The following is a 243,793-nucleotide window of genomic DNA, read 5'->3' as shown; positions in this document are numbered from 1 at the left end:
AAGAGTTGTCAGAGGCCCGACTCTAATGAATTTCTTGCCACTTGTAATCAAGGTTGCCTGTCTGAGGGGGGATGATTAATGGAACCCTGGAGGATTCCCTCGGCCCTCAGCCTTCATTACAGCTAATGCATTCTCAGGCAAATTAACAGCGGCGAAAAGAAACGCGCGAACATGAGCCAAGGGGGGCAAAGAGAGCGAGAGATGGAATGAGGGGGTAGAGATAAGTAGGGAGAGGGAAGAGGGAGAGAATGGGAGAGGGAGGGATGGGGGAGAAAGAGATGCAAGGGGGAAGGAGATGGAGAGGCAAGGAGGGGAGAGAGAGATGGAGAGAAGGGGATAGGGAGATTGAGAGATGTCGAGAAGAGGGAGAGATGTGAAGAAAAGAAACAGGGATGGATAGAGAGTAAAATAAAGGCGGTATGAAGGGAAGAGAGTTAGAGAGGGAGGGAAAAACATTTGTATTTACTTAGATACTCTGATTAAGGAGAGGCAACGATATGGAGATGAGTGTGTAGAAATGGGTAGGAGGGGACAGGTCCGATGGGGCAGGATATAACATGGACATTAGGTTACTTCTGGTCACACATGATGGAGGGGGAAATTATAAATGGATATTCAGGAGCTTGTCAGGAAGGACTGAGGATGAATACCCATGAGAAGTGGTCAGGAGGGAAGGTAACAAGATAGATATAATTACTGGTCAAAGGGAAAAAGGTTTAGCCTGGTCCCAGATCTGTTAGTCAGATCTAAAGCCTAGGATGTATTCGACACTTTCAGTAGAAACACAGAAACAAGCATGTTAATTAACAAATACCTTTATTGGTTTATAACTGAGGTATTATATTCACGGCAATTAAACTGGAATTCAACATAAATGGTTTCGATCAGCAGATTTTTGCCTTTCATATGAAAACAATAAAATATTGAAAGAGTCCTACTAATTGGCAACCATGCATATGATAGGCAACTATAGTTAAACAATTTGCACAGCAAGCACACAGTAAACAATTACCTTGTGATTAGGTAGCGCAACACAAGATTTTTAATTAATGCTGGTAAATATGTTCTTGTCAGGTGTTTGTGTAGCCATCCATCAGAGGAAAACCCTCCTCTGCAATCTGGGAGGTGATTTGTCTGAGCCAAGGTGGGCAGCACAGAACACTCCTCAGTGTTTAGCTACCTCCTACTGTATGCAATAAAAATCAGGGTTCTGTACACCAAGGGAGAAAACGTTTTGAAATCAAATCAAAGTTTATTGGTGGCGTACACAGATGTTATCGCAGGTGCAGTGAAATGCTTGTGTTTCTAGCTCCAACAGTGCAGTTAATACCTAGCAATAAAAAATAAAAAAACAATACACAAATAATACAGAAAAATTAAGAAATATCAGAACGAGCAATACCAGAGACCGGAATATATATATATAAAGTGCCCTCGGAAAGTATCTAGACCCCTTTACTTTTTCAATATTTTGTTACGTTACAGCCTTATTCTAAAATTGATTAAATAAAAACATTTCCTCATCAATATACACAACAAAAACAGAAATACCTTATTTATATAAGTATTCAGACCCTTTGCTATGCGACTCGAAATTGAGCTCAGGTGCGTCTTGTTTCCATTGATCATCATTGAGATGTTTCCACAACTTGATTGGAGTCTACCTGTGGTCAATTCAATTGACTGGACATGATTTGGAAAGGCACACCTGTCTATATAAGCTCCCACAGTTGACAGTGTACGTCAGAGCAAAAACCAAGCCTTGAGGTCGAAGGAATTGTCTGTAGAGCCCCGAGACAGGATTGTGTTATTTCATAGTTTTGAGGTTTTCACTATTATTCTGCAATGTAGAAAATAGTAAAAATAAGAAAAACCCTTGAATGAGTAGGTGTGTCTTAACCTTTGACTGGTACTGTATATATACTGTACATATTGAACAAAAAAAATAACACAACATTCAGCAATTTCAACATTTTTACTTAGTTACAGTTCATATAAGAAAATCAGCCAATTTAAATAAATTAATTAGGCCCTAATCTATGGATTTCACATGACTTGGGGAGCTGGGGAGCCAGGCCCAGCATATCAGAGTTTTTCACCCACAAAAGAGCTTTATTACAGACAGAAAAACTCCTCCTTTCATCAGCTGTCCAGGTGGCTGGGATCAGACGATCCCGCAGGTGAAGATGGTGGATGTGGAGGTCCTGGGCTGACATGGTTACACGTGGTTGTGAGGCTGGTTGGATGTACTGGCAAATTCTCTAAAACGACGTTGGAGGCTGCTTATGGTAGAGAAATTAACATTAAATTATCTGGCAACTGTTCTGTTGGACATTCCTGCATTTAGCATACCAATTGCACGTTCCCTCAAAACTTGAGACGTCTGTGGCATTGTGTTGTGTGACAAAACTGCATATTTAGAGTTGCCTTTTACTGTCCCCAGCACAAAGTGCACATGTTTAATGATCCTGCTGTTTCATCAGCTTCTTGATATGCCAACCCTGTTGGATGGATTGTCTTGGGTAAGGACAAATGCTCACTAACAGGGAAGTAAACAGAATTGTGCACCTAATTTGAGAGAAATAAGCTTTTTGTGTGTATGGAACATTTCTGGGATCTTTTATTTCAGCTCATGAAACATGGAACCAACACTTTACATGTTGTGTTTATATTTTGTTCAGTATATTTAAGCAATAATCCATGAGGATGTGTGGAATATCGCCAATACTGTGTACCACGGCTAAGGGCTGTTCTTACGTATGACGCAACGTAGAGTTCCTGGATACAGCTCTAAAGCCATGGTACAGTTGAAATCGGAAGTTTACATACACCTTAGCCAAATACATTTAAATTCAGTTTTTCACAATTCCTGACATTTAATCAGAGTAAAAAGTCTCTGTCTTAGGTCAGTTAGGATCACCACTTTACTTTAAGAATGTGAAATGTCAGAATAATAGTAGAGAGAATGATATATTTCAGCTTTTATTTCTTTCATCACATTCCCAGTGGGTCAGAAGTTTACATACAGTCAATTAGTATTTGGTAGCATTGCCTTTAAACTGTTTAACTTGGGTCAAACGTTTCGGGTAGCCTTTCACAAGCTTCCCACAATAGGTTGGGTGAAATTTGGCCCATGTCTCCTGACAGAGCTGGTGTAACTGAGTCAGGTTTGTAGACCTCCTTGCTCGCACACGTTTTTTCAGTTCTGCCCACAAATGTTCTATGGGATTGAGGTCAGGGCTTTGTGATGGCCACTCCAATATCTTGACTTTGTTGTCCTTTGTTGCCATTTTGCCACAACTTTGGAAGAATGCTTGGGGTCATTGTCCATTTGGAAGACCCATTTGCAACCAAGATTAAACTTCCTGACTGATGTCTTGAGATGTTGCTTCAATATATCCACATCATTTTCCTTTCTCATGATGCCATCTATTTTGTGAAGTGCACCAGCCCCTCCTGCAGCAAAGCACCCCCACAACATGATGCTGCCACCCCCGTGCTTCACGGTTGGGAAGGCGTTCTTCGGCTTGCAAGCCTCCCCCTTTTTCCTCCAAACATAACGATGGTCATTATGGCCAAACAGTTCTAATTTTGTTTCATCAGACCAGAGGACATTTCTCCAAAAAGTATAATATTTTTTCCCATGTGCAGTTGCAAACCGTAGTCTGGCTTTTTTTTTGGCGGTTTTGGAGCAGTGGCTTCTTCATTGCTGAGCGAACTTTCAGGTTATGTCGATATAGGACACGTTTTACTGTGGAAATAGACACTTTTGTACCCGTTTCCTCCAGCATCTTCACAAGGTCCTTTGCTGTTGTTCTGGGATTGATTTGCACTTTTCACACCAACGTACGTTCATCTCTAGGAGACAGAACGCGTCACCTTCCTGAGCTGTATGACGGCTGCGTGGTCCCATGGTGTTTATACTTGCATACTGTTGTTTGTACAGATGAACGTCGTACCTTCAGGCGTTTGGAAATTGCTCCAAGGATGAACCAGACTTAAGGTCTTTGATTTTCCCATGATGTCAAGCAAAGAGGCACTGAGTTTGAAGGTAGGCCTTGAAATCCATCCACAGGTACACCGCCAATTGACCCAAATTATGTCAATTAGCCTATCAGAAGCTTCTAAAGCCATGACATCATTTTCTGGAATTTTCCAAGCTGTTTAAAGGCACAACCAACTTAGTGTATGTAAACTTCTGACCCACTGGAATTGTGATAAAGTTAATTATAAGTGAAATAATCTGTCTGTACACAGTTGTTGGATAAATTACTTGGGTCATGCACAAAGTAGATGTCCTAACTGACTTGCCAAAACTATAGTTTGTAAACAAGACATTTTTAGAGTGGTTGAAAAACAGTTATAATGACTCCAACCTAAGTGTATGTAAACTTCCAACTTCAACTGTATATTGGCCATATACTACAAACCTAAGAGGGGCCTTATTGCTATTATAAACTGGTTACCAACGTATTTAGAGCTGTAAAAATAAATGTTTTGTCATACAGGTGGTATATGGTCTGATATAGCACGGCTGTTAGCAAATCAGCATTCAGGGCTCGAACCACCCAGTTTATAAATATATATATATATACAGTATATACATTATACATACAAAAGTATGTTGACACACCTTCAAATTAGTGGTTTCGGCTATTTCAGCAACACCTGTTGCTGACAGGTGTATAAAATCGAGCACTCAGCCATGCAATCTCAATAGACAAACATTGTCAGTAGAATGGCCTTACTGAAGCGCTAAGTGACGTTCAACGTGGCACCGTTATAGGATGCCACCTTTCCAACAAGTCAGTTGGTCACATTTCTGCCCTGCTAGAGCTGCACTGGTTAACTGTACTGTAAGTGCTGTTATGGTGAAGAGAAAATGTATTGGTGGTAGGCCACACAAGCTCACAGAACGGGATCACCGAGTGCTTTAGCGCGTAGCGCACAAAGATCGTCTGTCCTCGGTTGCAACACTCGCTACCGAGTTCCAAACTGCTTCTGGAAGCAACGTCAGCACAATAACTGTTTGTTGTAGCTTCATGAACTGGATTTCCATGGCCGAGCAGCCACACACAAGCCAAAGATCACCATGCGCAATTCCAAGCATGGGCTGGAGTGGTGTAAAGCTTGCCCCCATTGGACTCTAGAGCAGTAGAAATGCGTTCTCTGGAGTGATGAATCACGGTTCACCATCTGGCAGTCTGACTGACAAATCGCGGTTTGGCGGATGCCAAGAGAATGCTACCTGCCAGAATGCATAGTGCCAACTGTAAAGTTTGGTGGAGGAGGAATAATGGTCTGGGGTTGTTTTTTATGTTTCGGGGTAGGCCCCTTAGTTCCAGTGAAGGGAAATTTTATCGCTACAGCGTACAATGACATTCTAGACAATTCTGTACTTCCAACTTTGTGGCAACAATTTGGGCTCTTTTCCTTTCCTATTTCAGCATGACAACTCCCTTGTGCACAAAGTGAGGCCCATACAGAAATGGTTTATCAAGATCAGTGTGGAAGAACTTGACTGGCCGGCACAGAGCCCTGACCTCAACCTTAACTGCGAGCCAGGCCTAATCGCCCAACATCAATGCCCGACCTCAGTAATGCTCTTGTGGCTGAATGGAAGCAAGTCCCAGCAGCAATGTTCCAACATCTAGTGGAAAGTCTTCCCAATAGAATTGAGGCTGTTATAGCAGCAAATGGGGGACAAACTCCATATCAATGCCCATGATTTTGAAATTAGATGTTCGACGAGCAGGTGTCCACATACTTTTGGTCATGTAGTGTATTTTCAAAAATGTCTAAAAACACATTTTAACTTCGTTTTTACGGAGTATTGTATGTAGATAGGTGAGATTTTTTTACATTTCATCCTTTTTTTAAATTCAGGCTGTAACAACAAAATATAAATTAAGTCAGTGAAGAGCCTGTACGCAGGTATACACAGTATAACCACTTACTTTCAGTAGGAATTGCGTATACTCACTTCTTAATTAAGGATCGGACCCTTTTTTCAATTTTCGCCTAAAATGACATACCCAAATCTAACTGCCTGTAGCTCAGGACCTGAAGTAAGGATATGCATATTCATGATACCATTTGGAAGGAAACACTTTGAAGTTTGTGGAAATTATCTGGTAAAAGATAATCCAAACAAAAAAACTAGCGCTTTTTTTTCATCATCTTTGAAATGCAAGAGAAAGGCCATTGTGTATTATTCCAGGTTAGGTGCAATTTAGATTTTGGCCACTAGATGGTAGCAGTGTATGTGCAATGTTTTAGACTGATCAAATGAACCATTACATTTCTGTTCAAAATGTTGTATAAAGTCTGCCCAAATGTGCCTAATTGGTTTATTAATACATTTCAAGTTCATAACTGTGCACTCTCCTCAAACAATAGCATGGTACTCTTTCACTGTAATATCTACTGTAAATTGGAGAGTGCAGTTAGATTAACAAGAATTTAAGCTTTCTGCCCATATGTCATGGGAAATGTTCTTGTTACTTACAACCTCATGCTAATCACATTAGCGCAAGTTAACTCAATAGAGCCCATAGAGGTTAATCCCCACAATGTGTATCAAAGTAGTGTAGTGGAGATATACGCCATATCAATTAATTTAGCTTATGGAACAGATCAGAATGTTTAGCTAAAAATTTTATTAAACTATTATTTTGAATTTGAATGGTCCTAAATGCAATTTGCGGGAAAACATTGTTCTAAAATGTGCACTGCACATGCAAGCGGAATCATGGACAGAGATAGAAATATCCGTAAAAAATGTAGAAAGAGGGAAGATCTAAAGATGCAACAACTTTCATGGGTTGCTAATATGACTAGGATAATGTCTTTGGCTGCTAGACAATGAAAGAAAGCTGAAAGATAACCAATTGAACAGGAGAAGCATATGAGGAAGCCATTATTAAATAATTGCCTTCACGTTTCTATGGTGGATTTTGGCTATAAGCTACTTGGAAGCAAGATAAGGCATCACTCATAATATGAAGTAAAACTTCCAGGTTTCAAACAATTAAGAAACGGGAAAAACATTGCAATGCTAATGATAGGCCTAAAAGTCATCTGGTATAATCTTAGAAATAAGGGTTCCAAAAGGGTTCTGCGGCTGTACCCATAGGAGAACCCTTTTTGGTTCCAGGTAGAACTCTTTTGGGTTCCATGAAGAACCCTCTATAGAAAGGGTTCTACATGGAACCCAAAAGGGTTCTTCCTGTAACCAAAATGGTTCTGCCTGGAACCAAAAGGGGTTCTTTAAAGGGTTCTCCTATGGGGAGCATCTTTCTTTTCTAAGAGTGTACTTAAATGTAAAATAGATACAAAGTAGCCTGCCTACCTGGCAGAATGATATTATGATTATTTGCATCAATCCAGTGGCTATTTGTTTTGCAAAATCTATCTCATGTGCTACAGAAACACCACTAACTTGCCAGAAGATACCGACCCCACCGTTATGCTTATTTACACTGAGCTGCACTGGGGTCGGAACGCAATTATGGTTACATTAAGATACTGTGGAGCCGGCGCGCGATATAGATCGGAAAACGTACCTCAATGCAGGGATGGGACATACCCCTGTACTCCAAAATGTACCTTTATCGACACTGATAATTCAAGTATGTTGAAATACTGCTTGTTTTCCGTAAAACTGGGCTTTCCATCCTCATGCTAGCTAGCAGTACCCACAGCAGTCATTATGGAATGACACATTGTGTTGAACAACAAAAGAGCTGATTGCCTGACACTGCCATTCCAAAATGGCAGCAGTGGCCACTGCTAGCCTTCTGACCCCAGTGCCGCTCAGTGTAAACAAGCGTAACGGTAGGGTCAGTATCTTCTGGCAACACCACTAACCAAACAACAGTGCTTGGTGCATGGGCACTTGAATAAGCAAATCTAAATATCTTACATTTTACCCAGACCTCAAAAGTGGTCTCCTGATGTGGTTTACACATTGTTATGGATTTCTAACATCCAATTTGTTGTTTTTCTATTAAAACAGTGTGACTTTGAGAGTGAAACCCGCCAAAATTGGACAAATCTGAAACCAGCCTCATTTATCTGTTTCAATAGTAGGTCTACTATACTACTATTAGCCTACTTGCACAGGACAGCTTGGGTTGGCCTGACTGTGAAAGACCAAAATGGGATTCATAATTTTAGGTCATCCAGAGTTTATGGCACTGTTCCTCACTGAATTTTTCAAACACGGCACGTTTCCGTCGCCGGGTGGACCGTTTGGGAACTTTTTGGCAAAATTAGCGTATACAGTTCTCCAGGCACCACTACACCACTGGTGCTGACATTGTATAGGCTACTCTCTCAACTAAGTGTGTGTGTGTAAGCGCTTAAACACAAACATGTGGCTGTATCACCACCTCAGTCTGCAAAGAGGAAGGAAGAAGGAAAGAAAAGACAAACAGGTAATAAAAGACAACAGAAGAGAAAACCGAGAGGTGAAGCACAGAGTCCCCCTGTATTAGCGAGAGCAGATAAGCTGAAAATGAGGAGTGGATTAGTGGTGTGCTTTGACGCGTCTCGACACTGAGACCTTTCACTTTCCCCCGCCGCGTCATAATGCCTGTCATGCTGCCTGACACTAAGCCTGGCTCTTTATCTTAATCCTCCTTACTGAGAGACTATTTGGACTATTGGGGGGCCCCATGAGCAGGAAGTAGAAGGGTAGAGGGTGCAACACCACTTAGCTGAAGGGCTGGCAGAGTAAGGAAGCATCAGAGCTCTGTCCTCTGCCAAGGTCTGGTACTCCTGAAACACAATAATAACTATGGTATTCACACAATACACATTAATACCAAATGGAATACACTAAACATTAATACTAACGGAATACACAACATACACCAACAGGCTATCCTCAGTGTCCCAAAACTGATGCTCATTTGAAACACAGTACTAGGAGTGGATTGTCTTTATTGTCTAACTTCAATGTATCTGACTGAGTGAAGCTGGCTATTGATCCTACATCCGTGACCTACTGTATATAGAAGAATACTTTTAAATGTATTAATCCTAGATATTGAAACAGGAAATCATATATTGGCACATCACATACTCATCCATGTACAGTATATCACACATACGATTAGGTAGGAAGTGCCATTAAGAAAATGGAGGGCTCGTGTAAGACAGCTGAGTTTGAAATGTTGCCTTGGGAGTGGCCCCTTGGTTTTAAGAGTGGTCGCAACGTAAGCTTCTGCTTCAGATGATGCTAGCACATAGAGTACATACACAAGTACATCACTTACACAAGTCAGTCAAAGAAGATGCAAAGAGAGAGACACATTTCAAACATTTTGTTATTTCCCAAATCCAGGAAAGGCTACATAGTTTTATTGGAGTGTTTGATGAATAGGTCAACAGTCAGCCAAGCATCCAAGCACACAGCAGCTAACTCTTTAGCTTTATGCTTTGTCTCACGTTCCGAACGTAAAGAGAGAAAAAAATACAATAGAAAAATTAAACAAAAACAAACAATATTTACATACTGCATTATAAATATGTCAAATGTACATCATTATACACAAAGTACCTCAAATGGTCAGATAATGTAGCTACATTGAGACCTAACCAAAGTACCTAAAAATATGCTTGAGAACAATGATGAAAAAATTGAAAAGATATCAAAATAGGGTTTACAAGTCAAGGAAGACTGACTGTAAAAAACAAAAATATTTTCAATTGTTTGACTGGGAGCTTGTCTGGTCATAGAGAACCTGGGTACGTCCGAAATAGTAACCTACTCCGTTTATAGTGGACTACTTTTGACCAGGTATCGCATTGAACTCTGGTCAAAAGTAGTGCACTATTTAGGCAATAGGGTGCCATATCAGAACAGCCCGTCTTTGGGGGGAAACATTTTGCTTAGAATAATGGTTATAGTCAGGCAGCGTTAAGAGTAGTGGGGAAGGGAAATATTACAAGGGTGAATATGGTCCTATGGCATCAGGTAAGTATATACCTCAAACTCCTCTATAGGAAATAATCTACTACCGTATATCAGACATACTTTGAAATGTACTTGAGAATTCATTGAAATACGTTGGTGCCATGGTGGTTTGTACACGTACTGTACACCTACTGTACACCAAAGGAAAAGGCCAACTCGTCAATGTAGTTATAACGTAAGGCTGTCTACAAGCTCTGTTGACCATCAGTCTAAATGTAATTTGGTTGAATCTGAGGGCCAATTCAGGACAACAGGGATGAAAGCGAATACTGTATTTGACACTATTCCTGATTGACCACATCTTTATATCTTGTGGGTTTCAATAAACTACAAATACTGAGGGAACACAGCGGGGGGGGGGGGGGGGCAAAGCTGGTTTAAATGTCCTCATTACAACCAGTTTACAACCAGGTTATAATATGGTTGTAACCAGGTTGTACTGACGTAATTCCAACCAGTTTAGCCTGCTGGGAAATAACAAAACCATGTAGATAATGTAACAGCGTTAATATGAAGAGCCTTTGCCCTGTAAACATAAACACTGCCATAGTACATTTAAAGACCAGAAAACTGGGTTTTAATTTCAAACCTTAAAACGGCAGAAGAGCGAGGAAAATGAAATGTCTCTATATACTTTATGCCAATACCACTTGAATGTTCCTGTTGTGAAAGTCCCTCCTCCATCTTGTTTTGTCTCGTCTATATATATACACATATGATATTATCATGAAGAATTACCATAAAAACTGTCAAGTTATCTTGGCTTTTCTCTCCATCCCATCTTGACCCTTTTAGTCTCTATCTCCATGGTTTGACACTTGAATGTACCTGTTTTGGTCCCTTGAGTAAGGGTGAGGGGTTGGATGGTTCGTTAAAGTCACATTGGTTGTAGAGGAATTGAGATGGAAAGCTTCAAAACGACTCCAGTAGTCAACGTTAATCCACACCACTTCAGGATAAGTCTTATTGGAGGACGAGCTACTGTTTACTAGCGGTTGGAACCAACCAACCAATCGTACTTTCCAATCGTTTCGTTCTGAACAGAACCACCACTTTATTTTATTCCGTTCCACTGTTCCGACCAGCAAAATAAAGTACTGAACCATTCCATTTTCTATCATTCCTTTTTGGCCTGTGGAATGAACTGTTTTTTACATTTAGTTCAATAAATTACTTCACCAATCAGGGCAGATAGAGCAGCTTGCTATGGAGCGGGCAAACTAGTTGTTAACATGTGTGATGGACAGACAAGTGTAGGGGGCGAGATGCGATTCCCCTGGGTGGGGAGAGCGAGAGGGTGGAGGAGGAGGCTTGGCTTGTTATGACATGCATTATCCGAATTAATCCCGCCGAATTATACTCTACCTACAGAGGAGCGGTTTCTATGCAAGCGCTGGGCCTTGGTGATTGGTGAGTCCGGTCCACTCTGAGAGTTCCGAGGGCTGGCTTAATGCTGGACCAGAGCTAGTTAACAAGCTTGTTTGTGCAGAGCGGCACCATAATTAAAAACACGTCTTCCTTTTCGTAGTTAATAAATCCAATGTGAAACGTGATAACTATAGTATCCTTAACAAGCATTGAAAAAAGTGAATCCATTCTTCTCTAGCCAATAAAAAATCTCTCCCCGTCTTCAGAATCACACTTGTAATGTCAGTACAGTAGCCTATGCTTCGGGGGGGGGGGGGGGGGGGGGGGGTAGCCTAAACACGCACAGGCAAAGATTTCCAGCTTGCAGGCACTGGTATACGTTTCTGAGTGACAGAGTGAGGGCTTTGCATAGGCTCTTTGTTGCGTTTCTTTGTGTGCCTGGAAAAAAATTCCCCGAAACATAAAATAACATTATTAACCGGTTCCCATGCTTTTAAAATAACAGATAATTTCCTCGCTTCTGTTTCACAAAAATGTTATTTTCCTGTTTTCGGTTCCAACCCCTGCTTGTTACAGTGGTCTGTACTTGAAAACACCTTTTTTTGCTCCAAAAACCTTTTAGTCAAACAACTATAAATGCTGGCCTTTTCTCCCAATGGTGTCCGTACACAGATTTACCCAGTCACTTCCTGTCTCTCCTTCATTCACACACGCGCACACACATGTGCACCGCACACACCCACACACGCACCACATAGTTCACATCAACAAAAGACATATAATCATGAGTACCAATATACAGGGCCTTCGGCTACAAGAGGTGAACAGACATTCCATTATGCCTGCAGGGGCCAGGTTATGTGATCTGTGTCAAATAGTTATCAACACTCTTCAAATCCATCCAAAAATTACTCCAACAAAGCTCTCTTAATGATACAATTTCCTTCCTTCAATCATTCCTCTGAATGATTTCTGATTGAAGAGGCATTTTTACAAAAACCAATCGACATGATGCTCATAAAACAGACCCTCAATTCCCTTATAATCATGGATGATTTGCAAGCGGGACGTGATCAGGGTGGAAGAACAAATGACTCACTTAACTATCTCCCAAAATTCTCCCATTGTGCAATCATCTCTGAAATGTCAAATTATGATTTAAACCTTTTGCCCGTAAGTAAAGTATTTCAATCATTTTTGACCTTCCACCTAGACATGCGTTGCTTTTTTACATGAATGGCATGTCAAGAGTTTGATGGCTTCATAGTACCAATACTAACTGGTTAATTTAGAACCTTCTGAATCCTGAAATTGGTGGGCTATGGAGGACTTGTTGTAAACCCTATTACACTATCTACAGTAATCCCTCGTTTATCGCGGGGGTTACGTTCCGAAAATGACCCGCGATAAGTGAAATCCGCGAAATAGAAAACTTCTTTTTTTTTTACAATTAGCAACTATTACATGTATACAAATACAGTGACTCACGTGTAGGCCGTTTCACTGCTCTTCAGACTGGGCCGCTGCATCCTGACTGCGCTCTGCAGTGTTCTCTTCTTCTGAAGCCCGCGGTGCAGGTGTGTTTGTTCGGGAGAAGAGCATAGTGATAGGCAGCTGTTGTCGCTCTTTTTTCTTCTTTGCAAAAAGATCCTTGTACACCGACATGCCACCATCGATTACGTTGGAGAACTGTAATGAACGGCTCATCAAAGGGTCCCATTCCTCAGCTACTCGCTTAAGTTCAGTGGCCATTCGCACCATGGTTGCTAAGCGACCAAGCGTTAGTCCTTCCTTCCTTCCTGGCCAACTTAATGTAAATTTGCCAAGCTGTTTTATGTACGTACACATAACTGCACGAGACGACAAAATGATAGCACAATTCGTAGCATGTTTTGATACAAGAAGCGGGAGTGAGTTTTTAGCGAATCAGAATGCAGAGCACAATGCACCAAAAAAAAATAAAAAATGCATTATGAAAATCCGCGAAATAGCGAATCCGCGATAAGTGAACCGCGAAGTGGCGAGGGATCACTGTATAGGAATAGTTTCTTTCCTGTATGACTATGGATGATACCACTCATTAAACGCTGTGCGTCCAACATGGAAGTTCCTTTGGAGTATCTAAAAGCAAAATGTTATGAAGGTGTTTATCTTTCTCTATATAGGGATAAAAGCATTATGGGAGGGAGTTTGTCATTTCATCAAACAGCACAATATAAACACAGTTTGGCTCCAACAGAGGACGACAGGAAAGAAAATGTTCAAGCATAGAAATGAACTGTTTTACTAGAGAGGGGAGGGGTGAGCCATTCATTTGGTTGATGCTTAATAACAATAAAAAGCTTTAAACTGATCATGATTGTTACTCACAGACAGTACCGCTGTGCCAATGATATGAGAAAACAACAACCAAACAAGTACAATATACAATGTCCACCAGGTAAGCCTGCCTCTCTCAGCATCTTGGAATATCTCTATCCTGTCCGTTGCGCCCAAAAAAGCCTCCACTGTCAGTCATTCAGTTTAGGTTACACAGTATGAAGCGGAATAGGAGGAGAATGGGTACTGGGAGAGTAGTACGGTCACTGGGTCTTCTATGGGGACACAGTGTGTTTATGTTCACGGCCTTGGTGATCGGTGAGTCAAGTCTACTCCGGTCTGCTCTGGGATGATCCACTCCTGGTCCTACATTATACTGACACTGCGGTTGAGCTCACTGAGGGCATTGTTGTTGTTGACGTTAGGGTTGGGGTTAACATTGGGGTTTCTGCGGCTCATGTTGGGGGTGGTGAGGCTGCTGTCCGGGTCATTGGGGCAGCCGTGCTGGAGCAGGATGTCAGAACACTCCTGGCTTCCTGCCCGGCGGGCGCAGGACAGCGGCGTCTGGCCGCGTGCGTCCCGACTTTTCACGTCCACACCGTACTGAGGGAACAGATGAGAGGTGTGAGGAGGAGAAGTGGACTGGACAGAGAAAGGTGTAGTTGACATTGTGGTCTAGCTAGTTGAGCAGATTCACTCAAAGAACTGCATTTTCCTCCACAGCCAGGAGTTTTTCCTGGTCGTGTCAACATGCTTAGGAAACACTCCTGACCCTGACCATAAATTTTCCCTATCTATCTAACTTTTTAACCATCTTATCTTATTCATTATCATTCAATCTTTATTCAACCAGGAAGATAATCAACCTTTAATCAAGGTTGAAAACCATCCCCTCTCAAACCCCAACCTACTCACCCAGATGAGGAGCTGGGTGATGACCACGTTGGCCATGGCACAGGACAGATGCAGGGCGGTGCGTCCGTCCCCGTCTCCGTACGTCTCGTTGACCTCCTCCTTGGTGCCGTGGGCCAGCAGCAGCACCACCAGCCTCAGGTCGTCCTCCACCACGGCCCGGAGCAGCTGCTGCCCCAGGGGCACATCCGACTGGGGGAGACCCACCAGGAACAGCTTCTGGTCATACTTAGCCCGGATCCACCGCTCCCTTTCCTCCCTGGTGGTGAGGAAAGAGAGAAGAGATATGACATAGAGGGTTAAAGAGGGAAAGTGAGGTTACAGAGGACCGAAAAACAAGAAACAATGATAAAATTGTAAAATGGGATTTTCTATTAAATAAATAGATCGTTTGTAATCTAAAGCCATGATAATTATTCACAAGAGGAGCTTTTGTGATCGGCGGGAGGGTAGGGATCCAAGGAAATTCTGGCAGGTTTTGGAGTAACTGTATTCCGCAGTACTCATAGGGCCTAGACCACATGCGGCCACTTAAGAACGATCCTTAAGAACAATCCTAACAGTCACGCCATTGTCTCAATCATGTATTTTCTCTAATAGGGAGCCTAGTGTAGCCTCTGAGTGTCAGGACACTGACGATGAAAGGGCTCAGTGGAGGGGCCAGATGTTGAAACTGTATCCCACCTCCACTGATAATCGTCTGCAGCAGGAGAGTTACAGTCTAGCCAGCTATCTAAAGGTTACACATTGTGAACAGCATGTCTGCTGTGGACAATACAGGACAGGAGGAAAGGGGGACATGTTTTTATCAGTGCTGTCAGCCATCAGTCGGAAAGGGATAACTGGAGGATCCCCCACAAAGGAGACTTCCTGCGCTTGGGCCCCGGCCTCCCCTGGGGTGCCCGGGATGGGAAGCCGATCGATGGGCCTGAATGGCAGACAGAGAGGCGGACTGGAGCTGGGGCTGGGCCTCCTTCAGTTATAGAGCCAGAGAATGGAGAGGAGCAGAGGAGGAGGGACCTATCTCCCTCCACTCTCTGCTAGTCAGACTTCTATCTCTACATCGCTCTACATCTTGAATCTTGACTCCCCAGTTCTCTTTTCTCCCACCCACACACAAACTGCAATACCATCCAAATAGCATTGGATTTAAAAAAGAAAATCAATACAGTGAATGGCTGGGCATGCTCAGTGTGGCTCTGACCCCGCGACCCCGTCAAGTGGAGTGATAAGGGAAGTAGAAAGGGGCTGTTGTTTGGGCGTCTGGGTGAGTGACAGAGAAAAGGGGCTCACACTGATATGGTAAAACGACTCTGTCGCTGGTTGGAGTGACAAGGATCCCCCAGGACACTGACTGCCAACGGGTCTGTATGGACACTAACGTCACTTTACACTTCAAAATATCAGTAAGTAAGCCTAAAAAACAGACAAAATTACAAATAATTACAAATGTTAGAATGACGCCATCGGTCTGAAGACAATGCTCAAACTGACTCGTGGCTATGTCCCAATGTCTACACTAGCACACCATCAGAAATCCATGCCCAATATGTTGCTTTATTTTAAGGGGTATGCTAGTATGGATATTGGACCAGAGTTTACTGTATACAGTGCATTCGGAAAGTATTCAGACCCCTTGAATTTTTTCAAATTTTGTTACTTTCTAAAATGGATTCAATTGTTTTTTATTATTATTATCAATCAACACACAATAACCCATAATGACAAAGCAAAAACAGGTTTGTTGATTTCTTTGCTAATTTAAAAAAATTTACAACTTAAATATCACATTTACAAAAGTATTGAGACCCTTTACTCAGTACTCTGTTGAAGCACCTTTGGCAGCGATTACAGCCTTGAGTCTTCTTGGGTATGAAGCTACATGCTTGGCACACCTGTATTTGGGGAGTTTCTCCCATTCTTCTCTGCAGATCCTCTCAAGTTCTATCAGGTTGGATAGGAAGCATCGCTGCACAGTTATTTTCAGGTCTCTCCAGTTCGATTGGGTTCGAGTCCGGGCTCTGGCTGGGCCACTCAAGGACATTCAGAGACGTGTCCACTCCTGGAGCCGGTTTTCATCAAGGATCTCTCTTTACTTTGCGCCATTCATCTTTCCCTCGATCCTGACTAGTCTCCTAGTCCCTGTCGCTGAAAAACATCCCCACAGCATGATGCTGCCACCACCATGCTTCACCCTAGCGATGGTGCCAGGTTTCCTCCAGACGTGACGCTTGGCATTCAGGCCAAAGAGTTCAATCTTGGTTTCATCAGACCAGAGGATCTGGTTTCTCATGGTCTGAGAGTACTTTAGGTCTTTTGGCAACTCCAAGCGGGCTGTCATGTGCCTTTTTACTGAGGAGTGGCTTCCGTCTGGCCATTCTACCATAAAGGCCTGATTGGTGGAGTGCTGCAGAGACGGTTGTCCTTCTGGAATGTTCTCCCATCTCCATAGAGGAACTCTGGAGCTCTGTCAGTGACCAATGGGTTCTTGGTCACCTCCCTGACCAAGGCCCTTCTCTCTTGATTGCTCAGTTTGGCCGGGAAGTCAGCTCTAGGAAGAGTCTTGGTGGTTCCAAACTTCTTCCATTTAGGAATGATGGAGGCCACTGTGTTCTTGGGGACCTTTGGTTTTTGCTCTGACATCCACTGTCAACTGTGGGACCTTATATAGACAGGTGTGTGCTTTTCCAAATCATGTCCAACCAATAGAATTTTCCACAGGTGGACAAACATTTTAATATATTTTTTGTTGTTGTATTTTCTTAAAATTGCATTGTTGGTTAAGGGCTTGTAAGTAAGCATTTCACTGTAAGGTCTACACCTGTTGTATTCGACGCATGTGACAAATCAAATATTATTTTACTTGAATCAAGTTGTTGAAACACCTCAAGGATGATCAATGGAAACAGGATGCACCTGCACCTTTATTTTTAATAAATTTGCAACATTTTCTAAAAATCTGTTTTTGCTTTGTCTTCATGGGGTATTGTGTGTAGATTGGTGAGGAGTTTTTTTTATTTAATCCATTTGAGAATAAGGCTGTAACGTAACAAAATGTGGGAAAAGTCAAGGGGTCTGAATACTTTCCCGATTGCAATGTATAGTACAGTATGTCACCTGCCAGGCCCACTAGCTCTCAGCAGCATCAGCCTTAACTAAAGGGGCTAATTAACCTACCTCTCCTCTCCACTGACAGACCTGGCCCATATCACAGCTGCCTTTGTCAGTGCCCGCACGGAATTTGATTAACTGCTAACCACCATTAATAGTTCATAAAGCTCAGCCTGGCAGATAAAGCAGTCACCCTGAACTCTTGCATTGTCCTTTACACATTAAAGGATTGCTAATTATACTGGGAGAAGGGAAATTGTTTTATGTTTAGTGAGGAGTTCAGTAATACCACAAAGCCTGCATACATGCTTATAACCAGTTTTAAAGCATTATACCTCAAGGTTAAGTTAAGTGTTACTTATGAGATTCTTCAAATTAGCTCAATGGTACAGGCATAACTCTAAACCCACCTTACGACTTCCTGAAAAGCATTAAAACAGTGGAAAAAGGATCTCTCCCGTGGGTGAATAACTATTTTCTTAAGGCTGGCGATTGGAGCAGCGATTGGAGCAGCCAGCAGTTTTATGGTGTAAGCCCTCCATCAAACCCCAGTCTGTCATTATGTGAGAACAAGGCTGGTAGTGGATCAATGGCAGACCAGAACCAGCGGATTGCTCTGGTTAGGAGGCTGACAGCCCCACCCCCCCTGGTTTTCACTTTCAAACTCAGGAACCAAGTCCTTTTAAAAACATTCCCCGGCCCTTTTCTGAAACCGAGAATCAATTACGTGTCAAACGTTAAACTATATGTGATCGATTTGGTAATAGTCAGATGTACTGCCTAATATTTTGTTTTGGTAGAATCTGGAATTTGTGATGAAGTCAAATCGGGCAGTTAGCCAAGGTTTGCCTCAGAGAGCTAACCCACTGAATGAATGGAATCCCAGATCTAGGGAGGAGAGCCCAGTGAATTGACATGAGCTAAATGAGGCAGAAAGTTAGCGCCAGGATGTGAAACAAAAAGGCTGAGAACCATTAAGAAGATGTCAATGTCCAAGAAAGGAGCCCAAGGCCCATACTCACAAAGCAGTCTCAAAGTAGGAGGGCTGATCTGGGATCAGGTCCTCCCTGTTAAATCTTATTCAATACGATCTAAAAGGCAAAACTGATTATATATCCTATTTGTGATTACAGGCCTGGAAGCCACAAAAAGACCTCAATCCCAGTAGTAGGGGTCCAAATGTAACCACGCTGGTACTATAGAGTTCCGTTTAAGGAAAAGGGAAGCGGCCAGCGGTGGTGACTCAGATTCCTCAGCTGCTACACCACTTGAAAGGTAGTCTGTGAAAGGAAGTGAAATGGTAATCCCGCCTCTGTCTTTTGTTTGAAATAGAACAACAATCCAAACATAGGCAGGGTTTAGGCAGTCAGGGGGAAAGCCGAGATCCTTGAAAAGGACACTTCCTCTCCGCAGGAGGAAGAAAAATAAAATCGGCAGATTTAGCATGTCAAAGCGGGAGGAGAAAAGAGGGGGAGAAAGAGAGGGAAAAGGAGAGGAGATAGAGAGTGAACTTCATAAGCAGGGGATGATATTCAGGAAATCAAGCCGATGGTTACCCTCGACACACGCACACACCGTGAAACACATACACTCGCGCATGCACACACACACTACTTTCGCCACCCTTGCACACATACTTGCTAAAAAAATCCTCTGTTGCTTAGGGGACAGAGGGGACTTGCAGAAAAGAGACAGAGTAAAGATCTCAATAATGTCTCTTTAAACGATAAAGCATTACTGCTTGGAGCAGCATGAACTTCCTCAGTAATTTAGTGTTATATCTGTGTGCAATGACTATATTTTCTTTACCACCTTATAGCTGACATTTGTTCCAAAAGTTTGCTAAAAAAACAAAGCAGAGATTACAGTATTAAGACTAAAGTCTAAAGGCACAGAGGACACAAAACTGTCAAATAGGCTGTTAGATTCTCTACTTTTCAATCCTAATTCTTAATTTATATGAGCGGCATCAGTTGCAGAATAACTTGTGTGAAAATAAGTGCTGAAGCCCTTTTATAATTCTATACGAGTTCTGCACGTTTAGTTCCTGAGCTGAGCACTGGATTCTGACCTCCCCTTAATTAAGTGGCAAATGGCGGAATGATTCTCCTCAACCCAGTCCACGAAGTCAACAACACATGACTGCATCCACATAAAGAGGAACAAACAAGGATAATTAGTCAAGCTCCAAAGACAAAGACAAATAGGGATTTATTGAAGGAAAGAGAGACTGAGACAGAGGGGGCGGGACCATGGTAGCACTGAGTAAAATAGTAGTGAATAGACAAAGACCAGAGAATGACCACTCCAGGCCTCCTTTAATAAAGATGCCATTGATTGGTCCACACATTAAGGGAGGAATCAGGATGTCCGTCCCACCATTACCACCACCAAACGCACACACACACATGCACACACACACACCACCCCATCCTTCAAACACAGTCTGTTCCTCCTAAACAATCAGGGTAAGCCCCAGCCCCCTCTCTCCCTCCCTCCCTGCCTCTCAACATTCACTGCGGACACATCAAATAGATTCACTGAGAGTGAAGGAGTGGTGGAGGGGGGGACTAGGCAATCTAAACACCCCTCGCAGTGGGAGGGGGGCGGCTTGTAGAGGACAGATTCCCATGCAACAGCCGGCCATTTCACTTTCACATATTGAGAGAGAGAGAGAGAGAGAGAGAGAGAGAGAGAGCTGGGAGAAGGGGACAGAAAGAGAGAAAAACAAAAGGGAGAGAAAAAACACACAACAGAGCGAGAAAGCAGGGCCCCAGAGCTTCAAAGGTTGCTAGGGGCGAAAAATGAGAGAGCAACCCAGTAAATGAGACTCCCTACAGTCAACAACAGGGGTACAGTTTAGACGTTATCCTCAACCAAGAATAACAACTACATAACAAACATGATCTAGAATCTAGCTTTCTAGGATAAACCCTCCTTTACTCATGTACATACTGTAGAATGTTGGGCCAGAGATAGTGGTTCTATAGTATGGTTCTAGAATGAGACTGTTGTTTTGTTTGGGTTGAGCAGTCTGGTTGAACGGTCTGGCCAGTTGTTCTATTGAGAGGCCAGTAGAGGAGCATCTGTGAGCCTTGGGCTAGCAGCAGACAGGGCAGGACGAGTTGAATATATTGTGACATTAATGAGGTTGTCACCGTCCCCATGATGGAGCGGCTGTGTTTTTGTGCCAGAGAAGACTAACACCCTTAAATGCTCTCGCTGTTAACCCCCTACTGCCCATGTCCTCTCCAACACAACGCTGGGACAATGACATGTACACCACACATGCACCCAGTCACTTACGACAAACACCACTCGCAGAATTAATTCATTTCACCCAGCTTGACACAAATGAGCCTTCCTTTAATCAGATGGATTTGAAATGAAATGAGTCATCAAATGTAGTTGCACTACATGACCAAACATACAGTTGAAGTTGGAAGTTTACATACACCTTTACATACACATTTAAACCCAGTTTTTCACAATTCCTGACATTTAATCCTCGTAAAAATTCCCTGTCTTAGGTCAGTTAGGATCACCTCTTTACTTTAAGAATGTGAAATGTCAGAATAATAGTAGAGAGAATGATTTATTTAAGCTTTAATTTCTTTCATCACATTCCCGGTGGGTCAGAAGTTTACATACACTCAATTAGTATTCGGTAGCATTGCCTTTAAACTGTTTAACTTGGCTCAAACGTTTCGGGTAGCCTTCCACAAGCTTCCCACAATAAGTCGGGTGAATTTTGGCCCATTCCTCCTGACAGAGCTGGTGTAACTGAGTCAGGTTTGTAGGCCTCCTTGCCCGCACACACTTTTTCAGTTCTGCCCACAAATGTTCTATAGGATTGAGGTCAGAGCTTTGTGATGGCCACTCCAATACCTTGACTTAAGCCATTTTGCCACAACTTTGGAAGAATGCTTGGGGTCATTGTCCATTTGGAAGACCCATTTGCGACCAAGCTTTAACTTTCTGACTGATGTCTTGAGATGTTGCTTCAATATATCCACATAATTTTCCTGCCTCATGATACCATCTATTTTGTGAAGTGCACCAGTCCCTCCTGCAGCAAAGCACCACCAAAACATGATGCTGCCACCCCTGTGCTTCACGGTTGGGATGGTGTTCTTCGGCTTGCAAGCGTCCCCCTTTTTCCTCCAAACATAACAATGGTCATTATGGCCAAACAGTTCTATTTTTGTTTCATCAGACCAGAGGACATTTCTCCAAAAAGTACTATCTTTGTCCCCATGTGCAGTTGCAAACCGTAGTCTGGCTATTTTATGGCGGTTTTGGAGCAGTGGCTTCTTCCTTGCTGAGCGGCCTTTCAGGTTATGTCGATATAGGACTTGTTTAACTGTGGATATAGATACTTTTGTACCTGTTTCCTCCAGCATCTTCACAATGTCTTTTGCTGTTGTTCTGGGATTGATTTGCACTTTTCACACCAAAGTACCTTCATCAGACAGAACGCGTCTCCTTCCTGAGCGGTGTGACGACTGCGTAGTCCCATGGTGTTATTACTTGCGTACTATTGTTTGTACAGATGAATGTTGCACCTTCAGGCGTTTGGAAATTGCTTCCAAGGAAGAACCAGACTTGTGGAGGTCTACAATTTTTTTCGGAAGTCTTGGCTGATTCCTTTAGATTTTCTCATGATGTCAAGCAAAGAGGTATTTGAAATACATCCACAGGTACACCTCCAATTTACTCAATGATGTCAATTAGCCTATCAGAAGCTTCTAAAGCCATGACATCATTTTCTGGAATTTTCCAAGCTGTTTAAAGGCACAGTCAACTTAGTGTATGTAAACTTCTGACCCACTGGAATTGTGATAAAGTGAATTATAAGTGAAATAATCTGTCTGTCTGTAAAGAATTGTTGGAAAAATTACTTGTGTCATGCAGAAAGTAGATGTCCTAACCGACTTGCCAAAACTATAGTTTGTTAACAAGAAATGTGTGGAGTGGTTGAAAAACAAGTTTTAATGACTCCAACCTAAGTGTATGTAAACTTCCGACTTCAACTGTATGTATACACCTGATCGTCAAACATCTCATTCCAAAATCATGGGCATAAATATGGAGTTGGTCCCCCCTTATGCTGATAGAACAGCCTCCACTCTTCTGGGAAGGCTTTCCACTAGATGTTGGACTTGCTGACTGCGGGGACTTTCTTCCATTCAGCCTCAAGAGCATTAGTGAGGTCGGGCGATGATGTTTGGCAATTAGGCCTGGATCACTGTCAGCGTTCCAATTCATCCCAAAGGTGTTCGATGAGGTTGAGGTCAGGGTTCGGTGCAGGCCAGTCAAGTTCTTCTACACCGTTCTCGACAATGTCACGTTCTGACCAATGTTCTTGTGTGTTTTGCTTGTTTTAGTGTTGGTCAGGACGTGAGCTGGGTGGGCATTCTATGTTGTGTGTCTAGTTTGTCTGTTTCTGTGTTCGGCCTAATATGGTTCTCAATCAGAGGCAGCTGTCAATCGTTGTCCCTGATTGGGAATCATATATAGGTGGCTTGTTTTGTGTTGGGGATTTGTGGGTGGTTGTTTCCTGTCTTTGTGTTTTCTATGCACCAGCTAGGACTGTATCGGTTTGCCACATTTATTATTTTGTATTTGTTAAGTGTTCACTTTTATCGTTCGTATTAAACATGTTGAGCACTGGCTCCGCTGCGTGTTGGTCTGATCCCTGTTCCACCCCCTCTTCTAGTGAAGAGAGGGAAGGCTGCCGTTACAGAACCACCCACCAAACTCGCACCAAGCAGCGTAGCAACGGGCAGCAGCGACAGCAGCAGCGGTACCAGGAGGAATGGACATGGGAGAAATTCTGGACGGTAAAGGACCCTGGGCAGAGCCAGAGGAGTGTCGCCGCCCCAAAGCGGAGCTGGAGGCAGCAAAAGCGGAGAGGCGGCATTATGAGGCGCTAGCAAGGCAGAGCGGCTGGAAGCCCGAGAGGCTCACCCAATAATTTATTGGGGGGGGGGGGGGGGATAAAGGGGAGTGTGGCGACGTCAGGTAGGAGACTTGCGCCAACTTCCCGGGCTTACCGTGGAGAGCGAGAGTACGGGCAGACACCGTGTTGTGCGGAAGAGCGCACGGAGTCTCCTGTACGTGTGCTTAGCCGGGTGCGGTACATTCCAGCTCCACGTATCGGCCGGGCTAGAGTGGGCATCGAGCCAGGTGCCATGAAGCCGGCTCAACACATCTGGTCTCCAGTGCGTCTCCTCGGGCCGGTGTACACGGCACCAGCCTTACGTATGGTGTCCCCGGTTCGCCAGCACAGCCCAGTGCGGGCTATTCCACCTCGCCGCACTGGCCTGGCTACGGGGAGCATTAAACCAGGTAAGGTTGGGCAGGTTCGGTGCTTAAGAGCTCCTGTACGCCTTCACGGTCCGGTATATCCGGCGCCACCTTCCCGCCCCAGCCCAGTACCACCAGTGCCTACACCACGCACCAGGCTTCCTGTGCGTCTCCAGAACTCTGTTCCTCCTCCACGCACTCTCCCTATGGTGCGTGTCTCCAGCCCAGTACCTCCAGTGCCGGTACCACGCACCAGGCCTACTGTGCGCCTCAGCAGGTCAGAGTCGGCTGCCTGCCCAGCGCCGTCTGAGCTGCCTGCCTGCCCAGCGCCGTCTGAGCTGCCTGCCTGCCCAGCGCTGTCTGAGCTGCCTGCCTTCCCAGCGCCATCTGAGCTGCCTGCCTGCCCAGCGCCGTCTGAGCTGCCTGCCTGTCCAGCGCCATCTGAGCTGCCTGCCTGCCCAGCGCCGTCAGAGCTGCCTGCCTGCCCAGCGACGTCGGAGCTGCCTGCCTGCCCAGTGCCGTCGGAGCTGCCCGCCTGCCCAGCGCCATCTGAGCCGCCCGCCTGCCCAGCGCCATCTGAGCCGCCCGCCTGCCCAGCGCCATCTGAGCCGCCCGCCTGCCCAGCGCCATCTGAGCCGCCCGTCTGTCCCGAGCCATTAGAGCCGCCCGTCTGTCCCGAGCCATTAGAGCCACCCGTCTGTCCCGAGCCATTAGAGCCACCCGTCTGTCCCGAGCCATTAGAGCCGTCCGTCAGTCAGGAGCCGCTAGAGCCGTCAGTCAGGAGCCGCCAGAGCCGCCTGCCAGTCAGGAGCTGCCAGAGCCGCCCGCCAGTCAGGAGCTGCCAGAGCCGCCCGCCAGTCAGGAGCCGCCCGCCAGTCAGGAGCTGCCAGAGCCGCCCGCCAGTCAGGAGCTGCCAGAGCTGCCCGCCAGTCATGAGCTGACCTCCAGTCATGAGCTGCCTGCCAGTCATGAGCTGCCCTTCAGTCATGAGCTGCCCTTCAGTCATGAGCTGCCTTCCAGTCATGAGCTGCCCTCCAGTCATGAGCTGCCCTCCAGTCATGAGCTGCCCTCCAGTCATGAGCTGCCCTCCAGTCATGAGCTGCCCTCCAGTCATGAGCTGCCCTCCAGTCCGGAGCTGCCCTCCAGTCCGGAGCTGCCCCTCAGTCCGGAGCTGCCATTAGTCCGGAGCTGCCCTTCAGTCCGGAGCTGTCCTTCTGTCCTGAGCTATCTCTCTGTCCTGAGCTACCTCTCTGTCCTGAGATACCTCTCTGTCCTGAGCTACCTCTCTTTCCTGAGCTGTCTCCTCAATCTAGTGGGGACCTTGGTGAGGATTCCTAGGCCAAGGTCGGGGGCGAGGGTCGCCACTCAAAGGACGCTAAGGAGGGGGACAAAGACAATGGTGGAGTGGTGGCCTCGTCCTGTGCCGGAGCCGCCACCGCGGACAGATGCCCACCCAGACCCTCCCCTTGAGTTTTAGGGGGTGCGTTCGGAGTCCGCACCTCAGGAGGGGGGTACTGTCACGTTTTGACCAATGTTCTTGTGTGTTTTGCTTGTTTTAGTGTTGGTCAGGACGTGAGCTGGGTGGGCATTCTATGTTGTGTGTCTAGTTTGTCTGTTTCTGTGTTCGGCCTAATATGGTTCTCAATCAGAGGCAGCTGTCAATCGTTGTCCCTGATTGGGAATCATATATAGGTGGCTTGTTTTGTGTTGGGGATTTGTGGGTGGTTGTTTCCTGTCTTTGTGTTTTCTATGCACCAGCTAGGACTGTATCGGTTTGCCACATTTATTATTTTGTATTTGTTAAGTGTTCACTTTTATCGTTCGTATTAAACATGTTGAGCACTGGCTACGCTGCGTGTTGGTCTGATCCCTGTTCCACCCCCTCTTCTAGTGAAGAGAGGGAAGGCTGCCGTTACAGACAAACTATTTCTGTATGGACCTTGCTTTGAACACGGGGGCATTATCATGTTGAAACAGGAAATGGCCTTCCCCAAACTGTTGCCACAAAGTTGGAAGCGCATAATCATCGAGAATATCATTGTATGCTGTAGCGTTAAGACTTCACTGGAACTAAGTTCACTGGAACTAAGGAGCCTAACCCGAACCATAAACATTTTTTATCCTCCACCAAACTTTACAGTTGGTACTATGCATTTGGGCAGGTAGTGGTCTTCTGGCATCTGCCAAACCCAGATTCGTCCATTGGACTGCCAGATGGTAGAGCGTGATTCATCACTCCAGAGAATGCGTTTCCACTGCTCCAGATTCCAATGGCATCCTATGATGTGGACTAAGCAACGGGTGTGGCTGACATAGCAGTATCTACTAATTTGAAGGGGTGTCCACATACCTTTGTATGTATAGTGTATATGTTGCTTTAATTATACTCTATAATTTAGAAAAGAAGATAAAACACTGACAGTAATTTGCTTCAGTTGGCCTTGCTGTAAACTGTGTGCGTAACAAAAAATTTGATTTGCTAGTTAATTCCCCCTATATACCTGGCTGGTGCTGAAACCCGTGGCATATTGGCTAATTAGTGACAAATCATCTCCAGGGCAGGCTGGGCTAATCAGTGACCTGTGGGTTTCATTTGGAGAGACTGCCACGGCACAGTGCTGAACTGGACAGGAGACCCCAGCTCCGCTCATTAATTAGTCTAAATTAATTACCCCACCTCCACCAGGGCTCCTGGCAAGGCCAGCTATTCTAAAGCCTCTTTGGAGAGTTGGATAGTTGCCGGTTGGCGCTCCTCGCACCCCTAACCTGTGAGTATCCGGAAAGGCTCAGCGCTCTTTGGTTTAGGGACTGGGGCTGTTCTACTGGCTCATTATAGTTTGGATCCCTGAGCAGGCTAAACTACAGCCCTTTCTGCCATCCACACTGGGTTGGTGATTCTAATAACAGCTGAGAATTAGGGATGAGAATGAGGGAAGAATATGAGGGATGGCAGTGGAGGCATTCTCCCAGCCGTGTATCCGTCCAGGAAGGACAGAGTTAAAAAGAGGGAGCAGGTTTGGAGAGGTTAGTGGTGTGATTCATTTTTATTACCGTGCAGACCCTGCAGGCGGCATGCAGGAGCGGCAAATTATTTCTGAAACAAAGTGGAGGAGGAGGCGGGCTCTCTCTCCACTCCTCTGGTCGTCAGAGCAGAGCTATTACCTGGCCGTGTCCGAGGGCGCCGCGCGGCACAACAACCGACAGAGGGGTGACAGTGAGGTGGGCAGCACCGGTGAGGGATAGCCTTCCACATCCGTCTACGCTCCCAGACATCTTCCACCCCCAAATGAGACATGGGGGAGGAAGGAGAGGTTTGTGTGTGTGTGTGAGGTGTACCCCCCCTCTTCCTTCCCCGTCAAAATAGTCAGTAGTGTTTTCCCTCACAAGTGTGTGTGTGCTGCTTTCTCTCACGAGCGTGTGTGTGTGTGCGCACATCATGTTTTCTCTCAGGAGTGTGAGTGTATAGTGTTTCCTCTCACGTGTGTGCCAGACAATTAGAGGTGGCGTGGAAAACACGCCGACTGGCAGACACTAATTAAAGGAACAACTCCCTTCCAATATGCTGACTGGAGAAAGATTGCATTTCTCCATGAGATTTATGGCCCAGGAGAAATATATGTCATCATGATCTATTGATGTATACACATGCCTTTTATGGCACACCAATATCAACATCTTTCTTATTCAGACTTCATTAAATTATTGGGTGATACATGTTGTACAAAGCTGTTGATGGCACTGGAGAAGTCTGATCAAAAATACAAAATGCATTTTGGTTCTTTAAAGATACAAACCACTACAAAATCCCACCACGACATTAGCCTACACGATGAGTACCGAGATCTACATAAATCTGACGACAAAGCAAATCTGTGCAGACCTCTTTCACATAAGAATTCCTAAAGAGCTAAGCTAATCTTGTGGATGAACACCTTTCAAGTTAACATTTCAAAATGCGAGCCGGCAGAACTAGTGTCGCAGGAGACATTCAATCAGATGTGAGGCTCATCTTCAGGTAGTTACTGAGTCGTTTAGATTAGGTGTCACTAATGTTTAGGAGGAGGTGGGGTGGGAACGCTACACCAGCTGCCTGGGTGCCATCACAAAGCTGCTCCATGTCACCACAGTGACACAATTAACATCAGAACCACTTCGAGCCCAGGGGAGGAGCTAGTGTGGAGACAATAGAGATCTGTATATTTAATCTTAACGTTTCATCTGTATGGATGAGACAACAAAGTAATGGTGGGGATCAGAAGCAAGTTAATATATTATTTCCCCTTTGTGTCTCCTAAATATATACAATAGATGCTTTGAGGTGATATAGAGGCAGGGCCAAAGTAATGGTATCTCCTTTCTTCATCAGATTTCTGATTTAAAAAATGGATTCCTCTTTCGTAAAGCAAAATATATATCCGGATTTCAATAATCATCGATCGATGATTACCGATGAGATAATGACAACAACCTCTTTCCTCTATGATAATAATGGGATTTTTATCGTTATTTGTTTGACGGACTAAACAAAGATGCATGTGCTCACACAGAATGAGATGTGATTTTCGTGACAATGAAAAACATTCCTACCCAGGGCGATATAGGAACAGTGACAGAGGTGAGACAGAGGAATCAGTATCAATAATCTTTCATCAAGTCCAGGGTGGCGGAATACTGGAGCCCACAAACCATTCAATAAGTAATCGTGGGCCATCACTCAACTCAAAGCTGCCCTGAGTTGGGTAGAATGGATCGAAGAGGATATGACATCTTTCTATGGACACAGATAACACACACACACACACACACACACACACACACACACACACACACACACACACACACACACACACACACACACACACACACACACACACACACACACACACACACACACACACACACACACACACACACACACACACACACACACACACACACACACGCACACACACAACGAGTCTATATTACTGCTTGGTATGGCAACAGCACCGCCCTCGATCGCATGGCACTGCAGAGGGTGGTGCGGATAGCCCAGTACATCACTTGGGCTGAGCTCCCTGCCATCCAGGAACTCTATATCAGGCGGTGTGAAAGGAAGGCCCGTAAAATCGTTAAAGACTCCAGCCACCCAAGCCATAGACTGTTCTCTGTGCATCTGCACAGAAAGCAGAACCGGTGCATCAAGTCTGACACCAACAGGCTCCTGAACAGCTTCTATCCCCAAACCATAAGACTGCTAAATAGCTAACTAAAGGGTTAATTGGACAATTTGAGTTAACCCTTGTATTTTCTTTTTTTCTTTTGCACTGTCTCTATGCACACTCACAGGACTGTACACACGCACACTGACACTCCAACACACACACACACACACTCACTTAATTTGCTCTCTCTAAGTGCTAGACCTCAGCTGAATCTGGTAATGAATGGTGTGGCTGTAAAACAAGTTGAGGAGACTAAATTACTTTGGCGTTACCTTAGATTGTAAACTGTCATGGTCAACACATATAGATTCAATGGTTGCAAAGATGGGGAGAGGTCTTACCGTAATAAAGAGATGCTCTGCTTTTTTGACACCACACTCCAAAAAGCAAGTTCTACAGGCTCTAGTTTTGTCTAATCTTGATTATTGTCCAGTCGTGTGGTCCAGTGCTGCAAGGAAATACCTAGTTAAACTGCAGCTGGCCCAGAACAGAGTGGCACGTTTTGCTCTTCATTGTAATAAGAGGGCTGGTATAAATACGGTACATACCAGTCTCTCTTGACTAACAGTTGAGGAGAGACTGAATGCATCACTTCTTCTTTTTATAAGAAACAATAATGTGTTGAAAATCCCAAAATGTTTGCATAGTCAACTTACACACAGCTCTGACACACACACACGTATCCCACCAGACATGCCACCAGGGGTCTTTTCATAGTCCCCAAATCCAGAACAAATTCAAGAAAACGTACAGTATTATATAGAGCCCGTATTGCATGGAACTTCCATCTCATATTGCTCAAATAAACAGCAAACCTGGTTTAAAAAAACAGATAAAGCAACACCTCGCGGCACAACGCCTCTCCCCCATTTGACCTAGATAGTTTGTGACATTGATATGTCGGCTACGTGTGCCTTTTTAACATCTCTAGGCTAGGGGGCGGTATTTTCACGTCCGGATGAAAAGCATGCCCAAAGTAAACTGCCTGCTACTCAGGCCCAGAAGCTAGGATATGCATATTATTAGTAGATTTGGATAGAAAACACTCTGAAGTTTCTAAAACTGTTTGAATGATGTCTGTGAGTATAACATAACTTATTTGGCAGGCGAAACCCCAAGGACAAACCATCCAGGATTTGTTTTTTTGAGGTCACTCTCTTTTCAATGGGGTTTCTATGGGGATCTAGATTTCTAAGGCACTTGCTTGCAGTTCCTATCGCTTCCACTGGATGTCAACAGTCTTTAGAATTTGGTTGATGTTTTTCCTTTGTGTAATGAAGAAGTAGGGCAGTTCAGAACGAGGGTCGAGTGAAGTGTACTGTTTGTTTGAGGCGCGTGACCTGAAAGCTCGCTCCACTTTGTTTTTATCCGCTATTGAACGCAGTTTATCCCGTCTTAAATTTGATTGATTATTTACGTTAAAAAATACGTAAAGTTGTATTAGGAAAGTTGTTTGAAATGTTTGGACAAAGATTACAGGTAACTTATTAGATATTTTGTAGTCATGTTGCGCGAGTTGGAACCGGTGTTTTTCTGGATCAAACACGCCAAATAAATGGACATTTTGGATATAACGACGGAATTAATCGAACAAAAGGACCATTTGTGATGTTTATGGGACATATTGGAGTGCCAATATGCTCGTCAAAGGTAAGGCATGAATTATATCGTTATATTTGCGTTTTGTGTCGCGCCTGGCGGGTTGAATTATGATTGCCTGTGTTTGTTTGATGGGGTGCTGTCTTCAGATAATGGCATGGTTTGCTTTCGCCGTAAAGCCTTTTTGAAATCTGACACGTTGGCTGGATTAACAACAAGTGTAGCTTTAATTTGGTGTATTGCATGTGTGATTTCATGAAAGTTTAATATTTATAGTAATTTAATTTTAATTTGGCGCTCTGCCATTTCACCGGATGTTGTCAAATCGATCCCGTTAACGGGATTTGATCCCTAAGAAGAAAATGTATGTAGTTCTGTCCTTGAGCTGTTCTTGTCTAATGATGTTCTGTATTATGTCATTCGGTATTATGTTTCATGTTTTGTGTGGAATCCAGGAAGAGTAGCTGCTGCTTTTGCAACAGCTACATGGGGATCCTAATAAAATACAACAACAAAAAATACCTAGTCACCTTACCCGTATACAATATCTACCTATATCACTCCAGTATTCCTGCACATTGTAAATATGGTATTGAACTGACGCTGTATATAGCTTACTTACTTCTCGTGTTCTTATTTCTATTTCTCGTGTGTTTCTGTTCTACCTTATGTTATTTTTAGTACTAAATTAATATTGATTACTACATTATTGGGTTTAGAGCTCGCAGGAAAGACATTTCACTGTACTTGTGCATGTGACATTAAAACAAACTTGAAACATATGTCCTCTTGATACGCAATTCCAAGCAACGATAGCTGTCATCACCTTCATTACAAGAGCATTTGAAGGTACATTTACAAGTTAGTTTACTTTTCTATAAATTCAAGTTTTATTGTCACATGCTCAGTGACATGCTTAACTTGCATGCTCTAACCAACAGTGCAGTAATTAATATTAAAATAGTATAACTAATAAAAACATTTATTTCATTATATATATTGTGTGTGTATATATATATATATATACAGTGGGGAGAACAAGTATTTGATACACTGTCGATTTTGCAGGTTTTCCTACTTACAAAGCATGTAGAGGTCTGTATTTTTTAAAATCATAGGTACACTTCAACTGTGAGAGACGGAATCTAAAACAAAAATCCAGAAAATCACATTGTATGATTTTTAAGTAATTAATTTGCATTTTCTTGCATGACATAAGTATTTGATCACCTACCAACCAGTAAGAATTCCGGCTCTCACAGACCTGTTAGTTTTTCTTTAAGAAGCCCTCCTATTCTCCACTCATTACCTGTATTAACTGCACCTGTTTGAACTCGTTACCTGTATAAAAGACACCTGTCCACACACTCAATCAAACAGACTCCAACCTCTCCACAATGGCCAAGACCAGAGAGCTGTGTAAGGACAACAGGGCTAAATTGTAGACCTGCACAAGGCTGGGATGGGCTACAGGACAATAGGCAAGCAGCTTGGTGAGAAGGCAACAACTGTTGGCGCAATTATTAGAAAATGGAAGAAGTTCAAGATGACGGTCAATCACCCTCGGTCTGGGGCTCCATGCAAGATCTCACCTCGTAGGGCATAAATGATCATGAGGAAGGTAGGGATCAGCCCAGAACTACACGGCAGGACCTGGTCAATGACCTGAAGAGAACTGGGACCACAGTCTCAAAGAAAACCATTAGTAACACACTATGCCGTCATGGATTAAAATCCTGCAGCGCACGCAAGGTCCCCCTGCTCAAGCCAGCGCATGTCCAGGCCCGTCTGAAGTTTGCCAATGACCATCTGGATGATCCAGAGGAGGAAGGTCATGTGGTCTGATGAGACAAAAATAGAGCTTTTTGGTCTAAACTCCACTCGCCGTGTTTGGAGGAAGAAGAAGGATGAGTACAACCCCAAGAATACCATCCCAACCGTGAAGCATGGAGGTGGAAACATCATTCTTTGGGGATGCTTTTCTGCAAAGGGGACAGGACGACTGCACCGTATTGAGGGGAGGATGGATGGGGCAATGTATCGCGAGATCTTGGCCAACAACCTCCTTCCCTCAGTAAGAGCATTGAAGATGAGTCGTGGCTGGGTCTTCCAGCATGACAACAACCCGAAACACACAGCCAGGGCAACTAAGGAGTGGCTCCGTCAGAAGCATCTCAAGGTCCTGGAGTGGCCTAGCCAGTCTCCAGACCTGAACCCAATAGAACATCTTTGGAGGGAGCTGAAAGCCCGTATTGCCCAGCGACAGCCCCGAAACCTGAAGGATCTGGAGAAGGTCTGAATGGAGGAGTGGGCCAAAATCCCTGCTGCAGTGTGTGCAAACCTGGTCAAGAACTACAGGAAACGTATGATCTCTGTAATTACAAACAAAGGTTTCTGTACCAAATATTAAGTTCTGCTTTTCTGATGTATCAAATACTTATGTCATGCAATAAAATGCCAATGAAAATACTTAATCATACAATGTGATTTTCTGGATTTTTGTTTTAGATTCCGTCTCTCACAGTTGAAGTGTACCTATGATAAAAAATGACAGACCTTTACATGCTTTGTAAGTAGGAAAACCTGCAAAATTGGCAGTGTATCAAATACTTGTTCTCCACACTGTATATATAGAAAGAAAGAAAACACAAGAAATAAGACAGGAAGCTATATACAGGATCAGTACCAATACCAAATGTACAATGTGCAGGGAAACAATATTACTCAATTGTCTTTTACAATACAACTATATTGACTTTCAGTCTATCTATCCACACTTGTCTTACTGACAAATGTTCATTTCAAATGACTATACAATTTCAATAACTGCAGTACAAACATTTTTAACAATGAGACCAGCAAATCAAAAACCAAGCCGTTTATCACTTAAGTAGTATATCTTTACATATTCTCTTAATTTAGGTCACCAACAGTACAGACCCTACAGACCTGTCTTCTACAGTGGGACAGAGAGAGTGATGGGGGGCCTCTGTGTGATAGATATGTGACAGGGCCCTTCTGGGGCCAGGGGCCTGGCCCCTGGGGTGGGCTTAAACACCATAATGGGCTCCTTAATTACCTGCTCATCCACACACAGGGTCATTAGTCAGAGACACGCGCTGGGCCTTAACTGTCACCCAGAGACAAACAACCCTCACTGGGGAGAGGGAAGAGGGGACCAGACCTGGGTGCCCCAGCAGAGAGGAGAAGGAGGGGTGGGAACCAGGGTCTGCTCTAGGGGAGACCAGCTCAATATGTGGGGATTTCCAACCAGTTTGTTTCAAAATCCCTCCAACAAAGCTGGCAAATGGCAGATGGCAAACAAACACACACTAACAGAGAGATGTGGGGTACTGACCTGGTGCTGTCAGCGCCCACCTTCGTGTACCCCTCCAGGGCCCCCTCCCAGACACTGTTGGCCATAGCGTTGCCTATAGCCATCATCACCATGCTGAGCCCCACGGGCCAGTCATCCAGGTCCAGGGAGCGGACCCTTGACAGGTGGGTCCCCAGGTTCCTGTGGATCCCTGAACACTCGATACAGATCAGAGCCCCCAGGTTAAGACTGGCCCAATCCGGGTCTGGGAGAGGAGGAGGAGGAGAGGAACAAAATTAGCCCTATGTTAGTTACTAATAAGCAAGGGTGATATCTGGCTCATAGCAATCTGAAGACATCATGTTATATACAATACCTGGCACGTAAAGTATTAGGAATCATTGACATATAGCTTGGATGTTGAGAAAGTACTGTACTCACTGGCTGCATCACAGTCCACACAGATGCTGTTCCCTCTCACGTTCCTTATGGACTGAATGGACGCTGCATCACTTTGGCTGCCTAACCGGGACTTTGGGGGAGCAGAGAGAAGTTATAAACAGGTAAGCAAGAGGGACTCCGTGTGTGAGGCCTCATTGCTTTGCAGTGAGAGAATGGAGACAGGATTTCAGCTGGCTACACAGCACAAAACAGAAGGGGAGAGGGGAGGGAGGACTAGAGGCTTTGAAGGCCGAGTGATCATTGAGAGAGAACAAGGATGAAGAGAGGGGAAGAGAAGAAAGAGAGGAGGAGGAGAGAGAGCGAGAGAGAGAGAAAGAGAAGAGAGAGTGGGTATTATATGAAATTGAGTCGGTGTTGCGTTGCGTCTCCTCCCCTGTGTTCTGACACAGGCCGTGTTCCCATCTCTGATGTCTGTCAGCTCTAATAAGAGCTCCCCCACGCTGCACTGCACCTGTCTGACACACAGCCCAACACATGGCAGCTCAGAGAAAGGAAGGATGGGGAGGGGGAGAGAGAGAGGGAGGGGATAGAGTGAAAGGGGAGGGAGGGCAAGAGAGAATGGTATGGGGAGAGGGGGGAGAGAGAGAATTTTGCATTCACACATCCTGATTAGCAACCAGAGATTTTCATAGCCAAGTCACGTGGTCAGGAAAAATTCCTGACCCTGAACTAATCATGACTCGACAGACCCACAGTTTCCTCACTGTCTCTCATGCCCACCTTATTCTTCATGCTCTCGCAGGACTGCAGGCTGGCAAAGATCTGGCTCTCGATGGCTGTGACCCACAGCTCCCTCTCCTCAAACGTAGACGCCTCAAAATGCCACATCTGGCCCGTCAGAGACACAATAATGAACTCAAACGACTCCTCCGACTCTGGAAAACATAAACCCACATGTACAGTGCATTAGGAAAGTGTTCAGACCCCTTCACTTTTTCCACATTTTGTTACGTTACAAACTTATTAAAAACGGATTAAATAAAAATGTTACTCATCAATCTACACACAATACCCCAACATTGCTACGAGACTCAAAATTTAGCTTAGGTGCATCCTGTTTCCATTGATCATCCTTGAGATGTTTCTGCAACTTGATTGGAGTCCACCTGTGGTAAACTCAATTGATTGGACATGATTTGGAAATGCACACACCTGTCTATATAAGGTCCCACAGTTCACAGCGCATGTCAGAGCAAAAACCAAGGCATGAGGTCGAAGGAATTGTCTGAAGAATATGTTTGGAACCACCAAGACTCTTCCTAGAGCTGGCCGCCTGACAGAGCTCCAGAGTTCATCTGTTGAGATAGGCGAACCTTCCAGAAGGACAACCATCTCTGCAGCATTACAACAATCAGGCCATTATGGTAGAGTGGCCAGACGGAAGCCACTCCTCAGTGAAAAGCACATGACAGCCCCCTTGGAGTTTGTCAAAAGGAACCTAAAGATTCTCTGGTCTGACGAAACCAAGATTGAACTCTTTGGCCTGAATGCCAAGTGTCACATCTGGAGGAAACCTGACACCATCCCTACGGTGAAGTATGGTGGTGGCAGCATCATGCTGTGGGGATGTTTTTCAGGGGACTGGGAGACTAGGTACTGGGAGACTATTAAGGCTTGAGCGAAAGATGAACAGAGCAAAGTACAGCGAGATCTTTCATGAAAACCTGCTCTAGAGCGCTCAGGACCTCAGACTGGGGCAAAGGTTCACCTTCCAACCGGACAACGACCCTATGCACACAGTCAAGGCAACTCGGGAGTGGCTTCGGGACAAGTCTTTGAATGTCATTGAGTGACCCAGCCAGTGCCCGGAATCTCTGGATATGGAAATGTCTGCTCTACCCAAAATTACAACCAACTAATTGCAGCATTACAGAAAAAATGGAAGAGGCAAGTGGAAGGGGGAAACAGTAAGGAACTTGTCTGTCGGCCCTGCATTAAAGACCAAAATGGATTAACCTCTCTTGGGTAGGGGGCAGTATTTTCACGTCCGGATGAAAAGCGGGCCCAAAGTAAACTGCCTGTTACTCAGGCCCAGAAGCTAGGATATGCATATAATTGGTCGATTTTGATAGAAAACACTCTAACGTTTCTAAAACTGTTCAAATACGGTCTGTGAGTATAACAGAACTGATATGGCAGGCGAAACCCCGAGAACAAACCATCCCCCAAAAATAAAATTTCAGCCTACCACTATTTTCAATGGCTGTCACTTTTATTATAAGGCCAAGTCCTCCCAGATTGCAGTTCCTAGGCTTCCACTAGATGTCAACAGTCTTTAGAAAGAGTTTCAGGCTGTTTTTTGGAAAAATTTGCCAGAAATTGTAGTTTTTCTAGGTGGCTCCCATTTTGGCTGTAGTGTTTCCAAGCGCGTGAATGAGAGCGCGTTCTTTGGTATTTTCCTCCGGTAAAGACAATAACGATTCTTCGTCTTAAATTTTATCGTTTATTTACGTATTAGGGTACCTAATGTTTGATTATAAACATTGTTTGACTTGTTTGGAAAAGTTTATTAGTAACGTTTGGGATTCATTTTGTATGCATTTTGATGGAGGGAAACTGGGTGGATTATTGACTGAAGCGCGCCAGCTAAACTGAGTTTTTATGGATATAAAGAAGGACATTATCGAACAAAAGGACCATTTGTGATGTAACTGGGACCTTTTGGAGTGCCAACAGAAGAAGATCATCAAAGGTAAGGCATTTATTATACTATTTCTGACTTTTGTGTCGCACCTGCCTGGTTGAAATATGTCTTTCATGGTTTTGTATGCGGGCGCTGTCCTCAGATAATCGCATGGTGTGCTTTCGCCGTAAAGCCTTTTTGAAACTTGACACAGCGGCTGGATTAACAAGAAGTTAAGCTTTATTTTGATGTTTTACACTTGTGATTTTATGAAAGTTAAATATTTATAATTCTGTAGTTTGAATTTCGCATTCTGCAATTTCACCGGATGTTACCGTCCCACCTGCCCATAAGAAGTTAAGAACAATTGGGATAAATAAAAATATATACCAGTCTCATTTAAGGATCAAAACATTGACAGCTGTGCCGCATAAATTGCAAAATAGTTGGGAAGAGATTTTCGATGTACCGATTCCATGGCACATCGAAAATGACGCCGGACTCAAAACGTAGAATTTTTCAATTGAAATTATTATACAAAATTCTTGCAACCAATAAAATGTTATAAATATAAGGGGGATACAACCTTCCCAGCTCTGCAGATTTTCCTGCGGGGAGGCAGAATCATTAGATAATTTATTTTGGTACTGTCCATATGTAGCTTGTTTTTGGTCACAGGTCCAGGAATGGCTGACGAATTGCAACATTTACCAAGAGCTAACGCTGCAGGTAGCAATATTTGGGTGATTTGAAAAGTCATAGCCGATCAATAATATAACAATTATTTTTGAGAAAAAAAAATCTTTAATTTACAATCTGTAGAAGCTATGAGAATAGAATGCTCAGAACTTTTGTGAAGCATCACAGCACAGTTGAAAAATATATGGCAAATAGAAATTAAGAGATAGAAGGGAGGGGTTGAATGGAGCTGAAGGGTGGGACTAATAACAACAAGATAACAAATGTAAAACATACGGGGTCTGTAAAATGTATATAGTTTCAGAACATTTGTGAAATAGCACAATAACAAATATATGGCAAATAGAAATCAAACTGGATGGACATCAGAAGTAGAGTAAGGCCAGGACAAAAAAAGAAAAAAAAAAAGATAACAATTGTAAGATAGAATGTGTCCGTAAAATGTACAGTTGAAGTCGGAAGTTTACATACACTTAGGTTGGAGTCATTAAAACTTGTTTTTCAACCACTCCACACATTTCTTGTTAACAAACTATAGTTTTAGCAAGTCGGTTAGGACATCTACTTTGTGCATGACAGAATACATTTTTCCAACAATTGTTTACAGACAGATTATTTCACAATTCCAATGGGTCAGAAGTTTACATACACTAAGTTGACTGTTTCTTTAAAAAGCTTGGAAAATTCCCGAAAAATGATGTCATGGCTTTAGAAGCTTCTGATAGGCTAATTGACATCATTTGAGTCAATTGGAGGTGTACCTGTGGATGGATTTCAAGGCCTACCTTCAAACTCAGTGCCTCTTTGCTTGACATCATGGGAAAATCAAAAATAAATCAGCCAAGACCTCAGAAAAAAGTTGTGGACCTCCACAAGTCTGGTTCATCCTTGGGAGCAATTTCCAAATGCCTGAAGGTTCCATGTTCATCTGTACAAACAACAGTACGCAAGTATAAACACCATAGGATCACGCAGCCGCCATACCCCTCAGGAAGGAGACGCGCTCTGTCTCCTAGAGATGAATGTACTTTGGTGCGAAAAGTGCAAATCAATCCCATTACAACAGCAAATGACCTTGTGAAGATGCTGGTGGAAACAGGTACAAAAGTATCTATATCCACAGTAAAACGAGTCCTATATCGACATAACCTGAAAGGACGCTCAGCAAGGAAGAAGCCACTGCTCCAAAACCGCTATTTCTCACTTTGTTGACTCCACAACATGGTGGATATCTGTATGGCTTGTTTGGGCTCCTAGCGCTGTACTCAGATTATTGCATGGTGTGCTTTTACGGTAAAGCCTTTTTTAATCTGACACAGCGGTTGCATTAAGGAGAAGTTTATCTAAAGTTCCATGCATAACACTTGTATTTTCATCAACATTTATGATGAGTATTTCTGTAAATTGATGTGGCTCTCTGCAAAATCACCTGATGTTTTGGAAGCAAAACATTACTGAACGTAACGCGCCAATGTAAACTGAGATTTTTGGATATAAATATGAACTTTATCGAACAAAACATACATGTATTGTGTAACATGAAGTCCTATGAGTGTCATCTGATGAAGATCATCAAAGGTTAGTGATTAATTTTATCTCCATTTCTGCTTTTTGTGAGTCCTCTCTTTGGCTGGAAAAATGGCTGTGTTTTTCTGTGACTATGTACTGACCTAACATAATCGTTTGGTGTGCTTTCGTCGTAAAGCCTTTTTAAAATCTGACACGTTGGCTGCATTCACAACAAGTGTAGCTTTAATTTGGTGTATTGCATGTGTGATTTCATGAAAGTTTAATTTTTATAGTAATTTATTTGAATTTGGCACTCTGCATTTTCACTGGATGTTGGCCATGTGGGACGCATCCAGAGAGGTTAAGGGCTTGTAAGACATACATACATACATACAGACATACAGACATACAGACATACAGACATACAGACATACATACATACATACATAAATACATTTGCAAAAATAAAACAACTGGTTTTGGTTTGTCATAATGGGGTATTATCTGTAGATTGATGAGGTGAAAAAACAGTGTAATCCATTTGAAAATAAGGCTGTAAATTAACAAAATGTGGAAAAGGTGAAGGGGTCTAAATACTTTCTGAATGCAATGATGAGTAAATATTGTGAAATAAGACCAAATTAAATCAATTAAGAAACAAAATTCAAATGAGACAAAAGTACTGGGTTTAATTTACGAAACAGATTGGGGATTTTTGGACTAAGCTAAAATACTGTAAATTACAATTCCTTCTGTAATTGACTGTTTGCCATCGATAATAATAGCCTAGTAATAAATCATGAATATCATGTAGCAAACACTTTTATCCAAAGTGACTTACAACAACGATACCCACTGAAACCAGTATCAGGGTACCTTTAGCTACTCAACACTGATTGCGTACTCTTGAAAATAATGGCAATCACTATAAATTTAAAACAGATTTCAACACAATCTAATCAAAAAAGCTCTGTCTATTTATTCTAGTGGATAATTTTCATAAGTATATACTGTATCTATACTATATCTTAGTCTATGCCGCTCTGACATTGCTCGTCCATAAATGTATACATATTCTTAATTCCATTCCTTTACTTAGATTTGTGTGCCTTATGTATATGTTGTGAAATTGTTCGATATTTCTTATTAGATATTACCGCACTGTCGGAGCTAGAAACACAAGCATTTTGCTACACCCGCAATAACATCTGCTAAACACGTGTATGTGACTAATACAATTTGATTTGATTTGAATACGTTGTTCACGATGAAGCAGGCTTCATGAAAATGTCACCTGTCATCTGCCTGGGCAAGGGCTTTGCAACAACATATGCTATAATACATGTCATAATGCCTCCCCGTTTACAAGTAATTCATTAACACAATGATAATACACTAGAAAATGACTGATGTAAATCGTCTAGTCCTCTGCACATGCTTTATCTCATAGCCAAACGATTTGTAATTACCTAATTATGGCTATGCAAATATAGCGGGCTAATTTGCATAACGCATGTTTCCCTGCCTCCAGCAGGAGACTGGGGAGGAGGGTACAGACAAGGGGGGGATTGGGCTCCTCCAACACATCTCCCATCAGCCCTCTCTTTGCACACCCAGATTGTATGTAATAAACAGCGTTCACAGTCGTATAAAGAGATCAGAATTCCAAGCTCTAATAAAATCAGTGTGTATGTAAAATGGGCTCGTGTGTGCTGGAGTTGGGAGGGAGTCAATACTGACCTATTATCTGTTGTCACGTTCCTGACCTTATTTCCTTTGTTTTGTCTTTATTTAGTTGGTCAGGACGTGAGCTGGGTGGGTATAGTCTATGTTCTATGTTTCTAGGTTAGGTTTGTCTGATTGGCCTGATATGGTTCTCAATCAGAGGCAGGTGTTTTACGTTGTCTCTGATTGGGAACCATATTTAGGTTGCCTGTTTTCACTATTGGTTGGTGGGTGATTGTTCCTGTTCGTGCGTTCATGTGTTCTATGTTCACTAGTTCAGGACTGTAGCTTCGTTGGTTTTCGTCTGTTTATTGTTTTTGTTCGTATTGAAAAAGTATTCCAATAAATATGGAAACGTACCACGCTGCGCTTTGGTCCTCCTCTCTTTCCACCGACGAAAGACGTTACATCTGTAGACACCGGACATTTGGAGGTTGTCTCGCTAGTCTATTAACATACCCATTTCAGACAGAAGATGTGGTATGTTACCCTTTCAAACCGACTCTTATTTACCACTTATTTGCAGGTATACCATTTTATACATATCAGTGGGTAAATGGCAAATTGGCAGGGGTGTTGGGTGTTTTTAAACCAATGGTGGCGGTTTGCAGTTCAAATTAGGGAGGTGTTAATGAATTGTGACCCGTTTCAAGAAGCTAGGCATATGTCACACATCACTACTTCACAGGAGATGCATTTGAATGTACATTTATTTATCAAAATGCTTTTTTTTGCCAGAAATGCCTTCTGGAACATATGAACTTTCATGTGCCTTAATAACAAATGTGCATGCCATCTGTAAATACAAATAAAATTGTTAAATTAGGAGCCTAGTTGGTTTTGCCAAAGAAAAAGTGAGGACCCTTCCCACTAGCCATGATTGGCTGAGATACAAAAGTGTTGCTATTGCTCTCAACATTGCTGCCCTGAATTTAACAGGTGCTATCGACAAAGATCATTGACAAGATGTGATGACTACTTTCTGGAGGACGATCGTTCCATGCTCACTCTCTGAATCTGAAAATGAATCAGACGATGAGGAAATCCCTGATTTAGGTCAAATCATTTTTATTGAACCAGAGATTGTAGAGTCTTCTGATGACAGTGATGGGGTAGAAACGTCAATCAGCAGTGTTGTTGTCACGGAAGAAGTTGACAGAGTTTTGAAATCAGTGGAATGCCCGGTGGAAGAAGAGTATGATTGCATTTATTTGATTCGATTTATTAGGATCCCCATTAGCCGACGCCAATGGCGACAGCTAGTCTTACTGGTATCCGACACATAACAAAAAAGACATTACAGACCAAAGACTTTACAATTTGCATACATTTAAAAACATTAACATGCAGTGTGTGTATGTGTGTGCCTCTCCCCCATGTGGTCTACTTGTTGTATGTGTGTGCATCTATCAGTTACACATACACACAACAAGTAGACCACATGGGGGAGAGGCGTTGTGCCTTGCGCTATCTATGTAAGGTGGAAGGGAGTTCCATGCACTCATGACTTTGTATAATACTCTACTTCTCCTTGAATTTGTTCTGGACCTATAGACTGTGAAAAGACGCCTGGTGGCATGCCTGGTTGGGTAAGTGTGTGGGTCAGTGTTGTGTGTAAGTTGACTACGCAAACAATTTCCAACACATTAATGTTTCTCGTAAAAGCAAGAAGTGACGCAGTCAGTCTTTCCTCAACTCTTAGCCAAGAGGGGCCTCCCGAGTTGTGCAGCGGTCTAATGCACTGCATCGCAGTGCTAGCTGCATTACTACAGATCCTGGTTCGATACTGGGCTGTGTCGCTGCCGGCCGCGACTGGGAGACCCATGAGGCGACGCACAATTGGCCCATCGTTGCTCAGGTTAAGGGAGGGTTTGGATAGCCAGGCGGTCCTTGTCCCATTGCACTCCAGCGACACCTGTGGCGTGCCGGGTGCATGCACGCTGACACGGTCCCAGGTGTACGGTGTTTCCTCCCACACATTGGTGCGGCTGGCTTCCGGGTTAAGCGCACATTGTGTCAAGATGCAGTGCGGCTTGGCGGGGTTGGACGCATGGCTCTCGACCTTCACCTCTCCCAAGTCCGCATGGGAGTTGCAGCGATGGGACAAGACTAACTACCAATTTTTACTAGGATTACATTTCAGGAATTGTGAAAAACTGAGTTTAAATGTATTTGGCTAAGGTGTATGTAAACTTCCGACTTCAACTGTATGTAATGATTTGTACCAAATACAATGCTCTTAGTTTTAGAGATGTTCAGGACCAGTTTATTATTGTTCATCCATTCCAAAAGAGACCAACTCTTTGTTAAGGGTTTCAGTGACTTAATTAGCTGTGGCTGCTGACGCGTACATGGACACACATGCTTTGTTTAATGCCAGTGGCAGGTCATTGGTAAAATTAGAAAAGAGTAGAGGGCCTAGAGAGCTGCCCTGCGGTACACCACACTTTACATGTTTGACATTAGAGAATCTTCCATTAAAGAAAACCCTCTGAGTTCTATTAGATAGATAGCTCTGAGGTTGAAAAGACATAACAGATACGTTTTCTCAACAACAGGTTATGGTCAATAATATCAAAGGCTGCACTGAAATCTAACACTACAGCTCCCCCAATCTTCTTATTGTCAATTTATTTAAACCAATCATCAGTCATTTGTGTCAGTGCAGTACATAGTACATATTGCGTGCCCTTCTCTATAAGCATGCTGAAAGTTTGTTGTTAATTTATTTACAGAGAAATAGCATTGGATTTGGGCAAACACCAATTTTCTTACAACAGTTTGCTAAGAGCTGGTGGCAAGCTGATAGGTCTTCTGATAGAACCAGTAAAGGTTGCTTACCACTCTTGGGTAGCGGAATGACTTTGGCTTCCCCACAGGCCTGAGGACAAAGATTTTTCTCTAGGCTCATATTAAAGACATGACATAAAGGACTGGCTATAGAGTCAGCTACCATCCTCAGTAGCGTTCCATCGAAATTGTCAATGCCAGGAGATTTGTCATTATTGATCGATAACAAAAACATTTCCACCTCTCCCACACAAACTTTACAAAATTCTAACTTACAATGCTTTCTTTCATTAAGAATAATTAGCAACATCAAATGATTTTGTGATGAATAAGCCATCTGAGTCTATGAAAGACGGAGTTGAATTTGTCATTTTGCCCATAATTTAATTTAAACGTTTTTTGATCTTGGCTTCATAATACAGATTCTTCTTCTTTTTGTTGAGTTTAGTCACATTATTTCTCAATTTTCAGTAAGTCAGCCAGTCTGATGTGCAGACAGATGTATTAGCCACTCCCTTTGCCCCATCTCTTTCAACCCTAAAGTTTTTCAATTCCTCATCAATTAATGGAGCCTTAACAGTTCTAACAGTCAGTTTCTTAACAGGTACAGGTTAATCAATAAATTCATCAAGTGTAGTGTTTGGATGCTCCTTATTAATCACATCAGACTAACAAATATTTTTTAACAACCACGACTCACAGCAAAATATTTTGTTTGATATTTTATACACTATTTTAGGCCCAGCTTTTGGAACTTTGGCTTTCTTGGATATAGCCACTATATTGTTATCACTGCATCCAATGGGTACGGATACAGCTTTAGAAGAAAGTTCTAGAGTATTAGTAAAAATCTGACAAATACATGTGATTGATCTTGTCCTGTAGTGTTTGTAAACACCCTGGTAGGTTGATTAATAACCTGAACCAGATTACAGGCACTGGTTACAGTGAGAAGCTTCCTCTTGAGCAGACAGCTTGATGAAAACCAGTCAATATTCAGGTCCCCAAGAAAGTAGACCTCTCTGTTTACATCACATACATTTCAAACATTTCATACATCAAGCATTTCACACATATTATTTAGATACTGACTGTTATCACTTGGTGGCCTACAGCAACACCCCAAAAGAAAAGGCTTTAGATGTGCCAGGTAAACCTGCAACCACAACACTTCAATAACACTTGACATAAAATCTTCTCTAAACATTACACGGATATGACTTTTTTCCCCTTGAACCGACCTAGTCATGATTGCGGTAAAGTTTGTTACTGGGCTGTTACCAGAGTGTATATATATATATATATATGGCTCTGGTTGTTCCCATCCATCTGGCAGTTCTAAACTTTGCTAGGCATGTCACTTCACCCATCTCCTTGCATAGCCCACCACATGCACTGTTTTCTTAACCACAAAGAATTACTATGGAAATAAACATCACTGAATGACGAAAATATTATAATAAAGTAGGCTAATGCAATTGAAGGCATCAAATTGTTGCTTACTGAAACTCCAAAAGTCATCTAATTGTTCTAATCCATTTGAAGCATTAGCCTACCTGCTGTTTCAGCACGGATTCACACTGCTTTGAGACAATGTCAGATTTTCCTTTTTACTGAATCGCTGTTTGAATATTGGTTAGGCTACAACTAGGCTGAATAAATCTTAGCTAAATTGAGGTGAGCGCTGCTTCTGATCATCTTGTCTAGTTGGCTCATTTATAAGCACTGATGAGAACATTTTGCTACCATATTATGTAGCTTAACAAGTGGAATCTTTTGCTCTTTACTCACAGATGCTTAGTAGCCTAGGCCTATTACTGGCCAACAGCCTGCGACTTGTCTTAATCAATCAATGTGATTTTGTTTCACTGAATCTCTGTCCGTATATTTGGTTAATTCTCTGGCTGGGCAAATAAGTGGAGGTGGTATAGCTCAACTATTCGTTTGCTACTGATCATAAACATTTGGCATGCAATAATGTAGCCCAAATAAAGTGGAGGCCTATTATTTTGCTCGATTGAGTATAGGCAAGTCCCCGCGGTGAAATATGAACACAAGACTCACATGCTTTTAAAAACAGGATTGCTATTATTTCCTATCAGTACTATGATGAAGATACTCTCAATGTAAGACCCTATGCCTGCTCCCTAACAAAGCGGAGTGAGGGTAGGAAAGAGATGAAACGTGGATTCTGTTCCAAAATAGTTGTGTGGGGAAAATATTATTTGTATTTTATTCTTATTCCATTGTAATCTTAGCCTACAAAAACATATATTTGTGTTGACTGTGATCAGGGTAATTGTGTTTTGTCTTTTTAATGAACAAAATAACTATTGATTTCCTGTGCATTGCGCAGCCATGTAGCCTATAGGCTGCACAGACCAGTAACATAATTTAAACTAAAAATATGCTGTTCTATTCGATTGAAAATACATTTTATTAGATGTATAATGTTTCTTAGGACCTGCCTAAACAAATTAATAATTCATTTCTCTGTGATGGTGTATATTCAAAGGATTTATTAAAATAGACATCCACCCACATCGGCCCACATTTACACCCACTCCTAAACTTGCCGGCATGTGCATGGGCGGTATAATAGGCTTATCCCACCCATCATATCAGTTCCCTCTCTGAATCGTGGCATTGAACGCTTTAGCAGGATTCTTTCTCTTCACAACTGGCTACTTGATTATTGCAGCTCAATGTTGACAATTTCGATACCTTTTGGAAACAAAACACGTTTTATAAGGAAGATGGTATCCACCCAAATCATTTGCATTCCTGGATCCTTTCACAACATTATAAGGCTGCATTGAGACAATGACTTATCAATGACCCAAGCCCAGCTCAGTTAATACCTACCATTGTGATGAGTTGTCATAATGCTTCAGCAAATGTACATTATCCCAGGGGCGTTGGTAGACATACTGTAAGTAACCTAATTTATGTCCCTCTAACTGCCCTGAATGCCTCTGCTGATCCAGCTAGTGTATGCAGTAGTCATGTGTCTATCGAACCTTTATTTAACTAGGCAAGTCAGTTAAGAACAAATTCTTATTTACAATGACGGCCTAGGAACAGTGGGTTAACTGCCTTGTTCAAGGGCAGAACGACAGATTTTTACCTTGTCAGCTCGGGGATTTGATCTAGCAATCTTTCGGTTACTGGCCCAACGCTCTAACCACTAGGCTACCTGCTGCCCCTATGAACCAGATATATACTGTTAGTACTGAGGCGGTGTGCCCTAATAGGAAGCCCGCTCTGTGTAGCTCACCCTGCACTAACATAAAAGACATGAGCATACCTACTTCTGCTAAGCTTCCCAGTAAAGCAATGAAAACAAGTAAGCATCCCAGAAAAGTGCTCAAAATAGCCCACGGTAACATACAGTACCAGTCAAAAGTTAGGACACACCTACTCATTCAAGGGTTTTTCTTTATTTTTACTATTTTCTATATTGTAGAATAATAGTGAACAGATCAAAACTATGAAATAACACATATGGAATCATGTAGTAACTAAATTTTTTTTTAAACAAATCAAAATATATTTGAGATTTTTCGAAGTAGCCACCCTTTGCCTTGATGACAGCTTTGCACACTCTTGGCATTCTCTCAACCAGCTTCACCTGGAATGCCCACATATGCTGAGCACTTGTTGGCTGCTTTTCCTTCACTCTGCGGTCCAACTCATCCCAAACCATCTAAATTTGGTTGAGGTTGGGTGATTGTGGAGGCCAGGTCATCTGATGCAGCACTCCATCACTCTCTTTCCTGGTCAAATAACCCTTACACAGCCTGGAGGTGTGTTGGGTCATTGTCAATGTCCCGTGGGTTGATGAGGAATTGAAAAATTGTATGGTTGAGATGGATGAGGCAAAAGGAATGGCACATACGTCTGGCAGCACAACTGATTGGCAAACATATTGCAAATTGAGAAATCATGTGACTAAACTGAATAATAAGAATAAGAAAATACAATATGAAACAAAGATAAATAACAAAGAATGATACTAAAAGCATTGGAGCACCTTAAATGAGATTTGGGGAAAAAAAGGCAAACTCAGCTCATTGAATCATTCATCACAAATCCGACTGATATTGCCTACTACTTTAACTACTTTAATATTTTTTCATTGGCAAGATTAGCAAACTTAGTCATGACATGCCAGCAACAAAAGCTGACACTACACATCCACGTATATCTGACCGAACTATAAAAGACAAGCATTGTAACTTTGAATTCTGTAAAGTAAGTGTGGAAGAGGTGAATGGAATGGAAAATTACTAAGGATAATAGCAGACGATATTGCCACTCCTATTTGCCATATATTCAATTTAAGCTTACTAGAAAGTTTGTGCCTCCAGGCTTGGAAGGAAGCAAAAGTCATTCCTCTACCTAAGAATAGTAAAGCCCCCTTTACTGGCTCAGCCGACCAATCAGCCTGTTACCAACACCTAGTAAACTTTTGGAAAAAATTGTGTTTGACCAGATACAATGCTATTTTACAGTAAACAAATTGACAACAGCATTTCAGCACACTTATAGGGAAGGACATTCAACAAGCACAGCACTTACACAAATGACTGATGATTGGCTGAGAGAAATTGATGATAAAAAGATTGTGGGGGCTGTTTTGTTAGACTTCAGTGCAGCTTTTGACATTATCGATCATAGTCTGCTGCTGGAAAAATGTATGTTGTATGTGTTATGGCTTTACACCCCCTGCTATATTGTGGATAAAGAGTTAACTGTCAAACAGAACACAGAGGGTGTTCTTTAAAGGAAGCCTCTCAAACATAATCCAGGTAGAATCAGTAATTCCCCAGGGCAGCTGTCTAGGCCCCTTACTTTTTTCAATCTGTACTAACAACATACCATTGGCTTTGAGTAAAGCCAGTGTGTCTATGTATGTGGATGACTCAAAACTATACACGTCAGCTATTACAGCAACTGAAATGACTGAAATACTTAAAGAGCTGCAGTTAGTTTCAGAGCGGGTGGCAAGGAATAAGTTAGTCCTAAATATATATAAAACTAAAAGCATTGTATTTGGGAGAAATCACTCACTAAATCCTAAACCTCAACTAAATCTTGTAATAAATAATGTGGAAATTGAGCAAGTTGAGGTGACTAAACTGCTTGGAGTAACCCTGGATTGTAAACTGTGATGGTCAAAACATTTTGATACAACAGTAGCTAAGATGGGGAGAAGTCTGTCCACAAAAATGTGCTGCTCTACCTTCTTAACAGCCCTCTTAACAAGGCAGGTCCTACAGCCCCTTGTTTTGTCGCACCTGGACTACTGTTCAGTCAGGTGCCACAAAAAGGGACTTAGCTCAGAACACAGAGAGCAAACATTAATAATATGCATGTCAATCTCTCCTGGCTCAAAGTGGAGGAGAGATTGACTTCATCACTACTTGTATTTGTGAGGTATTGACATGTTGAACTACTGGCACACAGCTCGGACACTCAAGCATACCCCACAAGACATGCCACAAGAGGTCTCTTCACAGTCCCCAAGTCCAGAACAGTATATGGGAGGCACACAGTACTACATAGAGCCATGACTACATGGAACTCTATTCCACATCAAGTAACTGATGCAAGCAGAAAAATTTGATTGAAAAAATATAAAAATACACTTTATGGAACAGCAGGGACTGTGAAGCTACACAAACATAGGCACAAACACGTACATACACACACACACAAGATAACATACACACACGTACACATGTATTTTGCATTGTAGATATGTGGTAGTGGTGGAGTAGGGGCCTTAGGGCACACAGTGTGTTGTGAAATCTGTGAATGTATTGTAATGATTTTAAAATTGTATAACTGACGTAAATTTTGCTGGACCCCACGAAGAGTAGCTGCTGCCTTGGCAGATACATATACAAATGTGGTAAAAATGGGACTGTATGAATTGGGTTCTTAAAAATATTATTTCAACAGGTTTGATTCTTTTTACAGGCACACTACATGACCAAAAGTATGTGGACACCTGCTCGTTGAACATCTCATTCCAAGATCATTTCAAAATCAGGGCTCTGTGTAGGCCAGTCAAGTTCTTCCATACCCATCTCGACAAACCATTTCTGTATGGACCCCGCTTTGTGCACACGGAATTGTCATGCTGATACAGGAAAGGGCCTTCCCCAAACTGTTGCCACAAACTTGGAAGCACAGAATTGTCTAAAATGTAAATTGTATGCTGTAGCGTTAAGATTTCCCTTCACTGGAACTAAGGGCTCAAACCAAACCCTGAAAAACATCCCCAGACCATTATTCCTCATCCACCAAACTTTACAGTTGGCACTATGCATTGGGGCAGGTAGCAGTCTCCTGGCATCCGCCAAACCCGGATTCGTCCGTCGGACTGCCAGATGGTGAAGCGTGATTCATCACTCCAGAGAATGCGTTTTCACTGCTCCAGAGTCCAATGGCTGCGAGCTTTATACCACTCCGGCCGACGCTTGGCATTGCGCATGGTGATCTTAGGCTTGTGTGCAGCTGCTCGGCCATGGAAACACATTTCTTGAAGCTCCCGACGAACTGTTATTGTGCTGACGTTGCTTCGAGAGGTAGTTTGGAACTCGGTAGTGAGTGTTGCAACAGAGGACAGATGATTTGTACATGCTTGCTTCAGCACTCAGCGGTCCCGTTCTGTGAGCTTGTACAACCTACCACTTCGCGGCTGAGCCGTTGTTGCTCCTAGATGTTTCCACTTAACAATAACAGCACTTACAGTTGACTGGGGAAGCTCCAGTAGGGCAGAAATTTGACGAACTGACTTGTTGGAAAGGTGGTATCCTATGACGGTGCCATGTTGAAAGTCACTGAGCTCTTCAGTAAGGCAATTCTACTGCCAATGTTTGTCTATAGAGATTGCATGGCTGTGTGCTCGATTATATACACCTGTCAGCAACGGGTGTGGCTGAAATAGCCGAATCCACTAATTTGAAGGGTTGTCCACATACTCTTGTATACATAGTGTATCATACCGTAAAGTCAGTGGTGGAAAAAGTACCCAATTGTCATACTTGATTAAAAGTAAAGATACCTTAATAGAAAATGACTCAAGTAAAAGTGAAATTCACCCAGTAAAAACTCCTTGAGTAAAAGTCTAAAAGTATTTGGTATCAAAAGTAAATGTAATTGCAAAAGTATAAATCATTTCAAATTGCTTATATTAAGCAAACCAGACAGCACAGTTGTCTTGTAAAAAGAGCGTGCCCCTGGCTACACTCCAATATTCAAACATAATTTACAAACTAATTTCCAGTTAATGAGTCCTCCAGATCAGAGGCAGTAGGGATGACCAGGGATGTTCTCTTGATAAGTGAGTGAATTGGACCATTTTCCTCTCCTGCTAAGCATTCAAAATGTAAATAAGTACTTTTGGGTGTCAGGGAAAATGTATGGAGTACAAAGTACAGATACCCAAAATACGACTTAAGTAGTACTTTCAAGTATTTTTACTTAAGTACTTTACACCACTGCATAAAGTCTGTCTGTAAAGGGTATAGGTCTTTAGGTGGCTTTTATTTTTCCATGTTTTTTACCCACTACTCCTTTAAGATATACAAACAAGCTTAACAAGCTTGGTTAATTATGCAGGCATGGTAAATTAGTGGGATTTGGGTCTGTGCATGAAAAGGATAATAAGTCTATACATCCGTTCCCAGAACCAAAAGTAAGTAGTTGGTTCTGGCTGTGGGGATTGTAGCAATCCCAATGCTCTAGTGGAGGGTCTCCTCTTCAGGGGGAAAGCTATAATCCAATTAGCTCGACACCAACTTCAATTATCTGATCTAGTTTGAGATATCGACTACAGGTAACAGAATCAATAAAGACCTCAGAGCTTCTTATTTAAACATACAGTACAGTTAAGGAGTGTTTACATATGGAGGTCTGGGTTTGAGTAATGTTACAATGACTCTCAAAGGCTAAGACTAACATGATGTGATGCTTAGTTGGTGTCCTATTGAGTTCCTTCTGGTGTTAGAAGGTCCTATTATCCTATCAAGAATCATTTGTTAAGAAAACTGAACAAACTATAAAAAATATATGATTGAATAAAGAAATTCAGACATTCAGTCAGTTTTATACAAGTATTGTACTTTAAAGAGTGCCTCTTTCTCCTCAACTGTCCCATAATTGTTCATTTAAAAAAAGCATGGCATTTCGATTTGCAGCCTAGTTTTCCTCAGAGTCCAATGATGTTACACTTCTGCACTCAGCTTCTAAAAATCTGAACAAAGCTAATTATTTAGTTGACTGGCAATAAACTGGAGGCATTAAAACACGTTCATTACTGAGATTAAGAAATCAACAAATCGACGATTTCTTAAACGGTTGAGGATACAAATCTAGCTCTTCATGCGCGGAACAGAACAGTACAGGTAAGACATGAGCACTAAAAAGGCCAAACCATCAGACAAAAAAACAGATAGTAGAACAGGCAAATCCCCTAAGACCCATTGACTTGAATGGACATATCCGTTCAAGTAATTATATTTCTGCGGTAGTATCATAGTATCATGGAGGCAACAGAAGTATTATGATATGCTTATACAGTATGTTAATGTTGCTTTTTAATGCAAGACCTGTCACAGCCTCACTGGAGAGGTAATTCCATTCTGTGTGAAGCAAAGTTATTTCGTTCCATCTAAGCATGACGATTAAGGTCAAATTGTCCTCCTCCAAGACGATAAATACCAGGCGTGAACAATACAATGAGGTATTACGGCTGCTATTTCAGAGGCAGCTGCTGCCATGATGATGACTGAGACAGCTAGCGCTAGGATCATTAGCACTCCCGATGTTCCCCAATGGGTACAGTTAGCCCACGGCTAACAGAGGAACGAATGGGGAGTTCAGTCACACATTAACACCAGCAATCAGCATTAACCCCGTGATCTGACAATATTTATCCAGCAGCTACACAATCAACAAGTCCTTTCCAATTAGATGTGGCCAGGGCAGTGGGCGGACGTGGAGCAACATAATATGAATCCAATAGGAGGGAACAACTGTTACTGTGGAGAATCAAGAGGCAGATACGATGATTTTCCTTAATTAACATGACCACTATAAAAAATAAATGATAGCCTAATGGCTGTGGTGACGTGGAGTCAAGCAAAGAGCGAAGGCATCTTCTCCTACAGTCTACAGCATACACGTAACTCCCCAAATAATGGAAACACTTATGTAAATGAGGGATACAAAGTATATTGAAAGCAGGTGCATTTACACAGGTGTAGTTCCTGAGTTAAAAAAGCAATTAACATCCCATCTTGCGTAGGGTCATGTATAAAAATCTTGGGCAGGCCATTTTTTTGGCCACTATTTGGATGACAATGCCCCCATCATCAGGGAACGAGTAGTTACTGAATGGTTTGATGTGTGTGAAAAAGTTTCAAAGCATATGCCATGGCCGTCTCACGCACCAGATCTCAGCACAATTGAACACTTATTGGAGACTCTGGAGTGGTGCCTGAGACAGCGTTTTTCACCACCATCAACAAAACACAAAATGATGGAATTTCTCGTGGAAGAATTGAAGCGGTTCTGGCTCGTAGTGGGCCCAACACCATAAGACACTTCATGTCGGTGTTTCCTTTATTTTGGCAGTTACCGGTATGTTCTCCTGTCCACCGTTTACCATGCATCATAAAACTGTTAGAGGGCTTTTAAGTTAGAGTCATGATTCCTCAGCCGTTCATCAGACTGGATGTCTCAACAACAACTACATAACATTTATAAATAATATAAACTGCAGATTTGGTAAATCAAGAAATTACCAAATTGGTATCTTTGCAGATCAATGAAGAGGATCAGACATCTGAGCATAGATATTTAGAGATCATTGGTACAGGTTTGACACAGAGCTGTCTCTACTCCTAATGATCGTCCCTCCACTCCACAGCAGATGCTCCATGGGAGAAGTGAGGACCGGAGGACCAGATTAGCACCTCTGGGGTTTGGGCTGAGCCCAGCTGAGCTGTCTACGGCAGGCAGAGAGGCAGGGCCAGGGAGGGACACATCTATCCTGCCTCACACTACCTCTCTCTGGAGAGATCGATTCAATGACCGCCTCAGCAAGGCCTCAAGGTGTGAGTGTATATGTGTGTGTGTGCAAGTGTGAAACTAGTGCGTGTGTGTATTTGGACAATATATAGTAGAGACTTTGAGGTGGTGGGGGCGACAAGTTATCCAAGGTGGGGTTTTGTATGTATGAGGTCTTGTGCTGGGTTGTGTATGTTGCACGCATCAGGCGGTCACTTAAAGAAGTGCTTTCTGTTCCTGTGAATTAACGAGCAGTTGGGAAGAACAGGCCAAGGCGGTGCCATCTGTAAATGTCACAGGCACTGCTTGCTCATTTTACACATCATTAAAGCCAATATTCCTAACCTGTATCAGAGCAATCAGGAGCAGGCCATTACTGAGACACACACGGGCCCCGGGGGAACCGCACCACACCAAAACGCAGAGCGAGAGGAGAATACTGACACACACATAGGCGCACATAAACAGACACGCACACAAGCCACAACCTAATAGCAAAACTACATTTAGCGATACGCGAAAAGAAAACACTGTCAATTACACAGCGTATCTGTGGGCAGTGTGTTGTGTACAGAGCCGCACAAATGAGAATCTTATTATTCCTTTCTCTGCGACGTGCATTGGGTGGCGTTTGGTTTGGAAAGCCGAGGAGCCATTACTGTAGCTGCTCTGGGCTCCAGGGACAGCTTTGCGAAATGAAACAGAGATGTACGGTATTGTCCGGGGAGGGAGTCAATGACAAAACAAAGTATTGAGATAAATACCCACTGTTAGCACAGGGCTGTTAAACCTCCATTTCCTAATCCTCTGCTGGACTCCAGAAGACATTAACACTGAACACACAGAGGTAGAGGAGTCTGGGTATTGATGTACTATACTGTATAACCTTAAACATACTGAGGTAGAGGGTGGGAGTGGAGGAGTCTGGGCATTATAGTATATAGTGTATACTTTATATCTAACCCTTAACACACTGAGGTGGTGGAGGGAGTGGAGGATATTATTGAATGTACTTTATATCCTAACCTCACTGAGGTGGAGAGTTAGGGTTAGGGCTAAAGGATTAGGTGGGTTAGGGATTGTAAGTTTCCCGCTCTGGATGTTAAGACATATTTATATAAATAATAAGACGTGTTACTGGGTTACTGATAGTTGGCAGGGGATGGTTATTCTCTGTGAGATGATACAACCACATCAAGGTTTCTTCTGAACGCCCACTCTAAGAAGAGCAGGACATTTGCAATGAACATTTCTCACACCAACTCATTTTCAAACATCAAGTTATACATCTATCTCAAATTCACATGTAACTGAGACGACACAACATGTTAAGAAATAAAAGTAACTTTCGAAAAAACAATTAGAAAACAATTTTAAAACTATTAGAGACAAACTAAACACAAACAAACTAACAATTAAAACATTACTGCTGTGTCCTTGACAAGAGGTAACGTCCTCATCTACAGTGTAAAACTGTGAAGGATCTGAACCTCCTTTCCTTCTCTCCTCATTTCCTCCCATCTTTCTCCCTCCATCTCTGCTGCCACTCCCCACTGAACACGCTGAACCCCCCATTTCAAATAATGAACATTTGATACACTTTCCTTCCTTCTTTTAAAAGAGAAATACATTAATGAAGCTCCCCTCCCTGACAGTCTGCATTAATCAGAAGGGCCTCCCCCAGAACACAAGTCTTTATCGCCCATCGATTTTCCAGTGGGTTTTTTAGGCAGGTGGCATGCGAACGGTGTGCGAGTGGCGCGTACAGAGAGCCCCGATGCCAGGCGGCTGCTGAGAAGCACATTAAAGGGCTGTCAGTTGTCTCGCTATGCATCCTGCATCATTCTTTAAGCACATGAGAAGTTCATTACACTGCACACGGTTCTGACAGTGCACTAGGATATTAGGGGCTGTGTCCGTTGTGCACTTCCTCTGAGGAAAGCGTATAGTGGAAACGCAGCCGACACAGCAAAGAGAATTCACATTGCTGCCTCTGCATGTCACACCTATACAATACTGATTTGGAGATGTATACGTTGAAAGCTAGATGCCATTGGAACTGCTCTTGACTTACATAGGAACAACTCGACTTTCAATCAATTGACTCACAATGCAGAAATTACTTTCCTGACTAAAGTGGCCCAAAATGAACCCCACATTTCTTAGATGGATCTACGAGGTTCTGTGCTAACTTTGCCAGTCTGTCTCTTCTCTCTTCAATTGAAGGTTTGCATAGGGAACGGAATTAGGAAGTATGCCCTACTGTTATTTGTAGGGACCACACGTTTTTCAATGGAAAAACTCTGTGGAGCCAAATTGAAGTCTAATTAAGGTTCAGTGGTTTTCCTGGTCATGTCACATGGTCAGGAAAACTTCCCTGCCCTACTAATTTATATACATAACTGCCTGGCTAAGATATCTCCTTGGCTACAGCTCATGGTACAGACACACTGAGAAATCGGACTGCTGATAGGTATAGCACAGTAGGCCGTTCCTTCTCTTGCTATAGTAAAATGAGTCCATGCTGTGTACCGACTTGTTAACGACAAACCTGTCGTTTCTACGTGTAGAATCGCAATGCAATGAACTTGACAATTAGAGAGCACAAACCTCCACGTCAGGGAGCTGACAGAAGTGACAAGAAAGATTAAACAAATGGGCACTTTTCCCAGTGTAATCCACCACCTTTTCATCAGAATTGTTCTTACTAAAACAATATAGCTGCATGAAAATTTTATGGATCTACATCTTTTACATCTAGCTTTGTGCTTGAAAAAATATTTTTTTGTTAAGTTCAGTTTGATCATGTGCATGCTCATTAGTTAGTTAGCTAACGTTAGCTTGCTAACTGAGCCAGGCAGTCACACACACACTTCATATAGATGAATGGGGTGGTGAATGCAGCACAATGCACACAACATTAAATGCTTTACCAAGCTAGCTATCTAGCAAGATGCAGAAGATCCTTAAATTCAATCTCCATTATCCCATACTGCCAGTGCCAGTTTGCTTGCTAGCTAACGCTAGCTAAAACGGTTAGAATCGTCATCTAGCACAACATAGCTAACAGGCAGCTGCTTCAATCAAAAATGAATCCATTGTGATTATTATTATAATGTTGCTAGCTTTGCTAGTTATCTAGTTGTGGCCATCTGGTTAGTATCAACAAGGGCTTACTACAAATTCTAGCTAGCTAGCAACATTAGTTAGCTACAGTAGGCACAAGCCAAACAACCTACTGCCACCTTGTGGCCTGGAGTATTTAAACGAAGCAAATCGGAGTTAAAACTGTTCTATGTGAATAACAAAAAGTTAACTGCCGACACTGGGCAGATGCGCAAAGTACCTTTTCGGCAGTCAGATGTCTCAGTGTGTCTGACCCTCTCAAGGCTCCCTCACACATCCTGTTCTTCCTATGTTGACAAAACTGATTGCTCACCTTAAAACGCTCATGCCCCTTTGATTTGTGATGCTTCACAACAACTAAAATTCAATTTTGGACTGTATTCCAGGGCTCTGATTGCCCTGTAAATGAGATAAACTGATAGCAATTTATTCAAGGATCCAACCTCTCCTTCCCTCCCTCCCTCTCTCCTCTTCATTCAAGAGACACAACCTGCATCCTACACTTGAGTGATTTCGATATTTAAGCAATATGTCTGTATTCCGGAAGCGTTCAGTAGAACAGACAAGCTGATGCTAATAGAAAATCTTAGAAGAGAAGGAGAGAGAGGTAAAAAAAAGAAAGTAAGAAATAAACGTGCTTCTTTGACAGAGAACAAAACTTTCTAGATCCGCACGTTTCCATTGACACCACATGCTGAACAGCATTTACAGGTCTAACTATGATCACTTATCCACATTTAGAGCAGAAAGTTCGTCATTTTAAAACACGTGGACACATTTCAATGATTCCAAGCTACTGTATATGGAACAGAACTAAAGGTTGGGACGGACGTTGAGACGGGCTAATGTCCACTAATGATTCCCTCAATGCAATGTGACGAGGTGAATCCACCCAGTTTCCCAAGTCCCTAATGATAGCCATCCCTCATTCAAGCCCCTAAGACCATTATTGGAGTGATTCTGATAGTGTTGGTCCATTAGGGTCTAAAATCTTGTTTGGTTTCTCTTTCAGGATGATACAGGGCATTGTGGGTAAGCTTACTTAGGAAAAAACACACTGAACAAAAATATGAAACGCAACATGCAACAATTTCAAAAGATTTTACTGAGTTACAGTTCATATAAGGAAATCAGTCAATTGAAATGAATTCATTAGGCCCTAATCTATGGATTTCACATCACTGGGAATACAGTTTAGCATTTGTATAGTCAGATACCTTAAAAAAAAGAAGGTAGGGCATGGATCAGAAAACGAGTTAGTACCTGGTGTGACCACCATTTGCCTCATGCAGCGCAACACATCTCCTTTGCATAGAAGCTGTTGACTGTGGCCTGTGGAACGTTGTCCCACTCCTCTTCAATGGCTGTGCGAAGTTGCTGGATATTGGCGGGAACTAGAACACGCTGTCGTACACGTCGATCCAGAGCATCCCAAACATGCTCAGTAGGTGACATGTCCGGTGAGTATGGAGGCCATGGAAGAACTGGTACATTTTCAGCTTCCAGGAATTGTGTACAGATCCTTACGACCTGGGGCAGTGCATTATCATGCTGAAACATGAAGTGATGGATGAATGGCACGACAATGAGCCTCAACATCTCGTCACGGTATCTCTGTGCATTCAAATTGCCATCGATAAAATGCAATTGTGTTCATTGTCCGTACCTTATGCCTGCCCATACCATATGGAGCACTCTGTTCACAACCTTGACATCAGCAAACCGCTCGCCAACACAGCACAATACACGTGGTCTGTGGTTGTGTGGCCGATTGGACGTACTGCCAAATTCTATAAAACGACGTTGGAGGCGACTTATGGTAAAGAAATTAACATTAAATTATCTGGCAACAGCTCTGGTGGACATTCCTGCAGTCAGCATGCCAATTGCACCACCCCTTAAAACTTGAGACATCTGTGGCATTGTGTTGTGTGACAAATTTGCTAATTTTTGCGTGGCCTTTTACTGTCCCCAACACAAGGTGCACCTGTGTAATGATCATGCTCTTTAATCAGCTTCTTGATATGCCACACCTGTCTGGTATATGGACTATATTGAACAAAGAGACATGCTCAGTAACAGGGATGTAAACAAATTTGTGCAAAGCAGAATATATATATATATTTTTGTGCTTATGGAACATTTCGGGGATCTTTTATTTCAGTTCATGAGACATGGGACCAGCACTTTACATGTTGTGTTTATATTTTTGTTCAGTGTATATATAATTTTGAGTTGCACACCCCCAAGTTTGCTGGATGTCCTTTGGGTGGTGGACCATTCTTGATACACACGGAAAACTGTTGAGCGTGAAAAACCCAGTAGCATTGCAGTTCTTGGCACAAACCTGTGTACCTGGCACCTACTACCATGCCCCACTCAAAGGTACTTCAATATTTTGTCTTTCATTAACCTGTCTCCTCCCATTCAATTACTCTGATTGAAGTGGATTTAAGAAGTGACATCAATAAGGGATCATAGGTGATCATCTGGGTTCACCTGGTCAGTCTGTCATGGAAAGAGCAGGTGTTCTTAATGTTTTGTACTCTCAGTGTATGTTAAATACTTTCAAATCAATACAAAGCATTCCTCTCTACTCCTACGGAAAAAAGGGGGTAAGAACGATCCAAGACAGGCCCAAATATCTGAGATAGAGAAGCACAATGACCACACTAACCTATCTTTGACATTGAAACTACTGTACCAACATATCAACAACAGTGCTGGTGATCCGTGCTTGAAACGTTGTGGTCAGTGGTCCCATTCAAACTGGAATGGGCGTGTGTCAGTGAAACCATTATAAAAGCGTAATGATTATAAATACTAAGCGTCATTAAGGAGGCGTCGGTGCCAATGCTGTTGCTATGCAGCGTATCAATCATGTTGATTGATCATCTCTGGCTCCAGTGACATCAGTTTTATGGCCTTAGAGATGGGACTGTGTTTTCACAATGCCATCCAATTAGAGCTGTCCATTCATCATCAGACTGGAGAATCATTATTAATTGGGCAGAGGGGTGGCTGCCACTCCCCTGCTGAGCTGAGGAGAGATCCACAGCTTCTGGAGCTCAGGGCGGTTGGTTCACACTATGGCTAAAGACTGGAGAACATTAGGGGCGACTATACATAGACATGCACTTCAATAAGGTATGCTAACCAGATGTACTAAGTTTGCACCTTTTTGTCAGGAAGCTTGCTGTTTCAGAATGTTTTAACTGGTTTTAGATTGTTTTGACGAGTTTGCAGAACGAGTGTCTTCTAGAACTCCTAGCCTAACTTCTGGCTTACCTTCATTGCCTGTAGACGGCCCGTCTGGCTTGGTGATGCCCGTGCTCTTTTTCCGTCTGTGTTTCTTGCGGTTGGCGTGAGGTGAGGGGGGAGGCTCCAGCTTGGGACTGGTAGCACTGCCCACTCCAGAGCTGCAGGTTAGGGGCTCGCCCATCCCGTTGGCTGTGGAAAGACGTAGAAAATCACTGATCAGTAAGAGAAACCATAATCAACTATACTTTTGACAGGTTACGTACAAGATGTTTGATACTGTGTAAATAGACACACAGAAACATATTACATTTGGATTTCTAGAAGGGAAAGACGGAAGGCTATGATTCATGAGATATTGACTAGTGATGATGTACCATGTATTATAAGAAATACCAGAGTGTTAATTCCTACCAACCAAACGAACGCAAAGTGATCACAATGAAAAAGATGTCAACCCAGCACTCCGATACTAGCGGTCGAAAAGTATCTGTACTGCTGTGGCTTTAGAGCAGATGAAGGAAAGACAGACAGGTATGGGGGCAGGTCAGCTAACAAATGGTTAGTTAGGTTAGCCTCAGGCCAAGCTCTCTATATGACTGTCAGTGAGTGACAGGGGGCTAAGAGGCAGCTTAGTTTCTGGTAAGGTATTTTATAAATGTGATATTAACCTGCGCCACCGTTGGGCAGAGATGAGAGAGGGATAGAGGGCTGAAGGGATGGAGGGGGGTGTCAGCTTGCCATCTTTCTGGTTTCCTGACATTTGACATCACTTTCCCTCTTCTTTTCCCCCTCAGGATGCCATTATGAGTCCTCGGAGAGATGGGGGCCTCAGGGGTCGGGGAGAGGGAGGGAGGCAGCGAGGGCCGGGGCCAGTCCATGAGCCCCATATTGCTCTCCTCCTACCACCCCGTGTGGAGAGCAGGCAGGATCCTCCATTGTCTACCATCAAAAGCTCATTGTAGTGTGGCAAACGCCATTCATTTTGCCTTCCCTCTTCCCTCCGCACCTTCCCAGCCGCAGGGGAGGAGGGCGGTAGACAAGAGAGAAGGCGGCTTGGATCAGGGATTATTGCTGTTGTTGTTGCCAGTTGCACATACTCTAATGCCGCCACTGTCGCTGGTTGTGCCATTAGCCACTAGTGTACAACATCAGACATTAGGCCTAATTTGGTCAATACCTTACGGGAGATGGGGCTGTGTTGGAGGGAGGAGAGGGATGTGGGATGGGCTCAGCAGGGGGTGAAGGATGTTAAAGTGGAGGATACTGGAGATCTTTAAAAGGCCTCAGGCGGCCAGGTTGGAGAGTGGGATCACAAATATAGGAACTAACACACTATTAGGCATACATATGTGCTTGGGATTCTTTTAGTTATCATTGATGTACATCAAAAAACGATGCATCATGTGTCTCCACCAATACATCCAGTATACCTGCAGTATACCTGCTAGTTGAATTATCAGAATAATATTTACATTTCGATTGTTCTTGATCTTATTTCACATAGATAATAGTCAAACGTGGACAAATTTCTAGAGGAAAGACACAAAAAAACACCAAAACAACAAAGACTGATTATTGATTATAGCACCTTAATAGATGCTGCTGGTTTAATAAAGTATATAGTGACTGTGACACTCAGTGCTTGCCTAGCCTACTATATCACCAGTCCTCTCCCTCGCTCTCCCCTCCTCTACTCACCGGGTGGTTTTGAATGGCAGAGGAGCCATACATGTAGCCGTGGCGTCTGTTTCAATTTCCCTGCTTCTCCCACAACAGCCCCCATGAGACCAGTCATTAGCTGGGCGCAGACAGCTGGGGGCACAGGGGTCCACAGAGTACCCCCCTCCCTCCCTCCCCCTTTACCCCAGCGTCTGTCCCGCCAGCACAGCTCCGTATGGCAGCTCTGAGAGGAGAACGAAGGGGCCCCAACCCTCCAACCTTGTCCAACTCTGGATGATGACAGGCAGCATTTGTTTAATGTGGCTTGAGGTGAAAGGGGAGGCCTCCCCTCTGGGGGCCCCGTCGTGTCATAAATACTTCTAATTATCAATTTTTGCCCCCAATGTTGTGGAACATGACCCATGATCCGCTGCTCTGCCCTGCACCTGAAACATGGGTCATATTCATCAGGGCACACCGTAGCAAAACGTTTTGCGACGGAAAACAAATATGAGGTTGAAATACATTGCCGTTTGTCTTTGGCTCAGACTTTCCTGCCATTGACTCAATAGGTGAAATATGTTAATCTGTGAAGCTACATCCATTGGAGCCATATGATTACAAACTATTACAAAGCCATTGATAGTTGTGTGTAGACAAAATGCTATTACTCACTGATAAGAGCCTTTTAAACCACGCATACACATAAATGAGCAACGCCGTGACCCCACTCTCCGAGGGTCTCTCAGGGAGAGTTGTGACATGCAAAAAACGCATTTCCAATACACACATGCATATTAATACACACTTGTACATGTGTGAAATAGGACAAATATAATCACCCACCAAATTATAATTTTTATAGTGCAGAGTGAAAGTAACACACATTGTAGTCTTCACATTTAGCTGCCTTAAAATGTAATCTAAAAAGGGACCTACTCCACATTTTAAAAGTGAAAGAATGTTATTGAATGTAACTTTTCACCTGGGCTTTGCTCCTTTCATATTTATTTTGATCCGGACAAACTCCCCAGTCCCTGCCGATGACAAGCACACCCATAACATGATGCTGCCCCCACGATACTTGAAGGTACAAAGGGTTTCACTCTGTGTTGTGTTTTATTGGATTTGACCCAAACCTGTAGTTTTTAATTGAGGGCAAAAATGTATTTGCGGTGTTGTCTTGCAGTATTAAATCAACTTTTATTGGTTGTGTACACAGATGTGCAGAGATAAGCTAATGTTTCTAGCTCCAACAGCGCAGCAATATCTAGCAATACACACATATTCCAAAAAACAAACAAACTACAGTATAAAGAAATATCAATGAGCAATATCAGAACGAGTGAATGAGTATATGTATGTATGTATGTATGTATGTATGTATGTATGTATGTATGTATGTATGTATGTATGTATGTATGTATGTATGTATGTATGTATGTATATACAGTACCAGCCAAAGGTTTGGACACACCTACTAATTCAAGGGTTTTTCTTTATTTTTACAATTTTTCTGCATTGTAGAATAACACATATGGAATCATGTAGTAACCAAAAAAGTGTTAAACAAATCAAAATATATTTTAGATTGTAGATTCATCAAAGTAGCCACCCTTTGCCTTGATAACACTTTTGCACACTCTTGGCATTCTTTCATCCAGCTTCATGAGGAAGTTATCTGGAATGCATTTCAATTAACAGGTGTGCCTTCTTAAAAGTTACTTTGTGGAATTTCTTTCCTTCTTATTGCATTTGAGCCAATCAGTTGTGTTGTGACAAGGTAGGGGGGTCTACAGAAGATAGCCCTATTTGGTAAAAGACCAAGTCCATATTATGGCAAGAACAGCTCAAATAGGCAAAGAGAAATGACAGTAAATCATTACTTTAAGACATGAAGGTCAGTCAATATGGAACATTTCAAGAACTTTGAAAGTTTCTTCAAGCGCAGTCACAAAAACCATCAAGAGCTATGATGAAACTGGCTCTCATGAGGATCGCCACAGGAAAGGAAGACCCAGAGTTACCTCTGCTGCAGTGGATGAGTTCATTAAAGCTACCAGCCTCAGAAATCGACAATTAACTGCACCTCAGATTACCAGCCTCAGAAATTGCAGCCCAAATAAATGCTTCACAAAGTTCAAGTATCTGACACATCTCAACATCAACTGTTCAGAGGAGACTGCGTGAATCAGGACTTCATGGTCGAATTGCTGCAAAGAAACCACTACTGAAGGACACCAATAAGAAGAAGAGACTTGCTTGGGCCAAGAAACACGAGCAATGGACTTTAGACCGGTGCAAATCTGTCCTTTGGTCGGATGAATCCAAATTTGAGATTTTTGGTTCCAACCGCCATGTCTTTGTGAGGGGCAGAGTAGGTGAACGGATGATCTCCGCATGTGTGGTTTCCACCGTGAAGCATGAAGGAGGAGGTGTGATGGTGTGGGGGTGCTTTGCAGGTGACACTGTCAGTGATTTATGTAGAATTCAAGGCACACTTAACCAGCATGGCTACCTCAGCATTCTTCAGCGATATGACATCCCATGTTATTTGCGCTTAGTGGGACAATCATTTGTTTTTCAACAGGACAATGACCCAAAGCACTCCTCCAGGCTGTGTAAGGTCTATTTTACCAAGAAGGAGAGTGATGGAGTGCTGCATCAGATGACCTGGACTCTACAATCACCCAAACTCAACTCAATTACAATGGCTTGGGATGAGATGAGATGGACCGCAGAGTGAGGGAAAAGCAGCCAACAAGTGCTCAGCATATGTGGGAACTCCTTCAAGACTGTTGGAAAAGCATTCCAGGTGACTAACTCTTGAAGCTGGTTGAGAGAATGCCAAGAGTGTGCAAAGCTCAAATTCAAGTCAAAGGGTGGCTACTTGGATGAATCTAAAATATATTTCAATTTGTTTAATACTTTTATGGTTACTACATGATTACATATGTGTTATTTCATAGTTTTGATGTCTTCACTATTATTCTAATATGTAGAAAATAGAAAAAATAAAGAAAAACCCTTGAATGAGTAGGTGTGTCCAAACTTTTGACTGGTACTGTATATACACACTATAAAATGCAGTGTAAAAGCATTCAGAGCCATTTACTTTTTCCACATTTTGTTACGTTACAGCCTTATTCTAAGATAGATTAAATAGTGTATTTTTCCTCATCAATCTACACACAATACCCCATAACGACAACCTTTTTGAAAAATAATGACTTTTTGCAAATGTATTAAAAATAAATAACAGAAATATCTTATTTACATAAGTATTCAGACCCTTTACTCTGACCTTTTACGATCATCCTTGAGATGTTTCTACAACTTGATTGGAGTCAAATTAAATTGTTGGACATGATTTGGAAAGGCACACATCTGTCTATATGAAGATCCACAGTTGACACGAGCAATAGACATTAGACCGGTGGAAATCTTTTGGTCTGAGGAGTCCAACCGCTGTGTCTTTGTGAGACGCAGAGTAGGTGAACGTTCCAACAGTTGTCTGTCACGGCCGTCGTCGGAAGGAGACCAAGGTGCAGCGTGGTGAGCGTACATTTTCCTTTGTTAGTGGCTATAGTGCCACTAACAAAGATAACTACCCACAAACACCAAAGGAAAAAAGGCTGCCTAAGTATGATTCCCAATCAGAGACAACGATAGACAGCTGTCCCTGATTGAGAACTATACCCGGCCAAAACATAGAAATACAAAACATAGAAATAAAGAAACTAGAATGCCCACCCTAGTCACACCCTGGCCTAACCAAAATAGAGAATAAAAGCTTCTCTATGGCCAGGGCGTGACAGTACCCCCCCCAATGGTGCGGACTCCGGCCGCAAAACCTGACTCTATAGGGGAGGGTCCGGGTGGGCATCTATTCACGGCGGCGGCTCCGGTGCGGGACGTAGACCCCGCTCCACCTCTGGCTCCCCCCACTTTGGTGGTGCCTCTGGTGCGGGGACCCTCGTCGCCGACCCCGGACTGGGATCCCTCGCCGCAGGCCCCGGACTGGGGACCGTCGCACGTCGCCGGAGGCTCCGGACTGGGGAACGTCGCCGGAGGCTCCGGACTGGAGGACGTCGCCGGAGGCTCCGGACTGAGGACCGTTGCCAGAGGCTCCGGACTGGGGACCGTCGCCGGAGGCTCCGGACTGGGGACCGTCGCCGGAGGCTCCGGACTGGAGACCGTCGTTGGAGGCTCCGGACTGGCCCGTGGAGCAGGCACAGGATGAACCGGGCTGTGGGGGAGCACTGGAGATCTGGTGCTTCTAGATTGGCACCACTCCTCCAGGCTGAATGCCCACTTTGGCCCGGCACCTCCAGAGCGCAGGCACAGGTCGAACCGGGCTGTGGGGGAGCACTGGAGATCTGGTGCTTAGACCTTGCACCGCTCCTCTTGGCTGAATGCCCACTTTAGCCCGGCACGTACGGAGCGCAGGCATAGGACAAACCGGGCTGTCACAGCGCACCGGAGACACAGTGCGCAGAGCTGGCGCAGGACTCACCGGGCTGTGGAGGCGCACTGGAGGTCTGCAGCGTAGAGCTGGCACAAGACGTGCAGGGCTGGGGAGGCGCACAGGAGGCCTGGTGCGTGGGGCTGGCACAGTCTTCACCAGACGGCTAGCACGCACCTCAGGACGAGTATGGAGAGCTGACTCAGGTGACATTAACCTGAAGACACGCTCCGTAGGGCGAATGTCGTGCCTCATGCACCAACACAGCAGCTCTCTCCTAACTCTCTCCTCCAATCTCACCAGCAACTCCTTAACTGTCTCTGCTTCACTCCCCTCCAAGTTCACCTTCTTCTCCCCGACTGGCTCTGTTTCCAACCTCGGCTCCGCCGACCGTCCCGTGTGCTGCCTCTCCTGGCCACGCTGCTTGGTCCTTTGGTGGTGGGTAGTTCTGTCACGGCCGTCGTTGGAAGGAGACCAAGGTGCAGCGTGGTGAGCGTACATTTTCCTTTAATTTAAAATATCGCCAACAAAACAAGAAACAAAGAAACGACCGTGAAGATTACTAGGGCTATAGTGCCACTAACAAAGATAACTACCCACAAACACCAAAGGAAAAAAGGCTGCCTAAGTATGATTCCCAATCAGAGACAACGATAGACAGCTGTCCCTGATTGAGAACCGTACCCGGCCAAAACATAGAAATGTAAAACATAGAAATAAAGAAACTAGAATGTCCACCCTAGTCACACACTGGCCTAACCAAAATAGAGAATAAAAGCCTCTCTATGGCCAGGGCGTGACATTGTCAGGGCATGTCAGAGCAAAAACCAAGCCATGAGGTCTAAGGAATTGTCCGTAGAGCTCCAAGACAGGATTGTGTTGAGGCACAGATCTGGGGAAGGGTACCGAAAAACGTCTCCAGCATTTAAGTTCTCGAAGAACACAGTGGCCTCCATCATTCTTAAATGGAAGAAGTTTGGAACCACCAAGACTCTTCCTAGAGCTGGCTGCCTGGCCAAACTGAGCAATCAGGGGAGAAGGGCCTGGGTCAGGGAGGTGACCAATAACCCGATGGTCACTCTGACAGAGCCCCAAAGTTCCTCTATGGAGATGGGAGATGGACAACCATCTCTGCAGCATTCCACCGATCAGGCCTTGTGGGAGCGGCCAGACGGAAGCCACTCCTCAGTAAAAAAAAACATGACAGTCCGCTTGAAGTTTGCCAAAAGGCGCCTAAAGGACTCTCAGACTATGAGAAACAAGATTCTCTGGTTTGATGAAACTAAGATTGAACTCTTTGGCCTGAATGCCAAGCGTCACATCTGGGGGAAACCTGGCACCATCCATATGGTGAAGCATGTTGGTGGCAGCATCATGCTGTGGGGATGTTATTGAGCGGCGGGATCGAGGGAAGATGGGAGACTAGTCAGGATCGAGGAAAAGATGAAGGGAGCAAAGTACAGAGAGACCCTTGATGAAAACCTGCTCCAGAGCGCTCAGGACCTCAGACTGGGGCGAAGGTCCACCTTCCAACAGGACAACGACCCTAAGCACACAGCCAAGACAACGCAGGAGTGGCTTTGGAACAAGTCTCTGAATGTCCTTGAGTGGCCCAGCCAGAGCCCGGACTTGACCCTGATTGAACAGCTCTGGAGAGACCTGAAAATAGCTGTGCATCAACACTCCCCATCTAATTGGCGTGAGAGGATCTGCAAAAAAATTGGGAAAACTCTCCAAATACAGGTGTGCCAAGCTTGTAAATGTGATATTTCAGTTTTTTTTTTTTTTTACATTTTCTTTTTTTTTTTAAACAGTTTTTGCTTTGTCATTATGGGGTATTGTGTGTAGATTGATGAGGGAAAAAACAATTTCATACATTTTAGAATAAGGCTGTAACGTAACAAAATGTGCAAAAAGTCAAGGGGTCTGAACATTTTCCGAAGGCATTGTATTTATATATATAGTGTGTATAGACAGTACGGACAGTATATGAATAGAAAATGTGTTTATGGCAGTAGTTATATTGGATGAGTAATGACTAGAATACAGTATATACATATAAAGTGGGTAAAACAGTACGTAAACATTAGTGACCAGTATTCAATGACTATCAAATCAAAGTTTATTTGTCACGTGCTGCTTACTTACAGGCTCTAACCAATAGTGCAAAAAAGGTATTAGGTGAACAATTGGTAAGTAAAGAAATAAAAACAACAGTAAAAAGACAGAGAAAAATAACAGTAGCGAGGCTATATACAGTATCGAGGCTATAAAAGTAGCGAGGCTAAATAAAGACACCGGTTAGTCGGGCTGATTGAGGTAGTATGTTCATGTAGATATGGTTAATGTGACTATGCATATATGATGAACAGAGAGTAGCAGTAGCGTAAAAGAGGGGTTGGCGGTTGGTGGGTGGCGGGACACAATGCAGATAGCCCGGTTAGCCAATGTGTGGGAGCACTGGTTGGTCGGCCCAATTGAGGTAGTATGTACATGAATGTATAGTTAAAGTGACTATGCATATATGATAAACAGAGAGTAGCAGCAGCGTAAAAAGAGGAGTTGGGGAGGGGGGCACACAATGCAAATAGTCCGGGTAGCCATTTGGTTACCTGTTCAGGAGTCTTATGGCTTGGGGGTAAAAACTGTTGAGAAGCCTTTTCGTCCTAGACTTGGCACTCCGGTACCACTTGCCATGCGGTAGTAGAGAGAACAGCCTATGACTGGGGTGGCTGGGGTCTTTGACAATTTTTAGGGCCTTCCTCTGACACCGCCTGGTGTAGAGGTCCTGGATGGCAGGCAGGCAGCAGAGCCCCAGTGATGTACTGGGCCGTGACGAGCTAAATCGGGTTCAAGTCCGGGCTCTGGCTGGGCCACTCAAGGACATTCAGAGACTTGTCCCAAATGTACACATAGTCATTGAATGACTATGTCAGCAGTCTCTAATGTGCAGGGAAGAGTACCGGGTGGTAGCCGGCTAGTGATGAATGTTTAACAGTCTGATGGCCTGGAGAGAGAAGCTGTTTTTAAGTCTCTCTGTCCCAGCTTTGATGCACCTGTACTGTCTCCACCTTCTAGATGGTAGCAAGGATGAACAGGCTGTTGTTCGGGTGACTGGGGTCCTTGATACTTAACATTACAATTTACATTTTCACTGTCATCCAAGCCAGTAATGTGGAGTGAATGCAATGTTGTCGATCCCTTCCTTTGTATTTTCAAGTATTGTGGTGGCAGCATCTCGTTATGGCTATGCTCGTCACCGACAGAGACTGGGAAGTTTGATAGGATCAAAATAAATATGAAAGGAGCAAAGCCGAGGTAAAAAGTTTGCCTCAGTCACCAGGAAACTTAACCCTGGAATTATGCCAAAGACAAAGACAGAATGGCTTTCCAAGAGGTATTGAGTGTTCCTGAATGGTACAGGTTTGAATATAGCTGTCCATCAATGATTCCTAACAAAAGTTTGGGACAAAAACAACGGGTATACAGTATGTTGCCCTAAGAGTTGTGCAAGGTTGGTAGAATCTTGTTCAAAATGATTCACAGTTGTAATGGCGTTCAAACGTGATTCCACCAAGTATTAACTCTTGGGGTGTTCAGACACACACAATCAATACATCCTCATCTTATATCTCTTAGTCATTTTTCTTTCACTTTGAAAATGCGGATTAGGTTGTGTAGATCTGTACGGGGAAAAAATATATCCCTTTTTAGATCCCATTTTAAGGCAGCAAAATGTGAAGACTGTGCAAGGGGTGTGTAGACTTCCACTAGCGACGGTATCAGGGCCAGCGCCAGAACTAATCAGTTGGACAGCCATTTGATTTCCATACTAGAACCATTGGGCCTCGAGGGACCCCCCTTCAAGCTAATGAGCATTCTAACTGCAACATTCTAACAGTGTAATTAATACATTTCATATGTGCTATCGCAAAAATAATAATTTGGTTGTGTTTATGAAGGTCTTAAGTAACATTAGAATACAAAATACATATGTTTCAAATAACACAAATTATGAAAACATCAGCAGCCTAAACATCGTCATAAGCGCCAAGTATACTTGATAATAGTGAAAATCTGTACCAAAGCAATAATGGCATTATAATGATTATAAGTGTAGATATGACAGTAGTCAGAAATGGTCAATTATTGCCAGCTCGTGCTTACATGGTGTACGTCTTCACACAATGGCATCAGTTGGAGTGTGTCCATGTCACATAAACAATAAAAGCTGGTGTGTGCGTTGCCGATGTTGTTTTTTAATTAAGACGTACGGCATGCTCTCTCAGTGAAGACATTTTGTGCTGATAATCGGCCCGTAACATTGTCACCGGCTTTTTCTATCCAAGTAGTACCGTCCCTTCCTCTCTCTTATCTCATCGGTGGTGGCGCGTGCAACTGCTCAGTGTATACCGTTATGGCGTTTTAGCGCTTAGCCTTCGGAGGTGTAGGTTCAGGCTCAGAATCAGAATCATCAGAGATGTCATAATGAATCATTTCTTCCCCACCATCGGAGTCATTTTCATTCAGATTTTGTAGCAACGATAACGCAGCATGTGCATCCATTTGTGTTGGTCTTCTTGCCGCTGTAAATGATGTACATGCTCATTTTGTACTACAAGTAGGCCAGAGTAGACTGATAAGACTGCTTGGATCTGGTGGACTGATATAGGGTACATACCATTTTCAGTTTATAATTAGAATAGATCAATACAACAGAATGGCCTGCCCTGTTCTTCATTCACAATGGGTGATTACATAATTATGCATCGTTCACTTCCCCTCGCTCATCAACTCACCAATTCTTCTCCTTTCTCCCCATCATACCTTACTTCATTGATTTAATCTGTTGCTATATGTGTGAAATTAGTTTTGGTATAGTTTAGGTTCAGTTTTGAGGCAATTATCGGCGTGATTATCAACTGGGCACGGCACCTTCAACTATCAGGAGAAGGAGAGGAGCAGGCCCTACTGTCGTCAGAAGGAGGGGCAATGGGGGAAAACCATTTAGAAAACGACATGCCCTCCCAAAACTGGTTATAACAACGAAAGTGTGTTTTAAAGAGAAGTCAAGGACAGAGTGGGGCATGACTTAAAAAATGTCAGAGTAATAAAAAAACAACAATGAGCAGTCCAACTGACTGCTTTAGTGGTTCTAGTGTGGGTTTTATAGTAAATACATGTCATTTAACTGTAAAATTACCTTTTAATGTGGCATGAACACAACCAGTCATGATGGTCAAACACAACCAGTCTGGAGGTCAAACAAATCACTTCAAAAAGTAGGTGACCTTTGCACGTTTGTCCAAAAATAATTCCAGCATCCGAACAGTGCACTATGCACCCACCAACTTTCCTTCAATCCCCAAGTGGCTGAAACTACTATCTCACCAGAGAAAGCATCTGAGAGAGCGAAACAGCGCCCCTCTGTCTTACTATATGTAACCCATGTATCTGATGCTGTATGGACAAAAAGAGTATGACATGTTGCCGTCCTTAGCGTTTAATTAGCATACTCTTTTTGTCCAGACAGCATCAGATACATGGGATACACATACTGACAGAGGGATGCTGTTTTGCTCGCTCTGATGATTTATATGACATTGATGCGTATTTCTGTCTGCGCGCATCTTGGTCAAATAAATTATCAATATTTTAATAATTTTATTTGGACGGGGAAAAAGATACTGTAGAGCGGGCCGGCCCCGTAAGGCCCGCCCATAACGCCAGCCCTGAACTGTATCAGAGATTATCTGGCTCATCTGAAGTCCTCCTCAATTCAAAGCGATCCAAATCTGATGGATCACATTCAATTTACCATAATAAAACTTAGCAGGAACGGCGCTGCCGAATGGCTCTCTGTTTAAAATGGAGGTCCTGTAGCCTACTGTTATGAGCCGCTCAGAGAGTTCACTTTGGCGTTATTAGCTAGTGGTTATGAGGGGCTGTCGGGAGCGAGAGAGCGAGGAAGCGAACAGCGGTAATGAGGCGCGCTGAGGATCAGGAGTCTCTCTCTCCTCTCAGCTAAGTGCCATGCAGCATCTCTCAGCTTCTCCTCTGCTCTCCTCTCCTGGGCATGCGGGTACTGTGGAATAGGTATCAGGGCTAACCTGTGATTACAGTTTATTACACTCCCGCCAGGGAGATGACAGTTTAAACATGCTTCATGATGAAGACTGTGGACGAGACAAAGAGAGGGCTAACAGCTCGCTAACTGCCATAGAGAGTTGAAAAGAGAGAGAAAGAGAAAGAGAGAGGGACAGAATGAGAGAGAGAAGTTTTCATTTCATTTGTAAACGCGTAATTCGAGAGGCTCTGGGAGCACTGTGATTTTGCCGGTAGGTCACTTGACACAGCAGCAGCTCACTGCCTGTCCTCAATCAACGACATCGGCTGCAATTAATGGCAAAAATTAGAAACAATCACCGCTTCCCCCTTATTATCCTCAATTAGAATTCACTAATCAAGGCCTGATCGCGCTCTGCTGCTCTCTTAAAACTAAATGTAAAACTTCATTACGGACCTGCCGTGGAAATCAAACTCCACATGCAACACGCTCTCCAGTACCCGATGGGAGGGCAGAGTAGAGTTACAGCAGTACACAGTGAGGGAACCTGATGAACAGAACTGCCTGGTCCTGCATTCACTTACGCATTTGCCTTCGCACTGAAATACCTTCACCAGAGAAGCCTGGGTGAATACCTTTAAAACATACACTGATGGTGTATACACCTACTTCAGTGTAAAAAAATAAATAACTCTCACACCCTCAGACTCGGTCAAACTGTTTCCTGTTTCCCAGATGCTCCCTGTTCGCAGGACACTACATATTGTACAACAACAAAACTTTGACAGGGGGTCACTGTTTGTAAAAATATCACAGCACTTAGGTGCCAGTTGAGTCTATTTCTCACTGAATCTAGGCGTAAAGGATGAAGTATATGAAGGAGGGAAAAAACAAGCCTTGCGCGGGCCCAGATTAAGAGGGTTCTCTTTTGAATTGCGAAGCAATAGACAAAATGGGGCTGAGATTGAATCAAAAGGCTGCGTTCAATATTCAAGAGATGCAGCTAGCTCCCCATGTGTCTCCTTCTGCCTCTCCCTCAATAGGTTTACAAATGAGGACATTCTTTAAATAATATGGAAATGGTTACCTGGGCTAAAATACATTTTATACTTCAGCCTATCTGCTTTTTTTCTATTTTCATTTGGCTTCTCCAGAGAACCATGTTTTATGTTAACTTGAAACCGTGACGAAGGATAATGGAGTGATTGGGGGCGTGTTGACGTCTATTCAAATAGTAAAACATGAAGGGTCTGAACGGTGGACCGCCCACCTATTGATTATTGAAGAAACCACTAGGGTGAAAAATAAAGGGGTCACAATTAAATCAAGTATTATTTTGTTACCTTCTAGTCCTCTAGTCACATATCATATTGGATGACCGTATCCTGCTACACGTTTTAATTCAGATTCTCTATTTATAGGGGAGGCAAATGGTTCTGGCATACTCAAAGAATGTTTGTAAAATGTCAATAAAAACACACAAAAAAATCTTCTTAAAGTCTACTTGTTTTCAAGTTTTAAAGCCCTTCTGAATTTCCCCATTGTATGGAATTGGCAATGCAAGAACAGGGGACAAAGTAACATATTTACCCTTTGATGTGACTTCTCTAATATATCTATCATTTTCAGCTCATTTGTGGTTACCTTAAAGAGAACCATTTAAATAATTGAAAAAAAGAGAGTAATGGAGGGAATTGTAAATCTGGTCTAGGAGAAGTCTATATGGTAGCTAATGAGTTATGTTAATATGAAGTCAAGTCCTCTTAGTTTACCAAACAAGGAAATAGATTTTAGCTGGCTGTTTAGTAAGTAGAGTGTCCATAGATTGGGATGACAGCACAGTGTTTGGCAATACACATATACAAATCACATCAACATTCACACACCACATTTACCAGACACGTGCTTCTCTCCTAAACAACATACACAACGCATGTAGCCTAGAGTACAGACACAAAAATACATGCGAAAACACACAAATATGCATGCACGCACACATGCACACTCACAGCCACACATTTATTTGAGAGGACCCCACCACGCTCTCTCCTCTAAGTAATTCTGCTTTGGGCATGCTGCTGATGGGAGAGGAGAGGGGTAGTGGGTGATGATAGAAGTGCCTGCCTTCCTGCGTCCAGGCAGAATTGATCGTTTGGCAGTTCCAAATGAGAGACGGGGCTCGTCTGCGGAACCACGAGGCCGTACGCGCAACGCAGCATTGGACTCCAGCAGCGCTCGTAAAGAGCGCTCTTTAAACTGCCGGGGCCCCTGGGAGCCCGTGGGGAGAGGGCCGCCGCCGCAACCGCACTAATGAGAACTAGCAGAGTGCAAACATGCATGGAAATGACTGTTATTCTGTTGATGTGCATTTAAGTGCTTTTTTACTGCCAACCACAAAGAGAGGGGAAATAACTGGTGATGAATGGTACCCCGGAAAGCATTCATTTTCCTATTGCGGAGAGAGAGGGGGGAGAGAGAGCGCGAGACGGAGAGAGAGAGAGAGAGAGAGAGAGAGAGAGAGAGAGAGAGAGAGAGAGAGAGAGAGAGAGAGAGAGAGAGAGAGAGAGAGAGAGAGAGAGAGAGAAAGAGAGTGAGGAGCCGACACGCATAGCGAATGTATTATTTTACTTCACTCAAGTGCGCTGACAAGGCTGTGATGGGGAGGGAGCGGAGTGAGGGTGCCGGGATGGCAAATAACCTTCGCTCACTTCCGCCGTCGTCTTTCGCTTCTGTCAGATAACAATATGCGAAAAGTCACAGCGACCAAAGCCCTGATCACCTCATTACGAAAACAAGCTTTGTTATATTCCACCAATTCCAGGTCCTATTTATTAGGCACCAAAAGGAAGAAAACTGACTGAAACAAGGAGGGACTACCTGAACTTGCCCAATAAGAATTGCTCATTTTAGTTTTCTGTTGCAAAACATTTTGCTAGTGTGGCCTAATGAATTCAACCCTGTGCACAGCTGTTGTACCAACACTGATATGACTGTACCAGATCTGTTCTGGATGTTTTCTATTGTTCATTGTGTGTCTATCTATTTCAATTACATTTAATGGCTGAGACTTCATTGAGTAAATAATGGGAGTGGAGAGGAGGAAGATAGAATGAGGGTAGAAAACAAGGAGAAAGGATGGAAGAAGAGGGCAGGGGGGTGCTCGTCAGTCTCACCGGCCCCGGTGCTTGCACTGGTGTTGATGACGGCCTCGTTCCATTGGTCGGCACTGGAAACAGAGAAGGAGCGTTGGTGCATGCTGTCCTTACTGCCACCGAAGCCCACCAGACCTCCTCCGCTGACCGAACGCTCTGACTGGAGGGAAGTATTGCTGTTAGAATGGGGTGCACCTGGAAAGAGAGGGAGAGAGAAAGAGAATTTAAAATAATGTAATGCATCATCATCTCATGTACCTGTACATGGAGGTGCATTTCACTGAAGTTACAAGTCTCTTTTGTAAATCCAAGTGTATGTTGCATCAAACAAGCCACATACACTGAGTGGATAAAACATGACATAGACTGACAAGGTGAGTCCAGGTGAAAGCTCTGATCCAGCATAGTAAAATTGCACAATGCTGCCGCCACCTTCCTTGTGTTCTTTCTCCGTGTTACATGTGTAAACCCTGCTACCCCGTCTGCCTCCCCTCATCTCCCCTCTCCCTCCGCCTCGGTCTCTAATTAGCCCTTAATTAACAAGATACACTGATCGCTAATTATCTCGCCTCATCCTTCTGACTGCCACATCCATCTCTCCCGCCGTCGGCAGGCAGGTCCCCTCTTTCTCACCGACTTCCAATCAAGCAAGCCACGGATGCCTCCCTGCCTGCCTCCCTTTACTAATTCATGGGATAGGCAGCGCAGTGTGGGGTCCTTCCCTCCTGTTCCAGTCTCGACAGCCACACAACACAACAGATCCTGACTTGACTTCTTCTATAGTTATAGTTCCACAGAATGCATATTTTCATCTAGAGTGTATATATATACAGTGGGGAGAACAAGTATTTGATACACTGCCGATTTTGCAGGTTTTCCTACTTACAAAGCATGTAGAGGTCTGTAATTTTTATCATAGGTACACTTCAACTGTGAGAGACGGAATCTAAAACAAAAATCCAGAAAATCACATTGTATGATTTTTAAATAATTAATTTGCATTTTATTGCATGACATAAGTATTTGATCACCTACCAACCAGTAAGAATTCCGGCTCTCACAGACCTGTTAGTTTTTCTTTAAGAAGCCCTCCTGTTCTCCACTCATTACCTGTATTAACTGCACCTGTTTGAACTCGTTACCTGTATAAAAGACACCTGTCCACACACTCAATCAAACAGATTCCAACCTCTCCACAATGGCCAAGACCAGAGAGCTGTGTAAGGACATCAGGGATAAAATTGTAGACCTGCACAAGGCTGGGATGGGCTACGGGACAATAGGCAAGCAGCTTGGTGAGAAGGAAACAACTGTTGGCGCAATTATTAGAAAATGGAAGAAGTTCAAGATGACGGTCAATCACCCTCGGTCTGGGGCTCCATGCAAGATTTCACCTCGTGGGGCATCAATGATCATGAGGAAGTTGAGGGATCAGCCCAGAACTACACGGCAGGACCTGGTCAATGACCTGAAGAGAGCTGGGACCACAGTCTCAAAGAAAACCATTAGTAACACACTACGCCGTCATGGATTAAAATCCTGCAGCGCACGCAAGGTCCCCCTGCTTAAGCCAGTGCATGTCCAGGCCCGTCTGAAGTTTGCCAATGACCATCTGGATGATCCAGAGGAGGAATGGGAGAAGGTCATGTGGTCTGATGAGACAAAAATAGAGCTTTTTGGTCTAACTCCACTCGCCGTGTTTGGAGGAAGAAGAAGTATGAGTACAACCCCAAGAACACCATCCCAACCGTGAAGCATGGAGGTGGAAACATCATTCTTTGGGGATGCTTTTCTGCAAAGGGGACAGGACGACTGCACCGTATTGAGGGGAGGATGGATGGGGCCATGTATCGCGAGATCTTGGCCAACAACCTCCTTCCCTCAGTAAGAGCATTGAAGATGGGTCGTGGCTGGGTCTTCCAGCATGACAACGACACGAAGCACACAGCCATGGCAACTAAGGAGTGGCTCCGTAAGAAGCATCTCAAGGTCCTGGAGTGGCCTAGCCAGTCTCCAGACCTGAACCCAATAGAAAATCTTTGGAGGGAGCTGAAAGTCCGTATTGCCCAGCGACAGCCCCAAAACCTGAAGGATCTGGAGAAGATCTGTAGGGAGGAGTGCGCCAAAATCCCTGCTGCAGTGTGTGCAAACCTAGTCAAGAACTACAGGAAACGTATGATCTCTGTAATTGCAAACAAAGGTTTCTGTACCAAATATTAAGTTCTGCTTTTCTGATGTATCAAATACTTATGTCATGCAATAAAATGCAAATTAATTACTTAAAAATCATACAATGTGATTTTCTGGATTTTTGTTTTAGATTCCGTCTCTCATAGTTGAAGTGTACCTATGATAAAAATTACAGACCTCTACATGCTTTGTAAGTAGGAAAACCTGCAAAATCGGCAGTGTATCAAATACTTGTTCTCCCCACTGTATATATATTAAATGTTTATTTAATTTATTAAATTAAGCCTATAATAATGATGTTCTTTTGCAACAAAATGATGTCAATTAAAACTTAATTGATTAACTATTCCTGACACTAATTCACAATCAAAATAACCAAAATAAGTCCTCCTTGGTTGATTAGGTACATTATCTACATGGTATTCATCAGTAAATCAACAGCCTTATCAAGTATGGGTTTTTATTGTCAGAGCTGCAATAAAGAATAAATACATACTATAAAAGTTGCCCATGAGAGTTTGTTACCACACACATTAAGCCCAACTAGAGATAATAGAGTGAAAGTGTAACAATACGACCTACTCCTTAAGCTGTACTAAAAACAAAAGAGAGTAATCAACTATACTATAATCTCTGCTGGATATTCTCCAAAAAAATGATAGACTAGAAGCAATAATTTAGCAACAGACTAATATAACTTAATCTACTCAAAGCAAAGACTTATGAGAGGGTAGCAGTCAAAAACGTTGTTTTGGTAAAAGTAATATATTTATTTTATTAACTGTAATAAGATGACTGACAAACAGCACACACATCAGGGCCTTTTAATTTCACAATTACACGACTTTATATAAAAAAAACAATGTTTGATTGAGGTTTAACAACAATAACAGTTGCTAGATATACTGTAATGTGTGCCGTGTGTAAAGTAAACTAAGCGGCGCTGCGCTCTTGTTAGGATAATACGTCCTTCTCATTAGCGGGAGTAATAAGTGTATCAAATTCACATAATCATGTCTAATTAGTATCAGTGTTTATCTTGTTGGGCCCGGGAATATTTATCTTCAGGTCCCAGAGGGGAGGGAGGGATTGCAGCGAAAGAAGGAGTAGAGAGGGGGAGAGAGGGAACCACGCTGGGGAGCGCTGGCTGAATTAGCATCCCCAAATCAGGGCATTGGAGAGAAGAAAGAGAGGGAGGGGAGTTCGAACCCCAGGAAACATTTATAAAAAAAACGTAACTTTCTAGACTGTAAGTGAGTGAAAAATCATCACATTTAGTGAAATAGAACAGATTACAACAGATTAGCACAAAATGCCTTAAAATTCGCCTGGAAAATAGTGCCATCATTGAACAGTGCTTAGTATTATTAGTATATTTAATATACAGTGCATTCGGAAAATATTCAGACCCCTTGACTTTTACTACATTGTTACATTACAGCATTATTCAAAAATTGACAAAATAGTTTATTTTCCTAATCATATCTACACATAATACTCCATAGTGACAAAGCAAAAATATAATATTGTTCAAATGTATATATTAAAAAAATTGAAATTGACATAAGTATTCAGACCCTTTACTCAGTACTTTATTGAAGCAGCGATTACAGCCTTGAGTCTTCTTGGGTATGGCGCAACAAGCTTGGCACACCTGTATTTGGGGAGTTTTCCCCATTTTTCTTTGCAGATCCTCTCACGCTCTGCCAATTGGATGGGGAGTGTTGCTGAACAGCTATTTTCAGGTTTCTCCAGAGATGTTAGATCAGGTTCAAATCCGGGCTCCGGCTGAGCCACTCACGGACATTCAGAGATTTGTCCCAAAGCAACTCCTGCGTTGTCTTGGCTGTGTCCTTAGGGTCATTATCCTGTTGGAAGGTGAACCTTCACCCCAGTCTGAGGTCCTGAGTGCTCTGGAGCAGGTTTTCATCAAGTATCTCTCTGTACTTTGCTCTGTTCATCGTTTCCTCAATTCTGACTAGTCCTCCAGTCCCTGCCACTGAAAAACATCCCCACAGCATGATGCTGCCACCACCATGCTTCACCATAGGGATGGTGCCAGGTTTAGTCCAGACATGACGCTTGGCATTCAGACCAAAGAGTTCAATCTTGGTTTCATCAGACCAGAGAATCTTGTTTCTCATGGTCTGAGAGTCCTTTAGGTGCCTTTTGGAAAACTCCAAGCGGGCTGTCATGTGCCTTTTACTGAGGAGTGGCTTTCGTCTGGCCACTCTACCACAAAGACCTGATTGGTGGAGTGATGCAGAGATGGTTGTCCTTTTGGAAGGCTCTCTCATCTCCACAGAGGAACTATATAGCTCTATCAGAGTGACCATCGGATTCTTGGTCACCTCCCTGACGTCCCAAGAATGTTTTTGATGTTTTTGAACATAATGTTGTTTTTTCATACATACATTTTTACAATGAAATATCCCTGGAATGTTACGTGCACAGCATCTGTAACAACCACCACAGAACATTCCCCAAACATTCTCATTAGGTTTCCAAGTATTTTAATAACACAATGTACCAGTAATGTTTTTAGAACATACTGTGAGAGTAATCGAAATGGTTCTGAGAAAACATTACGGGAACATTCTGCTAATGTTGATGGAGATATTATTAAAAAACACCCATAACAACAAGTAGGGAATATTCCCACAATGCTCTCATTAAGTTATAGTGTGACATTATGACATGATTGTTCCAATAACGTTCCCTAATCATTCATGTCTGGATTCAATTCAATTGGTTCTGAGAAAACATTACTGGAATGTTCCGATAACATTAATGGATATGTCATCCGAGACATCTATATCAACAAGCAGGGAAGCTTAGATTTAGTATGATCTCTATGCAGGGAAACTTTCCCCATTACTCTTATAAAGTTACAATGTGATGTTATGAAATGATTGTTCCAATAACGTTCCCTAAACATTCTTCAACAATCATGTCTGGATTCAATTAAATTGGTTCTGAAAAAACATTACTAAGTCTAAAAGTATCTGGTGTTATATGTACTTAAGTACGTACAGTGGTAGAAAAATCACTCAATTGTCATACTTGAGTAAAAGAAAAAAAAAGGAAATGGTATACATCAAATTCGGTTGTCTTGTTTAAAACAAAATATTTACGGACAGCCAGGGGCACAATCCAACACTCAGACATAATTTACAAACGCAGTATTCGTGTTAAGTGTGTCCGCCAGATCAGAGGCAGTAGCGATGACAACGCGTTACATTGATAGGTGCGTGAATTGGACCATATTGCTGTCCTGCCTGAACATTCAAAATATAAAGAGCACTTTTGGGTGTCTGGGACAATATAAGGGAGTAAAAAGTACATACTTCTTTAGAAATGTTGTGGAGTAAAAGTAAAAGTTTTCCAAAATAAAAATAGTAAAGTAAAGTACAGATACCCCAAAAAACAAATAAAGTAGCACTTCAAAGTTTTCTTTACTTAGTTACTTTACACCAATGCTGTAGGCTACTTAGTCTGGTGCGCCACCAGGATCCTAATGTTTCTAGTGGATTTCCCTTTGTACTGAAATCGGATGGCCTCAAAGCTCATCACTAAGCTAAAGACCCTGGGACTAAACACCTCCCTCTGCAACTGGATCCTAGACTTCCTGACAGGTCGCCCCCAGGTGGTAAGGGTAGGCACCAACACATCTGCCACGCTGATCCTCAACACGGGGGCCCCTCAGGGGTGCGTGCTCAGTCCCCTCCTGTACTCCTTGTTCACTCATGACTGCATGGCCAGGCACGACTCCAACACCATCATTAAGTTTGCTGATGACACAACACTGGTAGGCCTGATCACCGACAACGATGAAACAGCCTATAGGAAGGAGGTCAGAGACCTTGCCATGTGGTGCCAGGATAAAAACCTCTCCCTCAACGTGATCAAGACAAAGGAGATGATTGAGGACTACAGGAAAAGGAGGACCGAGCACGCCCCCATTCTCATCGACAGGGCTTTAGTGGAGCAGGTTGAGAGCTTCAAGTTCCTTGGTGTCCACATCACCATAAAACTACCATGGTCCAAACACTAAGACAGTCGTGAAGAGGGCACAACAAAGCCTATTCCCCCTCAGGAGACCGAAAAGATTTGTCATGGGTCCTCAGATCCTCAAAAAGTTCTACAGCTGCACCATCCAGAGCATCCTGAATGATTGCATCACTGCCTGGTATGGCAACTGCTCGGCCTCCGACCGCAAGGCACTACAGAGGGCAGTGCGAACGGCCCAGGGCCAAGCTTCCTGCCATCCAGGACCTCTATACCAGGCGGTGTCAGAGGAAAGCCCTAAAAATTGTCCAAGACTCCAGCCACCCTAGTCATAGACTGTTCTCTCTACTACCGCATGGCAAGCAGTACCAGAGCGCCAGGCCTAGGTCCAAAAGGCTTCTTAACAGCTTCTACCCCCAAGCCATAAGACTCCTGAACAGCTAATCAAATGGCTGCACAGACTATTTGCATTGCCACCCCACCCCCCTCTGTTAAGCTGCTGCTACTCTATGTTTATTTCTATGTATAGTCACTTCAACTCTACCTACATGTTCATCTTACCTCAATTACCTTGACTAGCCGGTGTCCCCTTCACATTGGCTCTGTGAAGGGGACACCGGTTAATTGCAAATGTCGCAGAGTTAAAGCAGTTCTGCATAGAAGACTGGGCCAAAATGTATCCACAGCGACGTGAGAGACTGATCAACAACTACAGGAAGCGTTTGGTTGGAGTCATTGCAGCTAAAGTTGGCACAACCAGTTATTGAGTGTAAGGGGGAAATTCCTTTTCACACAGGGGCAGTGGGTGTTGCATAACTTTATTTATGAAATAAATTAAATAAGTATGCAATTGTTGTGTTATTTGTTCACTCAGGTTCCCTTTATCTAGTATTAGGTTTTGGTTGAAGATCTGATAACATTCAGTATCAAACATATGCAAAAGTAGAGAAGATTTGAAAGGGGGCAAATACTTTTTCACAGCACTGTATGTCTTAGTACATATGCATATGTATGTACACCTTACCGCAATCTGCCAAGCAATAATTTAATTAACATGATTTCTGAAATCAAGTTTGTAGGGAAAATAAAAGTCAAAACCTCCCAACTTTACAGAATACACTGTAAACAGGATTGGTAGAGTAAGAAACAATAGAGGATACTTATTTTTCTAGATTTAGTTATCCTATCTTTTGAAAGACAAAGGCTATGAAGCAACACACTAATTTTTGTGTTAGTCCCATCCCAGTGGCACAGGAATGTACAATAAATGTCTAATAAAATGGCATGCAATTCCAAATAATTGCCATATACAGTGGGGAGAACAAGTATTTGATACACTGCCGATTTTGCAGGTTTTCCTACTTACAAAGCATGTAGAGGTCTGTCATTTTTATCATAGGTACACTTCAACTGTGAGAGACGGAATCTAAAACAAAAATCCAGAAAATCACATTGTATGATTTTTAAGTAATTAATTTGCATTTTATTGCATGACATAAGTATTTGATCACCTACCAACCAGTAAGAATTCCGGCTCTCACAGACCTGTTCGTTTTTCTTTAAGAAGCCCTCCTGTTCTCCACTCATTACCTGTATTAACTGCACCTGTTTGAACTCGTTACCTGTATAAAAGACACCTGTCCACACACTCAATCAAACAGACTCCAACCTCTCCACAATGGCCAAGACCAGAGAGCTGTGTAAGGACATCAGGGATAAATTGTAGACCTGTACAAGGCTGGGATGGGCTACAGGACAATAGGCAAGCAGCTTGGTGAGAAGGCAACAACTGTTGGCACAATTATTAGAAAATGGAAGAAGTTCAAGATGACGGTCAATCACCCTCGGTCTGGGGCTCCATGCAAGATCTCACCTCGTGGGGCATCAATGATCATGAGGAATGTGAGGGATCAGCCCAGAACTACACGGCAGGACCTGGTCAATGACCTGAAGAGAGCTGGGACCACAGTCTCAAAGAAAACCATTAGTAACACACTACGCCGTCATGGATTAAAATCCTGCAGCGCACGCAAGGTCCCCCTGCTCAAGCCAGCGCATGTCCAGGCCCGTCTGAAGTTTGCCAATGACCATCTGGATGATCCAGAGGAGGAATGGGAGAAGGTCATGTGGTCTGATGAGACAAAAATAGAGCTTTTTGGTCTAAACTCCACTCGCCGTGTTTGGAGGAAGAAGAAGGATGAGTACAACCCCAAGAACACCATCCCAACCGTGAAGCATGGAGGTGGAAACATCATTCTTTGGGGATGCTTTTCTGCAAAGGGGACAGGACGACTGCACCGTATTGAGGGGAGGATGGATGGGGCCATGTATCGCGAGATCTTGACCAACAACCTCCTTCCCTCAGTAAGAGCATTGAAGATGGGTCGTGGCTGGGTCTTCCAGCATGACAACGACCCGAAACACACAGCCAGGGCAACTAAGGAGTGGCTCCGTAAGAAGCATCTCAAGGTCCTGGAGTGGCCTAGCCAGTCTCCAGACCTGAACCCAATAGAAAATCTTTGGAGGGAGCCGAAAGTCCGTATTGCCCAGCGACAGCCCCGAAACCTGAAGGATCTGGAGAAGGTCTGTATGGAGGAGTGGGCCAAAATCCCTGCTGCAGTGTGTGCAAACCTGGTCAAGAACTACAGGAAACGTATGATCTCTGTAATTGCAAACTAAGGTTTCTGTACCAAATATTAAGTTCTGCTTTTCTGATGTATCAAATACTTATGTCATGCAATAAAATGCAAATTAATTACTTAAAAATCATACAATGTGATTTTCTGGATTTTTGTTTTAGATTCCTTCTCTCACAGTTGAAGTGTACCTATGATAAAAATTACAGACCTCTACATGCTTTGTAAGTAGGAAAACCTGCAAAATCGTCAGTGTATCAAATACTTGTTCTCCCCACTGTATGTTTCTACAGTACATGGAGTGTTGTACAACTAACTCCCTCAACAGTAGGATAACACTAACACATTAAGGAAACCTCCGTGGACTGTTCAAAACAAAAATAGAAATAACATTCTAAGAACATTGAGGGAATGTTTTGTGCACCCGGATACAAACATTGCAAGAATGTCATCACAACTGGACATATTTTGTGTTGTAGGAACCTAAAGAAATGTTTTACAAACTTTAAATAACATAACATAAAAAATAAAATAACATAAAAAATGTGTTATGGGAACATTCTAGAAACAAATGTTTTTGCAACCAAATAGAACATTTGTAATAATCAGCACAACTAAACAGTTTTTGTGTTTTGGGAACATATCTTCCCACCAGACTGTTCCCACAACCTAATGAAACATTATGAGAACCTTTAAAGAACAGACTAAATGTGTTCTTGGAATGTTCTTGCAACATCAGGCAAATGTTTTATACAAACACTGTATAACCATCAGTACAAGTGGACATGTTATGTGTTGTGAGAACACTTGCCGTAACCTAACGAATGTTCAGGGAACTTTCACAAAACCAATTTTGGTTTGCTGGGATGATTGACAATTTAAATCTGAAGTTAACTTTTTGGGCGACATGACTAAATTCGCATAGAAATGTGAGTTAAAGATCTGTCATTCTCATTGAAAACAAATCTAAAAAGTGGTAGATCTGTTCTAAGTGTGATATTTCTATGATTCCTGTTCTTACGTTTAGTTTTTGCATCTTTTACTTTCAGTTTTGTACACCAGCTTCAAACAGCTAAAAATACTATATTTTTGGTTATGGAAAAGATATTTCACAGCAGTTTAGATAGTACAATGATTCTCTACACTATTTTGTACTTGCTTGTTTTTTCCAATAAACTGAAATTATGCAAACTATTCAAATCTTTGCAACCATAAAATGGAGGACCGATATCTGCATAGTGCATCTTTAAAGCTGAACAGAAAAACAACATTTACAACCTTTGATATTTTGACAAGACATATAATACTGTAGTCTAATAGGTGTGCTAATACTATTTCTATGGGGCAGATAGAGAAGAGTTCTCCCCTGATGCGACCAGCTGATTATAGCTCCAGTGTAATTACATTATCCGCTGCTTTATGCAGGAATGGTCTAGGTATGCTCTGTGGGGACTAATTGATGAATACATGTTTAATTCATTAATCATTAGCATCACATTTGACAATTAGACATGATTGTTTCTTGAATTTTAAATATGAATCCAAGCAGGGTTTGTGTATTTATATAGCGGGGGAAAAAGACCCCATTTGGAAGGCCAAGAGTCATACTACTTGTTAGAATGTGTTGGTGGCCTGTGTACTATCACTAAGAAAATATCTAATAAAAACATCAAAGTCCTAGCAGAAGTATTTTGCCTTGTTAATCAGTTTCTGTGGTTCTGGTGTTGTCGTGAATGTAAAAATGGTGCACTCTCTATCCATGTTAGAACATTCTATTTTCTAACACCATACACATTTCCTGACTGACAATGGGGTATTCCACCTCCACGTCAAGAAACAATAAAGCATATCACCATGTTCATTTTGTCATTCTGTCTCAGACATGTACTGTAGCACATTGGGGGTGAACCCACCTAACTTTTATTGCCCCGCGCACTATTTCCAGCCGTCCATTCTCCATTGGTAAATGTCTGGAGGTAAGTGTTTGTAGTAATGAAATACAGCACCATCCTGAGACAATCACAGACCAATTACCTGTCAAAGCTATTCAACTGGCTATTTATATAGGCTGAATTTACACAAGGTACAGTGCCTTCAGAAAGAATTCACACCCCCAACAGTCTGTTGTGTTACAACCTGAATTTAAAATTGATTCAATTGAGATTTTGTGTCACTGATCTACACACAATACCCCATAATGTCAAGGTGGAATATTTTTTGTCTCATTTTCATTAAATTAATAAAAAATGTAAAGCTGAAATGTCTTGATTCAATAAGTATTCAACCCCTTTTTTATGGCAAGCCTAAATAAGTTTAGGATTAAAAATGTGCTTAACAAATCGCATAATAAATTGCATGGACTCATACTGTGTTCAATAACAGTGGTTTACATTATTTTTGAATTACTACCCCATCTCTGTACCCCACACATACAGATAATTGCAAAGTCCCTCAATCAAGTATTGAATTTCATGCACAGATTCAACCAAAAAGACCAGGGAGGTTTTTCAATGCCTCTCAAAGAAAGACACCAATTGGTAGATGTGTAAAAAAATAACAGAAGTTGAATATCCCTTTAAGCATGCTGAAGTTATTAATTAGGCTTTGGATAGTGTATCAATACACCCAGTCACTACAAAGATACAGGCGTCCTTCCCAACTCAGTTGCTGGAGATTTCACCATGAGGCCAATGTTGATTTTAAAACAGTTAAGAGTTGAATGATTGTGATATGAGAAAACTGAGGATGGATCAACAACATTGTAGTTACTCCACAATACCAACCTAAATGGCAGAGTGAAAATAAGGAAGCTTGTACAGAATAAAAATATTAAGTAATACTGAAAAGAATGTGGCAAAGAACTGAACTTTTTGTCCTGAATACAAAGAGTTGTGTTGGATTTGCTCCAAACATAACACATAACTGAGTACCAGTCTTCATATTTTTAAGCATGTTAGTGGCTGCATCATGTTATGCTTGTCATCGGCAAAGACTAGAGAATTTTTGGGATAGAAAAGAAACCAAATACCAAAACTCCTAGAGGAAAACCTGGTTCAGTCTGCTTGCCAACAGACACTGGGAGACAAATTCACCTTGCAACAGGACAGTAACCTAAAACTCAAGGCCAAATCGACACCTGCAGTTGCTTACCAAGACGACATTGAATGTTCCTGAGTGGCCTAGTTACAGTTTTGACTTAAATCAGCTTGAAAAACTATGGCAAGACTTAAATGGTTGTCTAGAAATTATTAACAATCAACTTGAATTTGAAAAATAATAAATGGGCAAATATTGTATAATCCAGGTTTTCAAAGCTCTTAGAGACTTACCCAGAAAGACTCACAGCTGTAATCGCTGCCAAAGGTGCTTCTACAAAGTATTGACTCAGGGGTGTGACTACTTATGTAAATGAGATCTTCCTGTATTTCATTTTCAAGAAATTTGCAAACATTTATAAAAACATGTTTTCACTTTGTCATTATGGGGTATTGTGTGTAGATGTTTTTATCCATTTTGAATTCATGCTCTAACACAATGAATATGAATACATTCTGAAGGCACTGTACTGTAGAAATACTGCCATTACAAAAATAAACTCCTGAAATTTTGGGGGGGGAAAACTTGGTGACAAAATAAAATTATAATTCCTGTGATAATTTAGAAGAAACATATCCCTTTCATACCAATACGTTTTTCCGCCAACTTTTTATTTTTTATTTTATTTCACCTTTATTTAACCAGGTAGGCTAGTTGAGAACAAGTTCTCATTTGTAACGGCGAACTCCACCATACCACCTACTTTTTTCCTCCTTTTCCTTACATGTCAAAGGTACTGCTGGTATCAAAGCCTAAACTTGTATTTCCGCCTAATGACCAAGCAATCATTTCGGTAAACTTCTGCCTGCGGCTTACTATACATGTAGCCATAACGCTGAGACGGCACTGGCACGCTCTTTGCTCTTAATCTCTTCATGGTTGCTAAGCAGCGCCAGTAACCATCCTCCTGCCAGTTCTAAATTGTGCAAGGCATGCCACTTCTCACATATCTCTGCATAGAACCCCACTAAGCATGCACTGTTTTCTTAACCCTAATTGGATGGATCCAAAAATAATTATTGTGGGAATAAATATCACTGAATGATGAAAATATTGGAATAAAGTAGGCTAATGCATTTGAAGGCATGTATCAAATTGTTGCTTACTGAACCTCCCAAAGTCATCCAACCGTTGTAATAAATTTCAAGCAATAGCCTACCCACCTGTGGTCACCTAGATGATCGTTTCAGCACCATTTTGATTAGGACAGCACGCCATCATGCCGCTTTGAGACAAGCGTGTGGTCTCGTCTTGATAAATCAATCAATGTCAGATTTTTGTTTTCACCGAATCACTGTTTGTATTAGGCTACAATGGGGTAATGGGGTAATGTTAGCTAAGTTTGTATTAGGCTACAATGGGGTAATGTTAGCTAAGTTGAGGTGAGTGCTGCTTATGATCATCTTGTCTGGTTGGCTAATTTATTACAGCATTTTGATAGCATGTTATGTAGTTTAACAAGTGGATTATTTAGTAAACTAAGCCTACGCCCGAACAAAAGCCTGTGACTTTACTGACTGGTCTCCATCAATGTGATTTTGTTTCACTGAATCACCCTCTGTATAGCAATTTGGTTAATTGGTTTCTGGCTGGGGAAATAAGAGGAGGTGGTATAGCTCATCTATTACAAATTTTGTTTGCTCATCTATCACTAATCAGAAACATTTAGCTGGCAATAATGTAGCCCAAATCAAGTGTAGGCCTATTATTTTTGCTCGATCGAGTATAGGCAACTCCAAAACCCCGAAGGGGTGACAGCGGTTCCACACGTTCCCGTGACACAAGTTGTGTGGGAAAATATGATTTGTATTTTATTCTGTTATATTCCATTATATTCTTACTACAAAATATATGTGTGTTGACTGTGATCGGGGTAAGTGTGTCTTGTCTGTTTAAACCTTTTCATGCGTGAGTTCCAAATATCTCTAACGGTCGCCCCAGCGTGAGTTGTTTTATGCACGTAATGTCAGAATGCACTCACTGTTCCAAAATGTGATTGTTACTCAACAGGACAGTGCTGTCTGCTAATTATATATAGGCTATGTTTCAACTTGTCAATTTCAAGTTTTATTTTCTAACAAAAATTGAGGTGTGTTCCGCCTCCTCATTAATTCACATAGAAGTAGCCCATTTCACTGTTGCGAACAATTTAAGTTTGAGGCTTTACTGAGCGGGACAAACTTCTCTCTTTGAGGAGAGCCCAAGCACTTCCCCAGTGTTTCCGCAGATCAAGTATGCAGACATTTGCGCAGTCTTGCACAAACTTTTTCCTCGTAGCACATTTCCTGTCTGATATTCACGTTGCCTTCATTCTTGTTTTCCTTACAAATAATAACTTTGGACATGTGTGCGTTCCTATCAAAGTAAGTGCCTTATTTTCTGTATTTTGTTGTTGTGTCTACTGTAGCATACAGTATGTACGTATGGAGCATTATATATTTACAGTTTTATTCACATGTTTTCAAGTACTGGTGACAAATAATGCATTCTGATTGTAATGGACACCTATGGATGTGTGTAAAATAATTTTTGGAAGGTTGTACTGATTATGATGAGCTAATGCTAAGCTATTTGCCAGCTATGTGTGGTGCCATGTTTGTTGACATTATACAATGAATTCTGGATGTCACGTAAACATCTGTCAGACCAAAGATGTTATAATGAGGTGAAGGAATGGTTCCGGAGTAAACTTGCGGAAGTGAATGAAGGGAAGTAAAGGATCGTAGATGACACACCCCCTTCAACATGCATACTACACACAGACCAAACTCATCTAGTCTCCACTTCTTATCTTTGGTTGATGCGAAAAAACAAACTAAAATAATCGGATTACTTTAGATTTTTTGAAAGTGTTTTACTCAATTATTTCAAGCAATGTGACCTCTCCCATGATGTGATGAATTTTACATAGTAATTGCTATTAGATCATTCATATTGTGGTTTCTGTCAGCCGAGAGTTAGCAAAATATGACTGCTTGTGTTATGTCAATCTTTCCTCAGTTAGCGCTAGGACTAATGTAGCCTACATTTTCCGGTTTGGATGATTGTGTTATTCTGTCTCTACTTCTATGCATGTCTGAACATTGCATCCAGAAATAAACTGGTCACATTCAGGACATAACTTTGTAAGGACTGTGTTTGTGCAAAATGTTTCTGAAAAAACAGTGTGGCCAGCTCAAGCGCCGAATGTTCTAAATAAGCGCTCTAATCACACCGGTTTGAGCGTAAGCAGCAAGGACCACTGTAGAATGATCAAACCCGTTCGGTGGTACGTGTCAAAGGGTTAATGAACAAAATAATTAACTATTGATTGAATTAATTTGGACGTAACGTAATTTCAACTCAAAATATGCCATTCTATTTGAAAATACATTTGATTAGTTTTATAATATTTCTTAGGACCTGCATAAATGAATGAATAATGGATTTATTTTTGATGGTGTATATTCAATGGATTTATTAATATAGACGGCCAACCACATCGGCACACCACAACAGCCACTAATCGCCGGCATGCGCACGGGAGGTATAAAAATAGCATGCAGTCAAGAATGTGGTAAAAATGGGCCTGTTTGTAAGGGGGTCATATAAACATGACCCATTTTTTACAGGCAAAATACCATCAATTCTATGTGAAAGCAGCATAAGATTGCTAGTAAACACCTGCAAGTTAATAGAAATGTCCAAAACCTCTACAGCGATCATGTAGGCCTATACCGGTATTTAAAACAATTATAGAAATATGTTCATTTGACATGTTCATTTGACAAATATAAGTGTGTAGGAGAGAGAAAAAAGGAGTGGTTTCCATGCTGAGTAGGAGCAGCAGCAGCAGGGCTGGCTCTTGCTGTGGCTGTTCGCTAAGTAGAAGCGATGGATTAGCGAGTAGCTACAGAGCGGCGGTAGCGGTAATGTCATCTCGACTCTCATTTCTCTTTGGGCCGGCGCGACCATGCATGCCCTCAGAGGGCTGATGAGTCGTGACGCCGAGGCCTGACCCAACCGGGGAGTTGTTGCCATTATGTACAAGTAGGAGGATAACGAGGCATTAATGCTAATGTGGGGGACCGAAGGAGGGAGGGAGGAAAGGGAGGAAAGGAAGGAGGGAAGCAGCACATCATCAACGGCTGTGGCCGTGCAATCCACCACCACTATCATCACTATCACTACTCACTAACACCGCCTGTCTGACCGCCCGCCCGCCTGCCGCCACCCCACACCCCCCTTTATGGCTCAGCCCTGTCATCTAACTATCCTCCCCTCCACAACCAGCCTCATCCTCTTTAGGAACCATTAGGGGCCAGCCCCAGCCTGCACACCCACACCGGGCTGGTGGCCAGTGAGACAGAGGCATGGTTGTGGTGGTGGTCAGTAAATCAGTCCGTGCCCACTGGTGGGACTGTATGTATGTGTAGCCCAGAGCAAGAGGAAGAGTGGTTTACAATGTATAAGGAAGGAGCTGTACAGCGAGCAACACAGGCACACACCACCCCCTCCCTGCGCCTTTCCCACAGACAGTACATCTCTGCCGCCCATACGATTGATTAAAACTGATGGGCCTCATTAATACTTTGATACAATGCATCTGTCGTGGGTGACACCATTGGATGCGTATTAACGGAGAGGATCATATTTAAAACGGTTCCGCTGAACACTCAGAGAGAGGAAAAGGAATTAAGCTTGCACACTCCTTCACTCATAGACACATGGGTTCATTCATTTACTCTCTTTCTCTCCATCTCCTATCTCCCTCCCTCCCTTACCCCCTCCACCCCCTGTGATTATAAAAGGTCTTTAGATCCATGGAAGTGAATGAATTACCAAAGGCAAAGACAGGGTTGTGATTCAGACGCCATGAATGACAAATTACCCCTTTGTTCCCTTCATCAATTGCATGCCTAATGAAATCAAACTCACGCCGATCGCATCAGGAGAGGAGAGGGTGCTCCAAACGGGAGAAGACCTGCCGTGATTTGTAACCTTTCTCCCCTAAATGGAGATTAACGCAAATCGTCTCGTATTGTTCCCCACTCGGATGCAAAAAAATTGAACCTCTAGAATGGGGTGTCACAAAGATATCCTTTACTAGCTCTGTATTTACAGCAGAGTGAAACTACACTGAGTGGACAAAACATCTTTCCATGACATAGGCTGACCAGTTGAATCCAGGTGAAAGCTATGATGTCACTTGTTAAATTCACTTCAATCAGTGTAGGTGAAGGGGAGGAGACCAGTTAAACACGGATTTTTAAGCCTTGAGACAATTGAGACACGGATTGTGTATGTGTGCCATTCAGAGGGTGAACAAGCAAGACAAAATATTTAAGTGCTTTTGAATGGGGTATGGTAGTAGGTGCCAGGCGCACCGGTTTGAGTGTGTCAAGAACTGCAACGCTGCTGGATTTTTCACGCTCAACAGTTTCCCGTGTGTAATGTGGTCCAGTGGGGTCCTGATGTACAAATCCTGGCCAGGACCCCAAAAATAAGAAAGGGCTGGGCCACAAGTGTTCTCTGCTGTCTGGTCTGTCTTTTCCACTACTGCACACTCCAATTAGCTACAGCCATGGCAGGAGGAAACATGGACCCCACTCCTCGGCCGATAGAGGACGCCCTCGTTACACCCCCCCCCCCCCCCCCCCCCCCTCCCGTCTATCCCCCCTCTGGGGACCACTCTGCTAATTAGTATTAATTACTCTTAATCCTAACCCCTAAATCTAATCACTGGCTTCTCCTCGCCTCTCTGGGCCTAGCTGCCAGAGCAGAGTAGAGCAGAGCAGGCACCCTCGTAGCCAGCCATCCAACCAGTCAGCTAAGTCTATTTATAGGCCTGTGTGGACTGGAAGGAAGGCATTGGTATTGGCAGGACACGCAAGTCAAGCCCCAACCTGATCATTGTTCCTGTGACATTACATACAACCTTGGCTGACGGAATTTAGGTCACAGCAAAAATATTACATCTGGACAAAATAAATGTCCCTCGATGGATATTTCTTATTTTTTTCTTTGAAATTGATTATTATGAACAAATTAATTCTATTTAATGGGGATCTCATTCATCAATTCCCTATTTAGTAATTGAAGGTAGAATCTAATAGCCTTACAAGCACTCCTTCAGTAATCCTGTCATTGTTTTTATATTGTGTTGGCTCATCTGCATAATGAAAAATCATACATTGAGACAATTGACTTGTAGGGACTCATTTTATAACATTGTACCATAATCTAAAGAGCTTTCACACAATTACAGCAACAAAATACATATTACATACATAAATTCACCTATTAGGAGTATACTTTATTGTATCCTCTGTGCAGTGAATGGTATTAATGTGAAACCCCTCCTCTGAATACTTTAGTGTCCCTAGTGTCTCTTTCAGTCCACTGAAGAACCTCTATTGATTGTCTGTTGGACTGGACATGAAGTCGATAGAGGCTTACATACAATTGGACTGGGCATCAGGTTGCTTATCTTAAGCTATTCTGTTGATATCCTGCAAATGACTTGATCTGTGGTTGTTCACCGTGCTTGGTTGGGGTTTGGCTCGAGGTAGAAGTTGTTCCCATAACCGCAAACCTAAAATCAGATTACTTTAATCCCAAACCTAATCGTAACCGTTAGGAGGAATATCTGACCCTGTTTCAGTCATTAGTGGAGAACTTCTACCTTCTCAGTTTGTCCATGTTAAAATACACTACATGACCAAAAGTATGTGGACACCTGTTAATCGACCATCTCATTCCAAAATCATAGGCATTAATATGGAGTTGGTCCCCCCTTTGATGCTATAATCGCCTCCACTCTTCTGGGAAGGCTTTCCACTAGATGTTGGAACATTGCTGCAGGGACTTGCTTCTATTCAGCCACAAGAGCATTAGTGAGGTCGGGCACTGATGTTGGGCGATTAGGCCTGGCTCGCAGTCAGCGGTCCAATTCATCCCAAAGGTTGTTTGATAGGGTTGAGGTCAGGGCTCTGTGCAGGCCAGTAAAGTCCTTCCACACCGATCTTGACAAACCATTTCTGTATGAACCTCGCTTTGTGCACGGGGGCATTGTCATGTTGAAATATGAAAGGGCCTTCCCTAAACTGTTGCCACAAAGTTGGAAGCACAGAATTGTCTAGAATGTCATTGTATGCTGTAGCGTTAAGATTTTCACTGGAACTAAGGGGCCTAAACAGCCCCAGACCATTATTCCTCCTCCACCAAACTTTACAGCATTCTCCTGGCATCCACCAAACCCAGATTAGTCTGTCGGACTGACAGATTGTGAAGCGTAAGTCATCACTCCAGAGAATGCGTTTCCACTGCTCCAGTGGAGGCGAGCTATACACCACTCCAGCCAACACTTGGCATTGGGAATGGTGATCTTAGGCTTGTGTGCGGCTGCTCTGCATTAGAAACCTATTTCATGAAGCTCCCGATGAACAATTCTTGTTCTGGCGTTGCTTCCAGAGGCAGTTTAGAACTCGGTAGTGAGTGTTGCAACCGAGGACAGACGATTTTTACACGCTACCCGCTTCAGCACTTGGTGGTCCTGTTCTGTGAGCTTGTGTGGCCTACCACTTCGCGGCTGAGCCGTTGTTGCTCTTAGACATTTCCATTTCACAATAACAGTACTTACAGTTGACCGGGGCAGCTCTAGCAGGGCAGAAATTTGATGAACTGACTTGTTGGAAAGATGCCATCGTTGAAAGTCAATGAGCTCTTCAGTAACGCCATTTTAATGCCAATATTTGTCTATGGAGATTGCATGGCTGAGTGCTCGTTTTATACACCTGTCAGGAACGGGTGTCCACATATGAATGCACTAATTTGAAGGGGTGTCCACATACTTTTGTATATATAGTGTACATTTGTCAAACACTTTTAAGATACTTCAAAGTATTTGAGGTGTGCTTCAAGCTTTTGGGATTATTTTATTTGTTCTATTATAACATGTAAACTAAATCAAAGCTAGCTTGACCTATGTTTTTGATCCATATCTGGTACAGAGGTCTAGAATGGACCCACAGTGTGGTGACTAGGCATTCCCTCTTACCTGTGGTGACTACGCCCAGCTGCAGGGTGCTACGGTCCTTGGTCAGCCCGTTTGTCTTGGGACTGGCGGTGGGGGCGATAGTGGTGACCGCTCTGGGTGGTCGTTTCCCTGGCACCTTGACCGTGGTCCTCAACAGGTCAATCTCTTTCCCGTGCACGTTCTGCATGTAGTCCTGGAACACACAAACATCACAAAAAACACACAGAATCAATGTCATTACTCTAAAACGTGGATATTTCATTGAAAAAAGAAAACGCTAACTGCCCCATTAGCTGATAAGAAATAACATTTCACTTTTGTTTTATGATATGACATATATCTTTCATCCACTTCAAAGCAAAATAAAAAATACCAAAAGCGACTGATCGACAGCTAAGAGAAGTTTCAGAACATTAGGTATCACCTGTGCTCATTGCTGCCTCACAAGCTAGCTGGCTTTTAGAGGCTTAATGAGTAGACTAATGAACGCAAACAGTCATTCTCTTTCAATTTGGTCATTTGATTTCGATTTAAAACAACATCACCATCCCAAGTGGATGAGGAAGGAAAGCCAAGGTGAAACTCATTGATATCAGCAAATATCAATGAGGAGAACTCTGCGCTCTGCTCGGCCTTTTACTGGGTGTGCCCCCCCCTCATCTCTAAATCTCTCTCCTTTCCTTTATCACAGTGCCATAAAGCACTCATCTCTTCCCCTGCCTCTTCTCTAATTACCCAGCCAGCTAGCGCTCCTCATTCTCATTTCATTTTATTGCTGGAATTAACAGCCAGATCGAAGCGTGCAAAGCTATTAAGATGTGTGATTAAGCCACATTCAATTAGTTTCTACAAACAATTTAATTGATGTAGCAGATAGAATTAACAGAAGGTGATTGTGTGGATGGCTTGGCTGACTGCGAAATTAAAGGGATCCTCGCTCTCTCGTTCCATGTCTCGCTCTCCCACCTTCTCTCTTTCCCGGTTGCTCTCGCTCCCAACCCACTCTCTCTCTCTATAACACCCTATGTCTCTCTCTCTCTCTCTCTATAACACCCTATGTCTCTCTCTCTCTCTCTCTCTCTCTCTCTCTCTCGCTCTCACTATAACACCCTCTGTCTCTCTCTCTATAACACCTTCTGTCTCTCTCTCTATAACACCCTGCCTCTCTCTATAACACCCTGTCTCTCTCTATAACACCCTGTCTCTCTCTCTCTCTCTATATATAACACCCCGCCTCTCTCTCTCAATTGCCCTCTGTCTCTCTCTCTCTATAACACACTGTCTCTCTCTCAATGCCCTCTGTCTCTCTATAACACCATTTGTCTCTCTGTCTCTATAACACCCTCTGTCTCTATAACACCCGCTGTCTCTGTCTCTCTCTCTCCCTCCCTCGCTCTCTCCTTCTCTCCCCTTCTCTCCCTCCCCCTCAGTCTGCTCGGTTGCTCAGAATGGGAATAAACAGGTGTCTAGTAATAAAACAGCAGTTCCTGTTCTGCCTCACCTCTGCTCAGTAAGTTAGCAGACAGACACTCCAGACAGAGCGTATAGACATGCCTCAGGTGACCTACGACCTATAATGATCTAGATCTACAGAGCTGCTAACTAGTCAATTACATACGGGTAAATTCCAAAATAAAGGAAACACTTGAGTAAATGAGGAACACAAATTATATTGAAAACAGGTATGGCTCCAAGTTAATTATAAAAATGCCCAGTTGTTCATTATTTTGGCTACCATGGATAGAAGAGATCTCAGTGACTTTGAATGAGGGGTCTCAAAGGAGCAGAGGGGGTTGAAAGTGTTTGTGTGTGTGTGTATGCGTCTGTGTGTGTGTGTTTCAGTCGCCAGATCTCAACCCAATTGAACACATGGGAGATTCTGGAGTGGCGCCTGAGACAGCGTTTTCCACCACCATCAGTAAAACACAACATCTCTAGTGCAAGAATGGCGTCGCATCCCTCCAATAGAGTTCCAGACATTTGTAGAATCTACGCCAAGGTGCATTGAAACTGTTCTGGCGGCTTATTGTGGCCCAACTCCTTATTTTGTCAATTACCTGTACATCACTGTAATGCTACATTGCTCTGCTAACAATGGCTACTAAATTAATCCATTATCATGTCATGAGAAGAATATCATCAAATCAAATTGTACTAGTCTCATGCGCCGAATACAACAGGTGTAGGTAGACCTTACAGTGAAATGCGTACTAACGAGGCCCCTAATAAACAATGCAGTTAAAAAAATACAATAAATAAGAATAAGAAATAAAAGTAACAAGTAATTAAAGAGCAGCAGTAAAATAACAATAGCGAGACTATATAAAGGGGGGTACCGGTACAGAGTCAATGTGCGGGGGTACCGCTTAGTTGAGGTATTTGAAGTAATATGTACATGTAGGTAGAGTTAACCATGCATAGATAATAACAACAGAGTGTAGCAGCGGTGTAAAAGAGAGAGGGGGGGGGGGGGGGCAATGCAAATAGTCTGGGTAGCCATTAGATGTTCAGGAGTCTAATGGCTTGAGGGTAGAAGCTGTTTAGAAGCCTCTTGGACCTAGACTTGGTGCTCTGGTAGCGCTTGCCATGTGGCAGCAGAGAGAACAGTCTATGACTAGGGTGGCTGGAGTCTGACAATTTTTAGGGCCTTCCTCTGACACCGCCTGGTATAGAGGTCCTGGATGGCAGGAAGCTTTACTCCAGTGATGTACTGGGCCGTACACACTACCCTCTGTAGTGCCTTGCGGTCAGCGGCCGAGCAGTTGCCATACCAGGCAGTGATGCAACCAGTCAGGATGCTCTCGATGGTGCAGCTGTAGAACCTTTTGAGGATCTGAGGAACCATGCTAAATCTTTTCAGTCTCCTGAGGGGGAATAGGTTTTGTCGTGCCCTCTTCACGACTGTCTTGTTGTGCTTGGACCATGTTAGTTTGTTGGTGATGTGGACACCGAGAAACTTGAAGCTAATCTATGATCATAAAACCAGATTTTGTCTATTTACTGTATGTTGCAAGCAAATGACAATGCTTTTTCGAGTATGAATGTCTTTGCTGAGAAGTGTTAATCTATGATCTTGCTAATATACATTATACTATTTCAAATTGGACTCTAAGGTCAAACAAATGTGGAGTTAATGTGTACAAATACTTCTCCAACTTTCACTAAACATATGCTAACATATGGAATTGTTTTAAGATGGTCATACAATGGATCATTTAGCTATTTGAATTAGATTTTTGGGGGTTATTTGAAAAAATATTGAATTTGGCATTTACTACTATAGCCCATAGAAACGCATTCCATAACACATTCATAAACGGCAAAAAAGACAGCCAAAAAATAAATTACCACGAATAAGGTTTGCAAGTGTCTGTCTTATATCCAGGAGATATACACTACCGGTCAAAAGTTTTAGAACACCTACTCATTCAAGGGTTTATCTACACTTTTACTATTTTATACATTGCAGAATAATAGTGAACACATCAAAACTATGAAATAACACATACGGAATCATGCAGTATAAATATATTTTAAAATATATTTTATATTGAGATTCTTAGCCACCCATTGCCTTGATGACAGCTTTGCACACTCTTGGCATTCCCTCAACCAGCTTCACTTGGAATACTTTTCCAACAGTCCTGAAGGAGTTCCCACATATGCTGAGCACTTGTTGTCTGCTTTTCCTTCACTATGTGGTCCGACTCATCCCAAACCATCTCAATTTGGTTGAGGTTGAGGGATTGTGGAGGCCAGGTCATCTGATGCAGCACTCCATCACTCTCCTTCTTGGTAAATCAGCCCTTACACAGCCTTGAGGTGTGTTGGGTCATAGTCCTGTTGAAAAACAAATGATAGTCCCACTAAGCCCAAACCAGATGGGATGGCGTATCGCTGCAGAATGCTATGGTAGCCATGCTGGTTAAATGTGCCTTGAATTCGAAATAAATCATTGACAGTGTCACCAGCAAAGCACCCCCACACCATCACACCTCCTCCTCCATGCTTCACGGTGGGAAATGCACACGCGGAGATCATCCATTCACCCACACCACGTCTCACAAAGACACGGCGGTTGGAACCAAAAATCTCCAATTTGGACTCCAGACCAAAGAACACATTTCCACCTGCCTAATGTCCAATGCTCGTGTTTCTTGGCCCAAGCAAGTCTCTTCTTCTTATTGGTGTCCTTTAGTAGTGGTTTCTTTGCAGCAATTCAACCATGAAGGCCTGATTCACACAGTGTCCTCTGAACAGTTGATGTTGATATGTGTCTGTTACTTGAACTCTGTGAAACATTTATTAGGGCTGCAAGTTCCGAGACTGGTAAATCTAAATGAACTTATCCTCTGCAGCAGAGGTAACTCTGGGTCTTCCATTCCTGTGGCGGTCCTCATGAGAGCCAGTTTTATCATAGCGCTTGATGGTTTTTGCAACTGCACTTGAAGAAACTTTAAAAGTTCTTGAAATTCTCCTTATTGACTGACCTTCAAGTCTTAAAGTAATGATAGACTGTTGTTTCTCTTTGCTTATTTGAGCTGTTCTTGCCATAATATGGACTTGGACTTTTGCCAAATAGGGCTATTTTCTGTATACCAACCCTACCTTGTCACAACACAACTGACTGGCTCAAACGCATTAAGGAAAGAAATTCCACACATTAAATTTTAAGGCACACCTGTTAGTTGAAATGCATTCCAGGTGACTACCTCATGAAAATGGTTGAGAGAATGCCAAGAGTGTGCGACACTGTCATCAAGGTAAAGGGTGGCTATTTGAAGAATCCCAAAAATAAAATATATTTTCATTCAACACTTTTTTTTGGTTACTACATGATTCCGGATGTGTTATTTCATGCAGAAAATAGTCAAAATAAAGAAAAACCCTTGAATGAGTAGGTGTTCTAAAACGTTTATGTAAGTGTAGTGTAAGAAATCTCAGGAAATATGTTTTTTTGGAGACATATTTAACCCCTTATTTTTTGTTGGCACAAAACTACTTCCATCCGTTTGTATGGGCTACCTTCAGACGAGTCCCGTGACACTTTTGGAACTTGTCCGTGTTCCTCAGTCTCCCCTTTCCATAGAGTGGTCATAATAGTTAGTAGCTAAAACGGTTTGGACGCTACAGCCGTTTTCGCGAGAAGACCGCTGTAGCTCGGTATCCCACTGATGCGAATGCGGTGGATTGAGACGAAGCCCATGCCAAAAACCTGATCTCTCTCTAGCTTAAACTGACGGATTTTGATGGGGATTTTTTTATTATGTTGTTATGTGTCAATAAACTCTTAAGGATTAAATGCAAAGGCGAGAACTCATGAGTTGGAGTGGGAGGGGTTAGAGGTCTGTAGACCGGGACGAGCAGGGCATGAGGCAGCCGTGTCGTGCTGTGGGGGGGCCCTGACTGAGTCTGCCGGCAGGCTGCAGCGGAGTGTTTAAGAGGTATTAGTGGCCCAGCGGGACTCTGACAGAGACGGATGTGGCAGGTCCCTCAGCCTCCAACAAGCGCCACGCACAGCGGTGAGCGCCATTATAAATACAAGCTAGCGTGGTGGCCCGGGCGCGGCAGGCACACAGCAGACCCCAGCAGTAGCAGCTAGCGTCATGCATGTTCCCATTACCATAACTCCAGGACCGGGTGTAACACGCGGGATATGAACCCGGGTCTCCCACGGGAGCAACCAACATCTTAGACTTAGACCACTAGACCAAGAGGGCAGACACCCCTTGTTCCGTGGGCAGACGCTGGCTTTGAAGTTCGCAGGCAGGGCTACCTCATCACGTGACCATGAGCAACCATGCCCGACTCATGTCCGCTACACGGGCACCACAGAGGTGTGGGGGTGTAGAGATGACCACCACCTCTGCCTCTCTGTCCCCTCTCCCACCTTATAATCGTAATAGCAGTCATCTAAGATGGAGTTCTTATAATCAGAGGCTGAAAGATCTCTGCTAGCTTTTTTGTCTCTCTGGAAACCTTGTTTATAAATGTATCAATATGTGTACATAACATTTATGTTAAATCGTTCATTTCAACTTTTTGTGAGGGACAAGCATGCATGTTGTCGTTTCTCTATTCCCTACATAGCTAAAACGGTCCACTGCAAACAGAACTATACCAAATGTAGGGATACTCACATGTAAACTTGGGTGGTAGGTGAGGAGGCCGTTGTCACAAAGTGTGACGTATTTCTTCTTCCACTCCTTGTTCAGGGACTTCCCACTTCTCTTCAGAAGGATGCCCTGGAGGAGAGAGGAGAATAAAGGGTCAGAAAATGTCTTCCTCCAGCTAAACACAGTGGACTAAAACATATGCAACAAACTTGGGATGACAATGAGAACACTTGCTCTATCCTTAGATCTGACCAGAGGGGTAATTTTACAGGAGCAGGTTACTTGTATGTATGTGAGTAAGTATGCGAGTACAACCTTTTTCAACCTTCCAATTCATGATTCTCATTGGTCACTATAACCTCATAGTCAATGCAACTCAACAGCGGTCACTTGAACCTCCATAATTGGTCCTGTCCTACTGCAAACTACACTCTTACAGTCAAAGTGAGCAGAGACAATCCAATTTGCCCCTGTATGCATTCATCCCTATGTCCTGACCAGTTGAACTTTGGAGGACCTCTCCATCGAGGGATTAGGGTGTGTGATCTCCCCCTCTTCAAAGGCCTGATTTAGCCCCTCTCCTCTATTCCACCACCACCATTATCTTCTGGAGCCTCTTAATTCCTCAGATGGTTGGCCTTATCTGCTTGGACAATCCAGGGTAAACAATGGCAGTTCCTCTGCAGGAGTTGGCCAAACACTGGGATCTGTGGGGCTGTGAAGGTTCTCTGGGGGTATGGACCAGGGAGGACCAGGGGAGGGGCACGCTTAATTAGGGAATTACCAGGGGAGTGTTTGTGCTTTTACAGCCAGGGTTGTGTGTGTGTGTGTGTGTGTGTGTTTTTCCTCTGTGTGTTTGTGTGTGTGTGTGTGTGTGTGTGTGTGTCTTTTTCCTCTGTGTGTGTGTGTCAGTATTAAATAGGGTAACCTCACCCTCCGATATTGTCCTAGGCTGGGCCATCCTGCAGAGCTGTATAATTCTAATTAACACATCAGGAGCTGACCCTGGCTGACCCAGGCACCAGGCTGGGGGCAGACAATCATCCTAATCCTGGCCCCGCTCCCCCTGCCTTGATCTGGCCCTGACCTACTCATGCTGGGGCCCCAGGACAGCCTCTGTATGCCCAGAGAGAGGACCCCTATGCCCTGCTGAACACATCCATAACCCCCCTACTGGAGGGCCCTAGCAGGCCTCTGATCATCACTTTGTGTGATGGTCTTTTCTTGAAGTTTGATAACCACTACCCAATACCTGTTCTGCCATTTTAACAATGACATACTGATGTTATTAGGGATATTTCAAAGACGGCTTTTATAAACGTATTTGTATTCTCATGTGCGAAACCTGGTGTTTCACATACATACTGTTCATGATTTGGTCTTTGTGACCCGAAAGCTTGGTATATGAAATGACTAAAATTGATCAAAGCGTGCACAGACTCTTTTCTCCATGATTTGGTCAATAAAAGAACTGTAAACACAATGTAATGGCTTTATGATCACATGAAGTAAATGGTCCCGTCACAAGGCTTCTGGCGACGGTGTAATGCGTGTTTTACACACAAATAATGTTATACATCTCCTGTCCTTATTGAGCCAGCCATAAATCTATACATGTAATCAGTGGACCAACATAAATTCATCACTGGTTTGAAAAGATCAATACTAATACTGAGAAGTAGTCCAATGTAGGGACTTTATACAACCTCTTAATTCATCTGTCAGAAACAAAAGCAGAATATCTTTTTTTATCCTCGAATATATTTTTATCAAATTGAGCTTCCATTTAAAACAATTAGAATAATTGAGTTAAAATTCACATTTATATTAGAAGAATGATTTGATCACTTACAGCAACTATAGTGTTATTTTATGACCGAAAGAGAAAGAGTCAATGGGTGCATGTCGTGAAGACTTTTTTAAATTTTTTAAAATTGCGTTTCACCTTCTGTCTCTCCTTCCTTCCCTCCCGCGCTCTCTGACTCACACTCAACCATGATCACCATGTTCAGGCTTTGTGACAAAGGAGACCGGCCGATCGCCAGACGCACTCTCCGTGTCCAGATAATTGCCATATCTACACAGAGGAGATAGCGTCTTCCCTTTCCATTGTCACGCTCCTGGAAAAAAAGCTGCATCCTGCCACAGTGGCTGAGTGATAGCCCAGGCCTTTGTGACAGCCAGCCGGAGGAGAAAAGGAGGAAGAGAAGAGGGGTTTGGAAAAGGGGGAAATAGAGAGCGAAGGCCAGAATAAAAAAAAACAAGTGTTGACAGCTCCACGGCAGTGAGTGTGTTGTTGCCTTTATTTAAAATGTTTACAGATAGGAGGGGGCTCAGGGTCAGTGGATTGAGGGATGGGAGGAGGTGGGGTGGGGGGCAGTGTATAATTTGCGCAATAGGGGTAATTAAGCTCACATTGGCACTTTGATTTTCCGTATCGTGCAATTGACTGGCCAGGGCAGGCCATAAGCTACTCTTAATAGCCCCCACCCACCCACCACTCCTGGATAGATCATGGGACGAGAGCTGGCCAAGGTCTTATCTTATCGTCTTATTGTACGTTGCTATGATACCCACCAAGGGAAGAGGCCCTACTTCAGGCCATCATCATATGGGTAGAATGAATGTCAGAGCTCACAGTAAGTATGTTTGGTAAGGGGGGGGGGGGTCTTTAAGATCTCTGTCAACTGACCTCCCTCTCACCTGGCCCTGCTGGTCTAATCCCCTTAAACCTGACTTAACCCTGGTCAATGATATGGAGGGAATTGCACTGGTCATTACAGTTACATTCTGATTGGAATCAAATGAGACTCAATAAAAAGTTTGTATACATTATATTTGGCTTGTTTGGCAATGTTTTGTTGCTGATTTTATTTATTTGGTCATTTCTACTATGCGTTTCATCTGTCATCTTATACTTGTATTCATTCTAAATGTGCAGAAACAGCAGGGAATGCTTGGCATACCATGTTGAAAACAAAGTGTATACTTTGACCGTTCCCGTAATTCCCGGTTAAGAAGGATAATGCTAGGATTAGGATACTGACCCTTGCTGAAAGCCCTCATATAATCAGGAGAGAATAGTAATCAATGTGTCAATCCCTCCTCATCCTGGTTCTTAGTACAAATTACGCCAACTCAGTGTGATGTTGAATTCCACTGTACTTCATACAGGCTATTTAGCTTAATTTGAAAGGAAAATGTATACTAAAGACTCTATTTCTTAAGTTTTCCTGTTGAAAAACAATATCCAAAGTATAAAGTCGATGTACCTTTGAGAAAGACACTTAACCCTAATTGTCCTGTGGCGGCAGGTAGCCTAGTGGTTAGAGCGTTGGGCCAGGTTGCTGGATCGAATCCCCGAGCTGACAAGGCAAAAACTAAATCTGTCGATCTGCCCCTAAGCAAGGCAGTTAACCCACTGTTCCCCAGGCACCGAAGACGTGGATGTCGATTAAGGCAGACCCCCGCACCTCTCTGATTCAGAGGGGTTGGGTTAAATGCGGAAGACACATTTCAGTTGAATACATTCAGTTGGACAATCGACTAGGTATCTCCCGTTCCTGTAAGTAAGTAATGTGTACACACTTAAGGTTAAAAATATGTTTTGAGCAAAATGGTGTTTTTTAGACAACTGCAAACTTCAAGAGTTGGCAATTCAAGGCGTTGGTCTGATGTCGTCTGCCCCCCTCCTTACTTGTGGGGACAATAGAGGAGTAATGGAACCCACCCGACCACCTGGTGTCATGTCATACCTGAAACATCCATTGAGATGTGCCTTTAAGTAAATCTGGTGATCAATGAGGTGAAAAGGTGACTGGAGTGCATATTCAAAGACTATTAAAACTATATTTGGAGCTTGGTTACATGGACAAGCTTGTGATCCTTACACTTGTGTCGACAGTTTTCAGTGTTGTATTGGAATATTATAATTACTCAAAGTGTTTTCGGGAATTGATTTCTGGGAACGAGGAAAATAAAGTGATTTAGAAGCTTACATTTTCTTGGGAAATTAAAAGACAACAAAGTGAGTATTTGTCTAATAACATTAGAAGGTCAAATAAAATACATCGGATGGATAAAACAAATACTGCCTTCAACGAAATTACAAGCCACAATCTCTAATGCTGAAAATAATACCATGTCAATATGTGACACCTAGGTACTGCAATATGATGGCATAATATATTACAAATTCTCTAGGCTAATAGTGAGTCTAAATCTTCAAACCCATCCAACCTGACAGCTACACATCCAGAAAGTAAGTATCTAAAGATTATGATCTGTATGTCTTGATACTTTGCAGGGAAATTCTCCTTCTGAGGTTCCTTTTCCTTTCATTATAAGAACCCTCGGGGTTCAGACAGCACTACTTGCAATGGGATTCTAATGATTACAATCTTTAATGGTTTCTTTCATTTGTAATTTGGTATCACATCGCCATCTAGTGGTTGTAAAGATGTATGATTCAGCCCACCCACAAAGCAAACATTTCCTCAACACTGACATAAACACACTTGCCAGATCAGGAATAGTATGCTCAAAACTTTTTTAAATATACATACATTTTTAAATACACTCCCCTCCATATGTGTTTGGACAGTGAAGCAAAAATGTCTAATTTGGCTCTATACTCCAGCATTTTGAATTTGAGATCAAATGTTGCATATGCAACAGTACAGAATGTCAACTTTTTGGGGGGATATTTTCCATAGAGATCCTATTAAATTACAATTAAATGTTCTAATTCCTATTGGAATTTTCATTCATATCTGCTCTAACGTTTATAAATGAAAGCACTGTGTTCCTAGTCCGCCCCATTTGAAGAAGTCAAAAGTATTTGGACCAATTCACTCATAGTGTATTAAAGTAGTCAAAAGTTTAGTATTTGGTCCCATATTCCTTGCACACAATGACTACATCAAGCTTGTGACTCAAAATACTTGTTGGATGCATTTACAGCTTGCTTTGGTTGTGTTTTGCCCAATAGGAAGTGACTTGTGAATAATGTACTGTGTAATTTTTGTCACTTTTATTGTAAGTAAAAATAGAATACGTTTTTGAACACTTCTACATGAATGTGGATGCTACCATGATTGTGAATAATCAACAATGAATAGTGAATGATGAAAGTTACAGAGGGACAAAGATCATATCCCTGAAAAATGCCAACCTCCCCCATTATTGGTAATGGTAAGAGGTTAGCATGTTTTGTTGTAGCCTCTGTAACGTTCTCACTCATCCTTATTCAGGATTATTTAGAAGAAGAGTTCATAAACATCTAATATAGTCATTTACAAAGAAAATGACTCCAGTCATCATTCACCATTCAGTTCCTATTGGGCAAAACATCACTCAGGGTTAATTGCGTAATGCCGGTTCTCTGAGAATATGAGTGAGATGTCTCACTATGGAAGAACCAATCACACAACGTCTGTCGGAGACAGACAGATCGAGTGGCGAATGAGCTGAGCCCCTCCCTCTTTATAAGGAGCCATGTGCACTCGCCCCACCATCTGGTTATTCTCAAGCATGTCTCTTTTCCTTGTGCTCTTGCGAGCAGGGAAATGCGGTGCGGCATCTCACTCATATTCTCAGCGAACCGGGCTTACGCAAGTAACCTTGAGTTCTCTTTCAAATACTAGTTTCAATGTCTCACTATGGGATACAGCCAACTCCCATATAGCAGACAGACTCTCCGAAGCCAAGGCAGTCTCTACAGTCACCCCTCAAGAGGCTCTGACACTGAGGACTGTATGTGCCAAAGAAGGAGCAGTGAAATTCAGTAAGAAAAACGGAAAAAAAATATATGCAGGGTGACCCAACATGCCGCATCATAAATCTCTTGTACAGAAATGCCTTTGAACAGCGCACAAGAGATAGCGATACCTCTGATGGAATGAGCCCTCAGGCCCTCTAGGGGCTGTAAACCCTTGCGATTATAACCCAGTATAATAGCCTCCACTATCCAATGGGATAGTCGTTGATGAGAGAGGAGCCTACCCTTGCAGGGAGGTGCCCAGGACACAAAGAATTGATCGCTCTTTCGTAATGCTCTCGTTCTATCCAAGTAAATGTGCAAAGCGCGAACTGGACACAAACGGTGGAGACGCTCCTCCTATGTAGAAGAGAAGGGCGGCGGGTGGAAAGCCAAAAGCTCTTGATGAGGCAATTATAAGTATTGCCGACCTTAGTCATAAAGGTGGGGTTAGGTAGAAAAGTCACCTTGGAAAACCCTGGGGCAAACTGTCGGCACAATTCGTGGACTGACAGTGTGTGCATCTCACTCACTCGCTTTGCAGATGTCAGGGCAATCAAGTAAAGCAGTTTTGAAGGAGATATTTAATCTAAATGCTTTCCTGCGCCTCTAAAGGCTGCTGCGAAATAGCCTGAAGCACAATAGACAGGTCTCAAGACGGGGCTAAAGGCTTGGAGACTGTAAGCGACGATCCCCCTTCATAAAACAGCATTGGTAAAGGAATGATCTGCCTTAGGTCACACCACTTCTCAAAACCGCACCACTTGTTAACATACAGTGAGCATGTAGAAGTAAGTGGCTCTGGCACTCTGGATAGTCTCAATTGACTGAGTGGCAAGCTTGTCACATCACATTCAGATCCATCGTCTTACGGGACAGGCCCTTGGGCCAGGGTTTCGGGTGAGGGTGGAAAATCTCTCTTCTCTTAGGTCAGAAGATCCCTGCTTAACGGTAGTTGCCAGGGCTGGTCATAAATAAGGAGAGTGATCTCTGCTAAGTAGAGCCTCCCTGGCCATTGAGGGGCTACTAAGATGAGGGATAAGCCTGGTTCCCTCGCTCTGACTAGTACCAGGCATAGAGGAGGAAAAGCGTAGACCATAACCTTTAGCACGAGAGGGGATGGCCTTGCCGTGTTAGCTAGCCTGTTTTACGCTGTCTCGTAGACTGGATCACCGCAGGTTGTGACTGGTTCAGTTAGTAGGCACCAAGCAGCTTAATGCTAGGCAAACTAAATATGAGAGCTAATCTAGCTATCGGCAGGTGGTTGTTAGCTAGCTAGCATTCGCTGTGAGGGCTAGTAGCGTAGCTAAAGCTAGCAAAGGCCGGTACTCAGTAAAACCTTACAACACTCGCATGACTCGTTTGAGAGCTGCATAAGCATGTTTGTTTCCCATGGCATACGGGGGCCCATGATAACGCTGGGAGTAAAGTATTCAATTCAAATCAACTCAAATTGTATTTGTCACATGCACCGAATACAACAGGTGTAGACCTTTCAGTGAAATGCTTACTACAAGCCCTTGCTAACCGGGTTATGCGTGTGCTAGTCGACGCTTAGCCGCTAGCAAGTGTTCCCCTTGTTGGCTAGCGCCGCATATGGCGAAGAAAACCATTTGAATAGCGTTATAGAATAGATTCTCTTTTGACCATAGCACATCGAGGTGTAACTGGTCAGTTTAGCCAACAAAACGAGTGAATGTTAAATGCACAAAACGAGAGAAATAAGCTGGTTTTCCAGCATCATCGAGTCGCAAACGCAAGAGCGAGGGGTTCAAGTGCCTGCCTGAAGCAGATTAGCATTGGCCATAATTCATTGACCCAGAGAGTCTGACTAGGTTGCGGTCAAGCCCTTCCTTTGGCCCTAATTCGTGGAAAAAGCCGTGTGACGCTAGCTACAACTGGAGACTTAGAGCAAGTAGAAAATTGCTAAAAGCTAATTCTACTCGAAGCAAAACAATTCCTTTTGGTCAGTACTCAACATGAAGGACGAGAACGGGGGCACTACGTTGAGCAGCGTTAACCTCGCGGTTTGCCTGGGAACAGTTAAGCAGGAAGTGATCAAGTCGTGCTGAGGAGAGCTTAGAGAGGATAGTGATCTTGAGAACGAGAGTAACTAGAGGACGGGGCGAGGGGCGCCTTATAAAGAAGGAGGGGCTCACCTCATTCGCCACTCGATCTGTCTGTCTCCGACAGACGTTGTGTGATTGTTTCTTCCATAGTGATCCACCTATTCAGCGAATCCCAGAGTGAGACATCAAAACTAGTATTTGAAAGAGAACCCAAAACAGAACCAAAACAAACTGCAAATGCATCCAACAAGTTTGTAGAGTCACAAGCTTGATGTAGTAATTGTGTGCTAGGAATATGGGACCGTATACAAAACTTTTGACTACTTTAATACACTAAGTGAATTTGTCCAAATACTTATGACTTCTTCAAATCGGGGGGTGGATTTAGAAATGAAAGCACTTTATATAGGATAATCAGATATGTATGAAAATACCCTCAAATAAAAGGTGACATTCTATATTGTTGTCTCACATGAAACATTTCATCTTAAATCCAAAATACTGGAGTATATAGCCAAATAAAAACATTTGCATCACTGTCCAAAAACATACAGAGGGGAGTGTATGCACTAAAGGGGAGAAATGTGCTACTTACACAGTGAATGTGCTATACTTACCTGAATACCATTGGTGATCAGAATGTGGCACCCTAATCAATAAAGTGCGCTACTTTCGACCAGGGCCTTGAGCAAAAGTAGTGCACTATATAGGGAATAGAGTGTGATTTCAGACACAATCTATGACTAGTGTAGGAGTAGAGAGACACTCACCTGTTTGATGGGTATGGCCCTTCCACTGCCTATGCTATCTGTTTTACTGTCAGTGGTCTTTGCCTGTTCACTGTTGGCTTTCCGTGACTGCAAGGAAACAAGAGAGTCAGTCGGTCACTGGAAAAAACATGGAGTGGGGGGAGATGGGGAGATGGGAGTTGAGTAAGGTGCATGTATCAAGATGAGCATGTGGGTCAGAGGTAAGAATGTTTGGAGGTTGGGGTGTGTGGGACGTGTGTGTGTGTGTGTGTGTGTGTGTGTGTGTGTGTGTGTGTGTGTGTGTGTGTGTGTGTGTGTGTGTGTGTGTGTGTGTGTGTGTGTGTGTGTGTGTGTGTGTGTGTGTGTGTGTGTGTGTGTGGTGTGTGTGTGTGCGCGTGTGGAGAGCGGTTGGGCGGCGAATTCAACATCGCAAAACAAAATTCTCAACAACAACAAAAGCTTTGAAAATAAACAAACAAGCAGACCAGCGTAACATACAGCGGTAACATTGACATGCGTGCAGTAATAAAAAAAGACCAGACCAGAACAGACCAGACCAGACACTGAAGAAACATCCCAACACATAATAGGTAGTAGACCAAAAGACGACCACACATTGAGTCATGACTCAGTCCTGTAAACCCATGGGAGATCCATCCCTCTGTTAGGCCCACAGTGGACCCTTCCAGATCATAGAGGAACACCCCTCTCTTAGGTCCACATTGGGCCTTTCTAGGTCAGTCCAAATCAAGTGTTTAGGCCCAGCTGGGCCGTTTTGCATAGATACATTGACAAGTCAAGTTGAAACGCAATAAAAAGGAGAAAAGGCAGGTAGGGGGGGGGGAAAGAAGGTTATTATGAAGAAAGTTATCATATAGGAGTTCAATATAGCGTTTCCTTTCAAATTCCTCTGAAATTCCTATTGGAACACCAGGAGGGAAAATACATTTCAAGGCATTCACAGTGTTAGGGTTAGAAGTACAGCTGCAGTTGAACATGGTCATTACAAACAACAGTGGAACACATCAGTGAACAGGTGCAGCAGCACATTTCACCAACATCTGCTGCAAACACATTACATTTCAAATTACAGAGTGTGGAGGGAAAAAGCAGTGAAAATACAGTATTACCCCATTTTCTGACAAACACAGTACTTGTACACAGAATATCCCCAAAGCACGGACTAACAGGTGAAATACAGGAAATGTCACTCATAACCAACAGACAAGACTGTTATGGTCTCACTCAGAACAGGATGAAGGGATGCCCAATCAATCACCAATGGAGAGAGGTAGAGTCTGAGTTCAAGTAAACCAACTCTGGTTTATAATTTTCAACATTTTATTTTTTTATTCTGATTATTTTTGTTTCTATACAGACACCATACAAATCAAGTCACAGGTTTCACTCCCAAATAAGATCAACAGAATGAGCCAAACATTGCAGTTCCCACAAAATATAGGATGGACAATAAAGGCATTATTTTTATATATATTTCATATATGTATATAATATACTTTCTATAGAGTACCATTGTAAATAAAATACAATACAAGATATACAGAAGTCTTATATTTGTCAATCCATAAATTATATAAAAGCGATTATGGAATAAGTTCATAATCTTCATACCAAACCGAAATTGAAATGAATAAAACAATTTTTAAAAGTAAATAAATATCAATAATAAAGGATGGAGAAATGGATAATTCCAAATCATAGTCAAATTAAATAAATAGACACTACATTCATACAAGTCGGTGCAATCCATTTCCCATTAGTTATTCATTATTCTGTATGATACCACTTGTGCCTGACTCCCTACTCTAATTTTTATGAAGGCCTTCATAAAACTACCCAACTTCACCTAACATACCCATATTTAAATTTGACACATATTCAAGTTCATTCAAGACTTTCCCTGAAAAGAAAGAGAAATGAAAGAAAAAACAATGAAAAGAAAGGGGGGTGGGGTGGAGTAAACCACAATGTACTTGGCACCTCTAGTCATTGACTCCTTGTTTTATGGCAAAAGGCAGTGTGATGTCATGTAATGGGGCCGTGTCCTTTGAGTGGTTGAATTATAATTCCAAGCGTGACTTGACTGTACTGTACACAGACTGTTTGTAAGGATGTGAAGCAAGGTGGGCTTGAAGGACGTGGGGGGAGGGATGGGGGCATTTCCAGCAGAGAAGAGTTCCTACAGTCTGTCACAATCCAGAGGGTGAATTTGACTGTTTTTACTTTGACCATGAACTGACTCCCAGATCTACTCAGCAACTACCAATGTTACATGTTGCTTTGTTCTATGGTTTCCATAGCGCACCTCCCGACGGAACAATTACGCAAAGGGGGCACTAGGGCGAAGCAGCAAAAACGCTCTAGTCCCCAGTCATTTCTCTTCCCTGTTGGGTATGACAGGCCAGAGGGACAACTCATTGGGGTGAAATGTGCTTTTTTGATAGCACAGCGCTCTTAATGCGGAAGGAGTTGGGAAGCCCTTTTTGTCGAAGAAAGGTTGGAAAATTAGCACGGATCTGGAAATATCAACAACAACAAAAAAACATTCCAGGAGATTCTTTTTTTGTTTCCTTTAGAGTGGACATCCAGTACAAAAGGAACTAAGATGGCTGACAATTATACATAGGAGTTGATGGAGATGGGATTTAGATGTGGCCAAAACAAACTTTAAAAAAATATCCAAAAAGGTACTTGTCATGACGGTGCTTTTGAACATAGCGAAAGAAGAAAAATGCCTCAAACACCCCAGAAAATATATGAGATATGCCAAAACCTATTGATATGGTTACTAAACCATGGAAGCACTAGGAAATAATTTCTGTGTACTCAGCTGACACCTAGTGGCCATTACTAATCATGACAGAAGTGGGCTGAGGGTGATGATAATGGCTGGTGAGACTGACTGACTGGTGATGAAGGTGGTGAAAAGACACGGTGGATAAACCAACGTCTTTATGAGTAAAGCTTTTAGTAACTTTGAGAAATAAAAGTTCCAAAAGAGGCAGATTCACCAGTCAATTTGCAATGCACTATATAAAGCCCAATATTTAAAAAGAATCAAAGTAGCCTCAGCTAATTCTAATATTCAGTGCCCACTAAATCTATAGTCAGTAACCTAAATAAATTATATTCATATTTTAATTATACTTCAACATGAGTTGTTGGCAATAGCCTACACTAAAAAAAACTTGAGTTTTTGAGAAGAGTCTACTTAAAAGCACTTCAGAATCCAAATCTGACTAGAGTGCATGACATCTAATTAGATCGTGCACTGGGATACAGAGTCGTTTATGTGGTCACTGTTAGTACTCTGATTTTTTTCCCTCAGCAACCGTCGACTACACATGTAGAACAGTAATACATTGTGCTTTAGAATGTATCATACAGCCAATACACGGTCTTATCTAAACTGAAACATATCAAACAGAAAAAATATTGGGAGAAATGTTCCTGACATATTCCAACTAGCATTACTGTGAGTACAACACCTTGTGGATTCGTGAATATGACCGCAAAGTTAGCCACAGTGTTGTTTCTAATTAGTGGAGTGTGTTTTTGAAAGGTCTTTCTATCTGGTTGACAAGCCCACAAAACCCCCTAAGAAAAGGAAAGCGAACCCAAAAGGGTTGGTAGAGAAAGAGACACGATAGTGTTGTATGATCTATCAAAATAACCCGCGACGTTAAGGCTTCTTCTCTATCCTGACTACAACTCTCCGACTGAATCGAAAACGGTTAGGGATCACAACTACCCAGTACTCTGATTCGAAGAGGTGACTTGCTAACTATTTGTGGTCAGAGAGAGAGAGATGTTCAGGACTACTGTATTGTGTATGGCGCGTTAATAAATCTGTTTCCTCAAGAGCTATTCCATTTTGAGATTGATGAAAAAGCAAAGTGACAACGGATAGTCTTATCGTGGATGCTGCTTGGTAAACAAAACTTAAATTTTTCTCTTGTATTGTAAAAAATGGCAAAAATCCTTCCTCTCCTGTGCTCTTGAAGTGTCATTTGGGAAATGGAGAGTCGTCGACCCCCCCACCCCCCCCCCCACCCTTTGTTTCTCCTCCCTCCACCCATCTTCTGCCCCTCCCTGTCCCGGCTTGCCGCTCCTCAGAAGGTCATGAGCTGAAACTCCCGCTCAGCCTGCCAGTCGGGCACCCACACGGGATAGGTGGCATGCTTGGGCATCTCCATGATGCGGACAGGCAGAGGCTCATGTCTCTGGTGAACAGGGTTAGTCACTACCTAGCAGGGGGAGGGAGAAGACAAGGGGAGCTACTAACTGACAGACAATCTGCACTGCTCTGCTGCCCAGAGCCCCGCGATGGCTACCACAGTAGCTGGGGTAGGGGGAGAGGGGAGAGGTTAGAGGAAGTGAGGGGGCTGGGGTAGGCGGAGATGGGAGAGGTTAGAGTAAGTGAGGGGGCTGGGGTAGGGGGAGATGGGAGAGGTTAGAGGTTAGAGGAAGTGAGGGGGATGGGGGTAGGGGGAGATGGGAGAGGTTAGATAAAGTGAGAGGGATGGGGGTAGGGAGAGATGGGAGAGGTTAGATGAAGTGAGGGGGCTGGGGTTATTGGGTAGATGGGAGAGGTAGAGGAAGAAAGGGGGCTGGGGTTAGGGGTAGAAGGGAGAGGTAGAGGTACGAAAAAGGGAACCTGGGAAAGGGATGGTGGTAGGTTGGAGCAGGTGAGGCTGGGTAGAGGTAAGAGAAAGGGAGGCTAAGGATAGAGGGTAAGAGATGGAGCTGGGGAAGCTGAGGAAAGTACAGCGGTTAGTGCAAGGCTCTCATAGGTAGGGAAGGTTTGAGCTGCGTCATGGGATTGAATACGGGCAATTCAGGTAGAAGCTAGAGTAAGGATAGAGGTTTAACTAAGGCTATCAGAAGTATGGGTAATTGGAAGAGGGTTGAGCAGGGCAAGCTGTGGTAAGTACACTGGTTAGTGGCCAGAGGACAAAGGTAAGAGCTGGGATATCTGGGGTAAGGGCAAAGGTTAGAAAAGGGATATCTAGAGTAAGGTAGGGCGGAGGGAGAAGTGAGGGAGAGCATGCATTATCTGACTCTGTAGTGACTGAAAGGGTTATAGTCTGTCCCTGACTTTTAGTTTAGTTTAGTGTGGTTGGGTAGGGTAGGGGGGGAAGTTGCATTGCTGGCTTTGCTGGGGTGTAGCCTTGCTTCACCCCTTCTCTCCCCCAATAGGGAGTCACTGCAAAGAAAGGATCTAGTAAAAATAAGAGGGGTAGGGAGGGAGGCCAAAGATTGAGACAGAGGGGCCAGGAGGAGGGGATAAGTGAAAGATGAGTAACTCATGAGAATCTACTTTCAATTGGAAAGGAAATGTTACCAACATAACAAAGGTTTTAAAAAGCTTTGATATTTTTCCACAGTGCTTATAGCTTTGATATTTGCTTTAAAAATAAGAAAACCAAAAAATAAATGAAGCATTTTTTTCATAGTATGGGTTCAAAATATAACCCAGGTGGCAACCAGCAACCGTTATCCTTATAATTTTTTTCTCCTTTGCCCATTTGTGTTGCTTGTATAAGGAGTAAACCAGGAAGGCTTTCTGTGCCTGTATCTGATACAGCCAGGAAGTGGGCGGCTTTGTCTTTGTCTCCCTCTGGTGGACAGTGTGTGTGCGGTACTGCGCCCTCTAGTAGTGCGAGTGGGTGTTGCTCTGCATCAGCTGCCGCATACTTACTGTGAAGATGTTGGAGCGGCGCTTGGACTGCTTGCGGATGGGTGTGGGCGTGTTGGAGGCGGCGATGGTCTCGATGCGCATCTCCCTCTGGCTGATGCTGGGAGTGGAAGGCACCGAGGAGGAGTAGTCGCTGAACGCACCCCCGCCGTTCGCCGCCTGGAAGAGGAGAGATGGAGACGGAGAGAGAGTGGGAGAGAACAAACTAGTCAGTTAAAGAAGGTAGGATCTGGAAAAACGGAATCATAATATATAGTTTATGAAGGCTACTGTATAGTCTGTATTTTCAGTAGTTTACAGCCTATGTCTTGCTGCATGCGCCAATTACACAGAAGACGCTCATTGTTTTTCCTGACCACGTAACCTGACAAGTAATATCCTAAAACTAGGGCCCTGAATTTTTCCTGGTCAGGTCACATGGTCAGGAAAAAATATTCTAGTAGGGGGTGTGGCCTCACCTGGTTAATATGCACAGAGGGGAGGGATGCATTGGGGACTGATGAGTGGCTAGGCGAGTTGGGAAGGGACTTGCACGGACCAATAGACAGCTGCTGCTTTTTCCTCAGAGCCACCACCTTCTGGGCAACTGGTGGGAGAGAAAGAGAAACAGACAAAACAACAGAGGGTTAGGAATCAAACACAACATCAACAACAAGTCCACTGATATTAACCACTTCATAGCAATTCTCTTTTCAATCAGGTAATACGTTACATATGGGGAAATGAACCTTATACAGTTCTCCAGAGATACAAGGCATCTCCATTTCCAAGGGAAAATACTCCTGCCATATGATGTTCAGAGAAATGAGCCTGTCTTAAGCCCAGGGAGATCTGTGGTGTGATGTTAACCAAATGAGACTGTCAGGTGTAGTACAGAGGGACCTGATTGGCCATGCAGACAGCGGAGGCAGCCGCCCGTCACTCCGCTATAGACTCCAGCAGGGGCGGGATCTGTGATTCTGCATGACGTGAATGAAGGCCGAGGGAGAGAGAAGAGTTTAAGTCGGTCTGACAGCTGGGGAACATGTTGGTATTGATAGCTAAAGTAGCATGGAAAACGGGGAATGGAGGAGCCGCTCGATCTCCAGACACAAACACTTTCCCGTTTTTTGTTGTTGTAATTCTTTCAAAGCAAGCAATTAATACAGCGGGGAGACCTGCAAGGTTCCGTGCGTCAACAAGCAACGGAAGGAGAACGTGAAAGCTGGGAAAGAGTTTGGGAAAGAGTTTGGGAAAGAGAATGTTTGGGGACTGTTTAAAAGATGTGCTGACCCCGACAGGGTATCGTAGTGTGGCAGGACAGGATGTTGTTGTTGTTCAAATGAAGGTTGTCATAAAGTTCAGCGACGTTTTCTCCTTGAGCACACACGTTTCTCTCTCTTAAAGCAGACATGAGTTCCTTCTTGGCTATTGGCACCGTGTTGAAAATAGTCCTATCTTTCTGCCCGTTATACATTTCTTACCAATAGCCTTTCCATTGACATCACATTGCCATTTCTAACATGAAAGGCTCAAGCATCTGTTAGGGAAGGTTGGATACTGGATCGCAGTAGAAACACTATGGGTGGACATTGGCCTATACAATGATACACTGTAGACCATTATATTGTGATCCTGATCGCAAGGATCCACAAGGGTCCACATTCTATTCAGAGAGGTTGGGTTAAATGCAGAAGACCCATTTCAGTTGAATACATTCAGTTGGACAACTGACTAGGTATCCCCCTTTCCCTTTCCCTTTCTAGTCCCAGCCCAGCCCAGGGAGATTCATTAGTTAATAGGCTAGCTACATTATGTCCCCAATGCCCCCAGCCCTTACCATCTTGGAAGACTCTCTCCACATTGAGGCCGTAGGTGGAGCAGGTCTCGTAGTAGGTGGAACGCTTCAGGTCGTTGGACAGCTTCCTGGCCCGTGAGTCATCGATCACTCTGGGGTTGGCAGCACTGATGGCATCTGGGGAAGGACAAAAAGGACCAACAAGAATGTAATATTGTTCTGAGAACATGCAATTTGGGGGATTATGTACGGTGCATTCAGAAAGTATTCAGACCCCTTGACTTTTTCCACATTTTGTTACGTTACAGCCTTATTCTAAAATTGATTAAATCGTTTCCCCCCCCTCATCAACCAACACACAATATCCCATAATGACAAAGTAAAAGCATGTTTTTAGAAATTTTAGCAAATGTATAAAAAATTTAAAAAGTATTCAGACCCTTTACTCAGTACTTTGTTGAAGCACCTTTGGCAGTAATTACAGCCTCAAGTCTTCTTGGGTATGATGCTACAAGCTTAGCACACCTGTATTTGGGGAGTTTCTCCATTCTTCTCTGCAGATCCTCTCAAGCTCTGTCAGGTTGGATGGGGAGCGTCGCGGTACAGCTATTTTCAGGTCTCTCCAGAGATGTTCGATCAGGTTCAAGTCCGAGCCACTCAAGGACATTCAGAGACTTGTCCCGAAGCCACTCCTGTGTTCTCTTGGCTGTGTGCTTAGGGTCCTTGTCCTGTTGGAAGGTGAACCTTCGCCCCAGTCTGAGGTACTGAGTGCTCTGGGGCAGGTTTTCATCAAGTATCTCTGTACTTTGCTCCGTTCATCTTTTCCTCGATCCTGACTAGTCTCCCAGTCCCTGTCACTGAAAAACATCCCCACAGCATGATGCTGCCATCACCATGCTTCACCGTAGGGATGGTGCCAGGTTTCCTGCAAATGTGACGCTTGGCATTCAGACCAAAGAGTTCAATCTTGGTTTCATCAGACCAGAGAATCTTGTTCCTCATGGTCTGAAAGTCCTTTAGGTGCCTTTTGGCAAATTCCAAGTGGGCTGTCATGTGCCTTTTACTGAGAAGTGGTTTCTGTCTGGCCACTCTATCATAAAGACCTGATTGGTGGAGTGCTGCAGAGATGGTTGTCCTTCTGGAAGGTTCTCCCATCTCCACAGAGGAACTCTGGAGCTCTGTCAGAGTGGCCATCGGGTTCTTGGTCACCTCCCTGACCAAGGCCCTTCTGTCCCGATTGCTCACTTTGGCCGGGCGGCCAGCTCTAGGAAGAGTCTTGGTGGTTGCAAACTTCTTCCATTTAAGAATAATGGAGGCCACTGTGTTCTTGGGGCCCTTCAATGCTGCCGAAATGTTTTGGTACCCTTCCCCAGATCTGTGCCTCGACACAATCCTGTCTCTGAGCAATACGGACAATTCCTGGTTTTTGCTCTGACATGCACTGTCAACCTTATATAGATAGGTGTGTGCCATTCCAAATGATTTACCACAGGTGGACTCCAATCAAGTTGTAGAAACATCTCAAGGTTGATCAATGGAAACAGGATGCATCTGAGCTTAATTTCGAGCCTCATTGGAAAGGGACTGAATACTTACGTAAATAAGGTATTTCTGTTTTTCTCAAAACCTGTTTTCATTTTATCATTGTTGGGTATTGTGTGTAGATTGATGAGGAAAAATGTTAATTGAATCAATTTTAGAATACGGCTGTAACGTAACAAAATGTGGAAAAAGTCAAGGAGTCTGAATACTTTCAGAACGCACTGTATGTGAAAATCCACACTAAAAAGTCTCAAATCTATGCTAAAACTAAGGCCCGGAGTTCTTCCTGGTCAGGGCACAAAAGTCAAAACTCCCAGCCTACTTACATCTTCACGTCTATTTATGTCAGCTGTATGGTAACAACTGGCTACCTCCAACCCACAAACTACCACTATGGGGTGAAGCTAACAATCCAAACAATATCCATACCTTAAGGGACTTGCTAGTTAAATCAAAGTTCAATATAAATACCTTGCGTCCCGACCAGGACCATGGGAACCTCTGCTGTGTTCCTGTAGCTGGACAGACGCAGGAAGTAGTTGTAGACTGTCTGGAAACTGATCTCATCCTCCAGACTGAAGACAAACACCACAGCGTCTACCCACGCTGCAAACTGCAGGGGACACACAGACAGAACACAGGCTTGATAGGATAAAAAAACACCAACATACTGAATGTGTGTGTTTGGGTGGGTGGATGGGTGGCACTGTCTGGATCTGGGAGGACCTGAGTGTGTGGCCAAGAGGTATCGGGTAACCGGATCGGCTTCACTTGTGTATAAGATGTTGCATTTATTTATTTTTGATGTAAAAGAGAGAACCAGCTTGTGAGAATAGAAGAGATAATGACGTTTTTCACACTAAAATAAATCCCTATTGAGCTGTTCACATAAAAATGAATTTCAATCAATTGATCATGGTGAACCAGAACCACCTGAAACATAATTACATTATGAATCCCCTGATTGTTTTTTAAATTAAATAACCACAGCAATTTAATGTCAACGTAATGAACAAGTGAAGCTTAATGAATAAAGTTCACCTTTGTAACAGCTTTGAAATATGCATTACTCTTTCCGACTCAATATTATTATTATTATTATTATTACTAGCATGCCAACAGTGGAGGCTGCCGAGCGGCTCATAATAACGGCAGGAATGCAGCAAATGGAATGGCATCAAACACTTGAAAACCGTGTGTTCGATTAATTTGATACCATTCCACCGATCCCGCTCCAGTCATTACCACAAGCCCGTTCTCCCCAATTAAGGTGCCACCAACCTCCTGTGCATGCAAAACAATTCCCTTTTTATATTTTTATGGGAGTGGCTTCAGTTCCATATTTGTGCAGGAGAGGGCAGTGTAGCAACAGCATTGTAATGACAGGGCCTGTGTTATTGTAATGCCTGTGTCGCCAGTTACTAGTGGGAATATCAATGAAATCTCAAATATGGCTATTACAACCCAGTGTCCCATGTTATCGGAAGATGGAACCGGTTTTCCCCTGCACCATTCCACAAACCTAATCTCCTAGTGCATCACCAGGGAGAGAAGAAAGGAAGATGTTTCCCTTGGGCAGCAGAATAAAGTAATCATAATCACAACTGCTTCTGAGAAAGTGGTTAAAGAGGAGAGAGAGCCCAAGCACTAACAGTGTATCAACCTTCGCCTGCCCCTCCCTCCATTTAGTCATTCAGCAGCGTTCATATCTGTGGAATTAATCAGACCTGGGTTTAAATACTACTTGAAATAATGTCAAATACTGTATCTGTGCTTGATTGAGCTTACCAGTTGCAATGGAACCAATAGAATAGTCACAAAAGAACAAACCCTACCCACCTGGCACTTCAGGCAGGTAAACACCATAAAAACACTAAAAACTCCATAAAGCAAACACTAAACGTATTTTGGAAGATTTCAAAAAGTATTTGAACCCAGGTCTAGAATGGATGGGGAGATCAAGCTTTCGGTTTAGAGTCACAGCTTCAGCTAAGCCTCCAGTAAGTGGGAACGTAATGAAGGCCTTTAATTATGCTGCGCTAATTACACCCAGCTAGGAACGGAGCTACATTTCCATTCCCATCTCTGGGACTAGGAGCAACATTAGCATAATGCTAGCATAACTCTACCTGTGAGCCAACCTTGCTAAGCCAGGGAGAGGGCAGGTATCAATGACTGTTTCATCATCACAAATCCCCAATGGAGGGGTTGGAGTGCCAGGATGCTTTCACTCCAAGGCCTCTCCAGCGAGATTCCAAAAAATAGGAAAATGAGGCCTCCAGAGAGAGACAGATATGAAATGGCTCAGCCAAGAGCATCACCACACCATGTTTTCCCTAGTTACTGAATGAGTACCTGGCATAGAGGCACATTCGCTAGTCCTATCAGACATTGTGATTTGTATCATATGAAGATCAAAAGTTAGAGTCTGTTAAGCATATTTATTTTAGAAATGTTTAGCTTCGTATTTCTTTGGTTTGGTAATGCCAACCTAGCCTCGCGAGCCATCCGGATCTCACAAGGTTAAAGCCAATTTATGCTTGATCTGAAAATGTGGTCGGAGGCTCCATATTGAGGGTGTGACGCAATTGTGGAACCTCCAGAGACATGCAGAGGCCAAAATGAGCTCCTTACCGCATCGTGCACCTACCAAATGTAGTAAAAATGCGGAGGGCTCCATATAGCTCCGCATTGACATAATTGGTTGACGGTAGGCAGTGGCAGTTCTAGCTTGTATGGCTCCCTGGGTGAACCCCCCCTTCAGCGCCCCCCAGGCGAAACAAAAAGAAGCACCATTCTGCACCAACTGTCATTGTTATTCAGACATTTGGAACAACACAAATAAATAATCAGAACATTTAAAACTATATCAATAAAACTATATACAAAAATAAGACTCATAAACATCAAAAAGAAGTAACAAAGACAAACAAGTGTGTTTTTTTATTTATCTGTTATTTTACCAGGTAAGTTGACTGAGAACATGTTCTCATTTACAGCAACAACCTGGGGGAATAGTTACAGGGGAGAGGGGGGGGATGAATGAGCAAGTTGTAAACTGGGGATGATTAGGTGACCGTGATGGTTTGAGGGCCAGATTGGGAATTTAGCCAGGACACCGGGGTTAACACCCCTACGATAAGTGTTATTGGATCTTTAATGACCTCAGAGAGTCAGGACACCCGTTTAACGTCCCATCTGAAAGACAGCACCCTATACACAGGGCAGTGTCCCCAATCACTGCCCTGGGGTATTGGGACATTTTTTAGACCAGAGGAAAGAGTGCCTCCTATTGGCCCTCCAACACCACTTCTAGCAGCATCTGGTCTCCCATCCAGCGACTGACCAGAACCAACCCTGCTTATCTTCAGAAGAAAGCCAGCAGTGGTATGCATGGTGGTATGCTGCTGGTGTTGATTTGGCACTCGAGCATCAATATATTACCCATCTCCCAACACTGTCAACCAAGAGTCAAGACTAAACCAATTCACCCTGGTGGTGTGCAGACTGGTTTTATATTACTCTTAACAATTTCGCACAAACCAGAAGAAAATTCAACAATATGTCTGTGAAACTATATATTCACAGTATTATGAATGAATTGTGGTTTATTTGGTAGCATTTCGTAGTGTGACTGACTTTACTAATTGTATTAGTAGTGTACAAAGTTAGAGGTGCGCTATTTGATAGATTCCCCCGCTCCCCCTACCTTGGGCTTCCAATGGGGAGATCTTAGGTCAACCAACCGTCCCCCTCCCCATCTCGTACTTCTGAGTGGGAGACCTTCCCAGGCAGTAGCCTGCCTAGCTCACAAACTAGAATCAGGGCGCCAACTCCGGGCGCCAATTGACCCACAGTACCACACGGTGACATGATATCCTTGACGTGACGTGCAAATGAGCGATAGAAAAATCGAATGAGCAAATGTCACCATTCCCCTCAAAAAATGTGTGCGGGCGCCCCGTGCGGTTGCCCATGTCGCCTATACGTAAATCCGCCACTGACGATAGGTGAGGGCCGGAGGTCCTGTATAAACACAAACTCACTTCCTTGACAACTCCCTTCACAACAGCTCTGCGCTGACGTATGAATGCCCTGACTTCTGCAGAGGCCGTACCGCCATAAATGCTGCATGGCCAATGCAGACGTCATACTGACCGTGCAGTGCATTTCACATAAATAATTTACTGTAGGGCAGCAGTCATCAGTCTGGTAAAACGAGGCTACCGCCAACATGTTCTACTCAAGGGTAAGTGTTCCGGTCAGGAAGCACGGTTTCGACTGCTCCTACAGTCTTGCTTCGGTAATGCAGTTTAACTGATGCCTGGCCCAGAAAGACAAATTCCATAGACGTCCACAACGAGAAAAATCATAATAAGACACTTTAGTCATCACCTTTGTGCACAAAACATCCATTGAATTATTCAAATAATTGTAACTCACAGCAGAAGATATTAGCACTTTATTTTCATCCAATGTCTGCTTTGTTTTTGGATGACGTCGTCGTTGCTCCCTGTGCGCACTGAGTGCTGGGGCGCATTGTGTTGTTGGTCGGTGTAAACCGGACGCAACCCGGATATAGACAGTCCAAGAAGATATAGACAGTCCATGAATCGCCGTATACGAACGCGAGTAGATTACCTTGAAAACAACAGTCGGACATCTTGGACGCAGTCTCCAGGACTTTATACCTCAGTGGTTCTGCTCACCAGTGCTGTGAACTGGCTCCTCCTCCTAGTAGGTGAGTTTCCACCTCTAAATGCCCAGGTGGCTCGCCTCTCATTAGGTTATTTGGTTTATCTCGTTTAAGAGGTGGGGTGTTTCCAAAAGTTGATTGTAAAACGCTCATGTTTGAGCATATTTCGTCTCTGTTTTCAATAACGTGTAAAGTATTGACCATTGTTCTGAAAATGTGTGTTAGTGTTGCTTGAGAATGTAGCCTACCTTTTTATAGGGTCGGTGCTATTCGGGATCCATGGGACGTCCCAACTCTGAAGTTACCCGATTGAAGTTGACATTTTAAATGATTAAGGTAAGGCTTCACGTTAGGTAAGGGTTATGGTTGGGGTAGGAGTTAAGGTTAGGAGTTAAGGATGTCCCAAGGATCCCAGGTAGCACTAACTCTTTTAAAAGGTGTGACTGGTTTATGCCAGATTACTGCTCTCCTCATCCATGAGAGCTATTGGGCGTGTTCCTCTGCCCAGGCGCTCCTGACGCATGCCAGATCTTACAAGGCCTGGATAGATATTTTAAGTATCAGCTAACCACATCATATGTTATTGCAATCTGGTTCCCGATGGCACAGTCAATGATGCAACCATTGTTCGATGCATGCAACGTTTGAGCAGGGGAACGCGACCATTGTGTTAGTGAGTTAACATGTTGTTACAGAGCCCTGACAATTTATACTCAAATGTGTGCGTTTATGGGCATTTTGCTCTGTTTTTACGGTGCATTTGCCTTTGTACTCCTGTTGAGTTATTGCAGTATTGGCCAATTAAGTTCAGTGTTTTTCAACCAAGTATTTTTGCCAATTCCTTGTCATGATCTGTATATTTTGTGTATAAACACTCCTACTGGATCTAGTCTTCCCTCTGTCACCTGCACTGTAAATACCATCCATTTTCTTCCTTGAATTAATGACCAGCTCAGCTCTTGATGCTCCACACCAACTAGGCTGCTGAGTCCTCTATCTTAACAAGAGTGTGTGTCTGTTCTGTCTTGTCTTTCCACTATAAAATGGCTTTAAGCTAGGTTTAATTGTTGGTAAGATCTCAGGGCACAATGACTTGGTAAAAAGCAGTATGAAGCACTGCTGAGAATGGGAGAGCTGTGCAGCATTGAAATTAACCCCCCAACAGAGAAGTGTTTATTAGTTCCTGTCTGGTTGTTGTGGAGGAGATCTTGCAGACGTTAAGTGGCATTAATTGGCTGTGCTGAGGCATGCAGGATCAGAAAGCAAGCTGTGCGTACGTACCTGCAGCTCCGGGGGGCCTCCCTCGTCTCTGATCAGCAGCAGGTAGCTCTGTCCATCAACCACCATCTCCTTCTTGAACCGACCACCTGAGGAAGAGGAGAGAAATGTCAGGGTGACTTATTTGGTGGTGCATTGCCTAGAATCATGCTTCGGCAGTATTAATACAACCAATGTGGACTGATCTACTTTAACCTGCCTATTGAAGGGGTTGGCAAAATGAAGGTAGAGCGCTAAACTCAGGCCCAAAGTGGTGTAAAGCACTTGCTACTCTACTCATTGTCACTGAAAACGTGTCTGGTTTCGCTACAGCTAAATCACCACAATGCAATTTTAATTCCAATATTCTTCACCAACACACACCAGTGGACCTAAGCATGAGTCAGATTTAGAACTTCTTTCCATTCTGATAAGGTTTTGATGATGGTCCATCCTGCATGTGATTGTGAATATGCTGCGGTTTGATTTGGCCCCGCTGTCTCCAAAAAAAAAATCAGAAGCTGGGGAAAGAAAACTGGTCTCTAAAGTCAGTTATGATGAAGGGAAATGGGCATTTAGCATGTTTAACGCACACAGCTACTGAGAGAACCTTCTTCACTACACCGTCACAGAGCACTGCCACAAGCCATAGACCCAGCCCAAACCCCCCCACCCAAAATTCACTACACAGCCACCAGCTAGCCTAGAGATCCATCTCCATCAGTGATACAGAACTCCATTAAATATAAGATAGCGTGCTAGTGTGTTAGCCAGCACAGCAGGCAGTAAGGAAGGGATAAGGCACGTACACTAGAATGGACGTACCCTGGAGCCTGCGATGGAGAGAGGGAAGGAGGGGATGGAAGATAATAGAAAATAATAGAATAATAATAGAAAAGAGAGAAATCTAAAGTTGGTGTAGTTCATGGCCACAAGATAGTGGAGACTAGAGAAGCTCTACAGTAGAATGGTAGCTACTATAGTCAGCCTTGACTTTTTACCCCCCATCTCTTTGAACGCATCTTCGTATTCCTTGCCTCTGGCAAGGCTGGCTGCAGATAAAATACAGACCGATGGGAATACCTCGCACTAAATTGGATTTTGCATAACATTGGAATAGTTTGAGATCCTGCAGAGATTTCAAATATTAAAGTGAGAAAGTTGTGGAGCTAGGCAAAATAAAACCTTGCTTTTTCAAAAGCAGAAAATCTGCTTCAAGCCATCTCAAACAATATTGAATAATGTACGACTGCATGAAAGGAGTAAGAGTGGGCATATGAACGTATATCAAAAAAACTACAGACACAAAATAAATATCTACCGCTGCGGCAACACCCGATATTTAATAATCAGCCGTGTTATCTGAACTCTCTAACTGACACTTTGATGTGCAGATCCCACCTCTGCAAAAAAAGCAAGCGAGGACACAGCGAGTGGCTCTGCCTGCAGTCTTCAAGGGATAGGTAGGCAGTGTTCTAGCTAGCGCCAACATGCAATACAGATCCACTTGAGCCACACTTGCTACCCATTAATTCCACTTTAGCCCAAATGGGGAAGGGGGATTCTCCCAGACATCAGTTGAGTTGTGTAAGAGCCAAAGTGAGAGACTCAAGGAAGCCAAGCCAGCTTTCCTCCACTGAAGTAACAGAGCTCTGAGATTGGAGCGCTGATCGGACTGATGAGTCGCCATATGCCAGGAAATTCCCATTTAGAGGAAATGTCAGAAAAGTGATACTCATAGTAATACCCAGTATAGCCATATCTTATGAGAAAATGGCTGTATCTGGACCAAAGAGTCAGACTTCAGAGGACATTTGAAATTATTCTGGAGGATATAAATGCGAATAGCCCTTGAAAACTGTACAATGAGAGTGTTATACCAAATAGCATCTTCTGTTGCCATGGTATAAAATGGATGTGCATTTAAGTAAAGACATGGCTAATGAATAGAGTGTTTATAGCTTTTCTATCAAACTGTTGTCCAACACACACACACACACACACGGTCACACACACACGTCACACACACACACACGGTCACACACACACACACGGTCACACACACACACGGTCACACACACACACGGTCACACACACACACGGTCACACACACACACACACACACACGGTCACACACACACACACACACGGTCACACACACACACGGTCACACACAGTCACACACACACACACGGTCACACACAGTCACACACACACACACACGGTCACACACGGTCACACACACGGTCACACACAGTCACACACACACGGTCACACACAGTCACACACACACGGTCACACACACACACAGTCACACACACACGGTCACACACACACACAGTCACACACAGTCACACACACAGTCACACACACACAGTCACACACACACAGTCACACACACACAGTCACACACACACAGTCACACACACACACACACACAGTCACACACACGGTCACACACGGTCACACACACACACACGGTCACACACACACACGGTCACACACACACACACGGTCACACACACACACACGGTCACACACGGTCACACACAGTCACACACACACGGTCACACACAGTCACACACACACGGTCACACACAGTCACGGTCACACACACACACACACACACAGTCACACACACAGTCACACACACAGTCACACACACACAGTCACACACACACAGTCACACAGTCACACACACACACACGGTCACACACACACACACGGTCACACACACACACACACACACACGGTCACACAGACACACGGTCACACACACACACGGTCACACACACACACACGGTCACACACACACACGGTCACACACACACACGGTCACACACACACACGGTCACACACACACACACGGTCACACACACACGGTCACACACACACACACGGTCACACACGGTCACACACACACACGGTCACACACAGTCACACACACACGGTCACACACAGTCACACACACACACGGTCACACACAGTCACACACACACACACACACACACGGTCACACACACAGTCACACACACGGTCACACACAGTCACACACACACAGTCACACACACACAGTCACACACACACACACAGTCACACACACACAGTCACACACACACAGTCACACACACACAGTCACACACACACAGTCACACACACACACACGGTCACACACACACACACACAGTCACACACACACACACTCACACAGACACACGGTCACACACACACACGGTCACACACACACACGGTCACACACACACACGGTCACACACACACACACGGTCACACACACACACACAGTCACACACACACACACACGGTCACACACAGACACACGGTCACACACACACACACACGGTCACACACACGGTCACACACACACACACACAGTCACACACACACACACGGTCACACACACACACACAGTCACACTCACACACAGTCACACTCACACACAGTCACACACACACACACGCAGTCAGTCACACACACACGCAGTCACAGTCACACACACACACACACACACACAGTCACACACAGGTTTTGAGATGGTAGCTGAAATTGTGGGCTTGGTGAGCAGGCAGTAGGCATATCCAGCTCTAGAATGGAATGTGGATGCTCAGAGACCTTGACACGTAGCCACAATTCAAACAGAGCCAGTTTCACTGTCGCCATGGCAACACCTCCCTCCCTGTCCCGATACTGCCTTTTTTTTCTAGATATCACAGCAACTAGCAACACAGTAGAATAAAACAGTGTAAAGTAGAACTGCTGGGTTAAGGAATGGTACGGACAGAACAGACAACATTAGTACTACTACCAACTCTTCCTAGAAGCGAGGTAGCCTCTTTCAAATCTACAGTTTCTATCTGGGCTAAGCAAGGTGCTAGAAATTAGACTAAATGGAGACCCTTTGCCACCTGTTATGGATGGGAGACGGTATGTTGTATCACAGCAACAATGCAGTGATCTGTATAAAATGTTTCCAGAATTACCAAAACCAGCACTCAGGTTTCTGCATTCCAGCATTTTTGTCATTGACTTCTCTAGGCCTAATTAGGTATTGAGGATTTTTGCTTTCCCTTGGTGAAGCAGCATCTTAATGCCAGGAACTCATTATGCGCTTCATGTCTCATCATCCTCAGTTTCCAGTAGTTACATAAAAACAGACATTACAAACCATCCAAACCCCCTCTAAGATTGTCATTTGACCCTGGCTTTGCCAACATCTTCACGGGTTCGGACAGCCTTCGCTTCTGATTTCCGCCTGATAATAAAAATGGAGAATTCTTCAGTTTCGATTCTTTGAAGTCATATTGGAAGGTTCGGGAATGGGCTCCAACTGTAGAAATAAATAGAACCTTCTCACTGAGCTACGACCTCTCGTTCAGAGCCTCACAGCTCCCGAAACAGAAACGTGTTTATGTTCATGGCAGCAACTATAATCCCCTTTCTCTCTGAAATGAAGGGTTATAGTGGGATTTAGTGCTTTAAGCCCAGGTCTTAGTTTAACCTTGATGTGTTTGGGAATGATCATTCTAACGCAGCAGCCCTCTCTCTTTCATAGACAATGCTTTGCTCTAGCTGTCATTTGTTTATGCTAACGGGTTAAAAAAAAAAGCCAATTATCTCAGAGTCATCTCTCGCCACATCCTTGGGTTTGAGATAAATCGGACACTGCGTCGACTGATACAAAATAACAACAGAAAACACACCAACACACCTGGTATACCATTAATGATAAGCGAAGATTTCTCTTTTCTCTCCATACACCATGTGGAAAACACTCAAACTAACTGCTAATTATGAATTGAGTTTCTATTTCTTACTGCAAGCATCAAGCCCAGTCCTGTCTTTGTATTTTGTCAGTATCTATCCCCAGCTAGAATAACATCAGCCAAAATGCAGACTGGCTTGCCAATTGATCATTCCAGGTGGTATTTCAACAGGTTTTGGACAGACAATAATCTGGTAAAACCTTAAATAACTTGATTAATTATTATAAAGATCTCAAATGACATTTACATGTATGATGCAGCAGGGCCAGTAGATGGACTAGATTAGCAAGATATCATCACAGCTATAAGAAGGAACAGACAGCTCTGCCTCAAGTGATCATGTGTTCATGTGTTGACTGACAAGACCGTCTAGTAAAGTTGACAACCTTTTATTTTTTTTTAACGTGTGATGGTGCTCTCCTCCATTGGGATTTCAGGAGCAGGCTCTGTCTCTTACCTTCAGGGGATTCCTCCTGCACGTACGTGCCTGTCAGGTACCGGTGGACAAGGGCCGATTTCCCACTCGACAGATTACCCACAATACCCTGCAGAAACAACAAAAACACATGACACCACACTCACATGTAGTTCATTCCAGGACATGTATGTTGTATGGATGGTTACACCTGCAATCATAGCCAGAGCCTCTACAGCTTGACCTATATACAGTACAGATGATGATTGGTGAAACAGCAAGACGGCAAAATACTAGTACTATTAAAAGTCTATTAACACGACTAGTACTAGTAAAATGTTCAGTTGGTGGCGGCAATATGTTGTAGAGATGGTTACACTACTAACCAATGCCAAAGGCCTCAGCCTATGAACTTTCACATGAACAGATGGTGCTTATAGGGTAAAGGTAAGACACCAAGGGAACAGTACTGTATATGTTCAGCTAATGTTTTCCCTACTCCCCCTGGTGGGTGTCTAGGCCAAGGCCCCAGCCCTGACTGCTGGATGCCCCAGGGGAAACCTGACGGAGGGTGGGCTGGGGCCGCTCCCAGGCTGGGGTGGCTGATGATGCCAGGGTGTCTGGGGGAGAACAAAGGCTCCTCCAACATGCCCTCACCCCCCCCTCTTCCTTTATCCCCCTCTTCTTTAGATCATTAGTGGGTGGTAAAGTCAGGATTGGTTTAATTACAGCGGACTGTGTGTGTGTGTTGGGGGGGATTAAGCTAACTATCCTCTCCCTCATAATACTTATGTTCTTCATAAGGAGGAAGTTGGCTTTGGAGAGGACATGAAGTAGTAGTCTGTCAAGAACGGAAGAATAGACCGAGAGGCGCAGCAGTCTAAGGCACTGCATCTCAGTGTTAGAGGCGTCACTACAGACCCTGGTTCGATCCCGGGCTGTATCACAACCGTCCGTGATCGGGAGCCCCATAGGGCGGCGCACAATTGGCCCAGCGTCGTCAGGGTTAGGGGAGGGTTTGGCCGGGGTAGTCCGTCATTGTAAAATTAGAATGTGTTCTTAACTGACGTACCTAGTTTAATAAAGGTTAAATAAATCAATAAAAATAACAAGCTAGGAGCTACTCATAACCAAAACTAACTACAAAAGGAGCAGGGTTTGTGTTAGAACTGTAAAGCTTTGTAACCTGCTGGGTTGTAAGCCCATCATTAATAAGGCTGCTTTATGAGCATAGTTCAGGCAGATGAAAGCAGAGCGGGCATTGTGTGTAAACTCCACTAGAGACTTTTTTTTAAGGATCAGTCTGTGGGTTCATTATCAAAGTCCAGGTTTGAATACAATGTTTTTCATGCAAAGTTTTGGGAAGCCCGTACTACACAGTATCAGCTCATGTCCCCCATGAGTGCAATAGCCTACATGTTGGAACGATAACATTTGTCCATGCTTTTGGGAAACATAACTCATATGAATGAACTACTTCTGTCCAATACTGCCATATGGAACTGTGGAAGCAATTGAAGTTCTGTCCCTTCTCTGACAGCAGTCCTTGTCTTTTTCTTGCTGAGTTCAGCATCAGTTCACTTACCCTCTGAAGTGTGTGGCGCTAATGAACACCTTCTACTATATAAAAGACAATGAGCTCTATCAAATTCTCCCTGTTTAGAAAGCATGTTCTTCATAAAAGTTCCCCCATCTGATTTGTGTCTGATTCCCATAGATCTTTCTGATGTGATGCACGACACTAACCAATTCATAGAAGTCCAAAATACTATGAATACTACTACAGTATTTACCACCAGAACGGTGGAATGAGGCTTTGTGGTAATATCCCTATTGATTATGTGCGTGAAGCATTCCTTTCCTCAAGTGAGGACGTGAGCAGCGGGTGTGTGTGTGTGTGTGTTTGGCAGTGGTAAGAACTGTTGTGCTAGCGGCTGGATCAGACCCAGGAAGTGTCATTCGTCTAGCCCAAAACCGTCACTCATCTCTTAGTCTGCTGCAAGCCACTCTACGCTCCGCGTCACCATGCCAACGCAAAAAAAAAACGCATCATTAAAAATCCCCCACAATCTCGTTTGGTGCCAGGGAATATTCCAGCCAATTTCTGTACTCTACACTCTCTCTCATGCAGAATGAGAGGAAATGTTTTTGACATGCATAGAGCATGCACTGGCATTGACGTTTAAATCAATCCAATGCTAATGCTGAACTTATCTTCCTCTTGCAATGTCAATGTCAGCCGATTAACACGGGCTGAAGTTATGATGGATACTACTCACCACTTTGAGCTCTGGCACTGATCGACTCAATGTCCATTCTTGGCTGTTGACGAAAGAGTCTGGAAGAGAAAAAGATGGAGAACAAACCGCATTTAGTTAAGGTTACTGAAGGGTAAAGCAGGGTGTTGATTCCCGATCACTGTTTCGTGTCATCACCAGTTTATTTCAATGTGTTCTGTTGAACCAGAGAAAAACATGCTCTGCTCTCCCTCTTGACTCTTTGTCCTGACAATGCTTGTTGTTTGATGTTTGTTTACATTGCACCGAACATGTACTGTCTGTGGCTTGAAGGGAAGTGGTGCAATCGTGGTTTAAAAAGAGCCCTCTGGCGCACGCAGGCACGAGCAAGCAAGAACGCACACAGCTAATTCAATTTAATAGCGAGAGAAAACCAGACTTGTTCCTCCATTAATGGCAACACATATGGAAGGGACATTTGACTGGAAAAATCACCATTTAAAAACTAAGTCTAGAAAACCATTCAAGAGAACAATTACAAACTGTGCGAAAGTCAGTAGCATTGTTCAGGACATAACCAAATACACAGAGAACTTCTCCCTCAGGACATTAGAGTAAAAGAGTGTCAGGATCTGTCACAACTGTTTGACAAAATACCCCCTTCCTGTTTCTGGTCGCAGACCCTCTATTCCAAGCTAGCGACCCCCATGGAGATACCATCAACAACAGAGAAAGGTGGTGCCGGTGCAGACACACTGTCTCCAGGCAACAAGGTGGGACCCAGTGTCTACACCAGGACAATTGAAGACCTACAACACCAAAGAAGGCAGCGTCATTTAAGTGCACGTTTGGTGCAGCAACAATGTTTTCTCGTCTTGCTCAAAGCAAACAAAGAACATTAATCATCCAGAACAATCATGCAGAAAAATGTATTGGGGATAAACCAATGTTTCGATGACTGGAAAATATACAGTTGAGATTGAAATCATTTAAACAGCCTACAAATAGGGTTTTCAAACTATTTCATAATATCTGGAGAATAAAAAAAAAAAAAAAAACTTTGTTAATTATTTAAAAATTTGTACACCTTTTTTTATTTTTTAAATCTATTCGTAAATGTTGTAGTTTAGACTCTAATTTACATCATTCTAAGGTTTTTGTGTTGTGCCCAGCATCGGTTGAGACGCAACATTTGTATTTGTATTTATTATGGATCCCCATTAGCTGCTGCCTTCTTCCTGGGGTCCAGCAACATTAAAGCAGTTACACAATTTTAAAAACATTACAATATATATATTTGTTTTATTTTAACCTTTATATATTTAACTAATTCTTATTTACAATGACGGCCTACCCCGGCTGACGCTGGGCCAATCTAGCACTGAGATGCAGTGCCTTAGACCGCTGCGCCACTCGGGAGCCATTCACAACAGATATCACAACACATTAAGTGTGTGCCCTCAGGCCCATAATCTACTACCACATATCCACCACACAAAATCCATGTACACAGTACGTGTGTGTATAGTGCATATGTTATTGCGTGTGTGTATGCATGTGTCTGTGCCTATGTTTGTGTTGCTTCACAGTCCCCACTGTTCCATAAAGTGTGTTTTTATCTGTCTTTTAAATAAAATGTTACTGCTTGCATGAGTTACTCGATGTGGAATAGAGTTCCATGTAGTCATGGCTCTCTGTAGTACTGTGCGCCTCCCATAGTCTGTTCTGGACTTGGGGACTGTGAAGAGACCTCTTGTGGCATGTGTTGTGGGGTATGCATGGGTGTCCGAGCTGTGTGCCAGTAGTTTAGACAGACAGCTCAGTGCATTCAACATGTCAATACCTCTCATAAATACAAATAGTGATGAAGTCAATCTCTCCTCCACTTTGAGCCAGGAAAGATTGAAATGCATATTATTAATGTTAGCTCTCTGTGTACATCTAAGGGCCAGCCGTGCTGCCCTGTTCCCTCGTTGTGGTACCTGACCACACGACTGAACAGTAGTCCAGGTGCGACAAAACTAGGGCCTGTAGGACCTGGCTTGTTGATAGTGGTGTTAAGAAGGCAGAGCATCGCTTTATTATGGACAGACTTCTCCCCATCTTAGCTACTGTTGTATCAATATGTTTTGACCATGACAGTTTACAATCCAGGGTTACTCCAAGCAGTTTAGTCACCTCAGCAATTTAGTCACCTCAACTTACTCTTTAAAATATTTAGTTGAAGTTTAGGGTTTAGTGAATGATTTGTGCCAAATACAGTGCTTTTAGTTTTTGAAATATTTAGGACTAACTTATTCCTTTTCCATTCAGCTCTTTGTTAAGTGTTGCAGTCATTTCAGTCGCTGTAGTAGCTGACGTGTATAGTGTTGAGTCGTCCGTATACATAACTTTACTCAAATTCAGTGGCATGTTGTTAGTAAAGATTGAAAAAAGTAAGGGGCCTAAACAGCTGGACTGGAGAATTCCTGATTCTACCTGGATTATGTTAGAAAGTGTGTGCTCTCAAGCCTGGAGAGAAGCAAAAGTAATTCCACTACCTAAGAATATTAAAGCCCCATTTACTGGCTCAAATAGCCGACCAATCAGCCTGTTACAAACCCTTAGTAAACTTTTGGAAAAAATTGTTTTTGGCCAGATACAATCTTATTTTTACAGTAAACAAATTGACAACAGACTTTCAGCGTGCTTATAGGGAAGGACATTCAACAAGCACAGCACTTACACAAACGACTGATGATTGACTGAGATTGATAATAAATAAATTGTTTTGCTAGACTTCAGTGCGGATTCTGACATTATCGATCATAATCTGCTGCAGGAAAAGCATATGTGTTATGGCTTTACACCCCCTGCTATATTGTAGATAAAGAGTTACCTGTCTAGCATAACACAGAGGGTGTTTTTTAATGGAAGCCTATCTAGTAGGTTTAAATTGAAGATATGGCAAATAGGAGTGCTCTTGAATACAGGGTGGTTGTCATGTTTTTTCTGACAAATGTACTAAAATGGGAATAAAATAGACATTTCAACTTTCAAATGGTACCACAAAGATGGTTGGAGGTCCACACATCAGAGAATGTAGACTTGAATTGGAATATCTGTTGATTTAAATTATACTGTCAATCCTCCATAGGAAACCTATTAAGATCATAGAAATATAGATAATAGAATAGACATGACCATTTATGTTGACATTCAACGGTGTATAGACCAGCAGTCACCTTTGTGGTAGTAATTAGAAGTTACATTTCAATTAAATGTCAAGGTGTACTAGCTAAATTTCAGTGGTCAGAAGCGATATATAATTTATAGAATGGACTTTTCTATGATTAAAATGACACCCACCCTGTATTCGAGAGCATATTGTGTCACAACCGATGGAGGGCACAACACAAAAACCTCAGATGATGTGAAATAGGGTCTAAGCTACAACATAATTATTATGTGAATTTTCTGTCAAAAAGTGATTTAATTCAAATGGATCAACCCCTGAAAATAATTTCCTATTTACCCTTGAAAATAAGTACCCATTTATAGGCATCTAAGAAGTGAACTTTGCCATAAACAAAATGTTTCATTATTTGAAAGCGATTGTCCAATCCATAAGTAGTCGTGTAAGTTGAGAATAAGGGCCTCTTACATGATAATTAAAACATTTGCAGGATGTAGGATCAATTGTTGAAGAACATTGATTTTGTGTTCCTCCAAGGCTAATCGAAGCCATTCCAAAACACCATTAGACTTCACTTGAACCCCTTTTTTCCAATTAAGAAAGTAAATAGTTTTGTTCACTAGATTCTTCCTTGACAAATGTAGTTTTAGAAGCAATAAGGTTGACTTAATACAGTGACAGTACTCCTTTATACAATAACAGGCCTCATTGTTATGGTTATTTCACTTCATTTCAAGGTTGAGGATTGCATCACCCGAGGTGGATTCAACCTGTGTTGCACTGAGTGGTTGTGAATAGCAGCCCTTGTGTTGCTAAGACCTCTCACTACCAGTTTGACTAACTTCTTGAACATGTTAGAACATGCTCTTCAAGGCCGATTTATACCCTATAGAGACGGACCATACGGAGCGTAGCGCAGTGTCGCAATATCGTTTTTCCTCACAAAAGGGGAGGCTCCTTGCAGTGCACTCCGACATTCAACATACTCCCGTGCCAAATGAAAATTGTAACTTGCTGTATCATTCCTTGCGTAGCCGTGGAGGCAGTGTTGTCTAGGCAATTGAGCTCGCTTGGTTCCTTGAATCTATAGGCTGATTCTGTTTGTAAGCTTATAAATGATATCAAAAAGTCAACCATTTATAATTTCCAGGGATGAAGACATGAATCTCATGGTATGGTAGGTATGCAAAATGGGTCAACTTTGAGCACCTTTATCTCCTGAATATTTTGGCATTCAGGTCCAAAAGGTCACTTTATGACCACTTCTTCCATGGGCAAACATGTAAGGAAAGTTTTGTTTAAATCAAAAGGTTTTCTGTCAAAAAGTGATTTAATTCAAATGGATCAACCCTTGAGAATAATTTCCTGTATTCAAGTACCTACTTATAGGCATCTAAGAAGTGCACTTTGCCATAAACAAAATGTTTCATTATTTGAAAGCGGTTGTCCAATCCATAAGTAGTCGTGTAAGTCGAGAATAAGGGCCTCTTACATGATAATTAAAACATTTGCAGGATGTAGGATCAATTGTTGAAGAACATTGATTTTGTGTTCCTCCAAGGCTAATCGAAGCCATTCCAAAACACCATTAGACTTCACTTGAACCCCTTTTTTCCAATTAAGAAGGTAAATCGTTTTTTTCCCACTAGATTCTTTCTTGACAAATGTCGTTTTAGAAGCAATAAGGTTGACTTAATACACTGACAATACTCCTGTATACAATAACAGGCCTCGTTGTTATGGTTATTTCACTTCATTTCAAGGTTGAGGATTGCATCACCCGAGGTGGATTCAACCTGTGTTGCACTGAGTGGTTGTGAATAGCAGCCCTTGTGTTGCTAAGACCTCTCACTACCAGTTTGACTAACTTCTTGAACATGTTAGAACATGCTCTTCAAGGCCGATTTATACCCTATAGAGACGGACCATACGGAGCGTAGCGCAGTGTCGCAATGTCGTTTTTCCTCACAAAAGGGGAGGCTCCTTGCAGTGCACGCCGACATTCAACACACTCCCGTGCCAAATTAAAATTGTAACTTGCCGTATCATTCCTTGCGTAGCCGTGGAGACAGTGTTGTCTAGGTAATGGAGCTCGCTTGGTTCCTTGAATCTATAGGCTGAATCAAATGATTCCAGGCTATTGGTAAAAACAAAAATATATATTTTTCTCCGCGACCAAAGCATGATGACATTCTATTTTTAGCTGATACGGGAGTGAATACATGCAAGTAGCATATCAAACTGGAATAACATTGTAGGTTACAACGGCAAGTATAAGAATATTTGCCGGGGCATATTATTGAATTATAAATGTGATTATTTCACATGGCGATGTGGGAAGCTAGTCTACAAAATCACTTCAACTTCAATATTACTGTTTTGGTTTAGCTTGGCATGAAATAAGAAGCCTATTTTGCATTGATAACCAAATATAATCTTAGCGACTTTTAAAACAATAAACCAAACAACATTGTAGCCTTATTAGAATTCCCCCAAAAAGTATTTTACTGATTGACTACCTAAAACAGCCCTAAACCATGTGCTTTTTCTTCCTGCGCATAAATGATGGTATTCTATTTTTAGCTGATATGGGTGTGAATACATTCCAGCAGCATATTAAACTGGGATGATGCTGTAGGTTACACTGGCAAGTAAATAATATTTGCTATTTGCATATTATTTAATGATAAATCGGATTATTTCACATGGGGGTGATGTGGGAAGCTAAAAGGATAGCTTGCCTGCTGTTTTTAGCCATTTCATTGAAATGAGCTAACAGTGGTGATGTTTTTAACATGATTCTTCTTTGCTTTTACCACAAATGGGAATAGAACAACAAGAAAATCTCTCTCTGCTATTGCCCCCTTGTGTATGTTGCTATTGGGGGGTCTAGGATCACATGGACCAGCGAGGGTATCATGTTACAGAAGGTGAGTGTTGTTCCAAAACAAATCGGACTACACCCCAAGAGCACGAACACGTAGATCTACGCACTAAAATGTGTGGAAAACTAGGCTCTGCAGTTCTGACACTCCGCTTGAGTGAGGGAGTGTTTTTCACAAGTGGTAGAGAGAAGTTTAAATGAGGTTGCCACTCATTTTGTCAAGATGACTTAATTTTTTAAAAACGATATAGACAAGAGGACGAATAAAAACACTGATTGGAGATATTTTATGCAACTCTTCAGAAACCTGTTACAAGAGCACTCTGACTTGAACAGCTTTGTTTCAAACTGCAACGGTAGATTCCACTTTTCTTGAATCTCTGAAAGAGAGAGGGCCAAACACACAAACGAAGACCCCAGAATTAGACAGGCTATCCAGTGGAATTAGGGGTCATCATACAAAAGGGTCTCTATAGGGTTGTTGACCACTTAGAGAGTTAGGACACTGGGGCGCCACACCAGAATGGAACATTATGTTATTACTGACCATAACACCACCACTCATTTTTAAAATAACTTTAAAAGGCATGAAACACAGAGGGCAGAAGAACAGAGGAGATATAGAAGACAAGTAGCAGTTATTCACTCAAAGCTTTACCTAGCTATCTTTTATAAAACCATGTGACACATTGTTTGTGCTACACACGTTACATATTAGGCCTATATGCTGTGGCTATCCAGATTGATGTAACATACAGGGTGGCAAAAACACTTGTCCTTAGCCCTTGCTCAAACAGCTAATAGAATGCATGTGTTTCCTCCATTAAAAATGAGCACCCCATCGCTACCCAGAATGCCTGTGGAAACAGAACAGAACGAGCCCCAACGTCAGTGATGCACTCTCCAGAGGACACCAGAGCCCTTGTTTGTGTGAGATGGAAAACTGCTACCGCTTGTTTGTCGTGTTTCTTTTTTACCTCACCGCCCATGTCCACTCTAATAAAAATTACTATTCAATCCGAGGGCAGTGAGGCACGATTAGTACCCCCCTAATTGAGTTCTGAAAACAGAGGGAAGGAAAATACCACTGTTTGAGTGTGTGCATGAGCGGGTGTGTAAGTGTGCATGTGTGTTTTGTGTGTGTGTGTGTGTGTTGTGTGTTGTCAGTGGGGAATGAGAGGGGAGGACAACTATGAGGTTTAAACCTCCATGCCGCTCTGAGGCCAAGATATTTTTTACCACCAGCTAGAAATTACAGAGTGTGAATTTAGCTTGGAATAAGTATTTTTACATCCTTCATTGGTAACCACATAGTGGGTTGTTACCCACTGCCATTGCCTCTGACTAGGCCTAGGGTATAATTACACTGAGCAGCAGCTCCATTGTCATAATTGTTCCTGAATCATATCCCTATCTTGTAACTGTTATGGCTCTGCAGCCCAATTCACAAAGCTGTCGACTCAATTCTGCTACATCCCTTATCTGTAGAGCTCTGTAAAGCTCTGAACAGCAGAATGTAATTTCACTCTAAGGGGATAGGTAAGTGACAAACATAATCACTAGTGATGCAGACAGAGAGGTGGATGAGGTGGATGCTTGCCGACCAATCTATCCCATTGTGGAGGGCTATAGCAAAGCTGTCTTAAGGGTCTCATCTAAGCTTTCTGTTGCTGAAGGCTTGGTATCAACCATTTCCTCTGAGCTAAATTGGACACCGGTGTTGATATGCATTCTCATTTAACCCGAGATAGACAAATTGGATTTTTGAGAGATCTTTTGTTCCTTGGGTTCAGTCTTAGCTGACTCGATTTAGTAGAATATGTAGCAATGAAAGTTAAATTGACGTATACGCTAACATTTTCTGTAACCCCAACCCCACGTTAACAACATACCATAAACATGGTTCTGCACAAAGGAGGGTTGTCCAACTCTCAATCAAATCAAAGTTTATTTGTCACATGCGCCGAATACAACAGGTGTAGACCTTACAGTGAAATGCTTACTTACAGGCCCTAACCAACAGAGCAAATTTAAGTAAAAAAATAGGTATTAGGTGAACAATAGATAAGAAATAAAAAACAATAGTAAAAAGACCGAAAAATAACAGTAGCGAGGCTATATGCAGTAGCGAGGCTATATGCAGTAGCGAGGCTATATGCAGTAGCGAGGCTATATGCAGTAGCGAGGCTATAACAGTAGCGAGGCTATATGCAGTAGCGAGGCTATATGCAGTAGCGAGGCTATATGCAGTAGCGAGGCTATATGCAGTAGCGAGGCTATAACAGTAGCGAGGCTATAACAGTAGCGAGGCTATATGCAGTAGCGAGGCTATATGCAGTAGCGAGGCTATATGCAGTAGCGAGGCTATAGCAGTAGCGAGGCTATAACAGTAGCGAATCTATATGCAGTAGCGAGGCTATAACAGTAGCGAGGCTATAACAGTAGCGAGGCTATATGCAGTAGCGAGGCTATAACAGTAGCGAGGCTATATGCAGTAGCGAGGCTATAACAGTAGCGAGGCTATATGCAGTAGCGAGGCTATATGCAGTAGCGAGGCTATAACAGTAGCGAGGCTATAACAGTAGCGAGGCTATATGCAGTAGCGAGGCTATAACAGTAGCGAGGCTATAACAGTAGCGAGGCTATAACAGTAGCGAGGCTATATGCAGTAGCGAGGCTATATGCAGTAGCGAGGCTATAACAGTAGCGAGGCTATAACAGTAGCGAGGCTATAACAGTAGCGAGGCTATATGCAGTAGCGAGGCTATATGCAGTAGCGAGGCTATAACAGTAGCGAGGCTATATGCAGTAGCGAGGCTATATGCAGTAGCGAGGGTATAACAGTAGCGAGGCTATATGCAGTAGCGAGGCTATATACAGTAGCGAGGCTATAACAGTAGCGAGGCTATAACAGTAGCGAGGCTATAACAGTAGCGAGGCTATATGCAGTAGCGAGGCTATAACAGTAGCGAGGCTATAACAGTAGCGAGGCTATAACAGTAGCGAGGCTATATGCAGTAGCGAGGCTATAACAGTAGCGAGGCTATAACAGTAGCGAGGCTATAACAGTAGCGAGGCTATATGCAGTAGCGAGGCTATATGCAGTAGCGAGGCTATATGCAGTAGCGAGGCTATATGCAGTAGCGAGGCTATAACCGTAGCGAGGCTATAACAGTAGCGATGCTATAACAGTAGCGATGCTATAACAGTAGCGATGCTATAACAGTAGCGAGGCTATAACAGTAGCGAGGCTATAACAGTAGCGAGGCTATATGCAGTAGCGAGGCTATATGCAGTAGCGAGGCTATATGCAGTAGCGAGGCTATAACAGTAGCAAGGCTATATGCAGTAGCGAGGCTATATACAGTAGCGAGGCTACATACAGACACCGGCTAGTTGGGCTAATTGAGGTAGTATGTACATGTAGGTATGGTTAAAGTGACTATGCATATATGATAAACAGAGAGTAGCGTAAAAGAGGGGTTGGCGGGTGGTGGGTGGCGGAACACAATGCAGATAGTCCGGGTACCCAATGTGCGGGGGCACCAGTTCGTCGGGCTAATTGAGGTAGTATGTACATGAATGTATAGTTAAAGTGACTATGCATATATGATAAACAGAGAGTAGCAGCAGCATAAAATAGGGGTTGGGGGGGGACACAATACAAATAGTCCGGGTAGCCATTTGATTACCTGTTCAATGCAAATAGCCTCAGGAACTCAACTTTGACCTGTGCACTGATACAGAAAGGCGTTCTTTAACCCCAGCATTTATCTCTATTGTGCAATTCTGTCATCGCCATAACATTAAAATGGCAATCAGCAGTTGAAAAAAGAACAATAACAAAGCATATTCACCGCCCCTGTTTTGGTAAAATGGTGAGGGATGGGGCTGGAGAAATGTAACCACTCTCAAATTCATAGACAGAGCTATGGATGCAAGGACTGACTATCCATGATAAAAGCAAGTATAGTTTTAGCCATGTTTTGAGGCTATATAGTGTTTGTTTACATTTACCATGTTTACAAACATTGGAGTAAGTTTATATTTTGTTTTACATATATTTTTATATTTTATACAAGTTTATATTTTGGGTTCTGATGGGGTACAACAGTGGAACTATGCTCCTGAGCCATTTCTAAGTTATATTCTTCAGGAATCAATGGGTACATATCATTCATTTATAAGTGCAAAAAAATTGATGTAGCAACTTCAGATTGGCCCTTTAAACACCCCTAACACATCATTTGGGAGTGGTCTCTCAGACTCCAGCATGTCAATGGGTTTTGATAACTTGATTCTGAGAAGCTATTTCCCCTGAGAGGTGAGTAGCAGCAGCATAGTTTGAGTCTCAAGCAGTCCTGGGGAGCAGAAAAATGTAGCTGGGGATCTGTGGTGGCAGCAGACGCTCAGATAAGGAGTCATATTCAAGTATTAACAGAGCCTCCATATCCCATCTCCTTCTCGACTGTCTCTGACTAACTCACTCCTCTCCCAGCAGGTGGGTTTGCATTATCACACTGTCAGGGCTGTTTTGCTTGGGAGTGACACATTCTGTTTGTCATAATGGTAAACCTAATCAGTAGTGAGGAGCATAGCTCAAAAAAGGTCTGCTGGGGGAATTAAATAAATCAGATACATCTTTCACACAACTCTGACAGAGAGTCTTCAGAGGCCAGATTCAAACTCAAGAATAGTAGACAGACAACATTTAGGGAAACAGAAATGCTTTTGGCCATCATTCACAATGGCTGAACATTTTGTATGAACAGAGACATCACTCCAGATTTATGTTGACGTTTTTCGTATTTGCAGGTCCCCAGGACATCAGGAGACACACCTAAAACCGTCCACAATGAGTGCCCAGAGTTGGGATTGAACCAATGATACAGTGCATTCGGAAAGTATTCAGACACCTTGACTTTTTCCCCAAAAAATTACGTTACAGCCTTATTCTAAAATGGATTAAATCATTTTCTTCCCTCATCAATCTACAAACAATACCCCATAATGACAAAGCAAAAACAGGTTTTTAGACGTTTTTGCACATTTATAAAACATATAAAACAGATGTATTTACATAAGTATTCAGACCCTTTGCTATGAGACTCAAAATTGAGCTCAGGTGCATCCTGATTTCATTGATCATCCTTGAGATGTTTCTACAACTTGATTTGTGTCCACCTGTGGTAAATTCAATTGATTGGACATGATTTGGAAAGGCACACACCTGTCTATATAAGGTCACAGTTGACAGAGCATGTCAGAGCAAAAACCATGCCATGAGGTCGAAGGAATTGTCCATTGAGTTCCGAGACAGGATTGAGTCGAGGCACAGATCTGGAGAAGGGCACCAAAAAAGTTCTGCAGCATTGAAGGTCACCAAGAACACACTGGCCTCCATCAAAAGATGAACGGAGCAAAGTACTGAGAGATCCTTGATGAAAACCTGCTCCAGAGTGCTCAGGACCTCAGATGGGCGAAGGTTCACCTTCCAACAGGACAACGACCCTAAGCACACAGCCTAGAAAACGCAGGAGTGGCTTCAGGATAAGTCTCTTAATGTCCTTGAGTGGCCCAGCCAGAGTCCGGACTTGAACTTGATCGAACATCTCTGGAGTGACCTAAAAATAGCTGTGCAGCGACGCCCCCCATCTAACCTGATAGAGCTTGAGAGGATCTGCAGAGAAGAATGGGAGAAACTCCCCAAATACAGGTGTGCTAAGCTTGTAGTGTCAAACCCAAGAAGACTCAAGGCTGTAATCACTGCCAAAGGTGCTTCAACAAAGTACAGAGTAAAGGGTCTGAATACTTATGTAAATGTGATGTATTTTTTTGTTTTTATTACATTTGCAAAAATGTCTAAAAACCTGTATTTGCTTTGACCTTATGGGGTACTGTGTGTGAATCGATGAGGGGAAAAAAACATTGAATCCATTTTAGAATAAGGCTGTAACGTAACAAAAATGTGGAAAAAGTCAAGGGGTATGAATACTTTCCGAATGCACTGTACATATAAACCCTGGATTTCTGATGCTATGTATTGGCCAGTGAGAGGCTTTGAAGCCACCGGTCGGCCATATTGGCACACCCCAGAAGGACCAGTCTTCCATAGATATTAATGGGATTCTACAGTATTTCAAATAAATGTTTCACGGACCAAATTACATTTATACTGATCAAAAATATAAATGCAACATGCAACAATTTCAAAGATTTTACTGAGTTACAGTTCATATATAAGGTAATCAGTCAATTGAAAAAAATGTGTTATGCCCTAATCTATGGATATCACATGACTGGGCAGGGGTGCAGCCATGGGTGGGAGCCAGGCCCATCCAATTAGAATGTGTTTTTTCCCACAAAAGGGCTTCATTACAAACAAAATACCCCTCAGCAGCCCCCCAACCCTCTCAGACGATCCCACAGGTGAAGAAGCCGTATGTGGAGGTCCTAGGCTGGAGTGGTTATACGTGGTCTGCGGTTGTAAGGCAAGTTGGGCGTACTGCCAAATTCTCTAAAACAACGTTGGAGGCAGCTTATGGTAGAGCAATTAACATTCAATTCTCTGGCAACAGCTTTGGTGGACATTCCTAAAGTCAGCATGCCAATTGCACGCTCCCTCAAAACTTGCTACGTCTGTGGCATTGTGTTGTGTGACAAAACTGCTAATTTTAAAGTGGCCTTCTATTGTCCCCAGCACAAGGTGCACCTGCGTAATTATCATGCTGTTTAATCAGCTTCTTGATATGCCACACCTGCCAGGTGGATGGATTATCTTGGCAAAGGAGAAATGCTCACTAACAGGCATGTAAACAAATTTGTGCACAACATGAGAGAAATACGCTTTTTGTACACAAAGAACATTTCTGAGATTTTTTAATTCAGCTCATGAAACATATTTTTGTTCAGTGTATTTACGTATTTTTTTTATATATATAGTGTGAACAGTCACATTAGAACTTTCAAAAAATTATACTTTAAGGAAAATGTTTTAATATATTTTTACGTTAACTCACATAATATAATTTAAAAGTATGCATTAAGGTGTCTGTAATAGAACAAATATAGCAAAAACAAATCTGGACATTAAAAAAAATGCATTTTTGCTTCCAAATAGTTTTACAAAGGTGGGGGAGTGCCAAGATGGAGGTGCTGTAGCTTCAAAACAGCGCCTCCTGTCTGTGATCTAGTGTATATATGAATCATTGGATTGAACTTGCAGTATATGGAGCAGGAGCTGGCTGATTAGACCGCTGCGCCATCTGTCCACAATGAGTTAGAAAGGCCAATCTTAATTAATGGCTAAACTTAACCGTGGAGTTGTTTTTCTGTTTTAACCCTATCCCAAACCTGAAATAGAAAAACTTTTCATGAATGAACTTCAGTTCGCTGTGGGATTAAAAATAATAAATGCCAGGGCATTCTTAAACGCTCCACAAACAATTTAATGGAGCTCTTAAAAGAGAGCAGTCGTGAGACGAACGAATAGAGACTGCACATTGACACACCGGAGACTTTGGACAAATCTCAATGAGTCATGTCAATTCTAGGCAAGATAAATGTACCACAGTGAACATTTTGCCAGCCTGACTAGACCTAAAAAACAATGACGTGTACGGCATGTCAGATTTGAGAAACAGCTAAACTTTTCTCTAGTCTCAGGGCAGCCTAGTCTAACGCACATCGTGTGTTTGATGGAGCAGGCCTGGGTTCAATTACTATTTGAAATCTTCCAAATACGTTAAGCATTTGTTTGAGTGTCAGGTAGGCGGGGTTCACACTTTTTTTTAGATCATTCCATTGGTTCAATTGCTGCAGGCAAATCCTATTTGAACCCAGGTCTATGATGGAGTGCAGTGTTGACTGACTCCACCTCGGGAAAGAGCCATTATCTGACCAAATAGTCAGATAGTCGTCCCTTCCACGGGCCTGACAGGAATGGCTTTGTTCAGCCACCGGTGTGGGGTGAGGGTGGGAGTGAGGAGGTGAGTGGGGACAGGGGCCTCAACACCTCAGCCATGGTGTCATCAATAGCCAGAGAAATGATATTGTAATGCCGACTAATGTGGCTATTGTGTGTGTGTGTGTGTGTGTGTGTGTGTGTTTGTGTGTGTTAACTAAGGGCTGGACTTCAGAGCTCTTAGGATACATTTTGCAGCCATGCAGGTAGGGTTGTCAAACACTTAGGCAGGTAGAGACAGGCAGTTAGGCCCGCCCTTGGCATTGAACACCTAGCTTGTAGTCAGTGTGATCGACACACCTACATTCCTACTGCCTGACCGACTGCCTTCTCCGAGTTCGACTACACTACATAGACAGTCACAGATATCACTAAATGTGCACTTAACACTACTACAAAGACTTTGGTGACCTTGGTAAAAAAAATCGTACAGGGAAAACAAAGAAAGTTGCAAATCATGACATGTACCTGTGCACCCTTATTAAGAGCCAAGGATCAGACGGGAACAAACCTGTGCTACAGCTTATCAATCCAAAGTACTTGTCACGTTTTCAGGCTTCATAAGTGTTTTTTTCACAGAGAATAAACTAAGACATGCTTCCCTAAAAGTCTCTGTTTTCAATCTGAAACTCACTAAATTTGAATAAACCTTTCAAACCTTCATCTTTCATTCTTCTCTTGTAGATTACAGAGGTCTGAGTGGTGGATTTTGCTTAATTATGTAAATATGATGTAACACTAGAACGTGTGTTGTGTCATGCGGTGCATTTGGAGCAAACCTGTCAGATACAGGTTTTCAAGTTCAACATTGTGCAACGTGTCATCTGCTAATGCCTTTATGAAAAGAGCAATGCTTAATTCAGATTTTAATTAAACTGCAAGGGATATACAGCAACATAAGTATTTTCAACACATGGACAAATCGCTATAGCTCATTGTTGCGTTTCTCATTCAACTTCGATGAGTAACTTCTCAAGTGCACACTGGATCCCACACTGTCAACACTAAAAGAGCAGCACTAGGAGACTGAAAAGACTTGGCATGGGTCCCCAGATCCTCAAAATGTTATACAGCTGCACCATCGAGAGCATTTTGACCGGTTGCATCACCGCTTGGTATGGCAACTGCTCGGCATCTGACCGTAAGACGCTACAGAAGGTTGTGCGTACAGCCCAGTACATCACTGGGGCCAAGCTTCCTGACATCCAGGACCTATATACCAGGCGGTGTCAGAGGAAGGCCCAAAAAATTGTCAAAGACTCCAGTCACCCAAGTCATAGACTGTAATCTATCCTGCCGCAAGGCAAGCGGTACCGGAGCGCCAAGTCTAGGTCCAAAAGGCTCCTTAACAGCTTCTACCCCCAAGCCATAAGACTCTGAGCAAGTCATCAAATGGCCACCCGGACTATTTATATTGACTATTTACACTGCTACTACTCGCTGTTTACTATCTATGCATAGTCACTTCACAAATTACCTCGACTAACCTGGACCCACGCACATCGACTCAGTACCGGTACCCCCTGTATATAGCCTCATTATTGTTATGTAATTTTCTTGTGTTACTTTTAGATTTTATTACATTTCTTTACTTTAGTTTATTTAGAAAATATTTTCTTAACTCTATTTCTTGAACTGCATTGGTTAAGGCTTGTAAGTAAGCATTTCACGGTAAGGTCTACACCTGTTGTATTCGGCGCATGTGACAAATAAAACTTGATTTGATTTGGGCTAGCTAAACACAGTGCTTAAGATGTCGCTCTCTGTTCCCCATCATTACAGTGTGTAAGCCCTCCTAATTTAGCCCTGGTTGGCTGCCAAAAGCATCTCAATGGCACGTCACCACCGTTGACCATTTTAATGCCTCCTGCTTTTAGCTGTGTCCCTACGAGGCCAGCGGCATTATCTAGGGCATGCATTACCAACCACACTGGCTCGGTCTCTGCGAAACAGAGATTCTGGAGCAGACTGTATAGTACTGTACCAACCACCCATACTGTTACTAATCAAACAGCTAATGTTAACTTAAAGCATCATAAACGGACAAGGCAAACTCATATGAGAGAACAGGCAAGACCCTCATCTCTCGGTAGAAGTAATCCAAATTACATGCATACACTCTGTGATGCAAAAAGTTTTCAGTGATTACTAGCCAAATAAGAACACAACTGCATTTGAAACGGAATGCATGGAGGGAAAAGTAAATTACCAAACACAAAAGCTAAAAGAGGAATGGTTTCTAACCTCTGGGGCCCGAAGCCTTGAAATGCCACCTCAACCTAAACTTTCCCTTCCATGTGTTTTCAATTTGCCCTTTTTCCTAAGAGCAGCATACCCCTGTTCTTGTTGAACTATAAAAAGAGAACTTTTTCACAGAGTGGTTGAGGGGGGGCTGTACAGAACTCGGGGCAATAAGTGCTGGGGAATATGTTCATCAATCTTACAGGGAATCTTACCTTGACCTTTGCTGCAGTCGACGCCTGCCAGAGTCTCTATGGAAACTAACTGAGGCTTTTTATTCCCAGCCAGGGGATATTTGCCAGTCTGAGTCTCTTTGCTCGGGGGTTGGGGCTGGAGTTTACATTTACCGTTGGGCGGTTGTTGCTGCTCCTTCCTCCTAAAGCGGCTGGCTATGAGCTGCCACACGCTGGGCTCCTCATGGGCTGGTTTAGTGGAGGAGGACAGTCTGGCTGGGTAGAGGGGCACCTCCATCACCTTGACCTTGCCCTGGCTGTGGTACTGAATGTTCTGCATCCCTCCATCATTGTCCCTCTCGTAAGGGGGTGGCAGGGACCTCCCGGTGAGGTAGGAGAAGGGCCGCGAGGGGAGAGATGTCTCTTGCCCGATACTTTTAGTGCGTGAGCGTTCCTCTGCTGTCACTTCGGATATTTCCACTCTCCCCCGCGGCCGGTTCCTCCTGATCCGCAAACTGAGACTCCTGCGTAGGGAACTCAGGGTCTTCTTGGGGACATCCAGCTTGCTGGGGGGCTTGGAACCTGGGGCTCGGGCTCCCTCCTTACCCTTCTCCTTGTCCTGGGCTGGTCGGCCAAAGAGCCTCCAGCGACCGAACAGACCTCCCCCCTGGCTTCCCCTATGGCTATCCAGCTCGTCCTGAGACCCAGAGGCCTTCTTCCTCAGCTCCAACATTGTCATACTGACTGGTCTCTGTTTCCAGGTCTGCTGCCGGACCCTGGGGACCACCTTCTCCTCAGCCACTGTCCGCTGAGGAAGCACCCCCGGCTTGAGGCCGTCCACCGCCCGCAGCTCTGCCCTCCTGGTCCAGCACTGCTGGGGGGGACCGTCCAGAGATCCTGTAGCCACCCTTCTGGAGCTCTGCTCGGAGTGGGACCTGTGGGACCCAGGCTGCAACAGGGCAGTTTTGAGGTTGGGGCCTCCCAGCATGCACACACTCCTGGGCCTCCTGGGTTTGTCTGTTCTGTCCTGGTCACTTAGCGAGCCTTGTTGCTGCCAGGCTGGGGCTCCATACATGCTCACCACTCTCCTGCTGTCTGGCGCAGCACTGTCCTGGGATGGCTTCCTGCGGAGCACAGCCAGGGGTAGACGGCCACCACCAGCCAGAACACCAACATTATGTCCAGGGAGAGACCCTTCGTACTGGGGAGAAATGTCCTGTCCCTGGGTCTCTACCTGGGTCTTCTGTTGCTCTGGAGCTGCTGTGGCTGTATCTACCTCCACTCCTACCGCTGTAGTCTCCCAGTCTGACTGAGAAGGTTGGGCTGCTGCTGGAGCTGCTGAGTTATTGGAGGGCTGTTGCAGTTGGAGAAACCGGTCCGTTGTCAGTTCCCCCCCGTCCTCCTTCTCTACCTCCTCCTCCTCCTCCTGCACTGCATCCTCCCTCCTCCTCTCCACTCTGCCTGTGTGGCTCAGGGAGGGCCACCTGCCAAGATCCTGCCGTGTCCTGCCCAGGCTGAAGTGTCCCTCCTCCCCCTGCAGCGCCTGCTGTCGTGCCCTAGTGCTCCCGGCTGCAGGATGACTTTGCTCCAGTGCGGCATATCGGGCGGCCTGGCCCGCCACCGACCTCGAACCCACCTCCTCACGGCCCAGAGTTCCATTCAGGATGACAGAAATGTGGTCCACCGTGGTCTTACCTCCTCCTGACTGGTGGGCTGTTACAGCTTTACTTGTGGCCCCGGGGATAGTCCGCTCCGTTGCCTGACTGCTCAGTAGTAGCATGGCACGGCCCTGCACTCCCTCACACACACAGGCATGCACAATCTAGCCCGATTGAAACACACACGCATGTGCACACACACTCACACTCCTCTCCCCAGTGTGGCGGTGTTTACGGTTGCTCTCCGAGTCCCTCACTTCCAGGCTGCATTCCAACCCCAGCCATAATCCTTAACCTTTGACACGAAGAAGAAAAAAAATAAGTAAAACAAGCCTGAGCAAAGCTTCTGTGCCACCTGCATAACCCTAGAGCCTTATACTCAGCATTCAACAGCAGCACTGCAACAGGCTGCAGGACGGTGGGTCGCTGGCTGCACTCTCTCCTCATTTCTACTTTGTTCTACTTCTACCTGTCCGACGTGAGGGTGAGCAACAGCTAAAACAACCGTTCCAGTGTTTGCTTTGGAACAACCAAATGCATGTTGGTCATACCTGCGAGGCCTTGAGCAAAATTTTAAAAACGGAGACATCCTCTCCTTCTTGGCGAGTTGTGAGTTATGAGCATTCCTTTTTCTGCCGACCGGTGCAGACAAAACTGTTCATCTCTGAGCCCTTGCCTGCCGTACATAGCTTGAGGCAGTGTGTCTGTTTGAACTTTCCAGCAGCCTCCCTACCCCTCGGGACAGTTGGAAAACAAGGACCAGATCCAAACGGGGTCGTCGCTCTGCATTAAAGCACACTAACTCCCTGAGCCGAGTTTCCTTCGGGATCTCTAGAGGCATTTCAGCCCCCACAGAGTAACATGGACGACGGTGAACAGTAAGAATAGGATCCAGGGAAGAGGGAGCTGAGCATCCACTGCTGCTGCTGCAGTCAACAAAGGCAGGATCCCCAAAACAAACTGCTATGAAAGAGAACTGTGTGTCTCCAGGGCCTCACTCGGCCTCCCTCCCTCTCAGTCTTTCCCTCTCTGCCTCTCTCTACCTTCCCCCGTCTCCCTTTTGCTCTCTCTCTCTCCCAATCTCCCTTTCCATCTAGTTATCTACAACCAAACAAACGGGGAGAGGGGACACAAAAAAAGGCAGAGATTTTCCCATGGCTCACAAGAGAAGGAGAAACAGGGAGTGGAAGTACCAGTGCATTCCTGGCACACAACTTCCATATAGCCAGGTTTTAGACGCTACTTAAAGCACTGCTAATCCTAGGGTCCGCCAAAGGCAGACCACATGGGTTGCACACAGTTGGGTCGGATAGCTTTAAAGGGCAAGATTGGGAGAAAAAATTCTGTAGCTCTCACTGTAAAAAAAAAAAAAAAAAATAGGAAAGCTCAAGGCAGAGTAGCCTAATTGTGTGAAAGTAAGATTAATCGCAGTCACCTAACCTGACAGCACTAAACGTAGATACATTTTATGGCAGGGGGCATTTTATTTTTACAGTTTTGTTAATTACTGAAAGACTTTGTTTTCATACAAAAGTCATCATTAACTAACTAATAATAATCACAAATCTGGTTTTGGGGCCATCTCTGACAAAGTAAATTAACCCTTTGAGAGGAACAATTAATATCTCATAAGTCATTGTTAGGAACAGATTGGTTGCAATAAACTTGTTATTTTAATGTCATTTCACTGATTAATTTGCCATATTGCAGCTCCACATTCTGCTTTGGCAGAGCTTTGGTGTTCAATTAGGCTTGGTCAATCAAATGGGAACCAGTCAATAATGGCACAGCACAAATTCAATACTCTTATCTACATGGGACACTGAGGCAATTGATGGTGCAGTCAAAAGCAGTGCACTATGTGGTTACAGAGAGAAACATACTGTTGAGGGCTACTAGAAAATAGCCTCACTTTAGATGAAGCCTCTCCTTATAAGTAGGCTATAACTGCAAAATAAGGTACCTGATTTTAGAACACACCTTGAACATTCTTCTGAAAATCCATACATGGCACCAAAAAACGGAATATATTATGATAACTCTTTAGTTGCTTTTATACCTTTTGTAGTTAAATTGCAATTATACTGGTAACAACATTATATGAACATGTTGTTAAAATTACTATAGTAATTAGTCATCAGAGCACATGTAGAGAACCAGGGTTGTATGAGGCCATGATTCCGACAGGACATCTGTACAGATTATGTCTGACTGACTGACTGATGCAAAACAGCACCCAGACATCATGAGTCATACAAAGGAAAACAACTGTTCTCTATGCAGAAAAACACGAGGCCCTTGAAAGATTCAGACACGTTTTCAAACGGTTGCACTACTGTGTTCAAAATAGTAATAGTCTAATTTTCCAAAAGGTGACTTTATACCTAACATGAAAACTATATTTCTCCATCTAGGTGTTAGCAAGTGTCGTTTTTGCATAACATGAGTAGATACTGAGTATGAGAATGAGTGTGGTAGAAGTGGTGGATGTTCTCACACTCCTACAGTACAATGGTCACTGTCATCTCATACACTGTCATGCCATCGTCTAGTACAGTTTATTGTTATGTGGTGAAGGCCCCCTTCAAGACCCCTTCAAGACCTCCCAAGCATATTTCCAGGAAGTCTGGGTTGTGGATACTGTCTTTCAGACAGGTTTCTCAAATACGAAACAAGCCAAAGTTTTCTGAATTGGCAAAAAAATCCTCACAAAAGCACAAGGTAAATGTTTAAAAAATGGTCAGAAACAAATTTTATGAAAACACTGCTCAAATAATAGCTAGCAAATAGATTCATACTCCAGATAAGAACTGCTTTGAGAGCTTGCTGCTTCAACTCAGCTGTTAGTCATAACGATCTGCTAACCTGCTGCTGCGCAGTGTGTAGTGTACAGGGTTCTGTTACCTGTGTCCAGGTAGGCAGGGTTGGAAATAACCTGAGTCTCATTAGCCAGTAGACAGTCCTCTTCACTCCAGTGGATGTGGTGGGTCCTGTTCCGTCTGCGGCCCCCAAAACACAGCATCATTGTCCCAGACTTTCAAGGGGCACAACTTAACTTACTTGTCTTATTCCTTCAGCTCCAAGTGGAGCAAAGGGCCCACAAGCCACAACCTAGCCATACAAATTCACCTTACAACCCTCACGCTTCAAAATGACTGACAACCCAGCTCATATTTTCCATCATCATCTTGTTTCTTTTTCCTATTTTCTTTAATATTCTCTCTTTCCTCTCAGGTTTGTATTTCAACTTCCACTGGAGACAAACTCTGGATCCAAAAAATAGTAATTGCCCTGGTCCTGTGTATGATGTAGTCGCAGGAGACTTTGTGGCAGACAGCTCTGAAGTGTTGTGGCTGTGCTGAGTTGTATCCTAACACACTGACCTGGTCAGGAAGACAACAACCATGCATCAGGTGATGGAACTCGGATCCGTTTCCTCCTCCTGGTAATCCGCTGAGCTGAGGAGGAGGGGTCTATAGGGCCTATACCTAAAACAACACTCTGATTGGATTATTAGGCTAATCCTTTGCCCCATGGCCAGAATGGACATCCATTAATAAGCTCTGGTCAGCCATAGGATCTCTCAATCTTCGTCCATACCCTCATGGCTGTGGTAACAGAGGAAAAGCTGTGTTGTGTGTTTCTCTCTACTCTCTGTCGCTTTGTAGACAGAGTGCTGCTACACACATCCTGTAGCCCCAGTCCTGTAACTCTTGACTGACTGACCATGTCTGGCAGTTTTCAATGAGAGTGTGTGGTTGTGTGTGTGTGTGTGTGTGTGTGTGTCTAATGTCTGTGTTCTCATTTGTCCTAGTCACTAACCACGTTTCCATCCAACCATTTCACGCGGATGAATGACCTGACGCATGAAAAAAAAGTAATGACCGGGCTGATGGAAACATGAAATGCCGGTACAATTTTAATAAACGCCAACAAACAATTTGTTCGACATGGTGGGATATTTTTGTGTAGGTAAAATTAATTATGCAGGAAACGTAGGTGGAAGCGCCTTTATGTGCAAATATTGATAAAATAACCATCATATCGAAGTAAACTTGGAGTCAAACAATGACACGTTGTGTGGTCCTCCCACTACCACACGGGAAAGCATGCAGTTCATTAAGCTACAGACTAAATACATGATGAACTTCACAGGGTGGTGAATCTGCAAGGCGACGAGCTTGATGCTTCTTTCCAATAAATATCGAAGGTCTTTAATCTGGTGACATGATGATCGATGCTTGGCTGCCGCTTGACAAATACTAATTACATCACTGTTCTCCATAATAATCTCAAAATGTAGGTAGCCTACCTGCACTGTGTCTGAGAACTGTTGCTTAAAACGCCAAGGCCAGAGTGGGCACATTTGCTATATATAACCCAACATTTTTTTGTGATAAAACTATCGTTAGAGTTGAAAATGTAATGGAAATCCATTTAACTTGTATTTTTCTTTCGGTACATGGGAATTTAGTGGCAGAAGTTATTTTTATGTGCACTACATCATCACGCACAGACTTTTATCCGCAAAAAGTCTGTTTGATGGAAACACATCTCTGGTGGAAAATGTGCATATTGTTTTATGCAGATTTTTGAATTTTGGCATGAAAATCTATTGTAAATTGGATGGAAACTTAGCTATTATGATGTCTACAGTGTATAATAGCACAGACTGTCAAACGTTTGCCTGCCGACAGAACTAAACACCTCTAAACAGAGTGTTGGCAGTCAATCTCGGTGTTCACGCAGCAAAGACCATGAAGTCGTCAGCCACTCAGCCTTGTTAAAATATTCCAAACCAGAAGGTGGCAGTAGCGTAGTTTGGCAAAGCATGTCCATGTGTGTTGCTTTATGGTCTAGTCAATGTTATCTAGCTAACTGCACGAATGTTGCTATTTCTGTAGAAAGTAGAGGTGTGCCAAGTAGTCAGACAAAACGAGTATCGTAACGGATATGGGCAGTTTTCTGGATACGATTATGATCGTATTTTTTTACAATTAACCGTGATCGAAAAAAACATGATTTTCAGATGCCAGCACGCATCTTTCTCATGTTAGCCAGTCAAGAGAGGTGCTGCGTGGTCTAAATAACTCAACTGGCTAGTTTGTCTGTAAAGAGAAGGGTGGGCTGTACGTGGCGCAGTGGCGCAGCGGTCAGTGCTAGAGGCATCACTACAGACACAATGGTTCAAATCCAGGCTGTATCACAACCAGACGTGATTGGGAGTCCCATAGGGCGGCACACAATTGGCCCAGTGTCGTCCGGGTTTGGCTGGTTGTAAAATAATAAAAATTTGCTCTTAAGTGACTTGCCTGGTTAAATAAAAAAACGATCTTGCTGGTATGATTGGATAGAGTGAAGCAGTATTTCTCTGTCCACTCGCTTCATACACTGAACAAAACAAATAGTTACGCAAGCTCAAGTTCAGTTTATCTTATTTCTTGTTTGTTTCACAATAAATAATATTTTGCATCTTCAAAGTGCTAGATATGTTGTGTAAATCAAATGATACAAACCCCCCCAAAATATACATTTTAATTCCAGGTTGTAAGGCAATACAATTGGAAAAATGCCAAGGGGGTGAATACTTTCGCAAGCCACTGTATATTGTTTAAGTGTTATCATTACCAACAGCAATGCTTTTGTCAGTATTAGAAGTGGTGGTGGTAGAGGGAATGAGAAAACTCTAGAAAGTGTAGTCTTACTTCAGAAGTAATGCAAATAAGTAATAAAGTACAAAAAAATTCAAGACATGCATCATCATGCACAGCATCTCATTTTGTTCTTAATAACTATGTTAGGCCTAGGGAATGAATGTTTAGACAGCCAAATGAATTTCAATTACCAATGAAATAGAAGTAAAAGACAGTATTGGTCTGGCAAACTAACTCCCTAAAAAGAAATGTATATTTACAGTCTGCAAACTGTACCTCCAATTAAATTATGGAATCTGTCAGAAATAAATGTCCCTCTCTGAAAGAAGACAGTTTTCACTTTGAACCAACTTGAGAGCTTTGGGCTATCTTCAGGGAAATAGCATCTCCTGCATTTAATTCAGCACAGGTCTAATTAAATAGTTATAGAAAAACTAATTCTCTCTCTCTCTCTCTCTCTCTCTCTCTCTCTCTCTCTCTCTCTCTCTCTCTCTCTCTCTCTCTCTCTCTCTCTCTCTCTCTCTCTCTCTCTCTCTCTCTCTCTCTCTCTCTCTCTCTCTCTCTCTCTCTCTCTCTCTCTCTCTCTCTCTCTCTCTCTCTCTCTCTCTCTCTCTCTCTCTCTCTCTCTCTCTCTCTCTCTCTCTCTCTCTCTCTCTCTCTCTCTCTCTCTCTCTCTCTCTCTCTCTCTCTCTCTCTCTCTCTCTCTCTCTCTCTCTCTCTCTCTCTCTCTCTCTCTCTCTCTCTCTCTCTCTCTCTCTCTCTCTCTCTCTCTCTCTCTCTCTCTCTCTCTCTCTCTCTCTCTCTCTCTCTCTCTCTCTCTCTCTCTCTCTCTCTCTCTCTCTCTCTCTCTCTCTCTCTCTCTCTCTCTCGTACTGCTCCTGCCTGGCATTTCACATCTCACCACCAGAGAGCAGTCACATCCCTCTGACTACTGTTGGATCCAGTCTTCTTCTAGGGCAACTGCTGCTTGAGACACTGTTCAAAGGCTTCTGTTCTGTTACATAAGCCCACCCTTTAACAGCCTAGGTAGCTCTGCTCTGCCGAGGATGAGAATCTAGAGCATGCAGCCAGTTTGCACTGAGTTGAGAGTCATGACGACAATAGGAGAGAAGCCAGAGGGTGAGCAGGTAGTGAGGTGATTTTACAGTGCCTTCAGAAAGTATTCATACCCCTTGACTTATTCCACATTTTGTGTTACAGCCTGAATTCAAAATCGATACAAAAAAGTATCACCCAACTACACACAATACCCCATAATGACAAAGTGAAAATCTGTTTTCAGACATTTTTGCAAATGTATTGAAAATGAAATATATAAGTATTCACAACCCTGAGTCAATACTTCGTAGAAGCACCTTTAGCAGTGTTTACAGCGGTCTCTTTTTTTTATTTATATTTATTTTATTTCACCTTTATCTAACCAGGTAGGCTAGTTGAGAACGAGTTCTCATTTGCAACTGCAACCTGGCCAAGATAAAGCATAGCAGTTCGACACATACAACAACACAGAGTTACACATGGAATAAACAAACATACAATCAATAATACAGTAGAAAAAATCTATATACTCCATGTGCAAATGAGGTAGGATAAGATAAGAGAGGTAAGGCAATAAATAGGCCATGGTGGCGAAGTAATTACAATATAGCAATTAAACACTGGAATGGTAGAAAGTGCAGAAGATGAATGTGCAAGTAGAGATACTGGGGTAAAAAAGAGCAAGATAAATAAATAAATAAGTCTCTAAGTAAGTCTCTAAGAGCTTTCCACACCTGGATTGTGGAACATTTGCCCATTTATTATTTTCAAAATTCTTCAAGCTCAAATTGCTAGACAACCATTTTCAGGTCTTGCCATAGATGTTCAAGTAGATTTAAGTCAAAAATGTAACTTGGCCACTCAGGAACATTCACTGTCTTCTTGATAATCACCTCTAGTGTAGATTTGGCCTTGTGTTTTAGGTTATTGTCCTGCTAAAAGGGGAATTCATCTCCCAGTGTCTGGTGGAAAGCAGACTGAACCAGGTTTTTGTCTAGGATTTTGCCTGTGCTTGGCTCAATTCCATTTATTTTGTATTCTGTAAAACTCCTCAGTCCTTAACAATTGCAAGCATACCCATAACATGATGCAGCCACCACTATGCTTGAAAATATGGGGAGTGGTACTCAGTAATGTGTTGGATTGTATTTGCCCCAAACACAAAACTTTCTATTCAGGACAAAAAGTGAATTACTTTGCCACATTTGTTGCAGTATTACTTTTGTGCCTTGATGCAAACAGGATGCACGTTTTTACATATCTTGTATTTATTTTGTGAAGGCTTCCTTTTCACTCTGTCAATTAGGTTATTAATGTGGAGTTACTACAATGTTGTTGATCCATCCTCAGTCTTCTCCAATCACATCCATTCAACTCTGTAACTAACTGTCTTAAAGTCACCATTAGCTTCATGGTGAAATCCCTGAGCGGTTTCCTTCCTCTCCAGCAACTGAGTTAGGAAGGACACCTGTATCTTCGTAGTGACTGGGTGCATTGATAGACCATCCAAAGCATAATTAATAACTTCACCATGCTCAAAGGGATATTCAATGTTTTTTTCTTCTTCTATCCATCTACCAATAGGTGCCCTTCTTTGCGAAGCATTAGAAAACCCTGGTCTTTGTGGTTTAATCTGTGTTTGAAATTCACTGCTCGACAGAGGGACCTTACAGAAAATTGTACGTGTGGAGAGATGAGGTAGTCTTTCAAAAATCATGTTAAATACTAATATTGCACACAGTGAGTCCATGCAACTTATTATGTGACTTGTTAAACACATTTTTACTCCTGAAGTTATTTATGCTCGCCATAACAAAGGGGTTGAATTCTTATTGACTGAAGACATTTCAGCTTTAAATGTTTTATTAATTTGTAAACATTTTGGAGAAGAAAAAAAATCCACTTTGACATTATGGGTATTGTATTTTTTTTTAATTCAGGTTGTAACACAACAAAAATGTGGAAAAAGTCAAGGTGTGTGAACACTATCTTAAGGCTCTGTAAAATAAGGCGAGCTGAGAACCTCAATGGAATGTGAAGCTAGCAGAGTTCTATCACAGAGAAATCCTACTTCCTGGGGATACAATCTGTGAATAGCACCCTCCTAACCCTTTAGTCAAAGGTTTTCACTGAGTGGAAGGATTAAACTGCCAGTTTAGTTTTATGATTTGCCAGTTTAGTATTATGATAGTATTATCTATCCATCTCATGTGCTACTCATTGAACAGGCTGATCTGATATAACATAATGTGGGTCTAACACTTACACTGCACAATTTATCCCTTTTATATATCCAATACTATACAGTAGGCTATAACTCATAGGCAAAGCCTCAAATCAACCAGCAGACAACATTCTGGTGGTTCCAGGCCATAGATGCTTACAAATGTCTACAACTGTAGTCTAGCAGATGTATGACGTGTTCTCTCCTCGCGACCCTCAGTTTTAAGATGAGTTGAGTCAGTGTGAAAATGACAGACACACGCTGTTCCACTGACAATCAACAGCAGGCTGCTTCCTGGCCGGGTGGGAGAGGAGGGGAGAGGAGACAGCCATGATGAGTAAGAGACTATCAGTATTCAGCATCCCCATTAGCGGCATCATCGTTATGACCCAGAGGAACTACATACAGTGGGGAGAACAAGTATTTGATACACTGCCGATTTTGCAGGTTTTCCTACTTACAAAGCATGTAGAGGTCTGTAATTTTTATCATAGGTACACTTCAACTGTGAGAGACGGAATTTAAAACAAAAATCCAGAAAATCACATTGTATGATTTTTAAGTAATTAATTCGCATTTTATTGCATGACATAAGTATTTGATCACCTACCAACCAGTAAGAATTCCGGCTCTCACAGACCTGTTAGTTTTTCTTTAAGAAGCCCTCCTGTTCTCCACTCATTACCTGTATTAACTGCACCTGTTTGAACTCGTTACCTGTATAAAAGACACCTGTCCACCCACTCAATCAAACAGACTCCAACCTCTCCACAATGGCCAAGACCAGAGAGCTGTGTAAGGACATCAGGGATAAAATTGTAGACCTGCACAAGGCTGGGATGGGCTACAGGACAATAGGTAAGCAGCTTGGTGAGAAGGCAACAACTGTTGGCGCAATTATTAGAAAATGGAAGAAGTTCAAGATGACAGTCAATCACCCTCGGTCTGGGGCTCCATGCAAGATCTCACCTCGTGGGGCATCAATGATCATGAGGAAGGTGAGGGATCAGCCCAGAACTACACGGCAGGACCTGGTCAATGACCTGAAGAGAGCTGGGACCACAGTCTCAAAGAAAACCATTAGTAACACACTACGCCGTCATGGATTAAAATCCTGCAGCGCACGCAAGGTCCCCCTGCTCAAGCCAGCGCATGTCCAGGCCCGTCTGAAGTTTGCCAATGACCATCTGGATGATCCAGAGGAGGAATTGGAGAAGGTCATGTGGTCTGATGAGACAAAAATAGAGCTTTTTGGTCTAAACTCCACTCGCCGTGTTTGGAGGAAGAAGAAGGATTAGTACAACCCCAAGAACACCATCCTAACCGTGAAGCTTGGAGGTGGAAACATCATTCTTTGGGGATGTTTTTCTGCAAAGGGGACAGGACGACTGCACCGTATTGAGGGGAGGATGGATGGGGCCATGCATCGCGAGATCTTGGCCAACAACCTCCTTCCCTCAGTAAGAGCATTGAAGATAGGTCGTGGCTGGGTCTTCCAGCATGGCAACGACCCGAAACACACAGCCAGGGCAACTAAGGAGTGGCTCCGTAAGAAGCATCTCAAGGTCCTGGAGTGGCCTTGCCAGTCTCCAGACCTGAACCCAATAGAAAATCTTTGGAGGGAGCTGAAAGTCCGTATTGCCCAGCGACAGCCCCGAAACCTGAAGGATCTGGAGAAGGTCTGTATGGAGGAGTGGGCCAAAATCCCTGCTGCAGTGTGTGCAAACCTGGTCAAGAACTACAGGAAACGTATGATCTCTGTAATTGCAAACAAAGGTTTCTGTACCAAATATTAAGTTCTGCTTTTCTGATGTATCAAATACTTATGTCATGCAATAAAATGCAAATTAATTACTTAAAAATCATACAATGTGATTTTCTGGATTTTTGTTTTAGATTCCGTCTCTCACAGTTGAAGTGTACCTGTGATAAAAATTACAGACCTCTACATGCTTTGTAAGTAGGAAAACCTGCAAAATCGGCAGTGTATCAAATACTTGTTCTCCCCACGGTATGTACAGACGTTGATCCCTCATGCACTTTGTCTCCTAGCTAATGACTGACCTCACACACCTGTACAGTGGTAGGCTGACTACTGATGGAACCCATACAGTACATTACAATTTTATGAATTTCAGAAACTCAAGGTTACTTTGGAAATCTCGGTTCTCAAAAAATATGAGTGAGACATCTCACTATGGGATTCAGTCCAGGCGGATCACTACTAGGAAGAACCAATCACACAACGTCTGTCGGAGACAGACAGGTTAAGTGGTGAAATAGATGAGCCCCTCCCTCTTTATAAGGCGCCACTCGCCCATCCTCTGGTCATTAAAATGTAAAAAAAAAAAAATGTAGGTCTGATCTCCTTCTGTATTTTATTATTTTCATGACAGGACAGTAGGAAGCAGAGAGAAACAGGTATGTACAGGGAGACAGTGAGGAAGGGCACAGACAGTTGCCGAGCCGAGGCTCAAACCCCCGTCACCAGGGTCGGCAATTGTGGTCGACAGGGTTGGGTAGGTTATTTTCTAAATGTATCCGGTAGTTACTAGTTACCTGTCCAAAATTGTAATCAGTAACGTAACTTGGATTACCCAAACTCAGTAACGTAATCTGATTACCTTCAGTTACTTTTAAGAGGAACTAGAAGAAGAAAAACATGAATATTACCAATTCAACAACATCTATTGCAGGATAAATCAATGTTAAAGTTTACATAGCTGGCCATATATGGATGTTGCATTTTACTTTATGGGTTGGTTACATGGACTTCTTCTAACCCATTGCTTTCTACTACAGATAATAATATGATTAGGCTGTAAGCCTATCTTCAAATTAAAAACCAAAGTCTCAGATTTCCAGTCATTCAAATTAACTTAATACCCCTTGATCTTCAAGAATAGGACTTGGAAATATGGATTAGTTATAAAGTGTTTAATTTGAGCATAACCCCAAAACTAAGGACTTATTAGCTACTCTGTTCTTTATGATTTTCTTGTCATGGAGGACTGATTGGGTTCATTGCGTCGAGATTGAAATAAAATATTGCTCTTGGAATGGCATGCTTTGAGCCCCACCTAGAAGTGCTATTTGCATGTGAAAAATGGATGCCATATGATGCATTTTCTATAGGCCCATTGTTAACATTTTTGTTGGTGACACTTAGACCTTAAACAGTAGCAAATTATCGCGATATCTATCAAAAGTGTGCAAGTTTGAGCATGTGTCCGTTAGGCCTATAAAAAATATGTTCATCAGCACAAATTACATTGAGCAATACAAGTCTGACTCTAGGTCTCCTTAAATTAAACTCATTTTTGACAGTATGGAGCACAATACCATGGAGTTTAGAAGGGTAGAACTCCCACAAACTTTTATTCCATATGCTGGGATCAGTATTATTCAGCTGTTGCAAGAGCACATTTTTCAATGGCTGTCCACTGGTCACAAAATCAATGATTGACAGGCAGACTAAACTTCTTAAATTCAAAAAAAATTCTGTTAAAATACACATATGTGAACAGCCATCCACAACAACCACAATCCATAAGGTGCAAATAGCTCAATGAGACAGCAGCACGTTGATTCACATCAATGCGCTATATAGTTATCAATTATAAGTGATATCCGTATCACTCGTAGGCTACACCACTGCTGTCGTCCTTACCTCCAAGCGTTTATTCAAGTTGGATAATCTTTGGATGCCAACAGCAGTCGCACCATTGGAAGACATGACTTGGACTGTACCCTACAAAAGCTTATTCCTGCTCCTTTCCTGCGATCCATCAAAACGCATTTGGTGTGTAATCATAGTGATCTCTGACTTGTGATGAGACTCGCTCAGGCGGAAACAAACTTAAACGTCCCTTTTCAATGCTGATTTGGATGGCTTTGAGAAAAAGTAATCATCTAGTGTTTCGATAGTATCTGTAATCTGATTACAATATTTTTGCTGGTAACAAAGGATTTCAGTTAGTTTTTTTTTGTAATCCGCACAATAGGTCACAAAACGGGACTAAAGGCTTGGAGACTGGCCGTAGGTGACACGCTCCCTTCATAAAACATCATAACAGAGGATGTTTCTCTACTGTCCGTGGTGTAGTGGAGGGTATACGCCATATACCCACTTATTTTTAAGCAGGCATTGTGTATACTCACTTCCAGTGGTGGAAAAAGTACCCAATTGTCATACTTGAGTAAAAGTAAAGATACCTTAATAGAAAATGGCTCAAGTAAAAGTGAGTCACCCAGTAAAATCCTACTTGAGTAAAAGTCAAAGTGTTTTGTTTTAAATATATTTTAGCATCAAAAGTAAATGTAATTGCTAAAATATAGTTAAGTATCAAAGGTAAAAGAAAAAGTATGATTATTTTCAAATTCCTTATATAAAGCAAACCAGGCAGCATAATTTTGTTTTTTAAATTTACAGATAGCAAGGGGCACGCTCCAACACTCAGACATCATTTACAAATGAAGCATGTGTTAGGTGAGTCTGCCAGATCAGAGGCAGTAGGGATGACCGGGGACGTTCTCTTGATAAGCGTGTGAATTAGACAATTTTTCTGTCTTGCTAACCATTCAAAATGTAACGAGTACTTTTGGGTATCAGGGAAAATGTATGAAGTAACTAAAAAGTACAGAATTTTCTTTAGGAATGTAGTGAAGTAAAAGTAGTCAAAAATATAAATAGTAAAGTAATGTACAGATGCCACCAAAGAATACTTAAGTAGTATTTTCAAGTATTTTAGTCTAATCTCCCAGTCCCTGCCACTGAAAAATCTCCCCACAGCATGATGCTGCCACCAACATGCTTCACCGTAGGGATGGTGCAGGTTTCCTCCAGACGTGACACTAGGCATTCAGGCAAAAGAGTTCAATCTTGGTTTCATCAGAACAGAAAATCTTGTTTCTCATGGACCGAGAGTCCTTTAGATGCCTTTTGGCAAACTACAAGTGGGCTGTCATGTGCCTTTTACTGAGGAGTGGCTTCTGTCTAGCCACTCTACCATAAAGGCCTGATTGGTGGAGCGCTGCAGAGATGGTTGTCCTTCTGGAAGGTTCTCCCATCTCCGTCGGGTTCTTGGTCACCTCCCTGACCAAGGCCTTTCTCCCCTGATTGCTCAGTTTGGCCGGGCGGCCAGCTCTATGAAGAGTCTTGGTGGTTCCAAACTTCTTCCATTTAAGAATAATGGAGTTCACAGTGTTCTTGGGGACCTTCAATGCTGCAGAAATCTTTTGGTGCCCCAGATCTCTGCCTCGACACAATCCTGTCTTGGAGCTCTACGGACAATTCCTTCGACCTCACGGCTTGGTTTTTGCTCTGACATGCACTGTCAACTGTAGGACCTTATATAAACAGGTGTGACTTTCCACATCATGTCCAATCAATTGAATTTACCACAGATGGACTCCAATCAAGTAGTAGAAACATCTCAAGGATGATCAATGGAAACAGGACGCAATTTAAAGTCTCATAGTACTTATAAAGGTATAAAAAATTACAATCTAAAACTTGTTTTACCTTTGTCATTATGGACTATTGTGTTGAGATTGATGCCGAAAAAAAATATTTCATCCATTTTAGAATAAGGCTGTAATGTAACTAAATGTGGAAAAAGGGAAGTGGTCTGAATACTTTCTGAATGCACTGTAAACGACGTTTCAGTTAATAAGGTTCATGGAACAGATCATAATGTTTAGCTTAAAATGTTGATGAACTATTATTTCTTCATATATTAGGCACAGCAATGTACTGATGGTGGTAGACCTTCGCGTGAATGTTCCAAGGTGAAAACATGTTTTTAGACATTTTTGCAAATGTATTGAAAATGAAATACAGAAATATCTAATTTACATAAGTATTCACACCCCTGAGTCAATACATGTTTAACAGCGATTACAGCTGTGATTCTTTCAGGGTAAGTCTAAGAACTTTGCACACCTGGATTGTACAATATTTGCACATTATTCTTTTTACATTTCTTCAAGCTCTATCAAGTTGGTTGTTGATCACTGCTAGACAGCCACTGTCAAGTCTTGCAATAGATTTAAGTCATAACTGTAACTAGGACACTCAGGATGATTCTTGGTAAGCAACTCCAGTGTATATTTGACCATGTGTTTTAGGTTACTGTCCTGCTGAAAGGTGAATTTGTCTCCCAGTGTCTGTTGGAAAGTAGACAACCAGGTTTTCCTCTACGATTTTGCCTTTGCTTAGCTCTATTACGTTTATTTTTATCCTAAAAAAACCTCCCTAGTTCTTGTCGATGACAAGCACACCCATAACATGATGCAGCCACCACCATGCTTGAAAATATGATGAGTGGTACTCAGTGATGTGTACCACGGTTCTCTCATGCAATTTTATAGCATAGCCTATAGAAAAGTTGCACAACATGGGCTTACAGGAACACTCATTCCATGCATCAACCAGCTATGAGAAGCTGGCTCTCGCTGCACAACAGGTGACCTTATTCCATTCAAACTCTGAATGCCAGGGCGCTCAAGAAGTGTTTGATTAGATATTCAATAGCGTTTGCATTGATGTCAGACTGATTAGAGGGACAATAGAGCCCTGAGTACCAGGCCATCAGCTACCAACAAAGGCATCAGAGCCCAGTTTTGGAGAAGCCTAGTTGCCATGACTCAACAGTCACGTGGAAATTGACTGAGGTCATGACTCGTGACTGCCAATGTGGCGGTAATACGGTCACTGTAACAGCCCTAGTGAGGACCACACTGTTTACTATTCTTCCCTCGTGGACTGCACCCCATCCTGGGAAGCATGCGTCTGTCGTCACCACCTTCCTCATTGAAAAACAGCTTATATTTCAAAGCCATCAGACTGTTAAATAGCCATCACTAGCCAGCTATCACCCGGTTACTCAACCCGGCACCTTAGAGGCTGCTGCCCTATATACATAGACATGGAATAATTGGTGACTTTAATAATGGAACACTAGTCACTTTAATAATGATGTTTACATACTGCTTTACTCATTTCATATGTATATACTGTATTCTATTCTACTGTATTTTAGTCAATGGCACTCCGACATTGCTCGTCCTAATATTTACATATTTCTTTACTTTAGATGTGTGTGTATTGTTGTGAATTATTAGATATTACTGCACTGTTGGAGCTAGGAACACAAGCATTTTGCTACACCCGCAATAACATCTGCTAACTATGTGTATGTGACCAATAAGATGTGATTTTTCTTTTTTTCTTTTTTAAAATAAATTTTATCCCCTTTTCTCCCCAATTTTCGTGGTATCCAATCGCTAGTAATTACTATCTTGTCTCATCGCTACAACTCCCGTACGGGCTCGGGAGAGACGAAGGTCGAAAGCCACGCGTCCTCCGAAGCACAACCCAACCAAGCCGCACTGCTTCTTAACACAGCGCGCCTCCAACCCGGAAGCCAGCCGCACCAATGTGTCGGAGGAAACACCGTGCACCTGGCCCCCTTGGTTAGCGCGCACTGCCCGCCACAGGAGTCGCTGGAGCGCGATGAGACAAGGATATCCCTACCGGCCAAACCCTCCCTAACCCGGACGACGCTAGCCCAATTGTGCGTCGCCTCACGGACCTCCCGGTCGCGGCCGGCTGCGACAGAGCCTGGGCGCGAACCCAGAGACTCTGGTGGCGCAGCTAGCACTGCGATGCAGTGCCCTAGACCACTGCGCCACCCGGGAGGCCCTAATAAGATGTGATTTGATACTACCCCTAGCGGAAGTTCTAGGGGCTTTTCCTGTGATGCAGAGCCGAGAGACATTCTGAGGTTACTGCTATCTTTAGATTGAGGTGACGTTGTGTACGTCGTAATGCGGCCGTTCAATAGTGTAGCCCGATAAGAGAGAGAATCCAGCTTGATGTCTTGGTATTCGATTCCGTATGGGCACCAAACAGATCTTTATCTGGTTTTATCTACCGTGTCTCACACTGCTTGCTCCTGTGACGGGGAGCAAAGCAGGTAATCGTTTATGTAGGGGGAGACTTAGTCCCCTGATTCGCAGAGGTGCTAGAGCCGCCTCCACACTTGCTGAATGTCAGCGGAACATGTTAGCCCACGCTGCAAGGCTTTAGGTTACTCGATAGCTAGCCCATGCGATGCTAGCTACTACTGGAGACTAGAAAAACAAAATTCTACTTGAAATAAAACTTTCCTTTCGGTCAGTACTCATAGCCACGTGTGGGTAGACCATGTCTGAGTGGGTAGACCATTTCAGATTGTCATTGATGTGTACCCCGAGGAACATGAAGCTTTTCACCCTCTCCACAGCCGCCCGTCGATGTGGATGAGTGCGTGCTCCCTCTGCCGTCTCCTGAAGTCCACGATCAGCTCATCTGTTTTGTTGACGTTGAGGGAAGAGGTTATTTTCACCCTTCCGCCAGGGACCTCATTTCTTTCCTGTAGGCTGTCTTGTCATTGTTGGTAATCAGGCTGTTACCACTGTTAGGTCAACTACAAACTTGATTATTGAGTTGGAGTGCATACGTGGCCATGCAGTCATGGGTGAACAGAGAGTGCAGGAGGGGGCTGAGCACACACCCTTGTGGGGCCCGTGTTGAGGATCAGAGTAGTGGAGGTGTTGTTGCCCATCTTCACCACCTGGGGGCGGCCCATTACAGGGGCAAGTTGCACAGGGAAAGGTTCAGACCCAAGGCCCCAAGCTTAATGATGAGCTTGGAGGGTACTATGTTATTGAAGGCTGAGCTGTAGTCAATGAACAACATTTTCTTAATGATTTTACCTTTATTTAACTAGGCAAGTCAGTTAAGAACAAATTCTTATTTTCATTGACAGCCTAGGAACAGTGGGTTAACTGCCTTGTTCAGGGGCAGAACGACAGATGTTTACCTTGTCAGCTCGGGGATTCCATCTTGCAACCTTTCGGTTACTAGTCAAACGCTCTAACCACTAGGCTACCTGCCGCCCCATTCTTACATAGGTATTCCTCTTGTCCAGATGGGATAGAGCAGTGTACAGTGCAATGGCGATTGCATCATCCGTGGATCTATTGGGGCAGTATGCAGGTCTAGGGTGTCAGGTAAGGTGGAGGTGACATGATCCTTAACTAGCCTCTCAAAGCACTTCATGATGACAGAAGTGAGTGCTACGGGGTAAAAAAAATTATTCCTGTCCCTTCTGTTCATTTTTTTCCTGTACTGATCTCGCAATAGTTCTATAACCCCTGAACTTTCCTGTCCATTCCCGATAAAAGTCAGTCTCGTCCCGTGCTCATTTTTGCACGCAGAAATATGAAGGCTATTGTGTTTGTTAAGGAAGTGTTAAAAATAATTTCAGTAATGCAATAAGTGATACGTGGTTGTCTTAACTATTTTCGTTAAATGCACTGACTGTAGGCGTGAGTTGCCTGGATAAGAGTGTATGTATCTACCTAAATGTAGATTGATTTAGGCTGGAGGATGAGGACAGAGATCCCAGCAGGCTTGACAGTAACGTTGTTAGGAGTAGAGCAGCTATGCCGCTTCAGGTCGCTTGTCCCACTTTCCCGGTTAGTAGCCTATTTGATTAAAGCATTTTTTACAGCATTTAAAACATCGCTCTATCCTTAGCTCTAATGTTAATGATGGGTCCTTGGCTGCAACAAGACATTGCAAATCCTCTATTGAAGTCTTCTTCATTTAGCCTACTAATGTAGGTTGGCATCTGAGGTAGCGTAGTGACTGGCTACAACTGGAGTGAAGCGCAAGAGTGAGTCAACGGAAGGGGGGTAATACATTTTTTATATATATTTTTTTAAGTAAACTATATTAGGCCTAGGCTACACAGTTGTTTTTATGAAATGTTCCACCCATTACATATTTATACTGAAAAAAACTCACCTTTACAACTATTCCTGTACTGCCCGTTGATGTAGACTGTTGATCCTGTCCCGAACTTGACTCTAGAACTTCACTCCCATTCCTGCCAGAATCCCACAAAACCCACGGGAGTCCTGTTCCCATGTCAACCTCTACTATTGGATGATAGCAATTTAGTTCAGTTACCTTCGCTTTCTTGGGTACAGGAACAATGGTGGACATCTTGAAGCAAGTGGGGACAACAGACTGCAATAGGGAGAGATGGAATATGTCCGTAAACACTCCAGCCAGCTGGTTTAGGGATGTCGTCTGGGCCAGCAGCCTTGCGAGGGTTAACATGCTTAAACATTTCTTACTCACGTTGGCCACGGAGAATGAGAGCTCACAGTCTATGGGAGCGGCCCGCGTCCTCGGCACTATGTTAACCTGAAAGCGGGGCTAAGAAGATATTTAACTTGTCTGCCGGAAGCAAGACGTCGGTGTCTGCGACGTAGCTGGTTTTCCCTATGTAATCCATGATCGTCTGGAGTCCCTGCTACATATGTTTGGTGTCTATCGTTTTGCCTGTTTGATTGCCTTACGGATGGCATAACTGGACTGTTTGTATTCAACTATATAACCAGTCACCTTGCCGTGGTTAAATGCGGTGGTTTGAGCTTTCAGTTTTGCCCGAATGTTGCCATCTATCCACATTTTGGGGTTTGAATAGGTTTTAATCGTCACAGTGGGAAGAACACCCGATTCTAGGTCGTGTGAACAAAAGGACTTGAGTTCCTGTATGTTACCACAATCACACCACGAGCAGTTAATTGTGAAACATACACCTCCGCCTTTCTTCCCGGAGAGTTCTTTATTCCTACCTGCACAATGTACTGAGAACCCAGCTGAATGTATGGACGGGGACAGTACATCTAGAGAGAGCCATGATTCCATGAAAGAGAGTATGTTACAGTCCCTGATGTCTCTTTGGAAGGAGATTCTCGCCCTGAGCTCGTCTACTTTATTGTCCAGGGACTGAACATTAGCGAGTAATATACTCTGAAAAAAGTCCAATCTGAAAACCTCTTCTTTCGCCGGCGGCGTCTTGGAGCAGCCTCTGGGATAAGTTCAATCGCCTTGGGGGGTATGAACAAAGGATCCAATTCAGGAAATGTGTATTGCTGGTGAGTTACCACCGCTCTGATATCCAAAAGTTCTTCCTGGCTGTATGTAATAATGCAAAAAACTTTCTCGGCTAATAATGTGAGAAGAAAAATATAAAAAATATAAATAATAATAATATTAATAATGCAAGGTTGCTTAGACATGGCCGCTCTGTTTCTGGTTCCTATCAGCGCCATCTTGCATTTAATGAGTGTGTTTCCTCCTCATCCTCCTACACTACAGCAATATGTGCATCAAACACTACTCACACACACATTCCCACACAGTGTACAGCCAACAATTCTCCACCCAGACAAACCCACCCACGCACACAGCACCAAAATATAAACAAATCTCTACCCCTAACCTACCAATCTGGAGGAAATAAAAGATCAACTGGGTCATTGATTGCACACTGACAGCTCAATTCAATAATCAATGTGGCAGACTTATTAATATAATTCTGTCCGTTGTACATTTACACAGAATTAATGTAGGCACATGAATAAGTAAAAAGACCAATAAACAGAGACAGTCACACACAGCAGAAGGGGGCTACAGAGCAAAGTTTAGGATAATGATGCTTGCAGTAGTGATATCGAGCGTGGGTGTGTGTGGCTTTTTAAAATTCAGCTGCACTACAGACTAGCGTTCATCACAATTCTTCCACTGCAGAGAAAATTAGAGGTTTGAGGAAGTCTGTGGGAGGCTGATGCCGGAGAGAAGAAATTCCAGACGCTTCTCTGTCTCTGAAACATGCTTAGATTTGAATGTGTATTTAGTATTGTGTGTGTATTAGTGTATATGTACTGTTCTTGAGCGGATAGATGCATAGGTGGGGGGGGGGGGGGGCTTGACTCGGCGCCCAAACTCCGTCTTCATAACCATCAAACCACCACACTCTGTGCTTACTGTGTCAGCTGATTATATTCAGTACCATATCTACAGTTCTGGGTTGGTTAAGAACATGTTTATCTCACTAAGAAGAACAAGACAAAAATCTGTGTTGTTTTTAAGAGAGAGAAGGGTTCAAATCTCCTTGAATGCTTGGTTGGTTGAGGCTGAGGACTGGAGCCTGATGGTGAGGTGAGGCTTTCGGCTGGTCTATGGAGGGAAGCTGCTAGAACAGCCAAAGGACGGGGGAGGATTCAATCTTGAATGCACAGTATTCACAGCTTTGCCTGCGTGGGCTGGTGGCTCCCAGTCCTCCTCCTCCTCGCTACACTACAGCACTTAGGTAAGTTATTTTTTTAGGTGTGTGTGTGTGTGTTCACCTCGTCCTCCTCCTCCTCCTCGCTACACTACCGGCCCCGCTTCAAATCAAAGCCTCTTAGAAGAGTGAGACAGAGAAACACACAGAGAGAGAAAGAAAGAAAATCCTCAAACAACATTCTCAGCCATGTGTGGGGATGAAGAAATAACATTATTTTGAAATCAAAGGTTCTTCACACCAAAACATTATGTTGAGGCCTTCACCTTCAGATGCTACTGAGAAATAATGATGTGAAATACCTTTCCTTTTCTATCAATGCCCTGTGAGGTATGATGATTTGGGCGGTAACCATTGACAACCCTGACCTTCACATGAATGTTGTGAGTTCGGACACTGGTCCAATGTATTCTCAGCGTACAGCATTTCAAACATATTGAGTCACAGCACACCAGCGGATATGAAATGTGTTTAAGGCTGTTCCTCTTAAATAAAAACGTTCTGTCACAACAACATTTATTGATGCCCTTCCCTTTCTGACAGCTAGCAATGTTTCCTACCTATAGTACAGCTAACCAACCAACTGACTAATGAATGAGATATATATATATATAATAATCTCTGTCTCTTTCAATCCCATTCAAGGTTTCAGTGATGCCTGAAAAGGACGCCCGGAATAGCTGTGCGAGCATATTTTGTCTGTGTCCCTGTGCCGTGCTTTGCCACCCACCCACACATGTCAAGACAATGAGCTGGGTGCATCATTATGTTAGCTGACAACAGTGTTCACAACCCGTGCTGAGTTGCGGCTAGGGTTGGGCTGTATGCAGATTTTCAAACCGTTCCTGTACCATACCGGTGTATACGGTATTAACGGCAGTGCACACAACTGCCGCTATTTCCCCAAAATGTTTTAATTATTATTACAATTATAATTTATTTATACACACACATACTATATATATATATATATATATATAAAAAGTTTGGACACACCTACTCATTCAAGGGTTTTTCTTTATTTTACTATTTTCTACATTGTAAAATAATAGTGAAGACATCAAAACTATGAAATAACACACATGGAAACATGTAGTAACAAAAAAAAAGTGTTAAACAAATCATAATATATTTTAGATTCCTTAAATTAGCCACCCTTTGCCTTGATGACAGCGTCGCACACTCTTGGCATTCTCTCAACCAGCTTCATGAGGTAGTCACCTGGAATGCATTTCAATTAACAGGTGTGCCTTCTTAAAAGTTAATTTGTGGAATTTCTTTCCTTATTAATGCGTTTGAGTTGTGGTGTGACAAGGTAGCGGTGGTATACAGAAGATAGTCTTATTTGGTAAAAGACCAAGTCAATATCATGGCACAAACAGCTCAAATAAGCAAAGAGAAACGACAGTCCATCATTACTTTAAGACATGAAGGTCAGTCAATCCGGAACATTTCAAGAACTTTTAAAGTTTCTTCAAGGGCAGTCGCAAAAACCATCAAGCGCTATGATGAAACTGGCTTTCGTGAAGACCGCCACAGGAAAGGAAGACACAAAGTTACCTCTGCCGCAGAGAATAAGTTCATTAGAGTTACCAGACTCAGAAATGGCAGCCCAAATAAATGCTTCAGAGTTCAAGTAACAGACACATCAACATCAACTGTTCAGAGGAGACCAAGTGAATCAGGCCTTCATGGTCGAATTGCTGCAAAGAAACCACTACTAAGGACACCAATAAGAAGAAATGACTTGATTGGGCCAAGAAACACGAGCAATGGACATGAGACCGGTGGAAATCTGTCCTTTGGTCCAAATTTGACATTTTTGTTTCGACCTCCGTGTCTTTGTGAGACGTAGAGTAGGTGAACGGATGACCTCCACATGTGAAGCATGGATGAAGAGTTGTGATGGTGTGGGGGTGCTTTGCTGGTGACACGGTCAGTGATTTTATTGAGAATTCAAGGCACACTTAACCAGCATGGCTACCACAGCATTCTGCAGCAATACGCCATCTCATCTGGTTTGCGCTTAGTGGGACTTTCATTCATTTTTCAACAGGACAATGACCCAACACACCTCCAGGCAGTGTTAGGGCTGTTTGACCAAGACATACAGTGATTGAGTGCTGCATCAGATGACCTGGCCTCCACAATCACCTATCCTCAACCCAATTGAGATGTTTTGGGATGAGTTGGACCACAGAGTGAAGGAAAAGCAGCCAACAAGTGCTCAGTATACATGGGGGAATCCTTCAAGACTTTTGGAAAAGCATTCCAGGTGAAGCTGGTTGAGAGAATGCCAAGAGTGTGCAACGCTGTCATCAAGGCAAAGGGTGGCTACTTTGAAGAATCTCAATATAAAATATATTTTGATTTGTTAAACACTTTTTTGGTTGCTACCTAATTCCATAGTTCTGATGTCTTCACTATTATTCTACAATGTAGAAATAGTAAAAAATAAAGAAAAACCCTTTGAATGAGTAGGTGTGCAAACTTTATATAGGTACATTTTTTATGTTGGACGCACAAAATCAATATAAACAGCAGGGATCTTGAACCAGGAACTGATTGATTGCGTTAACCTATCATTTTTATCTTGCAATCTGGCCACTATCAAGTTACCAAACCAAACGCATAGCTGGAGCCCTGAACGGAAATGATTTTATATATCTGGTACAGCTTAGATAGTTAACTTATAGTTAAAACCAGTGGCGTAGCACACACCCAGCCAAGCTATTGTTGACGCTATTGAAATATATTAGCATTAGCATTAACGTTAGCATTTCAAAATACCCCGGTATGCCGCCCAAGCCTAGTTGCGGCACTACAAATCAGGAGGAATCCTATAATTACTAGCCCATCCTCTTCATGCACTTAACATAGAGATCTACAACAGCAGCTTGTCTGGGAGACACGGTGCTATGGTGCTACGGAAATGCAGGTCACGCTATCAACAACAGGCATCAGGCGCAGTCATTTATTATAATGTGGTTATAATGCATCATAAGACTTAGGCATCAATGACCACTTTAGAATGTGTTATTATCATCTCATGAAATCCTGACAAATAACAACTACTTTCAGTCAGCAGTAATAGTAAATTATAAACATTATAAGGGCTTATACCTGAAGTATTACAAATATGCATATTTGTATTCATGTATGATCCACTGAGGATGCTTTGTATTGATCACATGATAAAAAACACATTTAATACTAAACAAAAAATGTAAAACGCAACATGCAACAATTTCTAAGATTTGACTGAGTTACAGTTCATGTAAGGAAATCAGTCAATTGACATCAATTCATTAGGTCCTAATCTATGGATTTGACATGACTGGGAATACAGGTATGCATCTGTTGGTCACAGATACCGTAAAAAACAGTAGGGGCGTGGATCAGAAAAACAGTCAGTATCTGATGTGACCACCATTTGCCTCATGCACCACGACACATCTCCTTCACATAGAGTTGATCAGGCTGTTGGTTGTGGCCTGTGGAATGTTGTCCCACTCCTATTCAATGACTGTGCGAAGTCGCTGGATATTGGCGGGAACTGGAAAACACTGTCATACACGTTGATTCAGAGCATCCCAAACATGCTCAATGGGTGTCATGTCTGGTGAGTATGCAGGCCATGGAAGAACTGGGACATTTTCAGCTTCCAGGAATTGTGTACAGATCCTTGGGGCCGTGCATTATCATGTTGAAACATGAGGTGATGGTGGCGGATGAATGGCACGACAATGGGCCTCAGGATCACGGTATCTCTGTGCATTCAAATTGACGTCGATAAAATGAAATTGTGTTGGTTTTCCGTAGCTTATGCCTGCTCATACTATAAACCCACCGCCACCATAGGGCACTCTGTTCATAACGTTGACATCAGCAAACCGCTCGCCAACAAAACGCCATCTGCCTGGTACAGTTGAGAACCGGGATAAATCTGTGAAGTGCACACTTCCCCAGCGTGCCAGTGGCCAGCAAAGGTGAGCATTTGTTTACTGAAGTTGGTTACGACGCCGAACTGCGGTAAGGTCAAGACCCCGGTGAGGACGACAAGCATGTAGATGAGTTTCCCTGAGACGGTTTCTGACAGTTTGTAGAAAATCTTTGGTTGTGCAAACAAACAGTTTCATCAGCTGTCCGGGTGGTTGGTCTCAGACAATCTTGCAGGTGAAGAAGCCAGATGTGGAGGTCCTGGGCTGGCGTGGTTACACGTGGTATGCAGTTGTGTGGCCAGGTGGACGTACTTCCAAACTCTCTAAAACGACATTGGAGGTGGCTTATGGTAGAGAAATTAACATTCAATTCTCTGGCAATAGCTCTGGTGGTCATTCCTGCAATCAACATGCCAATTGCACGCTCCCTCAACTTGAGACATCTGTGGCATTGCGTTGTGTGACAAAACTGCACATTTTAGAGTGGCCTTATATTGTCCCCAGCACAAGGCGCACCTGTGTAAGTATCATGCTGTTTAATCAGCTTGTTGATATGCCACACCTGTCAGGTGGATGGATTATCTTGGAAAAGGAGAAATGATCCCTAAGAGGAATGTAAACAAATTTGGGCACAGCATTTGAGATAAATATGCTTTTTGTGTGTATGGAACATTTCTGGGATCTTTTATTTCAGCGCATGAAACCAACACTTTACATGTATTGTTTATATTTTTGTTCAGTATAAATATGCAATCAAATTCAACACTCCAAATGGTATTTATATGAATTAGAGCCCTGGCTGTTGCGTAATTATTTTCAGAATGGAAAAGGCTCTTGGTTCCAGCTGCCCATTTAGTGGTGTATTTCATGCTGCGTTCAGGGTTGTTGTGGTGGTGCCTTTTAAACGTGGCACATCTGTGAATGATAACAATCCTCAACCATCTCGAAAAGAGGAGCTGAGACTAATTTGGTTTCACTTAATTAGTTCCATAGGTGACTGACAGTACTGATACACTATGATGTAAGTCACACACACACACACACACACACACAAACTCTCTATGGCGTAGCCTTAGTGGCGGCATTATGTTAAATGATTAAAAACAATTATCATGGCCTAGGGTGAGTGATGGGCGAATAACAGCAGAGGACAGCTTGGAAAATATATAAATAAATGTGATGTCCAGAGCCTCTGTTCAATTCCTTCTCTAATGATATCTGAATATCAAAGACACCAAATCAACAGATGCTTATTCCTTATTCCTCCGTCCTCCAAAAAGTATAAAATCTCCTCCAGGCTGCTAAGCAGAGGCATCTGCCCGCCCCGCCATGAAATTGAATAACCCCAAAAAATAATTTTGTGAAAACTCTAAGCATCTATCCCACCAAGATGACATGGCATTACCCTGTCTATTATATTCTTAATGACGGGTATCATCATCATCATCATGTCCCATAGCACCATCAGGACTGGTATTTCCTGACTCCAACACAGTATTACTCACAGTGACTGACAGTCAAGGTGATTTAACCAGAAAAGAACATGGTGAAATCAACAAACCTACAAGTGACCATTGAGTTACTGTATTCTGGCAGGTCAGAAGACTTTATCCTAAGAGGGTGTAACACATAACATGGTACCAGTAAGAAAGCTGCTGCTCACTAAAAGATTGTTGCTGCTATGTGATTATAATCTGATTGGAACTGAAATGTGATTATAATGCTGCTTTTCTGGGGGGGAATTACCCTATCAATGTTATTGCTATCAGCAATTTTCAAATTCATATGCTGATGTCAAAAAGACCTTGTGCTTCAGGACAGTAAAATCGCTGTCGTCACAGACAGTCTTACAGAGGACAGTGACATTGATGAGAACATTGACATCATAGACAGAATGGTACCGATCATGTGGCTAGTAGTACACACTAAAACAACATTTCATTTCTTAGGCTACTCTATCATTAGAATCACTTAAAGTATTATTATTTCAGTGGCTACAGACAAGGGCAGTACTTTTTAAATCAAATAAACCAACAAAAAGAAGAGAAATCGAATTTGTTAGCTAAATAAATAAATAAATAAAGAGTTCAAAGGGACGAACAGCATTAGTATCCTGAGAAGAGCATAAACCCGGACGTGTCTCTCTAGTACACCATTCCTGTGTACTCGGACAAGAGAGAGAAAAGCATGAGGATGAATTTCCTTTCGGAAATTTTGCTTCATATCTTCTGACAATTGTCGAAAAAGAATCAAATCAAACTCATTTTCCCAGGAAACATCCTAGACCTAAAAAAGACAACATCAGAAAATGTAAAACAGCTTGAATAAAAAAAAAAACGTTTGAGTTACACCAACCCCCCTGCCAGCCTGGCGGGCGGGATTGAATTGTTCCAAATGCTGACCAGAGCAGTCAGCTGTACTGCATTGGAGGGAGAGGTGATGTCCCCTTGGGTGGTGTCAAAGCATAGCCAGTTTAATGGAAGCACAGAGCCGCTGTGCCAAAGAGACTTATGTTATACACTGTGCTGCTCCAAGGCAGGGCACAACACCGAGACCGACAGCTGCCATAGAGGCTATATTCCAATGTCCATACTAGCATAGGCCTACTACTTAGCATTCGTACCCAATACTCCTTAGAATTCATGCCCAATAGTTTGCTCATTCTAAGTAGCATGCTAGTGTGGACGTGCTTCTACACCTGCATTGCTTGCTGTTTGGGGTTTTAGGCTGGGTTCCTGTACAGCACTTTGTGACATCAGCTGATGTAAGAAGGGCTTTATAAATACATTTGATTGAAATTTGATTGATTAAGACAAAGAGTTGCGAATCCACAGAGCCACACTGGCCATAGTAAGGATGTGCCACAGTATATTGGCCCCTATATATGCAAATGAGGAAACTATTTTGCTCTGCACTGTGAGTGTATTTAAACTATTTGATATTATGCGTCTACCTGAATTTGTTTGATGATGACATGCAGCGGGAACAAATTGCCTGCTGTGGAACAATAAAGCAGGGCTCTACAGAGAGAAAATGTGCTGCACTGAAGATACCAAGCTCCCAATACACACACACACACACACACACACACACACACACACACACACACACACACACACACACACACACACACACACACACACACACACACACACACACACACACAGAGAGAGAGAACCTTTGAACACATTCAATGCCACTGATGTGGTATGCTGGACAAGTAATACACTACTTAGTCTTCCCATAATGCCTTGTTTGACATGTCATCACCTCCTACACATACTCTGGGGTCCAATCTCTGGTAACTTTTACCCAACAGATTTTTATATTTCACTGACGTGTAGTGTGCACACACACACACTCCCGCAGACGCAAACAAACACACAGTGATCCTCCTTCCTACAGCAATCCGGAGGGAGCGAGACGGGCTAACGAGCAGAGAAGTTGGGCCACGGGAAAAAACCTTAGGCAGCAGAAATGAGATCAGAACCTCTCTCTCTCTCTTCTCCCACTCCATCCCACCCTTCATACACCTCTCGCCATCCTCCCCTTAATTCCTCTTCCCTCCATCCTACCAGTCTGATGAATACTGCATCAGCAGCACCTCAGGAGAAGGGGAGGAGAACTCTTCTTGACTTTCACTAGATCATTAAGAACTACCTATCAGCCCAAACGCAAAGAAATATCTAACCAACCAACTTTATCATAATTAAAAAGAACTACCAACCCAAACCACAAAAAATGTCTACCTAACCGACTTCATGAGCAATATACTATTTGTACGCCATCCTGCCCCCTTCAAGAGAGAGATGAGATTGAATAACGCGATTCTGTTCTGTAATCGAAGCGTGATAAATAACTGCAGCAGACATTCTAGAAGAATAACTCATGTATTCAGGGAGGCCTGGGAAGCCCTATGCACCGCCTGTGTCAAGACAGCAGGGATTGTTTCAGCTGTTTTTACTCCGGCATCTTCACAGGTCACATGGTTATGGGCCATTGGTACCGCCACACTGCTGTAGTGGGATATTTCTGGGGCTCTGCCAGGATGCTGGGCAGGAGGGCAGAGACAGGTGCGAGGGCAAGTGTAGGGAGGAGTTGGAGGACAAACCATGGAAGGTACAGTACTGTAGCACTCCATCCTGCACCACTAGGGCCTAACGGTAGAAAGATACAGTGCCCAAGCATAATTGGGATACCAACCCAATTACAGTACTTTGCTTTGTATTTGCATAGCCAAACCAGGGGCCAATTTAGTAAAGTGAAATGTTCAGAACATTGCAGATATAAATGCTATGTGCTAAATAGAGCAGAAATCATGATGGCTTACTATCCGTGACAAATAATCAGGATCATGTTCTGTAGCACACACTAGGGAATACAAAAATCTGTGTTTCTTTTAGTCAAGTTTAGGTAGGTAGTAGCCAACCTCTCTGTTTCAAAACGTTTTGTCCCATTTCATGCCTACTGAATACGACTCAGGTGCTGCTTAAAGTGATGAGAAGTGAAGTGGGGGATAAGTGGTTAATAAGTGGCAGTGCTGTGGCTAGCCCACCGTTGTTTCTACATATTCCCCTCGGCAGTATTGTCTGTGACCGCTGGGCTGAATGCTGAAATCTGCATGCCAATGAGATGAGCACAGTGGTTGTGTCAGTCTCACAGAATGACGCCTCATGTCATGGCAGAGAGAGCAACAGCTGCAGGCCCACTGGCGGGCAGGCGTCACCCCACACTGACCCTACCTCAACAGCCTCTCTCTCTGCAGTGAGCCCCCACCCAACCCCGACAGCCATTCTCTGCATGCCCCAGTCAGTCAGTCAGTCAGTCAGTCAGTCTGTCAGTCAGATGACCGCTGGCATCACCCCGTCTGAACCCCATCCCAACACAGGAACACACCCGACAGCGTGCGCCCCACTGCACCCCATCCTGACAACCTCTCTCTCTCTCTGCGTGCCATGACCCAGTCAGTCAGTCAGTCAGAGGACTGCTAGGCTGGTGGCCTAATCAAGACCGAGAGAGCCAATAACATAATTAAATACAATAAAACTCTCTATATGCTTTTACTCCATACTTCTTCGAACTTCGAAAGTATGGAATCACTATCAAGAGTTATAGGCCTAGATGACAACTTGCTCCGAATCCTGTGCCAACTTGATTTCAAACTTCAGGAACAGAAAAGAGCTAGGGGTGCTCAGAGTTTCCATTCCTTTAAGGACAGATATTCAATAAGATTGGTGTAGAAGAGTAATATGCCCACTGGAGAAATACGTTTGGCCATTTACAGTACCTTCTGAAAAACCTTGACTCTGGCACATCCGAGCCAAGTCACAGACAGCAGAAGTTTTCAATCAGTTTTCGAGAGATAAAACTAGACTGACCGTGAATATCTACTGCTCCATTGAAAGGGATAGTAGCAGGGGAGAGGACACACAGCCTCTCGTGAAGTCTTTGCTCAGCATACTGTACAACAAAGAAGTCAAATAATGTTCAAGCCATTATTTTGCTGGCTTGTGTTCAGCAATCTAGTGCACCAGGTACCAGTGACTTGGTCGGCTGAATTTAAAATAGCAGTTGACACCCAAAATAATTTCTTGAGTTTACGTCCCATGCCATCTGTGTAGCTCCTCCTAAAGTATGTGACAATCCCAAATGAATTTGAAAGATATGCATAATCTTGAATACAAAAATGTGGTATATTTTTCCCATTATTTTCAGATTGGGGCATATTGCTGGATCTACCTAAACAGATGGCATGGGATGTGGACTCCTCTGGATATAACATGGGTATTGTGATCTGAAAACATCTGGCTTCCTTGGATTTCGCAATGAACCATCACATCAATATCGAAGACCATCTTTCAGGTTGCAACATGCCACCATCACCAATTAACAGTCTGAACTGGTGAACCCCGTCACCCAATATCTGGTGACAACAGACAGGAAAGACAAGGGACGACGAAAGAGAAATGAGTGACGATTTCAACGTCGGGATCATCATCACTGCCTCAGCCTACTATTGTGTCGCTGCTCATATGTGAATTGGGACTAATCTAAATTCATTTTGTTCTGATAATTGAGTGTAATTATCCTGGTGATGATAACGTGCGTGCTCCATGCTCTCGAGTGGCTCAAGGCCCAAGGCCAAGAATAAGCTCTTAGATAATGGCAGTTAATGGAGCCCCAGTGCATGTCAGTGATTGAACACTTGTTTTGTCCACGGTGGCCGTGGTGACGGAGATAACAGGTTTTAAAAAGTTGTGGGAATGACCTCGGAAGGTCATCTGAGGATCTCATGACCGTATTTGACGAAAAGCAGCTAATATACACCAAACGCTCACCAAGGCATGAACGGACTGGGCGCGTGTGTACATTAGAAAAAACTACATGCCAAGGCATGATCATATATCCTGTCAAAATGATCTCCGATGCCTCGTATCAGCAGCGATGCACTTGGTTACTCATGTCTAATGTATTTCAACACGAAGACAAGTCAGGTGGTGAAACGCTTGGTCATTGGTCAGCTGCTTTCACAGTATAGGCCTAGACTTATGGCTAGCGTAGCTACCATCCTTCTGCATCGGAGTCCCTTGAAAAGGTTTAGTTCAGAGTACTTCTCCCACAACAATGAACAGTGACACCAGGCCACTATACACCACTCCAATAGATCTGATATGAAACAAAAAAAGACCCATTCGCTTTACTTTCTCTCTCCTCCATTGTCGTGGAATAGGCTAAGAGCTAGCTAGTCAAAGGCTTGATACGGTTGTGTTATTGAGGGGAGGTCAGTGACCCCGCATGGACTCATCTGACTACTCTAAGAACAAAGGCAGGTACATGGGGAGAGAGAGAGAGAGAGAGAGAGAGAGAGAGAGAGAGAGACAGCAAGCAAGCAAATTGTTCTCTACACGCGTACACACTGCGCTGCCTACCAGTTTCACAGGTGACTCAACATCTCCCGCTGCTAGTCAGCAGCATCGCAGGTCAACTGCACAGAGCTATGAGCATGAGGAATTCCCACTTCTATATCAGCAAACATTGACCTGGAATAGCTGAATCATTGTTTTCACAGTGGGATGAAATAAGTGATGTGAGTCAGCTAGAATGGCCCATGTTAAACGCATGCACATTAAAAACACAAGTCACTGCACATCATGACAGTCCTGAGGAGATGAAAACCGACAGTCACAATCACCAAGTGAGAGGGTAAGGAAACAGCACTTTACAGTTTTACTTTGTGTTTTGGAAAGATCACTTTTCAAACCACAGAAATAGGTGACACCGGGAAAACAAAAGTATAGTGGCAGTGTGGCACACACCGTAGCCTTTTGCAGCAGAGACCAACAGATATGATCCAAAGAAAATAACTTCAAAATCATAGCAGCATCTCCAGCCCGCTACAGGCTCCCAGAGGGGAGGACAGCTGAGCCGAGGAGGGTAGACAAATAGCTCATCTGACATTAGTCAACGATTGAACGCTGCCTTGACACAATAAACGGAGGCGATCCAGCTAAATCCCAACGTAAGCTCTATCTGCTCACGTGGAGCACAGAGCCAAAGCACGACAAAACACACGTTCTGCCGTGGTTCTATAAAGGTCTCTCCCTACATACTGCAAGATGATGCTCTAATAGGACTGCATCAAAGTTGGACCAGTGGTGTTGTTACACACTAACCAGAAGGTGTCGCTGTTGCTAAATGCAATTTAAAAAATCACATTGTTCAGTTACAAATACAGCACATTTCCTCCTAAAGGACAGTGATGTTTAATGGCAGTTCTAGGAAATCTTAAGAATGACTTAAGAATGACAGGGAGGGTTTGTTCACATCATTTCTCTGTACGTGGGATAATTAAGTGTCAGTCAGACACCCCTAACTAGCAGAAGTAAGGAACACATTCCAGTCAGGATGAAAGAAAGCTAGGAATTCATTCTTTTTTTGAATCTCCCATCTCACAGACATCACCTAATCCATTAAATAAGGCAATATAATATTGTGCTCAACAGTATTCCATGGTAACTACCATCACATTATTAGCACCACACAAGTAGATGAAATATAAAGAAAATGTATTAAAACATATTTTTTTGTTAATTATTGTTTAGTTTATCAAATCATACAGACGACTCAATGTACAATACAGAGTCCACAAAACAGTTCTCCTAAAATCTTGCCTCTTCACATCATTCCTTTGCTTGAACCTGAGCGGGCGAGTGACAGAGATTACATAACAGGCTCATCAGTGGGGTATGGTACAGCTAGCCCACGCACCCCATCCACAATCCTCAGCAGCCAGCCCTCAGTGGATTGGCCTAGGGTGAATCTCAACTGTGTTTCCTTGAGTCCTTCCGTCCTCTTAGCGTGTCTCCTTCTCAAAACACATTGGAGGAGAAGATCTGAGGAGAAGAACAATGGATCTTCTGCTCCAATGTGTTTAGAGAGGGAAAGTTAGCCTAACATCAAAATGTTCTCAAAAGTTAGGATTCAAACAACATAGCAGAGGAAGACCGCTGTGCTGAGAAAAAAAAGGAGCAAAAATAAACATTTATTACCATGAATAATCACATACTGTAACGGGATGATGTTCCAAACGTCTCAGTGTTTCAATGCAAATCACTTTGGATGATGAGCGTAGCTGTGCATTGTTAAAGAAATGTCTCTCACCATATATAACGAACAAAAATATAAACGCAACCTGTAAAGTGTTAGTCCCATTTGCTGAAATAAAAGATCCCAGAAATGTTGAATAGTCACAAAAAGCATTTTTCACAAATTTTTTGGGGGGCACAAATTTGTTTACGTCGCTGTTAGTGAGCATTTCTCCCTTTCCAAGATAATCCATCCACCTGACAGATGTGGCATATCAAGAAGCTGATTAAACAGCAGGATCATTACGCAGGTGCACCTGGGGCTGGGGACAATAAAAAAGACACTCTAAAATGTGCAGTTTTGTCACACAACACCATGCCACAGATGTCCCAAGTCTTGAGGGTGCATGCAATTGGCATGTTGACTGCAGGAATATCCACCAGAGCTGTTGCCAGATAATTTAATGTTAATTTCTCTACCATAAGCCACCTCCAATGTAATTTTAGAGAATTTGGCAGAACCGCCAACCAGCCTCACAACCGCAGACCACGTGTAACCATGCCAGCCCAGGACCTGACTAGGGCCTAAAACATTTATTTCAATTGACTGATTTCCTTATATGAACTGTAACTCAGCAAAATCGTTGACATTGTTGCATGTTGTGCTTCAATGGGGCAGAAGTCGGAGTTGTTGTGATTCTGGATGACCAGATAGCCAGCAACAATGACAAGAAAACTGCCATCTGGGGAATTGTAAGTGACTCGTTTGAGCTACTTTTATCGTATTCTTGATACCATGTCTTGAGGTGTTTTGACTGATTTCATGTCAACGCTAAAATGGCTAAAATTCGCTAGCTAGCTAACCAACTGTAATGATGTATTTGAGACAACAGGTGCTCATTGTGCAAATGTATTTATGTTTTCAATAAACATTGGAGACAAAATATAGTTAACATGTTGTCAAAAATCTAAGCCAACCCGGTCTGTTTTGCCCTGTATTTGCACACGTGTTGGTTTGGTTGCTAAACAACCAACCCGTCTATGCACATTCACTTAACAAATGTACACACATGCCCCAATGGTGCGGCCTAGAATACAAATTTGGCTTGCCATTTTAGCACAGACATTACATACTATACATATCCGTGATCAATATTTGCCTATGCTGGAGACAGTCTGTAATATTTGCCGGTTGTAAGTTCAACTTGTCTCAAGGGAACAGCTATGTGAGTCGCACTATACGATACACTATGTATTTATTCCTTGAATTATTATTTTTCTATTTTTTCTCTCTGCATTGTTGGGAAGGGCCCATAAGTAACCATTTCACTGTTAGTCTACGCCTGTTGTTTACAAAGCAATTGACGAATACTATTTTATTTTATTTGGCTAAAGGTCATAGGAAGATAACCAGAGGTATTATTCAGTGATAAACGCTGTGTGATTTGAGGACAACTGTCATGCCCACAAGGTCCCTGACATTTAATAATGGATTACATTCATATAGCACCTTTCACTAGCACTTTTCTCCAAGTGTTTTACCGTGTGTGTGTGTGGGGGGGGGGGGTCCTTTACTACTCAACAGTACAAGAGTGGTGTGTGTTTCAAGTGGGACATGAATCAGCTACCAAAATCAGCTAACACGTCAACATGGAACATGGGGGCTGGGAGAATGCTAAGAAATGCTTTAAAAAAATATTTAAAAAGAGCCAATCTTTTCATTAAGTGCTTCATTGACACACAATGACGTTTTCACAAGCCACCGCTAACTCCCACAATCCGCACCCTGACTAACTACAGCAGAGGTGTGTGGTGATACTGTATGTGGCATATCACAAATGTTGTGACTGTACTTTGATTGTGTTAGTTTGAGGGGGTGGAGGCGGGGCTGGGGGTGGAGGGGTCACCCGTAGGATTCCCATGCATCTTCGCCGGTGGTTGGTCCCTGTGTGGCATGCCGTGCGCCAATCGTCCGTGCCTGCCTCCACTCCATCAGCCCCTAGTGACTCCTGCACACCCACTCACCCCTTCTTTCCTCCATCCACCCGGCCAACAGACAGAGAACCTGTTGCCTAGGCAACCCCAAAGCACTCACATCTACTCTGTCTGAGAGTGAAAACAAAAATGTCAATATCTTATTTGTTTAACCATGTATTTTTCATTCATCTCTCTCTTTCATCCTGTCCATCCATCCATGTAGGCTATTAAGCCCTCCCCTTCCTCAATAATACTTTCATCCAATTGTTTTCCCCTCCATCTGTCCACTACCCTCTTTATGTGGATTCCATCGAAGCAGACACACTTACAACGTAGACTCTCTAACCTCTTCTGCTCTATAAACTTCAATGTTTACAGACTGATTGTCATAGTTAAACTGATCTGTTTTTCATCAAGGCTAAATCAAGAGAATGTTCCTCCATCTAAGGGTTACGGCATGGACAGATAATGCTGATTGTCCATTTCCACTGCAGTGCACCTGTCAGTCCCCACAACAGCTCCATTTCCTTCAGCGTCCATCCAGGTCTATCCAGCCATTTTGCTTGTGTCAGAGTTGTACCTTCTGGTGTCAACCCACAATGACAAAGCTGTAATGAAGTTTGGAAGGAGATATGACAGGGGAATGTGAACTGCATTGACGGTGTTCAACGGGCTAAAATCAGAAATCTATTAATTGAGGGATAAATAGAAATTAATGGAAGACTGAAAAGGAACACACTTAAAATTCTACAGAAAGGAAACCTAATGTAGTGCTTAATGAGGCTCATTTACATGTTTTAGTGATTGTTGATGCTCACAGTTAAACTGATGGGTCCTGCTAATTTCCTAATTCCTCTGTGTCAGAGAAATAAAGAATCACAGCAAACAGCAACAGAAACTCGTACATCAACTGTGTGTGTGTGCGTGTCACAGCAAACCTACTGCTGGAGGCTGATGCTGCATGAATCAATGCTGTTAAGAGGGTGTGACACACACACACACACACACACACACACACACACACACACACACACACACACACACACACACACACACACACACACACACACACACCCTTTGCTGCACAGAGAACAGCAGGAATGTTGCCCACAAAAGAAAAAAGGATGCTTATATAAAACCAAGCTACCATAGAAATGTACCTGGAAGAGGGTGACACAGACACAAACACAAGACATTAAACACACACACGGTATTAGCACACTCACACACACCTTTAGTATCATCCTCTGACCTATATGGATTATATTGTACTATGTAGGCAGGTCTTTCTCAGTATTTCATTAGCAGTGTATTTCTTTCCTTCTCGTCTCAACCTTCCCTGCATTCAGAGAGATGCTGCCACGCTCTGAACCGCCCACGTCCACCCTCACAGAGAAAGAAAGAGACGGAGAGAGAGCGAGAGAATGAGAGAGAGGGTGGAAGAGCCGGAAGTGCTTTCACAGTAAGAGAGCAAAAAATACACAGTAGGAACACAAGGTTTATTCCTCCATGCTGTGCTCCTAACAAATGACAGCACGAGGGTGTGCACGACACACACACACACACACACACACACACACACACACACACACACACACACACACACACACACACACACACACACACACACACACACACACACACACACGGTCAAGCATGTGTGTGCCAGGTCTTGTTTGTAGTGGCCATGGTTAAAGGGCTCAAATTATAGATAAATACACACGGGATATAATTGTGTTGTGGATTCCACCGGACACCTGATGGGTGAATGCTCACACTGTTTACTGTACACCTCAGTTTGTAATAGCTCAATAGATTAAATACCAACTAAAATATATATATTAACCGCTGTTTGTTTGCTTGCCAGACCCCTACAAGACAGACAGGTGCTTTTGGGTCCTCAGGGCACATAGCTACAACAATATTGATTGTGTTGAAAAGAATAGCAGAGCAGCTGAGGTATAGGTAGTTTCTCCTTGGTATAGTGTAACATATTGTAGGAATCTCCACTTCCTTCATCTATAGGTTCTTCCTACTGTACATCTTGGTCTTAACAACAACAACAAATCAACAAAAACCCTCAGAGGAATATGTAAAGTACTCTCAAATACCAAACAGCTGAAAAATGTACTTGGCTGCAAATCTTCTCATTTTAAAAGGAATTCCTTGAAAGGACGAACATCAAGAAACTATGACAACAGTAAAGTAAAATGCCAAGGTTTAAAAACACCAAAACAATTATGTTTCCTCCCACCATCCTTCTGTTAAGACTTCAGATCCCAAAGCAGAGGAGGAGAGGAGGGCACTATAGGGACTGTGGGAAGCAGGAACATTAGCTCAAAAACAGGTTTGTCTGTACAGGGATATATACAGTTGAAGTCGGAAGTTTACATACACTTAGGTTGGAGTAATTAAAACTCGTTTTTCAACCACTCCACTAATTTCTTGTTGACAAACTATAGTTTTGGCAAGTCGGTTAGGACATCTACTTTGTGCATGACACAAGTAATTTTTCCAACAATTGTTTACAGACAGATTATTTCACTTATAATTCACTGTATCACAATTCCAGTGGGTCAGAAGTTTACATACACTAAGTTGACTGTGCCTTTCAACAGCTTGGAAAATTCCAGAAAATGATGTCATGGCTTTAGAAGCTTCTTATAGGCTAATTGACATAAGTTGAGTCAATTGGAGGTTTACCTGTGGATGTATTTCAAGGCCTACCTTCAAACTCAGTGCCTCTTTGCTTGACATCATGGGAAAATCAAAAGAAATCAGCCAAGACCTCAGAAAAAAAGTGTAGACCTCCACAAGTCTGGTTCATCCTTGGGAGCAATTTTCAAAACGCCTGAAGATACCACATTTATCTGTACAAACAATAGTACGCAAGTATAAACACCATGGGACCACGCAGTTGTCATACCGCTCAGGAAGGAGATGCGTTCTGTCTCCTAGAGATGAACATACATTGGTGCGAAAAGTGCAAATCAATCCCAGAACAACAGCAAAGGACCTTGTGAAGATGCTAGAGGAAACAGGTACAAAAGTATCTATATCCACAGTAAAACAAGTCCTATATCGACATAACCTGAAAGGCCGCTCAGCAAGGAAGAAGCCACTGCTCCAAAACCGCCATAAAAAAGCCAGACTACGGTTTGCAACTGCACATGGGGACAAAAATCGTATTTTTTGGAGAAATGTCCTCTGGTCTGATGAAACACAAATAGAACTGTTTGGCCATAATGACCATCGTTATGTTTGGAGGAAAAGCGGGAGGCTTGCAAGCCAAAGAACACCATCCCAACCGTGAAGCACGGGGGTGGCAGCATTATGTTGTGGGGGTGCTTTGCTGCAGAAGGGACTCGTGCACTTCACAAAATAGATGGCATCATGAGGCAGGAAAAATTATGTGGATATATTGAAGCAACATCTCAAGACATCAGTCAGGAAGTTAAAGCTTGGTCGCAAATGGGTCTTCCAAATGGACAATGAGCCCAAGCATACTTCCAAAGTTGTGGGAAAATGGCTTAAGGACAACAAAGTCAAGGTATTGGAGTAGCCATCACAAAGCCCTTACCTCAATCCTATAGAACATTTGGGGGCAGAACTGAAAAAGCGTGTGTGAGCAAGGAGGCCTACAAACCTGACTCAGTTACGCCAGCTCTGTCAGGAGGAATGGGCCAAAAATCACCCAACTTATTGTGGGAAACTTGTGGAAGGCTACCCGAAACATTTGACCCAAGTTAAACAGTTTAAAGGCAATGCTACCAAATACTAATTGAGTGTATGTAAACTTCTGACCCACTGGGAATGTGATGAAGAAATTAAATCATTCTCTCTACTATTATTCTGACATTTCACATTCTTAAAATAAAGTGGTGAACCTAACTAACCTAAAACAGGGAATTTTTACTCGGATTAAATGTCAGGAATTATGAAAAACTGAGTTTAAATGTATTTGGCTAAGGTGTATGTAAACTTCCGACTTCAACTGTACATGTCTGGGAGAGAGTCTGTTAGCTGGGTTGTGTTCATTAGGCACCAAACGGAAGAAAACTGACTGAAACAGGGAAGGACTACCTGGATAAGTAACACTTATTTTTTACAATTTCCAATGCATGCCATAATGAACACAACCCTAATGACTGGGTACTACTGTGAGAGTCAGAAACACATCATCATCGGAGATGAGCTCTCCTCCTGTGACGAGAATTCTGGCTCTCTGTCAATGCTGATCATTTGTGTAAACACACACAAACACAGGCTCGGTCCCAATAGTTTAACAGCTTCCTGTCCTCTCTCCTCCACCTCACCAACCACTGATCTGATAGCACATGAAAGTAAAAGCAATATGGAGGAAACCTATCCATTCTATTCACCTTTCATTGATCATGAAGGAAAACAGTTCATCTCAGTTTATTGGGACACAACCAGTTGCCACTGCCTGAAGAGTCATCTACAGACCTTAATTTGACCCTTCTTATTGTGTAGATTCAAATGAATGGACATTTTTGTAGGGGGTCGATGCATTCTTTCGTTAGGGCAAATCAAGTCAGGAAAATTCTCTGCGACAACAGAGTGATCAAATTAAGATGGCAGATCTGTAGCTGGCAGACAATGACGTCCAATCGAAAAGAACATATGCCGCATTAGATGGCTCTATCAATATGCAGCAACTCAAAGCTGGATACTGGTTACCATGGGGAGAGGGTGCGTTAGTAACTCTACCACCGCCCTATTACGAAAGACATGTAATGAATGAAAAGACTAGATGGGCAGATAAAAAGACATCAGCAAATGACTAGAGCACTTTCCATTATTCCTTTAAAGAATAGGTTGGAGAGTGTTATCCATTTCCGAAAAATAACCCACACGCATTAAGCACACACTCCCTATTAATAGATATAGAAACGCTGACATAGACGGACACACACTTCTCTTGGTGCTTTGGGCTCCTTATATTAGCAGGCAGCCTGTGTTTTCATTAAGTAGACTCTGCAGCAGAGCACTCCCCTGGGAAGAGAAAGAGAGAGAGAAAAAAAGAGAGAGAAAGAGGAAAAGAGAGAGAAAGAGAGACAGATAAAGAGAGTAGAGAAAGAGACTACCACTACCTGAGACCTGACCCTGAGTGCTGCTTTAGATTAAGTAACAGCAGAGGTGATGTTAGCGCCCCATTAACATTACATGGGGAATATTTGGTTGTTTGCACTTCTTAATTAAACATGGAGACATCTTCTTCTGGGAATTTGTTATGTACTGCTCAAATAAGCCAACGACCAGGCCAAGTTACAGACAGACAGAGCACGTACGTTGGTCCATGTTCCCATGTCGAGCATGTCTCTAAGAGATCACGGCTTGATGTCGTTGTGTAGTCGATGAGATGAGACTAGCTACAGTATATGTTGACGTGTAGAAAACCAGCCAACAGCGGCCTACGTCAACACCTTGGGCTGCTGTCCAAGCCAACAGAGTCAGAGGGAGCAGGAAAGACATGGCGTGAACTTCAAAATGGCCTTTTCCCTACAGGATTTTCCCCCTTGCCTTGGCTGTGCCCTGGCAGCCGTGGCGTGATTCTAATTCTGCCACCACGCAGGCCAGCGAGGCCATGGCAACCTCTCCAGATGGTGCTGCTGGGGGTGAACGGAGAGAATTGGAAGTGAGTGATGACTCTGGGTCCTGACTACACATCCGGCAGGCTGCACACATAGTGCCCAGGCACACACTCCTCCTCATACTGGGCCCACACTCCTCCTCCTCCTCCTCTCTTCCACCTCATACGTCAGGCAGGGCCAGAGAGACCGGATGCTCCTAGAAGAAGCTTTGGCAAAGGTTTGTGAGCTTGTTATTTGTCCTCATGGCTTTATGATGTTTCGGTGGCCCCATAATATTAGACAGAATATGCAATGTTAATATAGCTTGATGTTAATGCAAAGCTGCAAATGTTATGGAGGAAAATAGATAGAAAAATGGGTCCCTCCGAGTTCCATAAGGTGCAAAAATGTGTACAGTTCCTGTATCTAAGCTTGATTTTCTTCACTTAAAATGGCTGCAGAACGCTGACAGCATTTAAACAATAATTGCAAACATACTGTACTAGGGGTGATGCTAATACGTTGCCAAGTGAAAAACCAATTGGGAGACTTTTGAACAGATTATGTGATTTAGCCAACAACTAACAAATCCCTTCTTTGCAAAAATAAATCCCTTCTTTGTGAAATCAAAGCACAATGCAGATTTGACGTGACTTACTGTGTTCTACTGTAATCTCAGAAACAGTAAGTAGAAAATCACAAGTGCAGTAAAGTGAAAAATCTGCAAAAAAGGGACAAACACCTGTGCTTTTTTCAGTGTGTGCATGCGCGCGAGAGAGCGAGAAAGAAAGAGAGAACCAGAAACAATGAGAGACCGAGAGAAAGAGACAGAGACCGAGAGAAAGAGGCAGAGACCGAGAGAAAGAGAGAGAGAGAGAAAGAGAGAGAAAGAAAGAGACCGAGAGAAAGAGATCTGAGAAAGTGCCACAACACATTTCACACTCTCAAGCTGGCAAAGCGAATCATCTGGCCCAAAACGTCAAACGCAACTATTGTGGAAAGAGTTGCATCAGCTCCCATTCTCCAAGTTCTGGAGCTTTTTCAGGAGATTCTCCCCGCCAAAACTCTTTTACGCAGCGCTCCAAGAATGTTTAGAAACGGTAGGAAAAACGTCTACTTTTGTGATGACACCAGGGAAAGTAGCAACGCTCCTAAAAGACTGTATAAAAATGTATAAAATGAGGGATCATCGATTGCCACAGTGAATAAATATTGTCCCCCGGGTCGACTAGTAACATTATTCATTGGAATAATTGACTTGTTCAACTTCATAACAATCCTTCTCAGCATCATTGAAAAATCCTTTGGAATGATTCAAATCAGCAACCAAACCTCTGTACCATAACATTACATAAGCTGTACCATCACATCATCATCACGATCCACCTCAGGGTCATTTCCTTGACCTTCTGACTCTCTCTCTCGCTCTCTCTTCCTGATTGGCAATAGCTATGTTTCCATTAACTTGTCCAGTGATTTTTTTGTCGACATTTAGAAAGTTTGCATAGAAAATAGATTTTGCAAGCAGTAGGCATTTAGAATTAAATGCGGAGTGGAACTTATAGTTATGTGATGACATCAGGTGCCTCAAGTACTTTCAAAAGTATTTGGAGATCATAATTTATTCAAAAAACAGTTTCCATCGTCATCATTTGCTGCAACAAAGAAAGTTAGACAAAAGGCAAATCCATCACTGTCAAATGGATACAAATTTCGATAATTAGAACATTTCTCCTATATCTGCCATTTAAATTACACGTCGCAAGGATGTTTTTTGAGACATTGCTTTTGTCGAATAAACCTGGGTCAATGGAAACCTACCTAGAGTTATGGAGGATGGAGGATAAAGCTAGATGGAAGAGATAAAAGGTACCCCTAAATACTGATACGGGGTCAGATATGTTGTCATCCCTCCTAATGCTTAAGGGTATGGCACTCTGATCCAGGATTTCTCCTAGAATATTCAGGATAGGAACAATTGAAACCAATGGAAGCCAAACTCTTTGAGGTGGGAGGCAAGAATACTAAGTGCAGGGTAGAAGAAACGCTGCTCTGATCCTAGATGTGTTGTGAGGGTGGACAGAGAGAGGCGGAGGAGGCGAGCAGGCATCGTTGGCGTTGGTGTTGTCATTGTGCATGCACCAGGTTGATTTATGACTGGTGTTTAAGTAGGAGCTGCAGCCTTACATAACGCCACTCATTTGGAGGAGCCACACGCACACACTCTGCTCTCCGTAGGGTAATAATTAATTAATCTCTGCCTTTCGCCCGCCTGCATCCATGCCTCTCACATTCTTTGATATGACCATTATTACATTGACAGAGAAGGGAAGGGACGTCTTTAACTGTATTATAAAAGCCTCTGGTCGTATACATCTTTGTCAAGCGGATCGTGAACATGAAGATCAGTAGACTTAACTCAATAGAATACTTTTATTTTACCAGGTAAGTTGACTGAAGACATTCTCATTTACAGCAACGACCTGGGGATTAGTTACAGGGGAGAGGAGGGGGAAATTCCCAATCTGGCCCTCATACGGTCACCTAATCATCCCCACCTTACAATTGATTAGGTGACCGTATGAGGGCCAGATTGGGAATTTAGCCAGGACACCAGGGTTAACACCCCTACTCTTACGATAATTGCCATGGGATATTTCGTGACCACAGAGAGTCAGGACACCCATTTAACGTCCCATCTGAAAGACAGCACCCTACACATGTCCCCAATAACTTCCCAGGGGTATTTAGTTTATTTTTTACCAGAGGAAAGGGTGCCTCCTACTGGCCCTCCAACACCACTTCCAGCAGCATCTGGTCTCCCACCCAGGGACCGACCAGGACCAACCCTGCTTCGCTTCAGAAGCAAGCCAGCAATGGGATGCAGGGTGGTATGCTGCTGGCAATTGACTACTTATGGAGTAAATGCAAACCGTATGCAAAAGTAGCTATCCTCAGTCATACCTCACCTAGCCATAGACTGCTTATCCAAAACCAACTAATGCATTGCTCATTTCTTACTGCATCAGCTGCATCTAAGGGATAAATAAACTTCAACATGACATTATTTACTACTGCACTGGAAGTACTTTGGTCTGGAAATGGGCAGTGCTCCACTGGCCAACAGCCACCCAGCTCAGAGAGACAAATAACTGCAGAGACAGACAGGACAGAAATGGATAGATAGTGCTGATTTGGGAGTCTGTGGGGTGGGTCTGGTCTATAATCCTACTGTTTGACTCTCACTGCTCTCTGTTGTGGCTGTCCCTCCCAATCCCACACAGGCAGCATTGGGCTGAGGAGACCGTCTGGTTTAGTTTGGCATAGTGTTGGAGAGGCAAAAAACAATAATAATAGATTTTAAAAACTCAAGTGACATAATTCTCTGCTTTCTGTGCTACTCTGTGTTCGTGTTTCTGTGTGTTCGTGTGTGAGTGTTATGGGAGCAGAGCAGAGCAGAAGAAGTTCCAGAGGACGACTTATAAAAAGTACAATTCTTATGCAGTAGGTAGAAAAATAAGTCTACAGCTGATAACCTCTATTGCTACTCGCCATGTTATCCCACTGCGGTAAGAATGATGACAGACAAATGCGTAGTTAGTGGGTACTTTCATTATTACGCATTTTATTTTTCATTATTACGCATTTTATTTTTCTATTATTTCTCTATTTTCTTTCTCTCTGCATAGTTGGGAAGAGCCTGTAAGTAAGCATTTCACTGTTAGTCCACACTTGTTCTGGAAGCATGTGACGAATACAATTTGATTTGAGACTACATCTCTACTCTTTCAGGTACAGTACATAGTCCTCCATAAAACACAGTCCAGGGTAACACTTTGTATGAAGTTCAAATCAAATCATATTTGTCACATGCGCCGAATACAACAGGTGTAGACCTTGCCGTGAAATGCTTACTTACAAGCCCTTAACAAACAATGCAGTTCAAGACTTAAGAAAATAATTGCTAAATAAACTAAAGTAAAATGTTTAATAAAAAGTACAATAACGAGGCTATATACAGGGGGTACCAGTACCGAGTCAATGTGCGAAGATACAGGTTAGTCGAGGTAATTTGTACATGTAGGTAGGGGAAAAGTGACTATGCACAGATAATAAACAGTGAGTTACTGCAGTGTAAAAACAAATTAAATAGTCCAGGTGGCCAATTGATTAATTGTTCAGCAGTCTATGGCTTGGGGGTAGAATCTGTATAAGGAGGCTTTTTGGACCTAGACTTGGCGCTCCGGTACCATTTGCTGTGCGGTAGCAGAGAGAACAGTCTGACTTGGGTGACTTGAGTCTAACAATTTTTGGGGACTTCCTCTCATCATTGTGTCGCCAGCAAACTTAATGATGGTGTTGGAGTCGTGCTTGGCCACGCAGTCATGGGTGAACAGGGAGTACAGGAGGGGACTAAGCATCCACCCGAGGGGCACCTGGTGTTGAGGATCAACATGGCAGATGTGTAGTTGCCTACCCTTACCACCTGGGAGCGGCACGTCAGGGAGTCCAGGATCCAGATGTAGAGGGAGGTGTTTAGTCCCAGGGTCCTTAGCTTAGTGATGAGCTTTGTGGGCACTATGGTGTTGAACGCTGAGCTGTAGTCAATGAACAGCATTCTCACATAGGTGTTACTTTTGTCCATGTGGGAAAGGGCAGTGTGGAGTGCGATTGAGATTGTGTAATCTGTGGATCTGTTGGGGCGGTATGCTAATTGGAGTGAGTCTAGGGTTTCCGGGATGATGGTGTTGATGGTGTTGATGTGAACGAGTGCCACGGGGCGGTAGTCATTTAGGCAGGTTACCTTCGTATTCTTGGGCACAGGGGCTATGGTGGTCTGCTTGAAACATGTAGGTATTACAGAGTCGGTCAGGGAGAGGTTGAAAATGTCAATGAAGACACTTGCCAGCTGGTCTGTGCATACTTTGAGTACATGCCCTGGTAATCTGTCTGGCCCCGCGGCCTTGTAAATGTTGACCTGTTTAAAGGTCTTGCTCACATCGGCTACAGAAAGTGTGTTCACACAGTCGTCCGGAACAGCTGGTGCTCATGCATGCTCATGCATGCTTCAGTGTTGCTTGCCTCGAAGCGAGCAAAAAAAGGAATTTAGCTCGTCTGGTAGGCTCACGTCACTGGGCAGCTCGCGGCTGGGTTTCCCTTTGTAGTCCATAATAGTTTGCGAGCCCTGCCACATCTGACGAGCATCAGAGCCATTGTAGTGGGCTTCAATCTTAGTCCTGTATTGACGCTTGCCTGTTTGATGGTATGTCTGAGGACATAGTGGGATTAGTGTCCTGTGCCTTGAAAGCGGCAGCTCTAGCCTGTAGCTCGGATGTTGCCTGGTTAGGATATGTACATACGGTCACTGTGGGGAAGACGTTGTCAATGCACTTATTGATGATGAGGCCGGTGACTGAGGTGGTATACTCCTCAATGTGCTAACAAAACAGTCCTGTAGCGTAGCATCCTTATGTGAGCACTTCCGTATTGAGTGAGTCACCGGTACTTCCTGCTGTGGTTGCTGCTTGTAAGAAGGAATCAGGAGGATATAATTATGGTCAGATTTGCCAAATGGAGGGTGAGGGAGAGCTTTGTATGCATCTCTGTGTGTGGAGGAAAGGTGGTCTAGAGTTTTTTTCTTGTTTTCTTGTTTGCTTATGGCCTTATAGAGCTTGTTGAGTGCCGTCTTAGTGCCAGCATCGGTTTGTGGTGGTAAATAGACGGCTACAAATAATTTAGATGAGAACTCTCTTCGTAGATACTGTGGTCTACAGCTTATCATTAGGTACTCTACCTCAGGCGAGCAATACCTCAAGACTTCTTTAATATTAGACATTGCGCACTAGCTGTTATTGACAAATAGACCCCCCCCCTCCCCCACCCCTCGTCTTACCAGACGAAGCTGCTCTGTCTTGCTGATGCACGGAAAACCCAGCCAGCTCTATATTATCCGTATTGTCGTTCAGCCACGACTCGGTGAAACATAAGATATTACAGTCCCGTTGGTAGGATAGTCTTGACCGTAGATCATCCAGTTTGTTTTCCATCGACTGTACGTTGGCCAATAGAACCGATGGTGGTGGCGATTTACTCACTCGCCTATGAATCCTCACAAGGCACCCTGACTTTCGCCCCCTGTATCTTAGTCTTTTCTTCACACAAATGATAGGGATTTGGGCCTGGTCTCCGGGAAGCAGTATATCCTTCGAGTCGGACTCATTAAAGAAATAATCTGTGTCCAGTTCGAGGTGAGTAATCGCTGCTCTGATGTCCAGAAACTATTTTCGGGTCATAAGAGACGGTAGCAGCAACTTTATGTACAAAATAAGTTACAAACAATGCGAAAAAACAAACAAAATAGCACAGTTGGTTAGGAGCCCGTAAAACGGCAGCCATCAACTCCAGCGCCATTATTATATTGCTCTTTCACCTGCAATTACTACACTTTATTTTTATTTTTTTTATTTAACCTTTATTTAACCAGGAAGGGCTCATTGAGATTTAAAATCTCTTTTTCAAGAGCGTCCAGGCCAAGACACTAACAATATTGTTGTTATTACCAATCACAGCCCTAGCACCAATCCCATACCAGCCTCATCGCCTAGTCACAACTAATGAGGAAACAGTCTTTAAATCATCCGAAGTAGTTTGCATCACAATGTTTGTGCCATACAACCTGCAATGTAAACTAGAGGAGCCTACTGCCTGCTGCCTGTGGGTATTGGGTCGTATTGATGCGGTTTTAAAAAGTCTTAAGACCAGGGGGGCGATTGGATCTGCCTGGCTGATCCGGGGAGCCTGATTGCTCTTGCCCTCAGCCTCCAGAGGGGCTCTGCTCCCAGATGTTGGTTGCCACCCCCTTACCCCCTCCTCTCCTGCCTGTCCTACTTCTCCTCCTCTCCACCACAGCAATTTGTCCAATCCTCCTGCGCTTCTCTCCTTTCTCTTTAAGCCAGGCATGTAATTACTGTGTATGCTCGGGTCTCGCTCCAGTGGCATAGAGGGCGTCTTGCCGTCCTTCTCCCATCCTTGGCGTGCCACCCCGGTAGTGACACATTGCTACTGCTAGCTACTCTCTGGGGCTCCAACTGTGTGGTCTAGCTGTAGCACTGCACACCACAACAAAAGGCTATGTGGCAGTGTTCTAACAATCTGAAATACAGAATGTGCAAGAAGAAATACCATTACACGCTTTACCCACTGTAAATATGCATCTCCAATATTATTCTCCATGGGGGGGGGGGGGGGGGGGGGGTCGCACATCATAAGCCAGTGGGTCAGATAGACAGCACAGCGGCACCTCGTAACTTTTTGCCCTTATTTTCCCTCTATTCATCTGGAGACAACATAATGGAATGCTTATGGCTAATTGGAAGGCTGGAGTGTTTCTCAGAGGGAGACGTGACGTTTCATACGTACCAATTGAACAAGCCTCAAGGCCGAGACAATGCATAAGAAATGAGAGAAGTAGTTTGGCCAGAGGCATTAGTATTTCTTAGTCTTGTCCGTGGCTGTAACCTTGTGTACAGCCCCTGTTCCACAGCGTCAGGATCATGAGCGAGGAAACGGAACATAGCGTTAGGCCCAGGTGGAAAAGCACAGAGCTGTTACTTTAACAGCTGGCAATCTGAACTGCTGACAGAACAGGGCAGGGCACAGTCTGGTAGGGTTACAGCAGGGCACACTAAAGTGAATGCTTATATGTGGCAGATCATAGGAAAAAATAGCCATATGTCCCAAATGGTTGTGTCAATTTGTTCTGTGTAGCTTCATTTAGGAATAAACTAGTCCTACTTACCGGCCATGTGCTTTGCTATGACACCAACTAAGCTTGGCACGCAATGCTAGAAATAATCTGTGATGATTCAGAGTAAGACCTAAATATCTCCTAAGTACATTGGACATGGGCCTGGAATATACTGTATTCACACAAAATATGACTTACCTTCAGGGTTGAATTATGGTGAGAATCCATCATATAGACCAGGGACAGGGCATGGGGGAAAAGAAAAGACATCAATCAATAGGTCTGACAAATCTGTGTCATCACAAAAACATGAAAGGGAATGAATCCTTCCAGACATGTGTTGTTATGGGTTGACAACATTTGACAGTTGGTGGGGTTCAACTCTTCATATTGTAGTACGAATAACAATATCCATATACACTGAGTATAGAAAACATTAGGAACGCCTTCCTAATATTGAGTTGCACCCCCTTTTGCCCTCAGAACAGCTGGCTCATGTTGACCTCAATGCTTCCCACAGTTGTGTCAAGTTGGCTGGATGTCCTTTGGGTTGATACACACTGGAAACTGTTGATCATTAAAAACCCAGCAGCGTTGCAGTTCTTGACACCATCATATCAGTGTGCCTGGCACCTGCTACCATACCCCGTTCAAAGGCACTTATATCTTGTGTTTTGCCCATTCACCCTCTGAATGGCACACATACACAATCCATGTCTCAATGCCTAAAAATCCTTCTTTAACTTGTCTCCTCCCCTTCATCGACACAGATTGAAGTGGACTTAACTGGTGACATCAATAAGGGATCACAGCTTCCACCTGGATTCACCTGGTCAGTCAGTCATGGAAAGAGCAGGAGTTCCTAATGTTCTGTTAACTCAGTGTATATCCAATTCCTGGAGACTAGCACCAGTAATTATTCTATCTGGGTGAGAGCACTGCTTTTAAAACTGATTTCACACTGCCAAAGTACTTTGTAACGAAACAAGCCTCTTAAAACAAGCCTCTATTTGCATCTCAGAGAACATGATTTGAATGATTCATGAATCGGTCACAAAGTGTTGAAAGCTGTCAAAATATGATTTATCATTGTCCATGTTCCCATATGGTTAACATGTTGATATTTTGCCATTTTGTCAGATGTAGGCACGCATGGCAATAGTTTGAGAGGGTTTTCATGTAGTATTTGAATGATAGTTTGCCATGGATATCGTTTATGTTTATCAGACCAAACTAGACCAAGCAATTTCAGTCTTTCTCCAGTGTGCAAAATATTTTTGGGAATATTTGGATCATGTTTATGATCAATCTCAGGCTCTGTCTATACTTGACAGTTCATGCAGCTTATGTATTCTGATCATGGAATTCCGAACACGTCATGCATCTACATTTAAATGTGTCCACCATGTCTACATTGTCTCCGTTCCCGCACTATATTCAAATGCCAGTATGCATTCTACAAATGATGGAATAGGCAAAATATATTAATAAAACAACAACAGCTGATGGCAGTACCTAACTACCGTAGCTAAGTACAGTGGTGGAAAAAGTACCAAATGATCATACTTGAGTAAAAGTAAAGATACTTTAATAGAAAATGACAAGTAAAAGTCACCCAGTAAAATCCTACTTGAGAATAAGTCTAAAAGTATTTGGTTTTAAATATACTTAAGTATCAAAAGTAAATGTAATTGCTAAAATATACTTAAGTATCAAAAGTTAAAATCATTTCAAATTCCTTACATTAAGCAAATGAGACGGCACCATTTAAAAAGAAATGTTTTATGGATAGCCAGGGGCACGCTCCAACAGTTAGATATTATTTACAAATGAAGCATGTGTTTAATGAGTCCGCTAGATCAGAGGCAGTAGAGATGACCAGGGATGTTCTCTTGATAAGTGTGTGAACTAGACCATTTTCCTGTCCTGCTATGCATTCAACATGTAATGAGTACTTTTGGGTGTCAGAGAAAATGTATGGAGTAAAAAGTACATAATTTTCTTAAGGAATGTAGTGAAGTAAAAGTTGTCAAAAATATAAATAGTAAAGTACAGATATCAAAAAAACTACTTAGGTAGTACTTTCAAGTACTTTTAATTAAGTACTTTACACTACTGGCTAAGTAGCCAGCTAACCTCTGTAGCTAGCCAGCAAGCTAGCATAGCAAGCAACACTACAGGGATTGCAAACAAGTTACTGTAACTTTAGCCAGTTGGCTAGAATTTATGAGGCCAGCAAACACGTTCCAACGTTACAATGAAAAGGTGCCTCTCAGGCACAAAACACACGTTTTCTGGAGACTTGTGGGGGGAGTGCTGATGACGTCATCCACTGTATGCGCGTTTGGTAGCCTGAATGCGTCCAGCCTAAAGATAAATCCGAACACAATGCATCCCTGACCACCTCCTGAAGTGGTCAGACAGATCTGAACACAATCAGACCACAAAGCGACTTTTGTGCGTCTAGACTTGTCTTTTCAATGCAATCTTCGTATTTTGATAGCAGAAGTCGCATGTAAGTGTAGACACGACCTCAGGCAACTAGTCAGCAAAAAAAAATCCCAGAATGTGTAAAGTAAAAATGTGATGTCAGCTTACTGCCAGCCAGCATGACATTAGTTAGTGGACAGTTTCAATTGAGTTTAAATAAGCCTGGTTAAGAAGTGCTGTCTTCAGTCCTCTGAATCTGCTGACTACTGGAGGTTCAATTAAGTTACTGTAGTCTGGTACTCCATCTACCTTGTTCTGTCTGCCACAACTCTGATTCTGGACCCAGATCTGATCTCAGACATAAGAGTTTATTCTAGCCAATTGTAGTACCAGAGCCTACTGCATTATTCTGCACAAAGGGGAAAAAAAGATAATTGAATCAAGGTCCGTCCGTAGTTCTCTTTCCAAGTGTGTGGTTTTGGATACTCAATTGTTCCTGCCAGAATCAGCAGCTTGAACAAGACGTACTGCTGTGCATTGGGCCTGTACTTCTTTTTTTGTGGTACTGGGGCATTGGAGGAAAAAGAGGAATGCCAATGGAAACAGAATATATCTGATTTTATTCAGGGTTTCCATCTTTTCGTGATGTTCTGCAATCTGCAATTCACTGTCCATCCACCCACCCACCCAACCACCCACCTATACACACACACACACAAGTCTTCGTGATGGTAAATGACTGTGGCTGAATACAAGCCTGAAATCGTGTTCTCTTCAGAAATTAAAATGATCTGAATAATGGATATCGGACAGGCTGCTCAGTTTTCTGAGCTATTTGCTGTCGTTCAGCTGATACTTGAAGTTTTTTATAGGTTCGAAGTGAGGACCATTTCTATTTTACCTCTATAAAAATGTATTTCTTTAAAGGCTGGGGATTCCAATTTCTTTCCCACGATGTTTAGTTCCAACTGGCAAGCCAATGCAGTCATTTCTATATCATTATCAAATCATTTCTTGATAACAATTAAGTACCATACTGTAATAGATTTATTAAAATGGGCAAAAATTGATTTTTAGCAAAGAACTTTCTAAATCAAGAATTTTGCTAGGACTGTCTGGGAGCAGTCTGAGTGGCGAGGGGAAAACTGAAAACTAGCAGTTTTTGGCAGAGGCTTGGGAACTTTTTGTCATTGGTATATTAAAAAGGCCCAGTGCAGTCAAAAATATGATTTTACTGTGTTTTATTATATTTCCACACGTTGAGGTTGGAATAATACTGAAAAATTTTGAAAATTAGGAGAATGCCCTTTTAGTGCAAGAGCTGTTTGAAAAGACCGCCTGAAATATTTGCCTGTTTTGGTGGGAGGGAGTTTTGGCATTCCATGGTGACATGACCATGTGGGGAATTAATGAATAGACCAATAAGAAAGGTAGTTCCAAACCGCTCTGCCAATAACAGATCATTTTCAGTTTTCCCCCAGTTTACCACTCTCCGACAGTCGCAACACAATTCTTGCTTAAGAAAAAGCTACTTTTGTTAATTTTTACAATTTTCATTGAAAACAATTAATCATAGTATGATACTTAATTGTTACCCATTGGATGTTTAACCAATATACCGCATGGTGATGTCACCATGGAAAGCTGAGACTCCCGCCCATGCAAACCGGCTGATTAGAAGGTCTTGTGTAGATTGTATTTTCAACCAGCATCTATCCGGAAAATACACTGATCAAGTGTTTTCACACTTTTACAGTGTTAGTTTCATCAGCTGTTGTACAATATGATATAAAAAGACAGGAAAACAGATTTTGGACTGCACTGGGCCTTTAAAGATTACTCGCACTGGAAGAGGTTCAGGTAGAGTTCAAAACATAGCTCCCAACACAGCAAGCTTCTTCTTCAACAAATGGAATGAAAGTTGAAAGGGTGGAATGGTTCTTCTCATAGCATTTCCAAACATCCAAAAACCTCCCATGTTTGGCTTTGCCGTTGTCTTCCACAGACACACACACACACACACACACACACACACACTGTCCTTGAGAATGTGCAGGCTAAAAGAGTAGCATAGCTCAGCTAACATTTTAACTGCTACAATACATAATTTTCACCTTATCATGAGCACACTGTATATACGTTTAGAGACACTCCTTTTTCACACTTTCATGTACATTTCCTCCTGCACCTTTGAGTCTTTTGATTGGGTCTGCAGCAGATCACCTCATTACATACTGTACGTATACAGAGCTAGTGACTCCAACAAAGTGGTGCAGCCTTCAAGCAGCCATGACATTGCCATCTCTAGACAGTCCAAGAATAAGTCAACAAGGCCCGAGGCCTACACAATCAGACAAAAAATAGCCCCAGTCAAAACAAAAACATCCAAGCTGTCATATACAGTGAGTGCTTCAATAGGAGTTTTGCAGAGAAGTGTGTTGCAATTGCAGTCAGAGGCCTTGTTATGAATGCAGTAGAGACAATACAATCCATTGATCGGCCCTCCTGAACAGCTTTGAGCTGCAACCAACCGCTCGCTGCATGACGTGTGATGCTTTTTAATAACATTTCTATCTACAGTTGCTACTTTATTTCTAAGGCCATTGATTTGTTCATTGAGGCAGTGCCACGAGGACAAGAGTCAGACAGTCCTCTGTATTGATGGCACCGACAGACATGGCAGCTCTGATCTTAGCTCCTAAGTAACTTTGCAGTATTTCGATTTTTGGGTGTTAATTCTTATATTATTAGCCCAGAAAGTTTGTTATTACATACAGCCGGAAAGAACTTTTGGATATCAGAGCGGCGGTAACTCACCAGCATTATGACCAGGAATACGACTTTACCGAATTAGAACCTTTGTTCGTACCCCTCAGGACAATTGAACTTATCCGCCGGCGTCTTGAAGAGGTATTCAGAGTGGACTTCTAGTCAGACTCAGGAGGCGTGCACACCATCCACCGCTTCCGAGTATATTACTCGCTAATGTTCGATCTCCGGACAATAAAGTAGACGATCTCAGGTCGAGGATCTCCTTCCAGAGAGAAATCAGGGACTGTAACATACTCTGTTTCATGGAATCATGACTCTCTCCGGCTATACTGTCCCCGTACATACAGCCAGCTGGGTTCTCAGTAGACAGGAATAAAGAACTCTCTGAGAAGAAGAAAGGTGGGGGTGTAGGTTTCATGAGTAACTACTCATGGTGTGATTGTGATAACATACAGAAACTCAAGTATTTTTATTAATCTGACCTAGAATACCTCAATCAAATGCTGACCGTATTACCTCCCAAGATAATTACCTTCGGTTATAGTCACAGCCGTGTAAATTCCCCCTCAAGCAGAAACCACGACAGACCTCAAGGAACTACACTGGACTTTTTGCAAACTGGAAACCACATATCCTGAGGCCGCATTTATTGTAGCTGGGAATTTTAACAAAACAAATTTGAGGAAAACACTAACGAAGTTCTATCCAGACAGACTGTAGTACTTGTGCTGCTAAAACACTCAACTACTGCTACTCCAACTTCCGGGATGTCTACAAGGCCCTCTCCCGCCCTCCCTTCGGCAAATCAGATCATGACTCCATTTAGCTCGTCCCTTCAGTTAGCACATGTACTTTCTGTTTGAGATTCTGCCTAAGGTCTATTCAACGCTGGTCTGACCAATTGGAATCCATGCGTCAAGATTGTTTTGATCACATGGACTGGGATATGTTCCGGGTGGCCTCTGAGAAAATAACATTGACGTATACACCGACACGGTGAAGTGTACACGAAGTGTAGGGGATGAAGTTCCCACTTTGACTATTAAAACCTATCCAAAATCAGAAACCATGAATATTTCTTAATTTCTTTTAGGGGGTGGATCAGCTTTCAATATTGCGGATAGATTGTAATTTCCATCAATGTAATTGTCTGCATCATTTCCAATCCCCCATATAAATGTATTATTTTGGTAAGTATATACACTACCGTTCAAAAGTTGGGGTCACTTAGAAATGTCCTTGTCAAATTGATCAGAAATACAGTGTAGACATTGTTAATGTTGTAAATGACTATTGTAGATGGAAACAGCAGATTTTTATGGAATAGCTACATAGGCGTACAGAGGCCCATTATCAGCAACCATCACTCCTGTGTTCCAATGGCACGTTGTGTTAGCTAATCCAAGTTTATCATTTTAAAAGCCTAATTGAGCATTAGAAAACCCTTTTGAAATTGTTAGCACAGCTGAAAACTGTTGTTCTGATTAAAGAAGCTATATAACTGGCCTTCTTTAGACTAGTTGAGTATCTGGAGCATCAGCATTTGTGGGTTTGATTACAAGCTGAAAATGGCCAGAAACAAAAACCTTTCTTCCGAATCTCGTCAGTCTATTCTTGTTCTGAGTAATATGAAGGCTATTCCATGCGAGAAATTGCCAAGAAAATGAAGATCTCGTACAACGCTGTGTACTACTCCCTTCACAGAACAGCTCAAACTGTCTCTAACAAGAATAGAAAGATAAACTTTTGTTATTGACCAAATACTTATTTTACACCATAATTTGCAAATAAATTCATAAAAAATCCTACAATGTGATTTTCTGGATTTTTTTTTCTCATTTTGTCTGTCATAGTTGAAGTGTACCTATGATGAAAATTACAGGCCTCTCTCATCTTTTTAAGTGGGAGAACTTGCACAATTGGTGGCTGACTAAATACTTTTTTGCCCCACTGTATATCACACACATATTTTCCTTTATTATTCCCCACAAACCCTACCACCACTCCACTAATTATAGTAAACTAATAAAAAAATAACACTTAGGCTTCTACTTTCAGCTTATACATACTATATACACTAACGGTCAAAAGTTTTAAAACACCTGGTGTATCGCTGCAGAATGCTGTGGTAGCCATGCTGGTTAAGTGTGCCTTGAATTCTAAATAAATCACAGACAGTGTCACCAGCAAAGCACCCCCACACCATAACACCTCCTCCTCCATGCTTCACGGTGGGAAATACACATGCAGAGATAATCCATTCACCCACACCGCATCTCACAAAGACACTGCGGTTGAAACCAAAAATCTCCGATTTGGACTTCAGACCAAAGGACAGATTTCCACTGGTCTAATGTTGATTGCTCGTGTTTCTTGGCCCAAGCAGTCTCTTCTTTTTATTGGTGTCCTTTAGTAGTGGTTTCTTTGCAGCAATTCGACCATGGAGGACTGATTCACACAGTCTGCTCTGAACAGTTGATGTTGAGATGTCTGTTACTTGAACTCTGTGAAGCAATTATTTGGGCTGCAATTTCTGAGGCTGGTAACTCTAATGAACTTATCCTCAAAGTTCTTGAAATTTTCCGTATTGACTGATCTTCATGTCTTAAAGTAATGATGGACTGTCATTTCACTTTGCTTATTTGAGCTGTTCTTGCCATAATATGGACCTGGTCTTTTACCAAATAGGGCTATCTTTTGTATACCCCCCCCCCCCACCCCCCACCTTGTCACAACACAACTGATTGGCTCAAACACATTAAGAAGGAAAGAAATTCTACAAATTCCCTTTTAAGAATGCACACCTGTTAATTGAAATGCATTCCAGGTGACTACCTCATGAAGCTGGTTGAGAGAATGCCAAGAGTAGGCAAAGCTGTCATCAAGGCAAAGGGTGGCTATTTGAAGAGTCTCAAATATATTTTGATTTGTTTAACACTTTTTTGGTTACTACATGATTCCATATGTGTTTTTTCATAGTTTTGACGTCTTCACTATTATTCTACAATGTAGAAAATAGTAAAAATAAATAAAACCCTTGAATTAGTAGGTGTTCTAAAACTTTTGACCGATAGTGTACATTATACGGACACAATCAATTTTACAATAGTTATATTTTATTTGTTTTTAGTCCTGGCCTTCCTCTGATTTCTGATGTCAATTTACATACAGCCCCAATAGATCAACAGAACATGCAATCGCCATCGCATGGCACACTGCTCTATCCCATCTGGACAAGAGGAAAACCTATGTAAGAATGCTGTTCATTGACTATAGATTAGCCTTCAACACCATAGTACCCTCCAAGCTCATCATTAAGCTCGGTGCCCTGGGTCTGAACCCCGCCCTGTGCAACTGGGTACTGGACTTCCTGACGGGCCGTCCCCAGGTGGTGAAGGTAGGAAACACCACCTCCACTTCACTGAACCTCAACACAGGGGCCCCACAAGGGTGCGTGCTCAGCCCCCTCCTGTACTCCCTGTTCACCCATGACTGCGTGGCCACACATGCCTCCAACTAAATCAAGTTTGCAGACGACACAATAGTTGTAGGCCTGATCACCGACAATGACAAGACAGCTTACAGGGAGGAGGTGACGACCCTGGAGGAGTGGTGCCAGGAAAATAACCTCTCCCTCAACATCAACAAAACGAAGGAGCTGATCGTGGACTTCAGGAAACAGCAGAGAGAGCACGCCCCTATCCACATCGATGGGACCACAGTGGAGAAGGTGAAAAGCTTGATGTTCCTCTGCGTACACATCACCGACGATCTGAAAGGGTCCACCCACACAGACAGTGTGGTGAAGAAGGTGCAACAGGGTCTCTTCAACCTCAGGGGGCACACTGCCTGCCCTCCAGGACACCTACAGCACCCGATGTCACAGGAAGGCCAAAAAAGATCATCAAGGACATCAACCACCCGAGCTATGGCCTGTTCACCCCACTACCATCCAGAAGGCGAGGTCAGTACAGGTGCATCAAAGCTGGGACCGAGAGACTGAAAAACAGCTTCTATCTCAAGGCCATCAGGCTGTTAAATAGCTATCACTAGCCGGCTACCACACGGTTACTCAACCTGGCACCTTAGAGGCTGCTGCCCCATATACATAGAATCATTGGTCACTTTAATAATGGAACACTAGTCACTTTAATAATGTTTACATACTGCATTACTCATTTCATATGTATACACTGTATTCTCTTCTACTGTATTTTAGTCAATGCCACTCCGACATTGCTCGTACTAATATCAATATATTTCTTAACTCCATTATTTTACTTTAGAATTGTGTGTATTGGTGTGAATTATTAGATATTACTGCACTGTAGAAACACAAGCATTTCGCTACACCCGCAATAACATCTGCTAAATATGTGTGTGACCAATACATTTGATTTGGATGATCTGTCCTCAGATAGGGTGGCAGTAGCCTGTCTGACAAGATCACATTTCTTTGTCAGGAATGGGGTGTCTGGGAGGGCTGCAAACAAAGGGGAGTCATACCAACACTAGTCAGTGTGATAGGGGAGCGATTACAGAGGAGAGAGAGGAGAGAGAGGGAGCTAGAGATAAAAACGAGAGAGAGCGAGAGAGATAGCAAGAGAGAGAGTGTGCAAGGAGGGGGTTGTTAGCAGTGGAAGTGGTGTGTGAATTGGCCCTGTCAGGCAACTAGGTTGAGGGGGTGAGGGGAGGGGAGGGCTGCTGAGGCGGCAGACTCCTCTATTGCCCACACTCAACCTCCCCCCAACCAATCCAAACCCCCATTACATCCTATTCATCAAACCCCTCAGGGCTTCGCACTAAACAGCCTTCCTTCCACCCAGGCAGGCAGGCGAGGAAGGGAGGGGGATGTCAGGAGATGGCCAAATCCTTTCTTGCCGGTTACATAACAGACAGCCGCACCTTGCTACCACTCACCAGCGGCTTCGCACTGTCCTCAAACACAGTTATAAAGACAGAGATGCACATACAGATGCAGATATCTCAATATTTGTGAATCTCTATTTATGGATAGTGAGCACATGGAAGATGCACATTCCTACTCAGACTGACAGCTAGGCAGATCCTACCTCCTGCAAGAACAGCTATGAATGGAGAAGGCTGTGAGGTCGAAACGTTGGTACAAAATAAATGTTAGGCCTTTAATAGGCAAGCTTGTGCTTTGGGTGGGGTTTCTTTTGCTTTACTATTCAACATTTCCTACTACGCACACCCCTACATGTACTACTGACTGAGTGCATTTCACTATGATTCTGGTTCACATCAGACAAACTGGCAAACTATGACACTCCGAGGATTTGCATTGACACAGGAGGCTAATGTTGTTCAACCTCAGTCTGCATGTCCAGATACTGTCTGTAAATTGAGCTGTCCGTCTGTCAGATGGCTTCCCTCAACCAGACATCTGGCCCTCCTTCAGGGTCTATTTGATTTGACCCTCACCCCTTTGTTTTCAAAGCTGAGGAACAGATAATCCCCAAACCAACTCTCACTCACCTACGGTACGCCAGAGCTCCAGGGCTCTGTACAAATACTACAAGCATTAATGGTGTTCTCTCCACCCCAACTAGCTACTAGGGCTGGGCGGTATACTGTATTTGACTATATAACGGTTTTGATGCACGGACGGGTTTGGGTTATTACTTTACCTTCTATAACGGTATTTGAATGTGGTTTGTTGAATGTGATATGCTACGGTATTTGAATGTGGTTTGTTGAATGTGATATGCTACGTGTAACATCCATTTTTATTGTTTATACTCTACTGGAGTCATCCCTCTCCGCTCTCTCTTCCCATGCTACTTTCCACACATACAGTGGGGCAAAAAAGTATTTAGTCAGCCACCAATTGTGCATGTTCTCCCACTTAAAAAGATGAGAGAGGCCTGTAATTTTCATCATAGGTACACTTCAACTATGACAGACAAAATGAGAAAAAAAATCCAGAAAAACACATTATAGGATTTTTAATGAATTTATTTGCAAATTATGGTGGAAAATAAGTATTTGGTCAATAACAAAAGTTAATCTCAATACTTTGTTATATACCCTTTGTTGGCAATGACAGAGGTCAAACTGAAAGACCCAGCCACGTTTCATCTTCAATGCCCTTGCTGATGGTAGGCTTTGTTACTTTGGTCCCAGCTCTCTGCAGGTCATTCAGTAGGTCCCCCCGTGTGGTTCTGGGATTTTTGCTCAACGTTCTTGTGATCATTTTGACCCCACGGGGTGAGATCTTGCGTGGAGCCCCAGATCGAGGGAGATTATCAGTGGTCTTGTACGTCTTCCATTTCTTAATAATTACTCCCACAGTTGATTTCTTCAAACCAAGCTGCTTACCTATTGCAGATTCAGTCTTCCCAGCCTGGTGCAGGTCTACAATTTTGTTTCTGGTGTCCTTTGACAGCTCTTTGGTCTTGGCCATAGTGGAGTTTGGAGTGTGACTGTTTGAGGTTGTGGACAGGTGTCTTTTATACTGATAACAAGTTCAAATAGGTGCCATTAATACAGGTAACAAGTGGAGGACAGAGGACCCTCTTAAAGAAGAAGTTACAGGTCTGTGAGAGACAGAAATCTTGCTTGTTTGTAGGTGACCAAATACTTATTTTCCACCATAATTTGCAAATAAATTCATTAAAAATCCTACAATGTGATTTTCTGGATTTTTTTTTCTCATTTTGTCTGTCATAGTTGAAGTGTACCTATGATGAAAATTACAGGCCTCTCTCATCTTTTTAATTGGTGGCTGACTAAATACTTTTTTGCCCCACTGTATCTAGCCCCACCCACTGCCACACAAGGAGCACATTTGTTGTTGCTTGACCACAAGACACATGCATTCAGTCTGCATGGTCCATAGAGCCTTACAGTGGCGGTATCATAATACCCATAAAACCTAGCGGTTTTTCCACCATTCATTTTTCCCATAGGAAATTTGAAACACTAGAAACACAAAATAAGGGCTGTGTTTCATGTAGGCTTACCCTGGCGTGACCATATAAATCTCTCTCAGACAAGGTGACTTTTATCAACATACTCAGATCAATTGACTCTCAGATTTTAAAATGCTAATTGGCATCAAAGTAGACATCATGCAAAACTACAAATCCCTGCACGTGACCTCTAGCTGACACCTAGGTATATAACAGGTATTGAGTCAACTTAAAACTTGCACAAGACAATTCACAGAATTGTCCATTGAAAGAAATGTAGCCATTTTATTAATTACTACATTTAGCTAACATTAGATAGCTAGTCCAGAGATTATTACCTTTGCCTTGATTCAGCAGTCTCGTCCAGATCTTGGCATTTGTCGTTCTTTATGATAGCCACATTAGCATTTCGTTTTGGGGGGGGGTAAATACAGGCAAATATATTGATAAGTCACTGTAGAGAGATTTACACTGTTATCAAAATGTCACACCTGGGTAAGCCTACATGAAACACAGCCCTAATTTTACGTGTTTCTAAAATCCCCTATGGGAAAAATAAATGGTGGAAAAACGATTGGAACCATTTCCCTGTTTGACCACTAGGTTTTATGGGTATTATGACTCATACTGTGGTACTCTACGCAGCAAATGCAACAATGTTGATGACAATGTTATTTTCACTTTGCTTCTTAATTTAAATTCACAAGCGTTATATAATTACACTATTAGTTTGTTTCTGACATCTACAAATAGCTAGTTTGTCTTTTCTTAGCAAGTATTAGCTAAATAGAGTTAGCTGCTAATGCTAATCGCTAGCTAGCTAATAAATGTACAGTACTAAATCAAAACAAACGTAGCTAGCTAATACCAGTGCTGGTGTAGGCCTAAATCAGCATGTTGCTTGTGCAATAGTATCTTCTAAATCAAAGAAGAATAGATGAAGCATGAACATGTTGGCTACATGAAGAAACATTTAATGGAGCCAAAGATTATAGGGTCCCCTAGCAAACACTGACCATCACTTTTGTTCCTACCCTATCACAACAACTCCTCCTCCCTGGCATTTTCATTCGTTGTCATGTCAAACACTGTATTCAAAGTGCCCACTATTATTTAGAGTATATTCTAACTATAGAATTATAATAAACATTCTATTTACATGATTCCAACAGTTCACCCAAGTGTTTTTCATCTACATCGCAAGTCAAATTGCAATTGCAAAATTTGGTTAAAAATAAGGCCTAGTTTTTTGGCCCATATCATGGAGCCCTACGTGGCAGTGTGTAAATTATCTCAAATTAGTGCAGGAAATGCAGAAATGTATGGAAATGCAGGATATTCTTTGAGGTTGAAGTTGAATTAAACAGTATAAAACAATTGGAATGGCGAAAGACCCATTAAAATCACGTTGCCATCGTAGAGTCACACTACTCAAATTTAGAATTTTTATTATTCAGAACATAAAATACCATCATCAATTAGAAAAATACCGTGATATATTTTGGCAATATCGCCCAGCCCTACTAGCCACACATGATGACACACACACACACGATTTAAATGGTAAGACGTTCACAGCTGGCAAAATCTTGAGCCCTCTCCCAAATTGCAGTCAGATAAGAGGAATGATAAAACAGTGGTGGCTAATAGGGTCAATTCCTGAAAGAATTGAGATGAAAAAAGATCTCAATGTCCTCATGCAGAAAGAAAAACAAAAAATATTTTGACTATACTCAGTCCAAGGGTTATGACGCCACTTGTTCCTGAGCTGTACCAGAGCAGACTGATCTGTACTGTGTGTTAATGCAAGTGTCATAATTCTCTCTTTCATTTAACCTTACAGTATTTTCTGTGAGGCTAGCAGTTTGGCCTAGGTGTGAGAGAGATGGCAGAAAATAGAGGAGAGCTCATCTTCTGAGAGCTGTTTTCTGCAAAGCCTGCTGAACACTGCACTTTTTCTGCCAGCTCTCTCCATCTCTTATACCAGCCACTGAGGAGCACCTCATCATCCAAACTTGTCCTCTTGCATAAATAAAACAAGTTGAGCATTTGAGCTATAGTCTCTAAGCCTTTTTTTCAAATGGAGAGAAGAGTTGGCATATTATTTTGCGGAATATGCAGCGTAGAAGATCCATTTGCACAGAGACAATAGGCCTACATTTAATCTCAAGTTTTGTCATGTGCATTTTTGCATTGAAAGTTCCGCCTCGGAGCATAGTATTCCACTGGAGACAAAAGGACGGCAAAAACACAGTGTTCAGAGAAAGTGTGATCAGAATAGAGTCTGTCTGTGTGACATGGCTGCTCATTCAATGCAGAGTTCGGAGGACCTTGTTGTGCCCAAATCTCCATAGTAACAGCTTTTCTAATCGCCCCGCAAAGCTATAGAGGAGCAGGTCATTGATATTAATAACTTAGGATGCAACCCAAGCTTTGGCTCCAATCTTTAATCATATTTGCCTTCATGTTCCTTGTTGGTGCTTTTTTAAATACCGAGTACATGTGGTTGATCCCCTTGAATAATGTATTGTTGTTTTGCCAGTAGGGTCTACTTATTTAACACAGCACAGGGTCTCTTAGTGCTCTGTATATATGTAGGTGTGTGTATATATATATATATATATATACACACACACATACATATACACACACACACTACCGGTCAAAAGTTTTAGAACACCTACTCATTCAAGGGTTTTATTTATTTGTACTATTTTCAACATTGTAGAATAATAGTGAAGACATCAAAGCTATGAAAAAACACATATGGAATCATGTAGTAACCAAAAAAAAGTGTTAAACAAATCAAAATATATTTGAGATTCTTCAAATAGCCACCCTTTGCCAAGAGTTGGCAATGCTGTCATCAAGGCATTCTCTCAACCAGCTTCATAGGGTAGTCACCTGGAATGCATTTCAATTAACAGGTGTGCCTTCTTAAAAAAGTTACTTTGTGGAATTTCTTTCCTTCTTATTGCGTTTGAGCCAATCAGTTGTGTTGTGACAAGGTAGGGGGGTATACAGAAGATAGCCCTATTTGGTAAAATACCAAGTCCATATTATGGCAAGAACAGCTCAAATAAGTAAAGAGAAATGACAGTCCATTATTACTTTAAGACATGAAGGTCAGTCAATATGGAAAATTTCAAGAACTTTGAATGTTTCTTGAAGTGCAGTCGTAAAAACCATTAAGCTCTTTGATGAAACTGGCTCTCATGAGGACCGCCACAGGAATGGACGACCCAGAGTTATCTCTGCTGCAGAGGATAAGTTCATTAGAGTTACCAGCCTCAGAAATTGCAGCCCAAATATAGGATTCACAGAGTTCAGTTCACAAGTAACAGACATCTCAACATCAACTGTTCAGAGGAGACTGTGTGAATCAGTCCTCCACTGTCGAATTGCTGCAAAGAAACAACTACTAAAGGACACCAATAAGAAGAGACTTGCTTGGGCCAAGAAAAACGAGCAATGGACATTAGACCGGTGGAAATCTGTCCATTGGTCTGGAGTCCAAATGGGAGATTTTTGGTTCCAACCGATTTGTGAGACACGGTGTGGGTGAACGGATTATCTCTGCATGTGTGGTTCCCACTGTAAAGCATGGATGGGGTGGTGTTATGGTGTGGGGGTACTTAGCTGGTGACACTGTCTGTGATTTATTTAGAATTCAAGGCACACTTAACCAGCATGGCTACCACAGCATTCTGCAGCGATACGCCATCCCATCTGGTTTGTGCTTAGTGGGACTATCATTTGTTTTTCAACAGGACAATGACCCAACACACCTCCAGGCTGCGTAAGGGCTATTTTACCATGAAGGAGTGATGGAGTGCTGCATCAGATGACCTGGCCTCCACAATCACCTGACCTCAACCCAATTGAGATGGTTGGGATGAGTTGGACCGCAGAGTGAAGGAAAAGCAGCCAACAAGTGCTCAGCATATGTGGGAACTCCTTCAAGACTGTTGGAAAAGCATTCCAGGTGAAGCTGGTTGAGAGAATGCCAAGAGTAGGCAAAGCTGTCATCAAGGCAAAGGGTGGCTATTTGAAGAATCTCAAATATATTTTGATTTGTTTAACACTTTTTTGATTACTACATGATTCCATGTGTTATTTCATAGTTTTGATGTCTTCACTGTTATTCTACAATTTAGAAAATAGTAAAATAAAGAAAAACCCTTGAATGAGTAGGTGTTCTAAAACTGTTGACCGGTAGTGTATATATGTCTGCAAAGCTGCGGTGTTGCATTCATTACTATGCCTTCCCCACCTTAACTAGTGGATCTTTAGAACTGTTAGAATATAATGGCTTAGAATACAAAACCACCTGTGTGTAATGCATTGTGGGTGCATTAAGGCATACAATAGGATATTCTAAAGGGGTATGAGCTGTAATTCATTCTTATAGCATTCTTATGATGTTCTATACCTCCTCTGTGAAAATATTGTATAGTATGAACCACATCCAGCCAAGACTGACAGAGACAGGAAACAAACAAAAACCTCCTCACAGCTTGGAGCTTGTCAGTGCCCTGGCCCCTACCAGTTACCCAACCAGTGCTAACGGATGAATGACCATCCTGGAAACTACCTCAGAGGTGGGGTCCAAAATGGCTGCCAACCGTGTACATGTCCCTTCCTAGGTCAGAGTTACAAACAACGTTCACATTCTACACCACATGACACGGGTCCCGGGTCAGGGCCAAAGGGAGTGCAGTGGAACGGCTTTGGGTTATTCCTGTCAGGGAATGCAGGAAATGGGGGAATAAACAGTAATGGGGTCCCATTACACTTCCTCTCTGGTGTGATTCTCTTTGGTCCTTTAGACTCGTATCTGTATTACAAAGGCCTCTACAGTAGTGATAATCTCATGGACAGATCTACGTAAACATAACTGGTACTGTAGAAACTGCCGGGAAGGAATGGCATGCATGGGATAACTAGCAGTGGAGTTCCAGTGTTTGGGTTTTTCGACACTGGTTATTTGGACAAATCACGATTTTGCATTTCGGAAGGGGATGGGACATTCGGCCCGTAACTTGCAAAGGAAGAGGATGGAGGTCCTAGTTCCAGTTCCGCTCCTTGTTCTAGCATCTCTTCATGTCTTCTCTTAACACGTATAGACCCAGAACTTAATCAAGCAGCTGACCAATTACGCAAGACTATAGTTCTGGGTTAAGCGAGATTACAGTAGCGATAAACAATCCATGGACGGAATCCAAAAATATACATTTTGGAGATAAGGACCATGTGAAAAGAATTTTGGGTTCAAGACTCATACAGCATTTCAAAAACTGTTTACATTTTCAAATCTAAATATCTATGAAAATTACCAGTGAATAAGCTAAGTTTACAGAAGCCACACCTTTTATGTTTCAGCCTGCAATGTTACTACGGTCACTGAAATGTACCTAAAGTTTGTCAAAATAGCTCTAAAAAGGAAACAGTTTGTGTTTGTAGTTAGTTGCTCTATTTGGCAAATTTCCAACGGATGAAGGCAGTGCGCACAAGGCCACAGGGCTGGCTGCTAGGCCTTTAACATGATGACATCTACACCAGGAATGTAGGACTGAGGCGATAATACAGCTCTGACAAATGTTAAACAAGCTCTACTGACAACTGACTTGCCTCAAAACAACCCAGAACACCTACACTTTTGTGTTCTGTTATACAATACATTTAAACTGACAAGAAAACGGATATGCTTGTTGTGTTGTCTTATATTATTAAAGTCCTCGCCTACACTTATATCTAATTCCATCAGAAGAATAAGTGTCCTTGTGTTGTGTTTGTGTAATATATTATTATCTAATTCTATTTCAAATATTGGATTGTATCTTACCTAGAAACTATACCCAAAGACCAAATATCCCAAGTGATTTTGCCCATATAGTGTTAGGGAAAGTGGGTGTCTTCTTGGCTCTGTACTTTCTGGTGGAAAACAGATTCATCATTTCATGGCAATGTGACCTCTGAAATGTCCACTGAGACTTTAAAATGAGAGCAGACCTTTTCGCAAATCCGGGCGGCACACTCAACTGCACTGAGGTGTTAGTAATGCTGGCAGTGAAGGGAGCAATAAGACACTCCAAGAACATTACCCTTCAACGAAATCCATTCCCATCCTTCAACATCAACTCATCAAAACAACTCCACCAGCTAGCTATTCGTCGCACTTTTGGTAGCATGGCAACACTCAAAACGATTGACAAATGTCCTTGAGAGGTGATTGATGCATAAGAACTGTGACATGGCCTAGTGCTATAATTGCTATTTAAGAAATGTGATTTAATTTCAAGTTCCACCGCATGAAACCCTTAAATAGACTGCCCATTCCCAATTAGCTTTCAAGTAGGGGAAGTTACAGACTCCTGACTCCAATTCAATAACCAGCACCAGGTTAGCCCATGCTGTCATGATACTACTCTACATTATGGCCCTGCATATGCTGCTTCCGTCTTGGCTTTCCTTATCCAGCATTTTCTAATCAAGGAGGAAAACATGGTGGACCTTGAGGGAAAGAGAAAAAAATGTTACGGTGTGAAGGTCCTCCCTCTTCAGAGGCTGAATAAAGTAAAACCCTGTGCCTGTGGTTCAGCCTATCATCACAGCTCTCCGCTACACGTCCGTCCCCAACCTGCAGGCCTGGAGCCTGCCTGGATCTCCCCACAGTGAACCACGGGACTGCTGGCACTCTGGGGGAATTGGAGGCATATGCGCCTTTCCATCTGTTGCTCCCTCCCCCCTCAGTCACTGCCTTCCAAATCAAAACCCCTTCTTTTCCAGAGACCCTTGTCTGTGTGTGTGTGTGTGTGTGTGTGTGTGTGTGTGTGTGTGTGTGTGTGTGTGTGTGTGTGTGTGTGTGTGTGTGTGTGTGTGTGTGTGTGTGTGTGTGTGTGTGTGTGTGTGTGTGTGTGTGTGTGTCAATGTTTTCCAAAGCCCCTTCCCTTCTCTTCCCTTCCTGTCAGTGGCCATCTGCTTGCAGGTCCAGCCCCGATCTCTGGCAGGAGAGACAGAGAACTTCCATGATGTGATCTGGATGGATAGAACACAGCCAGATTGAGAAACCAGGACAAATTCATTTGACTACCGCCTCATCCTCTCGAAAAAAGGTAGCATTGGCGACAAGGTAATTACAGGTATCAAGTGACGATACACTAATTTGTTCATGCGGTGCATACAGATAGTGCCGAAAGGACAAGCCTTCTACAAAATTTTCTGAGATAAATTTCTAATCATAATGCCTAACAAGCAGTAATTGTAAATATCAAACTAGCTTTTAATGTAATACCACATCTGAGCTCCTCTTCACACTCATTCTGCTTCTATTCCTGGTGTGGTCATACATTCCCAAAGAAATTGAGTATATGGAAACAGACTCAGAAAGGATTTTCAAGTTTTCCTGGAGATTAGGCATAGGCAGAGTAGATCATATTACAATTTCCCTTTAAAAAAAACACCCTCCTCGCCCCCCCACCCCAACTCTCCACAGTCGAAACCAGAGGAAAAAAACATCAACTGTCCATCAATGGGAGAGAGAACCTTTGTTCAACAGAACAATGGAGAACATTCTGCTGCGGAGGAGGCATAGCGTCATAGAGACACTGCATACTGCACACAGGCAGACCTACCACAACCTCAGACGCATTCATACCCCGTGATTGGCCTGTCGTTGGGCACGTCGCTGATGAGTGTCGAGGTCAGAGGTCAGATGTTGGAACTCATCTGAATGAGGATGGATGTAATGAGCGTTTTGACGCCGTGAATGAGTGGAATCGTATGGAGTAACAACGGGACAAAGGGGCTTTTGAGACTGAGGGCGAGGCGTGTGCAAGCGCCATGTCAACTGACACCCATGCATCTGTCAATGCTTAGGGGAAAGTCTCTTTCTCTACTCCTAGATTAAATCATTAAATGTTACAGGAGGCTAACTGTAAAAACACATTAAGAGGATCTTTGACACTTCTCTTCAAGATTCAACATGGATTAAGGAAACTTAATTTTCGTATTTTTCCCTCCAGAAAATCAACACCGAGTCGCTGGGTTGGTCGATATTCTGTTGAAGGTATAGATCTGACAGTCTTTCTTATCTAAAGTGAAGGTAAAAAGCAACAGTCGAGAACACCGTACAATGAGCAATCTCCACAAGGGTGACTGACCCTAACATTCAATCCAACATTTTTTACATCACATCAATGAAAGCAAGGGGACGTTTGACACTGTACATTAAGGCTGCACAATTAATCAAATTCACATTGAAATTGCAATATTGACATGTGCGATATCTATATCATAAGAGATCTACAGTACCTTCAGGAAGTAATCATACCCCTTGACTTTTTCCACATTTTGTTGTGTTACAGCCCAAATTCAAAATGGATGAAATGTATATTTTTTCCTCACCCATCTACACACAATACCCCCCAAATGACAAAGTGAAAACATGTTTTTAGAACATTTATTGAAAATGAAATACAGAAATATCTCATTTACACCCTTGAGTCGATACGTTAGTCACCTTTGGCAGCGATTACAGATGTCTTTCTGGTTAAGTTTGTGGCGAAATCCTGCACGGAGCCTTCACAAGTCTCTAAGAACTTTGCACACCTGGTCTGTACAATGTTTGCCCATTCATATTTTCAAAATTCTTCAAACTCTGTCAAATTGGTTGGATATCATTGCTAGACAACCATTTTCAAGTCTTGCCATAGATTTTCAAGCAGATTCAAGTCAAAAATGTAACTAGGCCACTCAGGAACATTCACTGTCTTCTTGGTAAGCAACTCCAGTGTAGATTTGGCCTTGTGTTTTAGGTTATTGTCCTGCTGAAAGGTGAATTCATCTCCCAGTGTCTGGTGGAAAGCAGGCTGAACCAGGTTTTCCTCTAGGATTTTGCCTGTGCTTAGCTCAATTCCGTTTATTTTTTTATCCAGAAAAACTCCCCAGTCCTTAACGATTACAAGCATACCCATAACATGATGCAGCCACCACTATGCTTGAAAATATGGAGAGTGGTACTCAGTAATGTGATGTGTTGGATTTGCCCCAAACAGCACTTTGTATTCAGGACAAAAAGTGAATCGTTTTGACTACTTTTTTGCAGTATTACTTTAGTGCCTTATTGCAAACAGGATGCATGGACTTCACTGCGTTGTATGGGTTTTGACTGACAGCCATTCTGAACTGAAGTTGCTCCTATCCCTCCCACTAATTGGTCAACTTTTTCACATTTTGGGTTGTCTGAGAGGGAAATGCTGTAAATTCTCGATGTGTTTTGAAGGATAAGACGTTGAGGATTATAATAAATACTGCTTTGATGTCATACAAGCAAGTCCAAATGTGCACTTCACATTTCCATATGATAAAACTCATGTCATATACAGTATCAACATTTATGATCACTATGTTCAGGGTTAGGTAGGTTACTTTCTAAATGTAATCCATTACAGTTACTGATTACAATTTTGGACAGGTAACTAGTAACATCTGGATTACCCAAACTCAGTAACATAATCTGAATACTTTCAATTACTTTTGGATAATTTTTTACCTTAAGAGGCATTAGAAGACAAAAAGGATCCATCAAACATTTGATGCGTCATAATAGTGGTATCGGTATCTTACTTGTGGTCAGCCTCGCTCAGGTGGAGCACACTTAAAACTTGCGCCTTTTTCCAGTGCTGAATTGAATGTCATTGAGAAAACAGAAAGGTGTCATAATGTATATATTTTTTGCAAACATCACTTCTGTATTTTAAAGTAGTCCAAGAAGTAATGATGTAGTTTAAAAAATATATCTGTAACCTGATTACAATATCTTAGCTGGTAACGTAACTGATTAGTTAAAACGTTTTGTAATCAGATATGTTGTAATCAGATATACCCTGAATATGTTTGATGTACAGTTACGAGATGACATGCCGTCATACCCTGGGTTGTTCTGAATAGAATGAGCCTGTTTGTCTGGTTCTGCACTTCATAGCGCTGTATGGACTTTGACTGACAGCCGTTCTGAACTTGAGCACCTCGCGAGACAAGAAGTTGCCTCCATCCCTCCCGTTAATTGGGCAACATCATCACATTTTTTGTTGTCTGAGTTTGGAAATCCTGTAAATGAAGAGGACTATGTATTTTTAAAGATGAGACGTTGAGGATTATAGTAAATACTGCTTTGATGTCATTACAAGCAGGCCAAACACTGAGTCCAAATGTGCACTTGGTATTTCCATATCAAAAACTCATGTCATGTACATTGTCAACGTTTATAATCACTATGTTTGATGTACAGTTACAAGATGACATGGCGTCGTACCCTTGGTTGTTCTGAACAGAATGAGCCTGTTTGTCTATTGTGAAGAAAATTCTCTCCTGTACACACACCTCTATGCACTCATCACTCCTTTCTATGCGTACCAAAAGTATAATCTGTTTCCCTGAATTTCATTGTTAAAGCCGAACACTGTAATATCGTATTTTATAACTTAGCTATGTTGGCAGTAGAACAAGCTTTCAAATTATGCCCACCTGACCCAGATTGCAATTTATAATGGACCGTTTTTGGATTGTGTAAACAACAACAGTAATTGTGTGAAGGCGGGGATGCAGGGTTGTGTTCCAAACCAAACAACCAAGTGTGCTTGCTCTAGTTCCTCAATGGCACATCTAGGAGAGCTCAAAAAGAGCACCTTACATTTGAAGACTCTTTTTAGTTATAAAAGTGATTTGAAATGACTTGGGAACTATGCACACTTTGGAGGTGTGTGGCCACTTGGAGACACCGGTTAGTCCTCTCCTCTCAACCCGTGTCATTTTTTCTTTTGTTGCACCTACCCCATATCTTCCAGGAATATTCTTATCATGTTACTGACTGTATAAAAGAGTGTTTTCAGATTTTGCGATCAACATATGCAGCGAAAAGTACAGTAAATGTAAAAAAAATGCACATAACACCAACAATGTAATGTTTGAATTCAGTCTTGTGTCAAGTGAACTGATGTGCCCTCAACTTTGGTCAAAAATGTTTCCCATAATCTCCAAACTGTTCCTTTCAATTGCCACCATGCTTTTCCTATTTCTTCTGTAAGAAACATTTCAATTTATCCATATTCATATAGGCCAACTCCCACAAGTGTAAAGGGTTCATGTAAATCATTCTATTTTAATGATTCCAATAGTTCACCCAAGTGTTTTAATCGACTCTATATTGCAAGGCAAATCTCAATATTTTCGTGAAGAAAAATTGCAATCGCATATCGTGCAGCCCTACAGTACATCGCTTTGATAAAAAAGGAAGCTTTGCAGCCAGACTTTAGAGCCCTCAAACTCAACTCTGGACCTCGAAGCCAGTTCCACTACTATTACCAGGGACTGATTTAGACCTGGGACAGCAGGTGGGTGCAATTCATTATCAGGTAGAACAGAAAACCAGCAGGCTCCAGACCTCGTAAGGTAAGAGTTGAATACCCCTGATATAGAGCATAAACCTACCAGCTTCCAGTATGTAGTACAGCGTTTCCCAAACTCAGTCCTCAGGACCCCAAGTCCCAGCACTACACAGCTGATTCAGACTATGAAAGCTTGATGATGAGTTGATTATTTGAATCAGCTGTGTAGTGCTAGGGCAAAAACCTAAACCTGCAACCCTGGGTGTCCAAGGAGTTTGGGAAACCCTGCTATAGTAATAACCCAGGTGCATTGTGCATTTTATTCATTTCTTCCTTAAATGAGACACAATTTGCCCAATGACAAAACAACATTTGAAATTCAAAACCGTAGGTGTCAAGATAAATCGTTGAAACTGTCAGAGAAACAAAAGTGAAGATTGTCAGTCAGACACATTGTACTTCAAGCAATCTAAAAGTGACCGTTGTAAATTTGTTACAGTTTATGCTTCTCTCAGTGGTTGAATACATGAGAAATCCAACAACCTGCGGGTTCATTCCAGGGCGTACTAGCGTCTCAGGCACATGTGTTTATACACCCGGCTTTACTTAGGTACAGATCTACAGCCAGTAAACAGTCTCCCAGCTTCCCCATAAACACAACATTCCACATTAAAACACTTCATAAGAGATGCAGGTGGTGGGGTTGACTGACTTTCACTCTGCTCTCTAGTAAATGACTGGTTCTGTGATGAAAAACTTAAATATATTGGGCTTTATGCACTATAGTAGCAGCAGTGCCTTGTCTTCGACAAGGATGTTCTATAGTGATCAATACCTGTGGTGGGGGGAGGGGGGGGGGGGGTGACTGAAGGTTAATTGCATGTACAAAATAAGTTAAGAAGAGAAACAGGTGCCTTGATTGGCACACAAACCACTTTGTCCATACTACCCCAGGAGAAATAAAATCTGGAGGAGTAGGCCTTACTGCCTTTAATGTTCGTTTAATTATCAGCCTGATAGGCGGTGTCAGCATCACCCTGAGAGCATTGACAATGCAAACAGTAATTGCCATAACGCCACATAAATGATCGACATCACTGAATAGGACTGCAATTACAGTCATTTCAGTCTCATTTCAACATAATGGTTATGAGGAGAAATCAATATCTTTTTCCATTGCAAAAAGAGGGAGAGACGCAATGTTGTCACTAGGTTCTTACGGGCCTGTAGAGGCGCTACGTTCAGTCTGGTAATTGACTTGGAGAGATGCATAGTGTATGGGCAGGCTGCTTGTGCCAGAGGACAACTTATGTCATGTGCCACACTCTGGCAGCAGGCTGGGCTCCCCTGTGTCTTCTCCCTATCGCTCCCTCTCCCTCTCTATGCGTGTCTCCTCTGTATCTCTCTATGTCCTCTCTACTGGCATTTCTGTACACAATGTACCATTGTGCTCGACTCAATATTGAAGTGAGTGCAGGCTTGTTAGCCCATGCTTGAGATCCCCATTCTGCATCCCTACTTGCGCCGTTGTGGGTTCAGGAGGTAAGGCCACTGCCCTTTCTTTAACATTGGATGCCAGGGTTAGTGTGTGGATGATTCTCTTAGAGCCAATGCCAGTTACAAACACAAATTAAGGTGAATGAATAGTAATAAAACAATGAACATACAGTGCATTCGGAAAGTATTCAGACCCCTTCACTTTTCCCACATTTTATTTACATTACAACCTTATTCTAAAATGGATTGCGTAGATTGAGAATCCATCAATCTACACAATACATAATGACTTGTATTTGGGGAGTTTCTCCCATTCTGCAGATCCTCTCAAACTCTGTCAGGTTGGATGGGGAGCGTCGCTGCGCAGCTATGTTCAGGTCTCTCCAGAGATGTTCGATCGGGTTTGTGTCTGGGCTCTGACTGGGCAACTCAAGGACATTCAGAGACTAGTCCCGAAGCCACTCCTGCATTGTCTTGGCTGTGTGCTTAGGGTAGTTGTCCTGTTGGAAGGTGAACATTCGCCCCAGTCGGAGGTCCTGAGCTTTCTGGAGCAGGTTTTCATCAAGGTTCTCTCTACTTTGTTCCGTTCTTCTTTCCCTCGATCCTGACTAGTCCCCCAATCCCTGCACCTGAGAAACATCCCCACAGCATGATGTTCCCAACACCATGCTTCACCGTAGGGATGGTGCCAGGTTTCCCCCAGACGTGACGCTTGGCACTCAGGCCAAAGAGTTCAATCTTGGTTTCATCAGAAATCTTGTTTCTCATGGTCTGAGAGTCTTTAGGTGCCTTTTGGCAAACTCCAATTGGGCTGTCATGTGTCTTTTACTGAGGACTTCCACTCTACCATAAAGTCCTGATTGGTGAAGTGCTGCAGAGATAATTGTTCTTCTGGAAGTTTCTCCCATCTCCACAGATTAACTCTGGAGCTCTGTCAGAGTGACCATCAGGTTCTTGGTCACCTCCCTGACCAAGGCTCTTCTCCCCCGATTGCTCAGTTTGGCCAGACGGCCAGCTCTAGGAGGAGTCTTGGTGGTTCCAAACTTCTTCCATTTAAGAATGATGGAGGCCACTGTGTTCTTGGGGACCTTCAATGCTGCAGAACTTTTTTGGTGCCCTTCTCCAGATCTGTGCCTCAACACAATCCTGTCTCAAAGCTCTATGGACATTTCCTTTGACCTCATGGCTTGATTTTTTCTCTGACATGAACTGTCAACTGTGGGACCTTATATAGACCGGTGTGTGGCTTTCCAAATCATGTCCAATCAATTGAATTTACCACAGGTGGACTCCAATTAAGTTTTAGAAACATCAAGGATGATCAATGGAAACAAGATGCACCTGAGCTCAATTTCGAGTCTCATATCGAAGGGTCTGAATACCTGTGTAAATAAGGTATTTCTGTTTTTTTTTTATTATACATTCAATTATACATTATACAAATGTCTAAACTTGTTTTCGCTTTGTCATTATGGGGTATTGTATGTAGAATATTTTAGAATAAGGCTGTAACCTAACAAAATGAGGAAAAAGTCAAGAGGTCTGAATACTTTCCGAATGCACTGTATGCTATTGTAAAAAACTGCTGTTTCATGGTTGTTTGGTTTTTACTCTACAACCGTCGACTACAACAACATCGTTGGACATTCCTCAAATACAAGACAATTGAAAACCTGAGATTCTTTACTATAAGAAAGCAGGGCAACCTCAAGAGAACTTTCCAGTTTAGTATGAATGTAGAAGGTAGGTTGAAACACAAATGAGGGTAGCAATTAGAACAGCCGTCGCCAAATGAAACCAGGGAAACAAAAGAAACTAGCAATATTCCCAAGGCAAGCAGTCTTATTAATGGAACACTACCCCGGCCCTCGTTGGAATGACTGTCTAAAAATAACACTGAAATCACATTAGAGATAACAATCTGTGAGGAGCTGCTTCTGTATCTCAACGATCTGGATGTTACTTTCACACTTTTCACAGCTAACACAAAAGTGCTTTTTCCTTTCTAAAGCAAGCATACCCTGATTAAAATCCTGCCTACCGGTAATTCCATTGAGGTTACGAGGTGTGAATGATACTACAGTTTCAAAAATAACAAGCCTCTCTTCCCAGCCTTTGACCTAGAAAAACCTCATTCACACCTGAGATGAAGTCTTAACTCTGGTCGGTGTCCCCTCTCTTTTAAACGAATCAATTATACAGAGGGGATGTAATATCATATCTTGCCTGATGATTATCAGCTGTATATTAGCATAGTACGCATAACAATCAGTTCATTAAAGATACATTAAACAATGAATAAGTCATCTCTTCTTCTAATTGGATAAGAAACAAAGCCCAGAAGACAAACAGAGGATATTTTAATGACCGACTGATCAGATTCAGCCTCTTTTTAGATTTAGGTAACAGTCTACCGCACATGACTATCTCTCTGGCCCTTCTGTATTACTGCCAGGGACAATGAGCCATTGGTCATATTGGTTATTATACATGACAAACAAACTGACCCAAATTCATCTTCTGCTTTGATCCTAACCCCTCTGAAAGACACACAAACATACACAGGTTGGAGGTTGGAGCAGGTTGGAGAGGGTAATGTTAAGTGTTCCACCTAAATCTATGGAATCTTTGACAGAGGCTTCTAGTAGAACCCACATTGTGTTCTTCCCCTTAACACGCTTTTATACATGTATTACACACTTCTCAAAAACACACATTCATAGCTTATCATCTTCCTCAGTACCAGAAAATGTTGCAATAATGGTTTGTCTGTTATATCAAACTGATCTGCAAACAAACAAGATTAAACATTCATATTAGCTAAGGGTCATTTTAAACCATGTTTTGTGCACTACATTGTTTGTATGATGGTGAAAAGCCTTGGTTATCCTGTATTTGCTAAACCAATAAAAAACTTTGATCGCAAAAAAAGTCAACGCGATCTCCTGCTGCACCTTTGTCTCGGTTCTTGGAATTGCAGTAAATTTGCTCACTGAGACCAACTAGTGCATGGAATATCAACCACTACTGCAAAGGGAGTGGTGACAACATCACCTAGTGCTATTACTACTCTGTACCATCGGTCTCCAAGAATTATTTAAAGGTGTTTTCCACTAGGTGAAAACCTCAATTCACAAAGAAGATATGTTAAAAAGGAGGCTGCATTTTTCTGAGGGTGGTAGAATTTTTATTCTTTCTTGTACTTTCAAATGAAGGCATGAGAGCCAGCGGTTTCTAAGCAACAGAGACTCAGTAATGATGCAAGATTGAAGGGGAATGTGTAGTTCTACAGTACAGGTGAATTCTGTCAACTACACTAATGTCTCCTGTTAAAGATTTCTGCAATGGGGACAGTACAGCACTGCAGGGTACATTAGAATGCTAAAACACATGTTATGTCAAAGATGAATGCATCTTAAAATGGGGAGCTTGCTGACAAAAGTAATCATAGACGTGCATTGTTCTTGGGGCATTCGACGTTGTCATAAAGGTACACAAACACACTATTAACTGGCTTTCAGCTCAAAACAAATAACTTTTTTGTATAATTGAAGATGCTAAAAACTATCAGGTTTTAGAAGGAAAATAATAGATACTAATTTGTGTCACACACTACGATTAGGCAGTGAACCAGAAAACTGTTCAATCTCATTAAAACAAATATGCTGCATTTTTTAAGAGGGCGACATAAAAGGATCTAGTGTTACCCTATCAAGCCATTGCATAAAGCCTTGCTTTCATTGACAAAATTATGTAACCATTTGCATCAAACCAAGTCGGTGCTATTCCTCAAAGCCTAAAAGGAGGCACTACCCAAGTTGTGACTTCACAAGTCACAGGTTTTATCTTGACACATCCATGACAAGTAGTAGAGGACCAACCCCATTCACTGAAACAACACTGCTGTGTCAACCAAGGTGAATGTTATGATGGTACGTGGCACCGGTCGTTATATCTCATCATATACCAATGTAACAGTGTTGCTTCGGTCCCTCTCCTTGCCCCATCCTGGGCTCGAACCAGGGACCCTCTAAAAACATCAACAACTGCCTCCCACAAAGCATAATTACCTATCGTGCCACAAAAGTAAGGGAAACAACTACTTCAAGGTCTAAGCGCGAGTGACATACCGATTGAAACGCTACTAGAGCGCACCGCTAACTAGCTAGCCATTTCACATTGGTTACATTCACCCCCCTTTGACCTTCTCCACAGCAACCCCAGCAGCTGGGCAGGCAAAACTTCAGCAATCTGGGTCAACGGCATCAATGTAACAGTGTTATTTACATCCCTCTCCTTGCCCCTCGAACTAGGGGCCCTCTGAACACGTCGACAAGTCAGTCAGTCATGAAGCATCGTTACCCATCGCTCCACACAAGCCGCGGCCCTTGCAGAGCAAGGGAAACAACTACTTCCAGGTCTGAGCGAGTGACGTCACCGATTGAAATGCTACTAGCCCGCACTGCTAACTAGCTTGCCATTTCACACCGGTTACACCCACGCCAAGGGAACACGTCTCATACACTAGTGGCTCACGACTGAGTACAGTTGCTACTGAACCGCCACTGTGAAGAAGTTTATCAGTTTCTCAAGAAAAATTAGGTAATTGACATTTAAAGAGGGAATAAAGAAGTGTTTGTCCATGTAACTTGGAGGTTGAATCCGATTGAAACAAGGTTATGGTTAGTGACAATACACAGCGTACCCAGTCCAATCCAAAGTTCAAATCTAATATAACTGCAGCTCTACTCAATAGTAATCAAAACCATACAACAGTAAGTGTCACTCTAGCAAGTCTAGCATAATGGTACAGATATTGATTTCTGTCAAACAACCCAATTGATTCTACCTGTTCTCTTACTGCTTTGTTGATAAGTTTATACCTGTGAATAATAGCGTTGCTCCAATGTATTGATATGCTGCACTGTCTGAGTCATGGGGAAATTCTTTCTCGGTGAAAGTGAACCTGTGGCTTTCTCATGGTCACACAACACAAGAGTTCCACATCAAATCAAATTGTATGTCACATGTGCCAAATACAACAGGTGTAGACTTTACCCTGAAATGTTTACTTAAGAGTCCTTTCCCAACAATGCAGAGTTAAAAAGTAAAAACATTTCCACACATAAAAAAAATAAAATAGTAACACAAAATAACAAATGAGACTGTATACAAAAAGTACTGGTACCGAGTCAATGTGCTGGGGTTACGAAGTAGCTGAGGTAATATGTACATGTATGTACACCTCTTACTTTTTTGAGGGTATTTTCTTAAAACTGCAATGTTGGTTAAGGGCTTGTAAGTAAGCATTTCACTGTAAGGTCGACACCTTTCAACACCATAGTACCCTCAAAGCTCATCACTAAGCTAAGGATCCTGGGACTAAACACCTCCCTCTGCAACTGGACCCTGGACTTCCTGACGGGCCGCCCCCAGGTGGTGAGGGTAGGTAGCAACACATCTGCCACGCTGATCCTCAACACTGGAGCTCCACATGGGTGCGTGCTCAGTCCCCTCCTGTACTCCCTGTTCACCCACGACTGCATGGCCAGGCACGACTCCAACACCATCATGAAATGTTCGGACGACACAACAGTGGTAGGCCTGATCACCGACAACGACGAGACAGCCTATAGGGAGGTCAGAGACCTGACCGGGTGGTGCCAGAATAACAACCTATCCCTCAACGTAACCAAGACCATGGAGATGATTGTGGACTACAGGAAAAGGAGGACCGAGCATGCCCCCATTCTCATCGACAGGGCTGTAGTGGAGCAGGTTGAGAGCTTCAAGTTCCTTGGTGTCCACATCAACAACAAACTAGAATGGTCCAAACACACCAAGACAGTCGTGAAGAGGGCACGACAAAGCCTATTCCCCCTCAGGAAACTAAAAAAGGTTTGGCATGGGTCCTGAGATCCTCAAAAGGTTCTACAGCTGCAACATCGAGAGCATCCTGACTGGTTGCATCACTGCCTGGTACGGCAATTGCTCGGCCTCTGACTGCAAGGCTCTACAGAGGGTAGTGCGTACGACCCAGTACATCACTGGGGCTAAGCTGCCTGCCATCCAGGACCTCTACACCAGGCGGTGACAGAGGAAGGCCCTAAAAATGGTCAAAGACCCCAGCCACCCCAGTCATAGACTGTTCTCTCTATTACCGCATGTCAAGCGGTACCAGAGTGCCAGGTCTAGAACAAAAAGGCTTCTCAACAGTTTTTATCCCCAAGCCATAAGACTCCTGAACAGGTAATCAAATGGCTACCCGGACTACTTGCATTGTGTGCCCCCCCCCCCCCCAACCCCTCTTTTTATGCTGCTGCTACTCTCTGTTCATCATATATGCATAGTCACTTTAACCATATCTACATGTACATACTACCTCCATCAGCCTGACTAACCGGTGTCTGTATGTAGCCTCGCTACTTTTATAGCCTCGCTACTGTATATAGCATGTCTTTTTACTGTTGTTTTATTTCTTTACTTACCTATTGTTCACCTAATACCTTTTTTGCACTATTGGTTAGAGCCTGTAAGTAAGCATTTCACTGTAAGGTCTACCTACACCTGTTGTATTCGGCACACGTGACAAATAAAATTGGATTTGATTTGATGTAGTTAGGAGTAAAAGTGACTAGCCAATCAGGATAGATAACAATAGTAGCAGCAGCGTGTGTGAAAGAGTGTCTGTGGTGTCAATATGCATGTGTGAGCGTTTGTAGTGTGTGTATGTGTGTGTGTGCGCGTGCATGTTGAAGTGTCAGTGTAGTATGTGTCAGTAGAGACTACTGAGTGTGCATAGAGCCAGTGCAAGAGAGTCAGTGCAAAAAAAGGGAGTTAATGCAAATAGTTTGGATACCCATTTGATTTACTGTTCAGCAGTCTTATGGCTTGATGGTAGAAGCTTTTCAGCAGCCTTAGCGCTTGCCGTACGATAGAACAGTCTATGACTTGGGCGTGTGGAGTCTGACCATTTTTAGGGCCTTCTGACACTGCCTGGTATAGAGCTCCTGGATGGCAGGGAGCTTTGCCCCAGTGATGTACTGGGCTGTACACACTACTCTCTATAGCGTATTGCGGTCGGATGCCAAGCTGTTGCCATACCAAGGGTTGATGAAGCCAGTCAAGATGCTCTCAATGGTGCAGCTGTAGAACTTGAGGATCTGAGGGCCCATGCCAAATCTTTTCAGCCTCCTGAGGGGGCAGAGGGGTTGTCGTGCCCTCTTCACGACTATGTTGGTGTATTTGGACCATGAGAGGTCCTTAGCGATGTGGACACAGAGGAACTTGAAGCTCTCGGCCCACTCCACTACAGCCCCGTCGACGTGAATCGGGGCGTGCTCGGCAGTCAGTTTCCTGTAGTCCACGATTAGCTCCTTTGTCTTGCTGACGTTGAGGCAGAGGTTGTTGTACTGGCACCACACTGCCAGGTCTCTGACCTCCTCCCTGTAGGGCGTCTCATCGTCATCGGAGATCAGGCCTACCAACATTGTGTCGTCAGCAAACTTAAATGATGGTGTTGGAGTCGTCTGCAGTCACGCAGTCGTGGTGAACAGAGAGTACAGGAAGGGACTAAGCACACACCCCTGAGAGGCCCTCGTGTTGAAGGTCAGCACGGCGAATGTGTTGTTGCCTACCCTCACCACCTGGGGGCGGCCTGTCAGGAAGTCCAGAATCCAGTTACAGAGGTGGGTGTTTAATATCAGGGTCCTTAATTTAGTGATGATACTGGAGGGCACTGTGGTGTTGAACTCTGAGCTGTAGTCAATGAACAGCATTCTCACGTAGGTGTTAATTTCATCCAGGTGGTAAAGGGCAATGTGGAGTGCAATAGAGATTGCGTCATCTGTGGATCTGTTGGTGCGGTATGTGAATTGGAGTGGGTCCAGGATGTCTGGGATGACTGTGTTGAGGTGAGCAATGACCAGTCTTTCAAAACATTTCATGGCTACAAATGTGAGTGCTACAGGGCAATAGTCATTTAACAGGTTACCTTGGCATTCTTGGGCACAGGGACTATGGTCGTCTGCTTGAAACATGTAGGTATTTTAGGCGGTCTGGGAGAGGTCGAAAATGTCAGTGAAGACACTTGCCAGCAAATGCTCCGAGTACATGTCATGGTAATCCATCTGGCCCTGCGGCCTTGTGAATGTCAACCTGTTTAAAGGTCTTACTTACATAGAAAGTGTGATGACACGGTCATCCGGAACAGCTGGTGCTCTCATACATGGTTCAGTGTTGCTTGCCTTGAATTTAGCATAGAAGTAATTTAACTCATCTGATAGGCTCGCGGCTGGGTTTCCCTTTGTAATCTGTGATAGTTTGCAATCCCTGCCACATCCGACGAGCGTCAGCAACAGTGCAGTAGGATTTCATCTTGGTCCTGAATAGACGCTTTGCCTGTTTGATGGTTCATCAGAGAGCTTAGCGGGATTTCTTATAAGCGCCCATATTAGTGTCCCATTCCTTGAAAGCGGCAGCTCGAGCCTTTAGCTCAGTGAGCATGTTGACTGTAATCCATGGCTTCTAGTTGGGATATGTACAGTACCAGTAAAATGTTGACACACCTACTCATTCAAGGGTTTTTCTTCATTTTATACATTGTAGAATAATAGTGAAGACATCAAAACTATGAAATAACACATATGGAATCATGTAGTAACCAAAAAGGTGTTAAACAAATAAAAATATATTTTATATTTGAGATTCATCAAAGTAGCCACCCTTTGCCTTGATGACAGCTTTGCACACTCTTGACATTCTCTCAGCCAGCTTCATGAGGTAGTCACCTGGGATGCATTTCAATTAACAGGTGTGCCTTGTTAAAAGTTAATGTGTGGAATTTCTTTCCTTCTTAATGCGTTTGAGCCAATCAGTTCTGCTGTGACATGGTAGGGGTGTTATACAGAAGTTAGCCCTATTTGATAAAATACCAAGTGCCATATTATGGAAAGAACAGCTCAAATAAGCAAAGAGAAACGACAGTACATCATTACTTTAAGACATGAAGGTCAGTCAAAGTTTCTTCAAGAGCAGTCGCATAAACCATCAATAAAAACCAGAAATATGATGAAACTGGCTCTCATGAGGACCGCCACAGGAAAGGAAGACACAGAGTTATCTCTGCTGCAGAGAATAAGTTCATTAGAGTTACCAGACTCAGAAATTGCAGCCCCAAAAAATGCTTCACAAAATTCAATTAAACAGACATATCAACTGTTCAAAGGAGACTGCGTGAATCAGGCATTCATGGTCGAATTGCTGAAAAGAAATCACTACTAAAGGACACCAATAAGAAGAAGAGACTTGCTTGGGCCAAGAAACATGAGCAATGGACATTAGACTGGTGGAAATTTGAATTTGGTCTGATGTGTCCAAATGTGAGATTTTTGGTTCCAACCGCCGTGTCTTTGTGAGACACAGAGTAGGTGAACGGATGATCGCCGCATGTGTGGTTCCCATCGTGAAGAATGGAGGAGGTGTGATGGTGTGGGTGTGCTTTGCTGGTGACACTGTCAGTGATTTATTTAGAATTCAAGGCACACTTAACCAGCATGTCTACCACAGCATTCTGCAGCAATATGCCATCCCATCTTGTTTGCGCTTAGTGGGACTATCATTTGTTTTTCAACAGGACAATGACCCAACACACCTCCAGGCTGTGTTAGGGCTATTTCACCAAGAAGGAGAGTGATGGAGTGCTGCATCAGATGACCTGGCCTCCACAATCACCCGACCTCAACCCAATTGAGATGGTTGGGATGAGTTGGACCGCAGAGTGAAGGAAAAGCAGCCAACAAGTGCTCAGCATATGTGGGAACTCCTTCAAGGCTGTTGGAAAAGCATTCCAGGTGAAGCTGGTTGAGAGAATGCCAAGAGTGTGCAAAGCTGTCATCAAGGCAAAGGTTGGCTACTTTGAAGAATTTAAAATATATAATATATTTGGATTTGTTTAAAAAAAAATGGATACTACATGATTCCATAAGTGTTATTTCATAGTTTTTTTTATTTCATGTCTTCCCTCCTATTATACAATGTAGAAAATAGTAAAAAATAAAGAAAAACAAACCCTGGAATGAGTAGGTGTGTCCAAACTTTTGCCTGATACTGTAGTCTCATCAGGTATCCCGCATGCCGGCCTCTATAATGCCGCCTGTTCATCCTCAGAGTGTCAGGGATTTGGGCCTGGTCCGAATCATATGTTTGTTCACAGTTCCTCTTATTTTTTACAATGACTTTGACCCTTGACCTATGTAGGTCCTTTCATTGCATAATGATTCATGTTACAGGTACTATTACCACACACAAACACACACACAACCAGTCCCTCTGATTTGAACTCTGTGGCTACGTTTTCAGTCTCCTATGCAAGAAACAAAATTCGTTGGTTAACACTTGTTGTTAGCATAAGCCTTTGCCGCCACTAAGACCAGCTCTTTATCTTAAATCCTTAAACATGAGCGTGCAAATTAGTTTCTAAATCCAAATAAAGATTTAAGCCAATTGAGACTAATTCAAACATTTAGAAAATGGATAGAGTGGTGGTGGAAACGTGCATTAGATCTTTGTGTAAATGGGTTGTCATAATCCCTACAAGTCTCAGCACAGTTTATAGTGTTGGACAGAATCAAAACCCCTATATCACAGGTGATGTGGAGTATAATGGTTTGAGTGGCATGCTAAGAAATAGGTGCCCTTACTGTTATACAGGATACTGCCCTGTATTTGAGAGAATTAGTGTGTGTTGCTGGCAGTGAGGCGTCATTACGCAAATCTGTAGGCTATTGAACTCAGATTGCAATGTACAGCAAGTATCCATGCATATATGTTTTTGTTGTTATTCTCATTCTGTAAGTGTTGTTTGGTGACTTGGAATTGTGTCCATTCTGACATCTATGTCTGTGTAGGCCTACTATATGTCACAACTAAGGCATATTCTGTGTTGTGCTGAGAAGCAATAAAAAATCAATGCAAATGAAATGGTGGTTCAACACTGTTCTGGTTCAGGAGCAACATTTTTATATTCACCACTAATGACAAGAGAGAAATCAGGCATATCAAATCCAGATATAATCATGTATCTGCCTATATCAGAACGTGAGACTGTTGTCACCAAACAAAGAGTTGTAGGCTACCTCCATGGCGACAATGTTGCTATTGCCCATCATGGAGATGACCGACAATACTAGGGGTGACTGCGAGTACTTGTGACAATTGCTGTGAACCACAATATATGCTTTCCCTGCTGCTCACCTTCAATAGAGATCACATGTTCTCGGATCTGGTTCTGGAGGGCTAGGTCATCAATGCGTTCGATCAGGTCGTAGATTGAGTAAATGTTCGGGTGGACCGATTCGAACCGATGGATCTCAGCCCGGATGGCTGCCGAGTTGGACAAAACAAACTGCTGGTTGCCTTGTTGGCCGGCCTGGGAAGCCTGGCCCGATACTGTTCCCGAACCGAACTGACCCTGCCCTGAGCCTCCGGATGATCCTGATCCGAACTGGGACGGGATGGACTGGGGTACTGGTACCGGAACGGGCGCTGGGGCCGTGCCTGGGGTGGACATGGCCGGTTGGGACTGCTGCGAGATACCGGACACCGACCCGGATTGGAAATTCATCTTGGTTTGAACAAGTAACTCTTTACAATAGGAAAATAAATGAATAGACCCGATGTAACAATTTCAAAATGATGTGATCAAAATGAGTCCGCGGGAACTAGTGGTCTGAAAACGACGGCACAGACGCATCAATTGGTCGCCAATTGCAACACAACGCGGTTCTTACTCATATTATTAAAACTTGATGTGGTTCATTTTCCGTTATAAGCTATGTACTAAGCGCTTTGGCCGTGTCCTGCCCTTTTCTGTAAATCACAAACCGCAATGCCTACCCACTACTAGATACTCCTTTTCGTGGCTATCCGCTCCCTTTTAGTGATTTAATCGAACGGTTTTCCTTGGCTGCTCTGTCAAAAGCAGACAATGGGCTTGGCTTCGGCAAGACGCCCGGGTCCACTGCCTACTGAATCCGTTGTTTCTGCGTTGAAATTAAATCACGTCGAGTCCTCTTTGGTCCAAGTGGTCCCTGCCCAGCTCCCTCCTCCGCATTTTGTAACGTCACCCATCACGTAATTGTAGTCTACTTGAGATGGGGGAGGATGTACTTTGATTGGATGCTTATGTGGGGGAAAAATAAAGCAACGTGCTCATAATTTTTATAACCTAGCCTACCTGACAGTTACGCAACCAAATCATTGGGATGATAAGGGGGGGAAAAGGACTCTAATACATTTTATGTAGGATACTATATTTCTATATTCCCTTGCACCACCTCCGCACTAGGCCACACACACACATTATGCACTCGGCAGTCAGTTGTTCTGGTGTCTCCTCTCTTATAGTTGACCTAAAAAACAATGTTGTTATCATCTTTGTGTTTCTTCAACATTTTTCATCCTTTAATTTGACACAATACCATAAGGGAAATCTTGTCAGCCATACCAAACAATCAACACTATTTTGACCTATATAACATACAACCAAATGTGACATTTAGACAATTTCTGCTTTCATATATTGAGTTCAGACTATTCTCTGAGGAGGGCCCTTTCCTCTAATGCTTATCCCTGAAAGGACAAAACTAATCATGATTCTCTAAGGAAATTATGTGAGCAGTGTTAAAGTATTTTTTTTAAACATACAGAACACTCTTCAGCAAATTAAGTTGAAAAATAACCTTCCCGAAATGCAACATGGCTGCTCTTAAAATATTTATAGATATGATGTAGCAAAACACACTAACCAGCTTTACAGAGAGATATTCCATTACAATAAATCAAAAACATATCATTGGATACTCCCAACCCACATTGGCTAAATAAAGATTAAATAAAAGTAAAATAAAATAAAAAATAAAAAACCCACATTGGCTTCACATACTGTATAGGCTACAACAACTGGAGTAGTACATTACATGAGAAAGGATGCTTCAATCAAATTATTTCTCAAACAGTTGAAAAACGTAATCTATTTCTCATTCAAATATATTTCAGCCAGAACAATGGTATAGGCCTATGAGACGTTAGGTATCCTTAGTTAGAATTCACTCCAAGGGAAGAGAAAGAGCCATCTACTGGTCTGTCTGTAAAACACTCATTCTGCAGTGGGGTGGTGTGTTGTGGGGTGGTGTGAGAGTCTGTAGAAAGAACACATGACAATAAATCAAGAAACTGACTGCTATAGCTGAAAAATCCCCATGGATAGATGATGAATTGAAAAACTGTATGGCTGAGAGGGATGAGGCAAAGGGAAGAGCAAATAAGTCTGACAACACAGCAGATTGGCAAACATACAGTAAACTGAGAAATCACGTCACTAAACTTAACAAAAATAAGAAGAAACTATACCATGGAATAAAGATAAATTATATAAAGAATGATAGTAAAAAGCTCTGAAGTACTTTAAATGAAATTCTAGGCCAAAAAAATATGGCTTGTTCGTAACAAAACCCTTCTAAATTGCCAACTACATTAATACTTTTTTTGTTGACAAGATTAGCAAACAACAAAAGTTGAGCCTTCATATTCATGCATAACGGACCAAATAATGAAAGATAAGCACTGTAGCTTTGAGTTCCGCAAAGTTGGTGTGGAAGCGGGGATTTTTTTTTCTATCTTTAAATAAGGACAATCCACCTTGTACCAACAACGTGGATGGTAAATTGCTTGGTAGCGGAATACATTGCGACTCCTGTTTGCCACATCTTCAATTTAAGCCTAGAAGACGCTGTGTGCCTTCAGGCCTGGAGGGAGGCAAAGGTCATACCGTTGCCCAAGAATAGCACCCTTTAATGGTTCAAACAGCCGACCAATCAGCCTGTTACCGGTGCTTAGCAAAAATATATAAATAATCGTGTTAGATTTCAGTGCAGCTTTTTTGTTAGATTTCAGTGCATAGGTGTTATAGATTTACATCCTCTGCCTTATCATGGATTGAGGGTTACCTATCTAATAGAACACAATGGGTTTTCTTTCATGGAAACCTCTCTAATGCAAATTATTTTGAGTGTGGTGTACTGCAGGGCAGCCAGCTTGGGCCATTATTGTTTTCAGTTTTTATAATGACCTTCCCCTGACCTTGAATAAAGCCTGTGTGTCTATGTACGCTGACAACTCAACCTTATACATGTCAGCTACGATAGTAAAATAAATAACTGACACCCTTAACATAGAGCTCCAGTCAGTTTTAGAATGGGTAGCTAGCAATAGGCTGGTGTTAAATATCTCAAACACTAAAATAATAATTTTTGGGGACAAATCACTCACCACTCAACCCTAAACCTCATCTAGATCTATTACTAAATAATACAATAGAGAATTTCACATTATTCTGTACGTAACTCCGAGATATCCATTTAGTATGATATTTTACATTTTGTATGGTATGTATTAATTTGTGGATGTTCATAATCCATTTCATATGATATGCTACGAGTTGCAATTCGGACAATATGTTACGAATTGCAAATCGTACATTATGTTACGAATTTGTAAAACGTTAAATATTTTATGAATTTGCTAAACGTATGATATGTTAGCTAGGTGGCTAACGCTAATGTTAGCTAGCTCTAGGGGTTAAGGTTAGGGTTAAAGTTAGGAGTTAGGTTAAAGGGTTAAGGTTAGGTTTAGGTTTAGGGGAAGGGTTAGCTAAAAGGGTTAGGGGAAGGGTTAGCTAAAAGGGTTAGGGGAAGGGTTAGCTAAAAGGGTTAAGGTTAGGGTTCATTCAAGGGTTAGATAAAAGGGTTAAGGTTAGGATTAAAGTTAGGAGTTAGGTTAAAGGATTAAGGTCAGGGTTAGGGGAAGGTTTAGCTAACATGCTAAGTAGTTGCAAAGTAGCTAAAAAGTAGTAAGTAGTAGGAAAGTTGATAACGTAACATACTATATCATACTAATTTGAGTGTCCCAGATTTACGCTTATTATGTTATGTCTAGTCTATGAGACCAGTCTGAAACAATATGTCGATTGAGCAAGTTGCGGAGACAAAACTGCTTGACGTAACCCTAGATAGCAAGCTGCCATGGTTGCTAAAATGGGAAGAGGGAAAATGCATTGCTCTGCTTTCTTGACATCTAAATCAACCAGGCAGGTCCTATAGGCCCGAGTTTTGTCTTACCTGGACTACTGCTCAGTTGTGTGGTCATGTGCGGCAAAGAAGGACATAGGAAAATTGCAGTTGATCCAGAACAGTTGATCCAGAACAGTTGATCCAGAACAGAGCAGCACGTATTGCACTTAGAAGTACACGGAGGGTGAATGTCAGTGGTATGCATGTCAATCTCTCCTGGCTCAAAGTTGAGGTATTGTTGGGTTAATGGTACCGAACTATCTGTTCAAGATGTTGGCACACAGTTCTGACACTCATCGGTACCACACAAGACATGCAGCCAGAGGTCTCTTCACAGCCCCCAGGTCCAGAACAGAGGCTGGAAAAGTCATAGCATTAAATAGAGCCATGACTACATGGAAGAAACAACTATTTGACCTTTTTATTTACCAGGGAATACATATTGAGACCTAAGTCTATTTTTCAAATGTGCCCTGCACCATACAACACAAATATACACATTATACACAACAACAACAAAAAAGTATTTTTCCATATGCACAAAAAGCTTATTTAGCTCAAATTTTGTGCAGAAATTTGTTTACATCCCTGTTAGCGAGCAAGTCTCTGAATGTTCTTGAGTGGCCCAGCCACAGCCCGGACTTCAACCCTATCGAACATCTCTAGTGTCACGACTTCCGCCGAAGTTGGCTCCCCTGCCTGTTCGGGCGGTGCTCGGCGGTCGTCGTCACCGTCCTACTAGCCGCCACCGATCCCTTTTTCGTTTGTCTGTTTGGGGATTGGGATTGTCTTTATTTTGTTACGTGTGTGCATTGTAGGCTGAGGTGTATTTTCTTTCTTTCACTTGACACCCTGTGGTTTTTGGGTTGTCACATTATATGTCCGCGCCCTGTATTTGCTGGGCTTATATTTTGTGTGTGCCTTATTTAAGAGCACTATACCCCCAGTGGAACTCTCTCTGCGCCTGATTCCTGCACCCACCTAGTCCCACGTGACAGAATCCCGCACCAGTTATGGAATCAGCAGCCGCATCTCCTCTCCCATCGATGGAGGAAAGGGTCCTCCATCATACCAGTGTTCTCCACAGGATTGGTTCAGCTATGGATCAAATGATGGAGAGGATGGATCGATGGGAGAGGTGTGGCCTTCCCACCTCATCTCCAGCACCCCCTACTCCAGCACCTCCTGTTCCTGCTACCGCATCCGGCTCCGGGGCTCTTCGGCTGGCACTCCCACGGGAGTATGATGGAACGGCGGCTGGGTGTCAGGGTTTCCTTCTACAACTGGAACTTTACCTGGCGACCGTTCGTCCTACTCCCTCCGGAGAGGAGAGCGTGAGCGCCCTCGTCTCCTGTCTGACTGGACGAGCTCTCGAGTGGGCCAACTCAGTGTGGAATGGTCCAGACTTGGCGAGGGATCATTACCCCGAGTTCACCCGCCGATTCCGAGCTGTGTTTGACCACCCACCAGAGGGTCGTGCGGCGGGTGAACGGCTGTTCCATCTGCGTCAGGTGACGAGGAGCGCACAGGACTTTGCCATGGAGTTCAGGACCTTGGCCGCAGGAGCAGGGTGGAACGACAGGGCCTTAATAGACCATTTCCGATGCAGCCTTAGGGAGGACGTCCGCAGGGAGCTAGCGTGTCGGGACACCACCCTCACGCTGGATGAACTCATTGACATGGCCGTCCGTCTCGACAACCTGCTGGCTGCCCGCGGACGTTCGGAAGAGGTCCTGTCGTTTCCACCTTCCAGCCCTCCTGCTCCTATCCCTATGGAGTTAGGGGGGGGCAGCTTCGAGGGGGACCGGAGGAGGAGTGTCCTCCTGCACCAGTTGTGGTCGGCGAGGGCACACGGCCGACCGGTGCTGGAGGAACTCGTCTGGGAGTCGGGAGGCCAGGCGGAGCACTACTCGATCACCCCAGGTGAGTCAGCACCAGACTTACCCAGAGCTTCCTGTCGGTCATATGTATGTGTTAACCTCTTTCCCCGGGTTTTCTCCCTCTCTACAGCATAAGGCGCTAGTCGATTCAGGCGCAGCTGGGAATTTCATAGATCGGGGGCTCTCGTTAAGGCTAGGGATTCCCCTTGTGTCGTTAGACCTACCTTTCATTTACATTTAAGTCATTTAGCAGACGCTCTTATCCAGAGCGACTTACAAGTTGGTGCATTCACCTTATGATGTCCAGTGGAACAACCACTTTACAATAGTGCATCTAACTCTAAGGGGGGGGGGGGGGGTTAGAAGGATTACTTTATCCTATCCTAGGTATTCCTTAAAGAGGTGGGGTTTCAGGTGTCTCCGGAAGGTGGTGATTGATTCCGCTGACCTGGCGTCGTGGGGGAGTTTGTTCCACCATTGGGGTGCCAGAGCAGCGAACAGTTTTGACTGGGCTGAGCGGGAGCTGTACTTCCTCAGAGGTAGGGAGGCGAGCAGGCCAGAGGTGGATGAACGCAGTGCCCTTGTTTGGGTGTAGGGCCTGATCAGAGCCTGAAGGTACGGAGGTGCCGTTCCCCTCACAGCTCCGTAGGCAAGCGCCATGGTCTTGTAGCGGATGCACTCCTTAGATAGCCAACCATTAGGGTCAGGAATGGTCAGGGAGGCCACGGTACCACTGGACATGGTAACGCAGGGGAGTCATAAGGAGCAGATTAGTCTGTTCCTCATCGACTCACCTGCGTTTCCAGTGGTGTTGGGAATTCCCTGGCTAGCTCAGCACAACCCAGTGATTTCCTGGCGACAGGGGGCTCTTAAGGGGTGGTCAGAGGAGTGTTCAGGCAGGTGTATAGGAGTTGCCGTTGGTGCGACTACGGTGGAGAGTCCAGACCAGGTTTCCACCGTGCGCATTCCATCTGAATATGCCGATTTGGCTATCGCCTTCAGTAAAAAGAAGGCGACCCAATTACCACCCCATCGTCGAGGGGACTGCGCGATAAACCTCCTGGAGAACGCTGCACTTCCTAGGAGTCACGTGTATCCTTTGTCCCAGGAGGAGACAGTAGCTATGGAGACATATGTTACTGAATCGCTGGGACAGGGGTACATTCGGCCCTCCGCATCACCTGTCTCCTCGAGCTTCTTTTTTGTGAAGAAGAAAGATGGCGGTTTATGCCCGTGCATTGATTATCGAGGTCTAAATTCCATCACAGTGGGGTTTAGTTACCCACTACCTCTCATCGCTACGGCGGTGGAATCATTTCAAGGGGCGCGCTTCTTCACAAAACTGGACCTGAGGAGTGCGTATAATCTGGTGCGTATCCGGGGAGGAGATGAGTGGAAAACCGCATTTAGTACTACATCTGGTCATTATGAGTACCGCGTCATGCCATATGGGTTGAAAAATGCTCCAGCCGTCTTTCAATCCTTCGTAGATGAGATTCTCAGAGACCTGCTCGGGCAGGGAGTGGTAGTGTACATCGATGACATCTTGATCTACTCTGCCACACGCCCGGCACATGTGTCTCTGGTGCGTAAGGTACTTGGGAGCATGGGTACCTTCTCTGGAGCATGACCTGTATTGCAAGGCGGAGAAATGTGAGTTCTTCAAACAGGCCGTTTCCTTCCTGGGTTATCGTATTTCCACCTCCGGGGTGGTGATGGAGGATGACCGCGTTACAGCCGTGCGTAATTGGCCGACCCCAACCACGGTGAAAGAGGTGCAGCGGTTTTTAGGGTTTGCCAATTATTACCGGAGGTTTATCCGGGGTTTTGGTCAGGTGGCTGCTCCCATTACCTCACTGCTGAAGAGAGGACCGGTGCGCTTGCGTTGGTCAGCAGAGGCGGACAGAGCTTTCAGTCG

The 243,793-nt window shown here is 43.0% G+C and overlaps 1 protein-coding gene across 5 annotated transcripts; it reads right to left on the bottom strand.

The window, feature by feature from the left end:
* Window positions 1–9,323: 9,323 nt before the first annotated feature.
* Window positions 9,324–236,985, bottom strand: LOC139560229 (arf-GAP with GTPase, ANK repeat and PH domain-containing protein 3-like). 5 transcript variants are annotated; one of them, XM_071376805.1, is made up of 18 exons: window positions 236,121–236,985; window positions 132,847–132,905; window positions 130,610–130,697; window positions 125,396–125,481; window positions 119,890–120,031; window positions 117,919–118,053; window positions 116,558–116,685; window positions 116,103–116,258; window positions 110,402–110,488; window positions 101,829–101,933; window positions 95,710–95,881; window positions 75,763–75,936; window positions 60,426–60,587; window positions 35,303–35,457; window positions 34,562–34,652; window positions 34,163–34,385; window positions 14,585–14,840; window positions 9,324–14,272 (listed from the first exon to the last, which is right to left on the bottom strand). In XM_071376805.1, the coding sequence occupies exons 1-18, from the start codon at window positions 236,488–236,490 to the stop codon at window positions 14,036–14,038; spliced, it is 2,826 nt and encodes a 941-aa protein (XP_071232906.1). In that variant the 5' UTR covers window positions 236,491–236,985; the 3' UTR covers window positions 9,324–14,035. The 5 variants fall into 5 exon arrangements, with proteins under 5 accessions (XP_071232906.1, XP_071232905.1, XP_071232908.1 ...); XM_071376804.1 differs by lacking the exon at window positions 236,121–236,985 and adding an exon at window positions 149,283–151,949; XM_071376807.1 differs by lacking the exons at window positions 9,324–14,272; window positions 14,585–14,840; window positions 34,163–34,385; ... (6 more) ...; window positions 110,402–110,488; window positions 236,121–236,985 and adding exons at window positions 111,704–114,648; window positions 149,283–152,173.
* Window positions 236,986–243,793: the final 6,808 nt, after the last annotated feature.

The sequence above is a fragment of the Salvelinus alpinus genome, chromosome 30, assembly GCF_045679555.1.
Source record: "Salvelinus alpinus chromosome 30, SLU_Salpinus.1, whole genome shotgun sequence".
Taxonomy (NCBI): domain Eukaryota; kingdom Metazoa; phylum Chordata; class Actinopteri; order Salmoniformes; family Salmonidae; genus Salvelinus; species Salvelinus alpinus.
This window is presented reverse-complemented; position numbering and strand designations above follow the sequence as displayed.

Bases quoted from the DNA above. Each gene is read 5' to 3' on its own strand.
- LOC139560229 (XM_071376804.1), bottom strand. From the start codon at position 151,020: ATGCTACTACTGAGCAGTCAGGCAACGGAGCGGACTATCCCCGGGGCC. The intron at 116,259-116,557 runs GTGAGGCCACAC...CTCCTCTTCCAG, and splicing joins CCTCTGTGCATATTAACCAG to GCGGCGAACGGCGGGGGTGC. The intron at 14,841-34,162 runs GTCAGTACCCCA...CCTCACCACCAG, and splicing joins GTGGGCGCTGACAGCACCAG to GGAGGAAAGGGAGCGGTGGA.